This window comes from Typopeltis vanoorti, chromosome 16 (assembly GCF_054136105.1).
Source record: "Typopeltis vanoorti isolate ZY-2024b chromosome 16, IOZ_Tvanoo_1.0, whole genome shotgun sequence".
In the NCBI taxonomy this organism is placed as follows: domain Eukaryota; kingdom Metazoa; phylum Arthropoda; class Arachnida; order Uropygi; family Thelyphonidae; genus Typopeltis; species Typopeltis vanoorti.
The window spans coordinates 50,721,582-50,942,584 of NC_143564.1; the positions used below are offsets into that span (position 1 = coordinate 50,721,582).

A 221,003-nucleotide genomic window follows, 5' to 3' on the forward strand; every position below is an offset into this window, starting at 1 on the left:
AATCCAGGAGACCAAATCTACGCACAATAATTTAGGTGTGGTCTTATCAAAGCCTTATAAAGAGGCAAAATGACTTCCTTATCCATACATGTCAAGGTTCGCTTCAGCATCGCAATTATCCTCTGAGTTGTATTTGCAACTTTTGCTGTGTGACCTTTGAACTTTAAATTCTTATCCACTAATACATCAAGATCTCTTGCCTCTTCAGTTTCTTGTAGCATAACCCCGCTAATATAATATGCCGCTGGAACTTTAATCACGCCAAAGTGCATAACTTTACACTTACTAACATTAAACTGACAGCCAATTTCGTTTTCCCAAAATTCCAGTCTATTCAAATCATTTTGTAATTGCTGAATATCAGAAGCATCCCTGATTGCCCTGCCCATCTTGCATTATTGGCAAACAATTGCACATCGGATGTTAGACCCTGCCTGATATCGTTAATGTATAGATTGACCAATAATGGTCCAAGGACTGAATCCTGAGGTGCATCACTGGTTACCTTAAATCTGACAGATTCCAACACACCGCATACCACTTTTTGATATCTTTCTATCAACCATCCCGTGATCCAAGTCAAGAGTTTATATTCCAATCTCATATTCTCCCAGTATATGCAACAGCCTTTCGTGTTGTATCCTATCAAATGCCTTACAAAAATCTAACATTATCATAATGTATCTATTCCCTTTAACCATTTCGGTTGTAACATTGTTATAAAATATGAGCAAATTGCAAACACATGACCTTACTTTAGTAAATTCATTCTGTTCCTTGCAGAGTATAGCATTTCATACCCATTCCTGTATGAAAGTTCTTACCAACTTCTCTAAAATTTTCACTACCACACCAGAGATACTGATAGGTCGGTAGTAGACACATCCGTTTTTCACCACCCTTGTACAATAGAACTATCATACATTCCAAGTGGCATCATTCCTGAGCTGAGAACTCAAGTTATACAAACATGTAAAAGGTGTAGCCAATTCAGCTGAACATTCCTTTAGAAAATGAGCTGATATTCCATCTGTCTTGATTGACAAATTCTTATCCGGTTTATGCAACAACTTCATTTTCATGAACCTCTAACTCTTCATCCAATGTAGCACTGTGCACTATGCTACCTACACCTGGTTGATAGCAAAGTGAGCACGCATTAATTGAATAATCTGATTAGCTTCCGACAATCGAGTGCCATATGCATTCAATAAAGTTATTCTTCCACATTCATTCTTTCTTTTGCTTGCGGCATAACGATAAAAGTCTTTTGGATTGCCTTTAGCTTGCATGGCCAGTTTATTTTCATACTCCGATTTAGCTTTTTGCTCCGGAATATTTTTCAACTGATAAATATCCAAACATCTAACTTCTTATCAGTTGAAAAATATTCCTGAGCAAAAAGCTAAATCGGAGTATGAAAATAAATTGGCCATGCAAGCTAAAGGCAATCCAAAAGACTTTTATCGTTATGTCGCAAGCAAAAGTATGGGATGAATATAAGGGAAATATAAACATATGAGAATTACCGAGGAATTTGCATAAATCCTACTAGTATTATGCAATACTTTAATCAAATACTCTTACTAATCTTCATTTATTGATATTCGTACACTGGTTGATTCAACATCCGATTTCACAACAACGTCTGAAATCAATGATACACGCACGCTATAATTAAAATGCTTTGAAGGGAAGTTACGTATATAATATGCCAATTAATGTTATTGATGAATCTCACCCCCTTAGAGGTGAAAGTTAATTTTTTGATAATCCTACCTACTAAAGGCTGGTAATGTTTATGTCATTAAATCAACTGATGGTTTCCATTTGATTCAAAAAGATTTCGCATAACTTGAACGCTGCCAATTTTATAAAAAAATACATGAATAATTAAAATAAATAATTAAGAATTAGTACCGTACTAAGAAGAATTATACAAATGTAGTATTTCGATGATAATTCTACCCACAAATAGCCTTGACACTCTTGTATATTTGTACTGGGAGCAAGTCATAGATTAATATATTAGAGAAGCAAAAGAAAGATTAATATGCAGTTAAGTTCGTTGCTAAATTAACTAAAAACTAATATGATATAAAACTAAAATAAATAAAAGAATTAAAAATAAAACGTATTGCTAATAGTTTTTAAGTGATACCCTGTAACTAGGGGTTGCTAATATTAATTATATAATGGATGTAAGCAAACTTTAATTACATTGTTTTGTTCCTTCATTTGTAGGGTTCCAATAGGGAATTGACTGAGAATAAAATGGGTTTCTCCAGTCTAAAAAAAAAGAAAAACAAAAAATGGAGTATTCGTTTTATTTATATAACAAAACTCATGTTATAAACCAGATAAGAATTCCTACTTATTTGGTTAATATAAACAAATTAAGAAATACAGTTAATAATTTAATCCGGCACTTAAACGTCTGAACGTCTATGTCTGCGATTTGTTGAGAATCACAGCGTCTTATATGAAAATATATCGATTCATAGAGCATAATGGTTACGTAAGCGTAGCTGATCGAAATATAGAAACAAGAGACAAAACGTTTAATTTTTTTCTTTTTTTTTTTTTTTTTTTTTGTACAGACTACAGGAAATATTACAGAATACATTAATGCAGTGTATGCAGCTTATTAGGAAAACCGTAACTGATGCACATCTCTTCCTACTAGTTCTCTAATATATATATAAAACTTACATACATACCCAAATGCATGCATAAGGTGATAAAAGCTTTCCTGTGCTTACCTCTTCAATGACGCTGTTTAAATAGCTGGCAGCCAGTGTCATAGCAAAGACAGAAGCAACGATATAGCTACCGCTCAGGAGTCTCGTCGTTACAAAATGATTTTGATTAAAAACTTGTAACCCAGGACGCAGCAGAAAGAGGAATTTGAAGCATAAGTGATAAAAAGAATGCCCGAAAATAATCGGTTTGATTCTTTCACGACATTACAACAACGCATATAAAGCAGTCTGTTTTTCTCTATTTTTTTCACTTATTCCTAACGAAATATTTCTTTCCATTTCTCTTAAATTTCGATTCAGAACAAAAAACGACTGCCTGTAAAATTCTGCAAAATATGAAATCCAACAAAGCATTATGCTGGGAGATATACACAACATGTAACCCATTATTCCAACTATTATTACAAACAGCGCGCATTAAAATGTAATAGACCATTTTGGAGAAAAAAACAAACCTCAGTTGCTCCATTAAATAATATGAATACGATGTGGAGAAAGTAAACATTAGCAAATGAATTGAAATTATCATTCCTAAATTGTTTCTTATTTGGAACGGCATCAATTTAATCGATGTCAGTTCTGCTTTAAGCCTACAGCATTTACCCACAAGAGAAACCATTTTGTTTCCTGTTTTAAATAAGAACAAACGTATAAAAATAGTAACCCACATTGCATACATATTTGTCACGAATTTCAACTCTATCTTCCAGTCTACTTCTAATGTTATGTTTTGCAAGTAATGAAAAGCAATTGCAGCACAACAGCACAGCAAACTATAGAAGGTTTGAAAACTGCACGCGCGAATGTGCACATCAGATATGCTTGAAGAAAACAGACCTTTCAAGAAACAAGTACCACTGAAAATATGAATCCATGCAAGAAAACGAAATCCTCTGTAAAATTTGCTCTCCTGAGAATCCATGAATTCCAGAAAAGAAATATGCAAACCACGCAGTAACTTTTAACCGTTCTGTAGCCCTGAGTTAGCGCAAAGAAATAAGCCAGAAACTGCATTCTCCTTCCTGTAGGCCTTCGTGCAAGTTGATATAACTTCGAAACCAATTTCCGCTTTATTTGGAATGTAAATTACCTCAAAAACTGTAAACGTATAAAATAAACCGATAAACTTAAGTTGTTGGCTATTGCAACTATATTACTGCAATAGCATTATTGATGTTCAAGTCGTGATGTGCTTTTGTTTCGTTTATATCGCTGGAAATTAAATATTTCATCATCATCATCATCAAATTCCTGCCATGTACCCTCAAGGGGTGTACAGGATATGACAGTACTACATGAAAAAATTACATCATTACTAACTTCCTATCTACAATTTTCCTCCAAATCAGCCTGTTACTTGTCAAGACTCCAACATTATCAGATCTTATATTTCTATCGTCTAAGGCACTTTGTACCGTATCAATCCACCTATATCTTGGTCTTCCTCTGGGTCGTTTTCCTGCCAACCTGGCAGAGAACACTTGTTTTGCTAATCTTTCCTCTCCCATTCTATTTAAGTGACCATACCATCTGAGATTAGCTCTGCTAACGCATTCCTGGATGCTGACAATGTCAAGTTCTTTCCTAATATCCTCATTTTTAATATGATATTGCCATTGATGCCATCTGTTCACGCCTCTAATCTTTCTCAGGACTCTCATATCGGCGGTCTCTAGTCTTTGGTCAAGTGTTTTACTTCTGACCCAGCTCTCAGATCCATAAGTTAAAATTGGTTTGAACACAGTCTTGTATACAGCTAATTTAGTGTTCTGACTAATTTCTTTCTTATTCCATATGAATTTATTCAATTGACTTCCCACGATACCAGCTTTGCTGATTCTGTTGTCTATTTCTATATTTAGTTTACCATCTTCAGTAAAAATTGTGCCTAAGTAGCTGAAATGTTTTACTTGTTCCACAGGTTCTTCATTTACAACACAGTTGACATTTTCAATGATTCTGCCTATTTTCATTGTCTTTGTCTTTTTATTGCTGACCTTCATACCATATCTATTACAACAGCTATTCAATTTAGTCAGAGAATCTTGCAGACTTGTAGCGGATTTATTTAGGAATATAACATCATCCGCATAAAGCAAAGAGCTGACATTAACATCTCCAATTTTGATATCAGGTTTAATACCACATTCCTTCATAATGTGATCCATATAGATAATGAATAAGAGGGGATAATGTACATCCTTGTCTCACACCAGATTTAACATTAAACCATCTTCCTGTACTTCCTTCAATTCTAACTGCTGACTCACAATGCTTGATATAATGCCCCATTGACACCATATAACTGCAGCGTATTGAATAGCTTCTCTCTTGGCACCTTGTCATATGCCTTTTCCAAATCGACAAAACTTAAATACAGATCTTTGTTATATTCCCATGCTTGCTCGACTATTTGTAGTAAAGTGAAGATCTGATCCTGACAGCCTCTATTTGGCCTGAATCCAGCTTGTTTTTCACCAAGCTTTTCTTCCACAATTCTTCTCAACCGTTTCTCAAGTATACTTGCATAGATCTTGCCAGGAACACTCAGTAGGGAAATACCTCTGTAATTCTCACATTCAGTTTTATTTCCCTTTTTATATATGGGTACTATGAGAGCTCTACTCCAATCATCGGGAATTCGTCCCTCTGTCCAGGCTTTCTGAACTATGCAGTGCAGCCACTGTAAGACTCTTATACCACCATACTTCAGCATTTCTGGTCGAATATCATCTACTCCTGCTGCCTTTCCACATTTCAAGCCTTTGATGGCTTTTTCTACTTCAAGTATGGATATGTATTCCTGACTGCATGCCTGGTAAGTGTTTTTTATCACTGTGCTGTCATCACTGCTTGTTTCATTTAGCAGTTTTTCAAAGTAATTACTCCATACTTCAAGGATATCTTTTTCTCCTGTTTTCATTTCACCTTTATCATCTCTAATTCCTTTTACAGCACTCTTTCCTCCATTCCTAAGCTTCTTCAACAACCTCCAGAATATTTTGCCACCTTCTTGATATTTATTTTCTATATTCTTGCCAAAGTCCTCCCATGACTTTTGTTTAGCTAGTTTTATGAAGTGTTTAGCTTTCTTACATTTGTCTCTGTAATCTCTAAGAGCACAAGCTGACTTATTTGTCAGGAACTTTTGATATGCTTTCTTCTTTACCTTCACTGCCTCTTTAACTTCCTGTGTCCACCAGGGAGTTCTGATTTTTTTATCCTTGCACACAACCTCACGACATGCCTCTCTGGCAGAATCAATCAATGTTTCCTTCAGAGTTTGCCACTGAATCTCCAAGGTTTGATTCCTGTTCTCAAACTCTTTCATTTTCTTTAATTAATTAAATATATAATTAATTAATTAATTAATTAAATAATTTAAAAAATTAATTAAATATTTAATTAAATATTTGACTTCCGAAAATAGTGTCGAATGGTTGGGCGTGTTCCTGATTATAAGCCACAGGTTTATATTAATTCAACTTATTCCATAATTGGAAAAATAAGTATAATCTCTTACGTAACACAATAGTTCATACAAAAGCTGCCTAAAGAACGAGCTAAATGTAAATTATATTTGTATATGTATCTCTTCTTCATTTATGAAATTTCAATGAAACTAAAGCAGCTGTCATTTCATCTTTCTATTAGCAGGCCAAATAAAGTTTATGTTTTATCAAATGAAGAGGTATTAAAATTATTCTACAGACTTCTTTTAAGCAAAAATTCTAAAAACATGGCACCACCCAGGAAATGACATTATGTAATCCGAATAAATTAATAATGTAAGGCCAAATAATTACTTCAGTATTTTTTTAAAATAACGTTCTAGAATGACAGCAGAAATGTGATCATAATAACGTTACCTTTTATAAATGATGCCACATATTAATACAGAAATTTCCACATATTAATACAGAAACAAACTTAGTTTTATACAACTCGTGATGACAAAGCATATTGACAAGTCTTGGGCGATGCGTGTTACTGTCTCATTGAGCAACCCCGATCTCAAACTAAAGGCAAAGTTAGTTCTAATATAAAAATTTAATTCTATTAAATGATAATTAAATAGACATATCTGATTGTGTAATTTTAGAAAGTAGGGATGAAAGATATTTGGAGCCAATCTTGATGAGCCGAAACGTACAAATAACAGAAGAGGCACTGAAAATGACGTGAAATTATGTGAACTTGAATATATAAATTCAATAACCGGAAATGAAACATGAATATAATCAGTAACCAAAGAAGATGATGAATGGAATGTACCATAGGTGTGAATTAATTATGAATTATTAGGAATTACGAAAGTTAAATATTTGGTAAACTAAAAATTAAAGAACAAAAAGAAACAAAAACTAGTAAAGTATATATAGGACCAGTCACATAACGGTGTGTTTGCTGTTTCGTAAAAAAAAAAAAATCATCATCAGATGGTGAACAACGTAAAACAGACCTCAGTTTTTGTGATGTTCACCACTGACGACGTTTATATATATATATATATATATATATATTCAATCGCTGCGCTGTGGGCGTCAGGCAAACTCTAGCTTAAATTGTTGTTTAGGTGTGATGGGTCCAGAACTATTTCCTTTGATTCTACGATGAGTCTCTCAAGTTTATCACCGCATTTATAGATATTGGTCGTAAGATTCCAGTCTATCTGGTGTTGAAGCTCTTCTAGATTAGAGTTAGCGTAGAAAAGAACATAACTGGAGAGTGCGCTTGCACGGTTTTTTTATGACGATGATTTTCTTGATGATTCATATATCAACTCTTTCCCTGGGAATTTTAGGATGACTTTATATATTACTATGACAGTGTAGATATAATTAATTTTTTAAAATATATTATTTGTCACATTTTTCCGTTGGCGACCACTTTATCCTTTCTTTATTTTACTTTAACAGTTGTCTGCCATAACTAGAATTTGTCTAAGTTCCAGTTGTGGATAATGCTATAACATGCATGGGATTACTAATCAGTCCCTTTTAGAGGACAGACTGTTATTCGCACCAGAGAAGGACCGACACGCTAATAGTTAGGTATCTCTGATGTACTGTCCATTGAGTGTATATTGACTACAATAATTATGTTATTTTGCTCCACTGATGGCAAAGACTTAATGGGAAGCTGGTTGAGAATGAAATGAGTTTCTTATAATGACTTTCTTCCTAAAGAAAATATACCAATAATAAAATATTTCACTAAGGATGTATTCCAGAAAACCTTCAAAACGCTGCACAAAATAGAAGCTTAGCCAAAATTTTATTTACATCGTCATATATGTAAAAGTTTATTTACACACACACACACACACACACACACACACACACACACACACACACACACACATATATATATATATAACACAATGTTCAATAATTTCGTTTACTAAGTTCACTAAACATCATATATAAATTCAAGCATTTGGAATATTTTGAGAATTCTGAGTTCAGATATGCTTTTGTTCCCTAAGTGAACGTCTATCTTTGACCTAGGAGTATTATTTTGAGCACTTGATTCCCGTGACTTAAAGAAGATAACAGATCTCGCTGATGTTAGTCAAATATTGGTATTGCAGGATTATGGGTAGTTCATAACTAGATACATCGAAATTCCAGTCATCTGGAATCATTCTGGAGTGTACATGCATTAAAGCTTCAAAAAAGAATCGTATTGGAAAGTTGCAGCCAGCACGATGAAAAACAACGCAAATCAAAAGACGTGCAGTCTCGCAGCCCTTGGTAAATGGTTGACACCATTTCTTTGGAAACAGATTTCCATCTAAACCTTTATAAATTATTTTTCAACTGAATATGGTTAACCAATCTCTGAGAACTAGATGCAGTTTACAGACACGATATCTTCACACCTTCACCTGGTAACCTAAATTATGGTGATGTAATGCAAACATCCTGCTATTCTTGATTGCCGATTTTTCCACGAATTTAATTTAACCCACTGGTATATTTCTTCAGACAGCTTGTGAAGCCACAACTTCACCAATTGCCTATAAAATTAAAAACATTATGTAAATATTATGATTCAAAGAAAGGATTTGAAAAAAAAAAAAATTCAGTCTGTGTTGTTGAGGCTGAATGAATTAAATGCTGACAGTACTACTATGAAATAATACATGATATATCAGCTTATAACCTTAAAATAGCGGAGAAAATAGTGTAGAAGCAATTTTTAGACTAGAGAAAAGTTTTTGTAGAATTTTGGAAACCCAACTGTGCGGATGTTTTTCGTAAATAATGAGGTAATGAGGCCATTGCACTGTCTGTTAATTTCATGTGCTCGTCGAGACATTTTGCCTGTTTTATGAAATAAAATATCTGTGACTGCTGGATAAAAAGCACAGCCTCTTCCATATGTAGCCGACTAACTCAATTTCAGTAGAACAGATTTAACATAACGTTTCTTCGTGTCCTCATGGGTTTCGGACTAAGGTCTTTTCATCCAACACATCATTCCTAATGAATTATTTTTCTTCTTAAGTAGCGTCTCCAATTTAGAGGTAAGCAGTTATGGTACTCTAGAGTGTCTTCCTCTGCTATCCTTCTGATTTTGTAAGAACACTTGTTATCCATCCATTTCCTGACATCATCAACACAAGAAGTTTTTGGTCTATCATAGCAAGATCACACATCTTCTTCCCTCTAATTTTCCCAGCAGTATTTCCAGAGACGTTTTTCCTGTTGCTGTTTTCTCCACATCTCAGATCCATAATTCAATATGGACCACACATATGATTTTATTATTCTTATTTCGTTCGTTTATTTATTCCAGAAGTCATTATAAATTTATTATTCCAAAATTCCTCTTTTACTTAATTATACTCTCTTAAAATAACTCTCTTAATTATTATTGAATTTATTTCCGAAACTGTTGTTCCATTTTATATAAGTATTACTTCTAAATAATTATAGGCCTTTACATATTCAGTGAATCCCGTTGATACTCTTAAATGTTTGTCTTGTGCTGTTTTTATTACCTGGTGTTACACTTGATATTATTAGCTGACCACATCTTATTGTCAGCTTTCTCTCTCTCCTGTGCAGCTGGTCATCATTCTCTTATTTGTTCATCCACTACGTGCCAATAATGGATGTATCCTCCTATGCTAGAGGCACCTCAGGAAATTTATAAATTCATCCCACTCTTATTCCTATATATGAATAATCTTTTCTTAGTGATCTATAGTTTTGGATAACAGCATACATTTCTGCTCTTTTCATTGGACAAACCAGTAGTGAATAACCATTTCAGAATTCGTGATCTTCGCTAATAACAAAACACATCTCGGCTTTAATTTCTTGCACAGACGACTGAGTTTCAATTCTAATGTCATTTGATATTATTCCAATCTGAAAACAAGTCAAATTTCTCTCCTTGGATTAATGTAAACTAACTCACTTGTCTTTCCTGCTATAAACGCATCTATAAACTCTTGGCTTCCTGGAAACATTCAAAAGTAGATAATACGATATAGACTAGGAGACCTGCTGCGTATCTAAAGTAGTAGTATTGGAACAGCAGTATTCCAATACTACTACTACTTATGTTCGGTTATATTGTCACCAACTGGTGGCAAAACAGTCACATCCTTAAATGAGAAACTTTGTGACGCTGTGATCAATTTACAGAAAAATGGAGAATGCACACATAACAAAGACGCCGACCCTCATTTGTTTCTTTTGGTCCATGCAGTAACAGAGCTTGAAATGCGCCATTGTGCACTGCCAGCGTCGTGTTTTTCTGTAAAACTTCTACAAATTAGGATAATCGGCAACAAACCCACCCACCTATATAGTTGGTTATATTGTCACCAACTAGTGGCAAAACAGTCACATCCTTAAATGAGAAACTTTGTGACGCTGTGATCAAATCTATCACTTCCATCACCTTGGCTTCCTTCTTTCACATGCTGCTTGAAAGAGTTGCCTCGCAACAGCTCAATAAATTCTCCCTCGTTCTTATCATGAATAATTTTCACTCAATGTTTGGATAATTTAAGTAACCCATAAGCATTACTTGTTTAGTTCCAATCCGGGTACCTCGGCGATGCATTTCTTCGTCCTTAGGAAATGAATCGCTAAGTCTGTATCAATACCTCGCCAATTATTTCTTCCTGTTAGCCTTTACTTCACACCAGGTAACTTCAAGCCCACTGGAACACGAATACACATTCATTATTACCACTATAGTTCTCATAAGTTTCTATTTTAATTGAATTCAAGTCATCTATCATTAGTGAAACTCTTTCTCATACTCTTCTGTTATTCTTAAAAATACTTTACATTTACACTCGATTACGATTATTACATTTGATTCTGAGAGGCAGGATTTACTAATTCTAACAATTTTATGCCGCAAGGTATTCATTCCAGCAATAAACTTTACTGCAATACTAGTGATCCTCGCATTTATGTATAAAAAAAAAAAAAAAACATATAACTCATCGCTTTTTTCTTTTACTTAATTCTGCTAGTAGGTGGGTTTCAACAGCATCACAGTTAATCCAATAAACCTGAAGTCATTTTTAATAAACAGACTTCAACACTTTATAATTCATAACTTGGTGAAGTGTTCATTCACCGATTTGTAGTTTTAATGAACTGATGGTCGGTGATCTACCTTTAGATAAATTTTCTTCCCGAAGAATTGCTGATTACCGAAATGTTTATTCCAGGAATTACCTTTTGAAGAATTTGTTTTTCAATTAACTGTAGTTCGATATATTGTTTTTCGATTAATTGTTTTTTCGATGAATTGCCTTACGGTAAATTGTCTTTCGATGGCTTGGGCTGGCGAATTTTCTGCATACCGTACCTGCTTGTGCATGAATGTTTATATGCTCTCTGCGAAAAGCTGGGATACTGTTTCAGAGTATTTCTTCTCTGGTGCATGGGGGGGTTATAGCTTATGTTGGGTTATTCACGGACGGTATATCTTAACTATCGTGCGTATTTGTTATGATTTGAATACTCAATGTTCATATTTATTTCATTGATTATCATTAAGTATTCAGTTAATTATGATTCTTGACATGAGATTCAATTATGTAGTAAATGCAGTAATTTTAACGTGTTTAACTTTGATGATCTATAAACGGAATTTAGTATTAACTGGTGTTGTTGATTGGGAGCATTAATTATTTACATTTCATTTCGAAACAAACATTTCAGCCTGAGCAATCTTGTAAATAATTTATTTTGCTATTAAGTTCTGTTCGGTAAAGCTTAGTATTCCATCAATTTTTTTTGTTTGTCGGTGGTATCTATGTTGTTGAATGCCTGAAATGTGGTAGATAATTGCTTCATCACGAGCAATATCCACCCGCTGCGTTTCCCACTCACGGCTGACATGCTGTAAGTCTTGCAACCAGGTACATGGATCAGTTTAATATTTTCTGAACATTCAGATAAATTACATATAATAATAATAATAATATAATAATTTAACATTTTTAACATTTCTCAGATAAATTACGTACATTATATGAAGACAATTATGCATAACAAATACTTTCTCGTAGATTAAGTTTTTTTAAAATAATAACAGTTTACAACATATATTATTATAATATTCATAATGATGATTATTACATATGTTTCTTTGCAATTTTTGCACTCTATATATACAATATCAATAGATATAATCACTCTATATTGCATACTTTTGTTACAGTTATTACATACATTTGATTACATATGATACTTACATTTGCTTACATATGGCACTTACATTACATACATTTGTTTACTTATATAATACATATATTATATACTTTGGTTTACATGTGTGTGTGTGTGTGTACACACACACACAACTTGGAATGTATTGATGCGTCGCTGAACTGGAAACCTGAACGAATATATTGTGTTTCATTAAGTTTGTATGGTATTTTGGGTGGGTGTTTCTTGTTCATAGTATGTCCTTAGAGCTCTTTTCAGGCTATTGTAGTTTGTAAAGTTTCTGTATTCAAAAGGTAATTTGTTTATCATGTCTGGGATGTAGAAGTTTTGCATGGCCTTTCCGTAGTGATTATTGTATTTATATGTCATGTAATTAGTAGTCTGAGGTCTTGTTATACGGTATGTATTTCTGACTGTCCTGTAGTTGGCATCGAAATAATGTTTTAACAAAGCTGCATAGTGACATAAATGTTTTGCTGTCAATATTTTGTGTTCTGACATTGCAATGTATATAAGGTCGTTATTTTCTCGTTGCTCCCAAAAGGTCACTTTTATCATTTTGTACTGTAGCGACATTAATCTATTTAGTTTGTAGGGTGCACAGAAAGCATACGTTGTTATAGCGTATCTTAGTATATTTTGGCATAGTGGTTTGTATATGTGTTTTTAAGCGTATTGGAACTATATCTTTTAACCTGTAGAGTTTGGAGTTTGCCACTTATTGTTCGGAGTTTGTTGGGTAGATGGTTTATGTGGCTATTCCAGTTCATATCTCATCGAAGTAAATTCCGAAGTATCGTATTGTTTCAATCTGAGTGATTGTAGTGGTTTTGCTGTTCTGTGTTTTTTATGTTGGAAAGTGGATGGTTATATATTTGTTATCAACTGGTCGAGTCAGTGGATTTCTGAATATCATTAATTTTGTCTTTTCTGAGTTTAGGTGTATGGAGTTTTTCGTGAACCAGTCTATGAACAGATTTATGTCATGTTGCATATTTGTTTGGGCTATACTTGCGTTATTATGGATGGATATTATTGCTGTATTTTCTGCGTATTGGAATATCTTACCTTTGAGTGGTAGTTGATTAATATCATACGGGTAAATGTTGAATAGAGTTGGGGAGTACAGCTCCCTGTGGTACTCCACAGGTTATTGGTAGCTCTCTGCTTCGGTTTGACCCGATACGTGTGATATGCTTTACATTTTGAAGGTAGTTTGTAAACCACCCGTGAAGAGGCCCATCCATTCCATCATGCCTCAGCTTTTCTAACAAGGTTTCATGTGTTAGTGTATCGAATGCTTTAGTTAGATCAATAAAGATTATCATGGCAATTTTGTTTTTGTCTAAGGCGGTATTAATTACGTCTGTAAAGTCTTCCAAGAGAGATGTTGTTCCCTATTTTTCTGAACACCATAGTGTTTTGGGGATAATATGAAAGATCTCAGTGTATGCTGTGTTTCTTTAGTATGATCCGCTCCATAATTTGATTGATAATTGGAAAGGTTGCTATAGGTCTGTAATTGCTGATTAAATTTCTTTTTCCATGTTTGTATATGGGTGTGATTAGGGTGGTCTTTAGCATACTTCGTATCTGTCCTGTTTTAAATATTTTATTTATTAATTTTAGTAGGATAGGAATTAAACTAGTTGCATGTTGCTTTATATCTTTAGGTCTGATACCATCAATTCTTGGGCCTTTGTTTGGTTTGATTTGATGTATTGCAGAGAGAAGTTCTGCTTCTTTTATGATTGGGAACCATAATGTCTGTTTTGATTGTGGTCCAAGTGGAGGGTCTCGTTTTGTGATTGGGGGAATATTTCTGTGCAGTTCTTGGATTTGGTTCTCTGCAGTCAGGCAGAGAGGTTACATGCTCATACTCTTGTTGAGGTATGCTACATCGAAGTCACTTATAAGGCTAACATTTTTTTTAGATTAAAGCCATTAAGAGTTATTTTAACATGATACTGTATAAAAACATAAATGTGGAAGAACATAGGAGTTACTATTGCACAATATTATCTATTTGCATGAGAGTGCCAGCTGATTAATTTTCGCACTGTTAAGCACAACAATTCCTCCTTCCCCCTTTCTTTGGGGGGGGGGTGGTCACTTCTATGCTGGAAAGTGGATTATGATGCAGTCGTCCTGCACAGCCACAGCCAGGAGTTGATTCCGTGGTAGAAATTTTTTTTACTAAAGTGTTGTTTTGCCTATGGTGGTGATGCTCGTGTAGGATCCGACTTCTCACCTTTTGTTGGAAGGCTGCAATGAGTTGGTCAGTTGCCTTTCTCTGTGAAGTTGCTGTGCTGTCTGGTCTTGTATGTCTGAGGTAGAAGCTGTATATTACCGCTTTAGCAGTGATGAAGAGGTAATTGCAGAATGAATGGTTATTGAGATAGAACTATAGATAGATATCATGGATATCAAAATCGTTTAAGAAAGATTATTAAATAATCAGCTGTGAATATAATTTTTTAACTTTAATTGCACATTATTTAAAAATACGGAAAATGAGAAAATTTATGTGGAAACAATGAATTGTTGAAGAGATTTAAACTTTGTATTATTCATAAGATATATTCTAATCATAACGTTTCAAACCAAACGCAGCCAAGTTCATGTATATAAAATAATATAACGTTTATCATCTGTAAAGGAATCTTGATTGGCGACAATGCCGCTATGGACTGGCCCTGTGCAATACACCACTTTCTCGAGGTGCAGCACGAAATGAAAGGATCTCTGTAGTTATCTAGCAGAGAGTGCACAGGAGTGGACCAAATGGGAATGCTTTTAGGGCGGTTCCTTTTGCATAATCTTATTTCCAGTTCACGTCTGGTGGAAGTTGTATAATGGATGCTCGCTGGAGCCTCTGTCTCTTCTTAGACACTTCTTTTTTTTTTTTTTGATGCGTTCTAGAATAAACTGATCGCGGAGCTGGTTAACAACGTTTTTATTTGGAAAGCTCTAGTTTCTAACCAGTAAACTAGCGAAACCATAACAGAACACACCTACAGACACAAACGCATATCAATGTTGGGAATCAATTTCCTATAAGTGTTAAGAGTAACAGTATTACTCTTATTTAGCAGGCTGCAGAAATGTATTGAACTGCGACGATGTAGACTCTCCTTAGGAATAAAAACGTATTTCTTTGGGGATCAAAAGGTATTGCAGAATTTATTTATATGTTAAACATGCAAGATATTTTTGCATTTTGAAACATTTGCGCTACTATGCGAAACTATCCCAGCTAATTCTATTGGCTTATGCATATGAAAGTGTTCAAAAGCCATAAAGCATCACACTTTTCTACCCGTTATCTTCATTAACCTTTCATTTACAAAATTCAAATATTTTCTTTGTTTTGTTTCTCAGTATTGCAGATTGTAAATATTATCAATATGTTTGTGTTATATAGTTGTAATGTAGTTGTATGCGTTATGTGCTCGTCATTATAACGCATCGTCAATTCACGCCAATTTAGATAGACACTCCACAATGCTTTACGACACTGGCATGCCATTTTCCGCCTCTAATAAGTAAAACGATTACCTCACACCAAGCAGTTAAGGTCACATGCCACTTAAGATAAATACAGAAACATTTATGCCGTGATGGAGTTGGTATTAGCAAATTTTAGTGACAAATGAGTGGGTTTCATTATTGTATTAGACAGCGGCGCACTCAGGATTTATAATCTTCGAGGCCGAGCACTCATGATTTTATCTTGCGGGGGGGGGGGGGGGGGGGAGTTGAGTAGGCGATTTTAGAATGCACACTACGCATTGCATACAGACCGCCCGAGCACTGCTTCGTTCGCCTTGCGTTCACAGCGGCAGTGATTCCCGGGAGGTATAGGGTAATCCACCTTAAGTGACCGCTAATTCATAAGCATAAATGGAAGACACGACACGAAATTTCTTGGTTTAAGCAGTGTATGCGCACGCGCGCGTGTGTATGTGTGTGTAATAACAATAAGATTTTCAGAAACATAAGTTTCATGCACCTCGGATTCATAATGCGATAGTAAAGCCTTAATGGCAATGGAGCTTCCCCAGTATAACTATCCTACAAGGCTAATAAATCATAAATGAAATTACTTAAAATTACTGATTAAAGGTTATTTTTAGAAACAATAAATACTTGAATGATAACCGGTGATCATCCTTTTAGGGAAGATTATCTCCTCCATTGTAGAAACTTTAAAACTGAGTCACTTAAGGATTATTTTTGTAATCAACTTGCAATGGGAACGAAAATAGTGTGGAAGACAATTACAGAAAATGTGGGATCAATAAATTTACAAAGAAATGAATTTATATAAGTGAGCACATCAAATAATACGATTCTAATAGAAATACTTCTTAAAAGAAATATGCCATACTGACACCGTTTGTTAAAAGCTTAGAAATACTCAACACTGCCTAAACGAAGGAATTAAACATTTTAAATGCAGCTTCCTTCATTGGCAATATCCTCAATGACTACTAGACTAAGCTATCTCTTCTGCGCACATTCATGTCACCTCGTTCCATAAAACATATCAAGACGTGTACGATCAATCATATAATTCGTATTTCTTCAAAATATCTTGAAAGTTATCAAAGCTATCTTTGAACACTCTAAGTTCTTTTTTTCTCCCTCTCTCTCTCATTTGAATATTTACGTCAACTTACGAAAAGAAATCAAACAAAATAACGCATTACAAAATTATTGCTTCTGAAATACTGTTATATACCACGCAATTAAAACACACCTTCTCAAATCGAGGTGTCACTATGTAAATTTTTCGAGAAAAAAAGGAGGGTAATCATGTTGCTCAAAATCTCTAGCCATGAAAGCAAACCAATATACTCTACTTTCTTTCACCCGTCAAATTCGTCTGAATGTGTAGTTATCTCGCAATGAGTTTTCTCCTCCTTCTGCAATCTGCTGACGAATTTCTCGAAACGACCAGCACATCGTTATTATTGCCTTATCATGTACACGACAGTTTCGCTAAGAAGTATAATAATGTATAAAAAAAATAAAATAAATAAATTTTTATAAAAATGTATAAAAAGGCTAAGAAGTCGTCGCCTTCTTAGCCTTTTTATACATTTTTACAGACACACCTATTTCAATATTTAATTATTTTGTATTCTTGCTATTTCATGTTTTTTTTCTAATTTATATAAATTAATTTGTTCATACAATTTCCTTAATTTTTCGCACTTCATTTCAATTCACTGCTCTATTCTACAGCAGTCATAATTTCAGCAACGAAAATCCTTTCGGAGATTAAATTTCGAAGTTTAATCAAAATGGTGATTGCCTTTATTTTCTTTAATATGAAATCATGTGTTTTGACCACTCTTCTTTCTAAAGTTAGGAGTTTTCAAATGATAGTAAGTCAACTATTTTCTTCTATGGCGATGCAAGGGAATTTAGGGATTTCCATCCATTCTCGAAACTCAAGTTTTTCATCATACATAATAAACTGGCCTTGTAGCTGTTGCTTAACTCTAACTCCAACAAATGCTAGTTCTTGTTTTCTCTTCTCTTCTCTAATATCTCCTCTAATAATCACTGGGTATCATGTTTGATAACCAGTAATTCAGCTGTTGAAATTATAATTTTAGTTTTATTTCAGTATCATATAATTTTATGTTGCTCCGAATTTAAGAACTCTGACTCAGGAATATCACATAGTTGTACTTTTTTCTGATTTATCAGACAGCATTGTTCTTGTTGTTTTTTTTTTGCAAATTAAAAAGTTCGTTTTTTTTAAAAAAAAAAAACTTATAAGTCGATCTGTCGAAAGTTTTAGATAGCGTTTGAAGAGTTAGTAACAATTCTAAGCCTATTATATGAGATTCTTTTCAAACGAAAGTTTGTTTTTCTTTTTAATTCCCTACCATATATGAAATGACTTATTTCTCTCTTTTGGTGTGCATTGACTTTTACACCAGCTCTGTAGAAATTGTTTACCTTCATAAATGAACAATGTCGTATATGTCAAATAAGGATGTGTGAACAAACCCTTAGCATGTAGTCTTTTGCAAAATATTTTGTTTAGAAAAATTGAATGGTCGTTTGTTTTCCCTTAGATCGATTTCTTCAACTCTTTACATTCATTTTTATCGAATCATTCATACAATATCATAAGGGTGTTCAAGGTTGTGCATACAACATAATTTGTAGGGAGAAATATTTCATAATTATTTTGAATATTAAACTTTTAGGGAAGTTTTTTGTAGCATTGATTGCACTGCAATGAATTTAGTTTTAAAAAAAATTATAAAGAGAGTAAGGGGTGTGGTTATTGTTATTACAATGGATCCCTGTAAAGTGGTACATTATTGGCTCGCTGTCTGCCAATAGAAAATTTAATAATAAAATGGGTCACAATTTAACACTCATATGTACAAGACCTCTGAAGACAAAATAGTCAGCTTCAAGATAAAGAACAGTAGACATGAGTAGGAACTCGTGTTCCAAACTTGAAGCAAGCCTGCAGAGGGGCCGGATATTCCACTACCACCCTACGAATAAAATCTTCATTCAGATTTGCTAAAGATCTGAAAATCAAAGACCCAGACTGGGTATAAACAGCTAATGACGCCACCAGCCTTTTGCATTGCCTCGCTCAACATCAGAGGCCTCTGATTACCATTTAAACAGGAGGCGGTGTGGCTATTGTTCCTGCAGGAAACATACTTTTACACCACTACAGAGACATGCAAGAACTTAGCCAAAAGTACCGCTTGACATCATACTGGAGCTTTGGCCCAACACCACTTAGTGCTGGAGTTGGGTCACTAATGCTACCCCCCCTCCTCCTAGGAGCCTTTCACAACATCCGGAGGGATGCAGCACTGGGGCTGTACCACTAGGTTCCCTAACAACTACACTCTAGCTAACACACCTTCAAGACCAGCATTCTTCCAGAGTCTCAACAACTATCTCTATGGCACCAATCATGTCATCATGATGGGTGCCTTCAACTGTGTGGCGAACCCAGTCTTACACAAAGTAGGAAGGAACCCAACATCAGGAACATCCGGCTACAAACACTTGGAAATTCACCTTAGAAATATTCAGCTCACCGATGTCGACATTGTAATCCCCACTCCCATGACTACATGTGGTTTGGCCGAGGAGTTGGCATTCAGCTAGACCACTTCTACCTAGCATCATCACTCCTTTCTAGAGTTGAGACGGTAAGACCTCCAGAATCTTGAATTGTTTTCACAAACCCAGCTTGCTTTTTGCAAAGCAAGCTGAGTTCATAGTTCATGAGGCTCCCATCAAACTCTCTGCCCACCATCAGTAGAGAACAAGGTGCACCATGGCTTGTCAAACTGCCTGACTTTTTTGTCTTCTGGTGTCCAAGTCATGGTGTTCTTGATACCACTGTAGGCGATCGTTTCTGTTCTTTGCAGAAATTAGTCTTTCCGTATAGGCATGGAATAGCCAATATTGATCGTCTTCACTTAGTATAGTTTGGAGAGGTGTGGTTTGTAAACAGTCTTCTTCATTAAATATCTTTGGTCAATTGCTGCACTTAGGAAGTTTGGTCCATACAAGCTTTCTCGAATGATGCTGATTTCATTCCTAACACTGTCTTAGGACCACAGTTGTTCCTTTTGGACAAACAATGTGGGTTATTTTTTTACTGATTAAAAATCATGCATACCTCATCATTTGAAAAACCAGTTACTCCATTGTTTTCAAAATTGCAGTTCCAGCAGACAGGTACCCACAATAAGCCCTTTATAGAACTCCAAAAATTCCTTCCCATTGTGATCAACCGTTGCCTATATCTCAAGATGTTGAGCCACAAGTGATAGCTAAAATTAAAGTCAGTACTCTCAATCAGAACTGCTTCAACTCCAGTCATAGTGTCTAATGTTAAATCCATCACCACCTCAGACTTCATCACTCCTGGATAATACTACTCTTTTCTCTCTGCCAACACTTTTCTGATGAACCACTACTGCTGCTAATAAAACTAGCTATAAATCATTCACAACCCACATTTCATGCAGACATGCACTCTGTCTCGTCTCATACCTGCCACATTTTCAAATGAAGGGATGTACACATGTTGCAAGCACAGGCATGGTACAAAATCTTGAATGATACTGTATAAAATGTAATTTTAAATGGTGGCAGATTGGGTAACAATGTGTTAGTGAATGGAGGCATAGAGCCACCATAACTTTAAGAAAGAAATGATACAATACCTAGATACAATATATTACAAAAAATCTTCAAACTCCAAAATTCTCAAAATGCAAACTCCTGAGTGGAAGATTTTTCCACTTAAACTATCCTAATTCAGTAATAGCTAACTTAGGACACATACTATAAATTTACAATAAAATTCTTAATCATCAATATGAAGCTTATTATTATTATTATTATTATTACGGGCAACTCCAGGGAGTCATTAGACTCATCGAGGGAGGCCCCAAATCATTTTCATCACAACTATTCGACATTCATACAGTATCTATCATACCTCGCCTTAAACTCATTCACTGTCACAGCATCCACCACAGACTCAGGGAGCGCATTCCACTCATTCACTACTCTAAAAGTAAAGAACCCAGCTCTAACACCTTTACTAACCACACTTTTGCCCAGTTTCCATGGATGTCCCCTAGTCCTCCCACAACCAGCCCTGTTCTCAAAAATATCTTCTGAATTAATTTTATAGAAACCCTTCAGTAATTTGAATGTCTCAATCATATCTCCCCTCCTCCGCCTATCAACCAATTTTTGCAACCCACAAATCCTCAACCTGTTCTCATACGGTTCATTCCACAGACCTGCTATCATCTTGGTCACTCGCCTCTGGATCCTCTCCACCTCCTCCCCATCAAGAAGAAACCTAGGTGACCAAATCTGAGCACAGTAGTCGAGATGAGGTCTTATCAAGGCTCGATACAGAGGAACAATAACCTGCTTGTCAACGTATTCTTCAGCAACCAAGTGATTTGATGAGCTGATTTGGCCACTTTTGCAATGTGTCCCCTAAATTTCAATTCCTTATCCACCAACACTCCTAAATCTCGTGCCTCATCAATTTCCTGGAGCACGGTTCCACCAATGCAGTAAACTGCCTCCCATCTTTTCACCCCAAAATGCATAACCTTACATTTTGCCACATTAAATTGACATCCATTCTCCCTAGCCCAGACCTCCAATCTATCCAAATCATCCTGCAAAATTTTGACGTCATCTGCATTCACTATTGCCCTACCCAACTTCGCATCATCCGCAAACAAATGAACTGTTCCTCTCGGATCCTTTCCTATATCATTTATGAACAAATTAAACAGCAGTGGTCCAAGAACAGATCCTTGTGGTACACCACTAGTCACAGGCCGTCTTGTGGACTCTACTCCTGAGTAAACCACTCTCTGATATCTCTCCGTCAACCACCCTCCTATCCATCTCACCAACCCTATGTCCATTCCCATATGCTGCAATTTACTGATTAGAATTCCATGTGGTATCCTGTCAAAGGCCTTAGCAAGGTCCAGCAGAATCACTGTAAACCCATTACCCTTATCCAGTTCAGCCGTCACTGTGTTATAATACGTGAGCAAGTTACTGAGGCATGACCTACCCTTCACAAAACCATGCTGTCCCCGATACAGCATCCCATTTTCTTCTATCCAATCTTGTATTTTCCTCTTGACTATTTTCTCTAAGACCTTGATAATGATTCCTGTTATGCTGAGTAATTCCACAACATCGACTGATTCAGTTACCTCCCTACCCTCAGCATTTTTTAAGATCATTCTACCATGAGCATTTTTCCTTTTACTTGCAACATATTGAAAAAACTGTTTGGGATTCTCTTTAGCCTGCATGGCCAATTTCCTTTCGTAATCTGCTTTTGCTTTTCTTACCACCCTTGTTACCATCCTGGCCTGAGCTTTATACTGTTCATGCACCTGATGGTCACCCTTCTCCTTAAATTCCCTCCACAATTGTTTCTTTTTTTGCAGCTCAAGCTTAATAGTGTTATTCATCCATTTAACCCCTACCTGATTTATTATTCGGACTCTTGGTATACAGTCAACCATTGCCTCCTGCAAACAGTTTTTGACCACCTCCCATGCACCATCAACATCCAGCCCTTGCAGTTTTACATGCCATGGCATTGAGCCAAGCACACACCTAAGCTTGTCATACTTACCAGCCCGGTAATTCCACATATACCCTGTCTTAATTGTAAATTCGACTCCTTTAGCCACCTCCCAAGTCATGACCTTATGGTCACTCTCACCAATTGGTGGCAACAAGGTCATGTTCGTTACAGCCACATTCTCAGTTGCAATTACTAGGTCCAGCACTCTCTGCCCCCTGGTATTTTCCAATACATGTTGCCGTAGATAGTTGTCCCTTAATAACTGCATAAAATCCAATTCCTTCCTCCCATGTGCCCTCTCCTCTTTCCAGTCAATATTACCATAATTGAAATCACCCATAATAATTACCCTCCTTCCATTCATTTCTTCTATTTGCTTATGCATACTATTCCCACCATCCACTCCATCACCCAGTCTATAGCAGCACCCAATTGTATATTTTGTTCTGCTAGATTGTATCTCACACCAAACAGCCTCAAATGTGCTTTTTTCCCCATCCTGCAGTTCAACTTCTATACTCCTTGGCTGAAGCTCATCAGCTATCATCAATAACACTCCTCCCCCCTTTTTATTCACCCTGTCACTCCTGAACACGCTATACCCATCGCATTCAATCCCACTAGCTTTATCATCTTCTGTCAGCCATGTTTCACTAATACCGACAACCTGTGGCCTGGAAGTGCCAACCATGGCCAAAAACTCTTCCTTCTTGTTCCTAATACTCCTGGCATTAGTGTACATGAATCGCAGAAGCCCATTTGTCCCATCCCTACTTTGATTCCTTATACTAATTATCCCATTCTGATTTGTTGTCCGTCGTACTCGCCCGGGCATAATATACTCATTCATACACTTAACTGCCCCCCCCTAAAGTCTGCATATCTACTCCCCCCCCTCTTAATAAATCTAGTTTCCCTGAGTCTGTACATCCACTTCCACATCATTCATCAACACTCTTTCAAGTCTCCGTACACCAACTCCATTCAAATGTAACCCATCCATCTTATATAAGTCCTTTCGACCATCGAACTCATTCCACACATCCACAAATTCCACACCACTCTCCATGCATAACCCACGCATAAAGTCATTGGCAATTATGGCCCTCCTTCTAAACACTTCGCTGTCATACCGCGGTAAGATACTCACCATCCTAACTCTCTCACTCTTCTCTTTTGCTACCTCAAACAACTCCCTCACATCCTCTATCATTTCCATTTTGTCCTCTTTTAAATCATTCGTTCCTGCCACTATTATCATCTCTTTCACCCTCTGTTTTTGCAGTCGAATAGATTCGCTGACGTCCTTTATGTTCGCACCCGGCTGGTACGACTTCGTTAAACTCTCAATTATTACGCCTCTTAATAGCGAATCCCCATACAGCACTCGCTCCTTCATTTTATTGACGTTTACGTACATTCTATTATTTGCCGTCACAGACTTCCGCCGGTTATTTGTCGGTACGTTCAACACACATTTTTGCATACGCTCCAGTTGTCGTTTGGCTCTGTGTATCGCGCCATTTAAACGGGCAATTTCGCTACTCGCACTTATCTCACCATTTTCGTTATCGATCAAATCATCCATTCCTTCGGTGTTTCTACCTTCATTTACACTTTCAGCGACGCTCTCACACATATCTGGCACTACCACGCAATTCTCTAGTACACCGCCATTTTCTGCATTCTGACTACCGTTAACGATATCAGTCTCGATACACGAAACACGCTTGAAGTCCTCATTCTCTTTACACTTTCTACACATATTAACTCCACTATCACTTTCTAACCAGACTCCTACCGCTCTTCGCAAGGCATACATCTCACAGACAGCACACTGCATAAATTCTTTTACATCAAAACTCTTAAGCAAGCATGGCGACCTGGCCGCCATTTTTTTCTTTATCGGTGCCATGTGTACGCTATCTTTTCTTAAAAATAATAGTTAAAATAACAGAAAACACGCAAAAATTGCACAGACACACCAAGAAACAAAAAGCAAACAATACTACTTAAAATTCTGGTAAAATATCTAATGTTAACACAAAATAATACTGATCTTTTCAGGAGCTCTCGACAAGCCGACGATCTAATCCGTGCGACACCTAGCGACCACTTATACTAATTATCCCATTCTGATTTGTTGTCCGTCGTACTCGCCCGGGCATAATATACTCATTCATACACTTAACTGCCCCCCCTAAAGTCTGCATATCTACTCCCCCCCCCTCTTAATAAATCTAGTTTCCCTGAGTCTGTACATCCACTTCCACATCATTCATCAACACTCTTTCAAGTCTCCGTACCTTTCTCCTTTCATCTCAACTGTCAATAATACCCGTATCTTTGCTTTCTCTATACTGATAATCAAAAATCTGTCAACCTTTAATCATTTATGTATTTAGAGGTGTGTGTATAAATGAGTATGTGACTGTTTTGGGAAGTAATCGTCATAGATTAATTACTGTTTAATATTGCATTACATACTGGATAGCAATCAACATAATGCCTGTTTAAAGTGGACATTGTTGTGACAGTTCAGCTCACTAAAATAAACAGACAGAAACTCTCAAAGGAAGTTATATAGCAGAATGCAATTATAAAGCAAATTCACTTGAGATGACTATAGTTAATCTGAAAAGAAAATCCTTGTAAGAAAGACCTAAATCTTGAGTATAATGCGACTTGAAAATTGAATCATGCTAAATTTTACTTGATTCTTTATTAATAATAATAATAAAAAAGGTCCTAAACAGTAGAATTTTTTAATTGAATAAAATTTAATACGGAATAACACGTGTCAACATATTATTTTTGTAGATCAAACGTATATGAATTTCTTATCCAGTCTTCTTCCACAGATGCAGGTGTAGATTCTTTCCTGCATTTTTCGATGTAATCTACTTTACCATTGCCATCCACAAGTATTACTGTTTGACTTCTGAAATAAAATAATAAAAAAAAAAAAACTAAATAATTTGAAAGCCAAATGACATGCATTATTCATATGCTAATTTCTTTGGAACTTAAACACATTTACATTAGAGTTAGATAAAAACTTGTGCCATGATTGATGAGGTGAGGGGAATATCTTGCCATGTCATGATCTTTTATTTGAGTATCAGTAGAAACACCACATGTGTTCTTCAACTGTAACCAAATCAGCATGGGGGGGGGGGAAGAATATGTTTGTTTCAGAGTATATTAGAAAACAATAATTAAGAATAATACTATATTTGGTTAGTATATTTGAATTGCTGAAAGGTGTAAATATGAAACTAACAATGAGCCAAGTGAGAATGGCAAATATAAGGGAGAGAGAGAGAGAGAGAGAGAGAGAAAAGGCATGAATAGGAATACAGGTAGTCCTCGTATAACGCGGTACTTTGTTAGATCCTAAATGAAGGAATCTTGGAAAGAAATCATTCATTTGGAATCTAACATATAAAACTTATATAAAACGCTAGCGGCTATAGCATACTCGGAAAATTACGTTGCCATGTATTCAGTGAATCCATGGCCGGGGAAAGTTTTGTCGAAGATTCTGATTGTGATGAATCCATTAAAAAAAAATTCAGTTTAAAGAAATTAGCAGAAGGATTGGACTTGGCAAGAAAGTTAGGAAGTTATTTTACAGATAATGACTCCAGAACGAAGGGCTCCAGAAAATTCACGAGACAATTGGATATTTGTTTAGCTCCATATTATGAACTTAATAAAAAATTGCAGCATAGTGGTAAGCAAGATCTTATTACTGACTTCTTGATAACTAAACCAAACGAAGTATGCAATGAGAATTATACAAATGATGTCCAAGAGATTTCAAGTGATGACGACACCTGGCCACTCAGAAATAAAGAACATCTATGAAATGTTCGTTTTGAAGATAGTGATGACGATTGTAATATACACTTTATTATGTGCAATAAAGTTTATGTACACTTTGTAATTTTATAAGTTTATACTATATATTTGTTTCATAGTTTATATGTTTTCTTAACTTACATGAATTACAAGAATTAAATAAAAATATATTTTTGTTGGGTATGTCATTGTTGTTTATATAATTTAAAAAAAAAACGATTTCGGAACCCAACCCTACGTTTTCTATGTAATCTGAGTCTCACATAACGTGATTTACATAACGTGGCATTTCTATGGAACCTAACATCCGCATTATACGAGGGTTACCTGTACTTTCATTCTTCTTCCTTTTTCACTCTTTTTACCTTGTGGTGTTGATGGGTTTTCTATTCATTTAACCACAACTGTACACAAGGATAAGGTGGTTAGCCCTATGCCTCCTAGTGTATCTTATGTCTGTAGAAACGTAGAGTTCTCAAGGCGGGTTTGCTTGCTTGTGGGATGAAAAACCCTGCAGTTCACACCTAAGACCGGCTAACTTGGCTATGTCTGCGAAAGATCCTAAGCTCCTCAGGTCAGCAACGGGAATCAAATCCAGGATGCTCCCTTCCCAGGTATATGGTTGCGAAGGGCTATGCCCTTCGCAACCATATACCTGGGAAGGGAGCCACTTGGTTAACCTGCAGACTATCTTAACAGAATACTTTCATTACTAGCTTATTAATATTTAGAGTTATGATATATGTTTGTGTCCAATAAATTGCTGGGGCGGAGCAAATTACATGTGATCTATAAACTCTAGACATGCAAGTTTGCATTCATAATGGACATAATTAAAAATTTTTGAGGAGAGAGACAGAGATTTGTTTGTGAAATACAGGGTGGTCCATAAGTCATTGAACATGCAGTAAAAAGGGCCCCGTCTTTGTTAAGCTGAAATTGGAAGGCATTTACACGATGTGGTTTTTCATAACTAATAAAAAAATCTGCAGATTCTGTATTTCATTATAACAAAAAAAGAATAAAAATAATTAATAAATAAAAAAGTTATTACATGTTTAAACTCCTTCATAACTTATGAGCCACCCTGTATAAATAACTAATCAATGATGAACAGCAGCTGTATATCCACCGGTAGCTCAGTAAATTACTATAGGGAGGACCTTATCCTCCTCCCTATAGTAATTTACTGAACTAATAAGGTGATTCACGTAGGTATGGCAGAAATACTTGTGGGTTGATGGAGTTACATATCATCTTGTACAATTTATTCTACCTGTTATGAATATTTATTTATACATTTCACCTTGTTTTCTAAGAATTTTCTCTTATTTACTAATAATTAATGTATTTTTTTACATAGTGTATATTACTATTTGTCAAAGATATTCAGACACTCCAACAGCTCTATATTGACTCACCTGTATAATGCAGATAATGTCTCAATGCTTAATAAGCATAGCCACATGGGAATTATCAGTGTAGACATTCTTTGCTGTCAGGATAAGTGGATGAAAAAGTTGAGTCTGTTCAAATGTGGTATATGATAGTTGGAGCCCACAAGTCTGGTCATTCGGTCCAAGAAATTTCTGCCACATTGCACATCCCCCCCCCCCCAAACTGGTAGTCCCAAGCAACTGACAAAATGGGATGGCAAACTCTCAAGCATGTTGTTGCAGTAAATTGTCAGTCACTCTTAGCAACCATCGCAAACAACTTCCGCATAAACTCTGGAATGGATGCCGGTGACAGAACTATTGACTGGGAGGTGTTTGCCCATGGGTTCTATGGATGTGCTGTGGCTCTCAAGCCCTTGATTACACCTGCCAATGCATGCATCATCTGAAATAATGCAAACACCATCATTGGAAAAGGCTACTCTAAAGCAATGTATCACACATGATCTGGCAATCCGATGGATGTTTCTGGACTTGGTAGATGCCTGGTGAGCAATGCTTACAGGAATGTCTTGTATTGACTGTGACATTTGGAGGTGGTAGAATTATGGTTTGGGGCTATTTTTCCTGGTTTGGACTGAGCCCATTTGTTTCTGTGGCCGGATCTTTAAACACTGATGCCCAGCATGACATTTTGGACAATTCCATTTTTCCCACATTATGGCAATAGTTTGAATAGGACCTTCCTGTACAAGCATGATAATGCATCTGCTCATAAAGCAAGGGCCCCAGCTCCTTGCTTTGAAGACATGGAGGTGGAAGAACTAAACTGGCCAGCCTAAAGCCCTGACCTCAACCCTATTGAATATTTTTGAGATGAGCTGGAGTGAAGGTGTTACAAATGCGAGCCGTATTTGTAACACTTGTCAGCTGTTTGCCATACTATAGAAGGAATAGAAATGAATTCCAACAGCAGTTTACCAGAACTTAGTGGAGAGAACCTACCTCAAAGGGTAATAGCAGTGAAAGGAGGCCAGACCTCATTGTTCATTCAAATGCTGCTCGACTTTCTGTAATTCCTGCATCGTCTCTCTTTCTCTGATAATTTTTTTTGACTTTGCCAACCAACCAATAACCTTCTTAATAAGAGAAATACAAAGAGTTAACTGACCATATAGTGTAATATGTGCATAAATATTTCATTTTTCATGCAAGTATTTTATTTTAAAAATACATTCGTGATACAATGACTGGTTAGTAAACTTAGTGTGCTTGTAAAATTGGTAATTTTAATCTGTTTTTCCCTTAGAAAATGACTGTTTTATAGTATATTAATGTACATTTCTGTGTTTTTAGAGTTTTATAACATATTTGTATTAACATATTGCAATATTAAATATAGTTTAAAATGGCACTAAAGATGCATAAGAAACGTAACACTAAGAAGAGCAGTGAAGTCGAGAATAACAAGGATTGCCTCGCTAAGGAGGATATTGAAGATATTAAGAAAGTTATTGGTTGGTTGGCGAAGTTAAAGCAGATTATCAGAGCGACGATGAATTACACAAAGTCAAGCAGCATTTGAATGAACATAGGGAGGATAAGAAAATTATGCAGCAAAATAAGAAACAACAAAGCATGGAATCAAGTAAGTTAGTAAGTAACAAAAATTGAGTAAACAATGTTGATTGTAAAAAGAAGGATATTATTTGGTATCGTGACTATCATAAAACATGCTATTGATGAGCAGGTTATAATTTCAAGTTTTTCTGGAGCAAAAATTAAAAATATAACATGTAATTCAAAAACAGAAAAGAAAAGTAAACGAGATCATAACTGTAGTTGGTACTAACAACTTAACTAGTGATAAGTTCAGTATGAGAGAGGATATGAAAGGGTTGTTGGAAGAGGGGAGAGTGAAGAGTGAGAAAGTGAAAATTGTATACTACCCTGACATGATGAAAATTAAGAAGAGTAATGATTGACAAATGATGTGATGCATAGGCTGTGTAGAAAGATGGATTTAAGAGAAATGAATGCATTTGGTATTCAGGAGGCTTGAAAAATGAATAATTGGTATGAGACCTCAGAGAGCCAGGGAAACTAAATTATTACAGAAGGAATGGTGAAAATCTGTGTGTCAGAATATCAATGTGATGTAACTGTGTTAATGAAGGGAATGGACATTATCATGGAAATGATTACAAGGAGCGAATGATTTCCATTTTATGCTCACCTTATGTAGATAGTTCAATATGTTGGGACCACAGGTCCGAACATATTGAAACAAAGGGGTAGAGTTTGTTGCTTTGGTCAATATGTTGAGACCACAGATTGTAGGCATTAGTGAGACCTGGCTATCAGAATCAGACACACTAACTAGTATTGAGTGTAAAACGTACACAGCATTTTTAGGAAGGACACACAGGATAGGGGAGAAGGGGATGTGATGCTAATTATATTGGATGCTATCATTAGCAACACGCACACATTAGCACAATCATAGGTCTCAACACTATCTTCCAGTTAGTGTTGAGACCTATGATTGTAACACTAGTATAGTTCGCCCACAGATTCGAGACCCTTCAACACTTCTGCGCATGTCAACAGGAGGAGAATCCATTCCGATAATCAGTCCGTATTGTGGGATGAGGTGTTTATTATTACACGTCAGAAAATTAACTTCTCTATTATGATCATTGTAGTTAACTATGTTGCTAGTATAACATTGGAAAATTTTACTTACAAAGCACATGATTTCACATGTTGGCAACCAATTCGTACGTCCTTCATTTCTTTCTCTCCTTCAGCATGAATCGACTATTCTTGGCAAGATGCCAAGGAGAGGCCCACAAACTGTGGGTGAACTATAACAGCTTTTCATGTGACAGGGAATTTGCAGCCATGTGTGAGGGGTGGGGTCTAACAAGATCCACCAGGTTGCTAGTGAGGCAGAAATGCATCACTAAATAAACACAATGGGAATGCATAAGGAGTAATCATAATGGAGGAATTGAATTATAGAATATATCCAGACATTGATTGGATATAGCGATAAAATCTCACAGGAAAAATGAAACTTGGGAAGTGGCTAAGTATATGAATGATCAGTTCAGAAAAGATTGCATGCTGAACTACAAAGTAGGAAATTATGACTTAGTGAGGAGTATACCGGATTCAAGCACAATGGTAGTGGTTGCTAGATGGGAAGAATATCAACGACACCTGGGAAGCATTTAAAAATACTTTAATGATGCAATATTAGAATGAGTCCTGAGAGTTTGAAGAATAAAAAGGGTAGAAGTGAAATAGAAATCACATCAAGCAAGAGATTCGAAAGAAATGATGATGTGGAAGGAATACCGGGTGCATAAAGATGATATCTGTTAGGAAAATTATAAGCAGCAGGACAGAAGAGTCAACTGTTGTATGGAAAACTAAGTCTGAGTATGTCTAAACACTAAATCTGGCTCTACGAGATAAAGACAATCCACAAGAATTCTATCACTAAGTAACACAGCTAAGTAAAAGAAAGAATGAATATGAAAGATAACTCTACTGAATGCAGATGGTGTGAAGATAACAGATGCAGAAGAGGTTGTTCAATTAATGAGTGCCCATTTTGCTAAAATGCTACCACAACCTGGTGTATGCAACATTGAGCTCACTGCTATCACTTAACTGGATGAAGAAACTCAGGTGTATGAGGAGGAGGTATCATAATTGTTGTGCAAACAATAAGAATTCAGCAAGGATGCTAAAAGAATGTTCAGCTGAACTGGCTATTCCTTTGATCAGGCTATATAAGTTGAGTATCAGAACAGGAAAGATTCTGCAGGAGTGGAAAGAATATATGTTAATCCCATTGCACAAGGGTTGTGCAATAACCGATGTATACAACTGTCATCCAATCCATATCTCAGAAGTGGTGGTGAAGATTTTGGAAAAGTTGCTCAGATCTTACATTCAGAAATGGGTTGATAGAGTATCTTTACTTTGCAATGAACAACATGGGCTTACTAAGGGAAGGTCATGTTTTAGTACCTTGCTCACATTCTATAATAATGTTACTGTTGAACTACATAAAGGGAATAGATACACCATGATACTTTTGGATTTTGCTACGGCTTTTGACAGAATACAGCACATGGAAGACTGTTGCATAAACCGGAGAATATGGTATTGGATTATAAAATATTAGCATGGATAAGATGGTGTCTGACAGACAAATATCAAAAAGTAGTATATGGGGAATGAGAGTCTGCAAGATTTAAGGTAACCAGTGGTGTACCACAAGGATCAGTTCTTGGTACTGTTATTCAATCTCTATATTAATGACATTGGGGAGAATTTAACAGGTAACATACAGCTATTTGCAGATGATGCAAAGATAGCTAGCATGATCAGAATGTGGCTGATATGCAGTACTCGCAGAATGATTTGAATTGGCTGGAATTGTGGCCATGGGAAAATAGATGTCACTTAAATGCCAGTAAATATAAAGTCATGCACTTTGGCATGATTTGATGTCTAATGTCGTATGATATTGGTGGGATTATGCTAGAAGAAACTAATCAGGCTAGGGATCTTGGAGTGGTAATAGATAGGAGGTTGCAGTTAAGGGGCCATGTAGCAAAGATTGCAAATACAACTCAAAAGATAATTGCAATGCTGAAACAAACTTTTGCCATGTAAAGATAAGGATGTCATTTTGCCTCTTTACAAATCCTCGATAAGACCTCACTTGGACTATTGTGTGTAGGTCTGGACTCTTGGTTTCTGTTGTGATTCTGATAAAGGGGAGAGAATGCAAAGGAGTGTTAAAAATTATATCAGATTGAGAATTTGTATAGACGACTGTAGACACTAGCAAACAAGAGAAAGAGGGCTGATATGGGTGACACTTACAAACTTCTGGAAGGGTCATACCATATTTCAGTTCATGGAATTTTTCATTTTCTGGAGGATGGGAAAGGACAAGAGGGCATTCTTGGAAGCTGGGAATGAATGCCACTAAGAAGGGGAATGAGATCAAAAACTTTCTCTCAGAGAGTGGTATGATTGTAATGGATTGTCATTGGATGTGTGAATGAATTCAAGAACAGGTATGATAGGTGGCATGTGTGTAGAGTATGTGGCCTCCCTTGAGTCCTTGACTCTCTTAATAATAATACCATTACATGCATGATATTAAACAACTAAGCACATAGGAGGCTGCACATCACAGTCTAGCACATGAAGAACCTTTAGATTTTCAATTGAAGGCAAGTTAGCTTGTTTCATAAAGCGGTGCAGGGTCGCCATTACTACATGCACAAATAACAGGCATAATACACTAGTCTCATAGCCCAAGTTGATTTGGCTGAAATCCAAAATAAACAAAACCAAAACTACTGTACAAACATTACAGTTTGTACTTGCCACATTCTTGGATTTCCAGCCTACCATTCCCCCCACACACACTAATATCTGAAAATTTTCAGCACTATTCTCTGAAGTGTTTAGTGATACTGTGTGATGGAACTTCCATTTTTCTCAACTGCTGAGTTTTGGCCATTTTCATTGAAACTTCTCTTTAGGTATATTCTCCTCTGTAAAAATTTTATGATTATCTACCTGAACTGTAGAATGGAAAGATTTTCTTTGAAGCTGAATTGTTTTGTGAACAATCCACTCATTCACAGGAGATGGCCTGAAGAGTAATTCCGTGGTAATTTTTTATACCACTTGATGGTCTCTCCGAGAGATCTACACCTTTCTTAGTGGTTATATAGCTGAGCACTGCATCCAAGTTTTGTACTTGCTGCCCTACTTTATTGTTACAAGCCTTCTCCAGTAACTTACAACAATGATCTCTGTAAGTCGTCAACTGTTACTGATCTTCTGTATCCATTTCAGTATTTTAATGGTTTGTTTTCCATGACTATGATTTCTTCCCATTTCTGTTTCTTCATCGTAACTTCTGCTTGAAATCCAGATCTATTAGTCCTCATTGTTCCACAGAGAAATGTTGCTTTAGAGAGAAGTTCCTGAAAAGTGCAAAACTCACATAAAATTATCTGCTGCAAATAGAATTCATCTTTTATCCAAGAGGCCATCAAGCAATTTTAAATGATGGAATGAGCATGGCTCCTACCACTCACTGTGTTACCTTTACATGCACTATTTATGAGTCCTATTGGGAATATATCGTCAAAAGGATAGCATCCCACACCTAGGAATCATGTTCTCATCAATTACTCTTTTTTCCATCGAAACTGCTTTTTGAAAGTTAGAAACAACTTGTTCTAGCAGTTCTCAAATTTTATGTAGATGATCACTAGTTTCCACATCTTTATTACAGAAATGCCAATTCTTTAGCAATTGCAGAAATCTCTCTTAGCACATTGCATTCTTTATCATCTAGTTTGTATACATGGAATTCTTCAATCAGCATAAACATATCTGAGGAATGTATATTTCTGATGGATGCATAAGGGTCAAAGCTGGATAACTGTGAGGAGTCCATGTAGCCTTTAAGGAATGTGAAGAACTGACCAAGTCTTCAGACTTAACGTCTAATCCTCCCCTTATCATGGTGCACCCTATATCATAAGTATCTGTCTGGATACTGAATGCATAAGGATGCGCTGGCAATTTGCGATTTAGATGGTCAAATAGTATTCTTCTTGGCTTAAACCACAATGCAAAATGATGGTGCAATACAACAGAATTTAATGCTGGATGAGACATCACCTAATTAAACAAGGTTCTCCATTGTTTTTGTCAGAGAACCAGGGCAAACATCAAAAAGTCAACTACTGAAACAAATCCCATCTCAACATCAGTAGAGTTCAAGAGGGGTACAATCAACATAAGTATCATCAATGGAAAGGAGATGGAACTTGCAGAAGAACTGGATAAATACCAGATTGACATAAATGGATGTTACTAAAACAAAGAAGACAAAAACAGGTGAGATCTTTCTAAGAAACAAATACAAGAAGTTATATTCAGGCAATAACAATCAGGGAAAAGAAAAAGTAACTAAATTATTCAACACTAAATATGAGGATAATCGTCTTGAATTGCAGGCAATATCAAGTAGTGATATGGGCAAATATCAGAATGGGGGAACTGGACAATGAGAATTGTTTGTACCTATGGTCCCACAGAAGGTTCTACTAAGAGGAATTTTTCAAAGCATTAGAGAAGGCAGCTGACACAATGAAAAAGGAAAAGTTGGTCCTCATTGGAGAACTGAACAGCAGAGTAAGAAATGATTATCAGACATATAGTAATGTTTTGGGAAAATTTGAAGAAAAGGGCAAAAACTAATAATAATGGTAAGTACCTGCTGGATTTCTGTTCAGGACATGGACTAGTTCTTACTAATACCATGTTCCAGCATAAAAATGTGCAAATTCACATGGAAAGAAGATGCAGGAAAGAAAAGTCTCACTGACTATGTTATTATTGACATTGATGTTTTCCCACTGGTTCAGGACAACACAAAACTATACAGAGGATTTGAAATTGGAAGTGATTGATATTTAGTTTTGAGCAGGATAAAATTGGATTTCATAATGAAAAGAAAAGTGTTTCAAAAATTTTAAAAGAATCAAAGTTGAGCAGATTTCAGAGGTACACTGTAGACTCAATTACACAACACATTATTCAAGAGAAAATGAAAGTTTGGAATCAAGAACCGAACTTTGGAGATTCAGTAGCAAACTCTAAAGAAAACACTGATGAGTTAGCCAGAGAGACATGTAATGAGGTTATTTGCATGGATAAAAAAAATAAGAGCACAATGGACTCAGGAAATTAAAGAGGCAGTAAAAGAAAAGAAGAAAGTGTTTTGAAAGGTCATAGCAAGACAGTCAGTGGGTGCTCTTAGAGAATATGTAGAAAAATGGGAAAAAGAAAAGCACCGTGTAAAATCAGCTAAACAAAAGTCATGGGAACACTTTGGTAAGAACATAGAAAATAAATATGAAGCAGGTAGCAAAATATTTTGCATGCTATTGAAAAGTTTTGAAATTGAGGAAAGATTATAATAAAAGGCATCAGATGATAAAAATATTCTGATATTCTAGCAATATCTCCAAGTAATTACTCCAGATATCTGGAGTAATTACTTGGAGATATTGCTATATGAAACAAGAAGTGATGGCATGGTGATAGATAGCACTCAACAGGAATACATATCAATACTTGAAGTAGAAAAAGTCACCAGAAAGCTGAAATGTAGAAAGGTAGCTGGAGTAAATGATATTTAATTAGAAATGATCATATATGTAGGTATAACAGTTATACAATGGTTACCATGCATAATTCAGAAGGCCTGATGAGAGGGCTGAATTCTGGATGATTGGAGCAAAGCTCTCATAGTAGCCATTTCCATAAAGGGAAATTAAACTGAATGTGAAAATTACAGAGGAATTTTCCTAATGAGTGTTCTCAGTAAGATTTCTGCAGGTATACTTGAGAAACAGCTAAGAAAAAGTTTGGAAAGGAAGCTAGGAGAACAAGCACAATTTAGGCCAAATAGAAGTTGTCATGATCAGATATTTACTTTAAGACAAATAGTTGAGAAATCATGGGAATATATCAAGGATCTGTATTTAAGTTTTGTAGATCTGGAAAAGGCATATGACAAGGTCTCAAGAGAAAATCTGTTTAAAACACCAGTTATATGGTGTGAAGGAGATTATATAAAGCAATACTTAGTCTATATTTGAATTGTATGTCAGCAGTTAGAATTAAAGGAGTTACAATACCTAACAGGGTGCACCACAATAAGGTGAGGATTGGACATTAGGTCACAAGCCCTGGTCGGTTCTCTGCATTCCTTAAAGGCTCCTGCTGGTTATCCAGCTTTGACCTTTAAGCATTCATCAGAAATCAGATTATCTCAGAAATATACACATTTCTGAGATAATCTCATACCTGATTTAATATCAAGTGTGAGACAAGGGCAGATTATCTTTACAATGTTATTCATTATCTATATGCATTACGTTATGAAGGAAAGGTGTGTTAACCCTGATATCAAACCACAAGATGTTAATCTCTTTGCTTTATACAGATGGTGACTTCTAAATAAATCCAGTACAAGGCTGCAGATTCTCTTACTAAATTAAATAACTGTTGTAATAAATTTGGTATGAAAATAGAAACACAGAAGACATCAACTGCATCCTGAATTGAGAACCTACAGAACAGGTAAATGGAAATAGACAACATAATTAGCAAAATTGATATGGTAAGAAGTCAACTGAATAAAGTTACATGAAATTTAAAAAAAAAAACCTCACTATCTGAAATATCTTCTTCATCGGATAAAAAGCCACTTTGTTGCAAAACACAATTGCAATCATCCTCTACCTCTTCAAGAATTAAAACTTTATCACAAGAGATCCCCCCCCCCAGCAGCTTAGAAACCTTATCAGTGGATCACATGGATATCCAGCACATGTTTGCATTTTGCTTTGTAGGCGTGGCTTCTGCTAAGAATTACTAGATTGTACCTAATGAAGTAATTTGGATCTCTCTCTCTCTTTTATACTGATTCCATCCACACTTATAAACACATCAGTGCCATGTTTAAGGTGCAGGTGAAGATTGATAAAGAAGTTTACTGACATTTTTCTTGAAGGGTGTAGTTTAGGAATACTTCATGAGGAATAACAAAGGAAGAGAATGTCCTTGGCAGAGAGGATCAATGACAGGCAGCTTATTCACTACCTGAAGAACCATCACTTAGTGATCACCAATATGGAAGTTGCCACATTTCTGCAGCACACCTTCTCATTAACCTTACCCAACTTTGAAAAAAAGCAAAGATCTGGAAAAAGAAGAGAAATGGCACTTGCTACTTCTTTTCTTTGTTCAAGAAACCTTGTACTACTCAAATAATTCAAGCTCCAAGATTTTTCATAATTAATGTCTTAAATACTGATCTTCTCACTATTCAAGTAAGTGAAGATAATCTAGTGAATTTCACTGCTATCAAAACATCTTGTCTAATTACAAGAATAAAAAGATCTCACTTCACTCCTTCTTGCTTTATTAATGTCTGATATCCAAGTCAATATACATTTTCTCATCTTGGGTTGATTTTCACATCTAGCTTATCCTGGCCTAAACACATCACATCCAGATATTCAAAAAAAAACTTGGCATTTTTCTGTTCAAAACAGTACTTCTCAAATAGTAGCATTTTTATAATTCCAAAATCTGTCATTGCTCTGTCCCCAAATGTGAAGACATCCTAAGCAATGACAGATTTTGGAATTATATCACTCAAAACATCGCTTGTGATTTTATATATATCTGCTTAATAGGAGTTAGGCAAGTTAGAATGTTTACTTTCTCCTCACTTGTTTAGTATATAATAATACTATATAGTATATAATAATATATATAATATAATATTATATTATAATATAATATAATATACATATAATACTAAATAATATAATATAAGACAGGAATTAGGATAGGAAATAGATTGGTCAGTTCTGAGGTATGCTGATGATACAGTACTCCTTGTAATGACATGGAAACAAGCATACCTTAATGAAGAAAGAATTGAGGAAGTCAGCAAGTTTGAGTACCTGGAATCCATTATTGTGAAGAATTGCTGTTCAGAAGATGTCAGAAGGAGGTTAGGAATGGCTAAAACAACAATCAGAGACTTGTCTAAAATCTGGAAGGATGGATCTATCTCCATGGGAACAATGTTGAGGATTTTGGATGCAGTTGTTTTTCCAACAGCAACTTATGGATGTGAGACTTGAAACCTAAAGAAGTCAGATAAGAAAAGGATATCTGCTTTTGAGATGTGGTGTTACAGAAGGCTGTTGAGGATATCATATACTGAAAGGCTTATACAGTGGTACCTTGGGTTGCGAGTAACTTGGTCTGCGAGTGTTTTGCAAGACGAGCAAAAATTTTTAATAAATTTTAACTTGATAAACGAGCGAGGTCTTGCAATAGGAGTACAGTATTACCTATATGCTTTGCCTTCCGAGCGTCACATGATCACAAGCCGCTCAGGATTGTGGGTAATCGTCTCGCATGCTCGGTCTCAGTTGGCATACCTCATTCGTATAGTCAACATTCGTGCTAGCATTGTGACCACGTGTGTGTGTGTGTGTGCGTAAAGCATTTTTTTATTTTGTGTCCAAATGTAGACTGTTCTTTATTAACTGTACTACGACAATGGCCCCAATGAAGAAAATGGTTGAAAAGGAAGGCGGTAAGAAGAAGGAGATGATTACGGTGGAAGTTAAGAAGGAAATCATCAGGAAGCACGGACAAGTGGCTGCCATCGCAAGATTTTATAAGAAGTCTAGGGAGGTGTGTAAAATGTGGGAAACTGTGCAAACTTTTGTAGAAAAGCACCACCCGAGTAAGGCTGTGGCAGTGCGAGCGATGAATCTGTTTAACGACAATGCAATGTCATATTTCCGTGAAATCCCCAAAAGGAGGCAAAAGCAAATGTCATTGGATAGGTTCCTTGTTAAAGTGGCACAAAAAGAAAAAGAATTACATTACAATTACTGTAATATGTAATTGTAATGTAATTAATAAATTCGATTACTTTATGTATATTACATTTAAATAATAAAAATATAAAAAGGTATACGAAGGGATATGTATTTTGTATTAATCATTTTTATATGAATATTTTTGAGTTTTGGAACGAATCATCCCAGTTTCCATTATTTTTTATGGGGAAATTCACTTTGATATACTAGTGCTTTGGATTACAAGCACGTTTCTGGAACGAATTATGCCCGCAAACCAAGGTACCATTGTACTCATATACTGAAATGAATGGGTGCTAAAAAGATCAGTAGAACTTTAAGGCTCCTTAAGGATACTGACAGAAGAAAGTTAAAATATTTTGGACACATTGAAAGGATGGAAGGAGGACTTCTCAGAACAGTAATAGAAGGTAAAGTTCCTGGAAAAAGAGGACGGGGTAGACCATCAATGAGATGGATGGATGGATGGATGGTGTGCGTGTGTGTGGAGTGACTCATCTTCAGAGAGTTTAAGTCTCCAGAAAAGCAAACAACAGGACTACATGGCGAGAGGTGGTGTGCCACAGATGCCGTATGGTCATTCTGATGCTCAGGATGAAGCTTTTCCAAAAATTGTTAAAGATTCTTTCTTTCTTCTCATCCACCTGTTCACATATAGCAGCACTGCAGTATTGCAGGTTTTGTGACCTACACGGAGTTAAAACACATTCAACCACACTGATGTAAAGAGTTATCACTTAATTGTTTATATACAAACACAGCAGTGATATTGCTCAAAGTCAAATTTTCAACTGATAGCATTTAATTTTCATGAGGACTCTCATGATGTGTGACAAAGAGTATTCTGAAACCAACCTACGAGGACAATATTAACAGAAACTACGATTGCAGGATATATTTGAAGGTTGTAAAAAATAATATCAATAATTAACTAAACTTTTACAAGTTTTATCATCTATTAACAGTTTCATCATGAAGAAGAACATACTAGATAATGTATAAAAAATCTGAACCCTTCTAACAGCAGGTATTTTGAAACATATAACATTAATAATAAATGCATAGATTCAAGCATGAAATGTCCATTGTTGGCAAGGTTAATGGAATAAATGGAGATCTGATATGATTAGATAAGCATATAACAGACTTCCAAATGTCAGGAAGTATAAGGTCTAGGCCTAGTTCCTGTTTAAGGTGCTATGCACTCAATATCCCCTCCAAGGATTTCTTCAATATTCTCAAAAAGAGATGTCTATCAGATAAGGCACTGAATGCAGAGGACCTATTAATTTCGTGATGTTTTGAAAAAATGTGTGCAGTGGAGGACAACTTTTTTATTTTTATTTTTAAAAAGACCTCAAATCTTACAGTCTGTCCAACGTAAGCTCTGCTGTAGGTGCTATTGACAAACCCAGAAAGTTCTGTAAGGATGTTAATGTGTTTAAAAGCAGTTCTAATACTGATCTTTTTCAGAAATTGTACTATATATCTTGAAACTGCCAGTGTAAATTAAGAAAATGTTACCTTTATTATCTGTTTTTCAATCATACAAGTTGGTTTCTCAGAGAAGAGTAATTTATTTAGTAACCTGAATAGTCATTTTGAAGAACTTGATGGGGAGAGAAGATTAACTTCATCTTTCTTTGCAGTGTTTTCATCTTTAATTATTCTTGAAGCATTGGTCCTCCATTGGTTCATTTTTCTAAAATGAAAATGACTAAAAGAAAGGATTGAAGAATTGGTCTTTAAGGTTGTGATAATTCTCAATTTTTGCTGAGGATAAATGAAGCTAGTGTGGAAATATCTTTCCATGTGGGTTAGCTTCCTATAGATTTCTAATGACATTCCTCCACCTTCTATTTTTTTCCCTTTTCTTTTTTTTTGATTACAACATCTAAAATTGGAATTTCATTATCCATTTCAATATTCAGAGTAACCTTAATTTTAAAGTAATGGCTGTTAAGGAAATCAGATTCCACTGGTTTTTGAGTACTTATCCAAACAATACATATATCATCCATATATCATTACTATATCAAACATTATCTCAACAGGAGGCTTTAAACACTGAATAATTACAGTATCTGCTTTATTGCAAGTAGTATAAAAAGAATAATTAGTTAAAGATTTCAGTTCTGTTTATATTAAGTGACAACTGCTTGCACTGAAATGAGAGCAAGCTCATCTGCTTCTACTTAAAGAGGAATGGTGATGTGTGAAATGCACCAATTACTATTCTTATTCTCTGATGATGAACAAAATCCAACAATTGAAGGAAGCTGTGTCTTGTGGAAGCATATATCTATGGCCCATAGGCTTCGGGCAGAAAAGTGCATAATATAATGAAGTATAGAACAGTAAGCTGCAATACTGTTATGGATGACAGAGTACAATGGGTGTGCAGCTCTCTTGCACATTTTTCTTAGCTGATAAATGTGTAAGGAGTTTACGACAAATTGTTCGTCAATAATGAGTCAAGTTACAGGAACTTTGTTTCTATTAATTTTCCAAACATTTTTCTTTAATTCTGGTCAGGGTGTCAAGGCTGTTTTAAACTTGAAATCATTAATGAGTTCCCATGAAGCAAGATGATCAAGAGGTTGTTGCAGTTGTCTTTCAATGATCCTCATGCTATAGGAATGACAGAAAATGGAGACATCATCAGCATAAAGAGAACTGCTTAGAATCAGAAGTTGCTCTGTTACAGAATTTAAAAAACACCTTTTATGCTTGCAATGATTCTTAGGGACACACTCATTTTTGCAGTACTGTTGAAAAGTGTGGTTCTCAGTTACATTCCAAAGGTCTGGATAGAAAGAAAATTTTTAATAAAAAGAGGGAGGTACTTCTTCAAGACTTTGAATGAAGAGATCTTCAGGCTGTAAAATACAATTTTTCTGTCAAAGAAACTAACATTAGGTGTCCAGATTCCAGAGGGATGTTTATAGATAAGCAGAATAGTCTAATTTCCATCTGTTTCTATGATAACCACACTGAGTGTTGGAGTACTCCTGCATTGACCATTTTTTCCCTAGATCTTGCAGAGAAAACTAATCAAGGCAATACGACAATGATTCTGGGTTTGGGAATGTAATGACAATTGCCTTTTGACATGATTCAAAACTGCTCCAGTGCAAGAATTCTTCATAAAGTAATGACAAATCCATGGAATATATAAAGGAGAATGAAGGAAAATAACAGTAGCAGCAAAGAACCCTGGAAGCTCAAATAACTGTTTAATATTTAAATAATTAAGATTATTTTCATTGCCCAGTATAACAGACCTGATGTACTATAAAAAAAAGGATGGGGGGAAATCTCATTCTGCTTTGGTTTATCACACACAAGGTACTATATGTAACATAAGTTTCAATCCTTCTGCAGATGGAGTTTACATTATTTATTTAGCATATGGCTCACACATGAAAAGTTACATTACATCAATCCTTAATATATATGGACATAGTAATAGACATATGTACAATAATAAGATATAATACAGTCATAAAAGAGACACTCAAGAATAGGCTTAAAACTGAATGTCTAGGTTAATTATCCAGTCAACTACACTTGGTGCAGCATGGATGAAGTCTGACAGGTTTCCACTGTATGCACATGGGACATATTCTGCAACCATGTGACAATTGCCTTTTGACAAGGCATGATTGCCTCACCCAGGTGCGACTATGGATCACTCCACCAGATAATTAATATGATTAATTGTCTGGTGGAGTGATCCATAGTCGCACCTGGGTGAGGCAATCATGCCCCATTTGTAAAGGTGATCTGTACATCTGCAATGGTTGGTGCGGATTCGGTTAAGGGCAGACCAAGTTTTCCGAGGTAGGTCAAAACCCGAAGGTATCTATGTTGGATCCACTAATTCATGGAAGACCCCTGTTGAAGTGTTACACTAGGACTCTTTCCATTTCTCCTTCATGTTGAAACTTGTCTCTGCAAGATTATTTGCTGTTAAGATTGGAGGGTGCCTTGACTTTAGCCTGTTTATTTCTAGGGGTGGGATGTCTTCGTGGATTGGAAGATTTTGGATTTCCATGATTTTGCTGTATTCATGTAGAAGAAAGCTGGATCTGTGGATGTGTGGAGGCAGAATGTTGCTTAGCACAAGGAGCCAGTAGGTTAGGGTTGATTTTACAGTTCCAGAAATAAGGCGCATAGTGGAGTTAAGCTGAGCATCAATCAAATACACATGAGCACTGTTCAGCCATACGGGTGAGCAGTATTCAGCTGTAGAGTAAACGAGGTCAAGAGCAGTGCAGCGAAGCATTGTTGCTGAGGCACCCCAAGTTGTTCCACATAGTTTTTGCAGTATATTGTTTCTTGTTTTTAGCTTGGATGCGGTGTTAATGAGATGTGGTTTAAAAGATAGTGTTCTATCCAGAGTGACGCCCAGATATTTTGGGAATCTGTTGTAGCATAGCAGTTTGTGGTTGAAGTAGACCATATGTTCTTTGTTAGCATGGTTATTGTTCAGGTGGAACAATAACCATGCTATCAAAACAGAAGTTCAGCAAAAACTTCTGTATTGCTAGGATTTGGGCACAATCTCCATTTGCTGAAGTATTCATCTAGGACTGCAAGGTCATTTGCTAGTGTATCTTCCATTGTAGTAAAATTGGTGTGTCTGGTGGCTAGCGAAATGTAATCAGCATAGCAAAACTTCTTGGAGGCTGTATTAGGCAAATCTGCGATGTATAAGTTAAAAAAGAGGGGAGCCAGAACTGACCCATGTGGTAGTCCATTATCCAGTGTTCTTTGTTTACTTTTGCTTTCGTCCATACACACTTGGAACAGGCAGTTGCTTAGCATGTTATCGATTAGTTTTGCTATTGTTCTGCATGGGACTGCCAGAAGCAACTTGCAGACTGCGCCATGCCTCCAGACTGTATCATAAGCTGCGGTAAGATCTACAAAAGCTACAGCTGTTTTCCGGCATTGTTGGTAGCCTGCCTCTATATGTGTGGTGAGTAACAGAACCTGATCACAGCAGCTTCGATTATGTCTGAATCCGGCCTGTTCCAGTGGGACTTATTCTATTGAGGATGAGCCTTTCTAAGAGCATATAACAGATGCTAAGCAGGGCGATTGCTCGGTAGTTTTCTGGTTTGTTGTTGGTTTTTCCTGGTTTTAAGATGGTGATAATTTTTGTCCTCGTAAACTCTTTTGGAAGTCTACCAGTCTGGAGAATGTCAGAGAAAATGCAAGCCAACGACTGTCGAGCTTTGATCTGTCTTCAGCAGGAAATCGGGATGAATTCAATCGAAACCTGGAGCCTTGCCTGATTTCATACCCATTGGAGCCATGTTAATATCTTCAAGACTGAAGGGTCATGAATATAAAGGGTCTGATGGTCAGTTATTTTTCATATATGTAAGTTCTCTTTTTATTTGAAGAGTGTGTTGTTTGTCCTTGGTGATATATCTTGATGTGTTGAAAATATGTGATGCATATTGGTTAGGAGAAATAGCTGATTGTTCCCAGGCAGTCCGGGTGCCACTACTTAGTTTTCTTAGAAGTCTTCATGCTTTTCTACTGGAGTGCCGAAAATCGAGTTTTTCTACTGTTTTAGTCCATTTCTTCTGTCGGCTGGTGTCAAGGCTGTGAATGAGTTCATCTGCAATGTCAGGATCGCCACACTCTAGATATTCTTGATACAGTTTATTACTATCATCGTCCCATCCAGGGATATACTTCTTCCGGAAGCCTCTTGGTATGGTTTTCTTACCTACAGCTAAGACAGCTCCCACGAATCTCTTGTAATTATTGCTGTTGGAGGGATCCAAAGGACATATTTGTCAAGACAGGCAGCAAATGTATCCCAGTCGAGCTTTCTGGAAGTTCCCGCTGAAACTTCCAATAATGCAGCAGTATTATCAAATTTGCTGCTGACAAGGGGTACCTGCAGACCTACCTCTAATATAATTGGTCTATGTTGGCTTTGGCCGACAGTTGGAGAGAACTTTTCTTGATGTAGGTAACGGTCATCCATTGTTGTCTTGAGTGACGAAGCAGAGGTCAGGGTTGTACTCCCTGTTCCAAGCTGCTGACATGAAGGAAGATCTATCTTTTGCATTGAAAATTAGGTGCATGTTGTGAATTTCTATCCATTCAGTCAAATCTCTCTGCAGTCATTGTTGGAAGCATATTTCCATAGCGTGTGATAGCTATTAAAGTCACCTATATGCATCAGTCGTTGGTAGCCTGCCTCTATATGTGTGGTGAGTAACAGAACCTGATCACAGCAGCTTCGATTATGTCTGAATCCGGCCTGTTCCAGTGGGACTTATTCTATTGAGGATGAGCCTTTCTAAGAGCATATAACAGATGCTAAGCAGGGCGATTGCTCGGTAGTTTTCTGGTTTGTTGTTGGTTTTTCCTGGTTTTAAGATGGTGATAATTTTTGTCCTCATAAACTCTTTTGGAAAACTTGTGGAGGCCACAAAAGGGTAGGGGGTTTATACACATTGGTAATGGTTATGTTCCCTATCATAGTTGTTATCAGATGCACACTGCCGACAATGCTGGTTGTAATGAGGTAGGAATCTTCTAGGGTACTACGTATATAGGTGCCAAGGCCATGTGCATGATGGTAAGTGGCTCCAATGATAATGTAACCAGGAATTCGGCCCCTGCAGTGGAGCTGATCCTCATTCTTACAGTGAGTCTCTTGAACAAGAACAACATCGACATTGTTGGCATATAAAATCTTTGAGAGGTATTCACATTTTGCTCTACATATACCCTCAATGTTAATTTGGCAAATTTGGACAACAGGTCCAATATTCCTAGTCATCTTGCCCTTAAGAGAGCTAATTCGTATGTTTGAGTTCATGTGTGTTGTAACCAGGAGATCGAGAAGATAGTCTGGTTGCCAGGTCGCTCTAGCTCCTTAGCGTTATCCAGGGTGCACCACGAGGAGGCAAGCTAGGATTGCATCCCCAGTTTACATTAAAAATATATAAGTGCTTAGCTCAGTAGAAGTGGAGTTTGCACTCTACAGCGCTTGACCGCACGAAGAAAGGATTTGATGGTTCAAATCTAGTTGCCAACTAGAGGAACTTTTTCTAAGCCTTTTTTCGGCCAGTTCCTCAGTTAGTCGATCTCTGGTATGGGCTAGCGGGTTTTTCCTCCCGTAAACTCGGGTTTTTCGTCCCGTAAACTCAAGAAAATTGACCGTAGAACCCACACTAGCTTGCCGCCTTCTTCACTGCATACCGATGAACCAATGATAGCCTTGGGCCAGCTATCTCTCTGATTGGCTACCAGTGGAGATTGAACTGCCCACTCAGTCTCCAAAAATTAGATAGGGTAAACGGCCCCACCTACTCCCTATACGGGAACAACATAGGCATTAGCTGATTTTTTTTTTTTTTAAGTGCTTGTGATCATCATATGAAATCCACCACTGCATAGCATTTTTTGATAAATGTAAAAATGCAAAATCAAATGTAAAAATTACATGTCAAAAAAGAAGTAAGAAATATCATCCAATCTCAATCTATTATAGAGACAGTTTTCAATAGAAAAGCATAATAAATAAACATTAGGTAGAACAGAGCTATCTTCTTTTTAAATCTTCTTGATCCATCTCATCAGTTATTGCTCCTTTCAGCATCCAGGAATTTTCTGTAAAGAGTGATTTATCTCTTTTATGTCTATTACTGGGTCTACATTCACTACAGAAACAATCTGATGAGTATGTAAATATATGAATCAAGGTGTAGATTTTGATATCATTTATTAGTAAATGCAGTTTGCTATAATAAATTTTTGAACCTCAAATGTTCATAAGGAATTTAAAATGTTTCAACCACAATCTCATAACATTTTGGTTGAAACTTCTCCACTGTTTGTAATACACAAATTTACTACATCTGTTCAATATAGTGCAACTTTATAAAACTTATATTCAGAGAATTATCTAATAAATGTTTCTGTTTATCATTAAATGAAAATATAGTCCAAGCAACAATGGAATTCAAAAAAATAGGCTTTAAAAACTAAAAATGGTTAACGTTAGTTCATAATATGAAACTGTGAATGATAAATCCATGTTATACTAAAATATAATCTATTACTTTTGTGACTAACCTACTGCCATAACATGCTTCTGGTATGCTGACATGAATTGCATTAAGCCTACTGAGGCAACTGTCTGACTTTCCCTTTCCTTGTTTTTTCATCTGTTGATCAACTGCATATCTAAAATAATAATAATAAAATATGTTAATCCTATTTGAAAACTGATCCCAAGTAGTATGAGTTAAATCACAGTAAAAAAAGTTGAGTAATTTAAATATTACAACTGCTTGCATAGAGCTGGAAAAAATTACATACTTGTCTTCAGATGGTGGATGATAATCATTTATCACTTTATCAAATTTCTTATCCAGAAAAGCATAGCACCACCTCCTGCTTGCTCATTGGAAACTTGAAGCAGCACAATAAAGACCATACCTGGTCTACAGTAGGGGTTCCTGATAGTATTACAGGTTCCTAATATTATGAGGATGTGATATGCTATTAAAACACACATACATGTGGCAAATGAAGAATAAGAGAAGTTTTGAGAAGTAAAGGTAGCATGTAAAAAAAATTATAAGTATGTCAATTGTCAATAAAGTTGTTTATAATGAAAGAGCAAAAAACAGTTAAGGAGGAAAAGATAAAAAGACTACACTGCAATTTACATGTAAGTTGAAGGAAGGTATTAATGGTAACATGCATATATTATATGTTTTCATGAAGAAAAGAAGTAGTGAGTAATAGTTTATGTCTTAATAAATGGATATACGGAAAACTGATTAACACCGGGAGAGTTAGGATGTCATAGCTACATTATCTTAGACATCTGTTAAACAAAGATGAAATAGGAGTGAGATAAATTGAAATGAATATAAGTGTGAGAGAGAGAGAACACAGAAATAGGTCAAGAGGGTAGCATTAGGGAAGATAAAGAATGAAAAATCATCTGAAATTAATGATACAACTGTTAAAAATTAATCACAGCATCTAGTAGTTCATCAGTGAAATGTTATGTAGCATCTTTAGACTGAGTTGGGAAAGCACATGATACCTAACAATGAATAAAGGGAATTACTCCCAATATACAAAGGTATCTCAAAGAGGAGAGAAGAGGGGGGATAACTATAAAATAACATTACTGTCACTCTGCAAAGATCTATGAAAGGATAATAGCAATGAGAATAAGGGATAAAGAAGTGGAGGAATGTCTAAAAGAAGTAGTTTGATTTTAGAAAAGGCAGATCAACAGTTGATTTTATTTCTGTTGTGAGAGAAAAGAAGAAATACCAGGCATTTGCAAAAGATATATTTACAGCAGATATTTCTTTCTTTTAAGGTTACACAGTGATCAGCACTCATATTTGTAGATTTAGGGACTCAAAAACACACGTGTTGAACAGATTATTTTATTAATTACAAATAAAATAAAACTTGACGTTTCGACCTCTATATCGAGGTCATCATCGGAAGAATACAACTGTATGCAGAACCAAGCTACATGCTCATGCTTTCTATACCAGTAAACTAAATCTACGTAGTTAATAAATCTTTTTTCTAGCCTGACCTCTAGTGATAGAAAAGAAAAACAAATGAATAAAAAAAATAAATAAATAAATAAATAAAAAAAAAAAATAAAAAAAAATAAATAAATAAAATAATAATAATAATATAAAAAAAAAAAAAAATATATATATATATATATACATTATAAATAGATAAATGCAACTACAATAAACTGTTAGAGTCCTCATGTATTAATATTCTGGATAGTTACAAAATGATTTCTTTCAGTTGCTATTGAATGTTCTAAACACTTCACCAAGTCACCAGGTTGTCTTCTTGTAGTGGGAATTTTTCTAATGCTAGTTTAGGATGTTATACAGGTTGTAGATGGGTCCTCCACATTCTTGAAATGGTGAGGCCATCATTTTTGTTGAGATTTGGGTTGTGTTTGAGCATTTCACAAGACTCTTTAAATTTTCTCTCAAACAAGGTTTTGGTGCGGTGTAGGGACTTGGTATTTTTCCAGTCAATTCTATGGTATGTTTGGAGTGCATGGTCAGAAAGGCCTGTTTTACCGGTAAAACAGGCCTTTCAACACATGTGTTTTTGAGTCCCTAAATCTACAAATATGATTACAGCAGATATATTTATGAACTGGGGAAGAGAAGAAACAGTTAAGAAGGACAAGGAATGTCATGTCATCTCTATTTTCTTAATTGTGGTTACAGTTGCAGTCAGCAACCAAAAAGGCAAAACAGCTGTATCTGTGATGAGGATATTTAAGCAAATTAGATGGTTTACATAATTTATGTATGGCTGATAATTACATTATACAAGGCAATTGAGGGCTCAAGGGGATACTGAAATGCATATATATATATATATATATATATATATATATATATATATGTATCAAAAATAAAGGGGAGGAGTTTTTAGCATTGGCCAAAAATTGTCAGCATCAACAAGATCAGATGACAGAAGATAATACGGCTATAAGATAAGGGGTACTGAACAACAAGAGGAGTAGTGTTTCTGATAATTGATGAACTTGAACCAACAAAAATAGAAGTTAAGGAGGATTTTAGGTTTGACAGATAGTTCATTTGAAGCTATCTGGTGTGAGATACAAATCAACAGGACAAAATATATTATTCCTACTTAAGGCTAGGGGGATGCACAGAAAGATGTGGATGATATGCACTGGCAGTTTAACACAATGACTGCATGCTAAGCAATTATTATGGAACACTTTAAACATGGAGATATAGGAGATGGAAAATGGAATTTACTAAATTATCTAAAACATCATGTGATGGTGGAGACCAAGAGTTTGAGAGTGCTGAATCAGGTAACAGCAGCAGATATATCCATAACAAAGGTAGATACTCCTTTGCTGATTTGGAAAAAGTGACCGTGCAGCATTCTTCTGGGAGATTGCTAAATATGGACTTCTTAGTCAAGAAAGGGTATGCATATTTGTAACTACAAAGCTCATGCCTGTGACCAATTTAGGTGGTAGCTTAGAGCAGTGCCATGGTATAAGAAGCTACAAGGAAAGAATGTCAACAGCATATGGGAAGTGGGGACTGTATGAGAGAAGCAGTATCAGTTGACTGCATATCCAGGGTCTGGAGGATAAACGAAGTTGGAGTTAAATGGATGAGTAGCAATATAAATACTATGGAGGGAACACACAAAAAAAGTGATCAATATAAAACAGACTTGACCAGCAAAGTAAGGAGGGCTAAATAAGATTAGAAAAGAAAATTTAGTCATGCCAGCTTAGGTAGCAATTTGTCATGTTATTTCAGAGTTTTTCAGAGTGGACTTGGAGAAGGCATATGACCGGGTTCCTCGGGATAAGCTTTGGCAAGTAGTACAGGAGTATGGAGTGGATGGTCAACTATTAGCTGCCATCAAGTCCCTGTATGAATGCCCAGAGTTTTGTGTCAGGGTAAACAGCACAAAGTCTGAACCTTTCACAGTCTCCGTTGGCCTCCGCCAAGGGTGTGTTCTGTCACCCCTCCTTTTTATAATATTTATGGACTGGATTGACAGGCACAGCCGAGGGAGTGAGTGTGTCAGAATTGGAAAATGTAGCATTGGACGTCTGCTTTTTGCAGATGACCTAGTTCTGGTTAGCTCTTCCACAGATGAGCGCCAGCGGACCCTGGATAGGTTTGTAGCTGTTTGTGCAGACGCCGGAATGAAGATCAGTGTGGCCAAAACTGAAACATTTGTGGTCTCAAGACAACCATCCCAATGCACTCTAAATGTAAGTGGAGTCCCAATGAGGCAGGTGGAGGAGTTTAAATACCTTGGGTTCATATTCACGAATGATGGAAAATGGGACGTAGAGCTAGATACTCGAATTGGCTTAGCAAGCTCAATATTGCGGGAGCTTGGCCGTTCGGTAGTATTGAAGCGGGAGTTAAGCCAGAAGGCAAAGTTGGCTGTCTTCAATACAGTCTATGTCTCCATCCTCACCTATGGTCATGAGAGTTGGGTAATGACCGAAAGAATGCCGACACGAATCCAAGCGGCTGAAATGAGGTTCCTTTGAGGGGTTGCAGGGCTGACAAAACTTGACAGAGTCAGAAGCTCTGCAATTCAGGAAACCCTCAATACTCAACCGCTGCTTCTCCATGTTGAGAGATCACGGTTACGTTGGTATGGGCACCTGGTCAGAATGCCACAAGAGAGGCTCCCTCAGCAGGCCCTCTTTGCCAAGCCAGAGGGTGGGAGGCCACGTGGAAGGCCAAGGACTCGCTGTCCTTGGCCTTCCACGTTTTGAAAACTTCTTCCACGTGTCCACCCAAGGTTTTGGATGTAATCCTTGGGTGGACACGTTTGGGAATCCCACCAGAACACCTGAGTTTGGTGGCAGAGGATCGTGACCATTGGAAGTTCCTCTTGCAGCTGTTGCCCCCACAACCCAATTAGAAAGAGTGGGCCTTGAAGATGTATGTATTTCAGAGTTTTATTATTATTATTACATGACACCTCCAGGGAGTCCAAAGATTCATCGAGGGAGGGCACCTACTCTTAAACTCTCCGTCTCCACCACTCAATCCACCAACTACCACTACTTTCACCATCTATACCAGTGGTTCCCAATCTTTTTTCACTTGTGTACCCCTTTTAAACCCATTTCTATAAATTGTATCCTTTGTTTTTAAAATAGCTGTTTTTAAATACTGACACTTTTGTTCAGTGCCTATCTTAATGTAAAATAGTGGAAATGAGATAATGAGTTGGGAAAGGAAAATTACTACACTAAAAGTACAAACCACAAATTTAATTTTACACTATTCATAACACAGAAATAAGTATAGCTTCATGTTAAATATTGATAATGATGATCAAGTATCTAACAAACTTTTAAGTTTGTTAAATACTTGATCTTGAAGGAGAAGTTCTAGAAACGTCACAAATGGAAGTCAGTGGAAGGTTCGTTATCACAAAGGTCATTTCTTACTAACGCACGATTGTTCTGGAAAAGAGGATGGGTGACAAAAGTGATGCATGAACTGTATGTAATGATTGGTAGAAGAGTGGTTTGGGGGAGGGGTTCATAGCTATGCCCTCACCAATCATCATTTGCTAATATGAGCTAGTTTTGAAGTGTTTCCATTAGTGGTGATTCAAAGTTAACATTTATTGTTCCCTATCTAACGTTTTGCATTTTGTTTACTTGTATCTCTGAAAGGCCCAGCATGTACTCCCCCCCCCCCCAGGGGGGGATACGTGTACCACCGGTTGGGAACCAATGATCTACACTGACCACCACCACTAGTATTTTCACAGACAAGCACAAACATCCATGCCCACAGCTGGATTCGAACCTGCAGCCTTTTGGCTGGAGAACAGATACGCTAATCACTCGGCCAACCAGGTCGGCTATGGAGCTAAGTAGTTTATTTCTGCTATGTAGCAAGCAATAGGAATAAACATTATGAAAATATAACTTTAATCAATGTCAATGATAAGAAAGTGAAAGAAATATTTCAAGTGAAAAAAAGGAAAAAATTTGAAAACCAATCAGCTCTGTACTGAAATTTTCTGCTGCTACTTATGGATAAAATGGAACAAGCAGAAAATGAACATAAGAAAAATATGAAATTACAATGTTGGTTGCTTCAAATGCTTTAAAAGGCAACATAGCATTTGGAAAGTAAAGATTAGAAGGGAAGACTGGCCGATGATGATGCAAAGAAATATACAAAATTAGTAAAAGAGCATAATTTATCTATTTACACAGCAGATATGTACTGCAGGCAAACTGTTTGTTTTGGGGAATATCACCAACAATAATTCTGGATCACAGAAGTGAACATAATGAGCTGTTTTAACTTAGCAAACACAGGCTTACTAAGCATGCTGGGCAAAAGTGGTTGACACACATTAATTACTAAAAGAGTCATTTCTGGACATTCATTGGTATGAAATCTCTCCAAGATTTACACAGCTGAGAGAGAGAGAGATGTTGCTGACATATGAAATATAAATGTTAAATATGAACACCTTTTCAAAGAAAACTGCGAAGCCCTTTTACTTCGGCCAAATCTGAATCGGAACAATTATCTCTCTCTCTCTCTGAAAAGTTTGAGAGATTCTCATTTTATGTAACCATCAAAAATAGTTTTGATATTATTTATTAATATATTAATTTCTAGCAACTGTTTTTAATTGGTAAACTGATTGTTGTACGTATCTTGTATTCCAATTTCTTTGATTTGCTTGTTTCTACGCACTGATCGTGTACTGTTATTTTCAGTATACGAAATATCTGTACTTTCATTTCATTAAAGGTTATTGTGGTTATCATGTAATTTGTTGTTTAAAGTCATTAAAGATTTCTTTCATAATTAGATCCATACAGATGAATGACAGGGAAGATAATGTGCATTCTTGTCTCATATCTGCTTTAACATTAAACCATCTTCCTGTACATCCTTCAACTCAAATATAGACTTAAATTGAAAGCCAAATGGCTATTTTTCTGGCATCCTTAATAATAATTAAGAGGATACAAATCCCTTGTTGTTCAACTGCCAGTAAGCAAAACTCTAAGATTGAGAACTACGAATCTATGAGTTTCATATATACTAAAAAACTATTGGCGAATCCAAGTGTAAACGGCCACTTGGTAGTACAACACCAAGGCAACTCGAAGCAAAGGTGGAGCAAGCTCCCTCACTATCCTTGATATTTTCTCATAATATAAAAACACAACCCCTAGGGGATGTAATACTATAATTACATTATGAGGATTACATTTTGTAATTATATTTGGATTAATTATTTTGATAATTATTATTATCAAATATAGACTATTGTAATGATTGACAATGTCCCATTTCAACAATATGACATCAGTATTTTGTACAGTTTTTCTCTTGGTACATTGTCATATGCCTTTTCCAGATCTACAAAACTTAATACAGATCACTGTTATATTCTCATGATTTCCCAATTATTTCTCTTAAAATGAAAATCTGATCCCAACAATCTCTATTTGGCTTAACCCAGCTTTCTTCTTTAAACTTCCATTCAACAATTTCTTATCTTTTTCCAAGTATAGATGCTATCTTTCTGAAAATTTTTTATGTTGCTTCTCTAATGCTCTCTAATTTCTAACACTCTCCTTTGTACTCTCTCCAATATATCAGAATCACAATGAAAACCAGGAGACCAGACCTGCACACAATAGTCCAAGTAAGGTCTTATCAAGGCCTTGTAAACACGCAAAATGACATTCTTATCTTTACATGTGAACGTTCATTTCAACATTACTATTATCTTTTGAGTTGTATTTGCAATCTTTGCCACATGAACCCTGAACTTCAACTTCCTATTTACTAACACTCCAAGATCCTCAGCCTTATCAGTTTCTTCTAGCATAATCCCACCAATATAATACAACATTGTATATCTAATCATGCTGAAGTGAATGAAATGACTGACATTAAACTCACACCCATTTTCCCATGACCACAATTCCAGCCAATTCAAATCATTCTGCAAGTACTGCATAATAGCAGCATTCCTGATTACCCTACCTATCTTTGCAGCATCAGCAAATAGCTGTAGGTCGCTTGTCAAATCCTCCCCAATATCATTAATGTACAGATTGAATAACAGTGGACCAAGCACTGATCCTTGAGGTACACCACTTGTTAGCTTAAATCTTGCAGACCCACATTTCCCATATAACACTTTTGATATCTGTCAGTCAGCCATCCTCTTATCCATGCTAATATTCTATAAACCAAACCCATATTTTCCAGTTTATGCAAGAGTCTACCATGCTGTATCCTGTCAAAAGCATTAGCAAAATCCAAAAGTATCATGGTCTATCCATTCCCCCTTGTCTAGTTACATGGTAATATTATTATAGAATGTGAGCAATTTGCTAAAACATGACCTTCCCTTAGTAAATGCATGTTGTTCATTGCAAAGTAGAGATTCACTGTTAACCCATTTCTGAATGTGAGCCCTAACCAACTTTTCCAAAATCTTCACCACCACTCCTGAGATACTAATTGATAGATAGTTGGATATATTGGTCTTCGCACCACCCTTATGCAATGGAATTACCATACATCCCTTCCATTCCTGCAGAATCATAACTGTTCCAACTCATTAAACAGCCTGGTTGAAGGAATAGCCAGTTCAGCTGAACACTCTTTTATTCAATTTGTGCAACAGCTCTAATACCTCGACCTCATTACACCTGCGTTTCTTCATCCAGTGAGCTCAATGTTATGCACACCAGGTTCATAGCTTTGTACTCATTAGCTGAACAACCTCTTCTGCATCTGTAACCCTCACGCCATCAGATTTAGCAGAGTTTTTGTTTCATATTCATTCTTTCTTTTACTTGCAGCATATCGATAGAATTCTTGTGGGTTGTCTTTAGCATGCAGAGCCAGTTTCTTTTCATACTCAGACTTTGCTTTCCTACAAGAGTTATATTATGATAAGTACTACATGAAGAACTTATATCATTACTTACTTCCTATCAACAATTTTCCTCCAAATCAATCCTGCCAGAACTATATTTCTTTCTTTTAAGGTACTTTTTACTGTATCAATCCACTATAATCTTGATCTTTCTCTGTGTCTTTTTCCTGCCAACCTGGTAAAGAACATTTGTTTTGCTAATCTTTCCTCTCCCATTCTGTTTAAATGACTATACTGCCTGAGATTAGCTCTGCTCCCACATTCCTGGATGCTAACAATCTCAAGTTCTTTTCTAATATCATCATTTTTAATATGATATTGCTATTGATGCCATCTGTTCATGCCGCTAATCCATCTCCGGACTCTCATTCGTGGTCTCTAGTCTTTGGTTAAGTGGTTTATTTCTAACCCAGTTCTTAGATCCATAAGTTAAAATTGGTTTGAACATCATCTTGTACACAACTACTTTAGTGTTTTGACTAATTTCTCTCTTATTCCATATAATTAATTCGGTTGACTTCCTACATACCAACTTTGTTGTTTCTGGTGTCAATTTCCATATTTAATTTACTATCTTCACTAAAAATTGTGCCTAAGTAGCTGAAACGTTTTACCTGTTCTACAGGTTCTCCATTCACAATGTCGTTGATATTTTCAATGCTTCTGCTTATTTTCAATGTCTTTGTCTTGTTATTGCTGACCTTCATACCATATCTATTACAACAGTTATTGAATTTAGTCAGGGAATCTTGTAGTGATTTTTTTAAAAGTATAACATCGTCTGCATAAAGTAAAAAGTTAATATTAGCATCTCCAATTTTGATATGAGGCTAAATACCACTTTCCTTCATAACGTGATCCATATAGATAATGAATAACAGAGGGGATAATGTACAACCTTGTCTGATGCCAGATTTAATATCAAACCATCTTCCTGTACTTCCTTCAATTCTAACTTCTGACTTACAACTCAAATAAAGACTAAGTATTGCTTGATATAATGTTCCACTGACACCATATAACCGTAGCGTTTTGAATAGATTCCCTCTTATCACCTTGTCATATGCCTTTTGTAGGTGTACAAAACTTAAATACTAATCTTTGTTATATTCCCACAATTTGTTGTAAAATGAAAATCTGATCCTGACAGCCTCTATTTGGCCTGAATCCAGCTTGTTCTTCACCAAGTTTCTTTCTGCAATCCTTCTCAACTGTTTCTCAAGTATACTTTCATGAATGTTACCAGGAACACTCAGTAGGGAAATGCCTCTGCAATTCTCACATTCCTTTTTATTTCTCTTTTTTTATATGGGTACTATGAGAGATCTACTCCATCATCTAGAATTTGTCCATTCTGTCTTTTGTTCCTTGCCTTCTGAACTATACAGTGCAGCCACTGAATGAACTTTATATCTCCATAGTTGAGCATATCTGGTAGAATATCATCTATTCCTGCTGCCTTTCCACATTTCAGGCTTTTGATGTTTTTTTCCCACTTTACCTATGGATATGTATTCCTGATTGCATGGCTGTTGGGTGTTTTTTTTTTTTTACCACTATGCTGTTAGTGAGCATTTCATTTAGCAACTTTTCGAAGTAATTACTCCATACATCAAGGATATCTTTTTCTTCTGTTTTCATGTCACCTTTATCATCTCTAATTCCTTTTACAACACTCTTTTCTCCATTTCTGAGCTTTTTCAACAGCCTCCAGAGTATTTTGCCTACTTCCTGATATTTATTTTCTATGTTCTTGCCAAAGACTTTGCACGACTTTTATTTAGCTAGTTTTACACAGTGTTTAGGTTTCTTATATTGGTCTCTGTATTCTCTAACAGCACAATCTGTCTTATTCGCCAGGAACTTTTGATATACTTTCTTCTTTTCCTTCACTGCCTCTTTAACTTCATGTGTGCATCATGGAGTTGATTTTTCTATCCTTGCAGATAGAAAAATCACAGCCTCACCACATGCCTCTCTGGCTGAATCAATCAATGCTTTCTTCAGGGCTTGCCAGTGAATTGCCAAAGTTTGGGTTATTGTTCTGGTGCTTCTTTCTCAAAGCACTTTGGACATGTATCCTCTTAATCTATCCTCTTGAATAATGTTTGAGTATTTTAGTCTACAGTTCACATCTGAGAGCTGCTCAACTTTTATTCAATTTAAACTTTCTTACATGATTTTTTTTACTTTTCAAAATTAGTTGCTTCAAGTCATGTCAATAAGTACATTTTAAAATTAATTATTTAGGAACTTACTGAGTTTTGTCATCCAGAAAAGAAAAAAGTTCATCTATTAAAATATCTTTCGTGCTGGTAAAAGGGAAACATTTTACAATTTCCTGAAATCTCTCTTTTCCTTTAATAACTTTTGGCCATGGATTATCTGGACTGCTATTACCAAATGCAAAGACTCCTAGAAAGGCAAAAAAATGAGTATTAAATTAATGCAAGCAAGGCATTATTCTGATTAGAGAACCAAATCTTTTAATTTAGTTCATTATAATTTTGTTCTATCAAAAAATAAATTATTTATATTTTCAGTATAACTGAGGGATGTTACATAGTTAATATAATTTGCAACACAATTAAGATTGTTTTTATGATCAACATTTTCTTTCAAATTCCTTAGGTATTTATTTAACCATTATTATTATTATTATTATACAGACATCAACCACAGGGTTTGAAACTTATCACTGGAAGCCATTGGCTAACCATTATTCACATGATACCCAGCATGACTCTCCTCAAACTCATTTACTGATGAAGTGATTATTTTTTAAGTCTTTGTCAACTATACACTTACATGAAACTTAGCAATAGCACCATGTTCTTTCTCATCATTATAAACTAAATTTCCTCTGCATATATCTTATAACATCCCTTTAGGAATTTAATGTTTCTATCATCGGCATTAAGGCCTGTTAAAGCAAATTGGAATCCTTTTGATGGGAAATTGCCATCCTGCCATCTCCTACAACTGGGTAGTCAAGATTTCTCTCTGAGGGATGTTACACAGTTATATAATATAATATTAAAGCATAGTTAATATTCACTGTATATCACGGCAGATAGCTCCCTCTCTTTGAGCTTCATCGCCAATGCAGGAGTGTCCTAGAACTCTAGTTTGTCACTTATCTTTTTAATCCTATACCATAAATGACATATTTGCATCACCCCTAATACTATCCACAGTTTTCATGATGACAGTACACTTCATTTAGCCTATCCATTTGACAAACTATGCAGTTCAGGTATCTCAAGCTTCAAGATCATCTATAAGTAGCCACATTAAACACCAATCACTTTACATGCTACCAAAATGCAGTCTTCCCTCTTCTCTTTCCAAAAGGAAGATCTCAGCTCAAGTGTCACTCTATGCAGGTCTCTCTGCATGGAGTGACAATTACCTCCAGTCTCTTCTGACATAAACATGTCACATCAATAGCTTCCTCAGCCTCTAAAAAACAAAATTTTCTTCTGCTGACTTTACTTTTCACCTAACCAGATGCTAACACCATACAAATCCTAAATCTTCCTACTCTTAGAATACGGTTCACATGGTGCACACAGAACATGTGACAGTATTCTAAGGATGGACATATACTAACATTTGGTTTGTAGATTGAAAACGAGAGATGATTTATTTATTTATTATCTTATATCGATCCCATACATCATAGGCTGAAAAACTTAAAAGCACATCAGTGCCATGTGTGATACCAAGGGGTGCAGGTGAAGGTTGAGAAAGAAAGTGATATTTTTCTTAAATAGTTGCAGGTTACAGATGTTTGGGAATACTTTATGAGGAAGGTTGTCCAGAGGTAGATGGAATAAAAGAGGAAGAATAGCAGAAGATTGAGAGTGTTTGCAGTTGTACTGAAAAGAGATGTTCAGCATCTCTTTTCAGTACAGCTGGTCTCTAAATATTCTTATTGTATCTAAAGAAGAGCAATTTGGCTCACACATCAATATAAAAAAATAAATCATCTCTTGTTTTCAACCTATCAAATTCTGTAATTCTAACATCTTCGATATCCTCAAATGGAGCATTCTACAGACAATCTCCAGGATGCTATGATAATAATAATGTAAATATATCATGTAGTACTGACTCACCATTATAGACTTCCAAATTAATGGTATTTGTCAAAAATCCAACATTGTCAAAAAAAAACTACACATATGAGGTAGAGTACACAGTCTTTCCACAAATATTAAACTTATGGAATCGGGCTTGAGCCTCAGTTCCATTAGTAGCTGTGTGCAGCCAACATTCACGTGGGTGTTATCAGTAGAGAGAGAGAGGTCTAGCTATATAGCTAGACAACTCTTATTTTTAACATACTGAAAACACTTGGGATCAGTAGGATGTTTGTCTATTGGACTATTAACCATTATAATGATATAGAAGATGTATCTGACTGCCAAAAAACAGGTTGACCATGTTGCGTTTGGATGTAACAGCTTGTGAAGGCATACCTCCACAGTAATCCTGTGAGTACGAAGAAAGTGATGTTGTGAGAGATGAGCATTTCGCAAAGAATGATGTCACCTGTACTAACTGATGATCTGGGGTGAGAGCCTATCGACAGTTTACTGGACACTTCCTAACATCATAACTTATGCAGCAGAGGGTGATAAAATCAAAGCCACTTCTCTGGTGGTACACGAATGAGAGAGATATCCTCTTCATAGATGAGAAGATTTTCACCACTGAAAAGCCATTTAACTGCCAAAACGATTGGCCGATATACCCTAGATGGCTGCACAACACATGCATTAACACCCAGGATTCAGTTAGGTCATCACTCTGCATTAGTGATGGTTTGGTGGAGGTGACATATTGGGGATATTTATGTTGATTTCTGTGAGAAATGCCAAAGTGTAACAAGATGACACCATGCTGGAACCTGTGGTACAGACCCCGAAACACCTCATTTGAAGAGTCCTGTAAGATCCACTGCCTCAGCCCTTGCACACAAGGCATGGACCACACAACAGTGGGTGGGGGTGAATGTTCCCAACCACACATCACCGTCTGACTGGCCATAATGGAAGTCTATCTGAATCTGTTGGATTTCAAATTGTGGCCAGAGCTTGAGAGAGTAGCTTGCAAGAAATGATACCACAGAATCACCACCCTGAAGGTGAATTGGAGTGAGCAAAGCAAAATATTTGCAGTAATAATATTATTATATTCTTGTAAATGTGCATCTAATAAACATTATTATGCCACAAGCCATTAAAATTCGACCAGTGACATCTGCAATGAATTAAATAGAGCCTTCTCAGAGGCAAACCAAACAAGGATATTGTAATACTACAAAGAGACCTTAATGCTAACGTCAGATATAAAAATGATTGTGGAAGAGAACATAGGAAGTATGGATTTAGCATTAAAAATCAGAGAGGTGAAAAGCTAACAGATTTCTGTATCGAGAATGAACTATCATGAACGCATTTTTCCATAAGCATAAGAGAAGACTTTATACCTGATGTCCCCTAGAGATAGATGTATTAATCGATACATGGAGATAGCGAGACATGGAACATAACATAGAAACAGTGTGAAGATCTGAGGACAGCATAGAGAAAACTGGAAACATGGAGCATAACATAGAAAGGTTGCTTACGGAACAAACGTAAGCAACCTTTCAGGACAGGGGCAACTTGTGGTATTTTGCTCTTTATTTCAGTAATTCTTGGTACCTTTTAAGATGTGACATCTTTTGGCAACTGGTATAGGAAAGTATGAGTTCTGCATCACTTCAACCTAGGTATTTTATTTACATCTGGATTTGGCTCCCACTGACGACACCTCAACAAAGGTCGAATCTGGTCTGTAGTAGTGTTATTTTCCTCTTATTCTTCTTTCTTACATTTTTTTCTTTATTTATTTTATTTTTATACTGTTAACTTAATTTTCTTATATGTTCTGTATACCGTTTATTCTTATCACTATCTTGTTGTACTCATCTTTTGTTCCCGTATACAACCTTCTAAAATTTACACATGCTACATTTATTCTACTCTCTACTAAATTCTTTCCCCTTTATTAACAAATAGTCCTATTGGCCTCTCCATAGTTTAACTACACAACATTCTGAAAGAGTACACCCGATAAGCATTAACAAAATTTATATTATAACTGCGCCAGCTAATACCTAGGATAGATGGGACTCTTACCCAGGATGGCTTTCTCAGAATGATACATGATGATTAGGCTAAAATAAACTTTGTATCCCCGTTCACTAATCTCTTTCATACAGTCGTGACTCGCTTTGTTTATTCATACACGTGGGTTCATCCCACTAAGTTCGTCTATATTTTATGAGCGGCTGTTTGAATTCATAAATTAAGAATCAGGTCAGGCAGGTACTTTAATAAATTTGAGAAATTATACAAGTAAGCATTACTAACATATTATCTGAAATATTCTCAAGTAAGGTCCTAGGTTCAATACTAATTTAACTAAACACACAAATAAACTTGCTTAGATCACTAATAGAAGTAACTTAACATTATTTCTTTGGCAACTATCACTCTTTCTACACTCACGTGGTCATTAGTTATATTACTTTACACATTACTATTAGCTCATACAGAAATAAAACTGGCCTTGTTGGGCAGACAATTCTTAAATAAATGGGCCTGAGCCAAATCTTAGATAGTTCTTAGAGTTCCATAATATTAGTCCATTTCAGAAATTTTCTTAGGGGATCACTTTCTTTTATAACTAGAATTCACAATACAAAAGTCTACTTTACCATCCCTGATTAGATGCTGTGTCTTTCTTCTTGCCTTGTCTAGTCATCAAGGCTTCCTCACTCTGCTTTCCATCTGATTACCTTCGATCAGCTATATGGATTGAATCTCAACAGGAAAGAAAGGATATGGCACGGGAATATGGTCAGATCGGACGGCATCTGCTTGGTTCCTCAGTCGCACAACAATGCACAGTTATCCTAGTCCAAGGAAATAGCTTGGTCCATTTCAAACGCTGCGACAGATGAACCAATGCCTTCCACGGCCAGCCAGGAACTTCTCCAACAGAGCGGACTGGACCTATGTCCGAGAGAGGTCAGGAACCAGGAACCCAAAAAAAGCCTTGAATGGGGTTTGCATGGCCTTTTTGGTTTCTTTCTCTTCTCGGTGTTTCTCGGCCATCGCGATGCCGCCAACACAGTCACGTGGATTTATGTCATTGTATTCAGCTCCCTCTATTACCTATTACATCACACGTGCACTTGTTTTGCTCTTCTTGGAAAGTGCTTTAGTTTCTCTTTCCAGTAGCTACCTTCCGCCCTTTTTGTATGCGTAACACAGGACGGTTAAAGGTGACCCTTGAACTCTGGCTCACAGGCTTAGCTACTTTAGTATAAAATGGGGTTCTTAAGTAGATTTAACAGTTTACATTGAATTCTATATCTGGTCCACATGCATTACAGATTATGTCTAACAAACATTTTTATACAATTTTGTACAATTTCTTGCTCTTAAATTTGATTTATATACATTCTCTGCCTAAGTTAAATTAAAGTTGTGTCCCAAATAATACGTGTTAAAGCATTTCTTAGTTTATTCAAGACACATCAGTAGTGACCCTTTCCCATAATGCATAGCATCATACATGTCTGCAAGGAGATGTGCTTTGCATTATGGAGAATACTAAGGATAGTGATCAGAACTTACTCCACCTTTACCACGAGTTGCCCCTGTCCTGAAAGGTTGCTCATGCTTGTTCAGCCGAAACTTTATAGTTTCTATATTCGGAACGAAACTCTTGTAGTTTCTATATATTCGGCTTTGAAATAATGTTGGATTCAATATCCACTTAATTTGTATAATTTTGCATCACCAAAGTGAAGCCTTCTGGCTCTTTATTTCATTAATATATTTATTTTCTATATTCTGTTTTTCCAATGCTTCTATGATTTCTTCTTGCAATATGGAGTCAAAAGCTTTTGTGTAATCTACAAACATCATATGAAGGTCTATTTGGTATTCGTTAGTTTTTTCTATTAGTTTGGTTTATAGTATGAATATGTCCTATTGTAGAAATGTCTTTTCTAAAACCAGCTTGTTCTACTTGTTGAGCTTCATCCAACTTTATCATTAATCTATTTAGCAATATTTTTGAAAACAGTTTTTCTACTTGTGATAATAGGCTTATTGGTCTGTAATAATTTATTTTTTCTTTCTTTTTTCTTTTCTTTTCTTTTTTTTTTGTGGATTAGGACCATAATTGCATTGTTCAGGGATGTTTTCTTGGTTGATAATGTCATGCAATAACAAATTCAGTTCCTTCCATAATGTCCTTCCTCCTGCCTTAACCCTAACTGTGATACATGTGTTGCAACAGCAAGTAAATCTGATACTATTAAAGTAGAAGAAACAAGCAGTTGAAAGAAAAAACACAGTAGGAAATATAACAGTTTATATTTGGAATTCAGGTTTACTTGGTGTGGAGATGAAAGTGAACAGAAATCTCAATATGTTTGTGTTATGAAGTGTTGTCGAACGAGTGCATGAAACCTGCGAAACTAAACTCCGAAGACAATTAGAAACTAAACATTGTGATGTGAAAAATAAGCCAATTGAATTTTTTCAGCGACAATTAGGGACATTAAATCATGGGAAAGATATAGTTTCGGTGATGGGTTCCATTAATAGCAAGGCAAAGGCACTAGAAGCATCCTATCTCTTAAGTTTGTGCATAGCGAAAACAAGGAAAGCTCATTCTATCAGGGAAAATATTCTACTTCCAGCTATAAAAGATGTGGTAAAAACTATGTTTGGCAACAAGTTACTAAAAGATGTTGATTTGATTCCTCTTTCAAATGACACTGTCGGTCACAGAATTAATGATATGGCAGGTGACGTAGAATCTCAGTTAATCGAAAGAGTTAAAGAACAGCCCTTATTATGCGTTAAAAATAGACAAGATGTTACAAATGATGTGCAGTTAATATGCTATATAAGACATGCACATGATAACAACATTCATGATGATATTCTGTTTTGTAGAACTTTGCCATCCCGAACAACTGGAGAAGAAATATTTCACACTCTCAATAATTACATAATACACAAAGGGATCCAGTGGGAAAAATGTATAGGCTTCTGTTTGGATGGAGCTTGCACCCTTACAGGCAGGTATAGTGGGGTTGCTTCTTTGGTCCAGATATGAATTGGGTACCATAAATAGGGAAGCATTAGCCTCCAAAGGAATGCCACCAGAATTTAAAACTGTGCTATACAATGCTGTAAAGCTAGTTAATTTTATTAAAGCTCGACCATTAAATAACAAGTTATTTTCAGTACTCTGCGATGAAATGGGCAGTGAACATATACAACTTTTGCTTCGTTCTGAAATTCGCTGGCTTTCTAGGGGCAAAGTACTAACAAGGCTATTTCAATTAAGGCACGAAGTTTTATTATTTGTAAATGAACGTAATTCTGATTTTGCATCACTCCTTGTTGACGAAGTATGGTTATCAACACAATCTTATCTTTCAGACATTTTTTGAAATTAAATGAACTAAATCTCTCCCTTCAGGGAAATTCTTTTAACTGTTCTTGACGTGTACGACAAAATAAAGGCATTCGGGGAAAAAAAACTGGTTTTATGCATTAATTATGTAAAAGACAGACAATTTGCACCTTTTCCAACATTGGAATCCTTTTTAGTGGAAAATGATAATTTTATTGATTCTAAGTTTCTGAAACAAGTTTGTGACCACCTAAAAAATCCGAAAAGGAATTTTAAAACATATTTTCCGAATGACTTTTATAATAAATTTCTGTGGGTTCGCGATCCATTTCAGGCTTGCAGTCACGAGAACGACCTTTCGGTATCGAAGAAAGAACAATTAATTGAGCTTTTAAGTGACAGTGAACTTAAAAAGGAATTCCGTGATCTTGGTTTGGCTTGATTTTGGATCTCGTCTTCAGTGAGAAGTGAATTTCCAGAATTATCTGAAGAAGCAATGAAAATCGTCATGCAGATTTCTACAACTTATCTTTGTGAGAAAGGATTTTCATCGCTCCTTCAAATAAAAACAAAATACAGACTTCGCCTTAGTGTGTGTATGTGTGCCTCTCTTCGACTGAAGTTGACCAATATTGAGCCAGATATCCAGCAACTCTGCAAGGGCAGAGAAGCTCAACCATCTCATTAAAAGTAAGTAACAACATAATTATATTATATTATTTATTTGACACACTTTTAATCGTTTACTTCCAATTTAAATGTTTCCATATGTATTCAAAAACATGCATTTAGATTTATTATGTTATAAATGGCACAGTTTTTCTGAAATGTTGGTAATTTCCATTGGTTTTTAAAAAAATTACAAAAAGTCAAAACGACGTATCGGGAAATAAATTAAAAACACTATTACTAATTATATGAAGAGTCAAAGGCTTCAATTCGGTGACATGAACTTATTTAAGTTAAGGGATGTTACAACCCATATTGTTTCTTAGCTGAATAAGAAACTCAAAAAGTTTCATGCCGAATATGGAAACTATATAAATTTTGGCAATTCCAAGCGTAAGCAAATACCCGGATAGTGCAGCACCTGACCCATTTGGTAGTGCAAACTGAGGCAACTCATAGAAAGGGTGGAGCAAGCTCCGACCACTATTCTTGGTATTTACCCATAATGTGAACTTAGCTCCTAGGAGCTGTATTACTGTTCTACATTATGAGAGAAGGTCACTACCCAGACCGGTTGTCGCCAAATTGAAGCCTTTGGCTCTTCATATAATTAGTAATTTATTAGGACATCTTCTTGGCAATTCTCATAGAAGGGATGCAAGTTCTGTTTGCCACAAACTTGGTATTAAACTAGGTCTACCTACTCACTGATGAGACCTCAATAAAGGTTGAACCCGGTCTGGGTAGTGACCTTCTCTCATAATGTAGAACAGTAATACAGCTCCTAGGAGCTAAGTTCACATTATGGGTAAATACAAAGAATAGTGGTCGGAGCTTGCTCCACCCTTTCTATGAGTTGCCTCAGTTTGCACTACCAAATGGGTCAGGTGCTGCACTATCCAGGTATTTGTTTATGCTTGGAATCGCCGAACTTTATATAGTTTCTATATTCGGCACTCTTTGAGTTTCTTATTTGGCTAAGAAACAATATGGGATGCAATATCCCTTAACTTAAATAAAAACACCAGGTTTATTTTTGAAGTAAAACTTTAATTCCAACTTTATAAAATGTTATTTTTTTCACTTGCTTTTCTGTTCGTAAAATCGTCGATGACATTGTCGAAGTCTATTTCATCAGTGAGTTGCTGTTTTATAGACAGTATGGCAAGATTTCTTAAACATCAAAAAAAGTGCCCCCTGGGGCGTACTCCCCCAGCACTTTTAATAATAAGCAATAATTAGAATAAGAAATAATTAGACTATTGCTTATTCTCTTATTATTTTTTTTTTCATGTTTATGCTAATTTTTGGTGAAGCATGATCTTTGTTTTCATTTTGGAGATCTTTAAGATTATCATTATTATTATTATTATTGGACCCTGGAGTCAGCAAACTCATCATGGGAGGTTCATTCAACTGACAACACATTCATCATACCGAATCTTAAAATCCTTAACACTTCTTGCATTAACACATTCTGGTAATGCATTCCATTCACTAACAATTCTCCATTTAAAAAAGGTACCCCTCACACCCTTCACCACATTCTTACATAACTTCCAGGGATGACCTCTGGTTTTTTCCCCTCTTGCCTTGACCTCTTTTTATAATCTCACCTGGATTAACCTGATGAAATCCTGTCAACTAACTTAAATGTCTCTATCATATCATCTCTTTTCCTCCTATTCACCAAACTCTGCAATCCACATTTTTTCACCCTGTTTTTATAATTTTTTTAAAAAATTTCTGTAATCATCTATTCCAGTTATTTAAAATAAAAAAAGCTGTCAGCTGTGCCACTGTTAATTTTCTATACATCTCTGTAAACATTATTTTACACCAAGTGTTAAGTAATTACACAAAAGTTCAATTCCAATCGGTGCAATGACTTTTAACTCTATTCCTTTCAGAATTTGGAAAATTACTGACTCAAGACTAAATATAAAATATATACATTTAATTGAACTAAAGCATTACACACATTTAAATAAAATTATATAAATAAATACAAAATTAATTGGATCCAAGGTCTTCAAATCTACACTTTACAGATTTTCTTATTCTAAAGAATTAAAATCATTCATTCTATTACTGGATTGGTTAACATACACTTAATCATGTCTACCAGACTAAACACTTTATATCACACAACAACAAATGTTAATCAGAGTCGGCTTTCTTGTTAGGTCCTTTCCTGAAAACATAGAACTATCTCTTCACTTCCATGGGATCCTTTTTTTAAAAATTCCTTATTTAGCATACAATTTTTTCAATAATTCCTCCTATTTCACTAGAGTATAAATATTCTTACCTCTTGCAGTTCAATTCGATGCATCAATTACCAATTTTTGCACCAGAGAAAGTTTTCTTCTACTACCGTATATTATCGCATATAATGCGAAAAATTTATGGTAAAAAACACTACTTAAAGTTAGGGGTTCGCATTATATGCGGATCCTAAAAAATATAACATCTTATTAGACTTGCACACACAATATATACTACCTAATGCCTATGCAACCAAATCTACTTGACACACTTGCATTCGGCGACCGAGGCGCATCGTTTCTGCGCATGCGCTCTCCGTCGCCGAATAATAGAGCACAGTTAGGTATATCGGTTTAACCACAGTTCATTATAAATATTATTCGTCAAACAAACCTAGCCTGAAAATGAGCCAACAGAAACATAAACATTCATCTTTTGAAGCAGGATTTAAATTGCATGTTGTGCAGTTTGCAGAAGAACATAATAACAGTATTGCTATGAGAGAATTTGGTGTAGCAGAGAGTAATATTAGACTTTGGCATAAGCAAAAAGAATCTTGAAAAAATCCCCAAAACGAAACGTACCCGTCGTGGAGATGTAGCATCCTTTCCAGAACTCGAAGAAGAGCTATGAATGGATTTTGACGCAACGACATGGTAACAAGAAATGCAATTCGTTTTCGAGCTCTACAAACTCAAGAATGGTAAATTCAAGGACACTCCAGGTATTTCATCTTTTCTTGCTTTGCCTGAGTGGTGCAACAGATTTATGGAATGCAAAGCATTAACATCACGATACCGAACAAAAATTGTGCAGAAGTTACCAAAGCAGCTTGAAGAAAAAGTGCAGTCCTTCCATAAATTTATCATAAAATTATGGAAGTGTCACGGATATGAACTTTCCCAAATTGGCAAATGGATGAGATGACCATGTACTTTGATATGCCTGGGAATCGAACAGTAAACTCAGTTGGTGAAAAGGGTGTCTTCATAAAAACGCCAGGACATGAAAAAATGCATTTTACCGTTGTTCTAGCATGCATGGCAGACGGAACCAAATTAAAGCCAACAGTGATATTTAAAAGGAAGAAAATTCCGAAGCACATGAAATTTCCACCAGGTGTAATTGTTCGCGCCAATCAGAAAGGTTGGATGAAGAATGTGTACAATTGTCGCTGGATCAAGTATGATACGTCCAGGTAGCTTGTTACGTCAACAATGCATGCTAGTCTGGGATATGTTCCGGGCGCATTTAACAGAGGCAAGCAAAGAGAAAGCACGTGAGCTACGTACAGACCTAGCAGTCATACTGGGAGGTCTAACTTCCGATTTGCAGCAGCTTGATGTCAGCTTGAATAAGCCATTTAAAGATCACTTACGTGAAAAATGGAGAGAACGGGTGTCATCTGGTTTGGTGAAGATGACAAAGGGAGAAAATTTTCAGAAGCCTGAGATCACCCCTAGTCACCAGTTGGGTTAAAGAAGCATGGGATTTGATACCATCTCAAATGATTCAACGCTCATTTCTTAAATGTGGAATAAGTAATTCAATGGATGGATCCGAAGCTCACATCATATACGAAAGCAAGGATGACGCACAACAAATTGGAGAGTATGAAGACGATGACGACAACTGCTACACTGATGACGCAATCCCTACAGATGAATTTATAAATGAAATGTTTGATGACTCAAAAGATGAAGAAGAATTTAAAGGATTTTGACATTTTGTTTTAAAATAAATATTTCTTTCGTTAATTTGTATTGTATTATTTATAATGTTATGGAACAAGATTAACAGATCGCATTATACATGGACATGGCATTTTAAGGCTAGTTTTCAAACAAAATTTCTAGTTCGCATTATACGCTACTTCATAAACAAAAACATGAAGAGCTCTTCATGTTAAGCCACTTTACAGTTTCAGATTTCAGCAATTCTGCTGCTTTTTTCCCATAGAATGATAAAATAGATATGGCGTCCTTAAGACAGAAGACGTAACTTTTCATTCAACATTTCCCCGAACACTGAATTAGAACATCAACTCCAATTTCTTCTATTTACTAAACACTTGTTGACAGTCTTAACTCTTCCTGCTTAAAGATTCACAATGCTACGATTTCTTTTCGGAATTTACTATTAATATTCTCCTGACTGTCATATGTTTTTAAAAACTTCCTAAGAACAAAATTCTCTGGCTGCCATTTTCAAATTTTCCTTCTCTCCCAATACTTTTTTTTTTTGTTTTGTTTCCCCAGATACTAAATGCTGTCTCTGTCAGCTGTCATTCGCCCATCATTCTCCTTGGTGAGCATGCACACTTGATGTAAATGGCAAGCGAGAAGTTATGTATAACGGCGGACACATTTTTATTTGTTAGCGTAACAAATACCTCAACACTTAATTTTAAATTACAATAAAAAAAGATTGAAACCATTACTACTATCAGAATATAATAAGCAAATCAATTTTAAATGCTTTATATTTCATTTTTACAAATCAATAATGGGCATCATGCAAATGATGACTATACATTCTATGAAACCAAAACCAATAATATACTAACCTATGTAAAGAAACAATTGTAAAAAGATTCATAATTTTAAATGATTATTTTCACACATACATATTAGAGTACTTCTTATCATAGCAGCATTACAATGTGCAGCCTTTGCAACACTAGCAATATGCCCTTTAAACTTCAGTTTACATTCAAACATCACACATAAATCTCTAATGCCATCCACTTCCTGACATACTTTGCCAGAGACAATAAGTTACTCTAAACTTGTGCTCTGGTGTTTTCATTGTTATTGTGAGTGCTTTCCATCTAAATTAACACTTTGAGTTTAGACCTACTGGGACTTAAAGAACTCCTGTTTCCTGACCATTTTTAGCTCTATTTAAAAAAAAAAACGCTATGCAGTATTTCTATGGAATATCCAAATAATTATTTTTTTTTGTCTTTTAGTTAGCATCTTTGACAATTAATTGGAACAAAAATTTTAGTTATACATGTAGTGTGGAAAAGGTTGCAAGAAATCAAGGTTTTTGAAAAAAAATAAAAAGTTAATTTTTTTTATTAGTTTCTACTTATATTTACTTCTTTAGTGTTCAAAATTCAACAAATTCAGTCAAAATATTGCTCAGATGTTACATAAATAATGAAAATTATAAATAACATTTGTGTGTGTTATTATTATGATGAAAATATCATTTTGGTGTACATCACTATAATTATCCACAAAAGTCAAGTGGTAAATTATTGAATTAGGCCATTCAGTTTTTGAAATGCCACAACCCCTCGTGTGTGATCACGAACACAACTTGCTGAAAGGCCTCGAATCTGGTCACCCCTCGTTCGAAGTTCTGTGTCACTGTCGCTTGACTCTGCTTCCTAATGTTCTGGATCACTGTATGTCCAATCATCTAATTCAAATCCTTCATTATCGAGTATTAACTCGAACATTTGTTCTAATTCGTGTTCACTCAAGAACTGTTTTACATCCCTGCTTTAGGTACCACTGGGTCCTGCTCTGTCCACGGTGACAGAGAAATTCAAACTGATCTCTCATGGCACAAGAAGAGAGTTGTGAATCCCTTATATTGTTTAGATTGGAGCAGCCAGAATTATGACGACACGATATAATATAAACATGAACATATGCGATCGTATGTGACGCAGCGGATGGGCAGGCGTTACAATATACTAATATAAATTCCTTTTTTTTACTGATAAAAGTCAACCATCCTCATGGACAATGAAGATGAAGGTTCAAATTTAACTACAGTGAATTTCAAGCATATATTATTATTTTCGGAATTTTTTTAATTTCGCAATGTAAACATACATAGATGGGATTCTGAGTTCACGCATGATCGATGTATATTTACATCGATAGGACTCAAAGCATTCATCATCTAACAGAAATCTTAACAGCGGGTACTGAGGAGCGGATTACTTTTGCAACCTGTAAGTACTTATAGTGCATTAAATCAGATATCTTTCCAGTTCTAAATCAGCCACGTATAAGTGCCCACTTTGCCTACCATACGCAGCAAAGATGGGCGGTAACAAAAGCCAACAACGAACAAGCACCCCGTGTCTAGCCAGTGCAGCACCGTCGATCACCTGCTGACAAACCCACCACCTGATGCTGCTGTAAAACTGGTGTCACAGATTAAAAAAAGGGTATATTCTGCAAGTTCTGTTGCTAATGGCAGCATGCTCCCTGCACCAAAATAGACAAATCGGTGCAAAAGCCATTTCTCTGTTTGCTGTGCCTCCCTTCAATAAAACAACTCCTGAAATAGATAAATGTGTCAAAAACATTGAACGGCACATCAATGCCATGAACGAAACTTTTTCTGCCAAAATACGAGCAGTGGAAGCTAAGCTCAAGCAAATTGATGACCAGTGGAGCAACACCAGCTCACCTTTGTCCGTGAATGAACTCTGCGACCTAATAGCATCAACAAAAAATTCAATGCTGTTATTTTGAACTTTTCGACGGAAAACAGAAAATCATTAAAAGAAGACATCAACAAATTAGCTGAAGAATGCAACACGTCAATTCTAAAAATAACGTCAGGCGCTATCGTTTCAGCCCCATAAATAAAAGAAAGGATGGAAATAACTTTCCACACCTTGTACAAGTAACTTGTGATACTATGAGAAGTACATGTAAATTAATCACAGTGATCAACAATAAGTTCAAAGGCACTTTCCCCCAATTGTGCATACATGCTCGACCAGACCTAACATTTGCAGAGAGAACAAGGAAGCCAGCTCCAAAGAGAACTTGAAGAAAAATGTCAAAATGGAGACACCAGTTGGATCATCGACTACAAACAAGTTAAACTGGCACAAAAATCAAGTGATGCCACTAGTAGCCACCATGGAAACCAGTATGCAGGCAATGCATAGGAAATGTGAAAGACGCTTGTGGTCAAATACATGCCTCGCAGAACCTTGCAAATCCACTTCACCAACATCAGTGGTCTAAACTCCAATCTTAATAGCGTCCACTATCACCTTGAATTTACCAAACCCTACCTACTCTTTCTGGCAGAAACTCAAATCTCACCTCCCTCCAGCACTATTTATTTCAACCTTCAAACCTACACACTCTTTAACTCCTTTTGACCCAAGGGTGGTGTCTGTGCATACATCTGCACTGACATACCTTGACAGAGAGCACCCAACCTAGAATCATCCAACTTTGGCTTTGCCTGGTTGAAAACATCCCTTCCTCATCAGACAAATCCATTTGCTGCCTCTATCACTCTCCCAATGCAACCAACCACTCTGAGCTCTTTAATTTTCTCTCCTTAAAAATTAATTTTCTTCAATCCCACTTTCCCAACAGTGAAATTATTCTCCTAGGAGATTTTAATGCCCACAACATCAGCTGATTTTCCTACTGCAGTTGTACAGATCTTGCAGGTAGAGATGCTGAAACATTTGCCATCACTAACTACCTTACACAACTTGTTCAGATGCCAACCAGAATACCAGATAACCCAAACCACCCTAGATATCTTCTTCACCAATGACCCCTCAAAATACAAAATGAAAGTAGTGGGGTCCCCCCTAGGTAATTCTGACCACAATCTAGTGCTCATCTCTTTCCATTGCAACAACGCTTACACGACCACTCCTACAAGACTAGTTTGGCATTATAACAGTGCCAAGTGTGACAGCCTCTGCAACTTTTATGCCACATTCCCATGGTTGGACTACTGCTTCCAGCCTTCCAACCCAACATATTCACCTAACTTATCACCAAAGCAGGAAACTAGCATCCTGTCCAAATGGCAGCTGAGCTTTTTGGTCTCTCACCAAAGCAATTGGCTGTAACTTCTGCCCAACAATAATCCCACCTTTACCATACCCAGATGGATCTATTGCATCATCACTAACAGAAAAAGCCAATCTTCTGGCTTCACACGTTGCTTCCAATGTGTCCCAAATTTCCAGACAGTTTGAGATTTCTCTTCTTGGAATTACCCTGACATCAAACCTCTCCTGGCATAAACACATCACAACCATTGCATCCTCAGCTTCAAAAAAACTAGGATTTCTCTTTCGCTCAAGATGTTATTTCACCCCTGAACAGCTGTTAACATTTTTCCAAATCACAAATCCGCCCAGTTATTGAATACTGCTCTCACATATGGAATGGGGCCACTAAAAGCTCCCTCAAAATGGTTGATTCAATACAGAGGAGAGCAATCAGACTTATTAATGACCTATTGCTTACCAACTCACTCCCCCCAATTTCACATAGATGTCTGGTTTTTGCAATATGTATATTCTACAAATATTTCCATGGGAAATGCTCAGCTGAAATAACATCAATAATTCCCCCACTCAGTACTAAGCTTAGAACACATGCAGATGCTGCTCAACATCCCTTCACAGTGCACCTAGAAACAAAGAAAACATGTTTCTTTTCCTCTTCCTTCAACCCTGAAACCAATGTCTTGTGGAACAGTCTCCCCTATTGTGTTTCCCAAGGAATACAATATACAGTCATTTAAATCAAATGTAAACAAGTTCCTTCTTCCCCAGCCCACTACAAATACACGGTACTAACATAGGTTGATCAACCAACCTCTCGTGTATGAGCTCAACATAAAAAACTTCCTGCAGTACGACACCATCAACATGGTACACAGCCTTATATTTCTGCACTCCAAAATGCAACCACACCTTGCACTTATTGATATTAAAACTACAACCCCACTCCTTTGTCCAAGTAAAAAGTCTATTCAAATCTTCCTGAAGGGAATTAGCACAGTGCTACCTATAATTCTTCCCAACTTTGCATCATCAGTAAACAACTGAAGATTCCCAGTCAATCCACATGATATATCGTTTACAAACAAGTTGAACAGCAGGGGCCCAGAACCATGGGGCATGCCACTGGTTACCTTCTCTTTTGAGACACTGCTCTATCAAACACAACCTGCTGGTATCGTTCAGAGAGCATCTCTGAATGATTCCATCTAACCAATCTACTATCTATTCCCATCCTCTGCAGCTTGTACACCAACTTATCATGAGGTAATCTATCAAACGCTTTTGCAAAGTCCAAGAATATCATTGTATATGATTCTTCTTTATCTAACAACTTGTTACCTTATCATAAAATGCAAGTAAATTGCTAAAACAGGACCTGCCTCTTTACAAATCCATGCTTACCATCATAAAGAATGCTATGTTCATCAACCCAATCCTGTATACAGGATTGGGTTGATGAACCAATCCTAACCATTATGTCCAACACCTTGACCACAACTGCAGTTACAGCAGGTCTATAGCTGGTATTATTTTGCCTTCTTTCCGCTCCTTAGCAACCCTACCCACTGCAAAATGACTGGATTAATGGTTTATGTATTATTTTTCATTTATCTTGTAATATAATTTGATCATCTACATATCAATTTATTAACAACAGTTCACGGGATCCACTGTATTATTATTTTTGCATTTTTATACTTTGATCAATATATATGCTGAATAAAGGTGGAAACAAAAAATCAAACTAAATCCATGATTTTATCTATCTCTTTTGTTAATTTATTTATCATGGTTGCCGCAAGTGGTCCAGGAGGCCTGGTATCTTTGGATGCCTGGTTTGAGACATTAGCTTTATGTTACCAGTGTTACATCTCTGGGGCTTCCTGTGTCTGAAGCCTAGCAACGTACCACAAGGGTGACACTACTGGCGGGGTAGGCATGGGAAGACTGTCTCAATCCCTTATTGCATAAACTGACTGAGCAAATTACATAAATCATCAAATCTCTGAGTGTGCATTTGATCTATTTAAATGCTAGTAAATCCATGCTTGCAACCTAGATTCTTTGTGCCAATCTTGGTTTGTCTAAAGTTTATAGTGATTTAAACATTGTTTTGAAAGAAACTTTAATCCTAGGATTATATAATATTATTATTCATATATATCCAATTCCTTTTACATACTGTTTCTTCCACTTTAAGCTTTTTTAATAGCCTCTATAACACAGAGGCTATCTTTTTAAACATTTCTTTCTTTCTTTTTTTTTTTTTTGTCTTCGAATTTCACTAATTTCTTGATTCCATTGTGAAGTTGGATTATTCTCTCCTTGCAAATAACTTCACATTGGCTGAATCAACATTTTCTTCAGATTTTCCTATAGAGTCTCCATGGTTTAGTTTTTATTTTCCAAGGCTTTCTTTCCCCCACAATAATATTTGTATATTTGATTCACAAGTTCATCTCTGAGAGTACTAAGAATTGTACACATTTTTCTTTTTTGGTTCTGCCCTTTCTTATTCATATACCAAAATGGTGAAAAATAATTAAGAGGATGAAATGAGTTGAGTGTTTAACATATTGTCTATTTTTGTCAATTTATTTATGCAAGAATATTATTTCTGTTGTAGTGATACTTTTGGTTTAAATGAATGTGAATTACAATTTTCCAGTATGAACATATGCTTTAATTTCTATACTTGACCAATTCAAGAAAGGTTAACTGAACTTGTAGTCAACAAAACACAGCATTCAACATTTCAGAACTGTATAATAAGTCAAAATAAAAAAGTTCAGGTTAAAATAAAGCACACATATTTAAAACTCTTCACCATACCTGAACCAAGTGTAACTGGTTGATTATTGACTGCATTTGTAAAATATGAAACAGATGTTTGTTTCTTTGAAGGCCTATAGCAAAAGTTAAATAAAAATTTATTATACTGTTATATATATGATTATGGTATTCATAATTATGTTTCAACAGTTACAAGCAGATAAATCTATGAACCAGCAATTTCTATAGAAGCACTAATCGTCTTTCTATTATTGCATGTTTCTTACTTTGCTTACCTACTTTAATTCTATCCTCACATATCTGTCAAGAAAATAAACCATCTCCATCTCAATAAAGCATTTCTTTCATCTAAATAAAGAGAAGGAACTCTAGGTCGGAGAGTGTTAGATTTGATTATAGTGTCGGAGGGTGTTTCATTTACATGCTGAACTATAAAGCAAGAAATTATGAAAAACTACATTCAGCAGAATGGTATCAGCTGCTGGATGGGAAGAATATCGACAGTGCATGGGAAGCATTTAAAAAATACTTAAATGATACAATATCAGAATGTGTCCTGAGAGTTCGTAGAATAAATAGGGTAGGAGTCAAATAGATGTGTAATTTTATTAAGCAAGAGATTTGTAAGAAAGGGATAATGTGGAAGCAATACTGTGTGCATAACGATGATGTCCGTTATCAAAATTATAAGCAGCAGGCTAGAACAGTCACAACTGTTGTACGGAAAGCTGAGATGAGTATGAAAAGAAACTGGCTCAGCAAGCTAAAGACAACCCACAAGAATTCTATTGATATGCTGCAAGTAAAAGAAAGAGTGAACGTGAAAGAATAACTCTTCTGAATGCAGATGGTGTGAGGGCAACAGATGTAGAAGAGGGTTTCAACTAATCAGTGAACATTTTGCTAAAATCTATCAACCTGGTGTATGCAACATTAAGTTCACTTCAATGAATGAAGAAACTCAGATGTATCAAGATGAGGTATTAGAGCTGTTGCACAAACTGAATAAGAATTCAGGAATAGTGACATATGGGATATCAACATAGGTGCTGGCTATTCCTTTGATTAGGGATTATAATTTGAGTCTCAGAACAGGGAAGAATAGAAAGAATGTATGGTAATCCCAATGCACAAAAGTGATGCAAAGACTGATGTATCCAACTATCGACCAATCAGAGGGATCAATAGGTTTTATGACTATTGATTTCTCTCAGACCTAACACATTGTTAACCCCCCCCCCACAATCAGAATGAAAGGACTGTTCCATTTTTGAGTCACGTATCTACTATTCCAGCTTTATCATATTCATGTGACAACAACTGAAAATATTTCGTATATTTCATTGAAGTGTGATACTGTTTTACACACACATATATATGTATGTATATGTTATGTTGTACAAATGTTCAACTGCATCAGTATAAGACATTATCATTAGTGAAAAGATTAAGGAATACTTTGAAGGCAGATTCAAAGAATGCTAAACAGGTTCTTTTCATCGACTGTAGTTGCCAATTTTATTGAACTTTCTACTAGGATTTCCATAATTTTCTCCAAATTTCCTTTCTCATTTGTTTTCATTGCTCAATTCAAAACATTTGATTTTGTTTGACATCAGAAACCTCAGCATATATATCTAAATTATATATGCTGAAGCGAAATAGTGAATCCAAGAAATGACAACAAATTGACATTTCTTTAGGAAATCATGAATAATCACTTTAGAATTAGAAGTCTACGGAAGAACAATCAATTGAGAAACTTCCAATGGAAAATGAAAAGAAATATAACTATCTTTTTAGAAGTGGAAATTTCAGTGTCACAGATACCTATTAAGGGGTTGCTTAAAGATCAAAGCCCAATAACTGGGAGGAGACCTCAACATCACCTTTCAGGAATGTGGAGAACTGACTGGGGCTTAAACCACAAACATGAAGAGATTTCAGGCAGGCCGGGGTGTTGCGGGCTAAACAAGGCTTACACTGTTTTCGCCAGGGAATCAGGGTGAACAGTGAAAAGTAAGCTACTGGAACAAATCTGAAAACACACCCCAACTCAACATCACCAGAGTTAAAGATCAGTACTATCAACATAAGAAGCCTGAATGGCAAAGAAATGGAGTTAGCTGAGAAATTAGATAAGTACTAGATCGACATAATAAAGACGACTGAAATAAAAAAGACAAAAACTGGTGAGATCTTGCAGAGTAATAAATACAAAATATTATATTCAGGCAACAACAATCAAGGAAAAGAAGTTGTAGCCATAGTATTCAACACTAAATACGAGGCTAATCTTCTTGAATGGCAGGCAGTTTCAAGTAGAGTAATGTGGGCAAATATCAGAATGGAGAACTGGACAAAAAGATTTATTTGGGCCTATGGTCCCACAGAAGATTCTACTAAGGTAGAAGTGGAGGAATTTTTTGAGGCTTTAGAGAAAGCAACTGACACAATGAAAAAGGAAAAGTTGGTCCTTGTTGGGGATCTAAATAGCAGAGTAGGAAATGATTGCCAGACATACAAAAATATTTTGGTAAAATTTGGAGAAAAGAGTGAAGGTAATAATAATGACAAATACCTGTTGGATTTCTGCTCAGGACATGGACTGGTTATTACTAACACCATGTTCCAACATAACAATGTGCACAAATTCACATGAAGAGAAGAGGCAAGGAATAAGAAAAGTCTCATTGACTATGTTATTGTTGATAGTGATGTTTTCTCCCTGGTGAGAAAACATCAAATCCCCTGTACACTCTAGTGTACAGGGATTTGAAATTGGAAGTGATGATTATTTAGTCTTGAGCAGGATAAAACTGAATTTCATATTGAAAAGAATTACATGTAAGAAAGTTTTAAAGAGAATAAAAATTGAGCAGCTCTCAAATGTGAACTGTAGACTAAAATACACAAAAGATTATTGAAGAAAAAATGAAAGGGTTTCAGAACAGGAACCAAACCTTGGAGATTCAGTAGCAAGCTTTGAAGAAAACCCTGATTGATTCAGCCAGAGAAGCATGTGGTGAGGTTGTGTGCAAGGATAGAAAAATCAGAATGCCATGGTGGACACAGGAAGTTAAAGAAGCAGTGAAGGAAAAGAAGAAAGCATATCAAAAGTTCTTGGCAAATAAATCAGCTTGTGCTCTTAGAGATTACAGAGACAAATGTAAGAAAGCTAAACACTTCGTAAAACTAGCTAAACAAAAGTCATGGGAGGACTTTGGCAAGAACATAGAAAATAAATATGAATAAGGTGGCAAAATATTCTGCAGGTTGTTGAAGAAGCTTAGAAATTGATGAAGAGTGCTATAAAAGGAGTTAGAGATGATAAAGGTGACACGAAAATGGGAGAAAAAGATATCCTTGAAGTATGGAGTAATTACTTTGAAAAATTGCTAAATGAAACAAGCAGTGATAGGACAGTGGTGAAAAACACTAAACAGGCATGCGGTCAGGAATACATATCCATACTTGAAGTTGAAAAAGCCATCAAAGGCTCGAAATGTGGAAAGGTAGCAGTAGTAGATGATATTCGACTAGAAATGCTGAAGTATGGGTATAAACGTCTTGCAGTGGCTGCATTGCATAGTTCAGAAAGCCTGGAGAGAGGGACGAATTCCTGATGATTGGAGTAGAGCTCATAGTACTGTTAGATTGTGATAGAGTGGAAATCTATATATCCCTATCTTATCACAGTCTAACATGCTTTTTTTTAAACAAAAGAATGAGATAAATACAGTAAATTGCCCCTAAGTGTAGAATAAGTGTTATGTATATATAAATCAAGTATGTTCTGTTATGAAAAGGTTAATTAAGTATGTTTTTGTGCCATTTGCGAACATGTTTAATTTAGTATTGAGAATGTAAAGCATTACCAGAGCTTTAGAAATTAACCTGTGTAAAAGAATTTATAAAATGTGAGCACAAATCCAACAGATGGGGGGGTGTCAAGTTCAAAGGTCGTAACGGAAAGGAGGGCTCGCCCCAAGTAAACAATGACGTCATAGTACGTGCAATGGACGCCAGGACGTAGTAGTTCGCTGGATACCGAAAGGGGCGAGAAACGCCGAGAAATAGGAGGGAAATATAGGGGTCATGCGACCCTGAAAGAAGGCTTTTTCCTCCCTGGATTTCCTGGTGTCCGGTGGCGTGGGGCGCGAGTCTCCTCGATGTCGAAAGGTGCTTCGATGTCGGACGACTCCCGGTAGGCAGTTACAGGCTAGGTAGCCGTATTCACCACGAAAAGAAGTTTCCTGTGAACCTATGAAGCTCTAAAGAATCGAAAAGGGAAGATAAGTAAACTTTGTTTGTGTTATACTGAATAGGAATGAAAGATTTGTGTCATGTTAACATGTTGTAAAAAGGACATTTGTGATTCAGGATAGGATTATATTGCTAGGACTTTAGAAGGATATTGAATTTTGTTGATTATCTGTCGTGGTGTTTAAGTTCCCCATTATACTGAGTGAAATTAAGGATATGTTTACAGTAAAGAATTGGCATAATATAAAGAGATTGTGAAGGATATGAATGTTATCTTGTGTAGTCTGACAGAGCTACAGAGTTTTAGATTGATTGTGATAATGGTACATGATTAGAGCATTGGCTGAGTTTAATATAATTCATACTTTAGGAAGCTACTGTATATTATTTTATAAGTGTAACAGTAGTGTTTGAATTTTACATACCTTGTCTGAAACTCCCCCTTAAGATGGGATTTAATTTAGTGTTATTATGTGTATTGACCTTTGAGTATAATAAACCTTGCTTTTGATTCTAACAAAGACTTTCTGTGATTTCTGGAATCCGATGCACCGCTTATAAAGATATTAATGCGAACCTATGCGGGATATTTGAAAAGAGTAAATTTTGGCCACGTCTGCAGAGTTAATTGGTATCATTAAGTACTATCCTGAGATTACCTCTTGGTTTTTAATATTAAATAATCTAATAGCGCTAAGTGGCGCAGCGAAACAAACAAATTTCTTGGCGTTTTAAGAGGGGTAAATCTCAGACACTCTGATACTCTGGTACTGCCTCGATCTCGAGGAAATTCCATTGTCCCTCAGAGGTACCACGTGTTACCTGATAGAGTGTATCAAGGAGATATAGAAAAAGGTTAAAGTAGTTGTGTTTGAGAAGAAAGGTTATAACATAAATGGCGCAGCAGATAGGATAGTTATAGAGAATAAAATAAAGAAAAGCAACACAACATAACAGTACCCATATATATAAAAAGGAAAATAAAACTGAATGTGAGAATTACAGAGGTATTTCCCTACTGAGTGTTCCTGGTAAGATCTATGCAAGTATACTTGAATAACGGTTGAGAAGAATTGTGGATGTAAAGCTTGGTGAAGAATAAGCAGGCTTCAGGTCAAATAGAGGCTGTCAGCATCAGATCTTCACCTTACGACAAATAGTCGAGAAATCATGGGAATATAACAAAGATCTGTATTTAAGTTTTGTCAATCTGGAAAAGGCATATGACAAGGTGCCAAGAGAGAAGCTATTCAACATGCTACAGTTGAATAGCTTCTCTTGCCAACCTGTCTTCCTCTGGGTCTTGCTATTCTCTTGAACAGCTTTCTTGCCGACCTGGCAGAGAACAAGTGTTCTCTGCCAGGTTGGCAAGAAAACGACCCAGAGGAAGACCAAGATATAGATGGATTGATACGGTACAAAGTACCTTAGACAATAGAAATAAAAGATCTGATATGGTGTCAATGAGGCATTATATCAAGCAATACTTAGTCTTTATTTGAGTTGTAAGTCAGCAGTTAGAATTGAAAGACGTATAGGAAGGTGGTTTAATGTTAAATCTGGTGTGAGACAAGGATGTACATTATCCCCTCTGTTATTCATTATCTATATGGATCACATTATGAAGGAAAGTGGTATTAAACATGATATCAAAATTGGAGATGTTAAAGTCAGCTCTTTGCTTTATGCAGACGATGTTATACTGCTAAATAAATCCACTGCAAGTCTGCAAGATTCCCTGACTAAATTGAATAACTGTTGAATAGATATGGTATGAAGGTCAGCAATTAAAAGACAAAGACAATGAAAATAGGCAGAATCATTGAAAATATCAACTGCATTGTGAACGGAGAACCTATGGAACAAGTAAAACATTTCAGCTACTTAGGCACGATTTTTAGTGAAGATGGTAAATTAATTATGGAAACAACAGACAACAGAATCAACAAAGCTGGTATGGTAGGAAGTCAACTGAATAAATTCATACGGAAGAAGAGAGAAATTAGTTGGAATACTAAATTAGCTGTATACAAGACAGTGTTCAAACTAGTTTTATAACTTATGGATCTGTGAGCTGGGTCAGAAGTAAAACATTTGACCAAAGACTAGAGAACGCAGATATGAGAGTCCTGAGAAAAATTAGAGGCGTGAACAGATGGCATCAATGGCAATATCAAATTAAAAACGAGGATATTAGGAAAGAACTTGACGTTATCAGCATCCAGGAATGCATTAGCAGAGCTAATCTCAGGTGGTATGGTCACTTAAACAGAATGCACGAGGAAAGATTAGCGAAACAAGTGTTCTCTGCAAGGTTGGCAAGAAAACGATCCAGAGGAAGACCAAGATATAGATGGAGTGATATGGTACAAAGTGCCTTAGATGATAGAAATAAAAGATCTGATAATGAGTCTTGACAAGTAACAGACTGATTTGGAGGAAAATTGTAGATAGGAAGTTAGTAATGAAGTAAAGTTTTCATGTAGTACTATCATATCCTGTACACCCCTTGAGGGTACATGACAGGAATTTGAAGATGATGGTTCAGGATACAAGACTACACAAAGAATTTGAAATTGGAAGTAACTATTACTTTGTACTAAGCAGGATAAAAACGGATATCACATTGAAAATAACAGTATGTAAGAAGTTTCAAAAAGAATTAAAGTTGAGCAGCTTTTACATAAACTGTAGCCTTGACTACACAAACATTTGAAGCAGTTTGAAACAAGAACCAAACATTGGATTCTCATTGGCACTCTGAAGAACACATTGATTGATTCAGCTAGGGAGGTATGTGGAGAAACTGTCCTTAAGGATAGAAAAATAAGGACCCCACGGCAGACACAAGAAGTTAAAGAAGCAGTTCAGGTTATGCATCGTATGCATAATCTAAGATGGTATGGCCACTTAAATAGAACAGGTGAAGAAAGTTTAGCAAAATGGTCGTCTGTCTGATGTCGAGATGACAGGAAAAAGAACAAGAGAAAGATCAAGGTCTAGGTAGATTGATTCGGTCAGAAGTGCCTTAGAAGCATGAAATGTTAGATATGACAATATTGGAGTGGTCACAAGTAATAGATTGATTTGGAAGAAAATTGTTAATAGGAGATTAATACTAATGTAAACTTAATCATGTAGTGCTGTCATAGTAACCTGAACACCCATTGAAAATGTTCTGGAGGCTATTGAAACAAAACTTAGGAATAGAGGAAAGAGTACTGTAGAAGGATTCAAAGATGAGAAAGGTGACATGAAAACTACAGATAAGGATATCCTAGATGTCTGGAATAATTACTCTGAAAGTGTTAAACGAAACAGTGACAGAATGAAACTAGAACATTTTCAAGAGGAATGCAAAGAGGAGCAAATATCAAAACTTGAGGTAGAAAAACCCATCAAAAACCTGAAATGTGGAAAGGCAGCTGGAGTAGATGATATTTGACCAGAAATGCTTAAGTATGGAAGCATAAAAAAAATTATGTAGTGGCTACACTGCATAACTCAGAGGGAGTGATCAGAAGGTCGAATTTCAGATGATTTGAGTAAAGCTCTAATAGGTTCAACTTTAAAAAAAGGGAATAAAGCTGAATGTAAAAATGACAAAGGAATTTCCCTAATGAGTGTTCTAGATAAGATTTATGCAGACATATTTGAGAAACAGGTAAGAAAAATTTTGGAAAGGAAGCTTGGAGAACATCAAGCTGAATTTAGGCTGGGCAAATAGAAGTTGTCAAGATCAGATTTTCACTTTAAAATAAATAGTTACGAAATCATGGGAATATGACAAGGATCTGTACTTAAGCTTCATAGATCTGGAAAAGGCATATAACAAGGTGCCCAGAGAAAAGTTCTTCAAACCTCTACAGTTATATGGTGTAAACGAAACATTATATCAAGCAATACTGTCTCTATTTAAGTTGTAAGTCAGCAGAACTAGAATTGAAGGAAATACAGGAAGAGGATTTTTATGTAAAATCGGGGGGGGGGGGGAGACGAGGATGCACACTATTTCCACTCTTATTCATCATCTATATATATCACATTATGAAAGACAGTGGCATTAGGTCTGATATTAGAATTGGAGATGTCAATCTTAGCTCTTTGCTTTATGCAGGTGATGATGTACTCCAAAATACATCTAGTGCAAGTCTTCAGGATTCTCTAAGTAAATTTAATAAAAGCTGTAACAAATTTTGCATGAAAATCAGCAATAAAAATACCAAAACTATGAAAATAGGCAGAAATATTGAACATACCAACTGCATTCTGAATGGAGAGCCTATAGAAGAAGTAAAATAGTTCAGCTATTTAGGTGAAGATGGCAAGTTAAATCTGGAAACAGACAACAGAATAAGAAAAGTTGGTATGGTGGGTAGCCAGTTGAATAACTTTATATGGAATACGAAAGAAATTAGCCAACACACCAACCCAGCAGTATACAAGACAATGTTCAAACCAGTTTTAAGTTATGGATCTGCCAGTTGGGTTAAAAATAAAGCACTTAATCAAACACTAGAAACTACAGATATGAGGGTTCTAATAAAAATTAGGGAAGTAGTACAGTGTACTACTTCACTCCATTAATCATTAAGACTAAGTAGTACAGTGTTCTACTTAGTCTTAATGATTGCCATTTCCTGAATATAACACTTTGTATTTATTGCTCAGAAAGATTTCACCAGTTTTTGCCTTTTTTTGTTTCAGTCATCCCTATTATGTCGATCTGGTACTTATCCAATTCCTCAGCTAGCTCCATTTCTTTGACATTCGGGCTTCTTATGTTGCTAGTACCGATTTTGAACTCTGGTGATGTTGAGTTGGGGTGTGTTTCAGGATTTGTTCCAGTAGCTGATTTTTTGCTGTTCACTCTGGTTCCATGGCAAAAACAACTGGAGCTTGTTTAACTGGGTAATGCCCCAGCTGGCATGAAATTCTGTCATGTTGTACCATCATTTTATGTTTTGGTTTAGGCCAATAAAAATATAATTTGGTTGGCTAAATCCCAAATTTCCAGCCCATCCTTGTTCATTCGGTATCCAGATAGATACAGGGTACACCACGAGAAGGTGAGGATTGGACATTAGGTCAGAAGTCCTGGTCAGTTCTCCACATTCCTTTAAAGGTTATGTGAAGGTCTCCTCTCAGTTATACAGCTTTGACCCTTAAGCACTATGAAAAATTCCATCCAACTGAAATCGTGTATGAAGCTTTAAGACGTTTGTAAGTCTCAATCATACGAGCCCTCTTTCTCTTGTTTGCTAATATCTACAGTCTACAAATTCTCAATCTGATATCATTTTTAACATTCCTTTGCACTCTCTCCACTGTATCAAAATCACAACAGAAACCAAGAGCCCAGACCTGCACACAATACTCCAAGTGAGGTCTTATCGAAGCCTTGCAAATTGGCAAAATGACATCCTTACCTTTACATGCAAAGCTTGTTTCAGCATTGCAATTATCTTTGCTACATGGCTCCTGAAATGCAATCTCCTATCTACAATCACTCCAAGATCCCTAGCCTGATTAGTTTCTCCTAGCAAATTAGACATCTAATCATGTCAAAGTGTATGACTTTACATTTAGTGGCATTTAACTGACATCTATTTTGCCATGTCCACAATTCCAGTCAATTCAAATCATTCTGCAAGTACTGCATATCAGCAATGTTCAGATTATGCTAGCAATCTTTGCATCATCTGCAAATAACTATATGTCACCTGTTAAATCTTTCCCAATGTCATTAATATACAGATTGAATAACAGTAGAACAAGGCCTGATCCTTGTGGTACACTACTGGTTACCATAAATCTTGCGGAATCACATTCCCTTTATACCACTTTTTGATATCTGTCAGTCAGCCACCCTCATACACTAATATTGTTTATAATCCAAACCCATATCCTCTAATTAATGCAACAGTCTTCCATGCTGCATCCATTCCCCTTGTCTAGTTCAATGGTAACATTATTATAGAATGTGAGCAAGCTGCTAAAACATGACTAAACCCATGCTATTCTTCGCAAAGTAAAAATTCACTGCCAACCCATTTCTGAATGAGAGCCCTAACCTTTTTTTCCAAAATCTTCACCACCACTCGTGAGATATTGGCTGGTCAATAGTTGGATACATTAGTCTTTGCATCACCTTTGTGTGATGGGATTACCATACATTATTTTCATTCCTGCAGAATATTTACTGTTCTGAGACTCATAGTATATGGTCTGGTCAAAGGAATAGCCAGTTCAGCTGAACACTCTTTCAGCACCCATGCTGATATCCCATCAGTCTCCCTATTCCTGAATTCTTATTCAGTTTGTGCAACAAGTATAATACCACATCCTTATACACCTGAGTTTTTTCATCCAGTGAAGTGGTAGCAGTGAGCTCAATGTTGCATACACTAGGTTGGTAGCTTTTAACAAAATTGGCTCTGATTGGTTGAACAACCTCCTGTATCTGTCACCCTCATGCCATCTGCATTTAGAAGAGTTATTCATTCTTTCTTTTACTTGCAGCATATCGATAGAATTCTTGTGGGTTGTTTTTGCTTGTAGAGCCAGTTTCTTTTCATACTTAGCCTTTGATTTCTGCCACAGTTATGGCTTTTCTAGCCTGCTCTCTATAATTTTCATAACGGACTTCATCCTTGTGTACATGGTATACCTTCCACATCATCCTTTTTTAATGAACCGCTTGTTTAATAAGATTGCACATCCATTTGACTCCTACCCTAATCATTCTTCAAACTCTCAGGACACATTATGATATAGCATCATTTAAGTATTTTTTAAATGCTTCCTATACACTGTCAGTATTCTTCCCATCCAGCAACCGATCCCATTCCACTGAACTCAGTATACTTCTCAGATGGTGATAATTTCCTGCTTTGTAGTTCAGCATGTAACCTTTTCTCAAAATTTAGTCACTTCCCAAGTGAGTACCACATAATCACTGTCACCAACTGGAGGAAGAATAGTTAACTGAAACACTCTCTGACACTATAATCAATAACACTTTAACCTGGAGTTAAAGCGTTATTGATTATAGTGTCAGAGAGTTGTCTGACAAATTGAGGAAGTTGTCTCGCAACAGCTCAATAAATTCATTTCCATTCTTCTCATGAGATTTTAGTGCTCCCCAATCAATATTTGAATAATTAAAATCTCCCATTATGATTACTCTTTTCGCACCCATGGTTTCTATTTGGTGATGCATTTCTTCATCACTAGCAACTGATCCACCAGGTCTGTAACAGCACCCCACTATGTAATTGATCTTGTTAGATTCAAACTCACTGCCACATGAGATACTGCTACTAGTACTACAATCACATGTCTCAACTCTAACTGGATTCAAGTCATCCAATATCATTAGAAGCACACTGCTTCTTCTCATATCCTGTCTATCCTTCCTAAAAATACTGTACCCTTTACACTCAAAACTAGTTAGTATGTCTGATTCTGATAGCCAGGGCTCACTAATGCCTACAAATCTGAGGTCCCAATATATTGACCAAGGCAACAAACTCTATCCCTTTGTTTCTAATACTACTAGTATTCATGAAGAGACATAATAATCTACCCGCATGTTCTTTTGTATACTCCTGCCTGCAGTCTGCTTGACACAGTTGGACAACTTGCAGATCTCTATTATTCTTCTGTGTTTGATGGATCTGAACCGGATAAACATGAAATCATTCTCTCCTCATCATCATTTCATCATAATGCTCATTCCTGTCATTAACACAGTTTTATATACCACTGTTGCTCTTACACTCATATTCTCACCATTCCTCTATTTAACTCACTCCATACATCCAAAAACTCGCATCCATTCCATCTACATAGCTTAGACATCAAAGCCCTTCTTCTTAATTCATTTTTATCATATTGAGGTAATATACTTACTATTTTCACCTTTTCACTCTTTACCTCTCACCTCTTCCAACAACCCTTTCATGCTCTCTCATTATATAAAGCAATACATAATCTCTATTTAAACTGTAAGTCAGCAGTTAGAATTGAAGAGGGATATAGGAAGATGGTTTAATGTTAAATCAAGTGTACAACAAGGGTGCACATTATCTCCACTGTTATGCATTATCTATATGGATCACATTATGAAGGAAAGCGGTATTAAATTTGATATCAAAATTGACAATTTTAATCTTAGCTCTTTATTTTATGAAGATGATTTCATACTTCTGAATAAATTCAGTACAAGTCTGCAAGATTTCTTAACTAAACTGAATAACTATTGTAAAAAATTTGCCATGAAAATCAGTAATAAAAAGACAAAAAGAAAGAAAATAGGCAGAAACACTGAACATCAACATATCCTGAATGATGAACCTATAGAACAATTAAAACATTTCACCTGTTTAGGTACAATTTTTAGTGAAGATGGCAAATTAAATACGGAAACAGACAACAGAATTAGTAGAGCTGGTTTGGTAGAAAGTTAAAAGAAAGTTATAAGAGAGAAATTAGTCAATACACTAAACTAGCTGTATACAAGACATTGTTCAAATCAATTTTAACTTATGGAATCTGAGAGCTGGGTTAGAAATAAAACACTTGCTCAAAGACTGTTGACTACAGGTATGACAGTTCTGAGAAAAATCGGTGGAGTGAACAGATGGCATCAATAGCAGTATATAATTAAAATGAGGATATAAGGAAGGAACTTGCCATTGTTAACATTCAGGAATGTGTTAGCAGAGTTAATCTCAGATGTATGGTCACTTAAACAGAATGGGAGAGGAAAGATTAGCAAAACAAGTGTTCTTTGCAAGGTTGGTAGGAAAAAGGTCCAGAGGTAAACAAAAATGTGGGAGGATTGATACAGTAAAAAATGCCCTAGAAGAGAAATATAAGATCTGATAATGTTGGAGTCTTGACATATAACAGATTAATATGGAGGAAAATTTTTGATGGGAAGTTAAAAACAGTGTAATTTTTTTGTTGTACTATCATATATCCCATTATACCCCTTGAGAATCCATATCAGGAATTTTATGACGATGAAGAAATTACATTGTTGTTAAATTCTTCACCAAAGAGTCAGCAAAGTTTGTGAGTGAAGTAATTTCATGAGTAAAATCAATGAGTTTCTTCAGATTATCTGAAGAAATATTTGAAAAAGAATGGCAATATGAAAATTGATTATGGCAATACTATTAGTGAAAATCCTTCAAATGATGAGTATTTTTCTGCATGCAGGATTAAATCAGATATTATAGTAGGTATAAGATAATTTCAGATATTATAGGGTGTATGAAATAGATCACATGCATTATCCCCTTCTTTTATTTTCAGAATGCCATAAATCCTTGGTGTGTATTTGTGTGTGTGTGTGTGTGTGTATATATATATATGTATACAGGTAACCCTCGTATAACATGGTACTTATACAATGCGGTTTCGGTATAACGCGGTCTACAAATTGTAGTAACCCTTTATATTTTCATATATTTTTCACACCGTGCGACTTAAAAATCAAATTTTATCTTCGTTAAATTTTTGTCTGCCTGTATTGCGCATATAGTTATAAGTAGCGAATTTATATTTGGTTTTTCAAGTGTTTTGTATCCGATGTAGAAAATTACCCAAAGAAAAGAATAGACTTCAAAATTCTACTAATTTTAGATAACGCACCAGGCCACCTAACAAATTTAAGCCATTCGAATATTAAAAGAAGTTTTTTGTCACCTAATACTACTTGACGTATTCAACCACTCGACCAAAGAATAATATCAACATTTAAGTCATATTCGTCAAACATTCCAATTAATTTCGGCAAAAATGGAACCTAATCCAAACGTGGCACTGCTTCAAGCGTGAAAGAGTTTTCAATATTGAATTGTGCAAAAATCATTTCTCTGTCCATTAAGGAATTACAACCCTGTACACCAGGCATTCCCAACCCTATGCCCACGGGCACCATGGTGCCCGTTGACCAATTTGTGTGTGCCCGCCGCTGTTCAACCGTGTGCCACATAGTTTGAAATAATCACGTGCACATCGCATAACAATTAATGGCATGCTATGATGTTTGCGTTAATGACACATGATGAGTATTAAATGCATACAATGTAAAGTAGACGCGCATAATTTTAACAGTGTCTTGTACTTAAATTTTTGAAATATTTTGATTTTTAATCCTAAAATGAGTGAATCAAGTAAAAGACAATGAACCTCTAATTTTAACACTGACTGGGAGGAAACATATTGTTTCGTTAATTTTAAAGATAATTGTGTTTGTTTGTTGTGCAACAGTAGCGTTGCAATTCCGAAAAAATAGATGGCGCCCGTCACCCTACTGGTATTTTAGAATGTGCTCTAGGAAACAAAAAGGTTGGGAATCCCTGCTCTACACTGAATTCCTACTGGAAGAAAATATGGCCTGAAGTCATTCTGGAACAAAATTTCGTACTTCCAGTGGATGAAGAGCTAAGTCATAATAAACGTCGCATACATTTTTGGTGGAGAGGTCTTTTGAAAACAAAATTAGTGAATTCATTGATAGGGAAATAGATTTAAATGAGGGGGAACTGGTACAATTAATAGATGACATCGAACCAAATGACGTGGGAAATTCTGCTGAAGATTCTGATGAATCGGTAAAGAATTCAGTTTAAAAGAAATTAGCGGAAGGATTGGACTTGGCAAGAAAGTTAGGAAGTTATTTTACAGATAATGATCTCTCAGTGGAGTGCTCTGGAAAATTCACGGGACAACTGGATATTTGTTTAGCTCCATATCATGTACTTAATAAAAAAATTAAGTGGTAAACATAGTGGTAAGCAAGGTCCTATTACTGACTTCTTGATAACTAAACCAGCCAAAGTATGCAATGAGAATTATACAAATGATGTCCAAGTGATTTCAAGTGATGATGACGTCCAACCACTCGTAAATAAAGAACATCTATGAAATGTTAGTTTTGAAGACAGTGATAACAATTAAAATATGCACTTTATTTTATTTCGCCTAAAACATTTATGCATTATATGCAATGAAGTTTACATAGAATTTATAATTTTTTTATAATTTTATACTATGTATTTGTTTCATAGTTTATGCTTTCTTAACTTACATGAATTACTTGAATTAAATAAAAATAATTTTTTGTTGGATATGTCATTGTTGTTTATATAATTTAGAAACAAAACAAAACAAAACACGATTTTGTAACATAATCCTACTTTTTCTATGTGATCTGAGTCTCGCATAACACGATTTATATAACACAGCATATCTATATCTATGGAACCTAACATCCGCATTATACGAGGGTTACCTGTATATATATATATATATATATATCATCATCATCATCAAATTCCTGCTATGTACCCTCAAGGGGTGTACAGGATATGATAGTACTACATGAAAAAAAATTACATCATTATTAATTTCCTATCTACAATTTTCCTCCAAATCAGTCTGTTACTTGTCAAGACTCCAACATTATCAGATCTTATATTTCTATCGTCTAAGACACTTTGTACCGTATCAATCCACCTATATCTTGGTCTTCCTCTGGGACATTTTGCTGCCAACCTGGCAGAGAACACTTGTTTTGCTAAATCTTTCCTTAACATTGGAAGTGACCATCATATGGTACACAGGAAAATCCAAATAAACTGCCAAAAAGAAAGAAGAAAAGTGTTTCGAAGATGAAAGCAAAACATAGATGTACACAAACTCAACATTAAGAAAGATATATTCCAACATAAAATAAACAACAGATTTAAACATCTTATTATAAATGACAATGTTGATCTATCAGAAAGTAATGACATTATTACCCAAAACCTTTTACAATGCTCACTTGAAATAGCCTGTACCACAGAACAGAAATAGGACAAAATTTCTGAAGAAACAAACAGATATGAAACAATCAATTAACCTTTAATAAATTTAGTTCAATCCTTTATCCAAGTGTGAGCAAACAAAGTTTGCGCCTGAAAGTATCTTCAGGACTGGGGTAAGGTGGTACAACACCGGGCAACTCGTTGCAAAGGTGGAGCAACTACAGAATAAAATTGAATACAATGAATTGTGCAAAAGGATCAGAAAATGTATCATGAAAGAAATAAGAAAATTCAATTGTAAATTCATACAACAAATAATTGAAAACAACCGTAGTCTCAAAAAGTCAAACAGCACTAAACAGATGGGTGCAGTCAAACTACAAGATGGGACCATCACCAGAGATAGATATGCTATAGCAAAAAGAGTTGAAGAATTTTACTGAATATTATATCAGGATGATGAATTAAATTAAGAAGACGACAACTACAAAACAGCTTAAGTACCACAGCTTCTACCAGAAGAAGTTATGTGGAGCATCCAAAGCTTGCAAAATGGGAAAACTGCAGATGAGGATGGAGTTATAGCTGAACTTCCAAAAACAGGTGGAGAAATAATCTACAAACTCTTAGCAAAACTATTTACTTTATGCCTGAAGAAAAACGATGTACCAAGAACATGTAAGATGGCTACCCCAATTCTGATATATTAAAAAGGTGAGGTAGAAGACTTGACAAACTACTGATCTATCAGTCTACTATCAGTGGTTTTTAAAGTGTTTACAAAAGTCTTGACTCAGGCTTTGTGCGACTCTAGATCTAGTACAACCAAAAGAACAGGCAGGCTTTCGAAGGGGCTTTAGTACAATGGACCATATTTAAGTTGTACAGCAAGTTATTGAACGGTGTAATGAATATCAATTACCACTATGTCTTGGTTTTATTGATTATGAGAAAGCCTTTGATTCACTAAAAACTTGTGCAATGCTTAAAGGATTAAGAAACCAACAAGTGGAGGAACCACACATCAGAATCATCAAATCAGCATACACCAATGATACAAACAGCAATTCATTTCAATGGAAACATCTATACTGTGGAAATACAGAGAGGTATAAGAAAGGATGACACAATATCTCCAAAATTATTTACAGCATGCCTAGAAGAAATATTCACACTTCTTGATTGGGAAGGGAAAGGTCTGAAGATACATGGAAGATATTTAAGCCATTTAAGCTTTGCAGATGATATAGTTATCTTTACTTCCACTGCACATGAATCACAGACTCATATCCATGAACACCAAATTGCTAGCAAAACCTGGCCTAAAGTTAAAGAAGACCCAAGTTATGTTCAATAGCTATGTCCAACCAGAAATAATAAAAACCAATGAGGAAATTAAACAAGTAGATCATTACACGAGAAAAACTGCAAAGTATACCCTATTTGATCATAAAAGAAACGAAGATATTGTGAAAGAACTAAACCAAGAACCAGTAATTGAAAAAATTAAAAAATATAAACATAGATGGATGGAACACGTTCAAAGAATGAAAACAGAAAGATTACCAAAACAAGCCTTAAAGTACAAGCCATTAGGACAAAGAAAACCAGGACGTCCTCTTAAACGATGACTTCTAAGGCCAGAACAGGCCATACTAGGCCTAAATCCTTGATACGTGTGATGATGATGATGAGATCATTACATATACTTAGGACAACAGATATCAATGGGACAAAATATCATGAACTTATTTATTCATTCTTATGGCAAAAGGAATATAGAACAGCTAAAGGTCAATGTCCAGTCTGGAAAGCCAATCCAAGACCTCATCTGTCACCTTGTGGATGTCCTGTAGACACCACTGTGAAATTGGTGGCTTGGGCAGTCGTTCACAATATGAGTAATCGTCAGAGCCACGGGAAGCGAACACAATAAGGGTGGTCTAACAGCCCTCATTTATGTAGTAGGTTGCCACATCTGCCCTGGTTAGTTCTGATCCTGTTGATTGATAACCAAATCTTCCTGGGAAGAGCAAAACCAGGCTGCAGAGCACAGGGGGTCTTCTACCAAGAAGCCGTTTGTTGGGAGATTGTTGGACCAGTATCCTCTCCACATGTCAGGTGTTGATGGCAGGACAGTTGAAGAGAGTTTCTCCATGAACCAGAAAGGCTTTCTAGATTTTAGGAGAAGACTAGGTGGATTTATGAGAGTTTTGTGCAGGGGCAGGAGCGGGTTGCTCATTGCTTTATTAAATTCTTAATTGAGGCTTGTCTCTTCAGTATGTTTGGTGGAGCAATGTTAGATAGGAGAGGTAGCCAGGAGAGAGAGGGGTGCTTCTCACTTTCCCGCTAATTGTGCACATGGTAGAGTTTAGCTGGGTGTCTATAATGTTAGTGTGTATGCACTTCTTTCCCAGACAGAGGCACAATGTTCTGCTGCAGAGAATGCGAGGACTAGTGCAGACGATCTTAGGACCTGCACCACAACCCCAGGTTGTTCCAGCAAGCCTTGAAATGATTATTAATACTTAAGGAATTGAAAGCGTACACTAGAAATATAAATTAAATCAACTTTAATATATACTTTCTGATATTTTGGCAACGTCACGTTGCCATCTTCATGGGAACTTAAGATAAAGACACATGCACGCAGGTACTACATAACAGCAAATGAGAAACGAAGCGAGGAAGCTACTGTTTTCCTAAAGTCCTGATGGTGCCCCTTGGCGGGCTATATTAGGTGAACTTGCTGCGGTGTATAACTGTGGCCCCAGTAATACACCGCAGCAAGTTCAAATATGAAAGACTATTTGGAAAGCTTTCCAACCACCCAACTTTAGATGAAAGGTAAATTTTGTTGCCTAGTGCGAAATCACCTTACTTACTTACTGGAGGCCTGGGATTCACATAAAAAACATATACCGGTAATATATATATAGGATTAATTCAGTTCCAACTTTATCGCACAATTATTAAGATTTATTCAATTCCAGATTAACCATTCTGTCAACTAGGGAGGCATACTATGTATGTCACTGCAAACTGAAACGTTTTATATTTATATTAATGTTGTAATTCCATAAATATAATGATTTTTGCTATAATTTTTATTACCGTAAATTCAAAATTTTTATTTTTAGTGAGAATATCTGAACTTTACAGTTGATGAAGTTCCTATTTTTACCTTGATTAGCAAGTTTAATTTGATTGCATTTAAATTCTTTTCTTTTTTTTAAAAAAAAAAACTTTTATCCTTATACAATTATTTAAGAAGCAACTTGCACCAAAATAAAACAAGTGACCTGTCGTTATTATGCATTGAATCACATATAATGGACTTGATTAATTATGATGACATTATAGATATATTTGCTAAACCCAAAGCTCAGAAATAAAAAACTTTTAGTTATGGATTTTTTTAATATAAATTTGAACTGATTTATTTTTATACTTTTATTTAAAATGCAAATACAGTAAAACCCCGTTTTTACGTTCCCGCAATTTACGTTTTCCTGCTGGTCCCATCTTAAGACCTATTCTCACGATGTATTGTTTTCACGCCATTAACAACTTGATGTGGACGTATTTCCTGTGATTTGCGTTTTTTTTCTCGGTGGCAATACCGATTTTCGAATCGATTTCAGCGGAAATCTGCGCATTTCTGTTTTTAGGTGGCGTTGCTTTCGGCTGTAGTTTCGTTTCTGCCATCACGGTGACTTGTGTGCATGCAGCCGTACTGTAGTGATGAGCGATACCGTGATTTTTCAATCACGGTACGAAGTGATATTGCAGAATTTCTGCAACGTAATTTAGCATGTGAAAGTTGCTTCCAAGTTGCGGTGGTGGATTATTCATGTTAGTGACATGGAGAAAAAAGACAGAAAACGTATTTCGGTAGAAGAAAAGATGGCAATTCTGCGATGTGTAAATTGGCATGCCAGAACACGTGTGCATTTAGCATAAGATCTTGGACTCTCCCTGTCCACTTTGAACACGATAGTGAAAAAACAGGTCAAGCATTGAACTCAATGCAAAGCAATCTGGAGGTAAGTCAAAAAAAAAAAAAAAAAAAAAAAAAAAAAAAAAAAAAAAAAAAAAAATCAACAATTAAAGATTTTTTTAAATAGATAAATGTAAGTACATTGTAAATTCATTTATTTTCAGTTATTAAATTTTGTAATCTAGTATGTAGACTCACATACTAGATTAGTAAGTCATCTTTTAGCTTTTTTTAATGTTTTTTTTTACATTTCCTGCTATTTGCACTTTTTTCCATCAGTCCCCTGAAAAGTGTAAAAAAGGGGTTTTACTGTATATGTATACCAATGTTGTATTGTGTTATTAAAATTAGTTATCATGGAAATGTTGACTTTTATTTTCAATAAACTAAAAAAAGTGCTTATTTTTGAGGCCTCATAATGATGTTGCGCTTCGAGTCTCCAAAAGTATAAATGCGGCCCTGGACACTGCCTGTTTGTAATGCTAGCGGTGAACACTTATTTTCTGTACTTAAACGTGCTAAAAATATTTACACAATTCGTTAAGGCAGATGCATTTGAGAAATTTGTCAGTTATGTTCATAGATAAGTTATATAGTTATAACTTATAAGGTATATATAATTGATAAATACTTCATTAAGTGAATGTATAAAAATTTATTTGTGAATTACTGAATAGTTTAAAGTTTTTTTATAATTAAGTTTATTTTTATTTATAAATATTTCAGTTAGTGGATTTTGAAAATGGATAAAAAGAAATCTGGTTTTCAATATCGCAAACGTAAAGCGGAAAAGGAAGAAAGTTTGAAAAAAAACAAGAAGGTGCATTTTTAAAATATCTTTGCCGAGAAGATCATAATCGCATACAAGAAGAAAATCTTCAAGATTATTCATCTATAGTTTCGATTAATGAATTGGAGGAGAATTCTATAGATACCAAAAATTGGATTAAAACATCGAAGGAGAAATGCATAGATCGTATGAGGATTGTTGATTCTGAAGCTGGTTGTTCTACAGATCCAATCATAAAAGGATTTGATTTTACAAATTTAAATTATAATGATCCAGCAACTTGGTGTCCTGTAAAATTTTCCAATATCAATCAATTATGTCAACTATTAGTTGAACATGGACCTGAACAGATTCATAATTTTGATTTTCTGAAAGATAACAATAATAGAAGATTTTCAACGATTCATTATACTCTAAGACTATTTAACAGCGAGACAATGCAGCGTTTGTGGTTATTGTATTCAAAATACACTGATTCTGCATTTTGCTTCTGCTGTTTATTATTTGATGAATGGCAGATTAAGCTGATTCTGGATTGAGGGACTGGAAAAATGCTTCTATTTAGCTGCGCATGAAAAAAGTCAAAGACACGTTGAAAATTACCATAAGTGGTATTAGAAATTCGAATTAAAGAAAAGAAAACCATTGATGAAGAGAACTTGCTAGTTATTAGAAAAGAGGAGAAACACTGGGTGCAAGTATTAGAACGACTCTTTGCTTTAGTTCAGACGTTAGCTACTCAAAATTTATCATTTCGAGGAACAATTGAGAGACATTGTTTTCGCATGGAAACGGAAATTTTTTGAAATTTGTCGAATTTCTAGCCAAGTTTGATCCAATAATGAATGAATATCTTCGAAGAATAAAAGATAAAGATACATATGTGCATTATCTTGGAAAAGATATTCAAAATGAAATAATAAACATCTTCGCCAATGCGATAAAAACGAAAATTTTAGAATCTGTTGTTGCCGCAAAATATTTTTCCATAATTATTGACTACGTCCGACATTGGTCACACGGAACAAATGAGCATAGTACTTCGATTCGTAGACACTAGTAATAGCATGGTTTCTATAAAAGAACACTTTTTGGGATTTATAGAAATAAAAAATACCACTGAAGAATTTTTATCAAATGAAATACTAGGAACTCGAGACAAATTTTCATTACCAATACAAGATTTACGAGGTAAAGGATACGATAACGCCAGTGATACGAAAGGTGATATAAATGGTGTGCAGCGATGAATATTAACCCGAGAGCAATGTATGTACCCTGTAGTTCACATTCATTAAATTTAGTAGTGAATTGCACTGCTAATACTTTAGATGCAACGGCATTTTTTGACGCAGTACATCGTCTATATTAATTTTTCATAATTTTTGTATTTAAGATGTAATAATTTTCTTGCTATACAGATGTTAGGAGTAATCATATATGTATACAAATGTATTAGTTTTGATTAATAAATTTTATATATAAACATTTATATATAAATGTTCATAATGATATTATTTTATAAATATCCACATGTGTAGGTGTACGTGTGCTTGTGTAAGTATGACAAAATATATATACAGCAATCTCTCGATTGCTGTATATATGTATATTGCTATATACAAACGCCTAATGCGTTATTTAAAACAGGAGCATTAATCGAAAACGTACTAATCAAATATAATAACCTATGGGAAAAAGTATAATTTGTTCCTCAAATTACCTTTTTGAATCTTAGTCTCAGGGACTAGTTAAAGTAAAATCATGAAGCTGAAAGACTAAAAAACATATTCAGAATGTAAATTTTATTATTCTACTTCTCAGCAAAGAATTGAACTAACGTAGTTTGGTGGGCATCTTGTTTCTTTTTTTCATACACCCGAAGGTATGGCCCTATTGCCTCTTTTACTCTTCTGCAAATTTTACTGCTTCTCTATTCATCAGGGTCAGCCTCTGCATTGATGCTTAAACACTTTGCTTCTATGAAAAATATTATATGCTTATATAATATTATTGGCTGCAAGTGGATTGTTATAATCCACTTGCAGCCAATTTTTATGACCGATCATAAAAAGCGGTATTCTCTTTCCCAAATGTTGAAAGTTTTCGATATGCAAAAATTAACGACACAAATGTTATCAGGCATTCTGGGTCCGAGTTTTCGACATATTCTTGAATATTATTCTACTCAGAATATTTCCACTATAAATATTTATTCATAAAAAATGCTTGGAAAACTAAAATGACAAATTCCAGGACCTTCTCGTGGAACACTTATTCATTTCTCATAGACAGGCTTATACGTTGGTTATGCATTATTAAATCACTTAAGGAACTGAACAATGTAGATACGAATATAAATTAAATCACATTTTAATAAATATTTCCGATATTTCGGCAATGCCATCACGTTGCTATCTTCAAAAGGAACTTACAAAAAAGGCACTTCAACACAGTAACTGAGATGAAGAGATGAAGCTATTATTCTCCTAAAAGTCCTGACGGTGCCCTCTAGTGGGCTAAGTAGGTGTTCTTGGCCGTTGGGCTGAAGGTCTGCTAATGTAAGCCTCCCAAATTTGGGGCAGTCGCATACAACCAAATTTGTTGAGGTTTGGAGAGTTTCTTAGGGCTAAGGCTGATTCCATAAATAGTCTTTCGAATTTGTATTTGCTATGGTGTATTATTGTAGCTTTCTTCCACCGTATTCTGTGGCGTGTATCCAGAGCATGGTCTGCAAGACCAGAATGGCTGTACTTGTGAAAATGGATATAGTCCTTATGTTCAGAAATTCTAATATTTGCTGTCCTGCCTGTTTGGCCAAAGTAAGACATTTGACAGCTGCAAGGGACCTGGTATACACCAGGTAGGTCTAGGGGAAGTGGCTGGTCTTTTGTGGAGCGGATAAGGTATGCCAAATTTCTGTATGGCCTGTAACAGGAGAAAGGTCATGTTTTTTTAAGATTTTGGTAATTTTTTCTGCAGTGCTTAGGATGTAGGGAATGGTAAGGATTACTCTAAATCCATCACCATTCCCTACATCTGAGACACCTCGGAAAAAATTGCATAATCTTAAAAAAAATGACCTGTCCTGTTTTACTTGATCCAGAGGTTCCCCGTTCACAACACAGTTGACATTTTCAACAATTCTACCTATTTACATTGTATTGTCTTTTTAATGCTGACATTCATACCATATCTATTACAACAGTTATTCAATTTAATCAGAGAATATTGCAAACTTGTAGCAGATTTATTTAGAAGTATAACATCGTCCACATAAAGCAAAAAAGCTGACATTAACATTTCCAATTCTGATATCATGTTTAATACCACTTTCCTTCATAATGTGATCCATATAGATAATGAATAACAGAGGGGATAATGTACATCCTTGTCTCACACCAGATTTAATATTAAACCATCTTCCTGTACTTGCTTCAATTCTAACTGCTGACTTACAACTCAAATAAAGACTAAGTATTGCTTGATATAATGACCCATTGATACTATATAACTGTAGCGTATTGAATAGCTTCTCACTTGGCACCTTGTCATATTCCTTTTCCAGATCGACAAAACTTAAATACAGATCTTTGTTATATTCCCATGCTTTCTCAACTATTTGTTATAAAGTGAAGATCTGATCCTGACAACCTCTATTTGGCCTGAATCCAGCTTGTTCTTCACCAAGCTTTTCTTCCACAATTCTTCTCAACCATTTCTCAAGTATACTTGGATAGATCTTGCCAGGAACACTCAGTAGGGAAATATCTCTGTAATTCTCACATTGTTTTATTTCCCTTTTTATATATGGGTACTATTAGAGCTCTACTCCAATCATCAGGAATTCGTCCCTCTGTCCAGGCTTTCTGAACTATGCAGTGAAGCCACTGTAAGACTTTTATACCGCCATACTTCAGCATTTCTGGTCAAATATCATCTACTCCTGCTGCCTTTCCACATTTCAAGCCTTTGATTGCTTTTTCTATTTCAAGTATGGATATGTATTCCTGACTGTATGCCTGTGGAGTATTTTTTACCACTGTGGTATTGTTGGATCCTACTTGTTCTTAATCTATACTTTGGATCCGACATGATAATCTTTATGATGTTCTTAAACAATTGATAAGTTGTAAGCTGATTTCTAATTCAAATATAAAGAAAATTTATATTTATAGACTGCGCCACTCTATATCTGAATTAGTTCAAGGAATGAAGACAAATCAACCCTCAACTATTTCTCCTTAACATATATACTGGCCGAGTATATTTAACTAACTTAATTCACCCGCTTTGGTTCGAATATTTTATGAATGGTGCAGTAAAAGAGATTCAGGCAAAATACAACTTTTGATTAACAAAAACAAACATTTAATTTAAGATCACAATTTATACACGAGTTCAAATCACTAATTAAGATACTACAAACACTTCAGCTCTTCTGATAATACAGTCATACAAACTCTAACAAGATAAATCTGTTATCTCTATATTACAGTCTTCTCACAATTCCTTAAGTTCCAAAATACAATAAAATCGCAGTAACACCGCTTTACAAGTAAACACTTTCAAATTTTCACTTCAGTTAATCTTCGCAATAGTTACTGTTAACAAGGAAATTCTGGGATGAAACTCACACACTTCTCTATATAGGAAACTAAAGGTTGGAATAATCTTACCGATAATCTTCTATCTTCATCAATTTATACACAAACACTTTTAACAATAAACAGCACTCATTAAAATAAATCTTCTAAGCATTAACTGAATTAATTCACTTCAGCTCTTCTGATAATACAGTCATACAAACTCTAACAAGATAAATCTGTTATCTCTATATTACAGTCTTCTCACAATTCCTTAAGTTCCAAAATACAATAAAATCGCAGTAACACCGCTTTACAAGTAAACACTTTCAAATTTTCACTTCAGTTAATCTTCGCAATAGTTACTGTTAACAAGGAAATTCTGGGATGAAACTCACACACTTCTCTATATAGGAAACTAAAGGTTGGAATAATCTTACCGATAATCTTCTATCTTCATCAATTTATACACAAACACTTTTAACAATAAACAGCACTCATTAAAATAAATCTTCTAAGCATTAACTGAATTAATTCACGGGCACAATACATATAATCAGATGTTCTTGTATGAAGCACTACTGATCACTCTTGAATTAGGGCAATACACAATAATTCCTTAACTTGGGGTTTTATATGTACAGATGTTCATTCCTCCGGCATTCAATTAATTCTTTATGCACTATAATTCTAAGCAGTGCCAACGGTAAACTTTAATTTTTACAGCCTCTATTATTCTTTAGTAACTTCGTACTTTGCTTCAAGGTTCCGTGTGTCCTTGAAAGGTCGGCGCTGAAATTAAATCTCAATTCAAGTATCGCTAGTCTATTTAATAGTCTCTCAGCTGTTTTTCGTAGCTATAATTGTTATTCTACAACTTATTAGCTGACTGCTTCTCGACTAGTAGACATAAAATAGCTGCGTGAGTGACTTGCCGACTCGCTATTATCGCACTGTGATTCCCGAATGCCCGATTCCAACCTAATGCCAATATCTCTAATAAATCTCTAATCTCCTAATTTCAGCGTTCATTCTTTTTATATCCATTCTTCCTGCCTAAATTGTTCTCGTACTCTAACTCTTTTCAACAAACCTCACGTGGTGTTCCAAAACATGCTCACTCACTTACATACGTTTCCATGACAACAAAACAAAATATAATTAAATCGAGCTATTACATAACGTTAAACTTTACAAACAGGAATAAATAGAGAATATTTACATTTCAAATAATGCGCAGTTAAAATATCAAATACAAGTTTTTATATTAATATAGCAATAAATAAAATAGCTTAACAATATTTTATCAGAGTTTTTCTACTATTAATACATACATTCTTGATTAAATAATTAATTAGATAAAATTAAAGGTAGTTATATGAATATTAAATTATAAACAAGTGATTTACATTAAATAATATTTACAAATGTAGCCTTTGTGATGGAAGATCATGTTGGATTCTGAACCAAATAATAATTACTTTAATCTCTACATAATCAGAATCCAACAAAGGCTTACTCTTCATTTTGGAAAATTTTTCCTTTAAGAAAATATTTTCACACTAGGCTCTTTTATGGAGGAATTAGACTACATAATTCCTTTTCGATTTCTTAAGTAGTACCTAGTTTGAATAAAACTTGGTTCCTTATTATGACTTGTGCACTTATTCTCATTCACTTTCTCATTAAATTTCTTGTTACCTTCATTATCAAATTCAGCGTGTCTTCTATGTCTGTAGTATGGGACTGTCTCTTCCGAATTAAATTCATGTTCTGCATTAATACTACTGCGTTTATGTTGTTTTGTAATATTTGTGTTCCTTCTGCAATTACTTTTTCTATGGTAATTCTTTTCTTTTCCCCATATTGTCTCTAGAGAATCTCCTAGGCAGACTAATTTGTCAGGTCTCTTATTGAACAATTTCAATCGGTCTGAGTGGACAATTAGAGTTCTTTTCAATCCCGTAGATTCTCTTATTCGAAAGTTGACAGGAGATGTCTTTTTAACAATTTCATAAGGTCCTATTGCACATTTTCCAAACTTTCCTGTTTTCTTGTTACTATGCACTTGTCGTAAAAGTACTAAGTTTCCAGGTTTTAATTCCTTGTAATTTCTCAGTTTATTTGCATAGGCTCTAGCCTTTTGTGAGCTGTTTTGACTGGCTTCTGCTAGTAGGTCATGTGCAACTTTGTTTTCAGAGATCATATTGTTAAGGTACTCGATGTCTGGGAATCCTGAGTTTGCATGCGAGTACTTGAAATCACTGGGAAACAGTGGTTCAAAACCATATAAAACTACAGTAGGGGCTTCTTTTATAGCAGCATGCAGTGCTGTTCTACAGGCAAAAAGGGTGTGTGGAAGGAAATTATCCCAATTATATAAGTGATTATCTGCAAGTTTGGATAGGGTTTGTTTCAGAGTACGATTCATCCTCTCACATATTCCATTTCCTTGTGGGTGATAAGGAGTAGTGAAAAGCTTTTTTATCTTCAATAATTTACATAACTGAAGCATAACTTCAGCTGTAAAGTTTGATCCTTGATCAGTGAGGAGTGTTTGGGGGGTTCCATATCTTGAAATGATCATCTTAAACAACTTGTCAGCCACTGTTTGTGCAGTTTGATTCTTCATAGCTGTGGCTTCTGGAAACCTAGAGAGCATGTCTATCACAACAAGTATGTACTTGTTTCCTTTAGAGGTAGTAGGGGGTGGACCTATAATGTCCATGGCTATAGCTTGAAAAGGACGACTAGGAATAGGGAAAGGTTGAAGAGGAGCCTTTCCTCCGTAATTTGATTTTCTTTGACATAGATGAAATGAAAACACATAACTTTCAATGTCTCGTCTCATTCCCTTCCACACATATCTGTTTCTTATTCTTCCCAATGTCCGAAAGAACCCTTGGTGTCCTGCCAGATCAGCATCATGAAGGGTATATAACACCCAAGGAATCATGACAGTAGGAACTACTATTTTGTTCTTCCAATTTCCGATGATATCATGTTTTGCCATCAGGAGGCCATCATCATCCAAAAATAAAGAATGCAGAAAGGAGTGTTCCTCCAAGATTCTCTCCCCATTTTTGACTCGTTGATATATTCCCCCCCATGTTGGGTCTAATTTTTGTGCATCTATAATGGAGAATTTGCTCCAATTTGAAGGTGTGGAGGTTTTCTTGTGTTTTCTTCTCCTTCATTTGCCTTGGCTATCAAGTTCATTATCCTTTCCTTTGCACTGGTACCTTCATCTACTTTATCATCTAAGGCCCTGGATAAGTAGTCAGCAACTACATTAAGTTTTCCAGGAATATAACATATCTGTATTTGGAACTCTTGTAATTCTAAGGCCCATCGAATAATCCTTTGGTTTTTATCCTTCATTGTGGATAAAAAGGTTAGGGGTTTATGGTCCGATCTTAAAACAATTTCTTGTCCCAGTAACATGTATCTGAATTTCCTTAAGGCATGCACAATAGCTAGTGCTTCTTTTTCAATAACTGAGTAATTTTTTTCTGATGCAGATAGTTTTCTACTTAGGAAGGCAATGGGTCTAATTTCTTCTTTCATTCTATTACGGCTGCAATGGTGTCATTCGAGGCATCTGCTGCAAGATAGAAGGGTTCTCCAAGAGTGGGATGAGTGAGGACAGGAGATCTAGTTAATGCTAAATTTAAGGATTTATGGGTAGATTCCTGTTCCTTTCCCCAAATGAACTTTTCCCCCTTTTTAGTTAATTTAATTATGGGCTCCATTATTTGAGAACAATTTGGAATAAATTTTCTATAGAAGTTTACCATTCCTAAGTATCTTCGTACTTGTCTCACAGAGGTGGGTATTTTCGCCCTTAGAATGGCAGAGATGTTTTCTTGAGCGGGGATTATTCCAGCCTCACTAACAACATGTCCTAGGTATTCAACTTTCTTCATGAAGAATTTACATTTTGAGCACTTCAACGATAGATGTGACAAGTTTAGTCTATTTAATACATTATCTAAAATTTCTTCATGTGATGTTAGGTCTGGGGTGTAAATTAATAGGTCATCTTGGAAACATATGACTCCCTTTTCTAACATGTCTGAGAGTACAGTGTTCATCAGAGACTGAAAACTCATAGCTGAATTTCTGGCCCCTTGAGGAAGCCGACAGAGTTGGTATTTTTGCCATCGAGTGGTAAAGGCAAAGAACTGTCTGTTCTCCTTTCTAAGAGATATCTGGAAATAGCCAGAGTTCAGGTCCAATTTTGAAAAGTATTTTGCTCCCTCTAGACTAGTCAGGAGCTCTTCTATGTTACATAGAGGAAAATCAATGGGCTTAGTGACCTTATTAATCTCACACAGATCTAATATAAATCTGAGACTTCCATCAGGTTTTTCTACCAACAAAAAAGGGCTATTCCATCTGGAATTAGACTTTTCTATGATCCCAGCTCTTTCATAATCATTCAGAAGGATCTGAAGTCTATCTAGATATTTAAGGGGGGTTTTGTACTGCTTAGTGTAGATAGGCGTTTCTGAAGTAATTTCAATGGAATGCTCTACCTTGTTTGTACAGGTCAATGAGCTAATATCTTCAGTGAATGTTTGGGGATATTTTTGGAAAAGTGATAGAATGAATTTCCTTATTTCTACTCTATCGATTTTTGATTCTGCTAAATTGATAGCTTCATGCAACAATTTTCTTTTTTTATCACTTAATCCGTCTTCAAAGTTTAAGGTTTCAATCTCCATCTTGTTACATAGTTCCCTTTTATTGTCTTCATTGTACATTGATTGATAACTTACGCCACACAAGGAAATGGTTTCGGAGGCAAAGTCACAGATGAATTTATTTTTCTCTAGGAAATCAAGTCCTAGTATGATCTGGTCATTCGTGTCAGCAATTTCTGGAAGGATAATGAGTTCATGTGAGAACTCTATCGGAAAACAAGGTATGGAAATTTCAGCATTTATTTTTCTTGTGGCAATCAGTTAAATTTTAGCAACTCCTGTGAGTTTTACTGGTTTCTGAATTAGGGTGATGTTATCAGAAAAATCATCAACAAGCTTATTTACAATGGAGTTAGAAATAACTGATATATGGGCTCCAGTATCTAAAAGAATATTGCATGGAATCCTCCCAACTAGACCTTGCACAAGAGTTAAAGGTAATTTACCATTCTCTTTGGCCATTGTCACACTTTGCATTCTATGGGAATTGTAGTCTAGTGAATCTGGTTTGTTATTCAAGGTGGTAGAGTTATCTACATTGACTTCCTCATTCTTAATCTCTTTCCTTTTTTTACAGTTTGGAAAGTATTCAAGAATTGGTAAAGGCATAAGTTGATCATTACAGTCCTGCATAAGTGATTGTTTCATGGAGTATATTTGTTGCATTTCCTCCAATATTTTCTCTCTTTCTTTAGCCAGACTATAACATGCTTCTAAACTGATAGCCTTTTTTTTTTGTAAATGACTTCTCTTAAATTTTCATGCAATCCCAGTCGAAATTGTTGAAACATAATCCAATCTAAGTGAGGTTTTTCTGTAGGGGACACCTTCATAGATTTAGCAATGTTCACTAATCTGTTAAAACAATTAGTCACATCTTCCTTGTCACCTTGCATGCATTCGTGGAGCTCTATAAGGGTTCGAAGGTAGCATTTAGTATGGGAAAATCTAGAGATTAGTTCGTCCTTAAATTTCTTGTATTCCAATGTTTCCTTAAGAATAGGGGATGAATTAAAATATGTTCTAGCCTTGCCTATTAATTTACTTCTGAGTAATATTAATAACTGAAAGTCAGTCCAATTTGCTTTTTCTCTGAGCTTCTCAATATAGGTAAAATATGACAATATATCATCTGATTCCTCTCCTGAAAATTGAGGAAATAGCTGTTGGGGGTTCACCATTCTGAAGAATTCATCATCTTTCATTTTTGAGCTAGATGCAACAGCCATATTAATCTTTTAACAACAACTTTAAAAAAATAGAATCCTAAAATAAGCTCTATGTTTGCCTGAATTTAGTTTACAACCAATTCACTTGATTCACTTATTTTATCTTTAAATTCCTTTACTATTACAAATTTTAATACTTAATATTACAATCTTTTTTTAGTGAATTCAAATCCTGTTGACTGCACCATTTTGTTGGATCCTACTTGTTCATAATCTATACTTTGGATCCGACAGGATAATCTTTATGATGTTCTTAAACAATTGATAAGTTGTAAGCTGATTTCTAATTCAAATATAAAGAAAATTTATATTTATAGACTGCGCCACTCTATATCTGAATTAGTTCAAGAAATGAAGACAAATCAACCCTCAACTATTTCTCCTTAACATATATACTGGCCGAGTATATTTAACTAACTTAATTCACCCGCTTTGGTTCGAATATTTTATGAATGGTGCAGCAAAAGAGATTCAGGCAAAATACAACTTTTGATTAACAAAAACAAACATTTAATTTAGGATCACAATTTATACACGAGTTCAAATCACTAATTAAGATACTACAAACACTTCAGCTCTTCTGATATTACAGTCATACAAACTCTAACAAGATAAATCTGTTATCTCTATATTACAGACTTCTCACAGTTCCTTAAGTTCCAAAATACAATAAAATCGCAGTAACACCGCTTTACAAGTAAACACTTTCAAATTTTCACTTCAGTTAATCTTCGCGATAGTTACTGTTAACATAAGGAAATTCTGGGATGAAACTCACACACTTCTCTATATAGGAAACTAAAGGTTGGAATAATCTTACCGATAATCTTCTATCTTCATCAATTTATACACAAACACTTTTTATAACCGCAAATACTTTTAACAATAAACAGCACTCATTAAAATAAATCTTCTAAGCATTAACTGAATTAATTCACGGGCACAATACATATAATCAGATGTTCTTGTATGAAGCACTACTGATCACTCTTGAATTAGGGCAATACACAATAATTCCTTAACTTGGGGTTTTATATGCACAGATGTTCATTCCACCGGTATTCAATTAATTCTTTATGCACTATAATTCTAAGCACTGCCAACGGTAAACTTCAATTTTTACAGCCTCTATTATTCTTTAGTAACTTCGTACTTTGCTTCAAGGTTCCGTATGTCCTTGAAAGGTCGGCGCTGAAATTAAATCTCAATTCAAGTATCGCTAGTCTATTTAATAGTCTCTCAGCTGTTTTTCGTAGCTATAATTGTTATTCTACAACTTATTAGCTGACTGCTTCTCGACTAGTAGACATAAAATAGCTGCGTGAGTGACTTGCCGACTCGCTATTATCGCACTGTGATTCTCGAATGCCCGATTCCAACCTAATGCCAATCTCTCTAATAAATCTCTAATCTCTTAATTTCAGCGTTCATTCTTTTTATATCCATTCTTCCTGCCTAAATTGTTCTCGTACTCTTAACTCTTTTCAACAAACCTCACGTGGTGTTCCGAAACATGCTCACTCACTTACATACGTTTCCATGACAACAAAACAAAATATAATTAAATCGAGCTATTACATAACGTTAAACTTTACAAACAGGAATAAATAGAGAATATTTACATTTCAAATAATGCGCAGTTAAAATATCAAATACAAGTTCTTATATTAATATAGCAATAAATAAAATAGCTTAATAATATTTTATCACAGAGTTTTTCTACTATTAATACATACATCCTTGATTAAATAATTAATTAGATAAAATTAAAGGTAGTTATATGAATATTAAATTATAAACAAGTGATTTACATTAAATAATATTTACAAATGTAGCCTTTGTGATGGAAGATCATGTTGGATTCTGAACCAAATAATAATTACTTTAATCTCTACATAATCAGAATCCAACACTATCACTGCTTGTTTCATTTAGCAATTTTTCAAAGTAATTACTCCATACTTCAAGAATATCTTTTTCTTCTGTTTTCATGTCATCTTTATCATCTCTAACTCCTTTTACAGCACTCTTTCCTCCATTTCTAAGCTTCTTCAACAACCTCCAGAATATTTTGCCACCTTATTCATATTTATTTTCTATGTTCTTGCCAAAGTCCTCCCATGACTTTTGTTTAGCTAGTTTTACACACTGTTTAGCTTTCTTACATTTGTTTCTGTATTCACCAAGTGCACAAGCTGATTATTAGCCAGGAACGTTTGATATGTTTTCTTCTTTTCCTTCACTGCCTCTTTAACTTCCTGTGTCCACCACGAAGTTCTGATTTTTCTATCCTTGCCCAAAACCTCACCACATGCCTCTCTGGCCGAATCAATCAAGGTTTTCTTCAAGACTTGGCACTCAATCTCCAAGGTTTCGTTCCTATTCTCAAACTCTTTCGTTTTTTCTTCAATAATCTTTGTGTATTTTAGTCCACAGTTCTCATCTGAGAGTTGCTCAACTTTTATTCGTTTTAAAACTTTCTTATATGTTATTTTTTTCAATATGAAATTTAATTTTATCCTGCTCAAGACTAAATAGTGATCGCTTCCAATTTCAAATCCTCTGTACACTCTGGTGTCCTGCACCAGGGAGAAAACATCACTATCAACAATAACATAGTCAATGAGACTTTTCTTATTCACTGCCTCTTCTCTTGATGTGAATTTGTGCGCATTTTTATGTTGGAACATGGTGTTACTAATAACCAGTCCATGTCCTGAGCAGAAATCCAACAGGCATTTGCCATTATTATTAGCTTTGCTCTTTTACTCCAAATTTTCCCAAAATATTTTTGTATGTCTGACAATCATTTCCTTCTCTGCTATTTAGATCCTCAACAAGGACCAACTTTTCCTTTTTCATTGTGTCAGTTGCTTTTTCTAAAGCATCAAAAAATTCCCCCACTTCTACCTTAGTAGAACCTTCTGTGTGACCATAGGCACAAATAAGTCTTATTGTCCAATTCCGCATTCGGATATTTGCTCACATCACTCTACTTGAGAATGATTGCCATTCGATTATCCTTCAAGAAGATCTGCCTGCCATTCAAGAAGATTAGCCTTTTATTTTGTGTTGAATACTAAGGCTACTCCTTCTTTTCCTTGATTGTCATTTCCTGAATATAACATTTTGTATTTATTGCTTAGAAAGATCTCACCAGTTTTTGTCTTTTTTGTTTCAGTCACCCTTATTATGTCGATCTGGTACTTATCTAATTCTTCAGCTAGCTCCATTTCTTTACCATTCAGGCTTCTTATGTTGATAGTACCGATCTTTAACTCTGGTGATGTTGAGTTGGGGTGTGCTTTCAGATTTGTTTCAGTAGCTGACTTTTCAGTGTTCACCCTGGTTCCCTGGTGAAAACAATAGGGGCCTTGTTTAACCGGCGATGCTCCAGTCGGCATGAAATTTTGTCATGTTGCACCATCATTTTCTATACTGGTTTAAGCCAATATGAATACAATTTGGTCGGCTATATCCCAAATTGCTAGCCCATCGTCGTTCTTTCAGTATCCAGGTAGATACCCAACAGGGTGCAACATGAGAAGGTGAGGATTGGGCATTAGGTCAGAAGCGATGGTTGGTTCTACTGCATTCCTTTAAAGGCTATGTGGAGGTCTCCTCTCAGTTATACAGCTTTGACCCTTAAGCTCCTCTTGATAAGAGGATGGCTGACTGTCAGATATCAAAAAGTGGTATACAAGGGATCGGAGTCTACAAGGTTTCCTGCATCTAGGCTTCGGAAGGTGCTGAAGTTGAAGATTCTTCAAGACTTAGTGGAGATTCTCCTTTCCAGTAAAGTAATACCACCATACTTACGTGCTTCAAGAACTATCTTCATTCCGAAGAAAGTAACTTCAAGTGCATCAGGCTTTAAACCTATTACCATCTCCTCTGTGATACTTAGACTCTATGATAAAATATTAGTTAAACGACTTCAGCAATACATACAGCATGATTATAGACAGATAGCTTTTGTCTCTTCGGACGGCTGTGCCGAGAATATATATCTTCTTTCTTCTCTGCTCTCTGATTCCCAATGCCACCTTAAGCCTCTATATATGACATCGCAGGACCTCCAAAAGGCCTTTGATAGCGTCTCCCTTCCTGCTCTCCTTCGAGCACTGTCTATTGTCGAATGTCCAGAACCTTTTCTTTCCTATGTTATGGAGGTATACTTGGGTAGCTCCATCACTATCACTACAGGGTCCCATGCAACTGCTATTCCCACAATGCGGGGTGTTCTCCAGGGTGATCCTCTATCTCCCCTTTTCTTTAACTGCATCATAGATGAGTTTCTTCATTCTTTTCCTAGCCATATAAGTTATTCTCTAGGCACTTTTCCTTTAATGCTATGTAATAAGATCGTCCGAAGCCTTTGCGGACGATCTCATTCTCGTAGCCTCTACTAAGATAGGCTTGCAGGAACTCCTTGACTGGCAGTTGACTTCTTCTCTATTCGAGACCTTTCTATTAATGTAGAGATGTCCTGCTCTTTAGCTCTTGTCCCCTCTGGTTGTGACAAGAAGCTTAAGGTCGAGACTATAGCGTTTTCCCTGCACGGGAGGCCGTTGCATGCTTTGACCATCCTGGAAGAGTGGAGATACCTCGGTATCATGTTGACCCCAAGGGAAGGTTTTCTGTCCTTTCTATCCTAGAAGCAGGGATCACTTCTTTGAGGAAAGCTCCTCTCAAGCCCCAGCAAAGACTGTTTCTCCTTTTCTTTCTACTATCTCCTACTTCACTTTTACCACAAGTTGGTGCTTGGTAGGACATATATCTTGGTACTGTCCCAAATGGACAGGGACATCTGTTCCGTCGTGAGATCATGGCTCCGACTGCCGGCTGACACTCCTACTGCATATTTCAATGCGATGGTGAAGGATAGTGGGCTTTGGGTTCCATCACTTAAATGGCTGATTCTATGCCTGCGGCTGTCAAGAATCGTGCAGTTAGAACTATCTTCTTCCCCTATCTGCAGAGCGGCTTTCTATAGCCCATTAATACAAGAAGACTTTAGGTGGGCTAAAGGCTGGTCCCATTATCAAGGTACTTTAATTGAGTCAACACCCACAGAACACAAGAGATGGGCATCTCTGTTGCACTATTCTGTAGATGGTGCTCCTTTAAAAGAGTCATATCTGGTGCCTCCCCAGCATGATTGGGGAAGGAATGGCACCAGACTCCTCCCTGGGTTCGAGTATATCGACCTTTTCAGGATGAGGATCAGTGCCCTGCCTACTCGAGCCAGCACAGCTCGATGGGGTAGTGACGACTCCAACTGTAGGGCTGGCTGCCACTACAGTGAGACATTGTCTCATATAGCCCAGTGTTGCTTCTGCACCCATGGGGTCCGCATGAGAAGGCATGATGCCGTGGTCTCCATTCTGAACAACCGCTTTAAGAACAAAGGTTGGGAGGCTGTGGTGGAACCACATTATAGGACCTCAACGGGTTTGCATAAGCCAGACTTAGTGATTAAAAGAGATGGCAATGTTTGGGTAGTTGATGTCCAAGTGGTGGGAACAGGGCACCCACTAGCCAATAGCCATAATAATAAAGTAAATTATTATAAAAATATCCCAGATCTAGTAAGATACGAGAGGAGTATGGGGAAACTCTGAAGTTTACCAGTGCCACCATCTCTTCACATGGCGTATGGAGTACAGATAGTTATAAGGACTTAAAACAACTTGGGCTTGCGCAAAAGGATATAAAAGTTCTTTCCTTGAGGGGCCCTACAGGGGACACTGGTGGCACGGCGTTGCCACCAGAGAATGACTACAACAATAACTCAAACAGGCATAGGGTAAAACACTTGTAAAGGCTTAAGCCTATATCAAGTCTGGATGTGATGTAAGGATAGTACTGCCCATTACCAGTACAAAGATTTAAAAAAAAAAAAAAAAACAAGTGGTGTACCACAAGGATCAGTGCTTGGTGCACTGTTACTCAATCTGTACAGTAATGATATTGGGAAGGATTTGACATGTGATATACAGTTATTTGCTGATGATGCAAAGATAGGTAGGGTAATCAGGAATGCTACTGATATGCATTCTTTGCAGAATGATTTGAATAGGCTGGAATTGTGGGCATGGGAAAATAGGTGTCAGTTCAATGTCAGTACAGGTAAAGTCATTCACTTCGACATGATTAGATATCAAATGTCTTATTATATGGGTGGGATTATGCTAGAAGAAACTGATAAGGCTAAAGATCTTGGAGTGTTAGTAAATAGGAAGTTGAAGTTCAGGGTTGTATTGGCAAAGATTGAAAATACAACTCAAAAGATAATTGTAATGTTGAAACAATCATTCACATGATCGTGAATTTGAATGATTGCCATTGGATGTTGTGAGTGCAAGCAGTGTGAATGAAATCAAGAATAAGTATGATAGCTGGTGTGTGTAGAATGTGGCCTCCCTTGATGAATCCCTGATTCCCTGGAGGTCTCTCTTAATAATAATAATATATCATGTATAATAGAAAAATTTTCAGCAAAAAAATTCATGTAACTGTAGACAAGTGCAAACATTAGCATGCAATCTTGACTGTCATCTGAGTCTGGAAACAATGTAGACAAAGCTGAGCAAGAGCTAGAAATTTTAATTAACGTTCTGCATAATCAAAAACAAAGCTAATACATGAAGGCTGTGCTGACCCCCTCCAACTCAAGAAAAAAAGAAAATAAAGATTCCACACACTAAATGAAGACATCACATCACATCGCATCGCATCTCACACACACACACACACACACACACACACACACACACACACACACACACACACACACAGTACATCTTAAAGCAATAGTCATATAAAGTCAAGTAAATAAGGCATGTGCTTGGATATAAACACGCTATGGATTTAAATCCAATCCAGGGTGCTTACAGGCCAAAGCTATATAACTGAGAGGAGACCTCCACATAGCCTTTAAAGGAATGCAGAGACCCGACCACGGCTTCTGACCTAATGTCCAATCCTCACCTTCTCGTGGTGCACCCTTTTGGGTATCTACCTGGATACTGAACGAACAAGGATGGGCTGGCAATTTGGGATTTAGCCGACCAAATTGTAATTCTTATTGGCTTAAACCAAATTACAAAATGATGGTACAACATGACAAAATTTCATGCTGGCTGGGGTGTTGCCGGTTAAACAAGGAACCCGTTGTTTTCACCAGGGAACCAGGGTGAACAGCGAAAAGTCAGCTACTGGAAGAAATCTGAAAAAACACCCCAACTCAACATCACTAGAGTTAAAGATCAGTACTATCAACATAAGAAGCTTGAATGGCAAAGAAATGGAGCTAGCTGAGGAATTAGATAAGAACCAGATTGACATAATAGGGGTGACTGAAACAAAAAAGACAAAGACTGGTGAGATCTTTCTGAGCAATAAATACAAAATGTTATATTCAGGCAATGACAATCAAGGAAAAGAAGGAGTAGCCGCTGTATTCAACACAAAATACGAGGCTAATCTTCTTGAATGGCAGGCAGATCTTCTTGAAGGATAATTGAATGGCAATCACTCTCAAGTAGAGTGATGTGAGCAAATATCAGAATGCAGAATTGGACAATAAGACGTATTTGTGCTCATGGTCACACAGAAGGTTCTACTAAGGTAGAAGTGGAGGAATTTTCTGAAGATTTAGACAAAGCATCTGACACAATGAAAAAGGAAAAGTTGGTCCATGTTGAGGATCTAAATAGCAGAGTGGGAAATGGTTGTCAGAGATACAAAAATATATTCGGAAAATTTGGAGAAAAGAGCAAAGCTAATAATAATGGCAAATATTTGTTGGATTTCTGCTCGGGACATGAACTGGTTATTACTAACACCATGTTCCAACATAAAAATGTGCACAAATTCACATGGAGAGAAGAGGCAAGAAATAAGAAAAGTCTCATCGACTATGTTATTGTTAATAGTGATGTTTTCTCCCTGGTGCAGGACACCAGAGTGTACAGAGGATTTGAAATTGTAAGTGATCACTATTTAGTCTTGAGCAGGATAAAATTGAATTTCATATTGAAAAGAATAACATGTAAGAAAGTTTTAAAACGAATAAAAGTTCAGCAGCTCTCTGATGTGAAGTGTAGACTAAAATACATAAAGATTATTGAAGAAAAAATGAAAGAGTTTGAGAACAGGAACCAAACCTTGGAGATTCAGTGGCAAGCATTGAAGAAAACCTTAATTGATTCAGCAAGAGAGGCAAGTGGTGAGCTTGTCTTCAAGGATAGAAAAATCAGAACTCCATTGTGGACACAGGAAGTTAAAGAGACAGTGAAGGAAAAGAAGAAAGCATATCAAAAGTTCCTGGCAAATAAGTCAGCTCTTGCTCTTAGAGAATACAGAGAGAAATGTAAGAAAGCTAAACACTGTGTAAAACTAGCTAAACAAAAGTCATGGAAGGACTTTGGCAAGAACATAAAAGAAATATCAAGAAGTGGCAAAATATTTTGGAGGTTGTGGAAGAAGCTTGGAAATGGAGGAAAGAGTGCTGTAAATGGAGTTAGAGATGATAAAGGTGACATGAAAACGGGAGAAAAAAGATATCCTTGAAGTATGGAGTAATTACTTCAAGAAATTGCTAAATGAAACAAGCAGTGACAGCACAGTGGTAAAAAACACTGACCAGGCATGCAGTCAGGAATACATATCCATACTGGAAGTAGAAAAAGCCATCAAAGGCTTAAAATGTGGAAAGGCAGCAGGAGTAGATGATATTCCACCAGAAATGCTGAAGTATGGTGGTATAAAAGTCTTGCAGCAGCTGCACTGCATACTTCAGAAGGCCTGGACAGAGGGACGAATTCCCGATGATTAGAGTAGAGCTCTCATAGTACCCATATATAAAAAGGGAAATAAAACTGAATGTGAGAATTACAGAGGTATTTCCCTACTGAGTGTTCCTGATAGGATATATGCAAGTATACTTGAGAAACGGTTGAGAAGAATTGTGGAAGAAAAGCTTGGTGAAAAACAAGCTGGATTCAGGCCAAATAGAGGCTGTCAGGATCAGATCTTCACTTTATGACAAATAGTTGAGAAAACATGGGAATATAACAAAGATCTGTATTTAAGTTTTGTCGATTTGGAAAAGGCATATGACAAGGTGTCAAGAGAGAAGTTATTCAATACGATACAGTTATATGGTGTCAATGGGGCATTATATCAAGCAATACTTAGTCTTTATTTGAGTTGTAAGTCAGCAGTTAGAATTGAAGGAAGTACAGGAAGATGATTTAATGTTAAATCTGGTGTGACACAAGGATGTACATTATCCCCTCTGTTATTCATTATCTATATGGATCACATTATGAAAGAAAGTGGCATTAAACATGATATCAAAATTGGAGATGTTAATGTCAGCGCTTTGCTTTATGTGGACGATGCCATACTTATCAATAAATCCGCTACGAGTCTGCAAGATTCCTCGACTAAACTGAATAACTGTTGTAATAGATATCGTACGAAGGTCACCAATAAAAAGACAAAGACAATGAAAATAGGCAGAATCTTTGAAAATGTCAACTGCGTGTGAATGGAGAACCTGTGAAACAAGTAAAACATTTGACCTACTTAGGCATGATTTTTAGTGAAGATGGTAAATTAAATATGGAAATAGACAACAGAATCAATAAAGCTGGTATAGTAGGAAGTCAACTGAATAAATTGATATGGAATAAGAGAGAAATTAGTCAGAACACTAAATTAGCTGTATACAAGACAGTGTTCAAACCAGTTTTAACTTATGGATCTGAGAGCTGGGTTAGAAGTAAAACACTTGACCAAAGACTAGAGACCACAGATATGAGAATCCTGAGAAAGATTAGAGGCATGAACAGATGCCATCGATGGCAATATCATATTAAAAACGAGGATGTTAGGAAGAACTCGACATTGTCGGCATCCAGGAATGCATTAGCAGAGCTAATCTCAGATGATATGGTCATTTAAATAGAATGGGCGAGGAAAGATTGGGAAAACAAGTATTCTCTGCCAGGTTGGCAGGAAATCGACCCAGAGGAAGACCAAGATATAGGTGGATTGATGTGGTACAAAGTGTCTTAGACGACAGAGATATAAGATCTGATAATATTGGAGTGTTGAGAAGTAACAGCCTGATCTGGAGAAAAATTGTGGATACTAAGTTAGTAATGATGTAAATTTTTCATGTAGTACTATCATATCCTGTACACCCCTTGAGTACATGGCAGGAATTTGATGATGATGGATTTAAATCCCATTTTGATATGTCTGTATAAACATTCAATTACTGGTATATAATCCTGTGATCATCTCTGTGAGATGTTATTATCATGCATAACTAATATTCTTAAGTGCATGAGAAAAGACCATGTTTTGCCTCTGAAAAATATAGGCAATCTGATGTACCAATGTACTATATGTCCCATTCTTTTATAGCAGGATGTTCATAAAAAAACATGTTCAAACACAATCTTATCATAATACTATCACTTTTGAAGCTTTCAATTTCTTAGTGCAATTTCTTAGTATTTAATAAGGAAATGTCAGTGGATACTGACCTTTCCTTATTAAATAAGCAAAGGCAGAAGCATCATTTAAGGTTCTTTCTGAAAAATAATGACAATGGACTGTGTATGTGAAAAGGAACATCTCATTGTCAAAATAACCTGGATATTATTAAACCAATTTATTACTGTGAAAGTTCTAGAGGTAAGGATCATCTCATTCTTCCCCCAAAATTGTTTTAATGCAAAGTTTGAGTTTAAACTTGAATCTTTAATGGTTGTTCAGAATTAAAACAATATCAAAATCACTTAAAAAGGTGACAAATCATGAATAAAATTATAAAATATCTTCATGAAACCTGGTTTCAACATACCTTATTCTGCTTCTTCTCTCTGCACTTGTAAGCATTATATATTTTCAAGTGTAATTTTCAAAATCAATATCGAATCAAAGAGCTAAATTATCTGAGAGAACTTTACTTGACTAGTGCAATCCTCTTAATAGTGCTAAGTCAAATTATTGAAGAGTATCAGCTGGAGAATTGACATTATGTAGTTTATCAAGCTTAAAATATTATATGCTCAGTGGTGCAATTTATTCATAGATTAAGTTCTTAGTCTCATATATTTTAGAAACCTATTTTCTCTAAAAATAAATATGGCTGTACCTAGAAACTAAGTTGCAAACACTTGCCAAAGTTCCATGGTGACAAGAAGAAAGCCATTGTAGTCTTCAGCTGATGAACGAATCTTCTGAAGATAAGAAAGTCCATCAAGTTGTCCGCATGCATAATCAACAACCAAAAAACCTACACAAACAAAACATACTTCTAATTAAAAAAAAGAAAGAAGCATCTGTTTAATAGTAGTAGTTTCAAATAATTTAATAATAAGTAATAGTCATATGAAAAAAAGGCTATGAGGATCCAAAGTATTTGATGCAGAATATGAATTACAAAACCCTAGGAAACCAGAGATTCAGAAAATTCATTATCTGGAATATGGGTATCATTGAAAAAAGGTTAAAAAATATGTAAATATATATAAATAAATGGATTTACTGAAGTAAACAACATAATTCATTCTGAAAATAAATAACAGTCCATTATCAGTGTGGTAAAAAACGTAATTCACATGGCAGAATACAGTAATCAATTAACCAATAATGGCAAATTCTGCATGCACTAGAAAAATATCATACAAATGAAGCTGGAATAATCATTACAAAATCAAGTTCATGAAGTTTAATTTTGAGAATACTGATAATTTATTAACATAACTTATGTTTGATGGACTAGAATAGATCTCCAACCTCAAGCCATATTTTGAATCCAGGCAATGAGTAGAATTTAGCTATAAATGCAATGTTAAATGTAATTTTAGGGTATGTTTAATATTATTTTATAGCCTGATTAATTGATTAAACAGTAGATAAATCTTACTTTTTTTGTTGAGACTATTTTTGAATCACATTACAGAGATGGTAAAAGATGTAAAATGGAAAGGTTTAGAGAAAACCTTTCCATTTTAAATGTAATTACCTGTGTAGTTGTTCTTGCCACTTTCAGAGAATTTGATCAGATATGGCATAGAAGCCTGCTCAGAAAACTGCAATCCTTCTTATCTTCCAGTCTCTGTAATTAAAGTTCTCTCTTTGATCAATTACTACAAGTCATTGTAAACAGCTTTTTCTTGTTAGACTTTTCCACTGATGAAGGAACATGCCAGAACTGTTCTGTGACCTAATCTTCTTCCCATACATAAGTGGACCTTTCTCAGTGACCAATAATTCTATCCATAGTTTGGTAATGATGGTGCACTCTATTCCTCTTACATGATAAATCTAGGAGTGCCCAAACATCCAAAGCTTCAAGAAGTTCTACAACTGGTACTTCAAATACAGACTTTCATGCTATTTTCTCATGGGATGAGTTTAACTGTTACCTGCAATACTACCAAAACACAATCCTGCTTCTCATCCTCACTCAAAAAGATTTAATTCACCTTCTCTCACCCTTCATACTACTCAAATCGCAACAAATCAAATCTCTTTCTTCTCATTCTGATGAAGCTGGCAAAAGCACAACAATTGATTTCCCAGTCATAATGCATAGGATAAGTGTTAATTAGGTTACGTTACTTTTAAGATACTGCCAATGTAATGTGGTTATGGAGAAGTAATAATAATCCAAAAGATTTGTAAGAAAAAAGATGATGTGGAAGGAATATCATGTGCATAAGGATGATGTCAGTTACGAAAATTTATTATAAGAGGGCCAAGAAGAGGGTAGCTGATTGTTATTTTTAAGATATTGTGAATGTAATGCGGTTATGGAGAAGTAACTGTTTTATGGAAAGCTAAGTCCAAGTATGAAAATAAATTGGCTCTGAAAGCTAAAGAAAATCCAAAAAAATTCTATCATTATGCAGTAAGTAAAAGAAAGAATGAGCATGAAAGAATAACTCTGATGAATGTAGATGGTATTCATGTGGCAGATGCAGAAGAGACTGTTCAACTAATGAGGGTCTATTTTGCTAAAAATTAACAATCTGGTATATGCAACACTGAGCACCCCGCTACCTCTTCCATGGATGAAGAATAAGAATGCAATAGGGACTGATGGGATAATAACAGCACAGATGGTAAAACAGTGTTCAGCTGAACTGACTGTTCTTTTGATTAGGCTATAATATTCTTCAAAACAGGAAAGATTGCACTGGAGTAGAAAGAATGCATGATAATCCCATTGCACAAGGGTGGTGCAAAGACCGAAGTGTCCAACTGTCAAAGCTATCAGTATCTCTGGAGTGGTGGTACAGAAATGGGTAGACAGCAAATCTATACTATGCAATGAACAGCATGGGTTTACTAAGGGAAGGTCATGTTTCAGCAACTTGCTCACATTTTATAATAATGTTACCATTTAGTTAAATAAGGGGAATGAATACAGCATGGAAGAGTGTTGCATAAATTGGAGAATATGGGTTGGATTATAGATTATTACCATAGATAAGAGGGTGGCTGACTGACAAATATCAAAAAGTGGTATATATATATATATATATATATATATATATATATATAGGAATGCAAGCTTATAAGATTTATGGTGACCAGTGGCCACAGGGATCCTTGTACATTGTTATTCAATCTTTGCATTAATGACACTGAGAAGGATTTGACAGGTGACACGCAGCTGTCTGATGATGACGCAAGAGAGGCAAGGCAATCAGGAATGCAGCTGATATGAAGTACTTGCAGAATGATTTCAACAGGCTGGAATTGTGGGCATGTGAAAATTGCTGTCGGTTCAATGCAAGTGTAAAGTAATGCACTTGCATGTAATGAGATATCAGATGTCATATTATATTGGTGGGATTATGCTAGAAGGAAATGATCAAGTTAGGGATCTTGAAATTTTCAGTGGATAGGAAATTAAAGTTTAGTGTCATATAGCAAAAAAATTGTGAATACAACTAAGAGGACAATTGCAATGGTGAAACGAACACTGACATGTAAGAATAAGGAAGTCATTTTTACCTTTTTACATAGATATGACCTTATCTGGTTTTCTGGTTTCCACGTGATAAATTATAGAAAGAGTAGCTGATTGTTATTTTTAAGATACTGCCAGTGTAATGTGATTATGGGGAAGCAATTGGGAAAATCTGATGGAACGATATCCTTAGCTGCCTGCAATGCAAAGCATATTATGAAATTGACACCGAAGATTCTAGTGTTCTCAAATGGCAACCTTATCATCATCATGCAACAGTAGATAATGAAGGCAGTTTTCATGCTGAGCTGTGAAGAAGTTGAGTAATTTTTACCCAAAATACATGATATTGGCAACCATCTGTCGTTCATAGAATTGGAATTACCAACTATCTGCATTATGGGATGGGTTATCACCACTCATCTGAAGAGGTCCACGGAAAAATCAGAACTGCAAGATTTTATTCAGTATGATTAAAGGTCTTAATTTCGGGACATTTACAAACACTATATGAAGGCTTCACATCATCCCTGGCACTCACTGATCTACAGCAGAAACCAATTTTATGTTTTGTCCTATTGGACTCAATCTTTAACACACAGATTGATTTAAAAAACTTGGTCATCTATCCGGATGACACTTAATTTGTCGACTGCAATTCATCGGCTATCATCAAATTCTGAACAAATTTTGGCATCATTGATGTTCTCCATATTTCTTAACTATTTTACTTTCTTAGCTATTGTACTCCTTTATTTTGAAGTCAGAATGAAACACAATTTTTTGCTTAGGTATTCAAATTAGAATTTGATACCCCCCCTGCAATTTTAGTCCTATAGAAACATTTCATTATGATTAATTATGGTAAAAAATGTAAACATTTAATTAAAGAAAAAATAATGAATTTTTAACATCTTTAAAAATCACATCAAGCCACTTCTTGATTATACACAGATAAAATATTCTGATAAGATATATTTAAGATTATTTAAACATACAGATTTCTGCTTAATTACACATGTAGCCCCCTCCCCCAACATGACTGAAAATTACAAAAGTGTGATGCCATCTGTTGAGAGTGAAATCACTTCAGGAAAAAAAAAAAAGTTATGGGAATGGAATCACTAAAATCCAATAATTATTTTAGAAAAGTTTGTACTTCCACCAGCTCACACAAATTTTGACATGAAAACATTAAAATAGGCTAGTGACACTAGACTAAAATTCCAAACATCGACATCTAATCTCCTGATGTGTATCCCTAAGGGGTGTTCATGTTATTATGACACACTACATGATTAAAAGATATGTTATTATTAATCTCCTATCAACAATTTTTCTCCAAATCAGTCTATTAATTGTGAGAACTCCAATATTTGTCATATCTAATGTTTTGTGTGATTCTAAGGCACTTCTCCTAGACCTTGGTTAATCAATCCACCTAGATCTTGGTCTTTCTCAGGATCCCTTTTCTGCTATCTTGGCATTAAACACCTGTTTTGCTAGTCTTTCCTCAGCCAGGCTGTCCCACCTTAGATCAGTTCTGCAGACACATTCTTGAATGCTAAGTTCCTTTCTAATATCTTCTTTTTAATATAATTCTATTTTTACTTTTTTTTTTATTAAATAGCTTAAGGAAATTACAATGTATACTAGGATATACATTAAAATAAATTTTAATACACTTCCAATATTTCGGCAACGTCACGTTGCCATTTTCACAGGAACTTAAAAACAAGACGTGCACGTGTCTTGTTCAAATGACAATGCCCTAACCACAGAACTAAACCACATTCTCAACACTTTCTCAGCCAATGGTTACCCCCCCTCCCCCCAAAAAAATCCAAAAAATATTGAAACCAATAAACCACCCCCCCACCTCACAACAAGGGTTACTCTAAATCCATCACCAAATATCTCTATATCCAAGGCACCTTGGAAAAAATTACAAAAATCCTAAAAGAACATGACTTAACTTCTTGTTACAGACCATATAAAAAATTACCATCCCTTATCCGCTCTACTAAAGACCCCCCCCCCCCCAGACCAAGCTGGTGTATACCAGGTCCCTTGCAGCTGTAAGCTGTCCCTTTGGCCAAACAGGCAGGACAGCTAATATCAGAATTTCAGAACACAAGGACTACATCCGGTTTCACCAATACACTCACTCTGGTCTTGCAGACCATGCGCTGGATACCTGCCATAGAATACAGTGGAAGAAAACCACGATAATACACCATAGTAAATTCAAATACGAAAGGATTTTCACGCCCTAAGAAACAATTTCAGCCCTAAGCTTTTCAGCCCTAAGAAACAATCCAAACCTCAACAAATTTGGTTGCATGAGACTGCCCCAAATTTGGGAAACCTACATCAGAAGATCTTCAGCCCAATCAGCCAAGAATACCAACATTGCTCACTAGGGGGCACCATCAGGACTTTCAGGAGAAAGAATAGCTTCCTGCTTAGTCCTCATTTACTGTTTGTTGTGCTTGCATGCACGTGTCTTGTTTTTAAGTTCCTGTGAAAATGGCAACGTGACGTTGCCGAAATATTAGAAGCGTATTAAAATTAATTTTAATGTATATCCTAGTATATGTTGTAATTTCCTTAAGCAATTTAGTAAAAATGCATAACCAACGTCTAAGCCTTTCTACGAGAATAATATGATTCTACCACTGATGAACTTCTCTAATTTTTCTGAGAACCCTTATACCTGTGGTCTCTAGTCTTTGATCAAGTGCTTTATTTCTAATCCAACTCTCAGATCCATACCTTAAAATGGTTTGAACACTGTCTTGTATACTGCTAATTTGTATATTGCTAGAATTGGCTAATTCCCTCTTATTCCATATAAATTTATTCAGCTAGCTATCTACCATAACATCTTTGCTTATTCTATTGTCAATTTCAAGATTTAATTGCCATCTTCACTAAAAACTTGCCTAAACAGCTGAAATATTTTACTTGTTCTATAGGATCTCCATTCAGAATGCGGGCGAAGTTCTGTATGTGCCTGACTATCTTCATAATTTTGGTCTTTTTATTGCTGATTTTCATGTCATATTTGTTACAACTGTTATTTACTTTAGTTAGAGAATTCTGGAAGTTTGCACTAGATGTGTTTAGGAGTACATCATCTGCATACAGCAAAGAGATTAAGTTTGACATCTTCAATTCTAATATCAGGCCTAATGCCACTTTCTTTCATAACATGATCCATATAGATGATGAATAAGAGTGAAGATAATGTGCATCCTTGTCATTCCCCCTGATTTTACATTAAATCATTTCCCTGTATTTCCTTCAATTAACTGCTGACTAACAAATTAAATATAGACTATGTACTGCTCTGTATAATATTCCATTCACCCCCATATGATTGTAGTATTTTGAAAAGCTTTTCTCTGGGCACCATGTTGTATGCCTTTTCCAGATCTACAAAAAGTTATGTACAGATCCTTATCATATTCCTTTGATTTCTCAACTATTTGTCTTAAAGTGAAAATCTGATCTTGACAACCTCTATTTGGCCAGAACCCAGCTTGTTCTTCTCCAAGTTTTACTTCCACAATCTTTCTCAGCCTTTTTTCAAGTATGCTTGCATATATCTTACCTGGAACACTTAGTTAAGAAATTCCTTTGCAATTCATGCATTCAGCTTTATTTCCTTTTTTAATAGATTTTAATATGAGTGCTTTTCTCTCATCATCTGAAATTTAACCTTCTGATCAGGCCCACTTAATTATGCAGTGTAGTCAGTGCAAAACGTTTATACCTCCATACTTAAGCATTTCTGGTCGAACATCATCTACTCCAGCTACCTTCCACATTTCAAGTTTTGACAGTTTTTTCTACTTTAAGTATTGATATGTATTCCTCTTGAAAAATTTCTAGTATGGTTAGGTCATTGCTTGGTTTGCTGAACAGTTTTTCAAAGTAATTACTCCAGACATCTATGATATTGTTATGTGTTGCTTTTCTTTTATTTTATTTTCTATTAACTACAATCCTGTCGGCTGACTACACCATTTATGTTGTAACCTTTCTTCTCAAATACAACTACCTTAACCTTTTACTATATCTCCTTGATACACTCTATCAGGTAACACGTGGTACCTCTGAGGGACAATGGAATTTCCTCGAAATCGAGGCAGTACCAGAGTATCAGAGTGTCTGAGATTTACCCCTCTTAAAACGCCAAGAAATTTATTTGTTTCGCTGCGCCACTTAGCGCAATTAGATTATTAAATATTAACAACCAAGAGGTAATCTCAGGACAATACTTAATGATACCAATTAACTCTGCAGACGTGGCCAAAATTTACTCTTTTCAAATATCCCGCATAGGTTCACATTAATATCTTTATAAGCGGTGCATCGGATTCCAGAAATCACAGAAAGTCTTTGTTAGAATCAAAAGCAAGGTTTATTATACTCAAAGGTTAATACACATAATAACACTAAATTAAATCCCATCTTAAGGGAGTTTCAGACAAGGTATGTAAAATTCAAACACTACTGTCACACTTATAAAATAATATGCAGTAGCTTCCCAAAGAATGAATTATATTAAACTCCGCTAATGCTCTAATCATATACCATTATCACAATCAATCTAAAACTTTGTAGCTCTGTCAGACTACACAAGATAACATTCATATCCTTCACAATCTCTATATTATGCCAATTCTTTGCTCTAAACATATCCTTAATTTCACTCAGTATAATGGCGAACTTAAACACAACGACAAATAATCAACAAAATTTCAATATCCTTCTAAAGTCCTAGCAATATAATCCTATCCTGAATCACAAATGTCCTTTTCACAACATGTTAACATGACACAATTCTTTCATTCCTATTCAGTATAACACAAACAAAGTTTACTTATCTTCCCTTTTCGATTCTTTAGAGCTTCATAGATTCACAGGAAACTTCTTTTCACGGCGAATACGGCCACCAAGCCCGTAACTGCCTATCGGAAGTCGTCCGACATCGAGGCACCTTTCAACACCGAGGAGACTCGCGCCCCACACCACCGCACAAAAACCGGACACCAGGAGATCCAGGGAGAAAAAAGCCTTCTTTCAGGGTCGCATGACCCTTATATTTCCCTCCTTTTTCTCGGCACTTCTCGCCCGCTTCGATATTTTGGCGAATTCTTACGTCATGACGTCCATCGTCTCCGCCGCTAACTGCACGTACTATGACGTCATTGTTTACTCGGGGCGAACCCTCCCTTGCGTTACGACCTTTGAACTTCACCCCCCCCCCCCAACTGTTGGATTTGTGCTCACATTTTATAAATTCTTTTACACAGGTTAATTTCTAAAGCTCTGGTAATGCTTTACATTTTCAATACTAAATTAAACATGTTCGCAAATGGCACAAAATACATACTTAATTAACCTTTTCATAACAGAACATACTTGATTTATATATACATAATACTTATTCTATACTTAGGGGCAATTTACTGTATTTATCTCATTCTTTTGTTTAAAAAAAGCAGGTTAGACTGCGATAAGATAGGAATACATAAATTTCCACTCTATCACAATCTAACAATATCCTTATCTTCAGTTTTCATGTCACCTTTATCATCTTTCATTCCTTTTACAGTACTCTTTCCTCCATCTCTAAGCTTCTTCAGAAGTCTCCAGAACATTTTGCCACCTTTCAGATATTTATTTTCTATATTCTTGTCAAAGTCTTCCCATGATTTTTGTTTAGCTACTCTTACACAAGCTTAGTTCTCTTACATTTGTGTCTGTATTCCTTTAGAACATCTACTGACTTATTTGCTAGGAACTTTTGGTATGCCTTCTTCTTTTCCAGGACTGCTTCTTTAACTTCTTGTGTCCATCATGGTGTTCTTATTTTTTTTTCCTTGCAGACAACTTCATCACATATCTCCCTAGCTGAATCAATGTCTTCTTCAGAGTTTGCTACTGAGACTTCAAGGTTTGGTTCTTGTTTGCAATTTGTTTCATTTTTTCTTAATAATGTTTGTATAGTCAACTCTACAGTTTACCTGTAAAGGCTGCTCAACTTTAATTCTTTTTAAAACTTCTTTTCAATGTGATATTAATTTCTATCCACCTTAGTACTAAGTAATGGTCACTTCCAATTTAAAATGCTCTGCACACTCTTTTTTATTATTATTATTATTATTTCGGGCGACTCCAGGAGTCCTTAGACTCATCGAGGGAGGCCCTAAACATCATGTCCACACAACTATGCGATTACATTCTCACAGTATCTATCATACCTTGTCTTGAACTCGTTCACCGTCATAGCACCCACAACAGACTCTGGCAGCTTATTCCACTCATTTACCACTCTAAAAGTAAAGAACCCAGCTCTAACACCCCTGCTAACCACATTCTTGCCCAGCTTCCATAGGTGTCCCCTAGTTCTCCCACCACCAGTCCTGATCTCAAAAATATCCTCTGAATTAATCCTATAGAATCCCTTTAGCAATTTGAATGTCTCAATCATATCTCCCCTCCTCCGCCTATCAACTAGTTTCTGCAACCCACAAATCTTCAACCTGTTCTCATATGGTTCATTCCATAGACCTGTTATCATCTTAGTCACTCGCCTCTGGATCCTCTCCACCTCCTCCCCATCAAGAAGGAACCGAGGTGACCAAATCTGGGCACAGTAGTCGAGATGAGATCTTATCAAGGCTCGGTACAGAGGTACAATAACTTGCTTGTCTCTGCTCGTCAAGGTATTTTTCAACAACTAAGCGAGTTGATGAGCTGATTTAGCTACTTTTGCAGTGTGCCCCCTAAACTTCATCTCCTTATCCACCAACACTCCCAAGTCCCTGGCTTCATCAATCTCTTGGAGTACAGTTCCACCAATGTGGTATACTGCTGCTAATCTTTTCACCCCAAAATGCATAACCTTACATTTTGTCACATTAAATTGACATCCATTCTCCTTAGCACATAACTCCAATCTATCTAAGTCATCCTGCAAGACTTTGACATCTTCTGCATTCACTATTGCCCTACCCAACTTTGCATCATCAGCGAACAAATGAATTGTTCCACTTAGATCCTTCCCTATATCATTAATGAACAGATTAAACAGCAGTGGTCCAAGAACAGAACCCTGTGGCACACCACTAGTCACAGGCCGTCTTTTGGACTCTACTCCTGAATAAACTACTCTTTGATATCTCTCCATCAACCAACCACCTATCCACCTCACCAACCCTATATCCATTCCCATATGTTGTAGTTTACGGATTAGTATTCCATGTGGTATCCTGTCAAACGCCTTTGCCAGGTCCAGCAGTATCACTGTAAACCCATTTCCCTTATCCAGTTCAGCCGTCACCTTGTTATAAAACTTGAGCAAGTTACTGAAGCATGATCTACCCTTCACAAAGCCATGCTGTCCTCTATACAGTATCTTGTTTTCATCAATCCATTCCTGTATTTTTCCTTTGACTACTTTCTCTAAGACCTTGACAACGACTCCTGATATGCTGATCGGTCGGTAATTTGCAACCGTAGTCTTGGATCCTCCTTTATGCAGTGAAACTATTTTCCCCTCCTTCCACACCTTCGGGACTAAGCCAGACCTGAGACTCAGATTAAACAACATGGTCAAGGGCACTGAAAATTCTTTAGCCGCTTCATCTAAGACCCGTGCCAGTATACCATCCAATCCCACAGATGTGTTCACATTAGGGTTCTGTAATAGACTAGTCACCTCCACTTCATTCATCACTATTCCCGTATAAGGTAATGGTTCCTTCATTTTTTCAATGTCACCACCTGGATGATATGCTTTTGCAAAGTGCGCGCTCAGTAACTCCACTATATCGACTGACTCTCTTGTATCCTATACCAGCATGTCGATATCACTATCAACAATAACGCAGTCAATGAGGCTTTTCTTATTTCTTGTGTCTTCTCTCAATGTGAACTTGTGCACATAACTAAAATTCTTGCAGTCAAAAAAACTGTTAGGAAAGGGGGCTGAAATCACACAGTTAAATAGATAATCACGCTTTTTTCAGGTTTTACTATTCCACTATTGGAGGTATTTTGTGATTCTTGCATTGCACTGGCTAACCCAGTTTAAATTCACTACACATTTCATGTAGAGGACAGTCTACTGTCCTCTACATGAAATGTGTACAAGGTCAATGGGCACGTAGGGCCCCACCTACGAAGAGGACCAGTGGTGGATATCTGGATTTTACGGAGGTAGGATATTTGTGCTGAGCCAAGTAAGGTCACGGCATCTCCCCCCCCACACACACAACACTTAAACATTTTCTTCTGCTAGTAGACTCCCTCAGTCTACAGGATATTGCTGGCAGATCGCTGGACCTGCAGGATTTTAAATCGCAAGAAGTTGTGCAGTCATCACCATGAGCGAGGAGGAAGATGACGCTTGTATAGATTGCTCAACAAATGGTGGGTGCTCAGTTTGCCAGCCTGACTGGCCGAGTGGTTAACATATCCACTCTCTAGCCAAAAGGCTGCAGGTTCAAATCCCGCCATGGATATGGATGTTTGTGATTGTCCGTGGAAATACTAGTGGTAGTGGTCAGCGATAGATGGTGTTGCGATCAGTTGATGGAGACAGTTGTAGAGTAGATGCCCTTCCTCGATGAGTCTTTGGACTCTCTGGAGGTTACATATGATAATAATAAATTATAGTAGAAAAATTTGCTGCCACCTATTGAAAGCCATATCAAATATACTCACCTATAATTTCCTCACTCAAACTAAAGGCCCTACATGTGACCACCAGCTAATAATCCAGGTATTCCTATGATATCAACAATAGCTGTCCCTCCAGGGCATCCCCCCCCCAACCATCATCCAGAATGCCACTTTAAAACCAAAAATGGCATCTTAAAATTACCTATAATCTCAAACCTCCACATGAATACCAGCTGACTGTCCCAGGATAACCGATGACACCAGTTCATCTTAACCTGTCATGATCACCAACTGATGCCCTCCATGGGTCACATAAACACATGAGTTGTTAATCTCAACATCCTGCATCACTTATTCTTAACTTCAAACTCCCCAAGTAACCACCATTTGATATCCCTAAGGCACTCCCATGATACATGACATCACTAATACCTTTAGGCAGTCATGAGGCCAACAATCCCTTAATCCCATCCCTGCTTTTCAAATACCCCCATTTAGTTTAAAGTGGCCTAACATCTTCTGCAGAATATGCTAAAATTCTTTCGGTTGGCTTTAGCTTGCACAGCTAATTTCTTCTCCTATTCTGACTTAGCTTTTCATGCAATACTTATAACTCGTCTGTTCTGCACTTTATATATTTCATAATTCCTCTCACCTTTATTCTCATGATATTCTTTCCACATCATCCTTTTCTTATGAATCACTTGTTTAATAAAGTTGCATCCATTTCACTCCACTATATTTGTTCCTCGAACTGTAGGAACACATTCAGATACTGCATTATTTAAGTATCTTTTTAAAAGTTTTCCAAGCACTGCTGTTATCCTTCCCATTCAGAAACTTATACCACGGGACTGAATAGTATTCTCCAGAGTTGGTCATAATTTCCAAAAAAGCAGTTCAGCATGTAACCTGTCCTAATTGGAATCCACATACTTGCTATTCTCTAGGTAAGTACAGCATGATCACTGTCACCATTTGGTGGCAAAATGATCACATTCATAACGAGACCCCCTCCCCCCACCTTCTGATGCTACTATAATCAAATTTGACCCTGAGTTGCTTTTTTCACAGCTTCTTGAGAAAGTTATCTCACAACAGCTCAATAAATTCTACTTCATTCTTATCACAAATTTTCTCTGCTACCCAATCAGGATAATTTAAGTCGCCCATAATGATAATTCACTTAGTACCTATCAAGATAACTTAGCAATAAATTTCTTCATCACCAGAAACTGACCCTTCACATCTGAAGCAACACCCCACCATATATTTCGTCTCATTAGCTTCTACTTAAAACTAGACAGACTTAAACTCACTGCTACATAGTACATTATTACAGTTATTATTTTCATGACTGTTTACCCTAACTGGACTCAAATTATTTGATACTATTAGTAGTGCACCTTCCCATCTCTTCTATCATTTCTAAAAATAGTATATTCTTTATGCTTGATTTCGGTTACTACATCTGACTGAGAGCCAAGTTTCATTAATGACAATACAATCTTCGGACACAACATATTCACCAAAGCAACACACTCAAGCCTTTGTTTCTGATGTTCTCAGCATTTGTGTATCAACATAATAAGTTATCCCCTGGCTTTTTCATATACTTACATCTGCAGTCTGCTTGGCCTAGCTGGACAACTTTCTCTTTTCTGTCCCCAAGCACTTAAAAAGTTTGAACCCAAAGCACTCAGGTCCACCTATACCCTGAATTCACAACCATGCTCACTGACATTTGTATCATCATGTTCGCATCAGGTCTCATCCCAATAAATAATTTCTCCAGGCCCAATTAAATACATTCAAGTTAAGGCCATCTATCTTATACAAGTCCTTCCTGCAATCAAACTCCCTCCACACATCCAAAAACCCACACATCGAGTTATTTGCTATTATTATTATTTTCTTGACCTTTATGGAGTCGCAAGACTTATCAAGGGATGTCAGTGCTAGTTAACACAAAGTCTATTGTACTACTCTTACCAGATGATGCATTCCAAAATCCTCCCACTCTCCATGAAAAAAATCTTGTTAATCTTCAACTCACTACTTGTTTTTGCAACTTCCAGGGTGGTCCCTTGTTCTTGTTCCTTCCCTTTCTACCACATGAAAAATCTCAGTGTTAACACAATATAACTCTTCAACAGCTTAAATGTCTCACCCCCCCCTACCATCTTCTCTAGACCAAACTCTGCAGTTTGCATGTCCTCAGTCAATCCTCCTAACTGACACTGTAGGGTCCTGATTTCATTTTTGTTATCCATCTCTATGTCCACTCCAAGATTACTTCCATTTCAAACCCTGGTGAATAGAAATCAGCACAGAAATCTGAATGTAGTCTGATCTTCAAAGCATTATATAATGAGACCACCATCTTCCTTTTATCTCTAGTGGTCAATGTTCTCCTCAATATTGCAGCAATTCTCTGAGACATCTTCACAACAACCTTTATAATGTGTCTTCCTGGATAATAATATGTCCTTTTTACAATATGTCCTCTGAACTTCATATTTCTATCTAAAATCCCATAAATTCCTTCTTTCTCCAGTTTAATTCCACCAAGTGAGTATAAAGCATCCCACCTTTGGATCCCAAATTTCAAAACCTTACATTTAGCTGCATTACACTGATATCCTCATTCATTTGTCCATCTTTCTAGCTTATTTGATCTACTGAAATCTGCTTGAAGAACAAAAAGAATCAGCACTCTAACAGCCCTCCCAAGCTTCAAATCATCTGAAGTGCTGATATACAGTGTGACCCTCTGATAGATATCAGATGACTGCACATAGGAGAGCAGTATCAGAGAGTTGGAAGGTTTTAATATTGCTCTCACCCACAAAAGGTTACTGACAAATTATAGTACATTTTGTACTGTGGGTGGCTAAGTTTTTTTTTTTTTTTTCTATTTCTATGAAGTTTATATATTTTTTGTATGTTTTATTTATTTTAAACCTAGTCCAGAAACATTGCTCAAGAGCAGGGATTCTCAACCTATGATATGCGTACCACTGGTGGTATGTGAGCCACTGCCTTACTGGTACATCTAATATCTTGAATTAAATATAGTGGTACGTCACTGGAAAAAGGTTGAGAACCCCTGCTCTAGAGCATCAGTTCCCAACTGGTGGTACGCGTACCCCCGGGGTTACCTACTGGGCCATTCAGGAGTAAATAAAAAATAATCAGTAATGGCAGAAAAACAAGTAAACAAAATGCAAAACGTTAGTTATGGAACAATAAATGTTAAGTTTGAATCACCGCTAATGGAGACACTTCAAAACTAGCTCACATTAGCAAATGATGATTGGAGAGGGCATGGCTATGAATTCCTCCCACCAAACCACTCTTCTACCAATTACAATGCACAGTTAATGCATCACTTTTGTCACCTCATTGAACAGCTCAGGGAGAAGGCACTGAGCTCTTGCCAATTACTAATACTGAACTAGTAGAGAGTTTTTTCTTCTTACACCTTCATAAACAAATAAGTACTGCAACAAACCGGATTTAAGACCGTATCTTGCATCTTTTGAGCCTGATTTCAAGAAACTAAGTGCATCAAAGGAAGCTCAACAATCTCACCAACAATGTTTCAATCAACTAGCGATCTGTATACCAATTATTACACACTTTTCAGATAACACAAATAAATATTATTATTAATAATATATCAGAATTTTGTTAAATACTTGATCATCATTATCAATATTTAACATGAAGCTATACTTACTTCTGTATTATGAATATTCTAAAATTAAATCTGTGGTTTGTACTTTTAGTGCAGTAATTTTCCTTTCCCAACTCATTACCTCATTTCCACTATTTTATATTACGATAGGCACCGAACAAAAGTGTCAGTATTTAAAAACAAGGGGTACAATTTATAAAAATGGGTTTAAAAGGGGTACACAGGTGAAAAAAGGTTGGAAACCACTGATCTAGAGAACTAACATGGAACTTTTTTTTCAAGACACTTCAGGCCAATAATAAACAGTTCAGTGGTCTCACACAGGGCGATGAAATTCATTCAGCACCCAGTGTGAGACAACCGTTTCTGGTCTCTTTCTAATAAAGGTGAGTTAGCTGGTCTCATACGGAGGTAGAGGGTTTTTTCACCTGGAAACTCAAGTTTTTCATTCCTCAGAACAGGCAAACTGGCATCATGAACACACAAATTTACAGTCATAAAATATTATTAAGAGAGAAATCCAGGGAATCAGATTCATCGAGGGAGGCCACATACTACACACACACAGCTATCATACTTATATTCTTGAATTTGTTCACACTGCTTGTGCTCACAACATCCAATGGCAATCATTCCAATCATGCACCACCCTCTGATAGAAAATTCTAGTCCTCACCCCCTTCTTAGCAGCCTTCATTCTCAACTTCCAAAAATGCCCTCTCGTCCTTTCCTACTCTACAGAAATTGAAAAATTTCATCAATTGAAATTCTGTATGAACCTTGTCTGTAAGTCTCAATCATGTCTCCCCTATTTCTCCTGTTTGCTAGTTGCAGTCTACAAATTCTCAATCTGTCTTCATAATCAGTATTCCACAATCCTGATGTTTGTACTCTCTCCAATATATCAGAATCACAATGGAAACCACCAGGAACCAGCCCCGTTGGTCTCCCAGTTTTAAGGCCTTGTAAAGAGGCAAAATAATATCCTTATCTTTACATTTCAACGTTCGTTTCAACATTACAATCATCTTTTGAGTTATATTTGCAATCTTTGCATGAACCCTGAATTTCAACTTCCTATCTACTAACATTCCAAGATCCTTAGCCTTATCAGTTTCTTCTAGCATAATCCCACCCATATAATACGACACTGGATATCTAATCATGCCGAAGTGAATGACTTTACCTTTACTGACATTGAACTGACACCCACTTTCCCATGACCACAATTCCATCCTATTCAAATCATTCTGCAAAGAATGCATATCAGCAGCATTCCCGATCACCCTACCTATCTTTGCATCATCATCAGCAAATAACTGTATGTCACATGTCAAATCCTTCCCAATATCATTACTGTACAAATTGAATAACAGTGGACCAAGCACTGATCCTTGTTGTACACCATTAGTTACCTTAAATCTTGCAGACTCATATCCCCTGTATACCACTTTTTGATATCTGACAGTCAGCCATCCTCTTATCAATGCTAATATTCTATAATCTAAACCCATTTTCTCCAATTTATGCAGCAGTCTGCCATGCTGTATTCTATCAAAAGCCTTAGCTAAATTCAAAAGTATCATGGTGTATCCACTCCCCTTGTCTAGTTCAATGGTAACATTTTTATAGAATGTGAGCAATTTGCTAAAACATGACCTTCCCTTAGTAAATCCATGTTGTTCATTACAAAATAGAGATTCACTGTCAACCCATTTCTGAATGTGTGCCCTAATTAATTTCTTCACAATCAGTAATAGGGGAGACATGATTGAGACTTACAGACAAGGGTCATACAGAATTTCAATTGATGAAATTTTTCAATTTCTGTAGAGTAGGAAAGGACGAGAGGGCATTTTTGGAAGTTGAGAAAGAAGGCTGCTAAGAAGGGGGTGAGGGCTAGAATTTGTCTGAGATACTAATTTTTTTTGGAGTTGGATACATCAGTCTTTGCACCACCCTTATGCAATGGAATTACCATACATTCCTTCCATTCCTGCAGAATCTTCCCTGTTCTAAGACTCATATTAAACAGCCTGGTCAAAGGAATGGCCAGTTCAGCTGAACACTCTTTTAGCACACGTGCTGATATCCCACCAGTTCATATTGCTGAATTCTTATTCAATTTGTGCAAACAGCTCTAATACCTCGTCCTCATATGCTGCGTTTCTTCATCAAGTGAAGAGGTAACAGTAAGCTCAATGTTGCTTACACCAGGTTGATAGCTTTTAACAAAATGGGTACTCATTAACTGAATAACCTCTTCTGCATCTGTAACTCTCACGGCATCTGAATTTAGAAGAGTTATTCTTTCATATTCATTCTTTCTTTTACTTGCAGCATATCAATAGAATTCTTGTGGGTTGTCTTTAGCACGCAGAGCCAGTTTCTTTTCATACTCACACTTTGCTTTTCGTATGACAGATGTTACTATTCTAGCTTGCTGCTTATAATGTTCATAACGTACCTCGTCTTTATGCACACGATATTCCTTCCAAATCATCCTTTTTTTTTTTTTTTTTACGAATCTCTTGCTTACTAAGATTACCTATTCATTTGACTCCTACTCTATTTATTCTTCGAACCGGAGGCAGAATAGTTATGTCTTTAACTGAAACGCCCTCTGACACTATAATCAAATCTAACAGTCTTTGCCCTCGAATTCCTTCTGTCACATGCTGCTTGAGGAAGTTTTCCCTGCAACAGCTCAATAAATGCATTTTCATTCTTCTCATGAGATTCTACTGCTACCCAATCAATATTTAAATAATTAAAGTCTCCCATTATAATTACTCTTTTCACACTCATCTTTTCTATTTGGTGATGCATTTCTTCATCATTAGCAATCGATCCACCAAGTCTGTAACAACACCCCACTATGTAATTAGTCTTGTTAGATTCCACCTCACACCAGATGGTTTCAAACTCTCTGCCACATAAAATACTGTTAACAGTAGTAGTACTATAACCATAAGTCTCAACTCTAACTGGATTCAAGTCATCCAATATCAGTAGCAGCATGCCCCCTCCTCTCCTATCCTTCCTAAAAATACTGTACCCTTGAGACTCGATACCGGTTAGTAGGTCTGATTCTGATAGCCAGGTCTCACTAATACCTACAATCTGAGGTCGCAACATATTGACTAAGGCAACTAACTCTATCCCTTCTTTTCTGATACTCCTAGCATTTGTGTACAGACATAATAATCTACCCGTTTGTTCTTTCATATTGTCTTGTCTGCAGTCTGCCTGACACAGTTGGACAATTTGCAGATTTCTATTATTCTCTAATTTCTTACACATATAGGCATCTTTGAACACAAACTCAAAATCGTTCTCTTCTCATCAACATTTCCATATATATATATACCTGATCTCTCATTAGGAGGTCTCAACCTGTCTCCCCCAGGGAAGGAGGAGAAAATCCCCATATAAAGAAACAAAATAAATGTGAGGCACTGTCAAATACCTATACAAAAAAAAAAAAAAAAAAAGATAGTGCATGCCTTACCCTCATCCACTGCTCTTGGTGCTCTCTAAACCAGAAGCATATCCTGCACAATATCTCACAATCTACCTTTGAACCTTAAAACTCATTCACAGCACATTCTAGCAATTTCAGAATAGCACATTTCACTTATCCACTGCAATCCAAGGAAGCATATCTATTTTCCTTTCCCAAACTTTTTACTCTCTTGTAAGAGATAATCAGAGTCCTTGGTATAGTGTCTTGACAATAACAAGTTTTACTCTCTAACTTCTTCCAGAAATCATTTCACATACTGTATACCTAATCCTATGCCAGAAGTCATTTGTGACTAAAAGGACCATCTCTAACTCTTCTTTTCTGTTTCTCTGTTGCATTCATCATGTCCTTTATTTCTGCAACTAGGAAGCTCAAAGCATTGATTCTGTTGTCAATCATAAATTTAATTAGTGAATTACTGTACTACATTACTTCTTTTTTCTTACACTGACTTATTAATATTATTAACAACATACCAGCTTCTGCACTTTTTTGGCTCGTGCCGTTCTGCATATTTTTCTTATTCTATATGAATTTGTGTACATGTTTCTTAACTTTTTCTTTTTCTAACCTCCCTGGTAGATTATCTGACACTTTCTTTTAATCTGAAAATTTCATGTCAATTTTTAAAAGCAAATGATAACAAATATTACAGAATCCAATGGAATTTGCTTTTGATACAGCTGTACTGTTCTGCTGAGTTTTAGGTGCCATTTTTTTTAAAAAAACTCTTAATCAAGCAATTAATAAGTAAATGCACTAAATAAATAAATCCAGTAAAAATGTACTATCTTCAAAAATACCTGCCTTACAGGCACTTCAAATAACATTTCCATACTCAAACTAGAATCCAGGTCGAACCAGACTTTATATACGAAGACTGGTAAGAAAATGTATTGAGGATGTATGACCTTTTCAGAGAAGATGGGGAAAGGGAGAAGAGAAATGAAATCCTCACTTCAGAGACAAAGTATGACAATAGCCACTTTAGGCATCTAGCAAGAAAAGTGGCGTTTCAATTACTAATGTTACCATCTAATTAATTAATTAATACCAAATATATATTAAAAAAGAAATACCTCTTCCTTTTTTATTAGCCAATATCTCATCATCAGGCTGCAGAATGTTAAGGAGGACACCGACTTTGCCATTCCTATTCATTACTAACCAAGATCCTCCTTCTTTCCCAGGTTCCAGATCTTTTCCTATAAAATATATTGATTACATTTGCCTTCTGAAGTAGAAACATTTTAATATTTTAACTAAACTCTCGCGCTCTTATATAGTCAGAAATTTTAAATGCTTTCTTGTTTAATATTTTAATGTCACATTTTAAGAATTGCTTCTTCCTTTGTATATATGTATATACTCTAGGTGATGGTCCTTAATGTGAAGGTCAAAACATCGAGGCTTTTATTTTGGTTTATATTAAACTGAAGTTTTACTCTAACCTGTTAGTTGTTTCCATAATTTTTATGATGAATTCTGATCATCGTGTAAGCATGAGAGAAAGGATTAAAAAGAAAAACATTACAAATCTAGAACACAGATATATAAAATGAAATAAAAGAAAAACAAATGGCATACAAATCACTCCTTCAAAAATATACCAAGGAAACAGAAGAAATATACAAAAACAAAAGAAATATAGTTAAAACCAGAAATATACAGAAAGCCCACCAAGATTCTTGAGATGGAGTTATTACTAAAATAGAAGACATACATGGAAGACAAGACATAGCCTACTAAATATTAAGGAAATTAAATAAACGAAGAAAGAAATAGAGCACAAATCAACATAATACAACAGAAACAATGGATAGAGCATTATAAAAATTAATGGTATGACCCAAATTTAATAACAGAAAATAATAATGAAGAAATTACTACTGATATAGAACCAATAAAGATATAAAAAAATAGAAAATCAACCTAATTAGGCATAAATACAGAGCTTTGGTAATATGACAAAGAATACTGACATCAGAGATTCTTAAAATTAATAAATAACTGTTGGAGGAAATGTGAGGTTCCATTAGATTAGTTAAAAGCTAAGGTTATATCTATATTTAAGAAAGGAGACAGAGATGATTATAGACCTGTGATGGCGAACCTATGACACGCATGTCAGCACTGACACACCTTGGATGTTGAAAAATATTGGTATTCTGATGAAAAAACTAATTTCAGTTTATTAAATTAATTGTATAATATGAATTCACAGATTGTATATCAATGTCGTATTAAATAAATAGCCTAATATGATATGTATAAGTCACCATCTATGATTAAGTAGTTAAATTTATAATGCATGTATGCAAGTGGCACATCAATAATGTCAATATTTAAAAAAAGAAGATGTTTGACACACCTGGGTAAAAAGGTTCGCCATCACTGTTATAGACCATATTATAGACCAGTCAATATCTCAGACATGGTGGTAAAAGTACTAGAAAAATTGATATAAAAAAGAATTCAAGAATGGGTAGATAAAAATATGATACTGTATGGGTCAACATGGCTTTGTGAAAGGTCAGTCATGCCTTAGTAATCTGCTAACTTTTTATAATAGAGTAAAAGCTGAGTTGGATAAAGGAAATGGCTACAAGAATTTTACAAAGGCATTTGACAGAATACCATATGGAATTCTGTTATGCAAATGAGAACAAATGGGGATGGATGTGACACTGGTTAAGTGGATAAGAGGGTGGCTGCTGGACAGATATAAAAAAGTGGTATATGATATGAAGGGAGCAGAATTGACATGAAAACAGGTGAGCAGTGGTGTGCTCCAAGGTTCAGTGCTGAGAATATTACTATTTAATTAATTTACTTAATTTAATTTACATAATTGATATAGGAAATAACTTGAAAGGAAATATTCAGTTGTTTGCTGATGATGCGAAATTAGGTAGACTAACAGTGAATGAAGGCGATGTGGAGAGCTTGCAGGATGATTTAAATATGTTGTCAGTATGAACAAAATATTATTGGTGTCAGTTTAATGTGGAAAAGTGTAATGTTGTTCGTTTTGGAATAAATAGATTAAAAGATGTGTACCATATTAATGGAGCGGTACTTCAGGAAATTTAGTGGTGGTAGACAGAGAGTTGAAGTTTGGAGGTCATATTGCTAAGGTTAGTATGGCAGCTCATAAGATTACTTGGCTATCGAAGAACATTAACAAGTAGAGATAAGGAGGTTGTTATTCCTCTTTACACGGCCTTGATACGTCCACATCTGGATTACTGTGCTAAAGTCTGGTCCCCTGAATTTCTTGGGGATGAGGAAGTGGTGGAGAGGATTCAGAGATGAGTGAACAAGATGACGAGTGGCCTGTGGAATGTTCCCTATGAGAATAGATTGAAGGTGTGTGGATTGCAGAAGTTGGTTGATATGAGAAATAGAGGGGATAGGATAGAAACATTTAAGTTGCTTAAAGGGTTTTATAGGATAGATGCAGGGGAAATGTTTCAGCACTTGGCTAGTGAAGAGGTAACAGTCATATAGAGGGACCAGAATAAGGGGTCATCCCTGGAAGTTGAATAAAAGTGTGGTTAGTAGGGGTGTAAAGACTAGATTTTTTGCTTGGAGAGTTGTGAATAAGTGGAATGGGTTGCCTGAGTCAGATGTGAGTGCTTTGTTTGTTAACGGGTTTACAGAGGAGGTAAGATAGATGGGTCTCCTGCGATGAGTCTTCGGACTCCATGCTTATATTATTATTATTTGACACCTCCAGGGAGTCCAAAGACTCATCGAGGGAGGGCATGCTCTACGACTCTGTTTCCGCCACTCAATCCACCAACTGACCGCAACTATACAAACGTCATTTACCGCCGACCATCGGCACTACTATTTCCACAGACAATCACAAACATCTATGCCCACGGCAGGATCCGAACTCACAGCCCTTTGGCTGGAGAGCGGATATGCTAGCCATTCGGCCAACCAGGCTGCAAGGTTGGCCGAGTGGTTAGTAATATATATATATAATTATTATTATTATTATATTATAAATAATATAATAATAATAATAATATAAAACAATGAAGATGAACTTAAAAAATCAGTTTTCAAATTAAACAAAATAAGCCAACAACTCACAAAAGAATACAAAAATCACGGCATTAAAAAGCGTGCTGGATCCACCAGACCCCACCTTACCAAAAGTGTGACTTTATTTACTTCCGAAACGTAAGTTGTTTTCATGTATATTCTACTAAAATATTATTGTTACTGCTGTGGCTTCTATATTTTTACATACCAACTATAAGCAAATACGTTTTTGTAAATATTTAGAGGGTAGTTTGAGTATAATATCTTTTTTTTTTTTTTTTATCAGATGAGTTATGAGTAGGAAGAACAGAGGTTACACCAGCTTATAGATTACACTTTGACAGACGAGGAGCCATTTAGTGGAGATGATGATAGTGCAACTGATTTAGAATTAGTCTAAATCAGTTGCACTGATTTAGACTAATCATGAGTCTGATATAGAACAAGACTGTGAGGAAGAATCTTAAACAATACATAATCTAATACTGATTAAAAACATATGGATTTCTATAATACACTACATTATTTGGGTGGGTCTGTGGGACCACACCTTACCACTTTTGTTACATTTTCAAACCTCACCAGCTGGGTTAAGGGAATGTTCCAGGGTATTGGGGATAGCATTGGAATGCTTGTTTATTAAGTCTTACAACAGCACAGGTTCCAAGGGAGTAGAAGGAGGATAAAATTGTTCCATTGCAGAAAGGTGGTGATAAGGCTGTAGAATCAAATTATAGGCCAGTCTGTATATCTGGAGGTGAAGGTACTGGAGAGATTGGTGAGAAGTAGAACACAGTATCCTCTGTGTAGTAACAGCAGCATCCTCTGTGGTTTTATCAACATGGGTTTGTCAAGGATGGGAGATCATGTTTCACTAACTTACTTATGTACCATAACAAGGAGATAAATATCTTAAAGAGGGGAGATGCAGAGTGGTGTACTTAAATTTTGCAAAGGCTTTTGATAGACTGCCACACGACAAGCTCTTAAAAAATTGAAACAGATGGGATTGGATAACAGACTTCTGAGTTGGATCAGTGATTGGCTGTCGGATAATTATCAGAAAGTTGCATATGGGGGGGGGAGGGGAGGTGCAGTATCCTGAAAGAGAAAGGTCACTAGTGGTGTGCCACAGGGGTCAGTTTAGGGACCATAGTTGTTCAATTCGTATGCTAATGATATTGGGATAGGTTTAACTAGTGATATGTAGCTGTTTGCAGATGATGCAGAGTCAAGCGGATGTTATGACCTTACAAAAGGACTTGAGTAGATTGCATAAATGGACAGGTAAGTGAAACTGTCAGTTCAATGTTGCAAAGTGTAAGGTTTTGAGATTTGGTAAGCAACGATGGGATGCAAAGTATACACTTGGTGGAGAAACTTTAAAGGAAGTAGAGGAAACAAGATATAGAAGTGATGATGGAAAAGGACCTGAAATTCAGGGGCTAAATTGCACAAGTTTTGAAGACATCATATTGGATAATGGCAATGATGGAGGACCCTGACATACAGAAATAGAGAGGTTATGATGATATTGTATAAGGCCTTGATCAGGTCTCATATGGATTATTGTGCAAGATTTGGTTGCAGGGTTTTTGTGGTGACCAATATGTTGGAAAGGATCCAGAGAAGATTTCACAAAGGTGGTCAGTGTTTTCTTTGGAATGTTTAATTCCACTCACAAACCACTCTCCATGCAAAGAACCTACTCCTCACTCAGAGGAGTGAGTAGGTTCTTTGCATGGAGAGTGGTTGGTGAGTGGAATGCATTGCTTGAGTATGTTGTGAATGTAGACGCATTGAATCAGTTTAAAGCATGGTTGGATGAGCATTGTGTGCAATAGTGCGAACTTCCCATGATGAGTCTCTGACTCCATGGAGGTCAGATGTTAATCATAATAATACTTTTTCCCTATGAAGCGGAAATGCCCTGAGTAAAAGTACTGTAAATCGAATAACTACTGCACAATATGCAGTATATCTTTAATTTGAAGTCATGAAATATTTTTTTGGGGGTAATAGTTCATTTTATGTTTGAAAGATTCTTTATCCATTAGGTAAAAATTCTAAATTTCTGATATAGAATTTTTGAGTTTTTAACAAAACTTTTTGATTTAACGGTACAGTCTGCACACATTTAATTCATTATGAAGATTTCTGGAGACATTCATTTAAGTTAACATTTCAAATTTTAAATAGTATGAGGGGGTTTACAAAAATTAAGGTAAAACTTCTTTTTTTTTTTTTGAGGATGTTTAATAATAGGAAGTTGAAATTATGTACCAAGAAATAAGTGAACAAGCACTACTTCTCTCCACAAAGTCTCCAAATGTATTGATGCACTTGTCCCAAAGAGAGATCAGTTTTTCAATATTAGTCCTGAAGAAGTCCACACCCAGTAACCAACACTGCACTGCCTGATGGCATGAACAAATGGAAGCCGGAAGGGGCTAAGTCTGGAATGTGGGGAGGGGGGGGGGGGTAAAGTTCCCCAACAATTACAGTGCAACCAATAAAGAGTCATGTGAGTGTAGTAGCATTGTTGGGCACCAAAATCATGCCACCTGCCAGGAGTCCTGGTCGTTTGCGTTGAATGCTGGCTTTCAGTTTGTTCAATATTGCAAGGTAAAGCTCTGCACTGGTTGTATTCTCTTCGGCAAGACACTGACCAACAAAACGCCATGGTGATCCCAGAACATTGTGGCCATGACTTTTCGGAGAGTGGGAATAGTTTTGAATTTTTTGCACACAGGAAATTGTGTATGTTTCCAAGTCATGGAGTCTTGTTTGCTCTTTGGGGTAAAGTGATGAACCCATGTTTCTTCTACTGTGACTAAGTGAGAAAGAAAATCTTTGCCTTAGTCACAGTATATTAGAACAGATTCTTCAGACATGTACCCAACACGTGTTGCCTTGTGCTCCTCTGACAACTGCTGGAGCACACCTTGCAAAAGACAAGGACATTGTGAATAATTCTGTAAAGAGTAAATTTTCACTCTTGCCAGTCTTGAAGAATGATGCCATTAATATGCAAAATGTTGTCTTCTGTCTCTTGCTCGATAAAAACTCAATTATAATTGATTGTGCCATAAATGTCTGCTTCTTTGACATCACCTTTTCACCATATACAGCAACCAGTTCACAATTAATGTCACTTGATGAAGCTCCTTTTGCTTGCAAAAAACAAATAACTTCACAGATATTTGTTTTGGACAAGACTGCATTGTAACTACCATCTTGAAACTGGAATTACCAGTGAGGTGATAGTAGTGCTACACTGTGATGGCAGTCTTTTTGAATGTTATTAACTGGTATATCTGTCCACTGTGTTTTATTTCATTCCCTTTCATCGTTATTAAGAAGAAGAAAAAAAAAGTGTTCCCTTACTTTTCAGAAACCCCTCATAATTCTGGATTTTCATTTTTATAATTTTGTACTTTTCAAGTTCTTTCTTAGGACTCATTGTTTATTGTATTTGTACTTTTTGTGTTCTTTACGTGTTATTGTATTTTCTTTGTTCTGTTGTATTTTTTCCCCTAGCAATTTCTTTATTTGATATGATTTTTTTTTGTTTTGTGATTTGTTTTGTTCTACTTCCCACAACATATTTTCTTTTGTTTCCAATGATTTTCCTTTATATTCTTTTGGCAACGAATCATTTACAGCCATTTCTTTTGTCAGTAATTGTAATGTCATATGCTAGGAAATCCAGAACACTATAGTGAAGATTTTGAGATTTTACTATTTGTAACAGAGAGCTCAAAAAAAAAAAAAAAAAAAAAAAAAAAAAAAAAAAAAAAAACAGCATTTATTCTATGGGACTTGAGTCAAGATTTTTTCATAGTTCATTATAGTGCATAATTTCCAGTAGTGATTTTTGCTATAATCCATGTCTATATCAAAATTTGTAAAAAACTTAACTTTGTGTTTGAAAGATTCCTGATTTCTTAATTTTAAAACTGTTCAACATCTATTACAGATTTCATCTTCAACCCACTTCATCAAGAAATGTTAATTTTTTTAAACAAATATCATCACATCATCAAATTCCTGCCATGTACCCTCAAGGGGATGTATAGGATATGATAGTACTACATGAAAAATTTCATCATTGCTAACTTTCTATCTACAATTTTCCTCCAAATCAGTCTGTTACTTGTCAAGACGCCAACATTATCAGATCTTATATTTCTATCGTCTAAGGCACTTGTACCGTACCAATCCACCTATATCTTGGTCTTCCTCTGGGTCTTTTTTCTGCCAACCTGGTAGAGAACACTTGTTTGGCTAATCTTTCCTCACCCATTCTGTTTAAGTGACCATACCACCTGAGATTAGCTCTGCTAATGCATTCCTAGATGCTGACAATGTCAAGTTCTTTCCTAATAACCTTGTTTTTAATATGATATTACCATTGATGCCATCTGTTGACACCTCTAATCTTTTTCAGGACTCTCATATCTGCAGTCTCCAGTCTTTAGTCAAGTGTTTTACTTCTGACCCAGCTCTCAGATCCATAAGTTAACACTGGTTTGAACATTGTCTTGTATAAAGCTAATTTAGTGTTCCGATTAATTTCTCTCTTACTCCATATGAATTTATTCAATTGACTTCCTACCATACCAGCTTTGTTGATTCTGTTATCTATTTCCATATTTAATTTACCATCTTCACTAAAATATCGTGCCTAAGTAGCTGAAATGTTTTACTTGTTCAACAGGTAGTCTCACAACGCAGTTGACATTTTCAATGATTCTGCCTATTTTCATTGTCTTTGTCTTTTTATTGCTGACCTTCATACTATATCTATTACAACAATTATCAATTTAGTCAGGGAATCTTGCAGACTTGTAGCGGATTTATTTAGAAGTATAACATCATCCGCATAAAGCAAAGCACTGACATTAACATCTCCAATTTTGATATCATGTTTAATACCACTTTCCTTCATAACGTGATCCATATAGATAATGAATAACAGAGGGGATAATGTATATCCTTATCTCACACTAGGTTTAACATTAAACCATCTTCCTGTACTCCCTTCAATTCTAACTGCTGACTTACAACTCAAAGACTAAGTATTGCTTGATATAATGCCCCATTGACACCATATAACTGTAGCGTATTGAATAACTTCTCTCTTGGCACCTTGTCATATGCCTTTTCCAGATCGACAAAACTTAAATACAGATCTTTGTTATATTCCCATGCTTTCTCAACTATTTGTCATAAAGTGAACATCTGATCCTGACAGCCTCTATTTTGGCACGAATCCAACTTGTTCTTCACCAAGCTTTTCTTCCACAATTCTTCTCAACCATTTCTCAAGTATACTTGCATAAATCTTACCAGGAACACTCGGTAGGAAAATACCTCTGTAATTCTCACATTCAGTTTTATTTCCCTTTTTATATATGGGTACTATGAGAGCTCTATTTCAATTATCGGGAATTCGTCCCTCTGTCCAGGCCTTCTGAACTATGCACTGAAGCCACTGCAAGACTTTTATACCACCATACTTCAGAATTTCTGGTCGAATATCATCTACTCCTGCTGCCTTTCTACATTTCAAGCCTTTGATGGCTTTTTCTACTTCAAGTAAGAATATGTATTCCTGACTGTATGCCTGTTGAGTGCTTTTTACCACTTTGCTATCACTGCTTGTTTCATTTAGCAATTTTTTGAAGTAATTACTCTGTACTTCAAGGCTTGTCAGGACAAAATTACACGTGATAAAATTGCACTGCAAAAATTACACGAGGATGACATTACTCAGGGAAGAAATTACACATAGATAAAAATATGCTAAGAAAAAAATTAAAAGGAAAAAATACAGAAATAAGAAATTACACATAAAATAAAATTTACCAAAAATTGTACAAAATTTATAACCAGCAAGGGGTAAATCACTAGTGCAGATTTGGGCAAGAGGATTAGGGAGATGGTTGAGTTGGAAACTCAAAATGATGTAGTGATTAGCTACTCTAATTAGTACTTACCTCAGATTTACAAGGAATAATTTCCTAAGGTTACACCTTTCAACAATTGTTAATCACCATGAACTGCTCAAGAATTTCTAAGAATTGTTTGGATGAAGGTATATAAGTAAATTTTTGTCTTACATTCGTCAGTTCTAGTTTAGTGACTCGTAATACAACTAGTGTATGACGTACGATGTAATAAATTTCGCGATTAATTTTTTAAAATTAAATTTTTAATTTACCCATGGCCGATTTTGAGTACAGTGTTAGTAATAAAGGTGGTCAAATTATAATTTACAAAGGATTTGAGTTTGTTCGTCACCGTGAAACTGCTATAGGAACTATTCATTGGTGTTGTGCAAAGTTTAGAACTTTACATTGTCGATCGCTGCTCCATAGCAGAGACAAGATTATCTGTGAGTCTTCAGAACTGTCATGTTAATAGGACTTTTGAAACTGAAGCTCATCAACTTGTAAATCAAATGAAAAGAAAAATGTCGAATCCAGGTGCAACGGCTTGTGCAATTATAGCTAACAGTTTAGTGACTGTATCAGACGGATTAAAAATGTGCCTACAGAAGAAGAGCTCCATGATGAGGCAATTAAATAGATCCAAAGCTACAACAATCGGAAACGTTCCGGCAAATGCAGATAACAAAAATTTTTAAATACCAGAGAAGTACTCTAAATGGATCATTCATGATTCTGGGGCAGAAGATCCAGAATGTATAATACCAATTGGTCACAAGACTCTTCTAGATCACCTTGTAGTTATGAATTTTGGCTAGCAGATGGTACATTTAAAGTGGTTCCGGAAATATATTATCAGTTATATAGTATCCATGTCCAATATGATTCAGACGTCACTTTTCCTTGTCTACTGGCTCTTCTACCAGGTAAAAAGGAAGAAATATACGTGAAGATGCTGAACATGTTACTGGAGAAAATTCCTCAAGCTCGACCACGAAAAATTTTGACCGATTTCGAAACAGCAGCAATGAATGCTTTCCGTACGTGTTTGCAAACATCGAAATTGGTGGCTGCTTTTTCCACATATCACAATCTATTATACGCAAAGTAAATGAACATGGACTAAAATCTCTATATGAATCCAATCAGTCATTTGCAGTACACATTAAAATGTTACAATCACTTGCACTTTTACCAGTAGAAGAAGTGTTAGAAACATTTTTAGAAGTTGCTAATCTGGTTTTTAATTTAGACAAATATAATAAACAAATCAAACAAGTTTTCCTTTACTTCGAACGTATTCGTATATTCGAGGTCGACAGCTCAGGAACGGCACTCATAGACAACCTCTATTCACTATTTCTACTTGAAACCATAGACACTCTACAGCCAACCGTATAGCTAGAACTACAAATTATATCGAAGGATGGCAGTATGGACTTCAGTTGCTCTTTCAGTATTCCCATCCAACTGTTCGGAAATTTTTGAATAACATTGTTAAAGAATTATCTTTACAACATACAAACTATTTGCAGCATTAACTCGTCAACGAAACTCAGGACGTCGTAGGTACATTTCGTTAAAACAATGTATTTCAAATATTGAACAAAATTACGAATCTAATAGACGAATGGATTTTTATGTTGTATAGCTTATATGACTTAGTGTTTGTTTTTTATTATTTTTTAAAATAAAAGTAATTTTTTCAATATTAAGAAAGTTTATGTGTTTAATTTAACAACAAAATACCAATAATATTTTAATCGAATTAAACTCAACAGGTAGGTCTTATAAAGTATTACAAAATTAACGGAACACTTATCTGAAAATAAATATAAAATTCATCATAAAAATTTAAAAACTCTAAAGTAAAAAACTTTGGTGTGAATATTCAAATTTGTGTAATTTTTTCTTAGTGTATTTTTATCTATATGTAATTTCTTCCCTGCGTAATTTTGGCAGTATAATTTTATCCCGTGTAATTTTAACATGTAACCACTTCAAGGATATCTTTTTTCTCCTATTTTCATGTCACCTTTATCATCTCAAACTCCTTTTACAGCACTCTTTCCTCTATTTCTAAGCTTCTTCAACAACCTCCAATATATTTTGCCATCTTCTTGATATTTATTGTCCATGTTCTCCCATGACTTTTGTTTAGCTAGTTTTACTCAGTGTTTAGCTTTCTTACATTTGTCTCTGTATACTCTAAGAGCACAAGCTGACTTATTTGCCAGGAACCTTTGATATAATTGACTTATTTGCCAGCAACTTTTATTTGAACATGGTGTTAGTAATAACCAGTCAATGTCCTGAGCAGAAATCCAACAGGTATTTGCCATTATTATTAGCTTTGCTCTTTTCTCCAAATTTTACCAAAATATTTTTGTATGTATGACAATCATTTCCTACTCTGCTATTTAGATCCCCAACAAGGACCAACTTTTCCTTTTTCATTGTGTCAGTTGCTTTCTCTAAAGCCGCAAAAAATTCCCCCACTTCTGCCTTAGTAGAACCTTCTGTGGGACCATAGGCACAAATAAGTCTCATTGTCCAGTTCCACATTTTCATATTTGCCCACATCACTCTACTTGAAACTGCCTGCCATTCAATAAGATTAGCCTTGTATTTTATTACTATTACTATTATTACGGGCAACTCCAGGGAGTCATTTGACTCATCGAGGGAGGCCCCAAATCATATTCATCACAACTATTTGACATTCATACAGTATCTATCATACCTCGCCTTAAACCCATTCACTGTCACAGCATCCACCACAGACTCAGGGAGGGCATTCCACTCATTCACTACTCTAAAAGTAAAGAACCCAGCTCTAACACCTTTACTAACCACACTTTTGCCCAGTTTCCATGGATGTCCCCTAGTCCTCCCACAACCAGCCCTGTTCTCAAAAATATCTTCTGAATTAATTTTATAGAAACCCTTCAGTAATTTGAATGTCTCAATCATATCTCCCCTCCTCCGCCTATCAACCAATTTTTGCAACCCACAAATCCTCAACCTGTTCTCATACGGTTCATTCCACAGACCTGCTATCATCTTGGTCACTTGCCTCTGGATCCTCTCCACCTCCTCCCCATCAAGAAGAAACCTAGGTGACCAAATCTGAGCACAGTAGTCTAGATGGGGTCTTATCAAGGCTCGATAGAGAGGAACAATAACCTGCTTGTCAACGTATTCTTCAGCAAGCAAGTGATTTGATGAGCTGTTTTGGTCACTTTTGCAATGTGTCCCCTAAATTTCAATTCCTTATCTACCAACACTCCTAAATCTCGTGCCTCATCAATTTCCTGGAGCAGGGTTCCACCAATGCAGTAAACTGCCACCAATCTTTTCACCCCAAAATGCATAACCTTACATTTTGCCACATTAAACTGACATCCATTCTCCTTAGCCCAGACCTCCAATCTATCCAAATCATCCTGCAAAATTTTGACGTCATCTGCATTCACTATTGCCCTACCCAACTTCACATCATCCGCAAACAAATGAACTGTTCCTCTCAGATCATTTCCTATATCATTTATGAACATAGTATTCAACACAAAATATTTTGTGTTAAATACTATGGCTACTCCTTCTTTTCCTTGATTGTCATTGCCTGAATATAACATTTTGTATTTATTGCTCAGAAAGATTTCACCAGTTTTTGTCTTTTTTGTTTCAGTCACCTCTATTATGTCGATCTGGTACTAATCTCTCCTCAGCTAGCTCCATTTCTTTGCCATTCAGGCTTCTTATGTTGATAGTATGATAGTACTTTAACTCTATTGATGATGAGTTGGGGTGTGTTTTCAGATTTGTTCCAGTAGCTGACTTTTTGCTGTTCACCTTGGTTTCCTGGCGAAAACAACAAGGGGGCCTGGTTTAACCAGGTGACCCCCTAGCAGGCATGAAATTTTGTCATGTTATACTATCATTTTGTATTTTGGTTTTAGCCAATAAGAATAAAATTTAGCTAATTCGGATAAATCCCAAATTGCCAGCCCATCGTCGTTCGTTCAGTAATGAGGTACACAACAGAGTGCACATTAGGTCAGAAGCCCTGGTGGGTTCTCCGCATTCCTTTAAAGGCTATGTGGAGGTCTCCTCTCAGTTATACAGCTTTGACCCTTAAGCACCCCTTAAACACTTACCAGTATCCTATATATGTGCTACAGAAATAAGTCTTTGAATTCAGTCCTAAATTGTAATGTTAAAACATTTCTCAAAATATTCTATACTAGATTGTGGACATGAACACAAAATCAGTTGCATTTGATATTTTTGATGAGATAACTATATTAATAATATAGTTATATTAATAACTATATTATTCCATAATTTAACAGGTGCTGCTTTTCTTCTTATTTTATTATTTTTTTTTTTTAATCTGTCTTTGAGTAGGTAATACTCTTTAGCTCTAACTTCCTGAAAATCAGTTGGTAGCCAGTCTCCATTATCACAACTGAAAGATGAGTGCATTTTCTAGCAGGTGTGGATAAACAAATCAATGATAAAGATACATCTAACTGGTGTATTATCAATTATTAGTAATATGTCATCATACTGAAAGTCAAGAACTCAATGTATGGTCAATAGTTAGTGCATCTTTGGCAAATGTTTTTAGAGAAAAATATGATTACTACTTAAGCATTCTCCAGGTCATATAATGCTTAAGTGTCTTTCTATGAAAACATTCGCCAAGGTACACTGACAACACCTGCTGGGAGCCCAGTCCACACTTTCTCATGTCATGAGAAGAATCTGGAAGAGTAAGACCTAAATGAAAGAGGCCCTTTTCTTCAAGATTTATTTCATAAGTTACTGTCCAAAATACACGGAATATTAGATTCTTTTTGTTAATTTCTAGTATAACTAATACTCTATTTAAATCATAAACAGTTAAACAACAGATGTGATATAAATCTGGCTTAACTGGTTGTCTTTCATTATCAATAATTATAGAATCCTATCTAAATTCAAATATAAAATTATTTTTTTTTACCCCCCCCTCCATATTAGATAGCACATGGCTCATTATTTCATTACAAATTTGTGGAAATTAGATAAGCATCTCGGTATTTCTCATACTTATATAATTTTTGATCCAATATTATTTATCCAATATTTCTCATACTTATATAATTTTTATCCAATCCAAATATGATCAAATCCAAATTTGATCATATTTAGATTGGATAAAAGTTCTTAAAAGAGATATGCTGGGTTTAAAAATTTTGTGCTGGCTGCAACCAGTCCGCTATCTCACTAGTCAGGTGTCAGCCTGGATGTAGTATCATCGATGTTGAAGCAAATACAAGGTGTGATGATTAAATTCCTAGAATGGTCCAAAGCTAATGCACATATGGCAAGTCAGGCAGAACCAGGCAAACCTGCATATTTGGACATGTCCATGCTATTGCCTCAAATTATATCAAAACAACCAAGTCATTCACAAACTGTGGTAGAGTTTGCACATATATGTTTGTCTTCAGTGAGCAAACAGAATTTATAATAGTGCATTAACATGAAGTTTTGTGCAAAGTTTGGCAAAAGCACAAGTGAAACTCTAGACATACTAAGAGCAGTTTATGGTGATGCTACGATAAAGTCTGTATCTGAATGGAATAAGCAGTTTAAAGAAGGAAGGGAAGACAATCACAAGCTCAATCACAATCTCATCGAACATGTGATAATGTGGAAACATTATCACACCTATTAATTAGCTGGGACAGTAAAGATTGGTCGATTAGTAGTTTCTGCTACTAATGGCTCACACAAAAAGTTATGAGAGAAATTTGAGAATGAAAAAGTTTATGAAAAGATAGTTCTGCAAATTTTGGGTGACGATCAAAAGGAAGTGTCTTGATGTTTGTTATGATCTTTCTTCACAGTTGGCAAATTCTGATAGTTATTACTGGTGATGAAACCTGGTATTTTCAGTATAACCCTGGAACAAAACAAAATGCTTGGAAGGTTGTGGGGCTTAAAGGCCTGTTAAAGCCATTGGGATGGGATAGATTCTTGTAGAAAGGCTTACACGCTGGTTAAACATAATAATTAAATACTTAAGGAATTGACAGCGTATACTAGAAATATAAATTAAATCAACTTTAATATATACTTCCAATATTTTGGCAACATCACATTGCCATTTTCATGGGAACTTAAGATAAAGATACATGTTCGCAAGTAACATAACAGCAAATGAGAAATGAAGCGAGGAAGCTACCGTTTTCCTAAAGTCCCGATGGTGCCCCCTAGTGGACTATATTAGGTGTTCTTGGCCTTTGTGCAGAAGTTCTTCTGATGTATGTTTCCCAAATTTGTTGAGGTTTGCATGTTCCTAAGGGCTGAGGCTGATTCCATGAATAGTCTTTCATATTTGAACTTGCTGCAGTGTATTACTGTGGCGAGTATCCAGAGCATGGTTTGCAAGCCCAGAGTGGCTGTACTGGTGAAATCGGATGTAGTCCTTGTGTTCTGAGATCCTGATATTTGCTGTCATGCCTGTTTGGCCAAAGTAGGACAATTTACAGCTGCAAGGGACCTGGTATACACCAGGTAGGTCTTTAGTGGATCGGATAAGGAATGCCAATTTTCTATATGGTCTGGGTCAAATCATGTTTTTTTTTAGGATTTTGTTGATTTTTTCGGAGGTGCCTCGGATGTAGGGAATGGTGATGGATTTCGAGTACCGTATATTTTTGCGTATAATACAATCCATGTATAATGCGAACTAGAAATTTCGTTTGAAAACTAGCCCTAAAATGCCATGTCCACGTATAATGCGATCTGTTAATCTTGTTCCATAACATTACAATACGAATTAACGAAAGAAATATTTATTTTAAAACAAAATATCAAAATCTTTTAAATTCTTCTTCATCTTTTGAGTCATTAAACATTTCATTTATAAATTTATCTGTAGGCATTGCGTCTTCAGTGTAGCGGTTGTCATCGTCATCATGGTCTTTGTTGTTTTGTTGTTGTGCGTCATCCTTGCTTTCATATATGACGTCATCTTCGGATCCATCCATTGAATTACTTATTCCACATTTAAGAAATGAGTGTTGAATCATTTCAGATGGTATTGAATCCCATGCTTCTTTAACCCAGCTGGTGACTTGGGTGATCTCAGGCTTTTGAAAATTCTCACCCTGTCATCTTCACCAAACCAGATGACATCCATTCTCTCCATTTTTCACATAAGTGATCTTTAAACGCTTATTCAAGCTGACATCAAGCGGCTGCAAAACAGAAGTTAGACCACTCGGTATGACTGCTAGGCCTTTATGTAGCTCACCTGCTTTCTCTTTGCTTGCCTCCATTAAATCGCCTGGAACATATCCCAGCTAGCATGCTTTGTTGACGTAACAAGCTACCTGGATGTATGTTCCATACTTGATCCAGCGACAATTGTACACCTTCTTCATCCATCCAACCTTTCTGATTAGAGCGAACAATGACACCTGGTGGAAATTTCATATGCTTCGGAATTTTCTTCCTTTTAAATATCACTGTCGGCTTTAATTTGGTTCCATCTGCCATGCATGCTAGAACAACAGTATAATGCGTTTTTTCATGTCCTGTTGTTTTTATGAGGACACCCTTTTCACCAACTGAGTTTACCGTTCGATTCCCAGGCACATCAAAGTACATGGGCGTCTCATCCATATTGCCTATTTGGGAAAGTTCATATCTGTGACACTTCTGTAATTTTATGATAAATTTATGGAAGGACTCCACTTTTTCTTCAAGCTGCTTTGATAACTTCTGCGTAATTTTTGTTTAGTGTCGTAATGTTAATGCTTTGCTTTCCATTAATCTGTTGCACCACCCAGGCGAAGCAGAAAAAGATGAAATACCTGGCGTATCCTTGAATTTATTCTTGAGTTGTAGAGCTCGAAAACGAATTGCATTTCTTGTTACTATAATGCCATCTTGTCGTTGCATCAAAATCCATTCATTTAGCTCTTCTTCGAGTTCTGAAAAGGATGCTACACCTCCACGATGGGAACGTTTTGTTTTGGGGATTTTTTCAAGCCTGTCTTTTTGCTTATGCCAAAGTCTAATATTACTCCCTGCTACACCAAATTCTCTGATCGCAACACTGTTATTATGTTCTTCTGCAAATTGCATAGGACGAAATTTAAATCCTGCTTCAAAAGATGAATGTTTCCGTTTCTGTTAGCTCATTTTCAAGGCTAGGTTTGTTTAATGAATAATATTTAAAATGAACTGTGGTTAAACCGATATACCTAACTGTGCTAATATCCCGCCGGGGTGGGGGGGTATTAGCACTACTTACATTACTGGCTTTATGTGCAGATACGATGCGTGCTCGGTCGCCGAATGCGAGTGGGTCAAGTAGATTTGGTTGCATAGGCATTAGGTAGTATATATTGTGTGTGTAAGTCTAATAAGATGTTATATTTTTTAAGATCCGCATATAATGCGAACCCTAACTTTAAGTAGTATTTTTACAATTAATGTTTTACATTATATGCGATAATATACAGTAATCTTTTTTTGTGACGAGGGGAGGTGGGTTGTGGATAACTGGCTTTAGTATTTTTTGGATTTTTTTTTTTTCGGGGGGGGGGGGGGGTAGCCAATGGCTGAGAAAGTGTTAAGGACGTGATTTAGTTCGGTGGTTAGGGCTTTGTCATTTGAACAGATTAGTTTAGCCCTGTTGAATAGTGTCTTAATAACTCCATATTGTTGTGAGGGGGGTGTGGGATTGTTGGTGAATGTATCTGCATGTATGGGTGGGTTTTCTATAAACTGATAAAACCAAGGTTCCATCAGGTTGGCAGGTGGCTTGTGTGTCTAGGAAGGAGAGGCTATTGTTTTCCTCATTTTCCAGAGTGAACTTGATTCTAAGGTGTTGATTGTTTAAGTGTGTTAAGGAGAGCAGTGTATCCGGGCCATGTGGCCAAATAGCAAACACATCATCAACATAGTGAAGCCATATGGTAGGTTTTTGTGGGGCAAAGTTTAAGGCTTTCTCTTCAAAAGTCTCCATAAAGAAGTTGGCCAAGGGTGGGGAAAGTGGTGAACCCATGGCTGTCCCCTCTATCTGTTTGTAGAATTTTTCCTGCGAAACGAAATAGCCTGAGTTCATTGTTAACTGAAATAGGGCTGAGATATCAGGACGAAATTTAGCTTGGATTAGCTCTAAGGTTTCTTTGAGGGGGACATTTATGAATAAGGAGGAGACGTCAAAACTGACCATTATGTCATTATGTTGGAGTGTAAGGTTTTCTATACTGGCTTTGAAGTGGGATGAGTTTTTTATGTGCAATGGTGTGTTGCCAGTATAGTGTGAGAGCGCTTTGGCTAAATATTTAGCAAGTTTGTAAGTGGGGGAATCAATGCCATCCACTATGGGACGTAATGGCACATTTTCTTTATGTATTTTTGGGAGCCCATATATACGGGCTCTGTAGTTAACCTTTAGTTAACTAACACTGTAGTTAACCTTTCTTCTGCTATCTCGAAGCCTGAAGCACTCAACGCTCTGTTACGTGGTCACAACTTCGCCATTGCTCCTAGGAAATTAGCGGCCGAGGAATTAATGATCTAGATTGAACGTGGGATTTGCCACCTTCCAAACCACATCGCCAACAATATCAGATTAGATGTGGCGTGTTCTCATAAAAGCAAGAAACCAGTTTTTAAAAAAAACCAAAAACCAACATATCCAATATATGTTGGTTTTTGGTTTATATATGTGAATATACGAATATATGTCTCTACAGGAAACGAAGAAAATCAAAGAAATAGTTATCACCAAAGCGGATAAAGGGAACACCACTCTGGTACTCAGTCATACTGATTATACAGGTAAACTTAATGCTTTACTATTAGATCGAGCTACTTACCTCCCCTGAATACAATCCCATAAACTCACAAATTAGAAAACTCCATAGGCTCCTTAAGAAGGTCACTTCTTGGCCTGTGGAAATTATTAACAGACTAAAACCATATAACTCTAGACCCCCCCCCCCCCCCCATATATATGGGCTCCCAAAAACACAAAGAAAATGTGCTATTATGTCCCATAGTGGATGACATTGATTCTCCCACTTACAAACTAGCTAAATATTTAGCCAAAGTGCTCTCACAATATACTGGCAACACACCATCACATATAAACAATTCAACCCACTTTAAAGCTAGTATAGAAAACCTCACACTCCAACACAATAACATAATGGTCAGTTTTGATGTCTCCTCCTTATTCATAAATGTCCCCCTCAAAGAAACCTTAGAGCTAATTCAAGCTAAATTTCCTTCCGATATCTCAGCCCTATTTCAGTTAACAATGAACTCAGGCTATTTCGTTTCGCAGAAAAAATTCTACAAACAGATAGAGGGGACAGCAATGGGTTCATTACTTTCCCCACCCTTGGCCAACTTCTTTATCAAGACTTTTGAAGAGAAAGCCTTAAACTCTGCACCACAAAAACCTACCATGTGGCTTTGCTACGTTGATGATGTGTTCGCTATTTGGCCACATGGCCCAGATATACTCCTCTCCTTCTTAACACACTTAAACAACCAACACCCAAGAATCAAGTTCACCCTGGAAAAAGAGGAAAACAATAGCCTCCCCTTCCTAGACACACTAGCCACCCGCCAACCTGATGGTACCTTGGTCACCAATAATCCCCCCCCACAACAATATGGAGTTATTAAGACACTATTCAACAGGGCAAAACTAATCTGTTCAAATGACAAAGCCTTAACCACTGAACTAAATCACATCCTTAACACTTTCTCAGCCAATGGCTATCCCCTTCCCCCCCCCCCCAAAAAAAAAAACATCCAAAAAATACTAAAACCAGCTATCCACAACCCCCCCCTCTCACAAAAAAGATTACTCTAAATCCATCACCATTCCCTACATCCAAGGCACCTCCAAAAAAATCAACAAAATCGTAAAAAAATATGATTTGACCTCTTGTTACAGACCATATAGAAAATTGGCATCACTTATTCGCTCCACTAAAGACCTACCTGGTGTATACGAGATCCCTTGCAGCTGTAAATTGTCCTACTTTGGCCAAATAGGCAGGACAGCAGGACAACACCCAAGAATCAAGTTCACCCTGGAAAAAGAGGAAAACAATAGCCTCCCCTTCCTAGACACACTAGCCACCCGCCAACCTGATGGTACCTTGGTCACCAATAATCCCCCCCCCACAACAATATGGAGTTATTAAGACACTATTCAACAGGGCAAAACTAATCTGTTCAAATGACAAAGCCTTAACCACTGAACTAAATCACATCCTTAACACTTTCTCAGCCAATGGCTATCCCCCTCCCCCCCCTCAAAAAAAAAAACATCCAAAAAATACTAAAACCAGCTATCCACAACCCCCCCCCCCTCACAAAAAAGATTACTCTAAATCCATCACCATTCCCTACATCCAAGGCACCTCCAAAAAAATCAACAAAATCGTAAAAAAAATATGATTTGACCTCTTGTTACAGACCATATAGAAAATTGGCATCACTTATTCGCTCCACTAAAGACCTACCTGGTGTATACGAGATCCCTTGCAGCTGTAAATTGTCCTACTTTGGCCAAATAGGCAGGACAGCAAATATCAGAATCTCGGAACACAAGGACTACATCCGAATTCACCAGTACAGCCACTCTGGGGTTGCAGACCATGCTCAGATCTTTCTTCCACCTTATTCCACAGAATAAGGTGGAAGAAAGCCACAGTAATACACTGCAGCAAGTTCAAGTATGAAAGACTATTCATGGAATCAGCCTCAGTCCTTAGGAACATGCCAAACCTCAACAAATTTGGATGCATGAGACTGCCCCAAATTTGGGAAACATACATCAGAAGAACTTCTGCGCAAAGGCCAAGAACACCTAATATAGTCCACTAGGGGGCACCATCAGGACTTTAGGAAAACGGTAGCTTCCTTGCTTATTTCTCATTTGCTGTTATGTAGTACTTGCGTGCACGTGTCTTTATCTTAGTTCTCATGAAGATGGCAACGTGAAGTTGCCGAAATATTTGAAAGTATATATTAGAGTTGATTTAATTTATATTTCTAGTATACACTATCAATTCCTTAAGTATTTAATTATTATGTTTAACCAGAGTGTAAGCCTTTTTACAAGAATCTATCCCATCCCAATGGCTTTAACAGGCCTTTAAGGCCCACAACCTTCCAAGCATGCTTGGATTTCGTAACCGAAATATGAGGATAGAATTGTCACTCCTATGCCTCAAAATATTCTTGACTGTATCCCTGTGTGTTCACGGGGCCGGTTTGCCTGCTTGCGGGATGAAAAACACCAGATAAACTGGCGGAAAAAACCCTACTGCCTGCACCCAAGACCGGCTAACTTGGCTATAGCTGAGGAAGATCCTTCAGCTCCTCACATCTCCGACGGGAATCGAACCTAGGACACTCCTTCCCCAGGCATATGGTTGCGAAGCGCAAAGCCACTAGGCTAACCGTGTGGACCTTTCTACAAGAATGATGTATCATATTGATAGTATTGGATTGCAGGAAATTGATTTGGGGATAATGATAGACAAAGAGTTGAAGTTCAGAGGACATACTGCAAAAGTTGGCAAAATAGATCAAAGGGTTACTTGGATGTTGAAAAACATGCTAGCAAGTAAAGATAGGGAAATTATTATCCCTCTTTGTAAGGCTATGATTTGGCCCCCATCTTGACTGCGGCACATAGATTTGTTCACCTGCGTTTCTTGGGGACCAGGAGGTGGTAGTGGGGATTCAGAGATGAGCAACCAAGGTGGTGACATGTCTGTGGGATACTCCCTACAAGGATAGGTTGAAGGTTTGTGGGTTACAAAGTTTAGATGAGTGGAAAAGAGGGGAAATGAAACTTTTACAATATAAGGGATTTTATAAAATTGATGCAAGCAAAATTTTGCAATATATGACAAATAGTCAGAGAACTTGGGGTCATCCATGGAATTTGTGTAAGAGTGTGGTTAGTAGGATGTGCGGACCAGATTTTTTGCATTGCGAGTAGTGAGTGAGTGAGTGGAATGGATTCAAGGAGAGGTATGATAGGATTTGTGTGTATAATGGTTAATATGGGTCTCCCACAGTGAGTCTCCAGACTCCATGGAGATGCCATATAATAATAATAATAGTATGCTGTCTGTGAGTTTCTAGATAAATAAATAAATCATAAAATTGGACCATGCTCTGTATTCACTAGACTTAGACCCTTGAGACTTTGGCTGTTCGTAAAACTGAAGAATGCTTTAAAAAGATGAATTTTTTTCTGATATACAACATCATATAGCAACAGTAATAAGGGGCAATCTAGAAAGTGAGTTAGAAATATGTTTCAAACAATGGCAGCATCATATAAGTGCACTGCTGCACAAGAGGATTACTTTGAAGGTGAAAGTAGCCACTGGTCTACAGTTAAACAAATATAGTTTGTGTGCATTCTGGGAATTTAATTGTCATTTTGTATGTTGACTGTTAATAACTTGTTTCAATTTGTCAAACAAGTTTTTAAACTTATTCCACTGCACATTATTTTGTAATTATTTCGTTATTTAAAAAAACATTATTTTGTGTTGTGATTGGCTGGTTACTTCATTGTATGGTTGAGCACTCTCTAAAGATAAAAAACGACACAGACATATCATAAACATATCCTCTTATTGGTTGTATTCCATTACAAAAGGAATCAACAAAACATAATGCCGGCCTGGTTGGCTGAGTGGTTAGCGTATCCGCTCTCCAGCCAAAAGGCTGCAGGTTCGAATCCCGCTGTGGGCATGGATGTTTGGGATTGTCTGTGAAAATCTAGTGGTGGCAGTGGTGGGCAGTAGACGGCATTGGTGTAGATGATGATGGTAGTTGTGGTTAATGTAGACAGAGCTGTAGAGTAGGTGCCTTCCCTCAATGAGTCTTTGGACTCCCTGGAGGTGTCATGTAATAATAATAACTCTATGACAAAATATTCATCAATTTTAAGCATAAAATCTATGAATGTCTAAGCCAATTTTTTTATTATTACCACCACACATAATGATGGACAATATGCAGAATAAGTCCAGTAAAATTACAAAAATTCACTGACCAAATTGAAACTTTATTTCTGATTTTCAGTTAAAAATTCTCACTCATTATGGACAAGAACAAAAGTGCTATTCCCATCCCCTTTTAAGACAGGAAGGTAAGAAACTGAAATGCATATCACTGCTGGCATGGTTGGCCGAGTGGTCAGCGTATCCACTCTCCAGCCAAAAGGCTAATGGTTCTAATCTGCCATGAGAATGGATGTTTGTGATTGTGAAAATATTAGTGATGATGGTGGGTGGTAGATGGCATTCATTTTAGTTGGTGGATTGACTGGTGGACAGAGAGTTGTAGAGTAGGTGTCCTCCAATAATAATAATATCTCCCAATCACAATCCCAATATACCAAATATGAGCAAATGCCAGCCTAACATCAACTAATTTAATCTCCCTACTGGTCGATGTGGGTGAAATAGTGAGACCAAATTGCACTTCTTATCCATATTATTCAATGGGTGTTACAGAATTATATCCAGATTTAGCTGGACATCTATAGACATCGTGGCCGGTTGGGGAGAGGGGAATTAATGTCAACAAGTTAACTTTTAGAAAGAGTAAAACTCTTTTATTCTTATTTCTTCTATTTAACATACCTTAATTTTCAGATAATTTATTAACACACTTTTTACAAATTTAATAGCATAACTAAGATAAAATATTCATCAATTTTATGCTTAACAATGAAAATGTCAAAGACAATTTTTTTTTATTATTACCACCAATAATGTTTGAACATTCTTCCCAAAAAGTTGCTGGTGCGGTTGGTCTAATGTAAACTTCATCTCTAACATTCACAAGAATAAGATGATAGCTATTCTCATCAGCATTGGGATTTACATACATGAATAACAAACACATCTTAAGCTTTTCAAGATCTCAAACTGGGCTGCTTCTGAAAAAGAAAACACATTCTATAAAATATACCTTTATTATGTTGTATATAAAAAAAAAAATCATAAATTAACTTATACTATTTCTGAAAATTTTTTCACACAGCTCCTCTAAATACTAATTAACACAACATAGCAATGCTTATTTTCTTAAGGAGCATCGCTGGTTATTAACATATTGGCTTTTTCCTGTAATTTTAATGAATAAAAATATTATAACATAAATAATGTATATTCAGTCATACCTTAGGGTAGATCTGAAGTACTTCTTGCTCTTGTCTTGCTAACTTGAAAATTTACTTGGAACATAATTCAAATAATACATCACTGATAAACAAAGTATCATAAAACTGAACAACCATGAAAGAATAAATTACAAGGGAATTAAAAATGAACAGTAAAATATATTCATAAAGATTTAAAATTACATGGCAAATTGAAAACCAGAGAAGAATAAATGATGTAGTGACTGAAAGGGAATAAAAATTATTCATTACAAGAAAAAAGCCACCAGTGCTTTCATAACCACGAGTGCTCCTTAAGAAAATAGGTATTACTAAGTTTGTATTGATCATAAATTAACATTTATAAATTATAAACAAATTAAATAAAATGTTATAAATATTAATTTATGATTACTACAACATAACAATGCTTATTTTCTAAAGGAGCACTCCTGGTTATAACAGTACTGTTGGCTGTTTTCCTATAATGAATAATTTATGAAATTATTAATTAAAGATTTTTTTCATTAAAATCACAGGAAAAAGCCAGTGCATTCATAACCAGGGGTGTTCCTTAAGAAATTAAGTTTTGCTATGTTGTACTGATCATAAACTAATATTAATAAATTATAAATGAATTAAATAAAATGTTATATAATTAATTGCAAAATAAATAAACAAACATTGTTATCTTAATTGCAATGAGTTACATGCTATTAACTATTATTCTGTACTACTGAACACTGGATTTTTATTAATGTGAAATCGTAAGATCATCTTGTATGATGATACTTGCATTCCAGCAATCAAAAAAAAACAGCATACTCGGTCTAATTCTATTTTCAAAACTGTGACCATAGGAGGGCGATTCTCCGTATCTCTAATCACACTACCTAATGTCATTTTCATCAATACTTCATTCTCACCTTCTTCCCCCCCCCCCATGTCACAAGCCTATTTTGCAAAACCATTCTTTGAGTTTGTCAAACTTTGAATTCTGTCAAACACCTTGCCAAACTCTGAAAGTGTGAGGTATATATAAGAGAGTGAAAGAATGCAAAGATGTAGAAGCAAAAGTTAGTGATAAGAGTGACAGGGTGTATGACTGAGGAAACAGAAGAAAGGTGTAGCAGAACAAGAGGCAGCGAGATTGCAAGAGTGATAGAGAGTGAAACTGTTGGAATGCAAGATTTAATAAAACAGTTATTGAAAATGAAAAATGAAATGAGCAATATGTGGAGTGATGTGTAGATGTCTAGTGGAAATTAATGAAAGTGTGCAAAAGAACAGAATGAAAGTAAAGGACTAAAAGAGGTGATGAGTGATTAAAGGATAGCAGTATATGGAGACTACATAATTAGCAGGCTAATTACCGAGAAAGTCTATAAGGTCTTTCATTCCTACTCATTCTCCCACCTGGGTAGGAGAATGAATAGGATAATCAAGGAATTGGACATGAGGAAGAAACGAACAAGAGAATTAGTCGTGATTGTAGGGACTAATGATCTAAGTGGACACAAGAAGGATGTGAGGATGAATATCAGGAGACCATTATTATTATTATTATTATTTCGGGCGACTCCAGGAGTCCTTAGACTCATCGAGGGAGGCCCTAAACATCATGTCCACACAACTATGCGATTACATTCTCACAGTATCTATCATACCTTGTCTTGAACTCGTTCACCGTCATAGCACCCACAACAGACTCTGGCAGCTTATTCCACTCATTTACCACTCTAAAAGTAAAGAACCCAGCTCTAACATCCCTGCTAACCACACTCTTGCCCAGCTTCCATAGGTGTCCCCTAGTTCTCCCACCACCAGTCCTGATCTCAAAAATATCCTCTGAATTAATCCTATAGAATCCCTTTAGCAATTTGAATGTCTCAATCATATCTCCCCTCCTCTGCCTATCAACTGGTTTCTGCAACCCACAAATCTTCAACCTGTTCTCATATGGTTCATTCCATAGACCTGTTATCATCTTAGTCACTCGCCTCTGGATCCTCTCCACCTCCTCCCCATCAAGAAGGAACCAAGGTGACCAAATCTGGGCACCTTGATAAGACCTCATCTCGATTACTGTGCCCAGATTTGGTCACCTTGGTTCCTTCTTGATGGTGAGGAGGTGGAGAGGATCCAGAGGCGAGTGACTAAGATGATAACAGGTCTATGGAATGAATGGTACAGAGGTACAATAACTTGCTTGTCTCTGCTCGTCAAGGATTTTTCAACAACCAAGTGAGTGGATGAGCTGATTTAGCTACTTTTGCAGTGTGCTCCCTAAACTTCATCTCCTTATCCACCAACACTCCCAAGTCCCTGGCCTCATCAATCTCTTGGAGTACAGTTCCACCAATGTGGTATACTGCTGCTAATCTTTTCACCCCAAAATGCATAACCTTACATTTTGTCACATTAAATTGACATCCATTCTCCTTAGCACATAACTCCAATCTATCTAAGTCATCCTGCAAGACTTTGACATCTTCTGCATTCACTATTGCCCTACCCAACTTTGCATCATCAGCGAACAAATGAATTGTTCCACTTAGATCCTTCCCTATATCGTTAATGAACAGATTAAACAGCAGTGGTCCAAGAACAGAACCCTGCGGTACACCACTAGTCACAGAACGTCTTTTGGACTCTACTCCTGAATAAACTACTCTTTGATATCTCTCCATCAACCAACCACCTATCCATCTCACCAACCCTATATCCATTCCCATATGTTGTAGTTTACGGATTAGTATTCCATGTGGTATCCTGTCAAACGCCTTTGCCAGGTCCAGCAGTATCACTGTAAATCCATTTCCCTTATCCAGTTCAGCCGTCACCTTGTTATAAAACTTGAGCAAGTTACTGAAGCATGATTTACCATTCACAAAGCCATGCTGTCCCCTGTACAGTATCTCGTTTTCATCAATCCATTCCTGTATTTTTCCTTTGACTACTTTCTCTAAGACCTTGACAACGACTCCTGATATGCTGATCGGTCGGTAATTTGGAACTGTAGTCTTGGATCCTCCTTTGTGCAGTGAAACTATTTTCCCCTCTTTCCACACCTTCGGGACTAAGCCAGACCTGAGACTCAGATTAAACAACATGGTCAAGGGCATTGATAATTCTTTAGCCGCTTCACGCAAGACCCGTGCTGGTATACCATCCAATCCCACAGATGTGTTCACATTAAGGTTCTGTAATAAACTCGTCACCTCCACTTCATTCATCACTATTCCTGTATAAACTAATGGTTCCTTTACTTTTTCAATGTCACCACCTGGATGATATGCTTTTGCAAAGTGCGCGCTCAGTAACTCCACTATATTGACTGATTTAGTGACCTCCTTACCATCGTCATTCCTTAAAATCATTTTGCCATGTACAGTTTTTTCTTGCTTGCAGTATATTGAAAGAACTGTTTTGGATTATGAAAGGAAACTTGCAAAGCTAGTTTCCTTTCATAATCCGCTTTTGCTTTTTTTACCACACTCGTTACCTTTCTGGCCTGCACTTTATACCATTCGTGTGCCTGCAGGTCACCCCTTTCTTATTGAGAAGAGTGAAAGATAACATTGTAGTAGGAAAGGCTATCAGTCTGTTGTCAAGGTATGACAACGATGAGTTGCGATGGAGAGCCAAAATCATGCATGGTATGCTATCGGAGCTGTGTGAAGAGAAGAGACTGCAGTTTGGGGACGTATGGCATGTGTTTAAGGGACGAATGAAATTATGCATGGTTGCATTTTAATGGATTCGAGTGGGTGTACTGGAGAAAGTGATGAAAGTAGAGTGTGTGATGTGTGCAAGAGATCAGAAGAAAGAGATGAAGGAAAAATCAGGAGAGTGGTACTGAAGAGACAGAAGTGCTTGGCAGTGGAAACAGTAGTAGTGTGAGAGATGAAGAGAGAACGGGAATGCAAGATTTCAAAACTGTGAACAGGGAAATGGGAGGATCTCAGGTGGACAGGGAGACATAGCATAGAGAGAGTGGATGTTGAAAGTGGCAGTGAATATGTATGAAGACAGAGTATATTGTGATGTGGGTGGGGAAGTTGAGACTGAGCAGATATATGTGGTAAGTGGTGATAAACGTGATTGGGCAGGTGTGGTGGGAAAATCACAACTAACACATGGTTTGGATAGGCCTAGCTATAGACCTAAAAATGAACTGCCCTGTTTGTTTACAAATGCCAAAGTATCAGAAATGAGGGGGATAAAATGGTTTCAGTGATTGAGTTTATTCACCCCAAAATCACTGGTATAAGTAAAACATGGTTGAATGAAGGATGATATCGTAATGGGAATAGAAATGGAAGGATACAGTATTTTTTGCGAGGATAGAAAGGGCAAGAAGGGAGGGGAAGTGCTGCTGATGTTTAGTAGGAGAATTAAGCCCACATAAGGTAGGCATGAAAGGAGGAAATGGTTATGAGGCAGTGTGGTGTAACATGGAAGTTGAGAGGAAGACATATTTAGTTGGGTGTTGTTATAGGCCTAGGAATGTGGAGGGTGTTGATGAAGAAATCTATAAACAACTTGAATTAGTGAACAAAGGAAGGGTAATTATTATGAGTGATTTTAATTATGGTGGTATAGATTGGAATGAAGAGATAGGCATTTGGGAATAAGGAAAATTAATTTCTCGAGTTCTTGAGAGATGACTATCTCAGGCAGCACATAAAGGAGAGCATGTGAGGATCGAGAGTTATAGATCTGATCATTCCATCAGAGGAAGTAATTGTGAGAGGGGATTCACACTTTCCTCCGGTTGGGGAAAATGATCATAAAGTAACCACCTGTGTTGTGGCTAGTCATATGTGGACTCTTGTGAGGAAAGCATATATGTGGAATTATAAGGCTGATGATTATGACAAGCTTAGGGAACAGCATGGAGCTATAACATGGAACGAGGAGATGAGTGGTAAGGAAATAAATGTTGCATGGAAACTGACAAGACATGCATAATAGCATCAATGTGTGAATGTATTCTGAAGGCCAAAAGGCTGAATAAGGTATGTGTAAAATGGATGAATGTGAAGCTTGCACATGAAATATGGAAAAAAGACAGTACTTTGGAGAAAGTACAAGATGAATAATGGTAATAACCAGTCACATGAAGAGCATAAAGAACAAGCCTGTTTATTAAAAGTCTTACAACAGCACAGGATGCAAGTGAGTGGAAGGAGGGTAAAATTGTTCCACTGCATAAAGGTGGTGTTAAGGTTGGTCTGTATATCTGGAGTTATGATGAAGGTACTGGAGAGATTTGTGAGAAGTAGAATACAAAAGAGTAGAAACAGCTGTATCCTCTGTGGTTATCAGCTTGGGTTTGACAAGGGGGGGGGGGGGACAATGTTTCACCAACTTACTTGTATACTATAACAAGGAGACAAATATCTTGGATAGGGGAGATGCATATAGAGTGGTGTACTTAGATTTTGCAAAGGCTTTTGATAGATTGCCACACGACAAGCTCTTAAATAAATTGAAACAGATGGGATTGGATAACAGACTTCTGAGTTGGACTAGTGACTGGCTGTCAGATAGGTATCAGAAATTGTATATGAGGGGGGGGGGGGGATGTTTGCAGTATCCAGAAAAAGAAAGGTCACCAGTATTGTGCCACAGGCAGTGGCGTAGCTGGGGGGGGGGGGAGTCTGCCACAAGCAGAACCTTTTTTAACTTTTGCAGTTAATTCTAAAATACAGTCTGGAGAAGTCATTTCCAACACTTTGTTGGAAATGTTGAAATTGTTGTTGAAAGTGTTGCTAGTCGTGAGAGGAGTTTTTCTAAATAAAATTGATTAAGAATTAACTACATTACTATGAAATAGACTTTGCGAATGTCACTGATGATTTTGTTAACAGAAAAGCAAGAAAATAACATTTTAGAATGTTGAAATTAAAGTTTTACTTCAAAAATAAACATCATCATCAAATTCCTGACATGTACCTTCAAGGGGGGTACAGGATATGATAGTACTACATGAAAAATTTACATCATTACTAACTTCCTATTTACAATTTTCCTCCAAATCAGTCTGTTACTTGTCACGACTCCAACATTATCAGATCTTATATTTCTATCGTCTAAGTCACTTTGTACTGTATCAATCTACCGATATCTTGGTCTTCCTCTGAGTTGATTTCCTGCCAACCTGGCAGGGAACACTTGTTTTGTTAATCTTTCCTCGCCAATTTGTTTAAGTGACCATACCACCTGAGATTAGCTCTGCTAATGCATTCCTGGATGCTGACAATGTCTAGTTCTTTCCTAATATCCTCGTTTTTAATATGATATTCCTACTGATGCCATCTGTTCACACCTCTAATCTTTCTCAGGACTCTCACATCTGCAGTCCTCTAGTCTTTGGTTAAGTGTTTTACTTCTGACCCAGCTCTCAGATCCATAAGTTAAAACTGGTTTGAACACTGTCTTGTATACAGTTAATTTAGTGTTCCGACTAATCTCTCTCTTATTCCATATGAATTTATTCAATTCCTACCATACCAGCTTTGTTGACTCTGTTGTCCTATTTCCATATTTAATTTACCATCTTCACTAAAAATGGGTGCCTAAGTAGCTGAAATGTTTTACTTGTTCCACAGGTGCTCCATTCACAACACAGTTGACATTTTCAACAATTCCACCTATTTTTATTGTCTCTGTCTTTTTATTGCTGACCTTCATGCCATATCTATAACAACAGTTATTCAATTTAATCAGAGAATCTTGAAAACTTGTAGTGGATTTATTTAGAATTATAACATCGTCCCTCATAGAGCAAAGAGCTGACATTAACATCTCCAATTCTGATATCATTTTTAATACCACTTTCCTCCATAATGTGATCCATATCGATAATGAATAACAGAGGAGGATAACGTACATCCTTGCCTCACACCAGATTTAACATTAAACCATCTTCCTGTACTTCCTTCAATTCTAACTGCTGACTTGCAACTCAAATAAAGACTAAGTATTGCTTGAATATAATGCCCAATTGACACCATACAACTGTAGTATATTGAAAAGCTTCTCTCTTGGCACCCTTGTCATGTGTCTTTTCCAGATCGACAAAACTTAAATTCCCATGCTTTCTCAACTATTTGTCATAAAGTGAACATCTGATCCTGACAGCCTCTATTTGGCCTGAATCCAGCTTGTTTTTCACCAAGCTTTTCTTCCACAATTCTTCTCAAGTATACTTGCATATATCTTACCAGAAACACTCAGTAGGGAAATACCTCTGTAATTCTCACATTCAGTTTTATTTCCCTTTTTATATATGGGTACTATGAGAGCCCTACTCCAATTATCGGGAATTCGTCCCTCTGTACAGGCCTTCTGAAGTATGCAGTGCAGCCACTGCAAGACTCTTATACCACCATACTTCAGCATTTCCGGTCGAATATCATCTACTCCTGCTGCATTTCCACATTTTAAGCCTTTGATGGTTTTTTCTACTTCAAGTATGGATATGTATTCCTGACTATGCCTGTTGAGTGTTTTTTACCACTGTGCTATCACTGCTTGCTTCATTTAGCAATTTTTCAAAGTAATTACTCCACACTTCAAGGATATCTTTTTTCTCCCGTTTTCATGTCACCTTTATCATCTCTAACTACTTTTAACAGCACTCTTTCCTCAATTTCTAAGCTTCTTGAACAACCTCCAGAATATCTTGCCACGTTCTTGATTTTTATTTTCTATGTTCTTGCCAAAGTCCTCCCATGATATTTTGTTTACTGTATTTGCCAGCGTATAAGACGCGCTTTTTTTCTTTTGAAAATAGGTCTGAAAAAGAGGGTGCATCTTATACGCCGATACTCAATTTTTTTTATTATTTTCATTTCTGGAAATTTTTCTCTGTTCCGAGTTATGTGATTTCTTTATTGCTTCCTCGCAGTGTGTGTGTGTGTGAGAGCATTCCTGTTATGTACAGTAGTGTTTCTCAAACTTCAGACATCTGCGTTCATATGATATGTACGGTATTAACAAAAGATCGTGCTACTAAATGACAAAGACAAGCCGACAGTTGAGTTGAAATGCTAATTCTCTTCAATCGAATTCCTTATATAATATCTGAAACACATTCGCTATATATTTCTTCGTTTTAACACGTTCACTCAAACAAAACCATATGTTTGCACCAGCAACATATGGTTTTGCTCGAGTCATACAGCATTTTCTGTGGGATGGGGATATGCAGTTCATTAGTTAGTGCCATTTTTATCCCAGTTGTCTCTAATTGCACTGTTTGCTGAGAAACATATTGCACAGCCTGCAGATATCTCTGTACCTTATTCAGTGATACAATAGGTACCTTTTATGATCTCGAACTTCACAGATAGATTGTACATTGAATTTTATTCTATGCGTTAATGATGCATAGCCGAAAATTGCCACGAACCCCCTGAAGACCTTTCACGTACCCCCTGAAGACCTTTCACGTACCCCCGGGGGTACGCGTACTACACTTTGAAAAACATTGATGTAGAGTTCAGTGGATGCGCATTTGCTGTCATTGACGATCACAGCTGTGTCCTGTTCTTATAAACTTTCCAATTGTTGTCGCAGTTGTGAACGGTGATAAATTTCTGCGATTAAATTTTCTCTAAATTTCTTATCAAATTATGGCTGAAAAATGCCGGCATTGTTACAATATTGCATACAAGCTACGTGTGATTGTGTATGCTAAAGAACATGGAAACAGGGCTGCAGAGAGGCATTTCGGACCACCCCCAACTGAGAAAATGATAAGAACTTGGCGGAATCAGGAAGATGTTTTTTTAAATCATTTAAAAAAAGCAACTCACAGTAAACATAACCTACAAAGTGGAATTGCAAAATGGCCAGAACTTGAGGCAGAAATGAATACTTGGATTTTAGGCCACAGAAAAGCGGAACTTTCAGTGTCTACAAAAATGATTATTCATCAAGCGAAAGCCACTAACAGAGGGATCACCAACTTTGCTGGATCAACATCATGGTGTTCAAGATTCATAAAGAGAAACCAGCTATGTATGCAGACTAAAACAAAAATATCACAAAAGATGCCAGCTGAATATGAAGAAAAAATTATCGAATTTCATTGATTTGTCATTAACGCAAGGAAACGAGAAAATTTTGAACATGCGCAAATAGGAAACATGAACGAGGTTCCGCTGACTTTTGATGTGCCCTCAAACAAAACTGTAGATTCCAAGGGCACTAAAAGTGTTGCTATTAAAATTTCGAGGCATGAAAAAACTCGCTACACGGTTGTGTTTATCCTGCTGTGCTGATGGGACAAAATTGCCGCCACTATTGATTTTTAAAAGGAAGACGCTACCCAAAGAAAAACTACTTAAAGGAGTGTTTTTACATGTTCACGCAAAAGGCTAGATGAATGGAGGAATGAAGTTATGGATAGATAAAATTTGGTCTAGGCACCCTGGTGGACTGTCGAAGAAGCCGGCCATGCTAGTATGGGATCAGTTTCGTTCTCACAGAACAGCGATGTTACAAATAAACTCAAGGAATTGAAAACTTAGCTGTAATTCCAGAAGGTCTAACTAGTCAGCTTCAACCTTTAAATGGCTGTATTAATAAACCATTTAAGGGATTTATGAAGGAGAAATGGAACAGATGGATGCAGTCTTCAGATTTTGAGGTTACGCCATCAGGAAGAAGGAAGAGACCTAGTATTTCACAAGTTTGTGAGTGGGTCAAAGCTTCATGGGATGCTGTGAAAACTGAGACAGTGGTTAAATCATTTAAGAAGTGTGGAATTAGTAATGCACTGGATGATACAGAGGACAATTTTTTGTATGAAGACTCAGATTCTAATTTAGAAGAGGTTTCATGTCTCTTCATTTAGCTCTGGAGATGAAGTTCTGGGTTTTGACGATTAAAAGATGGGTACTCTTTCCTAGTTAGATTAGGTATTTGTTGAAAGTAAACCTACTTATTATTACTTTATATTTGAAATACTGTAAATTCATTATAATATTCATGATAAAGTTTTTTTCCTAAAAAATGTGCACAAAAAAGGGAGTGTGTCCTATATGTCGCTGCATCTTATATGCTGGCAAACACGGTAACTAGTTTTACAAAGTGTTTAGCTTTCTTACATTTGTCTCTGTATTCTCTAAGAGCACAAGTTGACTAATTTGCCAGGAACTTTTGTTATGCCTTTTCCTTCACTGTCTCTTTAACTTTATGTGTCCACCATGGAGTTCTGATTTTTCTATCCTTGCAGACAACCTCACCACATGTCTCTCTGGCTGAATCAATGAGAGTTTTCTTCAAGGCTTGCCACTGAATCTCCAAGGTTTGGTTCCTGTTCTCTAACTCTTTCATTTTCTTTTCAATGATCTTTGTGTATTTTTGTCTATAGTTCACATCTGAGAGCTGCTCAACTTTTATTCGCTTTAAAACTTTCCTATATGTTATTCTTTTCGATATGAAAATCAATTTTATCCTGCTCAAGACTAAATAGTGATCACTTCCAATTTCAAATTCTCTTTACACTCTGGTGTCCTGCGCCAAGGAGAAAACATCACTATCAACAATAATATAGTCAGTGAGACTTTTCTTATTCCTTGCCTCTTCTCTCCATGTGAATTTGTGCACATTTTTATGTTGGAACATGGTGTTAGTAATAACCAGTCCATGTCCTGAGCAGAAATCCAACAGGTATTTGGTATTATTATTAGCTTTGCTCTTTTACTCCAAATTTTCCCAAAATATTTTTGTATGTCTGACAATCATTTCCTACTCTGCTATTTAGATCCCCAACAAGGACCAACTTTTCCTTTTTCATTGTGTCACTTGCTTTCTCTAAAGCATCAAAAAAGTCCTCCACTTCTACCTCAGTAGAACCTTCTGTGGGACCATAGGCACAAATAAGTCTCATTGTCCAATTCCCCATTCTGATATTTGCCCACATCACTCTATTTGAGACTGCCTGCCATTCAATAAGATTAGCCTCGTATTTTGTGTTGAATACTATGGCTACTCCTTCTTTTTCTTGACTGTCATTGCCTGAATATAACATTTTGTATTTATTGCTCAGAAAGATCTCACCAATTTTTGCCTTTTTTGTTTCAGTCACCACTATTATTTCGATCTGGTACTTATCTATTTCCTCAGCTAGCTCCATTTCTTTGCCATCCAGGCTTCTTATATTGATAGTACCAATCTTTAACTCTGGTGATATTTAGTTGGGATGTGCTTTCAGATTTGTTCCAGTAGCTGACTTTTCGCTGTTTGCCCTGGTTCCCTGGCAAAAACAATGGGGGACTTGTTTAACTGGGCGACGCCCCAGTAGGCATGAAATTTTGTCATGTTGTACCATCATGTTGTATATTGGTTTAAGCCAATAAGAATAGAATTTGGTCGGCTAAATCCCAAATTGCCAGCCCATCCTCGTTCGTTCAGTATCTAGGTAGATACCCAAGAGGGTGCGCACCACGAGAAGGTGAGGATTGGACATTAGGTCAGAAGCCCTGGTCGGTTCTCCGCATTACTTTAAAGGCTGTGTGGAAGTCTCCTCTCAGTTATACAGCTTTAACCTTCAAGCACCCTTTCATTTTTGATATGCTTTCTTCTTTTCCTTCGCTGCCTCTTTAACTTCCTGTGTCCACCATGGAGTTCTGTATAATAAATTTACTTTAATCCTTTATCCAAGTGTGAGTAAACAAAATTTGTGCCTGAAAGTATCTTCTGGACTGGTTTAAGGTGGTACAACACCAGGGCACTCCTTGCAAAGGTGGAGCAAGCTACCAACACTCCTTACTCAGTATTTCCCATAATGCAAAACACATCTCCTTGGAGATATGTCTAATGTTATGCATTAAGGGAAGGGCCACTACCCAGACTAGTTTTGACCGTTATTAAGGTCTCTTCAGTGGGAGCCAGGTCCAAGTGGAGATACCAGCGAGAAGCATTAGCAAGGTCATCTCTACCTATAGGAGTTGCCAAATGGTGTGCCACCTTTTTAATAAATTACTCTAGATTTAGAGAAAGATGTTGAAAGTTTATTTTTCACTTGGTTAGAATATAATAAATTCAGTTTAATCCTTTATCCAAGTGTGAGCAAACAAAGTTTGTGCTTGAAAGTATCTTCGGGACTGGGGTAAGGTGGTGCAACACCAGGGCGACTCCTTGCAAAGGTGGAGCAAGCTGGGGAGTGGCCCTTCCCTTAATGCATAACATTAGACATATCCGCAAGGAGATGTGTTTTGCATTATGGGAGATACTGAGTAAGGAGTGCTGGTAGCTTGTTCCACCTTTGCAAGGAGTTCCCTGGTGTTGTACCACCTTAAACCAGTCCTGAAGATACTTTCAGGTGCAAACTTCGTTTGCTCAAACTTGGATAAAGGATTAAACTAAATTTATTATACTCTAACCAAGTGAAAAATAAACTTTCAACATGGAGTTCTGATTTTTCTATCCTTGCACACAACCTCACCACAAAAATAAACAGTGTTTTAATTTATTTCCCTATATGTCGTTTTCACTTTTTGTAGTATTTTTGATGTGTACTGAGAGGGGCAGAAAACTCAGGGACTGTCCCAGTTGGCAACAGCTCTAGCTATGTCACTGCCCACAGGGGTCAGTTTTGAGGTCATTGTTTTTCATTTTGTATGTTAATGATATTGGGACGGGTTTAACTAGTGATATGCAGCTGTTTGCAGATGATGCAAAACTGGGGAGAGCAATGCAGAGTCGAGCATATGTTATGGCCTTACAAGAGGACTCGAATAGAACAGTTCCACTTACTTGCCTATGAATGGGCAGGTAAGTGGAACTATCAGTTCAATGTTGCAAAATATAAGGTTTTGAGATTTGGTAAGTGACAATGGGATGCAAAGTATGCACTTGTGGGAGAAACTTTAAAGGAAGTAGAGGAGATGAGATCTAGAAGTGATGATGATGGAAAAGGACCTGAAATTCAGAAGCCACATTGCACAAGTTTAGAAGACATCACTTTGGATAATGGCAATGATGCAGAGGACCCTGACATGCAGAAATAGAGAGATTATGATGCCACTGTATAAAGCCTTGATCAGGTTTCATATAGACTATTGTGCACAGATTTGGTTGCAGGGTTTTCATGGTGACCAAGATATGTTGGAAAGGGTCCAAGAGAAGATTCATAAAGGTGGTCAGTGGTCTTTGGAATGTGGAGTACGAGGATTGATCGAGAGAATGTAAGTTACAGAGCCTTGAGAATAGGAGGAAGAGTGGGAGGGATATGATTGAGATATATAAGCTAGTCAGAGGTTGTTATTGGGTAAACATGGAAGTGATTTTTCATAGAATAGTGATAAAAGTAATGAGCTTACAGCGATACTGCTGGATTTGCAAAAGCCTTTGTAAGGATACCATATTGTCTAATCAGATTGACCATATTGTTTAATCTGAGTCTCGGGTCTCGTTTAGTCCTGAAGTGGTGGAAAGAGGAGAAAATAGTTCCACTGCATAAAGGAGGATCCAAGATTACTGTTGCAAATTACTGACCGCTCAGCATATCAGGAGTCGTTGTCAAGGTCTTGGAGAAAGTAGTCAAGGGGAAAATACAGGAATGGATTGATGAAAATGAGATACTGTATGGGGGACAGCATGGTTTTGTGAAGGGTAGATCATGCCTCAGTAACTTACTCAGGTTTTATAACACAGTGACGGCTGAACTAGATAAGGATAATGGGTTTACAGTGATACTGCTGGACCTGGCTAAGGCCTTTGATTGGATACCACATGGAATTCTAATCCGTAAACTGCAACATATGGGAATGGATATAGGGTTGGTGAGATGGATAAGAGGGTGGTTGACGGAGAGATATCAGAGAGTAGTTTACTCAGGAGTAGAGTCCAAAAGACGGCCTGTGACTAGTGGTGTGCTGCAGGGTTCTGTTCTTGGACCACTGCTGTTTAATTTGTTCATTAACGATATAGGGAAGGATCTAAGTGGAACAGTTCATTTGTTCGCTGATGATGATGCAAAGTTGCAGAAGATGTCAAAATTTTGCAGGATGATTTGGACAGATTGAAGGTCTGGGCTAAGGAGAATGAATGTCAATTTAATGTGACAAAATGTAAGGTTATGCATTTTCGGGTGAAAAGATTAGCAGCAGTATATCACATTGGTGGAAATGTACTCCAGGAGATTGATGAAGCCAGGGACTTGGTAGTGTTGGTGGATAGGGAGTTGAAGTTTAGGGAGCACATTGCAAAAGTGGCTAAATCAGCTCATCAAATCACTTGGATGCTGAAGAATACTTTGACAAGCAGAGATAAGCAAGTTATTGTTCCTCTGTATCGAGCCTTGATAAGACCCCATCTTGATTACTGTGCCCAGATATGGTCACCTAGGTTTCTTCTTGATGGGGAGGAGGTTGAGAGGATCCAGAGGCAAGTGACCAAGATGATAGCAGGTCTATGGAATGAACCTTATGAAAACAGGTTGAAGATTTGTGGGTTGCAGAAATCGGTTGATAGGCGGAAAAGGGGTGATATGATTGAGACATTCAAATTGCTGAAGGGTTTCTATAGGATTAATTCAGAGGATATTTTTTGAGAACAGGACTAGGTTCTCAAAAAAAGGTCCTTCCACCACTAGGTTCTCAAACAGAACCTAGTGGTGGGAGGACTAGGGGACGTCCATGGAAGCTGGGCAAGAGTGTGGTTAGTAAGGGTGTTAGAGCTGGGTATTTTATTTTTAGAGTGGAATAAGTTGCCAGAGTCTGTTGTGGGTGCTATGACGGTGAATGAGTTCAAGGCAAAGTATGATAGATACTGTGTGAATGTCGAATAGTTGTGATGGACATGATGTTTAGGGCCTCCCTCGATGAGTCTAATGGCTCCTTGGAGTTGCCCATAATAATAATAATAATACCAAATGGAATTTTAATCAGTATACTGCAGCACATGGAGATGGATATAGAGTTGATGAGGTGGATAAGAGGGTGGTAGTTAATGGAGAGAAAGAGTAGTTTATTCAGGAATAGAATCCAAAAGAAGTCCTGTAACTAGTGGCATGCCAAAGGGCTCAGTTCTGTGATTCACTACTTTTTAATTTGTATATTAATTATATAGGACGATCTGAAAGAAACTGTTCAGGTGTTTGCTGATGATGCAAAGTTGGGTAGAGCAATAGTTAATATGGTTGGTGTTAAAATTTTGAAGGATGATTTGGATAGACCAGCAGTCTGGGAAAAGCAGAATGGATGTCAGTTTAATGTGGCAAAGTGTAAGGTTATACATTTTGCGATGAAAAGATTACCAGCTTTATACCATATTGATGGAACTGTACTCTAGGAAATTGTTTGAAGTCAGAGATTTGGGAGTATTAGTGGATAGGGAGGTAAAGTTTAGAGAGCACATAGCAAAAGTAGCACATCAGATTACTTGGTTACTGAAGAATACTTTGACAAGCAGGTTATTATTCCTCTTTATTAAGCCTTGATAAGATCCCATCATGATGATGAGGAAGAGGTGGAGAGAATCCAGAGGTGAGGACTAAGATGGTAGTAGGTCTATGGAATGAACCTAATGAGAACAAGTTGAAGATTTGTCAGTTACAGAAACTGGTTGACAGGCAGAAAAGGATGTGGCATGACTGAAGGGTTTTTACAACAGAGAAAAATTTTCAGAATAGGTCTGATGATAGGAGAACTAGGGCCATCCTTGGAAACTGAGCAAGTGCTTTGTTAGCAAAGATGTTAAAACTAAGTTTTTTTACTTGGAAAGCAGTGAATGAGTGGAATAGGTTGCCATAGTCTTGTGTTTTTGGATTGACTGTGAATGTGTTCAAAGCAAAGTATGACATAATGTGCAATTGTTGGATAGTGCTTGGCATGATGTTTTAAGCTTCCCTTAATGAGTTTAAAGACTCCATGCTATAAAACCAATTTGACTGTCACTTTATTAAAGTTAATAAATTACTAAGTCCTCATATTCCTATATATCCATTCATGAATTCCAGGCTTAACTGGCTAGCCTAGGTAATTATCCAACCAAAGGGCTGTGTGCTGACATTCTGTACATGTCCTGAGGTGGGAGATGAATTTTATCACCTGGTATGAGACCACTATCCTGCTCATTGGAGGCCTGAAGGGACTTGAAGTTCCATGTTTGGCTCTAGAGCAGAATTTCCAGGTTATTTAACCCTTTGCTTGACCATGGTACTTATACTAATATACACAAGATAACAGCTTTTCATCTGAAGGTGAGTCAGCCAGTCTCATATGGAGGTGGAAGAGTTCTTTTTCTCCCAGAAATTCTGGTTTTTCATCTCATAACCAGGAAACTTGCCAGGGTAACACATGTGCAATTTAGGATATTCAGGATTTAGGATTAAGACTACCTACCCTATCCTAAAATTATGGTTATGAAAACCAATTTGGATAAGGCATGTGTCTTTAGGGAGTATAATACCACAGATTATTATTATAGCCAAACAGCCTTTTGCAAGTGGAATTCACATTAAAAAAAAATAAAAAAACTTTACAAACACTTTAACCATTATTCTGATGATAATGAATGATCTATAATGTGCTACTTCTATTTTAGTTTCCTTTCTGCAATTTAATTATCAAGATCTATTTCCACTCTTTTAGTCTGAAAGAGAACCTTCATAGCTCAGTCGATATAGATGAAGCCCTTTGGTCTGAAAGACCTGGGTTTGATTCCCATCCATGACATGAGGAACCTTTATCTGGTTTCTTTTGACTAAAGGTGAGTTAGCCAGTCTCATAAGGAGGTAGAGCGTCTTTTCACCCAGAAATTTGGGTTTTTCGTCCCTTAGAACAGGCAAACCGGCCTCGCCAGTTTGCCTGTTCTAAGATAAGAGATAGAGTCCTCATCACATTATCCTTATGCCTGTAGTCAACCACGAGTGATATCATGTTAGTCAACTCCTGGACAAGAGATGACACATGATGATGATTCAGAAAGAGGCACTGATCAGACAAATTATGCCACCTCATCACAGTGTTGGGGTGTCTTTCTTCTCCGTTGTGTGTTCTGGCTGTTGACTGACTCCACTTTTGAACACAAAGAAAATTTATTTTTAACTGCGCCACTCTGCATTCACATTTGTATGAACAATACTGTGGAATCAATCATCAGCAAGAACAATGTTATATAATCTAATTCAGATCAAAACTCTCCTTAGACATTTATCCTTAAATTATATAGCAGTTGTGGTTCTCTAGCCTTATATTACTTTTTCATTAAATAGGGTTCCTGCTTGGATTCGAACTATTAAATGAGCGGTGCAATGAAATGAAATCAGGTAAGCATAAGATTCAAAACAAATGGAAACATTTAATACATTAACACATGAAATTACATTAATCCAAGAAGTTCTAAACATAAATAATATGATCATGAAATAAACAAGTTCTTATTTAGACAATAATAACTTCACTGTAGAGTACACTGAGCACGGTCAGATTTTTTTACATATAGATTTCTACCCTTCTTATTGTTAAAAGCTTCTAAGCACAAATTTCTTTTTAGACAAGGTTATCTATTCAATGTGCCTTCAAATGTTGACTCTGTTTAGCTGTTCAGGATATATGAAGCACACCACTTCGCTAAATACACACACACACACCAAGAAATTTCTAAAGTCCTATCAATCTATTACTGTAATTCTTAGTAAATCAGTCACTAACTTATATCACGTTCTCTTGGAACAAGCTTCACGAAATCATACGTTCAGAATTGAACTGTTATGGCAATACGCTTCCCTTTTAGTATATTCACAAAAACATAGAAAGGATTTCCTTACCGGAACAATTGGTATACTTTGCCTATTATCACTGGTTCTCGAAAACACTTCTTTGCTTCTTACTAGCTTTCTCTCTCAGCTCACATTAGTATGAAAGAACCTTGGTTTTTAGTAGCGGTTTGGTTGGCTCGGGAACACATGCCTCCTTGTTCTAAATTGACTATCCTTCAGGTTTCCTTGGCAATCCTTGTCATGTCTCTTGTCCTTCACTATTACTGGACGAGGAAATAGAATTCTGGATATGAACAAGAGCCCGAGAAAAGGTAAGTCAAACGACAGAGATCTCCCCATGTCTCTTCCACTCGGTTCCCACTTCGTTCTCCATTTTTCATATCAACAGCGCATGTCTCTTCTCTCCCATTTTCGTGCCAAAATCCGCTTCATGGTTTCTCCAATAACACAGCATAGTAACTAGTGCCAAAATGTACACTGGCGGATAACTTCGTAATTTCTCACAGCACTTAATTTCTGTTATACTGGCTTGGCAATGGTTTACACAAATGGATTAAGTTCCAAGTTTCCGTGAAACACGTAGAGTGTATATATACATAGAATATATACACTCCACAAAGAATTAGCACAAGATAAATAACTAAGAAGTATTAGAATATATAATTATTTTATAATTATGGAATATACAACAGTAAGTAATAATTTGATATTTGTCTGATGAGCAATTTGGCTCATGGAATGGCATACTGTTAAATACTGAATGAAACACTATTACAACATAATTCCTTTCATTCAAAATTTAACAACGGTTAATTCTCTTGCACTTTCTCATAATACAAGGAAGACATATCTAATGCTACTGCTACATTCACATTAAGAATCTGTGAAATCCTGATCACCAAACTATTTGCAATATGCAATTCATCTATCTGTATTCCACATCGCCTAAGTATTGCTATATTATCTCCAATGGATGATACACCTAAGCAAGTGACCATTCCATAATTTTTTTTTCCTTTCATAGTGAAAAAAAAACTAAGATTTCTTTCAGTCTGCTCATCTAGTTTACTCTAATTTGAAAAATAAACAATAAAATAAACCATTAGTGAAGTAGCAACTTCAAAGCCAAATTCCTGCTTTCTCAATTACTGCTTTTTTTTAACCTTATTATTATTATTTGTAATATGAGAGTTGTGTTTTTCTTTAAGAGGAGTAAGTTGATGCATAACTGGTTAAAATTAGTTGAATGATGTGGCCAACAAAAGAGAGAGTGAGTGTGTCTGTGGCAATTGACTTTAACCCATCCTTTAACAGAGGTTTTTAAGTAGAACAATAAAAAAAAAAAGTATTCCTTTCAATCAGAGCCAATCTCCTCACAAACACCATCCAACTATGAACTCAAGCCATGGAAAGGTGAGAGACATATTTGTTCTCAACATTTCTAAGACATCTGATCAGGTCTGGTACAGAGGACCTGCTCAGCAAGGCATCTTGTACTCTGCCTTTTCTCCTTTGCAAAGAGGTTGAGAGCTTCCTTCCTGGCTGATCACTATGTCATGGTTGATGGTTTTTGCTACTCAGATTTCCCATAGCTCTGTAAGTTCACCCAATCTCTCTCTCTCTCTCTCTTCTTTCTATATATTATAAATGAATCCCTCACCAACCTGAAATACTATACAGAACTATGTTGTTGACAGTACACTCCATTCCTCAAAAGCTTTTAGTGCAAAAATTCTTCCATAACCAATGCTTTAAATGGCTTCTCTTGAAATCCTTCATGGAACAAAGATAACCCTGTGAAATCTTCAATGATACAAAAACAAAGTCAGATCTAAATCTGCTTTCCCATGCTCCTGATAATATTCAGATCTTCAAACAGGATCATGTTTCTCTTCTGTCTTGCGCCTCTAGCTTCTCCTGGTACACACACACCTCAGACATGGCTTCATCCTACAAAAAAATTTTGGTGTGCTTTTTTCACTCAAGAAGCTATTTCTCACCTGTACAACTGCTAACAGTGTATAATCCCAAACCTGTCCAACCTTAGAACACTACTCACATGTTACAGTGGTGCACCCAAGAACTTCCTAAGAATATTTGATACTATTCAGGTGAGGGTAATCCAATTAAGTAATGATCTGTCTCTCACAGATTCACTCCAATCACCCTCAAAGATGGTCTATTTCTGGGGAATTTTCATGGACAATGCCAATGAATGTCTGCTGAACTGGTAACTACCTTTCTTCTACTTTTTATCAAAACTGTAAAAACATAAGCTGCCACTGGTCAACATCCATTTACTGTCCAACTTCAAACTCAACAAAACAAACTTTGCTTCCTGATCTTTCATTCTCTCTATTCTTTTGAACAGCTTCTCTACCATCCCTAACCTTCAGCTATTCAAGAGGCATGTCAACAGTTCCATTTCATTTTTGTTGGATGTTTTTTCCTTTATAAAAGTGTTGTGCCTGAAGTATCTTTCGGACTGAGGCAACTCGTGGTAAAGGTGGACCAAGCTCTCATCACTCCTTGTTTCACTATCTCCCATAATGCAAAGCACATCTCCTTGCAGAAATGTATAATGCTGTGCATTAAGGGAAGGGCCACTACCCAGACTGGTTTTGACCTTTATTGAGGTCTTGTCAGTGGGAGCCAGACCCAGAAGTGATGATACTGAGATAGAAGCAATGGAGAAGTCATATTTACCTATATGAGTTGCCAAAAGGTGTACTACCTTATTATTAAATTACTCTGGATTTAGAGAAAGATCGAAGTTTTTTCCACTTGGTTAGACTATAATAAATTTAGTTTAATCCTTTATCCAAGTGTAAGCAAACAAAGTTTGCGCCTGAAGTATCTTCAGATAGGTAAATAGTATGTATGACTTCTCCATTGCTTCTGTCTCAGTATCACTACTTCTGGGTCTGGCTCCCACTGACGAGACCTCAATAAAGGTCAAAATCGGTCTGGTAGTGGCCCTTCCTTTAATGAATAGCATTATACATGTTTGCAAGGAGATATGCTTTGCATTATGGAAGATACTGAGACAAGGAGTGATGAGAGCTTGGTCCACCTTTACCACGAGTTGCCTCAGTCCTGAAAATACTTCAGGCACAAACTTTGTTTGCTTACACCTGGATAAAGGATTAAACTAAATTTATTATAACCATTTCATTTTTCTTGCCTATACATAGTAAAAATTTATTTAAGGTAAAGAGCCAATAGGCTTCATTTTGGCAATGTAAAACATTATTTAAATTAAGGGGATATTAAATCCCACATTATTTTAAAACCGAATAAGAAACTCAAAGATCGGAATGAAAGAGTCTCATGCCGAATATAGTAACTATAAACGTATCAGCGACTACTAGCGTAAGCTAAAGCACGTAGCTCAAGTACGTAGTACAAATTAAGGCAACTCGTTGCAAAGGCGGAGAAAGTTCTGATCGCTATGCTTTGTATTTTCCATAATGTAAAACCCATCTCCTAGGAGATGTATGATGCTATACATTATGGTGGGAGGTCACTACCTAGACCGGTTTCGATCTTTATTAAGATCTCGTCACTGAGTAGCTAGACCAAAGTATAATTATTATTATTACTATTACTATTATTACGGGCAACTCCAGGGAGTCATTGGACTCATCGAGGGAGGCCCCAAATCATATTCATCACAACTATTTGACATTCATACAGTATCTATCATACCTCGCCTTAAACTCATAATACTAACGGTATAGCGAAAATAGAAAATCCAAAAATCTTTCCTTAATTAAAATTCGTTTTTTTTTTTAGATTGTTGTGTCGTGTCTTCTATTTCTATACTACTTATGAATTAGCGATCGCTGCAGATGGTCAGTCATAGGTCGTATGCGATGCGTAGTGTGTATTCTCAAATCGTCTACTCAACTCGCCCCCCCCCCCCCACAATATTAAATCCTGAGTGCGCTACTGAGGCCGAGGCCCTAAACTCTGTAACATATGCGCAAATCCAGCCTTGCAATTAAGACATAAATACAGCGGTATAGTGACCGTAGATGTCTAACACTGACCAACCACTTCAAACATGGAATACACTCGAACATGAAACGCATTCTGATGCACGCTTCAAACAGATTGCTCACACACAAGTTTTCTAAGATTATAACATAACATTTACAGACAAGGTTGGTATAACTAAATATACAACACTTTCTTTATATCATTTAAAAACACTTACAATCTGCAATAAACAACCGCGCCTTCTTTCAACACCATTTACCCATTTTCAGTTAATCAGCGGAACTGTTACAAGCAGCACCATCTGTAGGTCATGTATCTCACTGAAAAAAAAGAAAACAAATTAGCATTTTTCTAAATGCATGTAAAGGCACAAACCCTTTCCTTTTCATTTCTCCCCCCCCCCCCCAGAGATATTAGTTTATAGAAGAACAAAATAGTTTCCGAAACTATTTACTTTAAAATTATTAATAGAAAAGAGAAGAGAATTTCAAAAAGAAACACATGTGGCCTTTACTGATTATGAAAAAGCCTTTGACAAAATTATCAAATAAAAAAGAAAAGCCTTTGACAAAATTATCAAATAAAAAAAAAAATCAGCTAACGCCTATTTGTTCCCGTATAGGGAGTAGGCGGGGCCGTTTACCCTATCTAACTTTTGGAGACTGATGAGTGGACAGTTCAATCTATCTCCACTGGTAGCCAATTAGAGAGATAGTTGGCCCAAGGCTATCACTGATTCATCGGTACGCAGTGAAGAAGGCGGAAAGCTAGTGTCGCCATCTCGTGATCCCTAACCCTAACATAATATTTTTAAAATAATATTGTGTAAATAAAATGCCTGAAAATAGAGTGGGTTCGACGGTCGATTCTCTTGAGTTTACAGGACGAAAAACCCGAGTTTCCGGGAGAAAAAGAGATCAAGTTAGTCGATCTCTAGCCCGTGCCAGAGATCGACTAACTCGGGAATGAACCGGTCGAAAAAAGGCTTAGAAAAATTTTCATAGTTGGCAACTAGATTTGAACCACCAAATCCTTTCTTCATGCATTCAAGCATCATAGAGTGCAAATACCACTTCTATTGAGTATATTTTTATTAACACTAAAGCATCTATGTACAATCAAAATAAATATATATACAACTATTTACAATATATACATTTGTACATAGAATACTTATTCTAATTGACATTTTGATTTACATTTCTTGAGGCTACTTCTACTGAGGTTATTTGTATCAACAACAGCAGCTGTGTACATTTAAAAATAAATATATATATAGCTATTTACAATTTGTACATAGGCTGCTAATTCTATTAGGCATTTTCATTTACTCGTTACAATATACTTATGACACCTGTTTTACAATCACTGTTTAAATAAGATACAACATCACATACTCAATTTCTATTTTCCTTATTGTCCTATTGAATTGCTTGAGCTGTTATTTTTGTTGGTATATGTTACATAGTGATTTCAGTCTATTTATAAGTTCCATTATCAGATCAGCCTATTCTCGTTTATATATATATATATACATACATCCATACATATACATATACATATATACATACATATACATATACATATATACATACATATACATATATACACACACACACATATACATACATATATATATACATACATACACACACATATACATACATATACACCCCCCCACACACACATATACATACATATATACATATACACCCACACATACACACACACACATACATATACATACATATATGTTAGCATTGACATTTTCGATATGTACAATTCGTTTTACATATATCTTCATTTTATATCTTTGTTCACATATTTTGGATGACTATTTTATTAACTTAATTTAAATGCACATCTTATTCTTAAAATACATACATTGCTTATGTTTTTATTTACATTTACATATGCATATATTTTGGTAGTATCTCTATATCTCATGCAGATTTTATTTTTTTGTACGCACGCTTATTTTTACAAAAAAGAATTCCATCTTGCTTTAACATTATGTTGTTTGCTTAACTTAAGAGGTAAATCTGTAGTTTCTTATATACAAAGTTTTCTGAATTGCAGAATTAGTTACAGGTCTATAAATGGATAATATATCCTATTAACATTTTGGGTTATTATCATGTTATGAACTTATGTTATCTGCATTTCTTACAATTGACATTTCTACCGTCCTTGTGTCTGTATATACAAGAACATATACATATGTCTGGTAGTATATCTTAATCTACATATCTACATATTTTGCTATTTACTTTTCATTTTTTTTCTTACACAATTAGATATACATATATATGCATATATATATATATATATATATAACATTCTTATCCCTTATATATAGGCGTACCTATATATTTTTATTAATATTTTTATTATTTTTTTAAACTTTTACTTATTTATTTATTTTAATTATTTTATATACATATATACTTTTTTTTTAATTTTTTTATTTTAATTTTATTTTTTTTATTAGATTTGATATCTTGTTGTCATTATTCCTCTCGTTGTGGCGAATGAGCCTACGTTAACAGTACCTTTGTCTGGGATTATGCTTTTTGTTCAGATAGTGGGTTATCATTATTGTCTACCACTAACTACGGGGGTTCCATTATCGGTATAAGTTTTATTTTTCCTTCTTCTTCTCCTTCTTCAATTAGGCCGAGTTTCCTCCATTGCTCTGTTGTTATGCTTTTGGTTTCTGTAGTGTTTATGATAATTTCCTTTAAATAGTTGTTAATTTTTGGTAGTATGTCTGGTCTGGTGTCTCTTCCGTGTATTTTGTCACATCTGTGGGACCATATTGCATACATTGTTATTATTATGATTATTAGTTCTGTTTTTTTTCATTTTTTGGTCTTCCAACCAAAATAATGTGTTTTCAGAGAATGGTTGTGTCTTAAGTAGGAATTTCTGTATGGTGTTCCATACTGTGGACGTTTTGCTACAGAACATCATAATATGATATATTGTATCTGGGTCGGGACAGAAATGACACTTCACTGGGCCTTGTACTGGAATTTTTTTTTGCTACACACCACATTTTTGTGGGGAGACAGGCATGGTGTACTTTATAGAAGAATGTTTTGTATTTTGGTGATATTGGAAGTCGGAAAACTTTGCTAAGCACTGGACTTAGCCTAATTTCTCCTTTTCTTATTTCCCTGTGTTGGGGAGGTGGGAATGTCACTTGACTTAATGTTTTATATAGTTTTCTTGGTTTAATTGTCAGTAAGGTTTCGGTATCTGAGTGTTTCATCATATATGTGTACCCTTCGGCTATTTCTTTGAACATTCTCGGGCTTGGTTTTTTATATCTGGAAGTGAGCTTATAAACCTATGCGTCAAACACTTTTGTAAGAATGGTGCTGCATAGGCATGATAGGTTTTTGTGTGTGCTCGGGCTGCTGTTATTGCCCTGCCGATGAGAGTTTTCAGATGGATGTTTAGCAATGCTAAACCTCCAGCTTCAACTTCATGGAAGAGTGTTGATCTGCGCATGGGTTCATACTGAGAGCTCCAGATGTATGTAGCGCATAGCCTGTGTATTTTTTCGGCCCACCTTCCGTGATACGGGGTGTTGTGTATCTTGTACCACAGGCGAGATGTTAGGTAGATGTTGCAAACCCGGGCCCTTCCTCTGACGGACAGCTGTCTAGGGCGCATTGCATTAATTTTCTTCTTTATGCCGTCATTGAGTTCTTTCCACTGTTCTTCGTGTGATTCTGAGCTTCCGATGTCGATGCCCAGAACTGGTATGTAATTATTCACCTGTATTCCTGAAGGAATCCTTGGTTGGTTTTCCCACTTGCCAATTATTTTGCAGTGGGATTTGCCAGATTCACATTCAGCGCTGAGGCTTTGCTGAAGTCTTTTATTATTTTGAGTGTTGTATCCAAGGATTTTTGTGTTCCTAGTGTTAAAGTGACGTCATCAGCATGTGCCAAAATTTTGGCGTCACTTTCTCCGTGTATATGTGTTCCTTCGATATTGTTGTTTGTGTTAATGGCTATGATGAGTGACTCTAGGGCTAGAACAAATAGAGCCATGGATAGTAGGTCTCCTTGCCGGATGGAACATTTTATTGGGAAAGAGGCTGAGAGATTTTTATTAATGATCAGCCTACTTTCCGCGTTTCTGTACAAAAGCTTAATCGTTTCTTTCCAGTTTACTCCAACTCCTATTCGGTCTAGTGTTTCAAACAGGTATTGGTGGCTAACTGTGTCAAATGCCTTTTGAATATCTAGACCCATTACAATACATGGATTTTCTGTGAGGCTGTAATAATCGCAAATGCATTGGAGGTGCATTATTGTGTCAAGAATATTTCTTCCTTTCACTGCACATGATTGCGCTGGTGAGATAAGTTTATGGAGGTGCTTTTGTATTCAGTTTGTATTTTAGATATTATTTTGTAATCAGTATTCAGTAGGGTTATGCCTCTCCAGTTTTTTATGTTTTGTAACTTCTGTTGATCCCCAACCTTTGGTAGTAGTACAATGTGTCCTGTGTTGAATTTTGCTGGCGTTGTCTGTGTTGTAATCATCGTGTTGATCATTATAATAAAAATATGTTCAAATTTTGGGAAGTATTCTTTATAGAATTCGCCTGTTAGTACGTCTTCACCTGGTGATTTGTTATCCGGGAGCTGTTTCACTATAAGAAGGCATTCTGCTACGGCGATTGGTGCGTCGATCTCCTCAGCCTCCTGCTGGGTGATTTTGGGGAGGAGTGAAAGGAATCTTTCTCTTTCTTCCTGACTGCTGGGTTTTTCTTGAAATAGTGAAGAAAAGTATTTTTGAACACCACGAATTATTTCGGAGTCTTTATTTAGGGTTTGGCCTTCGTATGTTATGGTTTTTATTCTCTGTTTTGCGTTCCGTTGTTTCTCAAACAGCCATGCTGTCGAGGTCTTCCCTTCATCATTTTCAATTATTTTGCGACCAGCACGTAGCCACGCTCCTTCTATTTCCTGAAACTGTTTCGCTGTTATGCGGTTTTTAATTTCTTCTATTTCTGTTCTGATGTTTTCATTATTTCTGTCATGGTGGTGATACAATTTTGATAATTTTTTCGTGTCAGCGTTCTGTTTGTTCCTTTGTTGCTGCTTTTTTTATTCTACTAATTTTGATTGCTGTTTGTTTTGTCATGTGTTTAAATTTCTCCCAGGCTGTTATAGCATTTTCTATGGATTCTATTTCCAACTATTTTCTCTATGTTATTGTTGAATTCATCGTCATCTTTAAGGTGTATATTAAATTTCCATACGGGGAAATTTCTGTTTGTAAACGTATCAGCTGTTTCTGTTTGTTGATATTGTATTTCAGCCATCACCATATGGTGATCGCTGAACATGACAGGTGTGTGTTGTACAGTTTTGACCTTTATATTTCTGAATGTTTCGATGTATATGCGGTCTATTCTAGAGGCGTTTCCGGGTGCAAAATATCTGAATTCTTTCTTTTGGGAGATGCAAGATTCTGAAGGCATCTGATAGGCCACAGTGGGTGAAAACTCTTGTGAAATTTTTCTGCGGAATTAAGTTTGGGTGTTCTTGATCCTTTTGTGGTTGTTCTGTAAAGTTCATATCTCCTGCTATTATTGGGTTATTTTTTTGTTGAATGTAGTGTCGTACTTCCTCCCAGAAGGTGGTCTTATGATTATGTGTGGCTGGTCCATATATGTTAATTATGTTGTGTATTTTTTTCTGCCAAAGGAGCTCGACCTCCAGAACTCTATGCCTGATTACGACATTATGGGATAATATTTGGAAGTTACCCGATTTTTTTATTAGTGTAGTAACTCCACCTATTCCATTGGTCTGAGCCTCTTCGGCAACGATATGGTACATTGTTTGTAACTTGTATTTGAAGCTGTTTGATGGGTCAGTGTTGTTGTGTAATCTAGTGTCTTGTATCATAAGTATATCAGGTCTGTGTTGAAAGATTAAATTAACTGTTAGTTGAATCGATGTTTTATTATTTAGCCCGTTTACATTTAGTGTGATGATTTTTAGATTGCGAGTCATAGTTAGAAAGGTGAAAGTTTTCTAGAGCCCTTTCTTTCCGGACACTTAGCTATTTTTTTTTCTTTGGGTTTTGACTTCCGGCTTTTGGTGATGTTAGGCATAAAATTCATTTTTGGTCTCTTTACTGGGATCTATTTAGTATTCCATTCTGATTTCTCTACTTCGTTTTCTAAATCCGTTTTACTTTTTTCTGTAATTTGTGTTACCGAGATGGTTTGAATTATTTCACTGTTTGGAAGTTCTTCATCTTCAACTGGGCAATTATTATTTAATTCTTCATTTGTGTTATTCGGAGTGATTTTTTTTTCCTCTGTAGTTTCAGGTTTTGTTACTTTTTCTGAATTTGAAACTGACCTTTGGCTGTTAGTCTCCTCGCCAGCCCGGATAATCCCTTCCTTTGCCTTTAGCGGAGAGTTATTCTCATTACATTCCTCGTGCCCGTGGGTGTTAAGCCCTGGGGTGCTGCTCTCGTTGACCCGATTCTCTGCCTCATATTCTATACTTGAGGTTATTTCCTGGAAGTCTTCTGCTTTTTCAAGCTCATCGCATGTGTTCGTTTGACTGCCCGAAGGGCGCGTGGCCAACATGGAGGCATATGTCTGCCCTGGACATTGTTTAATATCGTGTCCGATTCTCTTGCATCGCTCACATTTAGATGCTGTACATTCTCTTCTTAGATGACCTACCTGCCTGCATCTGAAGCATACAGGAGGTCTTCCTGGAATGATTACTAAGCCTGGCATTTTAGAAACTTTTATAATGTATGGGATATTTTCTATTCTGGCATCGTCATTCAATGTAATAGTCAATCTTTTTTGTTGGATAATACATGCGCCCATTCTTTATCTTTTATATTGGATACATTTTCAATACATTCTATTTTACCAAATGATTCAAAGTGCATACCAACTAATCTATTAGATATTTGGGGGGAAACTAATGAATTAAAATATCTAATTTTCTAGATCTCACAATGGGGATAATTTCACATGTATGATTATTAACATTAAGCGATTTTAATTTAGCAAATTTTTCTTTCAAAGAAACATGTTTAAATGAAATTATGAAAACATAACTGAACTTTAAGGAGCCAAGGTGCCATACATCGGAACCTCTTACCTTGCCTTTCAAACTTTCGATGATATCCAGTTCTGTATATGGGGCACCAGAAGGATCACACTTTAGGATGCAGGCCTTGCTCCAATCTAATTCATCTGGGAGATTCAACGATGAGAGAACATCTGAATTGAAATCCTTTGTTGTACTGGCAGCAGGTGACTGAAAGATGGTCGCTGATGCCTGTTCCATTGTGTTATGTAGATTTGTTACTGTAGAGACTGGGGTTGTATCCTTCATAGATCCAGTAGCCTTGGTACTTGAAGAGGTATTGCCAGATGAAACATTTCCTTCCGGTAGTTGTTGAAAGCTAGTAGCCTTAATAGGTGAGCTTGTATTAGCAAGTGAAGATTTTTCCGCGATCGACGACATGCTGTATGAAAGCAGACGGTACGTTAAGGGCAGCGTGCCCGCACTGCTAAGGCTTAGCAGCACTAATCCTCTTACGCTCGAACACTAAGGAGCATACAAAAACACGTCTGCTCTGGTCAGAGTTCACGCCACTTCTACATACCACTTCTATTGAGCTACACAGGCTCTCGTAGCGAGATTGTTTAAAATGATATTAACCGATTTAAACATACCAACCCAACTTTTACAATCCATTCAAGAAATAGAGGAAATAAAATAGCAATTAAATTAGAACATATCTCAGAATGGAAGGATATATCAAGAGGAGTATAACAAGAATGTATATATATATATATATATAATGCATATATATATATATATAGAATGTATATATATATAACAATAATGCATATATATATATATATATATATATATATATATATATATATATATGCAAAAAAATCAGCTAATGCCTTTATAGCTCACTTACTCCCTATACAGGTAACACCTGTATTGGGAGTAGGTGAGGCCATTTAGCCTTTATCTAACTTTTTGGAGACTGCATGGGGAGTTTAATCTCCACTGGCAGCCAATCAGAGTTAGCTGGCCCAAAGCTATCACTAATTAAGTGGCACACAGTGAAGAGAGATGGCTCAACAAGTGCCGTCATCTCGTGATCCCTAACCCTAACACAATATATTTAATGTCTGAAATAATGTGGATTCTTCGGTGGATTTTCTTGAGTTTATTGGACGAAAAACCCGAGTTTCAGAAAGAAAAAACCCGCTTGCTCGTGCTAGAGATCGATTAACTCGGAAACCGGTTGGAAAAAGGCTTAGAAATATTTCCTCTAATCGACGACTAGATTCGAAACAAAGTCTTCCTTCGTGTGGTCAAGCGCCATGGTGTACAAACGCCACATCCACTGAGCTACCAATCTGGAAACAGTATAACCCATTTGGTACACAAATAATCCCACAAATGAAGATAGATACACTACTATTTGCAGATGATCAAATAGTATTAGCTACATAAGAAGATAATTTACAAAGATCATTAAAATTATTAAATGATATCTCTAAACAATATCAGCAAAAAATAATCAGCTAAGGCCTTTTTATTTCCGTATAGCGCGTAGACGAGGCCGTTTAGCCCTATCTAACTTTTTGGAGACTGCATGGGCAGTTCAATCTCCAATGCAGCCAAATCAGAGATAGCTGGCCCAAAGCTATCACTAATTAAGTGGCACACAGTGAAGAGAGACGGCTCAACAAGTACCACCTTCTCTTGATCCCTAACCCTAACAAAATATATTTAATGTCTGAAATAATATGGGCTCTTCGGTCGATTTTCTTGAGTTTATAGGAAGAAAAACCCGAGTTTCCGGGAGAAAAAACCCGTTTGCCCGTGCAAGAGATCGATTAACTAGGGAACCGGTCGAAAAAAGGCTTGGAAAAATTTCCTCTAGTCGACGACTAGCTTCGAAACAAAATCTTCCTTCGTGCGGTCATGCGCCATGGTGTGCAAACGTGACATCCACTGAGCTCCACAACATGGCCGATATAGACCTTATGAGCTCTGCTTTTGGTGATAGGAACGATAATAAGATTCCATTGCAGACACAAGAAGGAAACAATAATAATGACAGGACTTCGGGAGAAACGGACGATTTCGAAAAAAATAGACGCCTTCGTATCTCAAGACAACATATTAGATATGCGTGAAGTTGACCCCCCACATATATCTATCTATCTATCTATCTATCTATCTATCAAGATTTTCATCAAAAAATTACCTTATCAGCATATGCCGATGACGTCACTGTAATAGTACGAAATGAAGAAGAAATGACAGTAACCGAGGAAGCACACAGACTATATGCACAAGCCTCAGGGGCCAAATTAAATTCTGCCAAAACCACGGGCTTGTGGTCAGGCAGATGGAAGTCTAGAAATGATTCTCCGATCGAATGTACCTGGTCAAGCGAAGGACAAAGATACTTAGGTGTGCACCTTGGCAACACCAAAATATATAACACACTGAACTGGACACAGCTGCACAATCGTTTTAAACAGGTGCTAGGTAAATGGAACAGCGTTCGTTCCATGTCTTCACTTAGAGGAAGAGTACTAATAGTTAACCAGATGGCTGCGAGTGTCTTATGGCATACCCTCAAAGTACTCACACCTCCTGAAGAATTTCTGTACCACATTCAAAAGGAAATCAAACGTTTCCTCTGGAACAAAACTCACTGGACAACATACCCTCAACTCTGCAAGCCACTCAGCAAGGGAGGTCAAGGCCTGACTTCCCTTGAAAACAAGATTCGATCCTTCAGGATAATCCTCCTCCTAAAGACACTTCAATGCAATCACACTTATGTAACCACCTTCGATTACATCACGAAAGCATCCACCAGAGGACTTACACTTTCCACAATCCTCCGAATGGCCAGTCCTGCACCATCTCCTCCTAAGCTACCTCTTTTTTACAAAGACGCTCTACAACAATGGAAAAACACAGGACTTCATCACACACTCACAGGATCAACAGAATCAGCTGTACTTACAGAACCACTATTTGCGAACAGAAACATCACAAGTCTCACAACGGGCCAGCCTTTTCTTTTCCCTACATGGAACTGGGCAGGAATAAGAGTCATAGGAGACCTCCTAACCCACACCCTAAAGTGGAAAGCATTCACAAGTCTACCAATCAAGAACCCAAAAACTGAAAAGCAATATCAACAGCTGCAAGCCTCCATTATAAAAGCCTATCCAGATATCGCTACACCTCAGGAAATCCGTATTCCTTCTAGAAACTGCTTGGGGCCAATATTTCATCTTGTACAATCTGAAGCCTCACTTCCAATTCTTCCCTCCAACTACAAGAAAATATACCACTTCCTCATGTCAGTGTCCCCATCCTCACCATTCTTATATTCAGCCTTAACACTCTCATCTACAAGGCTGCATATACCACACAGTTTTCAGTGGGATCTGCCATATAAATCAAAATGTGCCAAACCAGATTCCGAAATACAGTGGAGACTATGGCATAACATCTTGCCAACTCCTTCAAAGCTCTACAAATTTAAGATAAGAGAAACGGATCTGTGTCCATTCTGTGACGTTTCAGGCACCTTGGAACACACATATCTGACCTGCCCTGCAAACAAAGTGATAATCACCTATGCCCTGAATACCGCCTCTAGCACCTGTAACTACACACACAGCCAAGAAGACTACTGGAATTTAGTCCACACAGAAGAAAACAGACACAGAACATGCAATTTCATCTTCATCTGCGCTAAGGCCGTCATCTACAGCTTTTACCTAAAACAGACAAGAAGCAACCAGCACCCATCCATCGCTGAAACTGCACAAACCCTCATGCACATCCTTCGTCGGAAACTAAAAAGCAGGCTTCTATTGGAACTTGAGCACTTTAAAGAAACAAGAACTGTCGCAAAATTCCTAGAGGAGTGGAATCCAACTGGTACCCTCTTCTGGATTGACGACGACAATGTGCTTCATCTGAATGATAACTCAGACTGAAACTGAACTGTTAATTTTGAATATTCATTTATTGCATTCTCTATTGTACACCCGAAAGGAAAATGTTTTTCTTTCCCTGTAAATATATACTTATAATATGTAAATAGACATTGTTGCCTATCATGTAATGTTTATTTTAACAAGTTAAAAAAAAAAAAAATAAATAAATAAATAACTATCAAGAGCTTTTTTTTTTAGCGCTTTGCGTTAGATTTGTTGTTAGTGTTCGTAGTGAGTATCGAATATGAACGGTGAACAAGTGAAAATGGAGGGACCAGAACAAATTCCAGATGAATACCATGAAGGAAATCCTAAACCAGATATGCGTATGTCTAATATGTCTAATAAGAGAGATAATCGCGACAATAGAAATAGACAACAGGATAGAGATAGAGAAAGAGGAAATCAAGGACAATACAGGAGGAAGGATTTCGTCAAAGAACGATTAGAAAGTATGACTGGCCCTACTACTAATTTGCAATCAAGAGAAGGAACCGCCACAAAAAAGTTTACAGGCAGGTGCCGTTTATTTGTAGGTAATTTGCCAAATTCCATAAATGATGACGAGTTTAAGAAGATGTTTGAGCCGTACGGGGAAGTTGCGGAAGTGTTTCTGCATAAAATGAAAGGCTTCGGTTTCGTGAAATTAGATACAAGACATAATGCAGAAGCTGCTCTTGATTTCTCACTTCGGGATGGAAAGTATTTGCGTGTGAGATTTGCAACGCATGGTGCTGCATTAAAAGTAAAGAATCTTACCCCATGGGTTTCCAACGAACTTCTTGAAGCTGCCTTCTCTATCTTTGGTGAAGTAGAACGTGCAGTTGTTATTGTAGATGACCGTGGTCGGCCAGTTGGGGAAGGGATTGTTGAATATGCACGGAAGCAAGCTGCTCAAGCAGCACTTAAGAGATGTACTGAAGGTTGTTTTCTTCTGACAAGCTCTCCGAGACCTGTTACTGTTGAACCACTGGAGCAGCGAGATGAAGATGATGGATTGCCAGAGAAAAATTTTCAGAAAACAAATAAACAGTACCTGAAAGAGCGAGAAGTTGGACCTCGTCTTGCTGAGGTAGGATCATTTGAATATGAATTTGCAATGCGTTGGAAGAAAATGTATGAATTAGAACAGCAGAAGCGGGAAAATTGGGATAAAGAAATTCAAGAAGGACGCCAGCAGCTTGAGGACCAGATGGAATATTCTATATATGAACATGAAGCAAATGTACTGAGAGAAAGATTAAGACATATGGAAGAACAGAGCACACTTATACAAAGAGAACGAGAAATAAGACGGGAAGAAGAAAGACGACGTGAAGAACAGCGAAGGCAAGAAGAATTAATGCTACGCCAACAACAAGAGGAGGTTCTGCGGCGACGCAGTGCTGAAAATGAATTACGGCGTAGGCAAGAAGATAGCCTTATGATGCAGCAAGAAGCTGCACTACGACAGATGCAAGGAGCATCTAATTTGCCATCTTCAGGAATGACGGATCTTTCAGGGACAAGTGCTGTTAGTAGTGCAGGGAATGGTCCAGGTGTCCCATCAGCTCCAGGAACAGCAGGACCAAATGGAATGATGCAAGGACCTGGTGGAATGGGCATGCCACCGCAAAGACAGTCACGCTTTGATCAGCCTCCTTCTGCTCATCACATGGCTGGTCCACCTGGTACAGTGCCCATGGGTAACGTGGGGGGTGGGCCAGGATCATTAGTGCCAGCAGGTAACATGAATAATATGCGTGGAGGTGCACCACTTGGAGGTCGTGGTGTGCCTCGAGAAATGATGGAAGGCAGAGATCCTCTTGAAGAATATGCAGTGGAATCTAAAAGACGACGATATTAAGAAGCTATCATTGACATTTGTGGCATTGCAACCATGTCTTGAGCATCTATGTAGCTAATATCAGTCATGGTTATTTATCACTTAGAGTAGCTGGATCCCTTAAATGCCATTGTTACGTCATTATTACAAGCTACATCTGCACTTCCTGAGGTATATTGCATCATTTTTGTCTTGTTATGTATTTGTTAAAATGTAACCTGGTGTGGTTAATAAATGAATTTTTATGTTTTCAAAAAAAAAAAAAAAATCTATCAAGAGCTTTAGAAGACAGGCTCTAATGCACTTTGGCGACAATACAATCGGCTCCATACCCAAAATAATCAACACAGAAATAGACGGAGTACCCTACACCTTTTATATTACTGTTGCTGCTCAGTGCTTTTACTGCCACGAAGAAGGCCATGTAAGGAAGTTATGCCCATATATATCCAGAAATGAGAAACCGGTTAACAATACTACCAACCCTAGCGGATCAGAGAATCAGAAGCAGCAAGCCGCCAACCCCAAAAAACAGAGCATCCCTAACAAACAACAAAGATCTCAAGGAAACAGCTCTCAGTCGCGTACCGGGGAGACAAAATCAAGTGGTAACACTAACGAAACCCACCTTTCGGAAGAACCTCCTCCAACATCAAGTAAAAGCAATCCTAGAGAAGAGGAAACAGAACACAGACAACTAACTAACTCTGAAAAAGATAAAAATAACGAAGAGGAGCAAGAAACAAAAACGGAAAAACAGCCAAAGACAAACCTGCGCAACTGCAGCAGGGAACCTTTGCCTCCAAGCATTCTGAAACCCTCCCAACAGCCTGGAGAGGGGGATGAAGAGATCGAGCTTCTTGAGTCCTCAGATGATGAAGAGGAAACTGGACATGCAGGTCTTCCTCACACTGAAGGCCCACTTACGAATGAGCAGCTTCAGAGCTTTCTTAAAAAGGTTCGAGGCTCTTCACAAAAACTGCTGACAGCCTATGACTACACCACTGACATCAGTGGCCTTATCACACAGCTGGAAGAATTAAGAACTATTCTGGCAGGTAAAAGAGGGAGAAAAACCACCAATCTCAGGAAAAGGATATACTACAAGATAAACGGGCTTGAATCCCAGCGGCAGCGTAACTATCCGTAAAGGAAGTGAAGATTACCGCACCAAATAAAACTAAACCATAAAATAATGAGCACCTCAGTAAACCTTCTCTCACTAAACGCTAGAGGATGTGCCACACCACTGCGAAACAGGCTGGTCCTGCAGCATATCCTTGCCCACCGGTGAGAAATAGTTATGCTGCAGGAAATTAACTTCCATTGCAACAGCAAAGCTTCATATCAACTGGAAGAACTAGCCTTATACCATGCACCACTATCCTGCAATACAACTTCATGGATCTGGAATCAGCATTGGAATTCACCAAAACAGCGCTCTAAAAGTAGAAATAATCGATACCTTTCCTGGGTGTGCAATATATGCACTCATTACAACTCAGACAGGGAAGAACATATATATCATTAACATATACATCCCGCAAAATGAAAAGCTTGCAGTGCAGGTACTAGAGTTTGTGCGAAACCACCACAGCAAGGTGAATGACACATCATACTTGCATGGGGTTTCAACTGCACTCTGGATCCTGCAATGGACAGACAGCGATGCCAAGAACATCGACACGCACTAGCTCAGCTTCTCCAGGATGTAATAAATGACCTCGAGCTGACTGACACCTTCAGACACTTGCACCCACATGAGAAAGTGTTCTCCTGGAGAGCCAAAGGTGGTCCTACCAGTGTCCTATACCAGGCACGGCTCGACAGATACTACACTTCGATGCACACAATACCCTACATCAGGAGAGTCAATTACCATCCATCTCATGCATCAGACCATGATTCCATCCTTCTTAGCATTTGCATTCCTGGACACACCAGACACAAAGGAAGAGCATACTGGATTTTTAACAACAGCCTACTAAAGGATACAGAATATCTCAGAACCTCCAAAATCTATATCGAAACTCTCATCAGAGATATACCTACTTCACAATCAATTTTTAAATCACTTTTTTGGTCACTTTTTAAATCCAAAGTTAGGGTATTCACCCAAAAATATAGTCACAGAAGAAATTTGAATAAGCATTCAGTCCTTAAAAATTTGCAACAACAACAGCAATTGCATGATCCAGAATCTGAGGAATACCAATCCCTAGAAGTCACCATACGCTCACACCTTGAGCACTCTGCAAGAGGAGCACTAATAAGAGCACGACGCAAACATATCAACTTTGCAGATTCCCTCACAAAGTATTTCTTCTCACTAGAAAAACGCCAACAAGAGTGCACCACCATATCTGCTATTAAAACAGATAATGGAAACATCATAGAAAATCATGACGAATTCCCCTTACATACCTTGCAGTACTACAAAAATTTGTACCAAGCCAACTCAACATCAATGATGGCCATGAATATAATTCTCTCCGATGTGAAAAGACTCTCACCAATAACAAGGAGTAACACAGAACTCCCCATCACGTTACACGATCTGAAAACTGCCTGCACCTCCTTACCTAAAGATAAATCTCCTGGCATAGACGGGCTCACCACTGAATTTTACCAGTCCTTCTGGGAACAGCTTGGACCTATCCTCTACAGAGTTTTGTCGACGCGAATACCAATGGCTTCCCACTCAATATGACAACATCAGTTATTAAACTCATTCCAAAGAAAGGAGACGCGACGAAACTAGAAAACTGGAGCCCCATCTCTATCACAAACACCGACTGCAAAATTATATCCAAAGCCATTGCCTACAAACTTAAACCCACTCTGAGCGAAATTATAAATAGGCATCAGAGCTATTCCATCCCTGGAAGATCAATCCACGAAAACTTACACCTCATAAGGGATCTCATAAGCTTAGCAAACAACAACAATGAAACAATGGGTCTTTTAACACTAGACCAAGAAAAAGCGTTCGACCGCGTTGAACACCTGTACCTCTTAAACTGCTTGAAAGCATTTGGCTTTGGTTCATGCATTATTCACTCTATTAAGATGTTGTATGCCAAGGCACAGTTTTGCATGAAAATAAACAACAGGCTTACCATAACTGCACCATACAGCAGAGGTATTAAACAAGGCTGTCCACTCTCCGGTCCTCTTTACACAATTGCCATTGAACCCTTTTTGAGTAGACTCAGCATGCTACTCAGGGCATGCCACCCTAAACTTCCCTACCAAACCATAACCCTGACAGCATATGCTGATGATGTTACAATCATAACCCGCAAAGAAGAGGACTTCCATAACATACAGATGGCATTCCAACAATATCAGGCAGCCTCAGGAGCGAAACTAAACACACATAAAACCACAGGACTGTGGTGTGGCAAATGGAAAAACCGAACGGATTCCCCAATGTCTGGTACCTGGTCCACAGAGGGAAAAAATACCTGGGGATTTACCTCGGAAACACACCCACTTATATAGATAAGAACTGGGAAGCTCTGAACAAGCGTTTCAAGCAAGTACTAGGAAAGTGGGCAGCAATACGAGCCTCTGCCTCCACAAGAGGGAGAGCAATAATCGTTAACCAAATAGCCACCAGTGTCCTTTGGCATACACTAAAGATTCTTACGCCACCAGAGCAAGTCATCAAACAAATAAAGTCAACCATATATCGATGCATATGGAAAAAAACAAACTGGCTTTCATACTCCAAGCTATGTACTTCTCTCAAAGATGGAGGACAAAATTTGAACTCCATTGACAATAGGATAACAACGTTCCGCGCTCGATTTCTCCTGAATACCATACAACAGGAAATATCACACAAATGCACCACTGAATATATTTTCACTTTTGCCACTAGAGGTCTCTCTCTCTCCACAACCTTAAGAATGACAACAGCTCAAGTGCCAGTAAATTTAACAAACTTCTACAAAGATGCCCTTCAACGATGGAAGAAGCTAAACCTCCAGCACACAGTGAAGTCAACATCCCTACCTGAAATCCTCATGGAACCCATCTTTCACAACACGATGGTAAAAAGCCCGATCACTCAGAAAGAGTTTTTCTTTCCTCCATGGAGCTGGCGAAGTGTGAGGATCTTGGGTGACATTCTTTCTCCAAGCCTCACCTGGCGCTTTCAAAATTCTCTCGAAAACCTGGAATATGGGAATCAGTCTGAGCAGATAGACAACGTAAAGGCCGCTTTTCAAGCCGCTATGCCTGATAGCATAACAGAGGAGGGGCTTAGCCCTCCCAACTTAGAAGATCTGGAGCCTATCTTTCTGATAAAAACCAATAACTCATGGGAGAAACTTACACCCAGCAACACCAACAAGATCTACAGCACTCTAACACAACAGTCGAACCAAAGCACTTTATTGGAAAATCCTGCATCATCGGATCAAGCACTATTTCAATGGGATCTACCATATCGAACAAGAGCCATCAAACATAACGCAGATATTCAGTGGAGAATGTGGCACAATATATTACCCACTCCTACTATATCACGAAAATTTAACTCAAACGTCTCAGATAACTGCCTGTTCGTCCGGCATATCTACTTGGAATGCCCAGTCAACACCCAATTAATCAGTTTGTCTCGGGAAACGGCAGCTCTCACCTATGGTAGTCTTCATACAGAAGAGGAATATTTCAATCTCGTCCATGCGGAGTCAAATAACCATTCATTCTGCAACTACCTTTTAATCACCGCGAAAGCGGTAATATACAACTTCTACCTCAAACATACAAGACCAGACAGCCCAGCAACTTCACAGAGAGAGGCAACTGACCAATTCACTGCAGCCTTCCAACAAAAGGTGAGAAGTCGGATCCTACACGAGTATCACCACCACAGGCAATACAACACCTTAGATCTTTTCCACATAATCCACTTTCCAGCATAGAAGTGACATCACCCCCCCCCCCCAAAGAAAGGGGGAAGAAGGATTGTTGTGCTTAACAGTGCGAAAATTAATCAGCTGGCACTCTCATGTAAATAGACAATATTTAGCTATAGTAACTCCTATGTTCTTCCACATTTATGTTCTTATACAGTAACATGTTAGAATAACTCTTAATGGCTTTAATCTAAAAAAAAAATGTAATTTGTCTTTTAAGTGACTTCGATGTAACATCTCTGCCTGACTGCAGAGAACCAAAAACCGGTTAATCCTGTAAATAAGATTGTTATGTTCACAATAAAAAAAAAAATCTATCTATGTATACATATATATATATATATTTTTTTTTTTATTTTATTTTTATTTATTATTTTTTTTTTATTGTTATGTTCACAATAAAAAAAAATCTATCTATCCATATATATATATATTTTATTTATTTATTTATTTTTATTGTGAACATAACAATCTTATATACAGGATTAACCAGTTTTTGGTTCTCTGCAGTCAGGCAGAGCGGTTACATGCTCATATTCTTGTTGAGGTATGTTACATCGAAGTCACTTATAAGGCAAATTATATATATATTTTTTGATTAGATTAAAGCCAATAAGAGTTATTTTAACATGATACTGTATAAGAACATAAATGTGGAAGAACATAGGAGTTACTATAGCTAAATATTGTCTATTTACATGAGAGTGCCAGCTGATTAATTTTCGCACTGTTAAGCACAACAATCCTTCTTTCTTCCCCCTTTCTTTGGGGGGTGATGGTGTCACTTCTATGGAAAGTGAATTATAATGCAGTCGCCCTGCTCAGCCAGGAGTTGATTCCGTGGATTCCAGTCTTGGTGGAAAAGATCTAAGGTGTTGTTTTGCCTATGGTGGTGATGCTCGTGTAGGATCCGACTTCTCACCTTTTGTTGGAAGGCCGCAGTGAGTTGGTCAGTTGCCTCTCTCTGTGAAGTTGCTGTGCTGTCTGGTCTTGTATGTCTGAGGTAGAAGTTGTATATTACCGCTTTCGCGGTGATGAAAAGGTAATTGCAGAATGAATGGTTATTTGACTCCACATGGACGAGATTGAAATATTCCTCTTCTGTATGAAGACTACCATAGCTCTCACCGTTTCTCGAGACAACAAACTGATTAATTGGGTGTTGACTGGGCATTCCAAGTAGATATGCCGGACTGTTCCTAATTGGTAGCAGAACAGGCAGTTATCTGAGACGTTTGAGTTAAATTTTCGTAATATAGTAGGAGTGGGTAATATATTGTGCCACATTCTCCACTGAATATCTGCGTCAGGTTTGATGGCGTTTGTTCGATATGGTAGATCCCATTGAAATAGTGCTTGATCCGATGACGCAGGATTTTCCAATAAAGTGTTTTGGTTTGACTGTTGTGTTAGAGTGCTGTAGATCTTGTTGGTGTTGCTGGGTGTAAGTTTCTCCCATGAGTTATTGATTTTTATCAGAAAGATAGGCGCCAGATCTTCTGAGTTGGGAGGGCTAAGCCCCACTTCTGTTATGCTATCAGGCATAGCGGCTTGAAAAGCGGCCTTTACGATGTCTATCTGCTCAGACTCATTCCCATATTCCAGGTTTTCGAGCAAATTTGGAAAGCGCCAGGTGAGGCTTGGAGAAAGAATGTCACCTAAGATCCTCACGCTTCGCCAGCTCCATGGAGGAAAGAAAAACTCTTTCTGAGTGATCGGGCTTTTTACCATCGTGTTGTGAAAGATGGGTTCCATGAGGATTTCAGGTAGGGATGCTGTCTTCACTTTGTGCTGGAGGTTTGGCTTCTTCCATCGTCGAAGGACATCTTTGTAGAAGTTTGTTAAATTTACTGGCACTTGAGCTGTTGTCATTCTTAAGGTTGTGGAGAGAGAGACCTCTAGTGGCAAAAGTGAAAATATATTCAGTGGTGCATTTGTGTGATATTTCCTGTTGTATGGTATTCAGGAGAAATCGAGCGCGGAACGTTGTTATCCTATTGTCAATGGAGTTCAAATTTTGTCCTCCATCTTTGAGAGAAGTACATAGCTTGGAGTATGAAAGCCAGTTTGTTTTTTTCCATATGAATCAATATATGGTTGACTTTATTTGTTTGATGAATTGCACTGGTGGCGTAAGAATCTTTAGTGTATGCCAAAGGACACTGGTGGCTATTTGGTTAACGATTATTGTTCTCCCACTTGTGGAGGCAGAGTCTCCTATTGCTGCCCACTTTCCCAGTACTTGCTTGAAATTCTTGTTTAGTGTTTCCCAGTTCTTATCCACATAAGAGGGTGTGCTTCCTAGGTAAATCCCCAGGTATTTGTTTCCCTCTGTGGACCAGGTACCAGACATTGGGGAATCCGTTCGGTTTTTCCATTTGCCACACCACAGTCCTGTGGTTTTATGTGTGTTTAGTTTCGCTCCTGAGGCTGCCTGATATTGTTGGTATGCCATTTGTATGTTATGGAAGTCCTCTTCTCTGAGGGCTATGATTGTAACATCATCAGCATATGCTGTCAGGGTTATGGTTTGGTAGGGAAGTTTAGGGTGGCATGCCCTGAGCAGCATGCTGAGTCTACACAAAAAGGGTTCAATGGCAATTGTGTAAAGAGGACCGGAGAGTGGACAGCCTTGTTTAATACCTCTGCTGTATGGTGCAGTTATGGTAAGCCTGTTGTTTATTTTCATGCAAAACTGTGCCTTGGCATACAACATCTTAATAGAGTGAATGATACTTGAACCAAAGCCAAATGCTTTCAAGTAGTTGAAGAGGTAAAGGTGTTCGACGCGGTCGAACGCTTTTTCTTGGTCTAGTGTTACAAGACCCATTGTTTCACTGTTGTTGTTCGCTATGCTTATGAGATCCCTTATAAGGTGTAAGTTTTCGTGGATAGATCTTCCAGGGATGGAATAGCTCTGATGCCTATTTATTATTTCGCTCAGAGCGGGTTTAAGTTGTATACGTTAGTTCACAATCACATCCTGTGAGGATATTGCCAAATTAACACCTGAATACCATGTGTTGCTTCCATCACTTGCTGCTGAAGATAGATTTTTTGCAAATACCTGAAGAAACACCATTAGTTTAAAAGTCCCTTTAAGGTTGTGTATGTTAATCCTTTTAACATCAGATTGTAGCCTTTCTACCAGCAGTACATGGCAATATCTAAAGAAAAAACCAAAATAATGGCATTCAAAGGAGAAGAACTAAAATAGTGATAGATAATAAAATATTAGAACAAGTAAATACTTTCAGATACTTGGGATGTGATTAATCATACGAAGAAGAAAAAGAAATAGACACCAAAATATGAATCAAAACAAAAATAATGGCATTCAAAGGAGAAAACCCAATAAGAAGTAAAATAATGATAGAAAATAAAATATTAGAACAAGTAAATAATTGCATTCAAAGTAGAAAATCCAATAAGAAGTAAAATAGTAATATAGTGATAGATAATAAAATATTAGAACAAGTAAATACTTTCAGATACTTGGGATGTGATTTATCACACGAAGAAGAAAAAGACATAGACACCAAAATATGAATCTTTGTCAAAGTAAATGGCATAATAAATAATATATTTAAGCCATCCCTAGTACAAAAACACTAGAATCAGATTATATAATGTTTTGTCAGAATCAACTCTACTATACAGAAGTAAAATATGGACCATAAAAAGGAAAGATGAAAAACGAATTCAAACAGCAGAAATGAAGTTTCTCAGAAAAACAGCTGGATATACAAGTGGGACCATAAAACAAATGAAGAAATCTTACAATCCTGAAAATAAAACCAATTAATTACTACATAAGACAGTATAAACATAAATGGCTAGAACATTTAAATCGAATGGACAACAGCAGACTACCAAAAATATTATACAGATATAAAATAATGGGAAAAGAAGAATCTGAAGGCCAAGAAAGAGATGGCATGAGACCGGAACAGGCCACTTGACCTAAAATCCATGCTATGAAGAAGAAGATATTATTTTACTGATGACTGCCTGTGTAGCTCAGTAAAAGTGGAGTGTGACTCTGTGGCACAAAATGCCCAAAGAGACAGCATCATAAGTTGAATTGTAGTTGCCGACTAGAGGAACCAATACTAAGCCTTTTTTCGACCGCTTCCCGAGTTAGTCGATCTCTAGCACGGCCAAGTGGGTTTTTCGTCCCATAAACTCAAGAAAATCGCCCGTAGAACCCACACTATTTTCAGACAGTAAACATAGTGTTAGGATTAAGGACAGTGAGATTGTGGTGACACTTGTCAATCATATCTCTTCACATGACGCCATGTATAATTATTAATAGTCTTGGGCCAGCTATCTCTGAATGGCTACCGGTAGGGACTGACTCAGTCAAGTTAGGTAGGGTTAAAATGGCCTAGCCTGCTCCCTATACTGGAATAAAAGCCGTTAGCTGATTTTTTTTGTTTGTTTGTTTTGGTTTTACAGCTGAAGCAACTAAAGTTTTGAGGCAAGTTTATCATGACTGTGAACTACTTGTCTGGCGATTTGCTTGTTTTGCTTGATAAAAACCGAAACTTTCCACGGATGAGATAACACTTTTAGTATTTCTCACAATAGAGATACACTATGTTAACAAAAGAAGTGTTTGGACACTTAGTTGACGTTTGAAAAATCATTTTAAGTACAGTACATTTCAATACCAAGTGGTGCCACCTTTGACCTGAATGACAGCAACGACCTTTCGGCGCCTGCTTTCAATCAATTTCTGATATGTTGCAACTGTATCATTTTTCCATTTTTTATGCAAAACTATATCCATTGATGATGTTGATGACGACCGCTTTGGTCTGGAGCGAATTCGACGTTCTAAATCGCCCTAAAGATGTTCTAAATCGTCCTAAAAGTTACTGCCGAAGAACTTTCACAGCGTTGGAAACATGAAGTTGTCCAGGATGTCCAGGTCATCAGACATGCTTTTGGGCATGCCCACTACAAGCTCCTCCCAATTGAAGCATCTCCATGTTATTACCTAGCGTCCACAAAACTTGACAGTTGGAAAGATGCAGTCCTGCCAGAACCATTCCCTGGGTATTCTCCAGATTCAAACACAACCATCAGCATCGCGCATCATTTGGAAGCGTGATTCGTAGTTTCACAGAACCCTTTCCCAATCATCACGGTCCAGTTACTCGGTGAAAAACACCATCCCAAACGTCGTTTGGTTGAGGGAGTAAAGCTTGACTTTTTCGCAGCAGCTATGCCATGGTACCCTAAGGCATGCAAATCTCCGCAGCCAGTTCTAGTTCAGACAGATGTTTCTGCAGCATTTTCCAGGTTGACTGTGAGTTCCGCAGTAGAACTTCGGGATGCCCGAACATTCCGAGACAGAACTCGTCGATCTCCGTAAGAGTGTCGGTGACCTTCCAGGGCGTTTTCCTGCTGTGGTAGCAGTGCCGGATTACCAAATGGGCAGCCTAGGCAAGCCTATTGGCTCCACGCCATTTTGCGGCCCCACAACAACGGATCAAAATAATATTGATTTGATCTTGAAAGGGTGAACAAACCTTTTCGAAATTAAAACTGCTGAAAAATTGTCATCGATCTTCAATGACACAAGAACAACTGAACTCACTTACCATTATGGCCATTGAATAGGACGTCTTGCAAAAGGTAGACTTCCAAGATATCCTGAAAGATTTCAACACAAAAAATTGAGGAAAGTGAATGTTTAATGTTTCGTTTGTTTATTAAAATTAAAAATTCCTTACTTTTTATTTAATAATATTGTATAATATTGTTTAATAATATTTAGTAATTATTGCTTAATAACATAATATGTTGATTTGATTAATAAAATTAATAATTGGTAATGTTTGTTTTGTGTAATAAAATTGGTTTATTTAAATTGTTGGTTGGTAAAATTAAAAACGTATTAGAAGATAATTTGCGAGGGGAGCCCCGAGATTTCAACTGCCTAGGGGCATCCATAGGGTTTAATCTGGCACTGTGTGGTAGAACCATAAACTTTCCGTCAGTGAATGACACAAACAATGGTGGATTTCGGTATTCTGAGGAGGGTAGCAATGTCACAGGTAGAAAGTCACTGGTGTGACACTCGGCCACCATCCCACATAGGAAATCTCTCAGTTCAACTGAACGTGACATCTTGACATCGAGTACAGTGCAAAGCACAATCCAACTTATTTAATACCAGACTTAGGCAGATATGCTCTGAATATTTGCATGTGGTAGGATCCGAAATTTTTTTGCATGTAACGTATGCAAATACTTTTGTCAACATAATGTTAAGGGCCAAAAATAAGAGCCAATGATTTCTAATTCTAATTGCTCATTTGTATTTATGTATGTGTGCACTTATCGCTGATTATCATTAGTTTCGAGATTAAAAATCTAGGTTTTTACCTTAAAACTCACCCTTACACTGGACTGTAGTTTTCGTATATGCAAGGGAAATTTTTGTTAACAAAATCAACCTATAACTTTTTATTCTGATGTAGGGAGTAGGCGGGCCGTTTTAGCGCTATCTATTTTCTGGACATTGAGGGCGAAATTCAATCTCCAACCGGTAGCCACTCAGAGATAGCTAGCCAAGATTAGCACTAATTATACACGGCTTCTTCACCGGAGGCCATGTATAATTAGTGGCCGAGCAGTCCCATCACCTAGTAGTCCCTAATCCCAACTCTGTTTCTACTGACTGAAAATAGTGTGGGTTCTGCAGTCGATTTTTTTGAATTTACGTAACGAAATAACCGTGTTTCCGGGGTGAAAATCCGCTTCCCCATTGACTAACTCGAACAAAACAGGCTTAATAAAAATTTCTCTTATTGGTGACCAGAATAGAACTTACGACTCTTATTCTTCGGGTGGTCTAGGGCTGTAACGTCACATGCCACTTCAAAGTCGGTAGGTACTCGAAAATTATAAATTAAGTTACAGGTCATAAAAAAATAAAACACGTGAAAGAGAAACAAATCGAAAAACATTTCTTTATTTATAAAATCTCCTTCAAAATTTATATGCTTCTCTTATAGCTTTATCTGTCTTTCAAAATTCACAGCATAGAATTATTTTGTGTGAGCAGTAGAATGTTTGCTACCAAGCCTAGCGCAAACAGCCGAAAGTCACCAGCGGCGAGGTCGGTTCTAAAGTGGATGTTCAAGGAGGTCCCAATTATATTCTTGAATGAGGTCTTGCAATTTCATGCAGGAGAACTACTCATGTTCTGAAGCAGGCCTGTACGTTTTTTGCGAGTTTCATCCCAAAGTGTCAAAAATATTTCATAGAACAATGTGGCATTCACATTTTTACCCTGCTTCTGAAAATGGCCAACAGTAATCAATGAGAATAACAAAGGACCATAAGCATATGTTTTCATCTAATGGCATAACCTGGAACTTGTGGTTTCTGGAGAACGAAGATTTCCATTGAATTGAAGCACGTTTTGATTATAGATATCCCGACCACTGAATTGAAAACTTTTAGTTAATACCTTGGTGGATCTCCATTATCCCTAATTACTGCACATATGTAGTTTGGCATAGATTTAAAAAGTGTTGAATTGCATCTACATCTACAACATGCACTGGTGTCCAAAAGCAAAGGACCAAATACAGTTTTACCTGTTCATGACTACATCCAAATGTGGACATAAATTTCTTACCATCATGCGATAAATTTATATCAGAGAAAAATGTATCATACATTTCGTACAAATTAAATAGCAACACGATTTTGGCAAAAGTTACAAAATTCCTCAGGAGGCAGGAAAGGAATTAATGTCAATGTTTAGAGAAAACTATGCAGAGTCAGAATTCGGTATGGAATATTTACGCCCGGAACTGCAATGTACCTCTCACAACGTCGTTCCATGTTTAGCAACAAGTTATTCAAGAATTGAGCAAAGTGCCTTTCTGCCCCTCCTCCTTCAGAGAAAGGATGAAGCTTTCTTTGTTTTAAGGAGGGGAATTTCGAACAGTAAAGAATCTTCCTATCGCGTTCTATATGGTTGACATCTGGAGAACGTGCTTGCCAGTTGATATGATTAATATCCGCGGTCTCCACAGAAGTATCTCCACTGCACATGTGTACAATGTGGAGTGGCTTTGTCATCCATAAAAATGATTTCTTCACCAACAGCACCGGGGAACAATCGAGCATGACATTGAAGAACTTTGTTGCAATATCGTTCACCAGTCAGTCCCTTTTCCAGCAACTGTGACTCGGTGTATCCATTAAGCATAATGCCACCCTATACCATGAGCCAAACTCCACTGTATTTTCCCTTTCAAGAATATTCTCGCGATGGTAAGTGATACCACTTTCACTGCAACATATGAAGTGTTGTCATCTAGAATCGGAGAGAAGACTACAACGACTCTCATTTGTAAAGAGTATATTAGTCTATTGGTGTATTCTCTAATTTTTATGGATTGAAACCACCATTGAAATAATGCTAAATAATTGCTAAACAGTGCTAAAAGCATTGAAATAATGAGAGGTCGACCGCTTAGCAAATTTCTGGAACACATTACATTAGTTTGAAACTCTGCAGAGCCTGGATACAATGCACTCTGTGAGATTCTAAATTTCCTAGCAGTATTAGTAATTTTGCAGCCTATTTCAAGCTTTCACAGTAATTTTTCCTTCCATGAAGTTAACTAGATGACGCCTTTAAGAAATCGCAAGACATCAAAGTTTGCAACTTTATTCCTTCATGAAAAGGGCTTCCTTTAAATACAATTTGCTTAGCACAGCCTTTTGCCTTAATCTGTTGAACGACAATACGTGAACACTTCGGTAACGATTCGAAAATTTGGATGTGTACCTGCTTTCTACTCGAAATCATCAGTTACTCAAATTGCCACAAGCTGATTCGTCTGAATTTTCGGTTGTAATCTTTAGAAATAGTACCAGTCTTTCGGTTTTGAACACTAGTGTACCACGCATTCAACACACAGTCGTTCAACTGGCTGAAATTTGAAAATAAGTGGCTTTGCTCCTGTCTTATCCATTCTTAATATGGTTCAGATCCAGGCTTTATGGTGGTCATGGAATATGGTCCAAGTTTTTGTCATGTTCGTTGACTCAGTGCTGAACATTGTGAGATGGAGCATTGATGTCCATGAAATATTCGTTCCCTGCAGGATGTCCCATAGTATTACTGCAGTAATCTCAGCAAAAGGAGGTCTTGCATCTTATTAAGTTGGGCACAATGGCTTTGTTCCTCGCAATGCGATGTTCGTTGACTTTTTTCGATTCATTGTGTTTTGAATTTTGTGGGAGGTTGTCAAGTAGCATGGATGAGAGATGTAATCTGACTGCAGAAAAGTGTGAGTTGTTGAAGGATTGATCCAGAATTCTTTACATTCCTATGGGTGTAAAGAGTTATGGAGAATGTTATGCTATATTTGTCTCTGTTGTTATGATAGGTATTTTTGAAGTAGTTCCTTAGTAACATTATTGAGGTTTTCAAATTTTTAATGCTTAGGCATTTGTATATTTCCACTCTACCGGCCAAGACGTCTGTAGATGTCAAGGTTATCATTGATGCGAAGTGCATATTAAAATTGTAATACAATTAATATTACATTGAAATATATGATGGATACGAATAATAATGATACGATGGATAAGGTGGTTAGAGGTGTTAGTTCTTATGAGCCCTCAAAATTACTGTTCAAACAATTTTCTTAGGAAAGGTTTCTAATATCGTTAAATGTCTTTGATGTGTTTGCACACACTCTAATGCCATTCCTGAATGAGATTCGCAAATAGCGTAATATATGATTTTACTTTAGATGTACCATGTCTTTTAGTTGAAAGAGTTTTGCTTCAATGATGCAGAGTTGTAGGTTTGTAGGTATGATGCAATGATGCAGGTATGTAAATATTCTATACATATTGTCCATTTAAAGTGGGCATCTATGTAAAGGCCAAGGTATTTTGAATGTATTACAGCTGCGATTTCAGTACGGTGGCAGATGCTTTATTGTCAGTGGAGCGGATGAGGCAGAGCGCATGATTCTCGGATTCTGTATAGTGAATATCCGCATTTTGGTGCTGTTCAATATAATTGAATTTTGGTAGAAATAAGTTTTGATTTTGTTTAGGTCTTATTGTGCTTTGGAGAGAGCCATGTTGATGTTTGTGTGGACTGCTAGTAGCACAGTCTTCTGTGTATTGATATATTTGATTTCATGTGGCAAGGATGAGAATATCTTTAATGTACGAGTATATTATTAATGGGGTAAGTGATAATATGGTGCCTTGTGGAACTTCATATTTTATCTGTATAAGGCAGTTCTAACTTGTGCCTATTTTTGTTTTCTGTGTTCTGCTCGAGAAGATGGTTCCTGAACCAGGTATGCAATGTTCCACTTATTTCGACTGAGTATATGTTTTGTGAGCAGTATGTCACGTTCAAGTTTGTCAAAGCTTTTGTTAAGCCAATAACGACAGTGAACTTGTTTTTATCGAGAGCTATGTTTATGGTGACGGAAGATGTCTGGTCAGTATGAACCAAATAGGCGTAGGGTAATGGTGGGATGTAATGCCACTGTCATCCCTGTCTGTTGTTATCAGATGTATATTAAGTGACGTAATTGATCTGATGTAGATATGTGATGTCATTGGTTTGATGTACTGGGTGATTATAAAATAACGTCAAGTGTTCATAGCCCTCTAGCTAGTAATATATTGGATGAAACACACCAATATTCGGTTGACGTACAGAGTGGAACATGGGAATTCGATTTCACGAAAAAAATACCAAAAGTCGCCAACAGGGGAAATTTTGGCGCTGTTTACCGAGTAAAATGCATTGATTTGCATTATCGTGTTTCTTGTGAGCGATCATGCAATAAAAGGAAAGCCTGTGAGATTTCTTATCATTCGTAAACGAACTGCTTTTCGATGCCTCTTACCATACGTGAGCGTGCTTTGTCAGTCAAACTCTATTATCAGCAGAACAATAATGCCAGTGCTTGTCTTTGTGATTTTCGGCGTATAAAAAATTTACGAAAAGGACCGATTAGCATAACAAACTTATGATAACTGATTAGGCGATTTGAAACTACTGGAACTTTAGCAGTGCAGGTAGGCAGGGGATGCTAACCAATCAATCACCAACAAGTTGAACAAGTTGCAACTGCTATTGTGGAACAGGAGATGATGAATATGCAGGGTACCAGCAGTGAAAGAGCAATATCCCGGCAAACGGATATCGTATACACAACGGTGCGGAAAATCCTACATCAGAGGAGATTAAAATTTTACCCCTATAAAATCCGTCATGTTCAAGAATTGCGCCGTGGTGATGCAACCACACGAATCGACTTATCTTTGAGATTCTTAGTGCGAATGGAAGTGGATGATGCATGGCCGTGGCAGATTTTATGGAGTGACGAAGCGCGCTTTTATTTGAACTGCGATATTAACACATGCGACTGTTGCATTTGGGCTGCAACTAATCCGCACGTGTGTCTGCAGATGCCTATCCACTCGCCCAAAGTCACAGTGTGGTGCGGATTTACGGCATCGTTTATCATCGGTCCATACTTTTACGAGGAAAATCGCCAAAATGGACCAGTGACCTGTTCTATCAATGCTAACAGATATGCCAATATGCTACAGAACTTTGTGTTTCCACAACTGTAGCAAAGAGGATGTCTCGATTCGACCATCTTCATGCAGAATGGTGCACCATCCCACATCGGACTTCATATACAGTGTGTTTTGCGACAACATCTCTCTGACAGAAGAATCATTAGTCATGTATTTCCCACGCCATGGCCACCGAGATCGCCTGATCTCAATATTTGTGACTTTTGGCTGTGGAGATTTCTTAAAAGCATTGTGTATCAAATACATGTACCCGATATTCTAACTTTGAAAGATCGAATAACGTGTTACACGTGAGACAAATCAATTTCGATATGTTGCGAGCCACGGTGGAAAATGTCGTACACCGTATGCAGTTCCTGGAACATCAGAATGGTGGTCATATTGAACCGCATTTGTAATTAACAATAAACGTCATGAAATTGATGTGTGCTGCCTCTTATTTGCCACTTAGTCATTCATTAGTCACACCTACTAAAATTAATTTGGCAGCGCCAAAATTTCCCGTGTTGGCGACTTTTGGTACTATTTTTTCCCCGTTAAATCGAATCCACATGTTCCACTGTGTATGTCTACCGAATATTGGTGTGTTTTGTCCAGTACATTACTCGCTAGAGGGCTCTGAACACTTGACGTTATTTTATAATCACCCAGTAGATAAGTGACACTGGTTATCAGATGTAGATAAGGATGCTTTTTTTTTCAGATATAGTTTCGTGACGTCATTGTAGTGGATAACAGTGACATCCTCTGTATCCTGGATGCATGAGTTGTGTGGGTACCCTATTTCTGTATGGTTGGAATGCTGCATTATGGGTAATGGTTCGAGTATGGAATTCTAGATGATGTATGAAGAATGGAATCCTGGGAATTTTACTTGGGACCCAGCTGCCTCTAATGTCATGTTGTGTCTTTGGTTCTAGTGTGAAATTACAGGTGATGGTCAGAGTTTAAAATTCTGGAATGTGCTCTCATGACGAGAACTTCAATCATGTCACGTGGTGGGTTTGGTTCGAATGTGGAATCCTGGGTAAAGTTTAAAGATGAGTGACGTGAATTATAAGATGTAGATTAATGAAGTCATTATACTGAGGAGTAATGCATTATGGGTAATTGTTCAAGCATGGAATTATGGGTGGTGGTTAGAGTGTGGAATTCTAGGATGTGCCTTAGTGCCGCCATCACCCAATGACGTCACGTGGGCCTTTGGTTTGAGTGTGACATTATGGGTAATGGTTAGAGTGTGGAAGTCATATCACCACGGGTGAGGATATTTGGTTACCTGTTGGGCTTTTGGCTCGAGTGTGTAATTATGGGGAGAATATTTCTCTATAGGTGGCAGCACGAATTTTCCAATAATTTAAGCGTGTGGTATTTCATTCCTAATTTTGACTATGGGAATTTTTAGTTTGGAGTCAAGAGATGGCGTCAGCAGTGTTTTGTTTTTTACATTCACAGTTTCTTGTCAATAGGTAGCAGTACGTATTTTTCTAAAATAATTAAATATTGGATATGAGTGTTCCCCCACTTTTTTCTTTTCGTTCCCTACATTAATTTCACAGTAGTAATAACACATGCCACTACGTTTTAGTTTTTTGCAATCGTAAATATTTTATAATCAATAAGTGCTTTACATCATTTTTAAGATCTTAAAACTTCATTACTTTTTTTCTGATTAAATGTTAACATTATTACAAATTCTAAGCAGAATAACTGAACAAACAATTGTGTTGAATTCACTGACTTCAAAATTAGACATAGTGTTGCTTAAATATGAAGAACACATTAATGACACCAAAATTTATTCTTTTAAGTTTATTATTATTAGTAATAGTAGTATTATTATTATTAGTAGTAGTGTTCCATTCTCAATGGAGGGTGGAACACAGACGCATTGTGGGAGGTTCATTCAACTGACAACATATTTATCATATAGAACCTTAAAATCCTTAACACTCTTTGCATTAACAACACATTACAACACTTTGGTAATGCATTTCATTCACTGACAATTCTCCATGTAAAAAATCTACTCCCCACACTTTTCTTTATGACACTTTTACATAATTTCCAGAAATTACATCTGGTTCTCCACTCTCACCTGCTACTCTTCTTATAATCCCTCTGGATTAATCTGATAAAATCCACTCACTAACTTAAATGTATCTATCATATCACCGCACTTTCTCCTATCCAGCAAACTCTGCAATACACATTTCTTCATCCTCTCTCCATAGACAGCATTTCAAACTCAACTCTTGATATTGTCTTAGTCACTCGTCTCTGGACCCTCTCCAATGTCTCCACATCACATTGAAAACTAGATGACCAGATCTGAACACAATATTCCAAATGTGGTATGACCAGTGCCTTATTCAATGGCTCAACCACTTCCTTATCCTTGCATGTTAGAGTAATTCTTATCATAGCAGCACTACGATGTGCAATCTTTTCAATACTAGCAAAGCCGTCTAAACTTCAGTCTGTCAACAATCACTCCCAAATTTCTAATCTCATCTGCTTCCTTCAGTACGGCACCATCGATATAGTACACAGCCTTATATTTCTGCCCTCCAAAATGCAACACCTTGCACTTATTGTTATTAAAACTATAACCCCACTCTTTCGTCTAAGTAAAAAGTGTATTCAAATCTTCCTGAAGGAATTTAACATCAGCAGTGCTACTTACAATTCTTCCCAACTTTACATTATCAGCAAATAACTGAAGATCCCAAGTCAGTCCATATGATATATCGTTTACAAACAAGTTAAATAGCTTGGGTCCCAGAACAGAACCCTGGGGAAAGCTTTTGGTTACTCTTCTTTTTTGAGACACTGCTCCCTCATACGCAACCTGCTGGTATCGTTCAGAGAGCCAATCTCTGACCGTCTAACCATATACTATTTTTTTCCAACCTCTGCAGCTTGTTCACCAACATCATGTGATAATATATCAAACGCGTTTGCAAAGTCTAAGAATATCACTGTATATGATTCTCCCTTATCTGACACACTCGTCACCTTATTATAAAATGCAAGTAAATTACTAAAACAGGACCTATTCCTTTATAAATCCATGCTGACCCTCATAAAGAATGCTATGTCCACAACCCAATTCTGTATTCTATTCCTTTCTAATCTTTCCAACACCTTGACCTCAACCCCAGTTACACAGACTAGCCTATTGTTGGGGACTTCTGTCTTAGAACCATGCTTGTGGAGTGATACTATTTTGCCTATTTTTAATTACTCTTAGGATTCCTACCCACTGCAAGACTTTAATTAAATAACCAAGTCAAGGGCAAAAAAAACTCTGGTGCACATTCCTTAAGAATGCGTGGTGATACGTCATCCATTACCACAGCCGTATTCAGATGAAACCCAACCAAATCTGACACATATATATATATTGTGCTGGATCATTTATATGCTGATAAAGTGCGCGTTCAATAATTCCACTATATCTTTTGCAGCTGTTAGTCTGCTGCAATGACTATTCACCAGTTAATCTGCCATAATTATTCTTCCTCTTGCTTGCCATGTAGCAGAATAATTCCTTTGAGTTAACCTTGGCCTGAACAGCCAATCTCCTCTTATACTGCGCTTTTTCTTTCTTTATCATGCTCATCACCTTTTTAGCTTGCACTTTATACTCTTCATGGATCTGATCACCACCAACTGTCTTGTACCTCTTCTATAACATTTTCTTTTCCAGCACAGCTTGCTTGATTTCGCTGTTCATACATTTCACTCCTACTCTGTTTATTTGCTTAAATCTCATTATGCAGCCATACATCTCTTTTGTAATATAATCACCTGCTTTATACTGTCACATGTATCCATTTTTGGCGGTGACCCTTTCTTGTTTCACCACTTCCCAAACAAGTACTTCATGATCACTCTCACCTACCAGTGGCAGTTTCAACACTCCATTAACAACTACATCTTGTGAAGTTATCAACAAATCCCAAACACTAAAAGCCTCTAGTTGCTTTAATCACGTGTTGATTAAGATACTTATCCCTCAGAGTCTCCTCCTTCCAGTCGATATTCCTATAATTAAAGTCTCCCATCAGGATCACCTTCATTTTACATGCCCAACTAATTTGCCTAAACATTTCTCAATCAGTATTCTCTGCAGTCCCTGGCCTTTAAGAGCATCTTATCAGGTATACTAACCTGTTTATTTCAACATCGCACCACACACATTTAAAATCTGTACATGCACTATCAACTTCCACACTTTGAGACACAATTCCTCTGAATCTAACATACAGAAATAGGCTTTTTTTGACATGGTGTCATAACATTTCACTGATGACGCATGTCCAATTGGTTGTTTTTGATACTGCTTCAAATATGAGAATACATATTTCGTAGCAAACAAGCATGAGCAGTAGTAACATAAAAACAATCAGCTGGGTTTTAGCGATGGTTCTTAATTTTCACCTGCAAAGAAAAAAATCTTATTGTCAGTGATGGAAAAGTTAGAAGATTACTATAATCCTAAATCAGTAGGTAGTGTTGGCAGTATCAAAGCCTTACCGAAACATACAAAAATACCACATGAAACGGTGAAAAAGTGGTTAGAAACAGAGCATACTTATGTGAGACATAAACTCATTAGAAAAAAATTTAAACGCAATGAAATTAAAGTCTCGACCATTTTACACACTTCTCAATGCGAGTTTGCAGATATAACATCCCATGCAAAATAGAATGGGGTATTCGTTTCCTTCTTGTTTGCATTGATTGTTTTTCCTAACTTGCGGGGGGTTTGAACACTGAAGAAGAAATCAGCAGACGCTGTTGTTAATGCATTCGAGACTATTTTTAAAGAAGTACATAAACAGATGAAGAAGAGGTATTTTGCAAAAAGAAAGTTCGTGCATTATTTTAGAAACATGATATTCATTTCTACACGACCAGAAACGAAATCAAAACACTTATTGCAGAAAGGTTTATCATAACATTGAAAATGAACATCTATTAATGAATGACGTATACTAAAAGCAAAAGTTATACGAAAGTATTGCCTACCCTTGTACGTACTTATAACCCCATTCCACATCTCATGATCAGTATGGGTTCTTTGGAAGTTAACGTAAAAAACGAGGATAGTGTTTAGAAGCATTTGTATGGAACTCAGGAGGAACATACCAAACTAAAATTTCATTTAAGTGATAGCGTGGTTTTAAGCGATGATATCCACAAATTTAGAAAAGGGACACAAGAATTGTTCACTATTGCACAGGTTATTAAAAGAAACCCAAAAGTATATAGAGTTCGTGGTCGGGACGGAGAGATTGTGGAGGAAACTTTATATGAACCCCAATTGCAAAAAAACTGATATGGCAAATGAAATTCCTGAAGATGTGTATCTAATTTAGCGAACACTTAAGCAGCGAAAGCAAAAGGAAACCTTTAGTATTTTTTAAGTGGCTTGGTCATCCCTTCTTGTATAATTCTTGGGTTACCTGTGAAGTTGTTTTGCTGAACCCTCCCCAGTAACGCCAGTATGAAGATGTTTCTTACACACACAAACGAAATTTCAAGTGGCATTACCACACAAGATCAGACTTAAATGTAAATGAGAAGTTATGCTTGTCGAAAGTAATCTTCCTGGAGAATTTAATAACATCGATTCCGGTTACAATGAGTTTCATGTGATACGGGGAGACGGAGTCAATATCATCATCATCAACAACAACACAGGAAATAATGTTTTCGAAAAAACTAAAGAAGCATTTTGCAAAGTGTACAAGATTTCTAATTGCAGTTACAAATCACCCTCTGAACTTCTTCAAGCAGTGTTTGTTGTGAGTTCTGTGATTACCGGAAAAGAGAATCCAAACAGCACCATTTCTTTGACAGTCTGGAAAGATTACAGCCTTTTGTTTTCAAAGGAGGCCCCAGGGTGGACCTTCTATTGGGTTTACATCAAATTGGTGTGAGGGTGAAAGGCACAATCACTAGGAAATATCCAGTTGATATAAAGCGGGGTACAGCCGCATAGTTTTTTTTATTCTGATTTAATCCAAGAGCAGAGCAGATAGTTGGAGATGCCTGTGAGCCACTGTTACAAGTTGTTAAGTGCAGCACCAAGGATTTCTTTGTTTTTGATCACCCTGATTATTATCTATTACGAAAACAAACATTTGAGTCAACCAGCATTGAAATTCCTTCAGAGAGTGGTGAACTATTTCACTTTCGTGGTGGTAAGGCAATAGTTCAATTACACTTCCGCCAAGTAAAGTGTG

The 221,003-nt window shown here is 36.6% G+C and overlaps 2 protein-coding genes across 3 annotated transcripts; one reads left to right on the top strand and one right to left on the bottom strand.

Annotated features, from left to right (window-relative positions):
* Positions 1–25,331: 25,331 nt before the first annotated feature.
* Positions 25,332–185,591, bottom strand: LOC150098013 (transport and Golgi organization 2 homolog). Of its 2 annotated transcripts, none has more exons than XM_090406381.1 (8): positions 185,522–185,591; positions 163,159–163,334; positions 139,394–139,519; positions 119,586–119,700; positions 77,018–77,091; positions 58,203–58,359; positions 47,539–47,649; positions 25,332–25,569 (listed from the first exon to the last, which is right to left on the bottom strand). In XM_090406381.1, the coding sequence occupies exons 2-8, from the start codon at positions 163,298–163,300 to the stop codon at positions 25,437–25,439; spliced, it is 858 nt and encodes a 285-aa protein (XP_090262507.1). In that variant the 5' UTR covers positions 163,301–163,334; positions 185,522–185,591; the 3' UTR covers positions 25,332–25,436. The 2 variants fall into 2 exon arrangements, with proteins under 2 accessions (XP_090262507.1, XP_090262508.1); XM_090406382.1 differs by lacking the exon at positions 25,332–25,569 and adding an exon at positions 28,920–29,028.
* Positions 185,592–196,585: 10,994 nt separating this feature from the next.
* LOC150098014 (splicing factor, proline- and glutamine-rich-like) lies at positions 196,586–198,445 on the top strand. Its single transcript, XM_090406318.1, has one exon. The coding sequence runs from the start codon at positions 196,616–196,618 to the stop codon at positions 198,215–198,217; it is 1,602 nt and encodes a 533-aa protein (XP_090262444.1). The 5' UTR covers positions 196,586–196,615; the 3' UTR covers positions 198,218–198,445.
* The last annotated feature ends 22,558 nt before the right edge of the window (positions 198,446–221,003 follow it).

What these genes read in the sequence shown, in the direction of transcription:
- LOC150098013 (XM_090406381.1), bottom strand. Translation starts at nt 163,300, where the DNA reads ATGTGTTTGTTATTCATGTATGTAAATCCCAATGCTGATGAGAATAGC. An exon ending in ATGTTCAAACATTATTGGTG is followed by an intron (nt 139,520 to 163,158) that starts GTAATAATAAAA and finishes TATATTTTATAG; the next exon opens with GAAAAGATCTGGAACCTGGG. An exon ending in GAAGCATGTTATGGCAGTAG is followed by an intron (nt 25,570 to 47,538) that starts GTTAGTCACAAA and finishes ATTTTATTTCAG; the next exon opens with AAGTCAAACAGTAATACTTG.
- LOC150098014 (XM_090406318.1), top strand. Translation starts at nt 196,616, where the DNA reads ATGAACGGTGAACAAGTGAAAATGGAGGGACCAGAACAAATTCCAGAT.